At 49.9% G+C, this 201929-nt stretch overlaps 7 protein-coding genes and 2 long non-coding RNA genes across 56 annotated transcripts; 7 read left to right on the top strand and 2 right to left on the bottom strand.

The window, feature by feature from the left end:
* The first annotated feature begins 814 nt into the window (after nucleotides 1–814).
* On the top strand, nucleotides 815–4703 carry LOC122371741 (endophilin-A-like). Of its 2 annotated transcripts, XM_043348345.1 has the most exons (5): nucleotides 841–976; nucleotides 1348–1579; nucleotides 2147–2230; nucleotides 3109–3224; nucleotides 3500–4703. In XM_043348345.1, exons 1-5 carry the CDS (start codon nucleotides 905–907, stop codon nucleotides 3620–3622), a joined length of 627 nt encoding a protein of 208 aa, XP_043204280.1. In that variant the 5' UTR covers nucleotides 841–904; the 3' UTR covers nucleotides 3623–4703. The 2 variants fall into 2 exon arrangements, with proteins under 2 accessions (XP_043204281.1, XP_043204280.1); XM_043348346.1 differs by lacking the exon at nucleotides 2147–2230 and having other exon boundaries at nucleotides 815–976.
* Nucleotides 4704–15394: 10691 nt separating this feature from the next.
* On the bottom strand, nucleotides 15395–24663 carry LOC122371750 (glutamine synthetase-like). Its single transcript, XM_043348403.1, has 4 exons — nucleotides 24510–24663; nucleotides 22900–22948; nucleotides 22535–22656; nucleotides 15395–17028 (listed from the first exon to the last, which is right to left on the bottom strand). Exons 2-4 carry the CDS (start codon nucleotides 22926–22928, stop codon nucleotides 16103–16105), a joined length of 1077 nt encoding a protein of 358 aa, XP_043204338.1. The 5' UTR covers nucleotides 22929–22948; nucleotides 24510–24663; the 3' UTR covers nucleotides 15395–16102.
* Nucleotides 24664–34908: 10245 nt separating this feature from the next.
* LOC122371746 (polycystic kidney disease protein 1-like 3) lies at nucleotides 34909–79289 on the top strand. Of its 9 annotated transcripts, none has more exons than XM_043348396.1 (6): nucleotides 34909–34994; nucleotides 58708–58813; nucleotides 75983–76117; nucleotides 76363–76479; nucleotides 76913–77147; nucleotides 77356–79289. In XM_043348396.1, exons 3-6 carry the CDS (start codon nucleotides 76021–76023, stop codon nucleotides 78500–78502), a joined length of 1596 nt encoding a protein of 531 aa, XP_043204331.1. In that variant the 5' UTR covers nucleotides 34909–34994; nucleotides 58708–58813; nucleotides 75983–76020; the 3' UTR covers nucleotides 78503–79289. The 9 variants fall into 9 exon arrangements, with proteins under 9 accessions (XP_043204331.1, XP_043204330.1, XP_043204329.1 ...); XM_043348395.1 differs by lacking the exon at nucleotides 34909–34994 and adding an exon at nucleotides 42220–42454 and having other exon boundaries at nucleotides 76366–76479; XM_043348394.1 differs by lacking the exon at nucleotides 34909–34994 and adding an exon at nucleotides 42280–42454.
* A 327-nt stretch (nucleotides 79290–79616) lies between these two features.
* LOC122371743 (SH3 domain-containing kinase-binding protein 1-like) lies at nucleotides 79617–181574 on the bottom strand. Of its 30 annotated transcripts, none has more exons than XM_043348355.1 (16): nucleotides 181446–181574; nucleotides 138046–138088; nucleotides 122932–123086; nucleotides 116850–116964; nucleotides 105780–105913; nucleotides 89114–89315; nucleotides 87766–87953; nucleotides 85840–85972; nucleotides 85064–85426; nucleotides 84665–84774; nucleotides 83884–83940; nucleotides 82852–82987; nucleotides 82191–82367; nucleotides 81784–81897; nucleotides 81162–81364; nucleotides 79617–80618 (listed from the first exon to the last, which is right to left on the bottom strand). In XM_043348355.1, exons 2-16 carry the CDS (start codon nucleotides 138065–138067, stop codon nucleotides 80451–80453), a joined length of 2277 nt encoding a protein of 758 aa, XP_043204290.1. In that variant the 5' UTR covers nucleotides 138068–138088; nucleotides 181446–181574; the 3' UTR covers nucleotides 79617–80450. The 30 variants fall into 30 exon arrangements, with proteins under 30 accessions (XP_043204290.1, XP_043204289.1, XP_043204300.1 ...); XM_043348354.1 differs by lacking the exon at nucleotides 181446–181574 and adding an exon at nucleotides 141218–141298; XM_043348365.1 differs by lacking the exon at nucleotides 181446–181574 and adding an exon at nucleotides 141218–141273 and having other exon boundaries at nucleotides 85064–85150.
* Nucleotides 92653–103542, top strand: LOC122371749. The gene is made up of 4 exons (XR_006254776.1): nucleotides 92653–92821; nucleotides 94341–94437; nucleotides 96369–96501; nucleotides 102982–103542. It is a non-coding gene; the product is annotated as an uncharacterized LOC122371749 (long non-coding RNA).
* On the top strand, nucleotides 97737–100398 carry LOC122371747. The gene is made up of 2 exons (XM_043348402.1): nucleotides 97737–98993; nucleotides 99336–100398. Exons 1-2 carry the CDS (start codon nucleotides 97998–98000, stop codon nucleotides 100047–100049), a joined length of 1710 nt encoding a protein of 569 aa, XP_043204337.1. The 5' UTR covers nucleotides 97737–97997; the 3' UTR covers nucleotides 100050–100398.
* On the top strand, nucleotides 142756–170507 carry LOC122371742 (myogenesis-regulating glycosidase-like). 5 transcript variants are annotated; one of them, XM_043348347.1, is made up of 7 exons: nucleotides 142756–143757; nucleotides 151961–152082; nucleotides 154070–154168; nucleotides 166232–166385; nucleotides 166555–166692; nucleotides 167368–168636; nucleotides 168935–170507. In XM_043348347.1, the coding sequence occupies exons 1-7, from the start codon at nucleotides 143596–143598 to the stop codon at nucleotides 169616–169618; spliced, it is 2628 nt and encodes an 875-aa protein (XP_043204282.1). In that variant the 5' UTR covers nucleotides 142756–143595; the 3' UTR covers nucleotides 169619–170507. The 5 variants fall into 5 exon arrangements, with proteins under 5 accessions (XP_043204282.1, XP_043204283.1, XP_043204286.1 ...); XM_043348348.1 differs by having other exon boundaries at nucleotides 142927–143757; nucleotides 166235–166385; XM_043348351.1 differs by lacking the exon at nucleotides 142756–143757 and having other exon boundaries at nucleotides 151808–152082; nucleotides 154070–154217.
* On the top strand, nucleotides 157529–160373 carry LOC122371748. The gene is made up of 3 exons (XR_006254775.1): nucleotides 157529–157635; nucleotides 158615–158688; nucleotides 159626–160373. It is a non-coding gene; the product is annotated as an uncharacterized LOC122371748 (long non-coding RNA).
* On the top strand, nucleotides 179143–194042 carry LOC122371745. 6 transcript variants are annotated; one of them, XM_043348387.1, is made up of 11 exons: nucleotides 181905–181943; nucleotides 183953–186267; nucleotides 187306–187413; nucleotides 188050–188183; nucleotides 188436–188597; nucleotides 189050–189223; nucleotides 189999–190098; nucleotides 191517–191667; nucleotides 192049–192262; nucleotides 192466–192580; nucleotides 193301–194042. In XM_043348387.1, the coding sequence occupies exons 2-3, from the start codon at nucleotides 184367–184369 to the stop codon at nucleotides 187316–187318; spliced, it is 1914 nt and encodes a 637-aa protein (XP_043204322.1). In that variant the 5' UTR covers nucleotides 181905–181943; nucleotides 183953–184366; the 3' UTR covers nucleotides 187319–187413; nucleotides 188050–188183; nucleotides 188436–188597; nucleotides 189050–189223; nucleotides 189999–190098; nucleotides 191517–191667; nucleotides 192049–192262; nucleotides 192466–192580; nucleotides 193301–194042. The 6 variants fall into 6 exon arrangements, with proteins under 6 accessions (XP_043204323.1, XP_043204322.1, XP_043204321.1 ...); XM_043348386.1 differs by lacking the exon at nucleotides 181905–181943 and adding an exon at nucleotides 182132–182340; XM_043348389.1 differs by lacking the exon at nucleotides 181905–181943 and adding an exon at nucleotides 182266–182340.
* Nucleotides 194043–201929: the final 7887 nt, after the last annotated feature.

Here is a 201929-nt window from a genome sequence, read left to right as displayed (position 1 = left end):
GAGGAGAGAGAGAGGAGGGAGAGAGAGAGAGAGGAGAGAGAGAGAGAGAGAGGGAGAGAGAGAGAGAGAGAGAGGAGAGAGAGAGGAGAGAGAGGAGAGAGAGGAGAGAGAGAGAGAGAGAGAGAGAGAGAGAGAGAGAGAGAGAGAGAGAGAGAGAGAGAGAGAAAGAGAGAGAGGGGAGAGAGAGGGTGTGGAATGTGGATATTCTGTATGACAGACAGCAGAGCTAACTATGTAGAGTCTGTGAGATAAAGTAGCATATAGCATGGTGAATAATCGGCGACTGTTTAGGGGAGAAGGGTGCGGTAGGAGTGGGAGATATATGCGGAAGGCTTGTGGGGGAGATACGACTAGCAGGGAAGGTATTATTGTTATTAATGTATGGCCACTGGTAAGGCTCGGGAGTCAGGGGAGACGGACGTTGGCGAGATTGAATGTACGAGTGTTTTCCTCTTCAGCAGCATACACAATACACATTGCACATTTGAATAAGTACCTATGTTTTAACCGTTGCCCATTCTTATTATTCAATGCTGCTGGGTGTTATGGTCGAAAAAAGTGTCGCGTATCTTCTTTAGATGTTTACGTACTTTTATTGGTACTGGTACAAATATAGCCGTGTACCACTCTACCAGCATACCATTTCGACCTGTTTTAGTACAACAGTGTCAAGTGTGTGCTGTTTGAATATCGTGAACGCTTTAATTGGAAGATAGATAGCTCATGTATGATCTCGTTACCACAGCACCACGTTCGTATGATTTCCCTTTGTAATTTAATGGTGACGTGTTTTCCTCCGATGATGATAGGCCAAATGTATCCCGGTTGGATTTGAAGGACGGTATTTTGACCTGGGCTGCTTTTCCCTTCGACAGGAGCTCAAATCCCTGACGATGAGATCCGAATGGCTGAAGAGAAGTTTGCAGAGTCGCTGCACTTGGCTCAGATGAGCATGCACAATCTTCTGGAAAATGACGTAAGTGTGACGCCACTAGCATATGTGACGTCATTGAGCTAAGAAACATGTGAGCGGTTTGTGATCGATCGGCACCGTTTTCCTACCCTGTAGATTCACCCGTTCCAAGCCCGTTCTTTGACAATCGTCGGTTCAGCCATGTTATCTCGTCTTTAAATATTTATGTTTTATAATATTTAAATATTCATTTTCTACCTCGGCTTTTAAATATTTATCTCACATACCCATAAAAACTAATTCATCCATTCACCTACTGCTGAGGCAGACATAGCTATCGCGTGAGGCTGATACCTCCCTCAGTGACGCTAGGTGTCGCTGTCGGTACCTGGATAGATGTCGCTGCTGACGCCCGTACCTCTCCCCGGTCGCAGGTGGAGCAGATCAGTCAGCTGGCGACATTCACCGAGTCTCTGCAGGACTACCACCGTCAGTGCAGCGAAATTCTGGCCACGCTGCACGAGACACTGCAGGAGAAACGTACCGAGGCCGCCTCGCGCACCCGGCCGGCGTTCCAGCCGAAAACGCTGTCCGACCTGGGCATCATGAGCAACGCCACCTACCATCCGGACGGCTCCAACGGAGGCCTGGGCGCCTCTCTGTCCGGTGAGTGAGACTCCGCGCCGCTAGGGGTCGTGGCAGGAACACCGGCAATGGTGTGAGGTGTGAGGTGTTTTAAGATGAGAGACATTTGCATGTGTGTAGATTCCCCGAGTGTACTGTGATGAATGATGCATAATGTCTATGTCCTGTCTGCGGACAGCATCCATAACAAGGAGCACCTATATTGTCCCCAGAAAACAACAAGACTCACTGATCTTCTGTAGATTTTAGCACGCAGTACTAGAAAATCATCTTTTAGCTAACCCGACGATCCCTGGCATTTTCATGTGCTGTTTATAAATCACTTTTAAAACTACCTCGTTCCATAACTAAGTAGCCTGTGTGTGCCTCTCGTAACCGCATCACTTAGCTGAAGCTGATCACTTCTGACCCCTGTATGAGCCCTTTTTATCACTTTATCATCTGGGTGGCCCCTCATGATTCCTCTGTGACCCCGGACCCGTCTAGCCCCTGCGTGACCCGTCTGACCCTTTTGTTCCTTTATATGATCTGAGTGACCCTTGTGCACCTGCCGCCGCCCCTGTCTGACGGCCACTGCCCGTCGTCCAGGCACTTCCGCGTACACTCCGCAGCAGTCGCCGCTGCCGACACCGGACTCTGTCAAACAGCCGCAGTTCCCTGCCTCGCCGGCCGGTAAACCCGCCAACTGACCCGCCCCCTGACCCACCGACCGCCTGAGCTGCGGCGGTTTCTGACCGACCCTGCACTACGCCCGTGTACCCGCCTGCAGGCTCTGTAGCCCTGTGCCACCTTCCACCCCTGCGGCGACCCCCAGCTGAACCCTGATTGCTGCCAGCGGCCGATGTGTGTGAAGCACAGTAGAAAGTTGGCACCGCCCGTGATCCACAATGTGGGGCTCCTGCACTTCGCGGTAGAAGCGAACGGATGTTTCGATGTTGGGTCTCTAGAGCTAGTGTGTGTTGTCACCTGTCACCACTCGGATTCCTGCTGGCTTTTGACGTTTCCTGAGGTGTTGCCAGATCCAGAGGCTAGAAGTCATACTGCTTGGATGTTTTCTCATATCCTCGATCATATTGTTGTTCATGCTCATTGTTTGTCGTAGTTCGAATCCCTCGCAAGCGCTTGTGAATGTGACGCATAGAAGAGGTCCCAGCTCAGCCGCTACGATAGTTCTCGGGAAGAAATCCTTTGCAATTGTGCCGGTTGGGTGTTTCAGGTGTCCCGGCTGACCTCTGGAAATAAGTGTTATTTAGCATATGTGTTTAGCCGTGCGATACCTATTCGTTGCGCTGCAGCATGCGACCTACGGGATCCTTGTTTGGTGTTGGGTTCGTCTCACCTCGCTGAATTCCTTTTTGGCTTTTAACCTGATCCGTTCGAAGCTGCGGGCTGCAAGGGAACACGCAACTCATTTTTTATTTATTGACAGATAAATATAAACTGATGTGGCTCGCGTTCTCCAAATATTTATAAGTATTTTGGTTGATTTTATGTGAAAATGATTGTCATCTGCCGCCTCTGTGCCTCTAACGCGCCACGGTTTGCCGCAGCGTCGCCTCTGCCGTCTCCGATGCGTTCTCCAGGCAGGACGCCCAGCCGCCCGGCTCCCAGTGCCCAGGCCCTGTACGACTTCCAGCCCGAGAACCCGGGAGAGCTCGGATTCAAGGTAGGTGAATCATGCCGGGGCTTCCTTCAGGCTGGATATGTGCACGCTCTATCAACAATGCGAGGATTTCCAGCATTTTTGGCGAAATGTTCATGAGGCCGATTCTTTTAGCTATGACTTGATAGGGAGTCATACCGATCATTTTAGCAGCCAGCGAACCGGATTGTCCTACATAAGCCGCCGTTTATAGTTATCTGTGTCTTTCGAAGATGCTACTTATAACACTATAACAGCCCTGTCCACATTTCACCCTACCTGTCCTAAACTACTTTCAGGAGGGTAACATCATCGCGCTGACGCAGCAGATCGATGACAACTGGCTGGAGGGCCAGCTGGACGGTCATACCGGCTACTTTCCGATCACCTACGTCAAGGTTCTGGTGCCACTGGCCCGCTAGACCGCAACGCCGACCGCCGGCTAGGTGGCAGCACCGTCGCACTGTGACGCCGCAACAGGCGGCCCCGGCCTGGCACTACTGATCCGGTGAAGATGATGAGCTCTGCTTCGTGAGACGTCTTTCGTGTTATGTGTTTATTAGACTGGGTTGGAAATTGTGTGAAAGGTTTGCTTACTTTGAGGTGGGATGTGTTGACTCTGGTGCAAAAGCAAAATGGAAGAGTACGGTCTGATGCCTACCTAGCTCGAGTCGTGAAGTCTGGTTGTGAGTTGTTTGAGCGATGCAGAAGTTCAGTTAGAGAGAGTTGCAATGCTTTGAAATGCTCATTTGCCATCTCAGCTAGCGCATTCATTATCCTTTTTGCCAGCTCCGTTATCTGATGAGTTCGTTGCTACGTTTGAAGGAGTGCGCGCGGGCGTGTTTATGCGTGCCGAGTGTTATTTACTCTGTTCGATTTTCAGGGCTCTTTTGGCCCACCTACCAGCTTCGATCTATGTCATTACCTATTGATGTCTTACTGTTGCTTCCCCCTGGTGCATGCCGCCCTATATCCTCTCGATGTCGCCAGTCACGCTCGGCCGCATACTGTGGCCCCTCCCCGCGGTCCCGCTTCTGTCCGCATACTCCGGGGTCTTTGTTGCTCTACCGCCACTGAATGTAACCGCGTGCCTCTTGTCCTTTCTCTCCCCTGTCTTCGTCTTTCCTGTTCATCTGTGACGCTTTGGTACCTATTAGCCAATGTCCCGCATACGAGCGACAATATCCAACCATTTCTCCTAGTCTGTGTAAATGTCTGCGCGCGACTGGGCAAGCCGGGGCTCCTCCTTACTAAACTGACCTTCCGCACACCATTCCTCCCTCCCGTGCACCATTCCGACCTCTCCTGGCCACCATTTCGACCTCCCTGTCGGCCATTCCGGCCGGTCCGCCGCCGTCGCCCCCGGCTGGACACACCAAGACTCGTCGATTTGCGCTGCCCTGCGTCCGCGCCGGCGGCAGTGTAGTGCCGGCCGCAGAGCCGCCCGGCCTCCGGGCGGCGCCCAGCGGGGCCCGTTTGGCAATACAGTCGTTGGCAGACGAACTGGTGTGTCGACGGAGGGGGAGGGGAGGGGTGCTGTCGGCTGGCTCGCCATAGTCTGGAGGAAACCGGCGCCGTCCGACGCGGGCCGGGTTGGAAATGTCGGTCAGCCACACCGAACGGCGTCGATCGCCGCCAGCCCACGTGCTGGACGGGTGATGGGAGGGGAACGGTCAGGACTGATGCGTAATATGCGATTGGTTCGTGATCGTTGGTGCATGCTGCAAAACATGGACATTTCACAAAGCGAGCGTTAAGTTTGCGTAGGGGAGAGCGAGGTAATCACGGACGGTGGGTATGCCGGCCACACATCTTTAGCGAGTACTTTGACTACCGCTCATCGGCTGATGTTGTTTACGCATCAGTTGGGCGCCAAAAAAAACACAAGGAAAGATATTCGTCTTACTAGCTCCGCTACTTTGACCTTAACAACGATAAAGGCGATTTTTTCGACTCTAATTCATAAGTTGTTTGCATCTACCGCTGAATATGGCTATACGCGAGAAGTCATTTTCAGAAGTGCTGCTTCGTAATAACCCTCGATATATCATTTCCTCGGCGACTACCGAGAGTGGGACGTTTGTGACGCATTGTTTGTTTGTTGCATGCATTTTTTATTGAACTGACTTCGGGGTAATGCCGGTGTCCGGCATTACCCCGAACCTTATATATGAAACATACCTACCTACACATGAAACATTTTAGCAACATATCTAACCTGATGTGGTTGCATGTGAAATATAAGCAGTCATTTATAAATATTTGTATGCTCATAAATGTCTCGTAATTATGTCAAGAAAACAGACATGGCCCTGTGGTCTTCAGAAACGATGACAAACGCGCTGAAGGCCTTGGAGGGAGGCAGCTCAGTTCGTGGGGCCACCGAACTGTTTGCTGCTGAATACAAGTGCCGTTTCAGAATTTTACTGTAATTTTTGGGTTGGCCACTGCTATTGTACCTCGTCCGGTATTACCCCACGCTTTTTTGCACGTGAAATTCATTCAACACCTTTTTCGTTAGACTCTCAACTCTCATCGATTATCTGCCGCACTAAAGCAGGTTGTCATCCCAAAGTATGTTTCGTTGGCTTTCAAATGGAGCAAAAAAGATGGTCGAACTTTTCTTTAGTTGAGTTATTGTGGAAAATGCTTATGGTGTCGCCATTACCCCGCTCTCCCCTACATTCTTCCATTTGAGTTTATGTTCACTCGACGCACTCACACTACAACGAGTTTTTGCAGCCCTCACCCTGGCCGGCCCTATCGATGATAAGCTTACACTCGTGAATATTGGAAAAATAAAATAGCATTTTAGACAGTCCTTAATCATACTGAAAGTTAAAAGCAAAGTGCCGCGATAGAAAGCCAAGCTTTTACCTCGGCTGTCTGCAAAAAAACACACGCTGTGTCCCCGCAGCCTGTTGGCTGTTTTTGAAGAACCACGAGGTCACCCGCCATCGTACGTCAGCCAATTACTGTATCCAGCCGCTCATCCATAATTCCCCCACTCGGGCCACCTGACCTTGTCAGTCGGCAGATCTGTTGTCGGTCGGTCCGGGCGAAGCGGCGAACGCAGGGTAGACAAACAGGACACCGTGTCCTTCGCAGGTCACCATTGACGTCACCAGGACTGGCGTGGTAACGGTGACGTCCTGCCCTCTGTCCTAGGTCATCAATGACGTCAGACTTGTAGCGGCGCGGACCACGCGGCGTTCCCGTGGTACATGCGCACTTATCAGGCGGTTTCCGGCTGGGAAGGGCGTTCCAGCGCAGCGCGACAGCGAAACGACACAGGCATGAGGCAGCTGGTGCTAGTGCGAACCAGACCGACCTCCCGACCGACCGCCCCCGACCACCGACCGCCGACCGCCTACCGTCCCCGACCACCGACCGCCGACCGTCCCCGACCACCGACCGCCCGACCGAAACCGCTCGACTGTGCCGTCCGCACCCGGATCGAAAGACTGGGTTTATCCGACGTATGCACACAGTTCATTGCCGCAATGAAACTGAGCGCCGCAGTGCCGGTGAATGTTGCCCGGATGCCCTTCACCGACCTTATCAGCTCAGTTGAGGCAGGCCTTCTCTGGATCCACCGCTCGCAGGCTGCACAGTGCACGCTGTATCGGAATAAACTGCAAACAACTTATGCAACAGAATACTGGGCAATAAATGGGGCTACTGTTGCCAAACAACGCGATATGGTGCCTCATCTCGTATAGAATCAGCAGCAAGGTGCAAAATTACTTAATTCGAGATAGCGAAAGGTTTCGCCGTGCTGGACAGTCGAAAAAAAAAACGCGTGGCTTTGGAATTGCAATCGTTTCACCTTTCTCCGGTTGTATTAATCCTCGCCGGCCGAAGGGACCCAAAGTTTTTTTTTTCGCGAAATTTCGGAACGCGCCAGAGATAGAGAGCTGAAACTTGGCACATCTGACCTTTGATTCAAACCGGATCTTGTGACGTCAGCCACATTTTCAGGTCAGGTCAGGTCACTGACCTATGACGTCATAAGAGGAACTCTGCGGTGCCGCTGTCCTAAAATGTCGCAGCTTCGCAATGCCCTTAGTGCCAGAGGAGTTGTTACAGGACGATGAAACTTACCGTAACTATTAGCCTTCAGAGGTCTCACATATTGTATGTATGTCTCGAATTTGTTCTCAAGGTCATGTGAGGTCAGTTTAGTACCGTGACCTCGCCACTATAAGACAATGGGTCGTGGGTGAGATTTGGAAACTGTTATTTTAGCGCCTGGACTTTTTCTAACTTCCAAACATAGCTCAAGTACCATGGAATCGTGTTTCCATGTATCACAGACTTCTCTTCACATTTAGAGCATGTACCATTTTGCATGTACTCTTTACAATGTTCGATGCTTCCTTTGCATTGTTGACCTTGCAGGACGTCATTTATGACGTCGCGGGAGTCATAAAAGTTTTTCGTCAATAACTCCCGATCAAACCATGAGCTAACGAGTCGGGAAAACCACCAATGGACTCGGGGAAACCTGCCGAATCAAATGGTATACAATATGACCTCCTTCGACCAACTTCAGATTCAGATTCAGATTCAGATATATCAACTAAGGTCCACAATAAACGTGGCTTTTCACTCATTCACGTCTTAGAGTAGGTAGAGCAGAAAGGAAGCTGGAACACAAGCCACTACTGCCTTCGAGACACTTTGTGACCTGAGTAGCTGTGACCTGACTTTGACCCTGAGGTTTGACTTTGACCTTACGTTGACGTCATCAAAACAAAACGTATACCATTCGACGCGCGTCTCCATACCAAATAACGGCTCTGCGACCATTTTTCTTCTTCTTTTTTTTTGGCAAAGTTATTTATCAAAAACCGAAACCGTATCTTGGGGCACTTGACTTGACCTCAGAGGTAACCGATTGATCTGAGAAAATAAAATATCAATCGCTGCGTCTAGTAATGGCGCACATGCCTGTTTTCCTGCGATGCTGTAGCTCAATTAGGGACGAAACGACGGTGGGGGGGGGGGGTCATACCCACCCACCCCCTCTCGGCCGGGGCGCACATGGAAGACCAATAGGTCCGGCGAGAATTTATGCTTTGTGTGGAGTGCTGCGTGTAATTTCTTTTTGCGGTACTGGATAGTTATTTTCTCTCGTTTGTATCTGTTAAGTTGATTGTCATTGGCTCACGCCACGCCAGAGATAGAGAGATAGTATGCCTTCATAGAGCTGTAGGTAACTTCCTTTCAGATTGCGGAAAGATGTCCATTTATGAACCGATTGATACCAAGCTACTAGTACCAAGCATACTAGTACTATGCAAGTAGATACTATGTAGTAGCACGCGCGTGTCGCTTGCCATTGAAGGTGACTAAAACTTGACAAGTGTTCGGTATTTTGAATATCGAAAAGGCGTTCGTTCACCGATATGGGTATGTAACGCAGATGCGTTACATTTTTTCATCTTTCATGCTGAACTGCAAGCTGTGCCACAAGCTGAAACACGGCCATCTGCGAGCGCCGCACAGACACGGTCAGCCGGCTAAATCGGCTGTGATACCCTCTCTCCGTCCCAGCTGGCGTCCACACAGACGGCGCAGTCGGCTCTGACAAACAGGGGTCCTCTATAGATGACCACCCCACTTCATGAGAACCCGGATCTGAAGCCAACAAATAGCATACCGAAACGCGCCATTCTGCCAGCCTCGAGCCATTAACCCTATTCCTGGCGGGGGGGGGCCTCAGGAGCCCCCCCTGAGGTTTTTTGGTTATATCTCCCAAACGCGTTGAGCTAGGAAGCTCAAATTTTCTGACTTTTCCTAAAAGGTTTCTACGCAACATGTCTGAAAATTTTGAGTTGATCTGACCTCAGGTCAGGTCACCAGAGGCGGTTTGGTGACGCTACCTCAGAAAAGTTTGCAATCACGCCAGAGCTAGAGTTTTTAACTGATCAATTTCTTCTCTTCAGGGTTTAGTTAGGGTACCAGTATGTGCAATTTGTATATCTCGGAATTTTGATATCGGTGACCTAAGGTCAGGTCAATTTCGCGACCTCCCCATTATAAGTCAATGGGGGAAAAATCAACTCCCTGTTTTTACCACTAAAACGGGTCGGAATGGCCCCATATACCATACATGACTTCATATACGATCAACCTTCACTACCTTGAGGTCTGTTTTGCTGTTGGGCAGCTGTGAGGTCATGTGACGTCATCAAAGGTCACCAAAGGTTTTTGGCCAATAACTCCGTACAGGAACAAGATACAGACGCGTGGATGGTCTCATTGTGTTCAGCTCGTCAAGACGCATCGAATGATATACATGATGACCTCGAGGTCACGTGACCTGAGGTCAACCTTTGACCTTGACCTTTCGAGGTCAACATATATATCATTCGATGCGGATTGACGAGAGGATCACGATGATGCCCTTAGTTTGTTCCTATCTTGACTAGTTCGAAAGTTATTCGAGAAAAACTCTCTCCATATCTAGTGCCGCCATTTTGACTTTTTCGTCCCCTGTGACGTCATCTTTGACCTGACCTGAAAATGACCTCAGTAAAAATTGTAGATCTTGGCCGTGCGTATCCGATGCCGTTTATCGCTTGTCGCTATCTTGCTTCGTTCTCGAGATCTCAGGGGGGGCCGAATCGGCCCCCCCCCCCCCGCCAGTTTCTTGTCCCGGCGGAGCCCGCCAGGAATAGGGTTAATCAGTTTAGCCTTTGGAAAACAAGACTCTGTCCCACGCTCGGCACCCCGCCAGAGAACAAGGAGAGGGGAGGGCAGACCGGCCCTGATTTGAACCAAAACAAGAAAGGGGAGCGGAGACCGACCCGGTTTGTACGAAAACAGGATGAAATCGAACTCGGTCGCCAACGACAAAATATAGGACATCTGGCCAGACCTGACTTCAAAACAAGGGGAGCAGAGGGCCAGGCCCGCCACCTGGCGCCTCAGGCGCCGTGAGCGCCGGCGGCGAATTCCACCCGATCGCTGCGTGAAAGGGTGCGACTGCCATGGCCGGAGGGGAACCGAACTTTGTCAGCAAATCACGAACTTTCGAGGGCGGAGCCGAGTGCAGCTTCTGAGAATGGAGGACGGAGATTGGACAAGGTGATGCTGCCCGGCCCGCCCTCTGAAGTATGACGTCATCAGAAGTATAAGTTGATGAAACGGAACTGAAAAGCTCTCTGGGACGACGCATTCCGCGCCTCTGGCTCTCTCTCGGACGACGCACCCCGCGCCGGTGGCACTCTCTCGGCCCACGTCCCTCGTCTGACATCGCGGACAGCCCACGAGACACCAGCGGCTGGCATCACGGCGCCGGCGGCGGCTCTGGCCGCCGGGCCGGGCGCTGGACGGACACGACCATCATGTCAGCGACTCCATCTCAAGTAAGGTCACGCGGTGAACACGGGTGCGCACCTAGTCCCTAAATCCTTCAATGTGACCCCCCCTCCCTCGTTACTGCTATGTGAGCCACATTATATTCCCCTTTTTGGTGTCGTCCGCAATATTTTAGGCCATTCAGTTTAGGTAGTTCAATTTATTCTTGGGACTTTCAGTCTAGGTAGCTTAAGTTCACAATTCGATTCGGTCAATTATGTAGCTGTGCGCGTGGTGCGATACGCGTGCCGACGTGGGCCCTCTTCAGTCGTCCGGCGCCCCGTGGTGATTAAGGCGGACGGAGGGGATTATACACCGTGGGGAGTCGGGAAAGGGACGGGCGACTGTGTACCGCACCACGCGGCTTGTGGGGCTCAGTTGATGGGCGGCCTGGGCCCAGAATGTTTTCCTTAAATTTGACGTGCAATGGAATTTAAGGCGTTGCGTCGGAGTATGTAAATAAATGGGACTTGTAAATATTGAAATACGAGTGTGAGTAGTGCTGAAGGGCAGGGATCGGAGGATGGAGCATAAAAGGCCATATGCCAACCCACAGTCGGGAAAGAGGTCATTTCCAAGGTGTCTGGCCAGAGCAATTTACAACGATCAGTTTTCTTTGTCTGTTTGATTTTACACAGTGCATTATATACAGGGATTATACAGGGAGCACACACAGAACTCTCAGGACTTCCCTACCTTGCCTATGCTGGAGAGTGCTCTGGCTGTTATTATCCTACTCCTACCGTACCATTGTCCTGTTTCCATAACTATTACGCGTCAGCGGAATTCCTGGCGCTCTACTTTATCCGATGGTCCGACTACAAGCAGCACGCACAGAACACGCAGGACCTCCTTACCCTACCTATGCTGGAGAGTGCTCTGGCTGTTATTATCATATTCCTACCGAACCACTGTCCTGTTCCCAAAATTATTACGCGTCAGCGGAATTCCTGGCGCTCCACTTTATCCGATGGTCCGACTACAAGCAGCACGCACAGAACACGCAGGACCCCCTCACCTTACCTATGCTGGAGAGTGCTCTGGCTGTTATTATCCTATTCCTACCGTACCATTGTCCTGTTTCCATAACTATTACGCGTCAGCGGAATTCCTGGCGCTCCACTTTATCCGATGGTCCGACTACAAGCAGCTCGCACAGAACACGCAGGACCTCCTTACCTTACCTATGCTGGAGAGTGCCCTGGCTGTTATTATCCTACTCCTACCGTACCATTGTCCTGTCTCCATAACTATTACGCGTCAGCGGAATTCCTGGCGCTCCACTTTATATCCGATGGTCCGATTACAAGCAGCACGCACAGAACACGCAGGACCTCCTTACCTAACCTATGCTGGAGAGTGCTCTGGCTGTTATTATCCTATTCCTACCGTACCATTGTCCTGTTCCCATAACTATTACGCGTCAGCGGAATTCCTGGCGCTCCATTTTATCCGACGGTCCGATTACAAGCAGCACGCACAGAACACGCAGGACCTCCTTACCTTACCTATGCTGGAGAGTGCTCTGGCTGTTATTATCCTATTCCTATCGTACCATTGTCCTGTTCCCATAACTATTACGCGTCAGCGGAATTCCTGGCGCTCCATTTTATCCGACGGTCCGATTACAAGCAGCACGCACAGAGCACGCAGGACCTCCTTACCTTACCTATGCTGGAGAGTGCTCTGGCTGTTATTATCCTATCCCTACCGTACCACCGTCCGGTTTCCATCAATATAGTGCGTCAGCGGAATTCCTGGCGCTCCATCCAATCCAACAACGGTCCGAATACAAGGAACGCACATAGACTTTGCCGCACACGAAATATATGTAACTGTACCCCACATGGACACTGCAAGGGACGGAGCCGGGGAGATAGATGATGCACGTTACGCCCCTGTGCGTGGAGAATCCACCGACGCGGCCACGGGTTAGGAGGGAGATGAGAAGCGAGTGAAATGGAAGAAGACTGTACACGGAGAGGAATCGGAATTCCTAAATGAAGCTCAGCTCGGATAGACCCCACTTAAATAGTAGGCCTCGCTTGGGTAAGCCCTGGATGCGTGCAATAAGTCGCGAAGTGAAGAGAAAGGGTGAGAGCGAGTTGAGGATCGATTATTGAGGATGAGTGCGTAGCCGACGAAGGCTAATCCGTTCGGTTGCCGGCGCGGGCCCCATAAAGCCGTGGCTATACGGAGACGATGCAGGCAGCCCGGAGGGACCTAGTGACCCCGCCCGGTTTTAAAAGATAGGTTAGGTCCGCTATCGGTCCATTGAGTGATCAGCGCAGGATGACATTCGATAAGTGACGTAGGTAGTTTCGGAGATGGTTAGGACCCCAGGCGTCCCAGCGAGGAGACGTATGCCGCCGGTTAAGTAATGTCCCGCGAAGAAACGTGTAATGCTGCAGGACGGGGGTGAACATTAAATACCAAAGCATGCGAGTCGGGTGATCGCGGTAAGTCGGTACTGGCCACCCCGCTGTCAGTCGATTTACTCCGACCGTGCAGCGGTCATTTCGGTTAGGTCTGTGACGACAGCTTAACTACCAGCAACGGATAGATAGGGCTTCGGGCACCTATAACGCTGGTAGTCGTGGATTGTGTGAAGCCAACGGAGGCTAACCCGTTCGGTCGCCGGTGCTGTTTCAAAAGCCGTGGCTATACGGAGACGATGCAGGCAGCCCGGACGGACCTAGTTACCCAGCCCGGTTTCAAAGTTTAGATAAGCCCACCGCGGGCCGTGGTACGCTTAGTTTTCGTTTTCTTATAGGCAATTTGGCATAACTGGTAGTCATGGATTCGTGTAAAGCCGACGAACGACTAATCCCTTTCGGTCGCCGGGGGCTGGCCCGAAAACCGCGGCTATACGGAGACGATGCAGGCAGCCCGGACGGACCTTAGTTACCCAGCCCCGGTCTCAAATTTCAAATAAGTCCCCCGCGGAAACCGGACTACACAGTGTCCTGCGAGCCGTAGTCTCGGAACCGCTGGCCGAAGGACATTTATGTTTTTTTTTGTGTAGGTAGTTCGACATGGTGATGGGATGGACCGCAATAAGTCACGTAACGCGAGGGTCGAGTGCCGAAATCTGTGGTGGGTCGTATCTCTAATTGTGTAGCGTGAGCATTATGAAGCGTTTGTCTGATGTATGGAACATTGTGGTTATGAAGGGATAACGGTGAAATGAAATTTAACCCTCGCCGGCCGAGGGGGGGGGGGGGCGGGTGCCGCCCCCCCATAGGGTTTTTTCGCGATAGCTCCGAACACGCTGGCGATAGAGAGCTGAAACTTGGCATACCTGACCTTTGATCCAAGCCGCATCCTTTGACACCAACCGCATTTTTGGGTCAGGTCAGGTCACTGACCTATGACGTCATAAGTGAACCTCTGCACGGTCTTCAGATGTCGCAACTTCGCAACGCCCTCACTGCCAGAGGAGATGTCACAGGGAAATGAAACTTGCAGGATCTAGTATCCATTATGAGTCCCACAACTTGTATATCTCGGATTTTTCCTAAAGGTCATATGAGGTCAGGTCATTTTCGTGACCTCACCATTATAAGTCAATGGGGAAAAATGAAAACTGCTATTCTGGCGCCGGGAACGATCTCCAACTATCTCAAGCACACAGAATCGTGATTTTATGCACTCCTTGCAAGGTTAGATGCGTCACTTTTGCAATGTTGACCTTGCGTGACGTCATTTATGACGTCATCAAGGTCATATTAGTTTTTCGTCAATAACTCTTGATCAAATTGAGCTAGCGAGTCGGGAAAGCCACCAATGGACTCAGGAAGACCTGCCGAATCGAATGATATGCGACATGACCCCTTTCGACTAACTTCGTGACCTGGGGGTGCTGACCTGACCTTGACCTGAGGTCAACACCCCAAGTTGACCTGACCCGGACAAAAAGTATATCATTCGACGCGCCTGAGCGAGACGAACACGATGCTGCCAAAATCGGCGCTCTGCGGCCGTTTTTTGCGAAGTTATTCACCAAAAACTGAACCGTACCTTGGGGCACTTGACCTGACCTCAGAGGTCACCGGTTGACCTAGGACCTTAAAATCGGGTACCAATCTCTGCGTCTCGTAACGGCGCACACGCTCGTTTTTTCCGCGACGCGCTAGCTCCACCAGGGGCGAAACGGCGAGGGGGGGTCGTACCCGCCCCCCCCCCTCGGCCGGCGCGTATGTAGAAAACCAATAGGTCCGGCGAGGGTTAAGGCCAATGACTCGATAACGACTTTGCGCGCGCCCTAGCACCACCGGGGGAAGTTAGGAAAAAGGGGAGGGACCGGAGACGGTCAGCTCTGGTAAATTACGAGGTATAAGTGGACGAATGGCAGGGTTGTAAGGGGATGGATAAATGGACGAATGATTGATACATATATCTGGTGGGAGATGACCCTCAAGCTAGGAAGGGCGCTGTTGTTTGAGAGTGGGACCTTGGGTTATGTAGAGTTGAGTTCTTATTTCATTGTGATCAAGGGTACTATGTTATCATTTACTATCATCCCATTACCTAACCCTGGCCTATGTGTTTCCGATGATTGATCGCCCCGGAAAGATAGAGTCAGAGTCGGAACGGGTTCGCGAGGGGCTGGACAAGAAGGGCTCCTATGGAGCGCACCGACGGAGTTCTCTTTCATCTTGCTCTCTATCTATCGAAAGACACTGCCCGGTTAGCCCCGCAACGCCGCGAAACCCCGCTACAGGTATCAGCAAAATTTTCCTATCCGCGTTGCGAGCCCTTCGCTCTCGATCAGCCTATTTATAAATGAAATCGTCGGTGGAGAAATACGCTCACAAAACAACAGCAACGGGTTGTACTGTACATACAATGTACAGGGATGTATTTGCATACGTAATACGGACACTGGCAAAATGAGATGACACTATTCTCGTACACACGATTTCAGATACAACTAAAGCGGTTAGTTAAAACAGACTAACCGACTCTCAGGCATCCATACAACGCAGCATGTTCATTAAGGCATCGTTTATACTGATGACATCGTGGGCAATTGGGGATCACGGTGATCGACATATGCTTGAAGATAGGAAACCCGATAAAAAGATAGGCGCAACTGACCCCCAAAAAGTAAGATAACAGTGAGCATATTCTAGTCCACGATCCCGAGCATCAAAACATGTCTGCTAATCACATCACAGATGTATCGGATTCAATAATACGGGAAAAGAACTGAAGTATCTTTCTTGACGAGATTCTTTCAGCACTCACATAACACATCGGGCATGATACATTTCAATCATTTATACACGGCTATCTACATAATCTACAAACATCGGTCATACCGCCCAGTAATATCCTTACACCATCGAAAGGGTAAATCAAGAGATTCCTTCAAAGACTGTGCTTTCCTACAAGTATAGCCTCATTAAAAACAGCCACAAATACATCAAACGAACAAACAAATTGTTCGAGGATATTGGTCTTTACCTCCCCCGTTTTTCGGCGATCGCCAGCGACCCGTCACGGAGCGATCACAGCAGTGATCCCGGCGCTCACGCATCCAGGCAGATGGTGCGCACGACGGCCTCTGTGACCCGGTACGGGTCGCAGTTGGAGCTGGGCCGCCGGTCCTCCAGGTAGCCCTGGCCCTCCTCGGCCACCTGACGCGGGATCCGGATGCTGGCGCCGCGGTTCGCCACGCCCGCAGAGAAGTCGTGGATACTGGACGTCTCGTGCAGACCCGTGAGGCGGCGCTCGTTGTCACGCCCTCCGTTCGGGTCGTACATGCAGATGTGGTGCTGGTGGTTGCCCGCCAGCCGCTCGATGGCCTTCTCGATGTGCGTGATGCCGCCCTTCTCGCGCATCGCCACCGTGCTGAAGTTAGTGTGGCAGCCGGCGCCGTTCCAGTCGCCAGGAATCGGCTTCGGGTCCAGCGAGACCGAGATGCCGAAGTCCTCGGCGACGCGGTGCAGCAGGAAGCGGCCCATCCAGAGGTCGTCACCCATCCGGATGCCCTCGGCCGGACCGACCTGGAACTCCCACTGGGACGGCATGACCTCGGCGTTGGTGCCGGCGATCATGACGCCGGCGTACAGGCAGGCGCGGTAGTGGCTCTCCACCACGTCACGGCCATACACCTTGGAGGCGCCCACGCCGCAGTAGTAGGGTCCCTGCGGCCCCGGGAAGCCGTTCTTGGGCCAGCCGAACGGGTGCTGGTCCGAGTCGAGCAGGGTGTACTCCTGCTCCATACCGAACCACGGGTGCTGGTCGGCGGCTTTGTCCATCACTTCCTTGCAGGTGTGACGGTGGTTGGTGTCGGCCGGCTTGTGGTTGTGCTTGTAGGTCTCACACAGCACCAGCTTGTGGTTTCCGAGGCGGAAGGGGTCCCGGTAGAGCGCCACCGGGTGCAGATAGACGTCCGAGTTGCTGCCCTCCGCCTGACCGGTCGACGAGCCGTCAAAGTTCCAGATCGGCAGCTCTGCGAATGAAGGAGACACACTTGTTAAGGGAAAGCAGCTACACCAAGCGTGTGCGAGGATGATACGTTTGGGTAAACGGGTACTATTGGTCTCAAGATAAGGGTCCAGGCGGCCTGTAGGTTTGATGCGGTGAATACCCTCACCCTCGCCACAGCTCGAGTGGGGGTAGGGGAGGGGGTGCATTCGGCCCGAGTCTGACAGCGGGGTCGTTCGCCGCAGTGTGGTGTCCAGCGGCGCAGTCGGAATCAGGCGGAATTATGCCGGCGGCGGTAACCGGTCGAAGGGCCTGGCTCAGTCGCGTCTCGAGACGAGTTACCGAGCAGGGTGTCAGCGATAGATGGGAGGGGGTGTGGTCAGGGCGCCGTTTGCCCACCAAGTCGGCATGCTGTCAGTTTGCTGGCGTTTCTCATCTTCTCATTGGTCATTGATGGACCACACTTGGTGTGTGCGATTGACCAATGAGAGACTAAGAGACGCCTGTAGGCTGTAACTGGCTTCCATGTATTGGAAAACCGACAGCAAGCTGAAAAACGACAGTGCATGGGGCGCACTAGCTTTGAAGGTCACTCCGCAAAAGCATAACTTTCCATGGTTGAGGGTGACGGGTGTTACCTACCCCAGACTTCTTGCGATTACTCTCAACAAGGTAACCATAGACTAAGCTGAAAAATAGCACACCTGACTTGATTCAAGCCGATTCTCTGGTGACACCAACGACCAATTACATTTTCAATTCTTGTCGAGTCACTGACCTATTACGTCATAAAAGACTTCACTCGGTTCTAAAACATTAGGGCTTGGCAACTCCGTCATTGCTAGGTCAACTTCTGCAGGCGAATAAAATTCACAAGACTTCATATTCTTCCGAGACCTTGCAACTTTTATGTCTCGTAATTTTCTATAAAGCAGTCAGGTAAAGCTAGGTCAATGACGTGACCTCACCATCGTAATTCAACAAGGGAAATATTAAAATTTATTTTGCTGAAAAAATGATTTAAGACTATCTTTGAACATGGAGTCGTGCTCGTATCGCTTCACTCCTTGCAAGATCGATGCTCAACTTTTGCGTTTTGAACCATGTGCAACGTCATAAATGACGTTACATAGATATCGGTGTTTTTTGTCATTAACTACCGTTCCAACTGAAATACAGGGTGGTTATATATTAAACCGCGAGTAGGCAGAACAAATCTTTTAAACGTCGAGCCGTTAGGCGAGACGTTTAAATGATTTTTCTACCTACGAGCGGTTTAATAATTTTATTCCCTACCGCCGATATCTTTCGAGCGCTAAATGATAAGGAATACATTTTATATAAAAATACAACAGATTTCGTACTAGACGAAATGTCTACTAGACGTTTAACAGTTTATTAATCGCCTAGACGTTTTACAAACCAATACACAATATTACACAATATACACAAAGTTACACAATATCTGATAGTTTTCTCTCTTTGCACGTGAAGCAATTGTAAACACTGTCTATGGTGCGGGATAAACGCATTTAAACATCCACGCGCTATCCTCTAAATTACAGGGTGATCAATAAAAGATGACATAAAGTGAGCCCCCGCCAGAGGCGTAAGACGATGTATTGCATAAACAGCTCACCGTTGGAATGATAAATCTTAAACATTTTACATCGCACAAACAGAAATCAGTTGTGACACTGGCCTTGGATGTCTTCAGTGGCCGTATTCACAATCACGGGTTAAGGGTAGGGTAGGAGTAACGGGTAACGGGTTATTTTTGTGGTCATATTCACAATCGAAGTTTACTCCTGATGGTCGCCCGGCGCCACGCAGACGGCACCTGGCCTGTGTGGTGCCGTCTGCGTATGATGATGACGAGATGTCAATCGAATACCAACTTTTTGGCATACCGATACCAAACCGATACCAACTTGGTATTTGGCGTTTCGAGGCTAAAACATTTGGTATTTTGTTGGTGTTGTGAATCCTCGCTAATGTAAAAGAGACTGTGACTTTGGTAAAAAGTTGGCATTTCCCTGATATTCCCAAGTCGGTTCGGTTTCGGTATTTTCCCACGGTTCCTGTTGGTATTTGGTTTGGTATCGGTATCACGACTTTCTGTAATTGACAGCACTAGTCCATATATTTAAAAAAATGCCTTCCCAGGTTTCTATCCATTGCGAACGTGAATACTGGACAGATTACTGAAGAATTGCTAGACTCTCTTCACTTTCGAGCAACTGAACAAGATCCAGCACCCCTGGTCACTCTGCAGTCTGGATTTTTCGTGCTTGGACCTCACCGTTTAACCTCAAGCAACTCAAGTTGCGGAGCGAACTCAAGAGTCCAAGACCCTTGATGAACTGAACGCTGCCGTGAGTCGTCGAAGGTTCGTCTGCACGATAGCCGGCGATCATTTGGGGCTCCAGCGGCGGCTTACTTTATGTCATTCACTAATGAACACCCTGCACTAGTGCACGTGACCTGACCTCAGAGGTCACATGTTCATCTGACACTTTTAACATGATTGTGAATCGCTGGGTGTTGTTTTTGTTTGCAAGGCTTTTAGCTTAATTATGGGCGAAACGGCGTCGAGGGTCCAGCACCCCCCCCCCCCCCCCACACACACACACACTCTAGACCCCTCTCGGTATTCAGGAAGTCGATAGGTCCGACGAGGAATAACGGATACAACGACAACGAGACACGTGCACTCTTGAAATATGTTTGTTCAGTGTGGATTTGATTTTTGAGAACGTTTCCTTGCCTTGTCTATAAGCTGAAATTCGCCAATCAGTCTTATGCATTACCTAGCTGCATCGTTTCGAGTCCCATCAGTGGGAATGGCTTCTACACTCTACACTATTAGTGCTTTCTTGGAATGATATCACGTTCGATAGAAGCATAAAGCGAACACATAACGAACGGGGCGAGATTAACATATTGTTTAATGGTTAACCCTACCGAAGGTTTAACAATGCAGTTATTGAAATGAACTGTTCAACAGTTGTTCAGCGCAATAAATGAGATTATACGAAACAGTAGGAAATTACTAGTTATGAAGGTTGAAATATGCCACCGTTAAGATAATGATATAAACAGCGACGTTGGCGGCGGTATGCCGATCATGACAACATTATAATTGCTACGTCTTAAACAAATTGCCACGTATTGCAGCCTAAGTTGAAACTGCAATGAATGATACGTGAGCTATATGGTCCGGCATAAGTTTTATCCTCTAAAAAAAAATATTCTCTCTAAGTTGCTACATAGGGGACAGCGATTCTTTTGCGTTCAGTTTATTCCCCACGAACAGGGATTTACATTACGAACGCAAATTTGCATGTTGGTAACTAGGTTGTGCAGTAAATACGGCTGGATTTTTTTCCTGCCCGTTTGAGCTGTAACGACAAGGCGCCGAGGCTAGCAGCCGGCTTCTGTTTGTCCAGGTCCTGCTGGACGATAGCCCGAAGTTCGTCGATCAGGATGAGGTCTGGATGGCAGCCGGCTAGCATGTCTTTCCTTCAGAAGTCTGGCACGTTCAATTCGCACCACCGCTAGGCCTTGGCAGAGCGATGAGCTGGCGCGCCGTCCTGATTGAAAATGCATGTCAACATGTCATTGACCATGCGTTGGCCTAGCATTGGGCCAAAGGTAGGTAATGAGCCTCGGAGAGCTCTTCCAATAGCGTCTCACGGTCCTGTTTGGAGATGTGATAGCGCTTCAGCGCGAGCCGTTTGGCCAATTTTGTCGCGAACTATTGGCCCCTCTTCCCGGCCGCCTTTTTCAATGCGACTTCTGTAACGTTTGAAATGGTAGGCCCACTCTGCAAACTGGAACGATCAGCGACACTGCCAGCAGCCGTATGCTTATCCCACCAACACCGGGCTGTGCAGATAGTTCGTCTATAAAATTAAGACTTGCAAACAAAAACAACCGGACAGATGTCCCAACCAATCAGCAATGACACGCTGTATCATTTCGGCCTGGAACATGCCGACTGTCTGGTTCAGCTCCCTTGATAGAAATGTCAGACCTTCATGTAGCGACGCAGCCTTTCAGGTGGACAATCTCTGTGAAAATGGCCGTAGCTCGGTGATCCGTGACCCGAGGTCCGTTCGTCACCTCATGTTCTGCCGCCAAGGACCGTGCAATGCAGGAGTGCAGCCTGAATCGTCATCCCTCAGGTGTAGACACGATTAGGAACCGGAAAGTGTTGTCATGGGTAGTGGACATAACTTTTGCCGACCCATGTAGTGTCGTCCTGTAGCGTCTTTCATTGTCAGCGAGACGCTACATGGAGTTAAAATGGCGAGCGGCTCTCCCGCCGGAATGGTAAGCGCCCTTCTCTGTCAAACGCGGCGCTAGTTTCCGCCTAAGCTCCGCTGGCCCGCTCAACTGCTATGTCATGCGGCACAGTCTACAAGTACAGGTGACCGGTCGCGAGATCGGAGCTCCGTAGCACCGAGCGAGTGTGGCGAAGGTGGGGGTATTCACCGCATCAAACCTACAGGTCGCCTGGACCCTTATCTTGAGACCAATAGTACAAGTATGGAGTCGTTTGGAAACCTTACGTCTCACTTCGTGGTGAGAATGTAGAATATTCCTGGCTGAGCAGTAGTGCGGCCTACTTGGTTTCTATTTCGAGACTTCTACGAGTATACCTAAGCTCAGTTACGTTACGACCAAGACGAAGTTGGTACGCCGTGACAGTGAAACCGCGGAATATAGCCCACTGACCCAAATACCGGGGTGCTTTGACCTTGGCACGTCAAGAGAAAGACAAGGTAAGCACTGGAACAGTTTACGCTGGCTCTGAATTCAGAACGCCCCGTATGAACTCTCGGTCCGCCTTATTCTGCGCCACATGACCTCCTTTGAGCAGCCGTGTCTCTGGATCGATGCCAAGCCTTCGCATTGCTTCACACTACGCCAATATCAATTGGGCAGGCGAGAATGATTTCTACGACTTGGTCCACCGATGCACAACGCAGAAGTCTCGCTCAGAGCGTCGGGAAGTTCAACTTTGACATGTTTATGGCACTGCAAACCTGCGCACACGTCTGGGGCGCTGGAAGGTGATGCGCACAAACAGGTGCGGACGGCCCACGGCCCGGGCGCGTGTTCCCGGTCTGACCCCTACCAAGGTTAGCGAGCGCCACCGTCGGCCTGCGACGCTTCGCCAACCAGAGGCGCCGTGCGGAATGGATCGATTGACGTCATACGGCCGATGAGGCAACAGGGACCGCCGCAGACTTGGCCAGGTTTATGACCGCAGATAGTTGCGAAACACGGGTCTCACTAGTGGTATAATATGAGTTTGTTGGTTCGAATAGCCAGCTTTTGACTGGGATGTTATGGAGGTCCAACATACTCGTACATGCGCTCATTGACATTCTGTTGTACAACCGACAACGCACAGCTTACGGATCCGCAATTAAAGATAAGTGTTACAATAACGGCTAATACGGTAGAGGCAAAATAGCAGGGGTTGAATTAATATTTTCACAACATGAGTGGTAGAAACTTACCGCTGGGCGACTTGGGGTTGAAATTGACCGTCTTGGTCTTGGCGCGCACATTTTCTCCGCTGCCGTCGATCCAGATATACATGCACTGAGTGGTGTTGTCAGGCACTGGCAGATTCAGATACCTGTCGCAGACAAATCAACTGTTAGACTGGGAGGGGCATTGGCGGCAGCGGCTGATGAGCACTGAGCACTGAGCACAGAGTAATGTCAAACGGTGCAAAAGCAAAGCTACCGGATATTTTTATGTTGAGTTTCATTATTGAAATAATTCTTGAAAGGTATACGTGACGACCTGTCGTGACGTAGACTGTCCATTTTAGTTATGAATCGCTGAAAAATAAAGTACAATTAGAAGCATTTCTTACCTGTCCAGAACGGTTTTATTCGTGGCCATCTTGAACGACTTTGAGTGACCTGGAACAACAGAAACGTCTGGTTAGTGACATTCATATTTTACAACTGCCGTATGCAATGCACCCTCGGGTTTCGTAGACGAATCTTTTGTCAGAATCACTACTTCGCTGAAGCATCTCATGTGTAGCCCTACTTTCCCAACGCCAGGTGTACTATTTATAGCCACACTTGGTCGGACGTCAGCATATTTTTGGCGGATACCTATTATATTAGAATTCATAGAATTCTAATTCTATGAATTCTAATTCATAGAATTCTAATTAGAATTCGTTAGAATTCATAGCCGGGCAAATATACCAGCTTTCTATTATCTAATGGATTCTTTTTAAATATCTGTTTAGATTTCGGTGTCAACTATTCCTTTCCGTAACAGCTCACGCTACTTTGCTTTTTTTTCTTCTAAGCTGCTCCGAGCAGCTGGGTCACCTGACTTTCCCCCGGCCGCGGAGGAGGGAGGGACGAGGGAGGGAGAGGGGTGCGTACTACGGCCGGCGCCTGGGCACGCGGTCACCTCGTGAACAGCCACCTGTCGCCCGGAGCCAGCTGGCGGCCGGCCGGCCGGTCGGCGCGGGGCGGGGCGGGGCGGGGCGGTCCTTCTGTTGTCGGGCGGGCTGACCTCAGGCGCCGCGCTGGGAGAGGGAGGGAGGGAGCGGCCCGCCGCGCCGATCGATGCGATCTCGCGAGCACGCGTACTGCTCATGATGGTCACGTGAACAGCGGCTGGGCTGGAAAGTTCCGCCTCCTCCCTCCCTCCCTCTTCCCCTCTCTCCCACCACGGTCGGCGTCTCGCGGGGCAAGCCTTTGTTCACGGGGTGAGAGCGGAAGGGAGGGGAGGGTGGGGGAGCCCGACGAAATTTCTTTGTACAGGCTGGCCAGAAAGATCAGTGAACTAGCAATGCAATGCACTGAATTTATCAGGATCATAAGACAAAAAACAAATGTACCCACCAAGGTGTCCTTTATGTAGATATTAAGTTTCTATCACACTGTAAGTTTCAGTAAAATGACCATAACTTAACTTTTGACTTCTTCGAATAATTTAACAAAAGGATTTGATTTAATTGAAACTATAAAAATCATTTTTAGCCCGTCTCATAAACATCAAGTACGTAGATTCACATGCGACGACGTACTCGCACTTAGGAAACAAGACGTTGCATACAAGTTCCATCGAGATCACACTTTTTACATTCCAGTGACAAATAAGTAATGCGAGCATAACAATAAAAGTGTGTAATATAAACGATACGAACAAATTATGATTCGTCTTATGAAACACGGAACAGAATGGTGGGTAAACGGGCTCGGTTCCCTTGAATAAGCATTTCCTGTGAAGGATGCATAAAATTAGTCCGACCAGCTGAATCAACAAGGCAAAAACAAACTAAGTAGGATCGATTTAATTAAACAACCTAAAGCTAACCGTCGCAAATCAAATAGACGTCAACGCTCCCAACCCTTTGCCTGGTCAGCCACCAAAACAAAACAAAAAGACCCCAAGGTCGCAGCCAAACACATGTCAACATAAACATTCCAAAGTAGACTGAAAGCAAAAACTCACCTAAACCGAAGTGTAGACTCACAATTCTTCAGAGCAGTTGCACGTGATCTCTACCAGACTCCAACCGACAATATTCTCGTGGCCCCGCGGCCGGTCTGCTATATAGGCAGTCCGTCGGAGCAGGGCCCGCGGCGCCCTGCCCCGCCCCCCGCCGCCTGTGACGTCATACAGCACGCGCTGACCTCGTGGATAGGCCCGTGCTTCTGCGCGGCCGGAGCTTTCCTACGCTACGGGCCTTCACCAGCGTATACCCAAATCCGCGCGCAAAGTGCACATTGTGGTAGGCGCCACCCTAACTCCTGGTGGGGTTGCTGTGAAGGTGCTTCAGCCCAGGTATGAATGGCTGCTCCAAGCTGTTTGACGTCCGCCAGGGAAGATCTTTTAGTTCATTTTAGATGTTTTATTTCATTGTTTCTGTCCATGTTTACACACAGCTCGTCTTTAATTAGGAAAGTTGGTTACAGGCATAATATGTACACCAAAGTGTGTTTGTTTTGTGACCAGATCATCCACACTGAAAACAATTTTACCCGAAGCTGGCGAATTAAGCGTTGCTCTGCGGGTGGTATATGTGTATTAACTCGCCATGTCCAGATTCTAGCTAGAGGGTAAGCAGACTTGCCTGCCTTATTACTCGTAACACAGTCTGCAGTAAGGTAGCTACTCAGCACCGGATATTGTCCCCGCGGGTGTCGAGTCATTGGCATAGCCCTCACTGAAAGAATTGGAACTACTCGAGATATCGTAAACGCGTATCCGTGGATGGCGAACCTTTACATAGCCTGCCCTGAAGGAGTTTGATCTACTGGCACAACTAAAGATGGCATTGTCTCATAAAGTTTTGAATTACAGCAATTTTTCAACTTTTTTTGCACCAATGATATATTGGCACATTGTTTGGCGGTTTCAAGTGGGGGCGAAAGTACAATTGTTAGGGTGCGTCTTTAACCCGCGCACCGACGGGGGGCGGCCCCGCCCCCCCTGAGGTTTTTCGCGAATAGCGGGAAAACCGCGGCGCGTAGCGCCGCGAAATTTTGTACGACTATTCTCTCATCAATTTTACACATGGTGTGCAAGTTTGAACCTCCTATCTTTAAAGGTCAGGTCACCAGGTCACTTTGAATGACCCAACCTCAAGTCACTTTTTTGCAACTTTGTCACCGTGCCAGAGCTACAGTAGATGTCGGAGGCCTTTGAAAGTCACAGGATGTTATAAGGTCATTAGTAGCTACAATTTGTATATCTCGGAATTTTGATATCGGTGACCTAAGGTCAGGTCAATTTCGCGACCTCCCCATTATAAGTCAATGGGGGAAAAATCAACTCCCTGTTTTTACCACTAAAACGGGTCGGAATGGCCCCATAAACCATACATGACCTCATATACGATCAACCTTCACTACCTTGAGGTCTGTTTTGCTGTTGGGCAGCTGTGAGGTCACGTGACGTCATCAAAGGTCACCAGCGGTTTTTTGACAATACCTCCGTACAGGAACAAGATACAGCCGCGTGGATGGTCTCATTGTGTTCAGCCCGTCAAGGCGCATCGAATGATATGCATGATGACCTCAAGGTCACGTGACCTGAGGTCAACCTTTGACCTTGACCTTTCGAGGTCAACATATACATCATTCGATGCGGATTGACGAGAGGATCACGATGCTGCCCTTAGTTTGTTCCTATATTGACTAGTTCGAAAGTTATTCGAGAAAAACTCTCTCCATACCTAGCGCCGCCATTTTGACTTTTTTGACCCCTGTGACGTCATCTTTGACCTGACCTGAAAATGACCTTTGTAAAAATTATAGACCTTGTCCGTGCGTATCCCTTGCCGTTTACCGCTTGTCGCTATCTTGCTTCGTTCTCGAGATCTCAGGGGGGGGGCGGTCATCCGCGCCCCCCCCCCCCCCGTCAGTACGAAGTTGGCGCAGACCCCCGTCGGTGCGCGGGTTAAAACCTCTGCAATATTCATCACGGGACGATTGGCAACGCCTTTTCTTCCGAAACTACCAAGTGAAACCATTTTGATTCTTATATAGGTCACGAAAGCAGTCGCGAGACATCTTCTTGATCTTGGGCGCCGTCTGTACGACTACCGGTGATTGGGTCATGTCGAATTTTCTATGGGAATTCGATTTGACCGTTCCCACCGACGTAAAACTTTCTCACCGATGTTTTCTGGGTGTGAGATTGTCATAATATAGATAATTTCCCTCAAATATGGTCAAGCGTGGGAGTTTTTTTGGCCCTCGTGACTTGGTCGGCGAAGGGTAGGCGTGGAGGGTAACCCCTTTTAATCATACCTGCTCTGAGCGGATATAACCGCTGAGGCAGATACGGCTACACTGCAATGGGACCTTACTGTACTCCTGGGAGGGTGGTTAAAAATGATTGCGGATAGGGGTACCCGCGAAACACCGGTTTACTCGCCGGCCCTGGGTTAACCCTCGCCCCGTTGGGAAGGGCATTTTGGCCCCCCTGTGGTTTTTCCTTAACCCGGCAGGCGGTGGGCCTACCAGCAACCTTCCGCGCGGTGGGGGGGGCATTTTTTTGCCCCCCCCCCCGTATCTCCGAAACTACTGGACGCATCCAGAAAATTCAAACGGCGTTCGATAGCCCTGTCAAATTTGTTGAAGGAAACCAAATTTCATTGACCTCGGGGTCACCGATGACGTCACAGGTCAGGTCAAAGATAAAATGTTTCACCGTTCACGGGGCTTCTTTCTAGGGAAAGCGCTATAACACGGAGTAAAACGCATTTTGCCGAAAATCAGCGATAAGGCGTCAGTTGTCTAGTACATATGTTGCTATTAGAGGTCACTGGTCATACCAGGTCAGGTCACAGGTCAGGTCACCAAAGGTCACCAAGGGTCACCACATAAGCCCAACTTTACTAAGGTTATGTGATGCATGTTTTATGGCCAGTTTTTCATTTCCAACTCAATGGTGTTGGTTATAAGACCATCAGGTACGGTTTATGTCACTTTCTGGTGGAGGTCAGGTCAAGGTCAGGTAAAAAAAGGTCAAATTTCAAAGTTAATATTTTTGCATAAAATTGGTATCGATTCGATGCAGCTCGTCACGGGGAGTCTAATGGTGGTCTTTGTTTTGCGCTACGAGGTCTAGAATTGCTAAAAATTGAGTTTGAAAATTTGACGTCATCAATTTTGAACAGTTTTTTCGCTATAACTTGGCCAAAAAAAAGAAGTATCGATCTCAAATTTGGTATGTAGATAGAAGGTGGTAGGGATTATCACATATGTTTCGTTTTTTTCGAAATTCAAAAAACTTTTTTGATTTTTTGGCTGTTATATTCAAAAAATCTATTTTTTGATTTTTGGGGGTCAAAATCCAAAAAAAAAATCGAAAAACCGAAATAGCAGTTTTGTAGCCCATTTGATTCCACACCTTTCATGTTTTAAACATTTTTCTGTATCTCTAAAGCTGTAGGCCTGACAGCTCTTCCCGCGAAGCCTTTTTTTGGGTCGAAAATGGCAAAAATGACGTCACTCTGACGTCATTAGCGGCCAACCTATCAGAGCCTTTGGAAAAAACATTGGTCACCATGTGTGCTAGCTGCTCCCGGGAGGGTACTGAAAGTTTGGTGACGATCGGCGCAGCGGTTCTCGAGATATATTGAAAAAACTGAAGGGGGGGAAATGCCCCCCCCCCCCCACTGCCTGGAAGGTTAATAGTAAGAAAACGGCGGCGCGCAGCGCCGCCAAATTTTCAGTACCTTCCTGGGCATCAATTTGACACCTTTACACCAAATTTCAAGTCTTAGGCCACCTTAGGTCAGGAGTTATTGAGGTCAAACTGAGGTCATGTTCGAGCAAAAATGAGCAAAAAACATGCAATCTTGAAACGCTCACCAAATCTACAGTTATCAAGCAATTTCAAAGTTCTTTATATGGTCTAGTAGACAAAAAGCGGCGCTACAAAACTGCTATCTCGGATTTTCAAAATTTTGGGTTTTTGGCCCCAAAAAAAATCAAAAAATAGATTTTTTTAGAAAAAAAACTAAAAAAATCCAAAACTTTCCGAATTTCGAAAGACCGGAATATATGTCATAGTCCCTGCGCTCTTCTATATACATACCAAATTTCAGATAGATAGCTCGTTTTTTGGCCAAGTTATAGCGAAAAACTTCAAAAATGATGACGTCAAATTTTTGAACTCAATTTTTGGCGATTCTAGACCTCGCACGGCAAAACAAAGACCACCATCGAACTCCCCGTGACGAGCTGCATCGATTCAATACCCATTTTATGCAAAAATATCAACTTTGAAATTTGACCTAATTTGACCTGACCTTGACCTGACCTTGACCTGACCTTGACCAAAACGTGACCTAAGCTGGCCCCAAGGGCTGCCTGACCCACATAATCGCATTTGTCATGTAAAATGGACCATAAAACATGTATCACACGACACTTTCATATTGTGACCCCCCATTGACCTGACCTCTGTGACCTGACCTGGTATCAGTGACCTCAACTAGCAAAATATGTATTTGAAGAACATTTCCCCATCGATGATTTTCAATGAAATGCATTTAGCTCGATTTTACAACGCATTTCTTGAAATGCCTGTAAACTGTGAAAATTGGACCTTTGACCTGACCTGTGACGTCATCGGTTTGACCTAGGTCAATAAAATTGGGTCGCAAGGTAGTTCCCTGATAGGGCTATCCAACACCGTTTGCCGCTTGTCGCTAGGTTGCGTGGTTCTCGAGATCTTAGGGGGGGGGGGGCCAAAATGCCCCCCCCCCCCCAACGGGGCGCGTTGCTCGGCAGAGCCCAACGGGGCGCGGGTTAAACTGTTTTCAGTGCATGCCTTTACTGAAACAGAGATAAGCTAATGGTTGAACATAAACCGGGATTACCTATTTATGCATATTGACTATTGAGGATTAAAAACTTTCGTCCGTGACTTTATAACGGCGTGTCATTTGATTATAATAGCCGTTTTCACGACGGCGATCTGGTACTATATAATACTGAACGAGGCCGGTGTAAATAAATTTTCAAGACCGAGGTCCTTACTGGATTTTTGAACGAGGCCGAAGGCCGAGTTCAAAAATCAGTAAGGACTGAGGTCTTGAAAATTTATCACCGGCCGAGTTTGGTACCTATGTATTTTACTGTATGCCAACGATAAATTTATTTTCTGGACCGAAGCTCTTAGCCGACTTAGGAACGAGACCATCCCAAAATGTTGGCTTTAGTGCATTCTGGTAATGCATTTTTGACCGTGGTCAATTTGCTTACACCAGTTATTACCACACCCCTCTGGCTAATGTATTTGAATAGGCCAGGCATACAGTAAACATTTGGTCCACAACTGGTGCAGACATAGATTTGGTGACTTGGTCAAATCAGTTTCAGTGTGTCTCTTAGTAGCTATCAGCCAGGGTTGCACTATTTGCTTATATGCCTGCTTTGTCATATTATCAAAGAGTATCATCGATTAAAACACTGAAATAAATTCATAAAATAAAGATAGTTGCTGTAAAAGAAATTAGGTGCAGATTTGGTCAAATCAGGTGCACTCGCCGGATAGCCCGTCGTGAAAACGGCTATTATCTTTTCAGCAACCAGCGTTGGTATTCCTATCCTTCAACTATTATTACGAGTGAGCGAGCGCAGCGAGCGAAGTGAGTCTTTTTACGGAGCGAGCGAAGCGAGCGGAGTCTTACGTAGAATAACGGAAATTTCTGAGTATGAGCGGCCGGCCGGCCGGCCGGCCGGCCGTGGTCACGATTCTGCGACGCTTATATCTCAGCAACCACTTGACCGATTTACATGCGGTAATTTTTGTAGGGTAGCTTCATTCCTTCTACCAAGTATTGGACTATTCCCGATGCATGTGGGTGACCCCTTATGCACGTGCCACGTGCAAAACGAAGAGGTGTCACTTTTGTAATTGTTGCAATATCTCGGTAACTACTTGGCCGATTGCGCTGAAAGTTGGCATGCAGGTAGGCACCCACTAGGCAATGCATATCCATGTGCCGGAGTTGGGGTACTGCTGCACGTGCGCACGTGCAGGGGTCGATTTCAGATCTCGAGAACGGCTAGACCGATGGCGCTCGAATTTGGTACATGGCTAGGGACCGGTTAGTAGGGTGCCGTGCAAAAGTCAGTTGGGACCCATTTTGCACGTGCGCACGTGCAGGGTGCCGCTTCCAGATCTCGAGAACGGCTGGGCCGATTGTGCTCAAATTTGGCACATCGCTAGAGACCGGTTAGTAGGGTGCCGTGCACAAGTCAGCTGGAGGTACCCCCTCGAAAGTTCGCACGTACAAGGCTCACCCTCTCGCTCGCTCCGTTAGTCGCCCCAAAAGGCGTTATACTGGTCAATATAACGGAAAAATATCAGTATGAGCGGCCCGGCCCGGCCCGGCCCGGCCTGTAACGCTTTTGAGAGGCTTATATCTCAGCAACCGCTGGACCGATTGGCCTGCGGTCTTTTTAGTTGGGTAGCCCCATCCCTTCTACCCCGTAATTGACTACTTTTGATATATCTCAGTGACCGTCGTGGCACGTGCCACGTGAAAAGTTAAGGGTGTTCAAGCTGTTTTGCAAAAGTAGTGATTTTGAGAGGCTCATATCTCAGCAGCCGCTTGGGCGATTGACTTGCGGTAATTTTTGTAGGGTAGCAGTATCCCTTCTACCCAAAATAGGATACTCTCGATATATGTGGGTCACCCCCAGTGCACGTGCAAAATACAACAATAAGAGGTGCCAAATTTGTTCCCATTTCAGTAACTCGGTAATTACTGGGGCGATTTCGCTGAAAGTTGGCATACAGGTAGGCACCCACCAGGCAATGCATTCCCATGTGTTGCGGTTAGGGTGCTACTGCACGTGCGCACGTGCAGGGGGCGTTTCCAGATCTCGAGAACGGCTGGGCCGATTGCGCTCAAATTTGGTACACGGTTGGGGACCGGCTAGTAGGGTGCCGTGCAAAAGTCATTTTGGACCCCGTTTGCACGTGCGCACGTGCAGCATGCCGCTTCCAGATCTCAGGAACGGCTGGGCCGATTGCGCTCAAATTTGGTACACCGCTAGCGACCGGTTAGAAGGGTGCTTTGCACAAGCCCGTTGGAAGTACCCTCTCGCCCTTCTGCACGTGCAGGGCTCACTATCTCGCTCGCTCGTTCTTCGCCCAAAAGGCGTTTTACTGGTAATAAGGATAATGAATGTGAATACGTATATGCGTGAATAGATAATTTCATACGGTCGTCAAGTTAGATGTAAGTGAATCCTAATCTATAATCTAAGATTCGGAATCAGGTGAGCCCCTACGATTTGGACCAAACTTGGTCAGTGGATAGTACGTAACGTCCTGATTACGATGCACCCAAAATCTAAGCTCGGCCCGCCATATTTACGAAGTTACGGATGTTTGAATTTCAAGGTCATTCGGGAGAGCCCCTGCGATTTCCGTCAAAATTTGTGTACGGACACTCTAGATGCTCCTCATTACGAATATCACAAAATTTAAGCTCGGCCCGCCATATTTACGAAGTTACGGAGGTTTGAATTTCAAGGTCATTTGGGTGAGCCCCTGCGATTTCCGTCAAAATTGGTATACGGACATATTACATCCTCCTCATTACAAATAGCATAAAAGTTAAGCTCGGCCCGCCATATTTTTCAAGTTATGGAGTCACAAAGTTACGGAATTTCAAGGTCATTCGGAGAGCCCCTCCGATTTTCGTCAAAATTTGTATGCGGACACATTACATGCTCCTTATTACGAATATCGTAAAAGCTAAGCTCGGCCCGCACTATTTCAAAAGTTACTGACGTTTGAAACTCACTGAAATTCAAACATCTCTAACTTTTGAAATAGCGCGGGCCGAGCTTAGCTTTTACGATATTCGTAATGAGGGGCATGTAATGTGTCCGCATACAAATTTTGACGAAAATCGGAGGGGCTCTCCGAATGACCTTGAAATTCCGTAACTTTGTGACTCCGTAACTTGAAAAATATGGCGGGCCGAGCTTAACTTTTATGATATTTGTAATGAGGAGGATGTAATATGTCCGTATACAAATTTTGACGGAAATCGCAGGGGCTCACCCAAATGACCTTGAAATTCAAACCTCCGTAACTTCGTAAATATGGCGGGCCGAGCTTAAATTTTGTGATATTCGTAATTAGGAGCATCTAGAGTGTCCGTACACAAATTTTGACGGGAATCGCAGGGGCTCTCCCGAACGACCTTGAAATTCAAACATCCGTAACTTCGTAAATATGGCGGGCCGAGCTTAGATTTTGGGTGCATCGTAATCAGGACGTTACGTACTATCCACTGACCAAGTTTGGTCCCAATCGTAGGGGCTCACCTGATTCCGAATCTTAGATTATAGATTAGGATTCACTTACATCTAACTTGACGACCGTTAATTTCATGCATAAAACTGTTAGTTCCCTAAAGCATGCTGCTGCCCGATATAATTTGTCTCCAACTGAATATAGGAAAAGCCATGACATCAACGGCAGCTTTTGGTTAATCATTCACCATGAGCGTGTCACAAACCAGACATGTCTGAGGTCACGTCCCACAACTGCCCTCAGTCCTGGCTCCTGCTGGTGTCCAGCTGTGGCCCACGCCGAACCAGTCGTTCATCACGTGCTCAGTACCCACATGTTACGTAATTCACGTGACTGGCCGGACTCCACGATATGCCCGCGGCTGGGGGCTGGGCACACCACGCCTCAGCCGCTCCGCCGCGCCGGGCGCTCGCTAAAGGCGCGACCTTGGGTCCGAGCTGCTTGACGTCTTTCCTCCTATATTTGTGGTTGTTTGAGATTGTGCGTCACGCGAACCAAGGATGTCAGATGGACTGATCCTATGGACTGATCACTGACTTTTCGGCATCACGCATGGATTTTGTGGGCTCATGCTGGGGCTCATGGGATATGATCAAACTTGTGTGTCAGGCGTTCCAACCGAAGCTTGATAACGGCCCATTGATTTTTGTCGCCCATATCTCGACAATAAGGACTTACATACATAAGACTCATCAACAGAGCTTTGTTCTTTTCATGCACAACTTCCTTTGCACCTTCAACCCGCTCCATGCGGCACCATACCGGATTTGATCAAAACTTATGTGCGAGTAGGTAATCACAAAACCGTATGGACAAACAACGAGATAAAAGAGCGTTTCAGCGCATCACGCTTGCTTCTTAGCACTAGTCATGTCCGCCTCACAATAAAAGTAACAAGATAAGGTGTTCGCAAGATAAAGGTGAGCTTCCCATGCTGCTGTCAGGATAATCGTCAATCGTCATTTGTGATAAGGTCGGCAATTGACATAGTGTGTGAAATGATATGTAGGCATAGATAACATGATTGTATCTATGAGTATCTATTGATTATATATGCATGATTCTGCATGATTATCTATGATGTATGGGTGATAAAACTTACGTTCGTCACTTCTCACAAGGTATTCAAGTTTGATATATACTGATCAAGATATAATGACGACAATCGTCTTGCCTTGTACGAGCGATTTAACATCAAACCAGTATTATGTATCTCTAGTGATAAGCTGCATTCTTTGTTTCTCGCGTTATGAATATGCGAAACGGTGAAACATTTCTAGGCATTGCATTTTTTTTCTATTGGTGCTCTGTAAAATGAATATCAGTACTCAGTACATAGTACGGTTAGCCATTTCATCGCATGTGCCCAAATGTTCCATGCAGGCATACATTTTGTCCAGCGCCGAAGTAGGCATTCAGGCCCGCGGAGGTTTCCAGTCACGGTCATTCCGCGTGAACGTGAAACTCCTGATTAATTTTCATCCTGCCCTCTGCCTTTGTCGGTGACGTCAGTGTGGCTGCAGACGGATAGATGGGAGTGGGACCCATGAGTAGGACCCCGGACCTGGCACTGTGCTGCAGCTCCTGCCATGCAAATGAACGCCGAGGAATGAGGATAGGCACCGGCCACGTAGCGGTACAGGGTTTGCAAGAGCACCGCCTGAGGCCCCTGGCAACACTCGGTTTATGAGCGCACATTTTACAAGCTGTACTTCATTGAAAGCCCTAGTCATGCACGCACAGATAGAGGGGCTTACTCAAGCCAAGCACTTGGCAGAGTGCGTGAGGGAGGGATAGAAACTAGAAAGAGAGAGAGAGAGAGAGAGAGAGAGAGAGAGAGAGAGAGAGAGGGAGGAGAGAGGGTGAAAGAGAGAGCCCATGTCGTGCCTCCTGGAGCTGTTTTAGTTTTGAATTTTTACGCCCCTTCGCCCACGTGACTCGTGAGGTTTTTTGTGACCTTATATCCGAGAGTTTGGTGTAGCTTCCCCTGACAGTTTTATCGCACGCTTCGAAACCGTCGCTAATTCGGGAACTCTTCACTGACAGGAAATCTTGCCACATTGATACGAATGTAATTAAAAGTAAGCTCTCGAGTCATTATAACTTGCAAATTGTTTTTTACACGGTTAAGCCGCTGAGGTAAGTTCGGTCACCAGATTGCACTGTTAGGTGCCCTTAAAGTCAACTAGGGAGATGTGGAAACTGTTATTTTACGCCGGAAATAATCATCGTATTATCTGAAGCACACGGAATCGTTATTTGTTATATCCTTGCATTATTGCATAGTCCATAGCTTAGGTTTTGTTTATTGACTTTGCGTGACACCATTTATGACGCCACTTATGTCGTTTGTGCCTTGGTTTTCTGAGTCTGTCGTTAAAAACGTCCGACCAAATTGAGTTGGTGCCTAGCCGGTCAAGAAAAGCACAAATAAACTGGGCGTGAACAGCCGAATCAAGTGAATCAACTGCTATGATGCAATAACGCACTCGATCAGCTTTTTGACCTGAGTGACTTTGGCCTAACCTTTGCTCTAAGGTGAACAATGAACATTGTCAACGCCCAAGTTTTCCCTTCCCAAACGCCAAAGTTTATTTTTTACGCAACTAAAATTGACAAACCCGACTGTACCGAAACCGCAGCTATTGCGACTATCGAGGTATGACGAACTTAACTAAAAACCAGACTACTGCTTTGATGTCTTTGAGCTGGCCCCATAGGTGACCGGCTGGCGCCACATTGGACAGTTGGATATGACAGTTGAAAATTTCACCCAAAACAGTTTGATTTTAAAATCTTACTGCGATCTGGCGAACAATCTGACCGGCATGTGGCGTCACCTATCCATAGATGGTGGTTCGTAACGTAGCCGCTAGCTGACGCAGCGGTCTGGCGAGCCCAGTGCGACGCAGGGCCTTTCTCGTTTCGTCTGGCCTTCGGGAGGTTGCCTAAAGGAACCCTTGTTTGACCTCTGGAGGAGTAGCTGTCTTAGCTCTTCTGCCCTTTCCTCTAAAACTCTATTTTTGGTAGCTGCTTGAAGTTTACGTGTGTGTGTAGCATCGAAATTAGCCGTGCAAGGGTCTCTGTAGTAAAATTGACCTTTGATGTCATCAGCAGGGATACAGAAAATGTCAAATTGCTGGGGGAAATTTACTGAATCTTAAGAATTCGGAAGCTATCGTAAAATACCGTAAAAATAAATATATCGTAAATATTAAAATATAAAAAAACATCTTGAATGTGTTGCCCGACAATGCGACTGATTCATAGGCGACATGTGTTTTCCGTTTAGGTCTTGACCCTGACTTTGGTCATTTTTTTTTTCAATTTGACGTTTGAGACCAAATTTTGATTGAATAGATACGTTTTGACACGAGAAGCACGATGCTCGTAAAAATGATATGCAAGCCTTGGAGAAAATTTTACATGCACAATTGCCATAAACACTTCAATAAACTGTATAATAAACGGTCCTTTTGAACAGTTTACTATCTAAAGGTCAATTAAAGTTAACCCGCAAGGTGCTTCGCGACTTCCGCACCGGGCCGGGGGGGGGGGGGGTCTGAACAGCACACCCCCCCCCCCCCCTCCCCCGTCTAACTCGGCTCCTGGGCGGGCCACGTAGCGACACGCGGTAAGCGGCATTCAGGAGCGTCAACATAATGACGGAAATACTTCGGTCATTTTTGGGTCAGGTCAAAGGTCAGGTCACTAGAGGTCATCAAAGATCAAATGTAGGTAGTCCATTTCAACATTTTTGGAAACTGCCAATGGCTAACTCGGGAACCAATAGAGCTACAGCGCCGCGAAAAAGCGCATTCGATAGCCCCTTTACAGACCTTTCTGAACAATGTTTTCAGATTTGACCTCAGGTCATTGGTTAACCCTCGCCGGCACAGGGGTTGATGCAACCCCCCTAAGGTTTTTCGCGAATAACTCGCGTAAAAAGCGGCCAATCGCGACGAAACTTTCAGCACCCTCACATTGATCAATTTTACACAAACCCTGAAAATTTAATGACCCTGACCCAAATGACCTTTGACCTGTGACCTACTTTCCGAGACCATGTTTGGCCGGAATCGCGATTCGGCGTATGTCGGCTCGCATTGGCCGCGCATTTGCAAGCTTTTCGTGGCTTCAAACCTTCAAACATGTGATTTGATGTTGCTCCCATGCATAAGGGTAGATGTCAAGGTCACCTGAAGGTCAGGTCAGGTCATTGACCTTTGGTAACCTCGGTTCACTTTTCGAGTTTACATGTTTCTAGGCTAGTTTTTTGAGCTGATTTCGAATTTAGCAACCATTTGAACATTTACGAAGTAGTTTTGGTGCCTTCGTAACATGTTACGAAGCTGTCAGAGGCGGTTGACACGTAGGGTAGACCGGGGCAAGTCGCCCCGCCGAGGTAAAACGCCTCACCGATGTTTCTCGGAACTGGCAGAGTTCTGGGGAAACATCATCTCTTCTATAAAACGTGCACTATATGATCATTATAATGAGCAGACTGGAAAGAAATTGTGATGACTTGTTCGGGAGATATAGCCAAAAATGTGTTTTTTGAGTGATTTTTATGTTTTGTTGTCAGATTATGTATCACGGCGTTCTTTTATGGTCCACATCAGGTTAACGACTTTTATGTATTTTGAACAACTATTGTCTAACGCTTATCATGCCGGGTTGGTTCGTGTTAAATTATGTCTTGCTGGAGTGCAAGGCGTTGTTCTCTGACCGAACTACGTGATGGGGTAAAACGCCCCAGTAGGTCGCGGGGCAAAAAGCCCCTGGGGCGTTTTACCTCATGTGTTGTTCGGGCTACCCACTTTCTAATGTTCGGTAGCTGGCGAACAGTAAGTTTCTATGCCTTTATGTGTATTTTTCTCAGCAACTGGATGGCAAAGGAAGTATTTTGTTAACATTTGCATTGCAATAATTTATTATTTGGTCATATGAGGTAGGTGAAAAACCTGCTCATACAACAGTGTCATAGCTGAACACCTGACAGGATGGAATGTGCTAACTTCAGTGCCGTGCCTCCAGAGGTCTAACGGACCTCTCACATAAGATTTAGCCAACTACCATGTTAAATCTTTAATCTAAAGTATGGGGCTACTTGCCCCAGGCCGTGGGGCGTTTTGCCCTGGGGTTGGGGCAAAATGCCCCATTTGCAGTTGCTTCACAAATCACTTCCTAGCTTGGAGTCCGATCATAAGTGAATGAATTTGAGGGGTGCAATTTAAAGTAAAATGTCCATAGAACGCATTGAGCACAAATTTAGCCTTCCAGGTGATGTGGGACAAAATTTATGTAGCAAAATAAATTATCTGGGGCGTCTTGCCCCAGGCTACCCTACTACGAATACCCGTCACGACCCCTACCGGTTGACCTGACCTGACCTGACCCGACCTGGTCTAAATGCTTAAAGACATCATCTGTGATCAAAACTAACACGATATTCGTGATCAGCACCCCGGAGAACCCCTTAGCAGCCACGCTTTACGACTTTCTTACGGCCCCGATTTTCCCGATTTTTGGGTCATTGGCCTGACCTGGAAGGTCACCCGATGACCTTGGACCTTAAAATTAGGTATCATCGGCTTCTTCTTATGACGGGCAACACGTTCGTGTTTTCCGCGAAGATCTAGCTCGATCAGGGGCCAAACGCGAGGGGGGTATGCGGAGTCGGAGTCGGAGTCGGAGTCGGAGTCGGTCGGAGTCGACAGTTGTGACCGGAGTCGGAGTCGGAGTCGGAGTCGATTTTAGAAACCCGAGCCGGAGTCGGAGTCGGAGTCACCGAAAATCTGTCGACTCCGCAGCCCTGCTAGGTCTGCGGAGTCGGAGTCGGGAGTTGGAGTCGGTCGGAGTCGACAATTCTGCCCGGAGTCGGAGTCGGAGTCGGAGCTGGTTTTTGAAAGCCGGAGTCGGAGTCGGAGTCGGAGTCGCCGGAAATCCATCGACTCCGCAGCCCTGGTTCGTACTACCCCCCCCCCCCCCCTTGTGCCGTCGAAGGACGCAAAATGACCTGTGCCGGCGAGGGTTAACCCGCGCGGGGCTGGGGTCTTCAGCCGAACGCGCGGGGCAAGCCACAGCAGTTTGCAATGTATAAACCCCATTCACTTCTATGGCTTAAGTCGGGATAGACAGGGCACACAGAGTGGGCTTGCCGGAGTTCAGCCCGCTCGGGCCCAGAGTAACCTCCATTATATACATGGATTCACTGCTCGGGCTTAAATCGGGCTAACGCCAATCGTCGCTCAACTAGGGCTAAACTACGGCTGTCCGGAGCTCGCAGAGCGGGCATACCTCCGGCAGAGCATGGGCTTTAGTCGGCGTTTTTGTGTCATACGCCGACTTTAGCCCAAGCCCTAGCCGACTTTAGCCCGACTTAAAATCTCGGGCAATCCACACTTGAGCCTGCTTGGGCCCGGAGCAAAATTGCTGGCTGGGTGGGGGGGGGGGTAAATTTTACCCCCCCCCCCCTGTTATCTCCCGAACTAATGGTCCTATTTGGAAAATTCAAACGCCAATCGAAAGATCTCATCACGAACAACTAAAAACATGTACTTAATTTAAAGTTTGAGGTCAAGGTCAAGGTCAGGTCAAGGGTACAAATTGCAATTGTCTACAGTATCGGCCTTTGCACCGTAGTTGCCGAAGAATAGAGTCATGGACTGAGATTGATTGCTCAAAACGTGTTCTTAGGCTACCAAGACAATATTCGTTGCATACAATATCATTCAGAGGTCAAGGTCAAGGTCAGGTCAGGTCAGGTCAGGTCACCAAAAACAAAATATAGAAAAGGGCATGTGCGACACATGTTTTTGGGTCATTTTACTCATAGAATTCAATAGGCACACTCAATAAGTGATATGGACCACCTCTGGATGAATTTCAGGTTGAGGTCAGGTCAAAGTCAGGTCAAGTGAGGTCAAATTTTGAAGTTGGTTGTAAAGGCCTAAAAAGGTGTCTATATGATGCCGTTTTTAACGGCAAATCGAATGGCGCTGTTTTTGTTTCCGTACGAGTTCTAGAACTTCCAAAAAAAAATCATTTTTTTCAAAATTTTTGTGTGTCGTTACGTCATAAAATTTTGAATAACTCCCACATTTTTTAACCGATTCTTCTAAAAATTGGTATGTAGGTGCACATAGACCACTTCTCTGACATATATTCCGTTTTTTCGATACACTCAAAATTTTGGATTTTATAATTATTTTCCCAAAAAAGTCAGTTTTTATTTTAAATTTGGGCCAAAATCTAAAATTTTCAAAAACCGAGATAGCCATTTGATACACAAAGTAGAATTACGTATAACTTTTTTTGTTACGTCTTGATTCCTTTAAAAATGAAGATGTTAGCGGCGTTTGAACTTTTGCCGTTTTTGAGGCGAAAATGGCGAACATGACGTCACTAAAACGTCAATTTCTCAAAAAAATTCCGACGGATTTCGCTCAAATTTTCAGAGAACGTGTCAATTTGATGTTAGAAAAGGTACTGAAAGTTTGGCGGCGCTGCGCGCCGCCGTTTTTGAGATATTGCAAAAATTCGCGAGGAGGGATAAAATTTACCCCCCAGCCCCACGCGGGTTAAGCGTCCGAGGGCAATAACTCTCAAAATAGCTGTTTTCACGAAAAAAGATTTGTCGGTAATAACTTTTAATTCAAGCAAGCCACAACATTACTTTTGCCAGCATCGTGTTCCTCTCGTCGAGAAGCGTCGAATTCGTTAACCTTGAAAGGTCATTTGGAAGATTTGACCGCTGGTCAAGGTTATGACCTGACCGGAAAGGGTCATGCTGCATATCAGTAGATCCGTATCGTCGAGCTGAATACATCTGACGTGTTTTCATCGCTCTAGCACCGAGCACGTCTCTATCAAAAGTTATAGCAAAAAAAAAAAAACGCTGGTGACCGTTCATGACCTGAGATGACCTCAGGGGCACACACAGGTGTTACAGGAGCATTTTTCAGATTCAATGTGTCATGTTTACCCATGAACCGATGTTTGAGAGGGTTTTGAACACCATTCATCCAAAAGAGGCGCTTTTCAATTTTCTCTCATTGACTCATAATGGAGAGGTCGCAAAATTGATCTGACCTTAGATCACCGACATCAAAATTCCGAGAGATACATTTTGTACATACTGTTATTCTTATCAATCGCTGAAAGTTTCAAGGCGATCGTTCAGTCGGTGTAGCTATGACGAAGATTGAAACTTTTTTTCTGAGGTGAGGTCAGTTGACGTGACCTGGTGACCCGACCTTGAGAGCGCTGGGTCTGAAATTTTAACAACATATGTAGAAACGATGCATAAACAGGTGTATAAAAAAGCGCAGAATATCATCAAAACGGCTGGAGCTAGGGAGCTCAATTTTTTTACTTCTCTTTTAACTAAACTGGGCATGTTCCCTAAAAATGTCAACTTGATACCTTCATCAGGGACAGTTCCAGGGCATGGGGAATTGAGAGTTCCTATTCGTGAAGCAAGTCATTTGGGTGAAGATCACGATGCTGATGCATTATAACTGATATGCAACATGACCTTTTCCGGTCAGGTCATGACCTTGACCTGAGGTCTAATTTTCAAGTTGACACCTTTCAAAGTCAAATTATACTTCATTCGACGCGTCTCGACGAGAGGAACACGATGCTGGCAAAAGTAATGTCATTGCTCTTTTGAGTCAAAAGTTATTGCCGAAAAAACGCTTTTCGTAAAAACGGCTATTTTTGGAGTGTTTGCCCTCTGGAGGCTAGACCGTTGACCTGAGGTCAAATCTGAGAACAATAATCAGAAAGATGTGTAAAAGGGCTATCGAATGCGCTTTTCTGCGGCGCTGTAGCTCTATCAGTTCTTCTCGAGATAGCCGTCGGCAGTTTCCAAAATGTTGAAATAGTCAACATTTTACCTTTGGTGACCTCTGGTGACCTAAGCTTTGACCGGACCCAAAAAATGACCGAGTGTTTTCGTCCTGCTTTTGGACATTCTTTCGATTGCCGCTTACCGCGTGTCGCTACGTTGCCCAGGATCCGAGTTAGAAGGGGGTGTTCACTGTTCAGACCCCCCCCCCCCCGGCCCGGCGCGGAATCTCGGAGCACCGGCCCGGCGCGGGTTAATAGAAGAAAATGAAGAACTACGAGACTTGTGATTTTTTTTTTGCGATTTAGACTTTGCGAGACTTAACAAGTATTAAGGACTGCCCAACGCTGCGCGGATCAAAACATTATTCGAGGTCACAAAAGTACCTTCAATAAAGTTTCATCGCAGTTTTAGGGCCAAGATCTCACCCAACACATATCACCTTACAAGTCTACACGTGTGACCTGGAATTTCATTGATATCCATTTAGAGAATCTCAACCTCAGTGGTGCACGGGCTCGCTGTGTGCCACAATTCAATATATACCCTGGTGTGCCACTGCTCTGTGAGGCACTGCCCGTTCAGCCCGCGGGCACAGGGGGCTGCTCCTCAGCTCAGGGACGTGGCCGCGGTCCTGGCCGCAGCCACTATAAAGCGCCACAGCTGCTGGCGCATCAGTTTGGTGGCGAGTGGTCGGCGCGTGCACTGTGCGGTCGCCATGGCAACCAGAACGCTGCTGCACTCGGTAAGAGATGCATTGCTCTTTGTTGTGATTATTGCAGGGATTTGTGCTTACTTATCTTTGTTGTGATTTGCACTTTGATGCACTACATACTCTTTTGCAATTGCTTCTATCTGGACAAAATGTTCTCTTGTACCTATACCAAAATCCTTGCATACCTAGTATAACTAACAGTAGCGGCGGAACACCTTCAATTAAGAGGGGGGGGGGGCACTGCCGACTTTTGACCCCATTCTTTCCATGCAACGCCCATCATAGGGCTAATGTTAAAATGCCGAAATCAAGGGGGCACGGTGCCCCGGTGCCCTCCCCGTTCCGCCGCCTATGAATTAACAAGTGCCTACTTCTGCATAAAATGGACATATCTATGACAGCTTGACCTTTTTGGAGGTCATCCTTTATTTGTGCATACTTTCATCAATAGGCAATTGTGAAGAATATGTGTCACTCATCATGTTATGGGCTGATCTCATGGTCAATTTCATATTTAGGATCATGATAAAGTTGCTAAACGGCTATCGGCGATATAAATAGCTTTTAACCAAAAAAGATAATTACTAAGAGCCCGGTTATGTGTGCTTTAGTTATTAACCCGCGCCCCACGCACTGGGGTCTGCGTACTATAACACGCCCTACTGGGAGGGGCGGGGGGCTCTTCATAGCCACCCTCCTAACTCTGAAACTGCTGGGCTGATCGTCAAAATGCAAACGACGTCTGATAGCACCGGAAAAACTGTCGAGCGAAACCTAATTTCATTAAACTCGAGGTTACCGATGACGTCACAGGTCAGGTCAAAGTAAAAATTATTAGCATTTTGGCTCGTTCACATTTTGGTCTCTGGCCGCCAGCTTACAAGTCAGATCAGGCTCATTTTTGGTTTACACACTCGTAAACAGATGCTTAAGATACCCTGAGGAAAACAAACTTGTACCTTGTTTTTCAGGTCAGGGTCAGTTCATCACAGGTCACGGAAATATTATATCATGCGTCGGTCACGTGACACATGTTTTACGGTCCATTTAGGTCATAGATTTCGAATTTGATGTCGTTTTGGTCATTTGAGGTCATTTTGAGTTGAATTTAGCCCAGGTCAGGTCACTTTCAGGTAAAAAAGGTCAAATTTTGAAGTTAAAGGTTTCAACAAAAAGGTGTCTATTGGATGCAGTTTGAGCTCAGCAACACGATGGTGCTATTTTTATTGCTGTGCGATGTCAAATACGTATGAAAAATTGATTTACTGAAAAATTGATTTGAAAAACTTATAATTATAAATTTTTTGCAATAATGTATATACCTTGGCCATTTTGAAGATATAAGATATTGATTAGGGTAAGTTATGAGCATGTGTTCTATCACATGTAGGTATTCCGTTTTTTTTTCGAAAAGTTAAAAAGTTTTCGTAAAAAAAAGATAAAAATATTAATTTGAATTTTATTGCACCTATATGATTTTCAAAATTGTCACAATTTTGACAATCTGAGATAACAGTTTGATAGCGTAGTCTATTCTGAGTCCTCTCATCCAAAGAAATTGGATCTAGCTTAAAAACTGAGCTCTTGGGAGCGATTGCCGTAGTTCAATGTTTTGCATCGAAATCGGCCCAACATAACGTCCCTCTGACGTCATTTCCGGCCGACTTATTGTAGCTACGAAACCAATATTTTGACACAAGGTGTCAAATTGATGCACCCAAAGATGCTGAGAGTTTGGCGTCGATACGTCAAGCGGTGTGGAAGTTATTGCAGAAAAACGGGAGGGGGGCTATGAATAGCCCCCCCCCCAGTGGGGCGCGGGTTACAACGTAGCTGTTTGATATGGCATGATATGGTCTGCTTTTGGATTTTGGAGTGACATTCTTTGTGCTTCATGGCTGAAATAAGTCATTTTATTAACCCGCGCCATGATGTTTTTACGCCCCTCCCCCTCAGGTTTTTCGCGAATATGTCAAAAAAGGCGGCGCGTAGCGCCGCCGATTTTGCTAAGCCTGTCCATATAACATTTCCATATATGTTGTGAAAATTTCAGACGTGGGTCGTTCAAGGTCAGGTCACCAGATCACGTCAAGTGACCTTACCTCAGAGAAAGTTCAAAGGCTCGCTACAGCTACAGTACACCTACCCAACGGTCACTTTGAAACTTTCAGCGATTGATAAGAATAACAGTATGTAAAATGCATATCTCGGATTTTTGATATCTGTAACCTAAGTTTAGGTCAATTTTGCGACCCCTCCATTATACCTAAGTCAATGGGAGAAAATTGAAATGTGCCTTTTTTGAACGAATATCGTTCAAAACCCTCTAAAACATCGGTTCAGAGGTAAACATGACACATTGAATCGGAAAAATGCACCTGTGACCCCTTTGTGTGCCCCTGAGGTCATCTCAGGTCATGAACGGTCACCAGCAGTTTTTTTTTTGCTATAACTTTTGATAGAGACGTGCTTAAGTGGTGAAAACACGTCAGATGTGTTTCTGCTCGACGATACAGATCGACTGATAGGCAACATGACCCTTCCCGGTCAGGTCATGACATTGACCTAAAGTCAAATTTTCAAAAAGACCTTTCAAGGTCAACGAATAAAAAATCATTCTACGCGTTAGTTATACCTAACTGAACTTAACATTTCTCGTGAAAACGGCTATTTTTAGTTTTTGCCTTCTGGAGGCTAAGCCGTTGACCTGAGGTCAAATCTGAGAACAACAATCAAAGAGGTCTATAAAAGGGCTATCAAATGCACTTTTCCGCGGCGCTGTAGCTCTATTGGCTCCCGAGGTAGCCGTTGCAGTTTTCAAAATTGTTGAAGTGGACAAAATTACCTTTGATGGCCTCTGGTGACCTGACCTTAGACCTGACCTAAAGAATGACCTAGTGTTTCCGTCATTATTTTTGACGTTCTTTCGATTGCTGCTTACTGCTTGTCGCTATGCATGGCCCAGGTGCTGAGTTAGGAGGGGGGCGTGAAAACGCTCCCCCCCCAACACGACGCGGAAAACATAGGCCACCAGCACGACGCGGGTTAAAATGAGAACGGATTCCGATGACGACGCTTTTTTTGTCATTGACATTTTCAAGGAGCATTCCCTTCGCTGCCATGGTGGAGATTCTGATGAACTACATTCTGTATTGCACCTACCTTTGGCCGCTTGACGATGTATAAGACCTACGATTTTGTAGAAACATTTTGGCAGAATGACACCGGTCATTATGCCAATCTGAATGGGTTGCCAATGATGTTTTTAAACACGTGTTTTGCATCTGACCTGAGCTTGATCCGTTCTGCGCGTCAACAGGAATACAAAATGCTTCGAAATCCATTCGAGGCATGATCACTCTTTATCCTTCACTCACTTCAATCGTTGCCAGGGATTTTCTTCGCTTGAAAGGACCGCCTAACGTATAATCTGTTCTCCAGTGATGCTCATTCGCTGATAAAAGATGGTTAGGAAAGGGAAAGTGAGTAGGTACCTTATCAACTCGGACAGCTAAGTAAGTGAAATTGATATGTCATACATCTGTGACAATTGTCACAAAAGTTACAAAATGTCGTACATTGTAAAAAAAAACACATTTTTATGTGTTCTGTAGACTTGTAAAAGGTAAGCAATCCACTTTGACCTGACCTATGATGCCATCGCTAGCACTGAAGTCAATAAAACTGGAGCACTTGGTAGATCTCAGACGGGGCTGTCCTGTGTCCACGGCCGTTGGAATTTGAAAATCGGCTCAATAGTTTCGGAGATTACCAGGGGGCTGAGATCCCCCTTCCCTCACAAGAAGGCCAGAGTCCGGCCGTAGCCTTACACGAGGCGCGTATAACTATTATTAGTTAGGCACAGAGCAGGTGGATCAAAATAGTTTGCACGTTTGTAGCAATGACTTGGCAAAACGCACGGTTTTCCTCACACGGTGACCTAGTCTGGCGACTAGTAACAGCTGTATTTGCCGATCATCGACAGTCAGTTGGCGCTGGAACAGCTCGTATGAGCTCCGAGAGTTGCCTGGCCAGAGTTAGTTCGGAAAACCACCTCCGGGCGCTGGGGGCACCTGGCCCGCGCCGGGACAGTTGCAGCGCCATTGTCTGCCGTGCAGGATGGATGGGATACGTCCCAGTGCAGGGTCGCTGCTGAGGCCCACAACGCTGCACAGAAATGAGTGGCATTTCAGCACAGGGGGTCTTTTCAGGTGCCGTTCGATCTTCCTTTGCATATAACTAATGTACTTCCGTTCAATGCTTCGATGAGATCGGTATCTAGCTATGCATGAACTTTATATGCATCAGCTTCTGATGAGAGCCTGAATGTTATTGATAATCATCAGAAAGATGTTATAGCGTTCGGCTGCCTGGCATTGTTCTCTGTTGTCTGCACTCGGTCTACGGAGGGGAAATCGTCGAATTTTGACGGCATTATCTATCAGTTGAGTCACAAAGGCGATACGCTGCACGCCAGTCGCCCTGTTATATGACTTTGAAAATCCACTGACCAATTGATTTCACGAAGCGTCATGCCGCTTCCAGCCAGATCTCAAGGCACATCAAGGATTAAATAAAAGCTGGCCGGGAGGACACCTCCAATGCACGTCCGTGACAACTTCAAGTTCTGTCAGGTCAACGGTGTCCTCGCCAGCTCGATGGCCACTCGATGTCACTCGAGAGTATGTTTGCTCACGACGCTCATGGCCGGAGTGAGTATGGTAATCACCGAGGCGTTATCTTCTCGGCGTCGGGCCTTGATGTCGGTTTTTCACCCAGCTGACCGCCGCCTGCCCAGAGGAGTCCTAACTGACCATTGGGTGCGATGTTTGACGTCAGGTAATCTTTGTTTGCCACCTCAGAGCTGACACACTACCAATCAGCATACTCGCGAGGTCCTCCGTGCCTGTGCATCTCCTTCCCTCCCCACGCTGACCAGTTCACCAGTTCAGCACACAGTACCTATAGTCGACTACAGAATGATGTTCCACTCCTCAAGTTCAGAAGCTATCAGTTGACCGGAGCGCTAAGTTGTGCCGTTTATCGCGCAATTAAGCGTGCCGATTGTGAGCATTGGGACAAAGCTATAATTTCTGAACTCAGCCCGTGTGATGCGGCACAGGCAGCCTACCACTCCAGGCAAATAATTGCCTGTGAAAAGTGGAACATCATTCTGTAGTCGACTAAACATCCTCCCTCCCTCCCTCTCCCTCTCTCCCTCTCTTCCATCCCTCTTCCCTGGCCGAGGTAATCGTGATGCGTCGGGTCGCTTTGCCACACAGTCGGCGCGAGCTCTCAGCTCAAGCTCAGACCTCTGTCGCCGCGACACCACGAGGAGATGAATAGGGTCACCGATAGGGACAGGTGCGCGCAAGGTGAGGTAGCTGGCGCTGGCCGGTCCGGCAGCGACAAATGGCCGCGCCACACCTTGCCGCTGCGCTACACCTCGTCTCAGCGCGCCGCTCCTCGCCGCACGCGAGACGAATTCTGATCGAGGGTGACCGGAACCACGCGCGGTGCGTCCGCAGACCGATCCATTGCTGCTGGAAGATGAAGGTCAGGCGCCACGCATGCCTCCACACTGCAATGGAGGGAGCATTGGTAATGCGGCACTTCTGAACCGGCTGTAGACAGAACCTTCGAAATCGAGTGCCACTCGTCACAGGAGTGGATTGAGAGTGAGCTCACTAGCAGGAGAGGATACGAAGGGTCTGCCGCTGGGGCCACCCCCAACCCCATCCGGAAAGCTTGCTAGTTGCTAGTTGGTTGATCAGATTTGAATAAGAATACACAAATGAGGTTGCTCGATAAATGAAACAGCTTGTGTCTTCCTGGGTCTCCATATTGATATTGTTTTATTGCTTTTTACTAGCACACCACAATAAGATTCCATACCAATATGCCGTATAAACTTGACCAGTGACCACCTTACGACCACGTATGGCATTGCAAGGCAATGAACTGCACAATGTGATGACAGCCCGAACGCCGAATCCATGCGCCTACATCAACGTATAAGAGTCTAGCAAATTAAATGAGAAAAATATTCAGTATGACGAGTTAATTTGTAACGCACGACCAGCAGCGCGAGCTTGGCATAGCAAGCAGTGAAATCGAAGACACCTTGGTCCTCTAGTTGAGGAAGGCATCCCCTGCTGTTTTAATTTGTCGGCACGTCAGGTGATCTGTCAATGCCTGTGACTGAAGGTCCCACGGTCACTGCCAGGTGCACCTGACCCTGAGCCGAGTCACCGTCCCGCAGACGCTGCTTTGTTTGTGTCAATTGACTGAATACGATAAGCAGAGAATGATTTTCGGCTCAATAGAATGCCTTAGGTGTCGCTGTTGGAGTTAGTTCTTTCCTACTAAGGCTCGCTTCTTGAAATGGTCGCGAAAATGACAACGACTTTGCAACGCGAAGGCTGGCTCACACCTCTGACCTGAACATTTGGGGATGGACCATCATATAACACGTTATGGCAGCTTCAAACCGTGAGCGAAACCCCACAATCGTCGGCGCGTAAGCCTTTCTCTCTCCCTCGCCGTCCCTCTAACCCATCGACAGAGAAGCTTATGCGCCCCCCCCCCCCCCTTGCACGTGAAAACCAGCTAAAAAGCCTCTTCACGGAGCCAGTAAAGAACAGTGCCGGATTGCACCGCCTCGGGGTGGATCCAAGGACTGTGTTGAAACTCCGAGTTGGTCTTAACGGTCACAAGGGTGCCCCACCAACCCGACCATGGATTTTTAGACGTGGTGAGCACGGCATGATCGGTTCCGCCCGTGTTCAGCCACGGCATCCTTTTTTCGATGCCAGAGTCCTTGTAGGCCCACTTGTCGAACTTTCGTACGATGCTGACTTCCGTCTGGCCGGGCGTCTCGTGGAGGAAGCTGTAGCTTCTCGGAGCGAACCAGACGCCTCCCCAGCGCCGGCGACCGGTCTGCGCCTGCGCCTCGATCCGGTAGCCGAACCGGGTGCCGTTGCCCAGGTCACGGATGGTGTTGGCGTGCTGCAGGATGGCGTAGTTGTGGGTCAGCGAGGGTGAGCGTTCTGAGCGGCCCAGCACGCTGAGCACGTCCCAGCCGTCCCTGGTGGTAGCCGTCAGCAGCAGCGTCCAGCCACCGCCGTCGTGGCTGAAGTCGCACAGCACCGGCACCGGCATCCCGGTGAACCAGTAGACGCCGTCCTGTGGGTGGCCGCCCTGGTCCCGCAGCTGCAGACAGGAGCGGGCGCAGGCGCGCACCGCCGCGCCGGCTCCTGGTGAGGAGCGGCGTTCGGCGGCGCGGGTGTTGGAGCTCGGTCACAGACCGGCTCCGGAGCCGGCTGGACGCCCGGCAGTGACCTGGCGTCGGTCCCCGGCTCCGTCTCTGAGCGCGAGGCCACTGCGGTCCCCGAGTCCGTACCAGAAGGATGGCAGAGGTCGCGGCAGCTGCCGCAGCCCGGCGGCGGGCTCTCACCGTCCCTGTCCAGCCGGCTCTCCAGGGCCTCCAGACGCGCCTGTAGCCGACCGAGGTCGGTCAGCAGCGCCGGCCGCCAGTCGGACAGCGCCCGGGCCACGGCCGACTCCACCACCGGCCCGAGCAGCTGCGACAGCTGGTCAGCTGCCGACAGCGGCTGGGTCGGCACGGCAGCTGCCAGCTGCACCAGCAGCCAGAGCAGCGCGGCGGCCGGCCATGGTGACATGTCGCTGCTGCTGGCGACTCTGTCTTGCTGCTCCTGGCTGGCTGCTGAGGTGGTTGACTGCTGCTGCTGACTGGCCGCTCCTTCAGCTGACCGTGACTAGGCACCACTGACCACAGACCCGGGTTTGCCGATCCCGAAGATCGCTGATCAGCAGCTAAAAACGGTGCCGCAGCTCCGTCACAACTGGGCAGTGGGAGACCTTGATTCATATTTTAACCGGCCTCTCTTGTTTATGAAAGCTTGTTTGAGACATCGGTATTTCCAGTGCGGCTGTTCCCAGTCACTAATTAATAAATTTTGTACACAAACACGACTCGTTTCGGTAATTGAATCTGATCTTGTGCAGGATTCGTGTAAACTATCGACAACCATACTGCCCCGGATATAGCCAACGTCATTCCCGACGAGCTGGGTGGTGTAACTTGTAAACATACATGCAGTTGCTGCTGCTCCATTTCGTTTTGAATGAATAAATGATAAATAAAACTTTATTAAAACTACCAGTAGACCTTGGTCATTTAAATTTCAACTAATGATCAAAAGGAATCAACGTATACTATTCTTCATGTCGTCATCTTCAGCTGCAAAACGGCTTGCTCTTACCACATACCTACAAAACAGCACCATGCGGCAAAAGGTTCAAAGCCTGCAATGCGGAGACTGCGACACTCTCAGGTGCCACTAGCACCACCCTGGGCCGACCGTGGTCGCTCGGAGCAGGACGCTCGCGCCGCAGCGCCATCCTCTGCGCTGATAAATCATTCATGCAGTCCGTGCCGTCAGCCGATGTGTCGGCACCGACTGACGTCAGGACACTGACAGGACGGGCTGACGACACAGAGCGATGGAGGCACCCGCCACACGGAGTTGTGGGGCCGATAGCTGTCACACCGCGTGGGCTGCTGAGGTGACACCTGTCACTGTGCGGGCTGGTGACAGCTGTCACCGTCCGTGACCTGGGAAGACCCGCGTGTCGCTGTCCGCGCATCACTAGGTGTGTTTACATAGGGTTCCCTTAATCTTCCCCTATTTCTCCCCTATTTTCAGATCGAATTTTAGGCATCATAGCGAACGCGTGTAACGTTGCTATGGGCGCTATTGTTGTTAGAAGCATACAAAGCATCGTTTATGCTGTAAACAACATAAATTGGGCTTATTTAATACTCGAAATTCAACAATTCATATTTTGAAGTATTTTTATCCTGCCCTTCAATTCCCTCTTTAAGCGACAAATAGGGGAGGATTTGGTAGCGTAGCGCCTTTCCAAAAGCTGCTACGCTACCATATCCAGTGGTTCTCAAACTACCAAATCACAAAAGCGGCGTGCTGATTGGCCGGCAGTTCCGAATCGTCCGACTGGTGGTCCCCGACTCGACAAGCGCACGTGCGCCGACTGAGGATTTTTAAGTGGCATTAACGCATAAACGGCAGAAAGTCAAGGCAGAAATTCGACAGGTGCGGTGTTCTGATATTGCCGTTGATGTGATTACACCTACTTGAATAATAGCTCAGCCGTTTAAAGTATGTTAAATGCCAGATAGTTTTCTGATTTTTCTTGCTTTGAGCTTTCATGTGCTATCACTTTTACCTCAGTGTCTAGTCTGGAAGCTATTTGGGAGAGCCCTAAAGGTAACTAAAAATTGCAAACTGCTTCTAGAATGACTTAGTTGCGCCATATTTGTAGTGAAGCGAGGTAAAGGAGACAGAGGATTCCTTTATAAGGGACATTTAAGAGACAAATAGGGGAGGACTAGGGTGACCCGCGTGCTCCGCAACGCGAAAAGGGATATTTTCGATCGGCGGGTGTTCGGTTGTTCTTGTGTCGGTTGGGTTATCTATCCATTTCGGTCGATTGCTTTTTGACGGCTAAACGTTTTGGTTTGTGGAAAAAATATCCACCGCATCGAGGTGCCCGTGTCTGATAAGCATGCTTTCCACTTCAGAATCTGTCAAATGTGCTTTATAATTGAGGTGCGTAGTTTTAAGACAAATGAAAGGCGTAGATAATTTTCGCTAAAAATCGTTTTGCAGAGGTTTAAAACATTTATATTTTTAAGAATACTGTTGCTTGTCATGCAAACGTGATGATTGGATCTTGGAGAGAATTGAATGCTCTTTCCAATGATAGCAATTTCAATTGTCAAACGTATCAGGTTAAGCAGCAAAATCCGTGTATCTTTTTAGTGGCACATTATGGACAAATACCATTTAATTCAGCGATTTTTTCCACATTGTATTTGATCAATTAGCTTTTCACAATTTTTCCATGAGAGGCGGTACATTGCTCTTGGCAATTGACGTTGTTTCAAATCTCTCAGTCTGATGGTCACGGAAAAATAAAATAAAATCCAAAATCCGTTTAAAATGGCACTTTTTGAAATGAAATTGCCCTCACACTTGCACGTGGCGCGTGCCACCCCTGCACCGCACACTATTCGATAGCCCGTTCGATTCTCTACACGATGCTGTTTTCCCCGTGTCGATCAGGCCCATGGTTACCGAGACATTGCACGGGAACCGGACCCGTGTCGGGCAAATTTAGCCATTTTCGCCCGTTTTTGCAAGCCGATTTATACATGTAAAGTCTATGACGCGAATTTGCACTTTTCGGGTACGCGCCACGCGCTCGCTATCGACCCGATCGAGCTGAGACCCCTCAAAGGCACGTTGTCCATCCTTGTTCTATGAGTTGCGCAAACTTCAGCGCGGTAGGTGCAACGGTGTGACCTGTAACCCGCGCTACGTAGCACCATGTCGCGACCTTCGTAATAGACAGAAACTACGCCCTCCTCAAATAGTAATATAGACAAGCGGCTGCGCCACTTGCTTTGCTGCGTGGTAGGAAAAAATTGCGGCACCAGCCAATTTGCTTTCGAATGGTGTTCGTTTCAAATCGATGTGTTGGCTAGAAGCATAGATATGGACGGAAATGTGAAGAGAATGAAAAAAGAGGGGCTTTGTTGGATGAATTTTGGGTGATACGGGGTCAAGACGGGTCAAAGGGTCAGCCCCGGTCACTTTGGGTCAGGCCAGGTCACATAGGTCACCTCTCGTCCGATGGGATCAGCCCGGGCCACTGTTCTACTTTTGCCTCCACCACTACCCCTACCCCTACCCCTACCCCTACCACTACCCCTACCACTACCCCTACCCCTACCCCTACCCTACCACTACCCTTACCACCACCACTACCCCTACCCCTACCACTACATCTACCCCTACCCCTACCACTACCCCTACCACTACCCCTACCACTACCCCTACTACTACCCCTACTACTACCCCTACCACTACCCCTACTACTACTCCTACCACTACCCCTACCCCTACCACTACCCCTACCCCTACCAACACCGCTGGGTCATGTCAGGTCACAGAATAATTCGTGCCATTCCATTGCCCTTACTCGATTTTGTCGGAAATGGCGCTTTGTGGCAAATGTGGCGCATTGCGGCAAATGCGGCGCATCTGTACCTGTTGTTTGAGCATGCACCCTTGCACCAAATTGTACCCTTATCGGGTCATATTTGACAAAACTATGCGATTTGCGGCAAAAATGACGCCCTGAGATAATTGTGGCGCATTGCGGCAAACGCGGTGCATTTGTATACTCGTATCACAAACTGTTGCCATTCAACGAAAATCAACACGTTCTCTCGCCACTTTTCATTCAAATTAATAACTTGCCGATCCGCCAATGCGAGGCACTCGCCGCCGATCGGCATGCATTTAGTCCACAAAGTTTGTCGACCCCGGCTCTCAATGAAGATCTACGAACCGATCAAAATTTCATTGGCGTTCTTCCGGCGCGCCCCACGCGCGAACCGTGCACCCCAGCGAGTCGGAACCTAGAAAAGGCGCTGACCCGTTCTGTCACCTATAAGGTGTGCAAATTTCAACCCCCTACGATATACCGTCTGCCCTGTAGGCCGGCTAAATTGAACCCACTACACGGCGTGGCGGACAGACAAACAAACAAACAGATGGATCCTGTTCAAATAGTAGTATAGACAAGCGGCTGCGCCACTTGCTTTGCTGCGTGGTAGGAAAAAATTGCGGCACCAGCCAATTTGCTTTCGAATGGTGTTTGATTCATGTCGATGTGTCGTCTAGAAGCATAGATATGGACGGAAATGTGAAGAGAATTTAAAAAAGAACTGTTCTGAGGGCATTTTGGGATGAAATTTGGGTGATACGGAGTCAAGACGGGTCAAAGGGATCAGCCCCGGTCACTTTGGGTAAGGCCAGGTCACATAGGTCACCTCTCGTCCGCTGGGATCAGCCCGGGCCACTGTTCTGCTTTTGCCTCCACCACTACCCCTACCCCTACCACTACCCCTACCACTACCCCTACTCCTACCCCTACCACTACTACTACCCATACTCCTACCCCTACCACTACCCCTACCACTACCCCTACCGGCCCTACCACTACCCCTACCACTACCCCTACTACTGCCCCTACTACTACCCCTACCACTACTACTACCCCTACCACTACCCCTACCCCTACTACTACTCCTACCACTACCCCTACCCCTACCCCTACCACTACCCTACCCCTACCACTACCCTACCCCTACCACTACCCTACCCCTACCACTACCCTACCCCTACCACTACCCTACCCCTACCACTACCCCTACCACTACCCCTTCCCCTACCCCTACCCCTATCCCTACCAACACCGCTGGGTCATGCCAGGTCAAAGAATAATTGGATCCATTCAGTACTAAAATATCAGACTTAAAGTGTTCCTAGCCCTGCCCCTATTCGTGCCATTCCATTACGCTTAATCGTATTTGTCGGAAATGGCGCTTTGTGGCATCTGTGGCGCATTGCGACAAACGTGGCGCATTTTCACCCGGCGATTGAGCATGCATCTTGGCACCAAATTGCACCCATATCGGACCATATTTGACAAAACTGTGCGAGTTGCGGCAAAAATGACGCCCTGTGACCAATGTGACGCATTGCGGCAAACGCGGTGCACTTTTATACTTGTATCATAAATTATTCTCATTGAATGAAAATCAACACATTCTCTCGCCACTTTTTATTCAAATTAAAAACTTGCCTATCCGCCAATGCGAGGTACTCGCCGCCGATCGGCATGCATTTAGCTCACAAAGTTTGTCGACCCCGGCTCTCAATGAAGATATAAGAACCGATCAAAATTTCATTGGCGTTCTTCCAGCGCGCCCCACGCGCGAACCGTGCACCCCAGCGAGCCGAAACCTAGAAAAGGCGCTGACCCGCTCTGTCACCTATAAGGTGTGCAAATTTCAACCCCCTACGATATACCGTCTGCCCTGTAGGCCGGCTAAATTGAACCCACTACACGGCGTGGCGGACAGACAAACAAACAAACAGACGGATCCTGTTCAAATAGTAGTATAGACAAGCGGCTGCGCCACTTGCTTTGCTGCGTGGTAGGAAAAAATTGCGGCACCAGCCAATTTGCTTTCGAATGGTGTTCGTTTCAAATCGATGTGTCGTCTAGAAGCATAGATATGGACGGAAATGTGAAGAGAATTAAAAAAAAAAACTGTTCTGAGGGTTTTGTTGGATGAAATTTGGCTGATACGGGGTCTAGAAAGGCCAAGGGAGTCAGCCCCGGTCACTTTGGGTCAGGCCAGGTCACATAGGTCACCTCTCGTCCGATGGGATCAGCCCGGGCCACAATTCTACTTTTGCCTCCACCACTACCCCTACCCCTACCCCTACCCCTACCCCTACCACTACCCCTACCTCTACCACTACACCACTACATCTACCCCTACTACTACCCCTACTACTACCCCTACTACTACCCCTACCACTACCCCTACCACTACCCCTACCCCTACTACTACTCCTACCACTACCCCTACCCTACTACTACTCCTACCACTACCCCTACCCTACTACTACTCCTACCACTACCACTACCCCTACCCCTACCCCTACCACTACACTACCCCTACCACTACCCCTACCACTACCCTACCCCTACCAACACCGCTGGGTCATGTCAGGTCACAGAATAATTGGATCCAATCAGTACTAAAATATCAGACCTAAAGTGTTCTCAGCCATGCCCCTATTCGTGCCATTCCATTACCCTTACTCGATTTTGTCGGAAACGGCGCTTTGTGGCAAATGTTGCGTATTGCGGCAAATGTGGCGCATCTGTACCTGTTGGTTGAGCATGCATCCTGGCACCAAATTGTACCCTTATCGGGCCATATTTGACAAAACTGTGCGATTTGCGGCAAAAATGGCGCCTTGTGACCAATGTGACGCATTGCGGCAGACGCGGTGCGTTTTTATACTTGCATCACAAACTGCTCCCATTGAACGAAAATCAACACATTTTTTCGCCACTTTTCATTCAAATTAATAACTTGCCGATCCGCCAATGCGAGGCACTCGCCGCCGATCGGCATGCATTTAGCTCAGTAAGTTTGTCGACCCCGGCTCTCAATGAAGATCTACGAACCGATCAAAATTTCATTGGCGTTCTTCCAGCGCGCCGCACGCGCGAACCGTGCACCCCAGCGAGCCGAAACCTAGAAAAGGCGCTGACCCGCTCTGTCACCTAGAAGGTGTGCAAATTTCAACCCCCTACGATATACCGTCTGCCCTGTAGGCCGGCTAAATTGAACCCACTACACGGCGTGGCGGACAAACAGACAGACAGATGGATCCTGTTCAAATAGTAATATAGACAAGCGGCTGCGCCACTTGCTTTGCTGCGTGGTAGGAGAAAATTGCGGCACCAGCCAATTTGCTTTCGAATGGTGTTCGTTTCAAATCGATATGTTGGCTAGAAGCATATGTAGATATGGACGGAAATGTGAAGAGAAAAAAGAGCTGTTCTGGGGGCTTTGTTGGATGAAATTTCGCTGATACGGGGTCAAGATGGGCCAAAGGGGTCAGCCCCGGTCACTTTAGGTCAGGCCAGGTCACATAGGTCGCCTCTCGTCCGATCGGATCAGCCCGGGCCACTGTTCTACTTTTGCCTCCACCACTACCCCTACCCCTACCCCTACCACTACTCCTACCTCTACCACTACCCCTACCACTACCCCTACCACTACCCCTACTACTACCCCTACCCCTACCCCTACCACTACATCTACCACTACCACTACCACTACCCCTACCACTACCCCTACTACTACCCCTACTACTACCCCTACCCCTACCCCTACCACTACCCCTACCCCTACCCCTACCCCTACCCCTACCCCCCTACCAACACCGCCGGGTCATGTCAGGTCACAGAATAATTGGATCCAATCAGTACTTAAATATCAGACTTAAAGTGTTCCCAGCCCTGCCCCTATTCGTGCCATTCCATTACGCTTAATCGTATTTGTCGGAAATGGCGCTTTGTGGCATATGTGGCGCATTGCGACAAACGCGGCGCATCTGAACCTGTTGGCTGAGCATGTATCCTGGCAACAAATTGTACCCTTATCGGACCATATTTGACAAAACTGTGCGATTTGCGGCAAAAATGACGCCTTGTCACCAATGTGACGCATTGCGGCAAACACGGTGCATTTTTATACTTGGTCACCTTTCACGGTGCATTTTTATAATCTATACATTATCTCGCCACTTTTCATTCAAATTAAAAACTTGCCCATCCGCCAATGCGAGGCACCCGCCACCGATCGGCATGCATTTAGTCCACAAAGTTTGTCGACCCCGGCTCTCAATGAAGATCTACGAACCGATCAAAATTTCATTGGCGTTCTTCCAGCGCGCCCCACGCGCGAACCGTGCACCCCAGCGAGCCGAAACCTAGAAAAGGCGCTGACCCGCTCTGTCACCTATAAGGTGTGCAACTTTCAACTTCCTACGACATACCGTCTGCCTTGTAGGCGAGGTTAATTGAACCCACTACACGATGTGCGGACACACAGACTCACAGACTCACAGACGGATTCTGTTGGAATAGTAAGTTAGATTAAGGGAACCCTATGTAAACACGGTTACTGTTACCACCCAAACTCGTAACCTGGCAGAGAGCATTTGAATTAATGGGGCGGTTTTTCGTGACGCGTCGTCTCGTAAAGTCGTGATGCACCGTCAAGATGCCTAAGAAACTACTCAGTGGTCTCATATGTTGTCAAATTACATGTTTGCAGTTTTACCAAATCCATCCATCCTTCACGCTACACTAAAAGAAATGCAATCAAACTGAATCTATCGAATTGAAACCTCGTGACCCCTCGGCCCTGACGACCGATGGTGCTACCACTCCATCACCCCTGTGTCCCTGGTGGCGAGACCATCAGCACTGGTGACCGTGGGCCCAGACGGGGGGCTGTCAGAGGTGATAAATACCAACAGAAATAGTCACGATTGTAAAACTAGTATTCTCCTTGTGTCCCCATTCCTAAACACCTCAGTTATCATATCATTAGCATGTGTCAAATTGGTTGACAAATGGATTGGCTCCCACCCACCAATAGAAACTTGAGGAGTCGATGTAGGCTTGTTGTTATGATTAAAAACAAAACATGTGATCTCTTGTGAACGTTTATCATTACGGGATTAGAAATAAGTCATCCTATCGTCTGAGCGCTGTCTTCTGCTCCATTTCAGCTGGTGATCGGGGCCGTTCTTGTGACGATCAGCGCAGAGCTCGACACCGGCCGCACTCAGAAGTTCCACTTCAAGACGGCTACGCACTACCGGAAGGAGTACAAAGGCGAGTCTCTGCCGTGCTAACGGCTCTGCAGACCCCGGATTACGCGGTAGTGCCGCCCGCTCTGTTCACGATGGCGGCTTTCCATTCAACTGGGCACAGATTAGGCAGACTGAAAACATGTTTGTTGGTTGCTTGTTTTTGTGGATTGTAACTGGTCAGATTCGCTGCTAAATCGCGGATTATTTTGAAGGACATGTGGCAACATAATCAGCGTCATGTAATTATGCTACGGTTATTTCATTTTGCATTCGATAAACATTTATTTTGAAGCTAATGTTCAGGCTTATTTTGCGTACGTTCAATTCAGATATTTCCAGCAACTCTCAAACACCCAGTCTCTTTCTCCTTCACTATTTCTCTCCTCTTTTTCTCTATGTGTTCTCCTTCTGTCCGTTAAGCGCTTAAAATGTCTCCTGATAATATATCTGTACGGCGCTGTCCAGCGCTGCTGAATCGACAGCCTACCTATTATACCAACCAAGTGACAGTGACCTTCGACGTGACCACTGCTGGGATGACGCTGCTCTGTCATATATCATCCGTCATCATAGTCCGTCGATCCACTGTGACATACACGCACATACACACATACATACATATGACTCGGTGGCCACAGGAAGCATAGGCGTAGGAACAGGGGGGGCCGGGGGGGCCATGGCCCCCCCACTTTCGGAGGTGGGGGGGCCAGCAATGTTAACTGGCCCCCCCACTTTTTGCTGACTTAAGTGTCTGTCTGTACCTAACCTACCACCCGGTAACTTGACAACTATTCAGTTTGCCCTTTAATGAGGATTCCTTTTTGTTTCTACAGCGTTATTGACCGCAATTTCCTTCACTCAATGAAGGAAACCATATCAGAGACAAGACTGTGAGTCCTGGTGACAGCATTTTGTTGAATACGAGGCGCGGGACAGCGAGCACTAAAAAGGTATAGGCAATACTAAGACAATACTAGCACGGGTCAGGAGAATGCGTATACAAACGACCAACGCTTGACCTTATCTGCTTGGGGTCGGCATAGTTCGTCAAAGGCGTACTAGCTGGGGGCCAGGGTGACCGTGCCTCAGCCTCGGTTCAAACAGGCTGGGGGCCAGCAATGTCTGTTTCTGCCCCTCCCCCTTCCACTTTCAGTGCAGTGGCGGTCGCAGAGGGGGATCAGGGCCATGCCCTTCCCCCTCCAAAGGCTAATCAGGGGACCATCATATCATTTGGCCCCCCCCCAAACAACCAATGGGCCCCCATGGACGTATGGGGCTCTGGCCCTTATTCGATTGTCACGCGACGCAAGAATCCCACGCTAGCTATTAACAGCTCCCAAACCAGTCTTTGAGGGTCCTACACTGATCTCGGAGGGCCCTTCAGTGGCGGTCAAGCGCCCACATTGACCGCTGAGAACCCACATTGACCTCATTTGAGGACCCCTAAACCGGCCTCAAGGGCCCAGCCGGCGTCTGAGGGCCTCACACCGGCCTCTGGTGGCCTCATTTCTGTCTCTGGGGTCCCAAGACTAGCCTTTAGGTGCCTTTGAGGGCCCCGCACTGAATTCTGAAGACCCGATGCCGGCCTCTAAGGGTCCGCATCGGCCTCTGAGGCCCATCTTGGTTTTTGAGGGTCTTCTGCTGGCCTCTGAGGTCCAACACCGGCCCATGCCGGCATTTTAGGGTCCCACACTGACCTCTGAGGGCCCATACTGGCCTGTAAGGACCCACATTATCCTCTGATGGCCCAAGTCGGCATCTTAAGGTCTCATCCTGCCCTTTGCAGGCCCTGTACTGGTCTCTGAGGGCCTTAACCCTCGCCGGCCGAGGGGGGGGGCGGGTGCCGCCCCCCCCATAGGGTTTTTTCGCGATAGCTCCGAACACGCTGGCGATAGAGAGCTGAAACTTGGCATACCTGACCTTTGATCCAAGCCGCATCTTTTGACACCAACCGCATTTTTGGGTCAGGTCAGGTCACTGACCTATGACGTCATAAGTGAACCTCTGCACGGTCTTCAGATGTCGCAACTTCGCAACGCCCTCACTGCCAGAGGAGATGTCACAGGGAAATGAAACTTGCAGGATCTAGTATCCATTATGAGTCCCACAACTTGTATATCTCGGATTTTTCCTAAAGGTCATATGAGGTCAGGTCATTTTCGTGACCTCACCATTATAAGTCAATGGGGAAAAATGAAAACTGCTATTCTGGCGCCGGGAACGATCTCCAACTATCTCAAGCACACAGAATCGTGATTTTATGCACTCCTTGCAAGGTTAGATGCGTCACTTTTGCAATGTTGACCTTGCGTGACGTCATTTATGACGTCATCAAGGTCATATTAGTTTTTCGTCAATAACTCTTGATCAAATTGAGCTAGCGAATCGGAAAAGCCACCAATAGACTCAGGAAGACCTGCCGAATCGAATGATATGCGACATGACCTCTTTCGACCAACTTCGTGACCTGGGGGTGCTGACCTGACCTTGACCTGAGGTCAACACCCCAAGTTAACCTGACCCGGACAAAAAGTATACCATTCGACGCGCCTGAGCGAGACGAACACGATGCTGCCAAAATCGGCGCTCTGCGGCCGTTTTTTGCGAAGTTATTCACCAAAAACTGAACCGTACCTTGGGGCACTTGACCTGACCTCAGAGGTCACCGGTTGACCTAGGACCTTAAAATCGGGTACCAATCTCTGCGTCTCGTAACGGCGCACACGCTCGTTTTTTCCGCGACGCGCTAGCTCTACCAGGGGCGAAACGGCGAGGGGGGGGGTCGTACCCGCCCCCCCCCCCCCTCGGCCGGCGCGTATGTAGAAAACCAATAGGTCCGGCGAGGGTTAACCCTCGCCGGCCGGGGGGGGGGGGGCGGGTGCCGCCCCTCCATAGGCTTTTTTTCGCGATAGCTCCGAACACGCCGGCGATAGAGAGCTGAAGCTTGGCATACCTGACCTTTGAATCAAACGGGATCTTTTGACACCAACCGCATTTTCGGGTCAGATCAGGTCACTGACCCATGTGGTCATAAGTGAACCTCTGCACGGTCTTCAGATGTCGCAACTTCGCAACGCCCTCACTGCCAGAGGCAGTGGCGCAGCCAGGGGGGGGTCAGAGGGTCAGCTGACCCCCCCGAAATTTCTGTCAGGGGCCCGTTCGAGAGAGAGAGAGAGAGAGAGAGAGAGAGAGAGAGAGAGAGAGAGAGAGAGAGAGAGAGAGAGAGAGAGAGAGAGAGAGAGAGAGAGGGAGAGGGAGGGAGGAGAGAGGTCCTAATCTAACCGGACGAGAGAACTGGCCCGGGCCCCCTGGGTGGATGGGCCCGGGCCCCCTGGGTGCATGGGGCCCGGGCCCCCCGTGGATGGGTCCGGACCCTTGGGAGAACGGGCCCCGGGCCCCGGGTGGACGGGGCCCGGACCCCCGGTTGGAAGGGGCCCGGGCCCCCGGGAGAACTGGCTCGGGCCCCTGGGAGAACGGGCCCGGACCCCCTGGGTGGATGGGGCCCGGGCCCCTGTGGATGGGTCCGGCCCCCGGGAGAACGGGCCCCGGGTGGACGGGGCCCGGACCCCCGGTTGGATGGGGCCCCGGCCCCCGGGAGAAAGGGCCCAGGCCTCCCGGAGAACGGGCCCGGGCCCCCGGGAGAACTGGCCCGGGCCCCTGGGAGAACGGGCCCGGGCCCCCTGTGTGGATGGGGCCCGGGCCCCCGTGGATGGGTCCGGGACCCCGGGAGAACGCGCCCCGGATGGACGGGGCCCGGACCCCCCGTTGGATGGGGCCCGGGTCCCCGGGAGAACTGGCTCGGGTCCCTGGGAGAACGGGCCCGGGCCCCCTGGGTGGATGGGGCCCGGGCCCCGTGGATGGGTCCGGGCCCCCGGAAGAACGGGCCCGGGCCCCTGGGAGAACGGGCCCGGGCCCCCTTTGTGGATAGGGCCCGGCCCCCGTGGATGGGTCCGGGGCCCGGGAGAACGGGGCCCGGAATCCCGGTTGGATGGGGCCCGGGCCCCCGTGGATGGGTCCGGGCCTCCCGGAGAACGGGCAAGGGCTCCCGGGAGAACGGGCCCCGGGCCCCGGGTGGACGGGGCCCGGACCCCCGGGTGGCCCCCGGGAGAACTGGGCCCGGGCCCCCGGATTGATGGGACCCGGGTCCCCTGGTAGACGGGGCCCGGAGCCCCGGGTGGACGGGGCCCGGAGCCCAAGGTGAACGTGGCCCGGGCCCCCATATGGATAGGGCCCGCGCCCCCTTGTGGATAGGGCCCGGGTCCGCGGTTGAATGGGGCCCGCTAGGGTGACCCGCTTGCTCCGCAACGCGAATAAGGTGTATTTTCGATCGGTGGGCGTTTGGTTGGTCTTGTGTCCGTGGGCTATGTATCCATTTCGGTCGATTGCTTTTTGACGGCTATGCATTTTGGTTTGGGAAAAAATATCCATCGCATCGAGGTGCTGGTGTCTGATGAGCATGCGTTCTACTATAGAACATGTCATGTGTAGTTTATAACAAAGGCTGACGAAGGTTATTGAAAAATGAAAGCCATCGATGAGTTACTATGTAGAGGTTTGAAACATTTATATTTTTAAGAATACTGCTGCTCGTCATGAAAAAGCGATGGTTGGATTTTGGACAAAATTGAATGCTCTTTCCAACTATGCCATTTTCATTTGTCAAACGTACCAGGTTATGCAGTAAAACCCGTGTAATTAAGTAAGTCATTAACAAATACCATTTTCTCCAGCGATTTGTTCCACCTTGTTTTTGATCAATTAGCTTTTCACAATTTTTCCATGCGAGGCTGTGCATTTCTTTTGCCAACAGGCGTTGTTAGAACCCGCTCCGTCAAACAATCACCCGAAAATAGCATTAAGTCCCAAATCTGTCCGAAACGTCAATTTTCCAGCATAAGTGCCCTCACGGGTGCACGTGGCGCGTGCCATCCCTGCACCGCACACCATTCGATAGCCCGTTCGATTCTCTACACGATACTGTGTTCCCCGTGCCGATCGGACCCACGGTTACCGAGATACTGCACGGGGACCGGACCAGTGTCGGGCAAATTTAGCCATTTTTGCACGATTTTGCAAGCCGATTTATACATGTACTGTAAGGTCTATGACGCGAATTTGCACTTTTTAAGCACGCGCCATGTGCTCGCTATCGATCCGATCGAGCTGAGACCCTCAAAGGCACGTTGCCCATCCTTGATCTATAAATCGTGAAAATTTCAGCGCACTAGGCGCAACGGTCTGGCCTGTACCCTGCGCTAAGTAACACCATGCCGGGACCTTGATAGCAGACAGAATCTACGTCACCACATCACCACACAACAACAAACCCGGCCCAAGGCAATACATGTCCCATATGAGCGCGTTAATCCTCGTCGGCACAGGCCATTCCAGCCATTTTGAGTCCTTCGACGGCACAAGGGGGAGGTTGGTACGACCCCCGCGTTTGGCCCATGATCGAGCTAGAGCTTCGCGGAAAAAAACGAACGTGTTGCCCGTGACGAGAGTAAGCCGATGATACTCAATTTTAAGGTTCTTGGTCATTGGTTGACCTTCCAGGTCAGGTCAATGACCCAAAAATCGGGAAAATCGGGACCTGTTAGAACGTCGTAAAGTGTGGCTGCTATAGGGTTTTTCGGGGTGCTGATCACGAATAGTTATCATGTTAGTTTTGATCACAGATGATGTCTTTATGCATTTAGGTCAGGTCGGGTCAGGTCAGGTCAGGTCAACCAGTAGGGGTCCTGCCGGGTATTTGTAGTACCTACGTGTCAGCCGCCTCTAGCAGCTTCGTAACATGTTACGAAGGCACCAAAACTACTTCGTGAATATTCAAATGGTTGCTAAATTCGAATTCAGTTCCAAAAACTAGCCTAGAAACATGTATATAATTCGAAAAAGTACCGAGGTCATCATAGGTCAATGACCTGACCTGACCTTCAGGTGACCTTGACACCCACTCTAATGCATGGGAGCAGCATCAACTCACATGCTTGAACGCTTGAAACCACGAAAAGACTGCAAACGCGCGGCTGATGCGAGTCGGCATACCGACGCCGAATCGTGATTCTGGCCAAACATGGTCTCAGTAGGTCACAGGTGAAAGGTCATTTGAGTCAGGGTCATGCAATTTCTAGGGTAGGTGTAAAACTGATCAACGCGAGGGTACTGAAAGTGTTGTCGCGATCGGCCACTTTTTACGCGAATTATTCACGAAACCCCTTAGGGGGTTGCATCATACCCTCCCCCTGTGCCGGCGAGGGTTAAAACTTCTTGTGATCGAATTTACGTAGGTAATGAAGAAGGATAAAGGCACAATCTTCTACAGCAGCCAATAGATGACTTAGACAGGTACATGGGACTACTTAAATATTGTCTGATAGAAGCAGGCAACAGCTCCGTTAGCATATATGCTATGCATATTGCGGAAGGGGCACATTTCGGCCTCGAAAGATACGAATTCGTAACTCATAGTAACATATTTCTGTCATGGTCAATTCGCGTAGAAATTGAACACCGGGTGATTACCGAGCTATTGTTCTATCAAAATTTTCCGATTCAAACTCGCTCAGGGTTATCGTATAGGTAAAGGGGGCCCGCTCAGCAGAATGCGTATGAAATAAGGAAAGATTCTGAAAAATGGTTGGGGGCCCGCACACTAGGGGGCCCGCTTTGGAGGCGATGACCCCCCCGAAACCAAATCCTGGCTGCGCCACTGGCCAGAGGAGATTTCACAGGGAAATGAACCTTGGAGGACCTAGTATCCAATAGGAGTCTCTCAACTTGTATAATGTATATCTCGGATTTTTCCTAAAGTTCATATGAGGTCAGGTCATTTTCGTGACCTCACCATTAGGTATAAGTCAATGGGGATAAACTGAAAACTTTTTCTGGCGCCGGGAACGATCGATCTCCAACTATCTCAAGCACACCGAATCGTGATTTCATGCACTCCTTGCAAGGTTCGATGCGTCACTTTTGCAATGTTGACCTTGCGCGACGTCATTTATGAAGTTATAAGGGTCTTATTAGTTTTTCGTCAATAACTAGGTACCGATCAAATTGAGCTAGCGAGTCGGGAAAGCCACCTATGGACTCAAGAAGACCTGCCGAATCGAATGATATGCGACATGACCTCCTTCGACCAATTTCGTGACCTGGGGACGCCGACCTGACCGTGACCCGAGGTCAACACCTTAAGTTTACCTCACCCAAACAAAAAGTATATCATTCGACGCGCCTGAGAGAGGCGAACACGATGCTGGCAAAACCGCGGCTCTGCGGCCATTTTTTTGCGAAGTTATTCACCAAAAACGGAACCGTGCCTTGAGGCACTTGACCTGACCTCAGAGGTCACCGGTTTTTGTTTGTTTTGTTGGGTTAGGCCCTTTCGGTCCAATGAGACCATTTCAGAGCCGGAAGGATGATAGGATATAGGGGGAGACATTGGTCTGGGCAGGCACCCTAGTGAGTCGCCGGGGCTGAGCCCGTCCAGAGGACAGGCCACCCAGCCCCAAGGCACTCACTGCACCCGGCTACGGGGTGCGCTCCCTCGGGAGCAGCGTTGCCGCTCCAAGGGAGCAGCCCGCATGAGATAAAGTTGCCTGTCCAGCCCGGAGGGGGTTGCGGTGTGAAGGAGAAGGATTTCAGTATCCTGAGGATAGAAGCACGGAACGGTGTCAGAGATCACCGGTTGACCTAGGACCATAAAATCGGGTATCGATCTCTGCGTCTCGTAACGGCGCACACGCTCGTTTTACCGCGACGCGCTAGCTCCACCTGGGGCGAAACGGCGAGGGGGGTCGTACCCGCTCCCCGCCCCCTCGGCCAGCGCGTATGTAGAAAACCTATAGGACCGGGCCGTGGAGGGTTAAACTGGCCTCTGAAGGCACAGACCGTCTAAAAGTCCCACACCGGCCTCTGATAAGTGATAGTCAATCAGCCCAGTTGCAGTGGTCGCTGATATAAAACCTCTTAAAAACGTTATAGGCCTGGCTGAGCCTAGCTGGGCCGTTCATGCTGATTTTTATAGGTATATTGAAAAGACTCGCTTTGCACGTTTCACGCTTGCTCGTAATGAAAAAGTTGCTGGATGCCTCTGGAATTTGCATGGGTGCCAACGACTGCGGAGGACAGGGGAACGCGTCCATCAGTTTGAGTTTATGGACGGGAGACTCCCTGAAATTTCAACCAATTTTTTTTCTTTTTTTGTCTCTATTTTTTTTTACCTCTGAGCATGTTTGCGAAAACAAAGTGGCCGAAATCCGAGGAGAAATCGGATTTTGGGGGTAGGTTAGGTTTTGGACCTCTGGGACCCTGGCCCCCCCCCACTTTCGAAAACGTTCCTACGCCTATGACAGGAAGCATGAGAAGTACAACGCCTATGAATTGCCTCATTAACCCGCGCCCTGATGGGGGGGGGGCCATTTTGGCCCCCCCCCCTGTGGTTTTTCTTAAATAGTAAGAAAACGGCGGCGCGCAGCGCCGCCAAATTTTGGGTACCTTACCGGACATCAATTTGACACCTTCACACAAAATTTCAAGTCACAGGTCACCTCAGGTCAGGAGTTATTGAGGTCAAACTGAGGTCATGTTCGAGTAAAAATTAGCAAAAAACATGACATCTTGAAACGCTCACCAATTCTACAGTTCACAAGCAATTTTAAAGTTCTTTATGTGGTTGTGTAGAGAAAAGACGGCGCTACAAAACTGCTATCTCGGATTTTTGAAATTTTTGGATTCTGACCCCCAAAAATCAAAAAAAATGATTTTTTTTAGAAAAACTCAAAAAATTTCCAAAATTTTTTCGAATTTCGAAAAAACCGGAATATATGTGATAGTCCCTGCGCTCTTCGATATACATACCAAATTTTAGATCGATAGCTCTTTTTTTTTGCCAAGTTATAGCGAAAAAACTGTTAAAAATTGATGACGTCAAATTTTTTAACTCAATTTTTAGCAATTCTAGACCTCGTAGCGCAAAACGGAGACCACCATTGAACTCCCCGTGACGAGCTGCATCGAATCAATACCCATTTTATGCAAAAATATCAACTTTGAAATTTGACTTAATTTGACCTGACCTTGACCTGACCTTGACCTGACCTTGACCAAAACGTGACCTAAGCTGGCCCTAAAGTCTGTCTGACCCACATAATCGCATTTGTCATGTAAAATGGACCATAAAACATGTATCACACGACACTTTCATATTGTGACCCCCCAGTGACCTGACCTCTGTGACCTGACCTGGTATCAGTGACCTCAAATAGCAAAATATGTGTTTGAAGAACATTTCCCCATCGATGATTTTCAATGAAATTCATTTTACACGATTTTACAACGCATTTCTTGAAATGCCTGTAAACGGTGAAAATTCGACCTTTGACCTGACCTGTGACGTCATCGGTTTGACCGAGGTCAATGAAATTGGGTCACAAGGTAGTTCCCTGTTGGGGCTATCCAACACCGTTTACCGCTTGTCGCTATGTTGCGTGGTTCTCGAGATCTGAGGGGGGGGCCAAAATGGCCCCCCCCCCATCAGACCGCGTTGCTCGGCAGACCCCATCTGGGCGCGGGTTAAAAGACATGCCTACCAATGTTTATGCTCAGACTCAACCACACACTACTTTACGGATGGAAATGAAATGCAGGCTTTGATATGCCCGAAGCGTGGCCGCTCCATGAGGATGACTTGGTGGCGTTTGTATCATGCTAGACGTGGTTCTCTGTATGCAAGTTAGACAGTTTCTGATCAAAATATGCAGCTTCGCTTTTAGATCGTATCTAATCAAAGAAGCGACATTCTCTTGGCTGTTGCTACGCTGCGTTGTAAGCGGGGGGAGAAGTGATATCTCAGCAATTAAAAGTCGTTCATCTCTCTGCCAATATGCAAAATTGTTCGTAATGATTTTGTAGGAGCGCTCCAAGGTCCTTAGAGAGATGCGACGAGGCTATGTTCACTCGAACGTCACTGCTATAGTGCTATACTCACACCAATGTTGCATCTCAGGGCCGACCTGATTTTATTCAGCACCCGGCTGAACATGCATGTCTACATGCCACATCCACTATCTCGACCTGATCACGACAGACTCATCAATGGGCGGGGCGCGGCGGCCAGTAGCGCGACAAGGCTGGTGTATGCAGTTCAACGGTAGTTGATAAAACGCCACTAACAACAGAGCCGTGCCCAAGCTGAGGTCACCGAGAGGCAACATAGGCCGTGAGTTAGCCGTCCGCGCTGCAACATTCAGTCAGCGTCATTGAGCACTCCGCTGCGGCTGGACGGCATGACGACAGTACAGAGGTCAGTATCAGCTACTGTGAATACATCGCCTCCCTGCGAAACGACCGAGTATGCGCATATTTATTGGTAGTGACAGGTGCATGATCATTGGCACCGGTGGCACAGTTACGTCAGATGCCTAAGATGGTAGCATGTCCAATGTCCATGGTAATTTGGTAATTTGTCTACCCTGAATTAAGTTTTCAGAAGGCATGATCCCGATCGTTCTGCATCTGTCTTTTTCGGCTCTCGCCGGCGGCATATTTATGATAACCTTATACTTAGCTAACAGAACGGTGTAAAGGAACAGGTAAATACATTTTGAATCGATCCAATTATCCAGTTGGCATAACATGCCACCAAATAATACAAATACCAAATATAGATTCATTTGGGTTTCACAGGAAGCGCTAACAGCACTTGATTTTCTAGAGCTACAGAAATTCCTTACAGAGCTGCGCCAGTCTGCCATCCTCCGGCGCAGCATGCACAGCTGCGAGGCCATATTGGGCGGCTCGCTCGCCTCCCCGTCCGCCCTGTCAGCTCACCTCCGAACCATGAGTGGGCTGATGACCGGTCCGCGCTCCGTCCTGCATTAATCGGCGGCGGCCAGCCGACCGGTCGAGGGCACGGAGAGGCGCGAAACATTGCGAAACTGCGCCAATGTCTGAGGGTCACCGCGCCGCCTCCGCAGTCGCGGCCGCCACCTCATCTGTTCTGCATGACATCCCCGGTGACCGACGGACTGGGGCCGAGAACATGACGCTAACTGGACGGCCAATCGTCGTGCTGAGAGGGATTCCCGAGCATGTGACACGGGGCCGCGCTTTGCCACTGCACCGCCCACTGTTTTTCATGGATGTCTGATGGAATGACACATCGATAATGAATTTAGATTAGTCCTTGAATGCGCGGTATGGCGTCAGTCTTTGTGATTGATCAACATAATGCAATTTAATCGAAGATGTACAGCTGAATAATTAGTAAATTATTGGCAGTTACGTACAGACGTTACAAGGAAATTCATGTTAATTGTTGGATTCAAGCGGCACCATCTCACCAGCAAGAAGGTGCCAGACCTTCGAGTCAGCCAATGAAACATTCAGATGGGCACGTGTTGCACGAGGGGCGTCACGATCCGCCGCTGGTCACCCTCGTAAGGAGCATCTTTACCCGCTCAATCACGTCTCGAGTGCATGGCCGGGTCAGACAAACTATGCAGATAGACACACGGGCCTAACGCTATAAATCACACTCGCTTTCGGTGATGATTGCACGGTTCACTATTAATGAAATAACTATGTCAAAACTCAATTAACACGCTTCTCCCCATTGAAATACTCCGAAACATTTCGAGCAGCATGCCAGGAAACCATTCCATCTGATGCAGCCCGCTAAAAGTCTGGTGTTGAACACGCTCTCGAAGATGGTTATAAAGGTCACGACGACTCACTATAACCACAAGCATTTCTCACGGAGGGCCAGTAACTGTTGTGCGCCTCTTCTGTCGCCTGCGGCGTGCCTGTCGGGCCACACCCGTCACCTTTGACCTCGGTGACCTCGGCGGGGTCACGCGGGAGGCAAGGTCGGCAGTGTGCCGTGAGTATGTGCGCTGCAGTGAGGCACCACCCGGAACAGACGCCGCTCGGGAGAACACGGCTCGCTCGTGACCGTCGCGCTGTTGTGTCTGACACCGCCGAAAACAGACGGCTGATTAATGAGCGACGCCGGAGGTCCGCTGAGACACAATGCCGCGGTGGCTGTAGGACTGAGGCTGGCTTGGGCTGTAGGATATTCAGACAGCCACAGGTGTGCAGGACGCAGGTGTGATCGGGACATCGTGGTACGGCAGCGTTAGAATGCAATCCCCCGCAGGCAGTTACAAAATGTGAATATGTAGACAGGTATTCGCATACTTTTAGGTAATCAATACCCAAGATTACTTTACTACTTAATACCCTTCTCAATACCCATCACAATGTTAACTTAGGATTCGGTTTTCCTTTGCGTTCCCTTTCGTATCTACTCACATACAGTCACCTTATGCAGGCAATGCAATGCTGTCATCGCCGCGGTATTTTACGGCACGGGAATACTTTGTCAAGAGATCGGGCTTTATTCCCTGCCCCGATGGTAAGTGCTACTAAATTGAAGAGAACAGCTTCATGGACTTAACAAATGCGAATCGAAACCCCGTCATACAACATAGCAAACGCAACTTAAACTGCGATGCATCTGCATGCACCTCGCCTCCTACACCACCCACCCCACCGAACACAGCCTTGACGTATGAAACATCGCTCACCCTGGCATCATTGCCGCACATGCCCACGCCGCGCCGCGTCTGCCGACCCAGGCGCCGGCGGCGACCCTGTGTGTAATCTGCCGAGCCGCCGATTCGGACTTGTCATGCAGAGCCCGCCGCTGTGTTTCAATGGCGGGTCGCACCGGTCAGACAGACCTCAGACTGCCGTGTTTACGTCCCCGTTCGCACCCGGCCAGATGGCGAAATCCAAGTGCGATCGAGACTCGCATCCATCATCCATCGACAGTATGTACCGGTGCATTGAATTATGCTGTTGGCCAATGACAGAGGCCCACCCACGGCGCGTGAGATATCGGCGATGGAGGCTCCGTCTCAGGGTCAGACGCGCACAGCCGCCGGACAGGATGTGTGCCAATTGCAGCGGTCATTGAGGCTATTAGTGCCACGATGCAGGGATAATGCCGTGTAATTTGCGCGTTCTGCGTTTATTGCGACATCAATCGCAGGTGTGGTGAATCGGCAAATAAGCAGTACCTACATAATTGTTGCATAATTGTTGACGTCTCATAAAAGTATCACTCGTCTGTCTGAATCTGGATGCGAGTGCATGGTGTCGTATTCATGCTTGGAGGCGTCCTTTCCCGGTATACAGGATAGGTCTCCCTTTCCCAGCCACTCAACCAATCACCCTGGAGAGGTTCCGGTATTTCCCTTGGGAGTTTCGTGCCCTCTATGGTGTCTATTATACGGTGTCTTCGGTGGGCTGATCGGCAGCCGGCAGCTCGGACAAAGAAGCACTGAGCAATGATAAGAAATAAGAATGATCTGGCTGTATCCGGTTATAGAGGTTGGATATTTATGCTTTCGCTTGTACTTTCGCTTCATATGCGATTGTTTCGGTGCTAAATATCCAAATACACGTATAGCTTGAAGACCTGGTGAGCCGTTCTTCAGTCCTGCCCATCGACCTCGTGTTACTCATCTGCCGTGACCGATGACCAGGCCGCGACCTTCCCTCTCCATCTCCACTCAGCGCTGTGTTCTGTGAGCTGCATAATCCACTCATCGCCGCGCCTCTCAGGGACGGGTGGCTCATCAGACTCCATGCCTGCGCGGTGATATCTCACACAGGCGCCGGGAACGTGTCAGCATCCAAACGGCTTCCGGTAGACCCGGGGTGCAGTGAGTGGTCGTTAGGCGTCAGGGATCCACGCTTCACGGCGCGCAAGCAGTAATGGTATGCGTGTTCCGTCGCTCAAGGAAACGAAGGATAGATGGATAGAATGACGTGTTTGGGATGTACAGATACGCTCGTTCCTAGCTGAAGGTTATGCGTAAACTCAAACACTTGGCGGGCCAAGTAGCAAGCACTTCGCGTTACGTGCCTACTACGAATTATTACACTGTCTCATTACACATATTGAGACACGAAAGCCGATAGCGAAGTAACTCCATCAGCCGGACTGCATCACGCACAGCCGACACGCCGGCATCTGTAGCTCTGACACGGTGTGACACCTTGACACGGTTCTATGACACGGCCATGGCACCGCCCAGGAGCCTGAGACTGAGTGGCATTTGGTGTCGAGCGCCGCGCAACTAACCGGTCACGGGTCGTTTGTAATGCTTGTGAGTCACTCGTGACTGAGGCTCTGTCCTCTGAACCGACAATGTAAAAGCCTGCAGACTGGAACCACTCTCGAGATGCCAATGCAATATGTTCAGATGATCGATCAGAGATATGGAGACCCTAAGTGATCGGATGTGCTATTTAAATAGGCAACATGATGCTCATGCGTTTCCAACCGGACTGGACAGGTTTTGTTTCATAAAGAACCAGTAAAACGCCTTTTGGGCGACCAACAGAGCGAGCGAGAGGATGGGCCTTGCACGTGCGAAATTGCGAGGGGGTACCTCCAACTAACTTGTGCACTGCACCCTACTAACCGGTCTTTAGCGATGTGCCAAATTTCAGCACAATCGGCCTAGCCGTTCTCGAGATCTGGAAGCGGCACACTGCACGTGCGCACGTGCAAGCGGGGTCCAAACTGACTTTTGCACGGCACCCTACTAACTGGTCCCCAACCGTGTACCAACTTTGAGCGCTATCGGCCCAGCCGTTCTCGAGATCTGGGAGCGCCCCCTGCACGTGCGCACGTGCTGTAGCACCCTAACCTTAACACATGCAGATGAATTATCTGATGGAGACCTAACTGTGTACCGAGTTTCAATTCAATCGGCCCAACCGTTGTGCCGTTATTGAGGTTGCAATTTTGGGGGTTCTTAAAAAATGTCCAACTTTACCACGCGCCACGTGCGGTGGTTGGCAAGAACGCATGGTGGCCATCACACCACAGAACTTTTACGTCCAAGTGACATTCAGTAAAGAAGACCGCTGGTCAATCGGATGTCCCGTTCCTAAGATATTAGCTTTTGAAGAGCGTCCCCACGGCCGGCCGGCCGGCCGGCCGCTCATACTCAGGATTTTCCCTTAATTCAGTATGAGACTCCGCTCGCTTCGCTCGCTCCGTAATAATTCGCTGGGAGTGCATCGGGTTCCTTTCACTAATATTTGAGACTTTATGTTGGCCCATGTCTCAAATGGGTGAATAAAACCAGTAAAACGCCTTTTGGGCGACTAACGGAGCGAGCGAGAGGATGGGCCTTGCACGTGCGAAATTGCGAGGGGGTACCTCCAACTAACTTGTGCACTGCACCCTACTAACCGGTCTTTAGCGATGTGCCAAATTTCAGCGCAATCGGCCTAGCCGTTCTCGAGATCTGGAAGCGGCACACTGCACGTGCGCACGTGCAAGCGGGGTCCAAACTGACTTTTGCACGGCACCCTATACTAACTGGTCCCCAACCGTGTACCAAATTTGAGCGCAATCGGCCCAGCCGTTCTCGAGATCTGGGAGCGCCCCCTGCACGTGCGCACGTGCTGTAGCACCCCAACCTTAACACATGCAGATGAATTATCTGATGGAGACCTAACTGTGTACCGAGTTTCAATTCAATCGGCCCAACCGTTGTGCCGTTATTGAGGTTGCAATTTTGGGGGTTCTTAAGAAATGTCCAACTTTACCACGCGCCACGTGCGGTGGTTGGCAAGAACGCATGGTGGCCATCACACCACAGAACTTTTACGTCCAAGTGACATTCAGTAAAGAAGACCGCTTGTCAATCGGATGTCCCGTTCCTAAGATATATTAGCTTTTAAAGAGCGTCCCCACGGCCGGCCGGCCGGCCGGCCGGCCGCTCATACTCAGGATTTTCCCTTAAAGGGACCCTCCCACCTTAACATTAGTTTTGAGTTGAGATAGCCAAGTTTGCGGCCAGGCTCAGAAACCACCATTTATCCTGGTCGCAACCCCCGCAGCTTTATGGTGTTCAAGAAATTTCTTCCCTTTACTTGCAGGGTGGGACCAGCTTGGTCCCTATCTCTTAACCATTATGGGAATCTGATGACGTCATCAGGCTTTCGAACGTCCGTTAAATGTTTGACTAAAACGTTTTGTAGCACGCGGTGGTATATGCTGCTTTGCGCGCAACAAATGCCGCACTTTCAAATAAAGTCGCTAGGAACAGCGGAGATCCCAAAAAGTAAACAAAAGTAAAAGTCTAATATCTTGAAAACCGGTGAATATTTTTCGATAAAATTTGGTAGATATTCGTTTTTGGTCTTTCTGAACCGAGCGACATCACTTTCATGCCAATTCATTAACTTTTTTGAAGGTGGGAGGGTCCCTTTAATTCAGTATGAGACTCCGCTCGCTTCGCTCGCTCCGTAATAATAAAACTGAAACATAGTAAAATACCAAAAACATTACGACAATAAAGCATGATACCCGCTTCCTTTAGGCTGTCGAGTGAAGCAAAAATAAAAAGATAAATGAATAGAGAAGTAGGTTTGTCGGTAGTTCGCTATCGAAATATCGATACGATATATCTACTTGTGTGCATTGCAAGATATCTACTTGCCTGCATTATGCACGCATAAGAGTAAATTTACACCACCCATACCTACTGGCAATAATTCATTATGCTAGCTATCCTGCGTAAACAGCAAGTCGATTCTGCGAATAATAGTACATAGGGGGAGAACAATGTCATACATTCCATTTGACGCTGCACGGTCCCGTCTCGTCGCCCGCCGCGTCGAATTCGGCAGTGCGGGGAGATCAGATAAGGTGTTTGTTGTTCACAGCTGCCCGGTGGAGACGGATGGCCCGTAACAGAGACGGTGACATGATGACGGACGCGCACGGACCGTACGCTGGACGGACAGTGACCGTAAACAATGCACCGCGCTGCGCGTTGACCAGCTGCGGCATTTCCGCTACGGTTACTGGCACCCGCAAACGCGAGCCAATCTTTCGACAATGCGCAGCCCAATCTAATCATATATGCAATAGGCATGCATAATCTATATATGGAGTTCGTGTAACAACCAGAGCATTTCCTCAGCGCCTTACCTAAGAATGTATGCACGTTACGTCTTTTCGTGCTACCCAACTGACACGCCTTTTTAGCTCCCGGCAAGCCGAAGCCATGAGGCTGCAAAATATATCGGAAAGTCCGTTTCACTATCACGTATGTAGCCTAATTGCATGACTGACGGCGTTTGCTGGCCGTTTCAGACCGTGATGGGAGTGTGTACGGCGAGTACGGAGTACACATGCCGGACGGCTGGACACGGGTAATGGTGTACGAGACCTCTGCAAACAAACTGCGGCTGGTACACGAGTACCGAACACCCACCAAACGGCTACGAGGTCAGTGGGTGGGTACTTAACTTATGTACAAATCGCTGAGCAAAAAAAATAGGATTGCATTCAGTGCTGGAGGTGGGAAGACTGAAGGTTATTTCGTCTAAGGTATGTGAATGTCGTTACTTTGGGTAATGTAAGCAACGTGCAGCTTCTTTTGGAAGCTAGCTGAGATAAAAAAGTAGGTAGGCAATTCGAAAATCAAAGTTCAAACATGCAATGCTTGGTATTGACATTCGTTTTTTTATTAGCAGGAGAAGGCAAGGATTCGCCGCCAAGAAAGTTCAGGAGACCGCAGCCCCGCGAAGAGCTTGATAATGACGTCCAACCAGAAATTCAAATTATTGCCGTGCCACAGCTTTGGAAAGGTAAGTGTCGCAGCCATAGTTACTGCGATGACGTTATTAGGTATTGAACAAAAAAGCGCATCCAAAGACCAAGCTTCCTAATATTCACAAAAATGTTTCTGACCTCATGACCTGACCTCATGCTAATCATGCAGTGCTCCCCAGACGGTCATCGCTTTCCTTCTACTCTGACTCTGGCCTTGCATCCCCTTCCTCCGATCCGGGCCCTTCTCTTGAATCTGCAATGCCTACAGTTTCACTGTCCTTTGAGGCCGAGCCGTCCTCCAGCTCTGCGCTTCCCTTAGTCCCAACATCCACTGACTCGTTCTCTAACTCTGCAATGCTGCCTGTGTCTGCTGTGCCCGGACCAGTTACCTAGCTCCTCAGCTCACAGTCCATTGTCCCTGACACATTCCTCAGCCCTGTAGTGAAGTTGATTCCCCAATGTCCGCAGTGCGAGGTGAGGATCTGTTCGCCTCTGCCAGTGAGCAGCGCCCCGTCACTTTGGTGCTGGCGGGCTCCGACCAGAAGCCAACGCTGGCGCCACCTAGACTGACCGACCAGCGCGCCCTCTATAACTTCGGTTACGCTGCTCCGTACCACGGCCACAACGAGACGGGCACGGAGAGCGGCGCCAAGTTCGGGGAGTACTACGTCGACCTGCCCAACTGCTGGCGATCCGTGGTCAGGTGAGTCGTAAATTGAGAGAACTCGTGACCGATAACTCTGAGGAGCCAGAGGGCAACAGGTCACAAACCTGAGGCTTTGTCAGATGTTCCACGCTCAGGGGCTTTTCGTTGATAGGTACTACCTACGCCTTGTTTGATTTCATTCCATTTGCATTTACAATAAACGGCTGCTTATTGAAGGTTGACTATATGATGTCCACTTTCTCAGATACTGGGCCGACGAGAGCGGCTACCACCCGACGCTGCGCCGTATGCGTACCCCAGGCTGTGAACAGCAGAAGCGGGAGGCGGTCAGCTCCGACCCATCCGCTGCCGCCGACCCCTCGTCTCCGGACGGACCGTCCGCCGTGGCCCCTGGTAAGAGCCCGGACCCAGCTCCCGCCGGGCAGCCACAGGAGACCGAGACTCCCTCGGCAGCCCGCTCCGAGCCGCAGAGGACAGCGGGAAGGAGGGGACCGTCAGCGCCCGGCTCTCCCTCGGGGGCGACGGCATCCTGCGGGAGCCGTACGGGTCCCGACGGCCAGCCAGCAGCCCCCAGCCGGCCGTACGGGTTCGCCTACAACGCGGGTACGCATTACCACTGGGAGCGCGGTTTCGCCAATGGAACCAAGATAGGGGCCTACGCGGTGCAGCTGCCGGATGGTACTCTTCGGACCACCACCTACACCGCCGACTGTTCAGGCTTCAAACCGAGCATCACTGTCGAGCCGTTAGACGAGGCCAAGTTCCTCAGAGACTTCCAGGCGTTCAACCCGCCTAAGGAGGCCAAGCTGTTCGAGCGAGGTGAGCAGCCCCAGGCCTCCGCCCTGGTGCGTTCGGAACCGGCGCCGGCTCCGCAGAACCTACGAGCTCCGGGAAAGCAGAGATCGGCAGAGGTCCGCGGAACGCCGCCCCGACTGGTGCAGGAGCGACGGAAGGAGACGACATCCTCACCGGCCTCCACCAAACCGCCCACCACCACAGAAAGGCCCACGGCTGCCAGCACTACCACCACCACCACCACCACAGCGCCGCCAACGACCACAGCGGCGCCTCCACGAACCTCTGCTTCTCCCAGTCGACCGATAGGTGGCAGCCCCAGCAGAAGCCGCTCCCCAGCCCGCCGCCTCGCCCCGATCGTGCCCATCCGACCGGCCGGCAGCGGGCCGTACCATTTCTACGTCCACCTACGGCACAACTACCACGAGGAGCGGGGATACGAGAACGGCACCGTAGCCGGTCAGTACGGCGTGGTCGGACCCGATGGCGTGCTGCGGGAAGTGGGCTACACCTCCGAGCACGGCTTCGTACCCACGCTGACCGACACACCCGTCAGCGCCGACCACGACCTCAGCTCTCGGCCGAGGAAACTCTGAGGTCGTGTGTCTCTGAGCTCGTGAGGGAAAGTGCGGGGTGCGGGAGGACGAAGGGCCAGTGTCGGTTACTGGACTGACTGCAGGCGGTGGGTTTGACGCCGCAGTGCGGTCTTGGCTGTGGGAGATGAATAGAATAGTGAGAGGTGAGGTGGCTATTGTGAGGTAGTGTGTAAAAGCGTTTGGTGCACATGTCGGTAAGAAGTGGCCAATAGCCCAACAGAAGAGCTGACTACCAGGCTCGTGTCGGGAGAGCAAACATTATTGTGCCGTCGAGCAGAGTTGGGGGAAATCACATTTTTACTGCTACTCCAAAGAAATATTTGCGGGAAAACGATCGCTCCGGCTGCACTATGCTCACAAGTCACTTTTCAAGAATGGTCGCCCACGGCCCAACCTCCCAATGTAAGCGTTACGGAAGGATTCAGTTGTGAAAAGGGGTGTGGACGAATGACAGACAAGGGCGAGCAATTTTGCTTTTATCTGTTGTCATCGAGCTGAAACTGAAGAGAACGTTCTTATTCAATGCTCACACTAATGCTCAACGAATGATCAAACACTGTCAAAGCTTTGAACCCGTGCACCATTGTGAATGTTAAGCGCAACGCAGATCATGGAAACGATAATACATTGCCATGCTATGAGGCACTTCCATTACCAAATACCCATTCTGTGAACCAGAGCCCACAGCCACGCATGTAACTTCTCGCGTTCATCCTTTATCAGTCATACAATAAGTAGAAGCTGCGCATTTTCATGATTTGTCTGTAAATAAATGTCGCACGTTCCTTTCGCTGGTTTCTCCTGCCACTCTTTGAGTCATTCTTCTCTGGAAGGTCGAGCCCCGGGTCAGGGGTAGGTCGTGGGTGGTCGATCCACTACCGTTGGCTATGCTTGGCGACGCGTGGCATCGCCGAAAACCACGCAACTTTACATATCTTAATGCATTTTATAAAAAGCAAATGTCTACACAATTGTAAATTATACAGCTATTCGTCGTAAGAAAAAATATTTCTAATATCTCAAAACAAGTCAATAATCCAGCCACCTGTCACGGAAGGCTCTTTGAGTCTTTCTACACCTCCTTCCACCGCACACGTTACCACGAAACGCCGTCTAAATTTCATACAAAATGTAATTGTCTACTCAGAAAATACAGCGTCATGATTTAGCACGCATCCCACTGGTGTCTCCAGCAGGCTAACTCAAAGCCACGGGAATGACTCGGTCAGCTTTGTCCGGCCCCGGGCCCCGTGGGGAGGGGAGGGGGAGGACGTAAAGGGGAACACATTATCCCTCCCAGCACCGGAGGACCGGTCCGTCCCAGCCGGCCGATTTTCACGACTCTCTAGAGACTCGTCAGGAATGGAGCAGGAACAGATAAACAAGATCACCGGATGCGCGGCGAGCATCGGAATCAACACATGCGTCTCTCGCCTTCATATCACAACAGCAGACTTTGCACGGCGGGCTATCATTAAAAGCATGGGCACTTGGCCGAGACAGAGTCGGAATGGCAGGACAGCCTCCGCGGGAAAGCCTCTGTCGAGCCTCCCATAAAACCCGGGGAACCAAACGATCACAAGGCAGTCACGGCGGATTTTATGCAGCTTTCCGTAAATCACCAGCCAGGATGATTTCTTCTTATTGTTCCGTAGCCTCTGCATAGCACGGAGTGCCGACCGTGTAGCCTCTGCGGAGGTCACTGCGGCCGCCCACGTTCCGACGCGTCCACAACCGCGTGTAATCAGGTCTCGTAAAGCATTCTCTCGTTCGGCTGATTCTACGCGAACTACGTATGTATGCATGTCGATATAATAAACGCTATGGAGTTCACACTGTTCGGTACGCATTCGTCATTCATTAGCGCACACTCTCGGAATTTGACGGCACTGTCTCTTCACCGCCACGCCTCGTCCATTTGACATAGGGAAGCGGTCGGCGCGCGGTGCTACACACTGCTGAAGTTCATGTCCTTGACGAGTTTGTCTAGCCTGTCGAGCTGCACCTGCATTACCAGGCGCGCCTTCTTCTCAGAGTCCAGTTCATCGAGCACAGTGCGCATCCGCTTGGTGTAGTCGGCCTTCAGAGCTGTTAGGGATTCCGTGAACTGACGGCTCTGTGGACACAGACAGAACGAACGGGTCACAGGTCAGGTCAGGCCACAATACAGGCAACTCACATGCAGATCAGGTGGTCTAAGCACAACATGTTGCTATTCCTGTCCTCAGGTCGACCTAACGCCGACCGCACCCCAGGGGCTCTTGTGCCTCAGGTAGCCGCTGCCAGCTCAAGGCCGTCAATGCCCCGCTGTCTCCAAGCTGCGTTGAGTCCAGTCGGATGTTGCCGAAAATGCGGAGCCTCGTGCCCGCCAGGCATGGGCAGTGGGCACCCGAGCAGCATATGTGTGGCGGGACCCTCACGGCACACCAGGCAGCGCGCCACTGGGCAGGCCAGGCTGCTGCACTGATGGCAACCACTCTCATGGCGGCGTCAAATCCTACGCTGGTAACTATGCCAGCGGCTCCAGTGTCCCGCCTTCAGCTGGTGGACGTTAGCGGCCTCATAACGAGAACCCGAGAGCACCCCCCCCCCCCCCGCCGCACTGGGCTCCACCTCGGTCCCAGAAACCCCTCCTCCATCGGTCGGCGTTTCCGCTCACCTGATCGGCCAGCTGTTTCTGCAGCTGCGCGACCTGCTCCTGCAGCTGCCGGGTGTCGCTGGCAGCTGCCGGCGCGGGAGCCGGCGCGGCAGCTGCCGGCGGTGCGGCCGGCCGGGGCGGCGCGACGGCCGCCGCTGGAGCGACTGCCGGGGGGTCGGCGGGCTTCGGGGCGATCCGAGCCGAGACCGGCCTCCTGGCCTTCACTGCGGGCGGCAGGCGGGTGAGACGGTCAGAGGCTGGTCAGGAGGCGGCAGTCAGAAGGAGGAGTGAAATTCAGCAGCGGCGAAGGAGCGGTGGAAAGTGATATGCCGTCAGATGCAGGCATTGAGTTAAAAACAGACGGTAGAACTACTAGCCCTTTTCACGACTGAGCAATGAGCATTGGGCACGTATTTGATTGAATTTGAAAGGAAAGAAACATAACAATCGGCATTTCATTCAAAAGGTGGAAACCGTTCTAATAAGTAAACAACTACCATATCGCTCAGATTTTAGACGGGTCAAACGGATCAAATAAGCGTCCAATAATCCGTCGCAAAAAGAGCTAATATCTACGATTCAGGCGTCGTCCAATTGGCGGCACCCTAGGACGAATGGGTTCCCTTCTCCAAGACATGTTTACCTTCTGAGGGCAGCTCTGGCCGCGCGGGCCGCGCCTGGGCCACCGGTGGCGGTGCTGGCGCCGAGTCAGACTGGTCCGAGGATGGCGCGGTGTCGCCACTGGCCTTCTCGTCATCTGTGGAACGACCAAAGGGGCGGGTCAGATAGGGCCGAGAAAGGGAGGCATTAATAAAAACGACCAGCTACAGTCTTGGGAAGACAATGTGATCGGAGAGTGTGCGTGAGGAGACACGAGACGCTTGAGTCAACAGAAGAAAACATAACGTGCGAGAGGCCAGTGGCCCATTGGTCCAATCACCATACTGTGTATAATGCAACAACTGAGTGTGCCAACAGCCATGCAGGCAAGCGTTCATCGCAAACAGCTATAATACTTCAACAGCCTTTCACGTGACGTTCCTGTCATACCCTTGTCTCTGGAGGACTGTTTTTTGCTGTGGGCCCGCTGTAGCTCGCACATCCAGGGTGGCCGGCTCGGTACGGGCGCGGACGGTGAGGTGGCCGCCGCCGGTTCCGGTGAGGTCGTCGCCGCCGCCGACGAGGCGTCCGACGTCTGCCGCTCCGTCTTTTCGTCATCCGTCTCCACTAGCAGACGCAAAAAGACGGGCTCTACAAGCCGCTCCGAGACCGCCGCGCCACATGCATGCACGCTCGCTAGGCCGCAGCCGCACAGGCTCAACTAGGACCGGCGCATCGCAACAACGGCTCGAATGGCAACGGCGGTTGGCAGAGCCAAACGCTGCCGCTTCGGCCGAGACCGCAGCGCGGCGTATCGGGGTGCATTCACTAGCGCTACATTCGATACACGCACAAATCAATGGCGTCGAATCGCTAAAACAAAAACGACAAATGAGTGCAGGCTTTCTAGCTGCAATTTAACAGCAGGCTTTTAAAAATGAAAAGATAGCGACAGGCTGAAGCGTGGTGCATGAAACTCGGTCTAGCAAGTGCGTTGCTGTGACAGTGCTGCTACTGCCTGTGATACTAGAGTGCCGCTACAACATGCCAGCTGAGGTGCCTGAGCTGTGTGGGCGCGTTTGGGTGACGGGGGAGGGGGCGGGTCACTCACCTGGCCGCGAGTGGCGTTTGATCTGCGCCCGCTGGAGCTCCTTCATCCAGGGCGGCGCCGCCTGGGCGGTGGGGGAGACGGTGGGCGCGGCGGCCGCCGGCTCCCGGTCGGCTGTGCCGTTCACCAGGTCCGGCTCCTGTAGGCAGATACGGAGAGAGGTGAGACAGGGGTCAGACAGAGGTGAGGCAAGCGAAACAGAGTGATGCAGATACAGATACAGATAAGCAGCGAACAAAATATAAGCAGGGGCAAGCAACCTTAGTGTGATATGGCGATTTGTGAGCAATGCTAAGATACAAAATTGCACGTCAAGCCATATGTCATAGTAGAGCACTTAAAAGTTATAACGCTGAACGTTTTACTAAGCGGCAATTGATTACAGCATGGCGAAAAGACACTGACTGAACACATGACCGACATTCCAGGTTTGGGGTAACCGACAGTGGCACCAAAATATGGCGCAAGGATGTCCCCAGCATGCAAACACAACGCACGGTCACAGAAACAATCGGCACACTATCGGCACAATCAATGATCAGCCTCAAATTTGTCTAATACTGGAACGATGAGCACGTTGACCTTCGTCCCCCGCCCCGCGCCATATCAGCTAACTCAGACCGACATGAGCCACATTCATCACACTGCGACCCATCACCACATTAAACATACATACCCAGCTGTTCCGTTCCTTCGCCTTCCTTGTCATTCTTTACTCCTAGCATACACGAACTACACAACAGGTCACACCACACGAGCCCTGCACACCGACACACAGGGGGTACTACGGCCTCCGAGAACTGCTCTCTCCACCTACCAGCCACGGACGCGGCCAGATAAGTGCTATTCATACGATAACGACCGCTCACATCAGACAGACAGACAGACAGAACCACAGACAGGCACACAGACAGACAGATGTGCCTATCTACCTCTCCGGTCTCACAGACCCGCCCTGTCACTCCGCGGTGGTCCTACTCGACAGAGATACTCTAAGCGGCGGACAGAGGGACAGAGAGAGAGGGGGTAGAGTACCTCTGCCAACGGAGCCTCCGACGGAGTAGCCGGTGACGACGGCGCCTGGGGCGACATCTGTGAACAATGTGCAGAACTAAGCGGGTGCGCTCGGGTGCTGGGGTGGTATGAAGCGCTACTACAGGGCAGGTGCGGTAGCACTAGTGTCTATAGTAGCAACTACGGGCGTGCGAGACGGTACACTGTGAGGGCGTGATATGCTAATAGTGAAGGAAATGAGCCATTCAGCTGTTAGCTGCGGTCTGGACTCAGGACAATTCTATTTTAGCTCAAAGGCAAACACAGAATATACATTGAGGGCAAAACATGCTATGTGCACTGTGCGGTGCTTTATGCCTAGTGATTTTTTTATTATATTTTCACTTTTAATACACTTACATGTTAAAATTAATTCGGATTGCGATGCAATAAAGCCACTTGTATTGCATTGCAATACGAATCAATTTCAACAGGTAAAATGTATGGACTAATGAGCATCAACGTCCATATTATTCTACACTATGACCTAGCCATACTGATTCGTGCAAGGAGACATGTAACAAGCGAGCTAAAAATCTAGTTGTGTGTCATCACAAAACCATGCATATTTAAAACAGAACAAATCATAACTTGCAAATCTAACTTATCTAGCGTATTTGTCATTTCACTATGACTAGACATTTATTGGCCTACCAGCATGCACTCCATGTGTGGTGCACACACTGTGGACACATGTGATACACACTGTACTGAGTGTACACCCGTGTGCACCAGTATGTACCCCGCAGTGTCCCGCACTCACGCTCTCTCGGGAGAAGATGGTCGAGGTGGGCCGTCGGCCGGGGGCGCGCGCTCGGTCGGCAGTTATGTGCGTCAGCCGCTCCGAGCTGCGCTCCACCGCATCAAACTCCTCTGTAGGATACAGAGAGTGACGTCAGGACACCAGTGGTCATGGCAGGACACGGCGGAGCTTGATTAGCGCACACAGCAATACAATGTGACAAAAGCGCGTGACAAGGACCAAACAGGTGTGTGTTAGCATAATCTGACTTTAGTGCTTAGCATCAAGAAAGAATAAGAAGCAGAACAAACAAGCAGGGAATTCGACGACTCCCTCGCCGGAGAAAAGTATCGCACTTTGCAACACCAAAGCCTCCCTGTAAAACTCCCACCGTCACACTGATTGGCGGCAGCCGCTCACCTAAGCTAGTGTCGCCGTCTGGCCTCTGCGCCTTTTTGGGCCCATCGGGGACTGAGGCGGGAGCGGCGGCCGCCGGTGGCGCCACCTCTGTTTGGACAGGAGAGTTAGTGGTGTCAGACGGGTTAGTAGGTGGCACCGCTGTCGGCTTGGCGCCGGACGCAGGTGACTGGGTGGCGGGTTTGGACGACAGAGGAGGAGGCTTGGGAGATGCCTGTTTCGGAGGCGGGGTTTTCGGCAGGGGCGGCGGGGGAGAGGGCGCCTGGGCTGGGACCGGGTCGGCAGCCGGGGCGGGGGCGGGGGAGGGGGCGGGGGCGGCTGTCGGCTGCGACATGGTGGCAGTCGGCTCCGCGTCTCCGGCAGCGCCTGAAAGGTGCCGGCGGTGCGTCAGCAGACAGCCGGACCCTCTAACGGTACCCCTCCGAGCAGTGCAACGAAGACAAATGTGCCCAAAACACAACAAAACAGATTAAAGCCGGTGACGAACAAATAAAGCCGTGTTCGCGTGCAAAAGGAAACAAAAGAATTATCTACAAAAAGCCGCGATACAACGAAATGAAACGATCGATGAGAAACATAACACTCCATGGGGCAACGACACAAAGCCATTAAAACAAACCAAGTAAAGAATACAATGACTCATAAAACTCGTAAGCTAAAAATGCTCCATAGTCACATACACTAGTGACTGCTAAAGGGTTAGGCTCCCAGCTCGAACAGCTCACAGGACAGTGTTCCACTAGCAGGGCCATTCAGCTCAGGGTATCTGCTCAGCTCACCTGCAGCGGGCGGTGGCTGGGCGGCGGCCGTCTTCGCTCCGTCGCTGCCCGTCGAGGTAGGTCTGCCACTCGCCTGGGGCGCCTCCGTCTTCGTCGCTAGCTTCGACGGCGGCTTACCAGGCCTGGCCGGCTTCTGCAGGCAAATGGTCACGTGTTCCCTGTCACAAGGGATGTTTCGAGTCACGTGATAGGTGGCCTACCTAACGCATCACTGCGGTCAAATACAATGCCAAACGAATTCAGGTAACCACGTGACGTGCGTTGCATGTGACGCACTGTACCACGTGACACCTCCCGACAGCGGAACACAGCGCTTCGGTGTACCAAGTGAGCTACACAGCACACTGAAAGGTCGAACACGACAGGACCGCGGTGGCGGCGGCGGTCGGTCAATATTGGGCGCAGCGTCTAATCTCAGGCCCTAAAGCTGTGTCAACAAACGGTAAGCAGACGGCGGACGGCGGGCCGCGGGCGGTGGCCTGTCCTTGGTCACAGGGTCAACAGAGACGCCGGTGCCGGCAGTGTTCCATTTTTCAGACTTTTTGGTGGCAAATCACACCTAATGGGGAAAATACTTTCATCCCTAAAATATGAATGACCGACTTTACTTCATCTCTGGAAAAAGTTTCATGTATTCCCAACTGTTCCCAACAGCCAGTTTACATGTCACTTGACAGTTGATGCACCCACATCCTTTTGTTTCACACCCTGTCAAGAACCTGACATGAAATCCTGGTTTATCAGTTGGCATACAAATTGGCATTACACCATTTTGCAAATATACTTTGGTTATTTATTTCCATTTTTCTCATCCTAGGATTTTTTTCTTCATCGGCACACCCAACCAAAATCCAATTTTAGAACACTGGGTGCCGGTATAAGCTATCATCCATACACGCCAGCGCTCCAAGGATTATCACCGTTCTGCCTGTCCGCGTTGCAGTGCAGACTATGACCGCCGACAGCTCACCGATTTATGGGGGCGAGAACCAGCTGAACTAACACTAAGGGCCTCAATGGCATGGTTATGGCTCACCTGTATCAATCACCCAATTCAGGGAGGTAAACCGGCATACAAGCACCATGCATCGTAAGTCCGTTCAACTATCGAATCAAACCAACTAAATCAGGCAACCCAAAAAAACTATGGTAGGTCGACACCCCAATCGCATAACAAAACACTGCCACGTAAAAAAAGACAGTTTGTAATGGTTCGTAAACAGACCATGAGTCCTATCAACCATAACACCAGCCCTCTTATACGAACTACGGTAACACTAGCCGCCTGTGAACCGTCACCATCAGGTCGTGAGCCGTGACGGCCAAGTTCAGGCCAGGAGTGCGCTCCGCCCATATCCCGTTGCTGCGCCCATATCCCGTTGCTGGAGTACGAGTGGTGAGCTCAGCGTATGAATCAGAACTCAGATCCGATGGGCCGTGACGACCCATACTGGAGGCAGCGGCGACGGCAGGCTTCTGAGGTGTGGGCGTGTGTGGCTCTTTCATAAATGCTGCGACATGTTTTGCTAGTATTGTACAGCGACGACCTTATACCTACGTGACGCTTACAATTATTACAATGTGTATCAGTTTAGTGAATAGAGCTTAATTGGGTCAAGGTCAACGCTAATTTCACTTGATAAAAATATTTTTTTGATCCACATATGTTGAAACTAGTCTGTAGTGACACCTCAAAGACACTACATCAGGAGCTTTTTGGGATGCATCGAAATCGACCCGGAGAAAAAAAAACATGTTGTAAAAAACGCGAGAAACATTGAATACCCTTCCTTGGCATGTCCGCTAAGTCACCCGTTGGCCATTAGCGTCATCTTCTACTAGTCCCCTTTCACCCGTGGCCTTCCGTAACCCCTATCGTCGTCCCCTGATTTCGAAGTCCCATACTTCCCGTCAGCGCCGTCTTACCTCAGTTGAGGAGATGATCTCCACAAAGTTGTCGGGGAAGACGCCGATCTTTCCAGCCAGCTCTCCGCGCCACCAGCCCTTGTCGTCGCTCTCCTTGGACACGATGGTGACGATGTCGCCCTCCTTTAGCGTCAGCTCGTCGTCATTCTGCCGCTGGTAGGCGAACAGCGCCCGGCACAGCTCCTTCACTGCGGTCACACACACACTGGTCTCAGTCTCGGCTGTTCAAGCTCAGTCTCAGTCCCGCTGGCTCACCGTCTAGAGCACAGGCGCGCCCCAGCGCCGGGCAGCGACTGCCGCCGCAGTGTCAGCCAGCGTCCACCGGACCCACCAAAGCGCCGAGGGGGCGGGCAGTGGACGGGGCACAGAACGGTGCATCTGTTTATTTCGGCCTGTGTTTATTGAGATACAGCGACGGAAGCGCCGCATGGGCTCGGGCGACGCTCAGTGATGATAAACAGAAGTGGGGTGGAGGAACAGGACAGGGTTGTTTGGTAGAGAGGAGGTCAGGATGAGAGGGCATTATTTCAGTCAACATGACCCCACGACAACGTGTGGTGGCAGTTAAATAATCAGAGGCGGCAGCAGTAGCAGCATTGGTTGTGTCGAGGGAAATCAATGTAGTCAATGGACTGCATCAAACAATAAATTGCGGATAAAGGTTCAGAAGCAAACGTGAAATGTGTGTCAAGTAAGTCACAAAAAGTAACGTTGAACATAAAACCGAAGGCAGCTGAACAGCGCCTTATGATAACGGCCACACCACCTTGACTACTTGTAGTACATGAGAGTAATGAAGAATGGTTCAGTCCCTCGCTGTGACACAAAACGAACAATCGTGGCGGCATGTGGGAGCGATTTATGGGAGAAACTGCTGGTAAAGCTCTGCGACGTGCGGGGATTGGAAACGTGACTGGCGGCCTGAACCGTTCCCGCGGGCTGGCCAGGTAGGGAGAGGCAGGGAGAGGCAGAAAGACAGAGGCAGAGAGAGGCTGAGAGGGGAGGGTGGGCGGCGGTCAGCGGCTCGGTGGGTGGAAGAACTGACAGCGCTTGGACCGGGGCTGTTTGGAGTCACTAAAACAGAGAACCGGAGGATGACTAGCGTACCCCACTTAGAACCCGACCCGGGACCAACAACACACATGAGTGTATCGAGATGATCTAACCCCTGCAACCTAGCACACGGCAACACTTTACTAATGTAACATATTTGACAGTAACAACCAAACCCAGTGTCTGCCCACAGCAATCATATGAAGTAAGATCCAACGTCACCCATAAAAATAATAAACCCATTCGATACCAACTCACCGCACCCGTCAAACCAGTCACTCTCACGCCAACTGACCTGGCTTGGGCGGCAGCTGGGGCGCCGGGGTCGGGTCGGGCGGCCGGGGCAGCTGCGGTGGCGGCGGTCGGCTCTTGGCGTCCCTAAGGATGTCGCCCAGACCAACGCCCTTCACCGGCTTGGGTTTGATCTCCTGAACGACGTCGGCGTCGGCAGGCAGCGGCGGCAGCTCCTCGACGAAGTTGGACGGGAAGACGCCCACCTGGCGGTGATGACAGCGGGATGGTGTCAGCTCGACTGCGGCGCGCACACTGCACGCGCGGGCCGCGGGTCACACGCTGCGGGCGAGTAGAGTTACTCACAGTGTAATCCGAGCCCGCCGGTGACTACTGGCTACTGAACGGTAGTCACAAACATCACCTCACACACAATGAGCGGCACTGTAACACTGTGACACTATCCTAGACGACTAACAGACCGACCATGCTCGCACGTCCTGCTGTTATAACCCACTGTCCCAGCGCGCACCTCCACCGCTCGGCGCCGTATCGACAGCACTGAGAGTCGGCGGCGCCGCCGGCCCTGCGCCCGCCAGGCACTGCACGGGGGCGGCCGCCGAGAGTGCAGCAGCCAAGGAGCGGCCGACGGCGGTGCACAGTCTCTGTGCACGGCGCACGGCGCTCACGGAGCCGCGCGGGCGAGGAGCCAAGGCCAGTGACACGCGGCGCGCCCAGCGGCGACCGATCGGGCGGTAACTGACTGTGCACCGCTGCTGACCCCGACACACCGGAACACGGCACACCAGACCCTGACCTTACCGGGCAGAGCCGGGCTGATAACACTGACAGGAGTGAGCATACCGGACGTATCGGCGTAACTATCGGCCCCTGACGGCGGGTGTCACACCTGTGACAACATCCGCCTGTAGGTAGGTTATGCATCCCAACAGCTTCAGAATGGATGGTTACCGACATTTAGCCATCCAAAAGTAGCAAACCGCAGGTGGTCTGTTCTGCAGGGCTGATGATGTCACGGTTTATACATGATCGGTAGGATGAGTTCATCGGTACTTTAACTCACGATGGACGACACAAAATGATTGGAACCGAACCGTGCACTGTTCAAGGTTAACAACGCATATGACAAGACGAATGTGTAATTTATGAACACTGAACAGTGTGGACTTTGTGGCGCAATGTCTTACAAGTTGTGTTTCATCAAACCAAGTCATGCAAATCGAGTCGAGAAATGCGCAGATATGCGCAAACATCGTAACCTTCGTCAAAACTCATCCGCCATGTCACGCAACAGAATGCCGTGCATAATTTACCGAACCACGATTGCACGACATCGGTACATTCCTGTGGATCAACGCTTCAGTGAGCTCTGCAACGCCCACTACCTAAACAGCAGCTGTGTTGTGTGCAATCAACCAATCAATCAATCAATCAATCGGAGTTGACATAAGCTACCAACCCCATCAAAGCTCGAACTCGAGACCCGAACCGCACTATACCAGAACACCGGGCAAATGACACTGGGTGTGAGCAGTGACACCAGAGGCCACCCCTCGGTGACCTAGTGCCGACCGGACGGCCGCCATGGGCGGTGGTCGCGCCCGGGGCGGGGCGGGGGCGGGGCCAGTCGCCGCCGCCGCCGGCCCACAATGCCAATGGCACGACGGCTGACCGGCGGCGCCGGCGGCGGCGGCGGTCGCTGACCATATAAGGGCTGGTCGCGCGGCTATCGACACAGGCGCTGTGGCGCCGGTCGCCGCAGTGTCAGGCATAGCGCCGCGGACGGCTGGATTATTTATCCAGCGCGGCTGTGAGTGCGGACCTCACTCGGCACCTAGCCCGGTAAGCTGCACGGTCGCTGACCGCAGGGGACGGGGAGAGGACGGGGCGATACACAGGGCAGGTGATGTCAGCGAGAGGAAACATCCCGCACAAAAACAAACTCAGACACACTTCTCAAACCGGTCACCAGACATAACTTGGTTACAAACACGCCCAGAGACAAGAACCGCACTAATTAATGAGAAATGACTAGTCCAGTTCAGTAGATACTGGTAGAATCACTCATTCCAGTGTCGAATTCCGAATATGTAAGCGCTCACTTATCCTCTACTATTCGCCAGCGGTGATCGCAGTGGTGACAGCGGGGACAATCTCCCCACCACCTTCCGTTGCAGGTGTGGTTGTCACGTGACATCCCGTGACTAGCCCGCACCGTTGTCACGTTCACATGGAATCGAACGGCGCTTATATGCGGGAAAGTGCCGCTCACAGCGCCAAGGTGATATACGGTCTGGCACCTGGGAGTGCGACTCGTGATAAACGCCAGCAGCGGCGCTGGTTTACTGGACAATTCGACCTTTCCAATCAGCAAAACAGACGGCATTTGCATTGAAAAGAGAATTTCAATGCCAGACAGCGCTAGTCTTGCCTAGTCTTGCGTGGAGTTAAACGTTGGTTGAAAGAAGAATCACTCTAAATGGGCGATTCTGTCCGATTCTTTCCGATTCATTCGGATGAAAAATCAATAGCTTTCCGTATTTGCATTCGTATAGTTCCACGATACAGCTCCGGCTCCCGCCGCTTGGTAACTGAGACCCACTGTCTCCCATTTCTCCAAGAGGCGAGCGTATACCGGGTACCGACTGCAGCCGACACGCTATCTACTCCGGCGAGCCGCGTCCGCATCGCCCGCTCGAAAGGCAGTCTATAAACACTGACTCATCGCATTGGGCTGTGAGGTTACCAGGAACACGACTCAATCGCCTAGAGATAGTTCCGCATCGAGTAGAACAAGATGCTTCCAAAGGCTGAGAGAGACACCCTTCCTATCCTGGGTAGAACGTAGAGCGGCCATGTACCCAAACAGGATCACATCATCACGACCTTTGGCCGGCAGCGGAGGACGAGCGGGGTCATTTACACACGGATCGGCCGGCGGGGTCGGACGGTGCCGCGGGTCTATCACCACCCGGCCGACTGTGATGGCGCTGCAGACCGCGCCGCTATCAGAGGGTGAGTGACGACAGCGGCGGGCGGCAGGGACAGAGGCCGTATGTAGCGGTAGCGGCAGGGGACACAGTCGGACACTGCGGCTGTACGTAGTGGCAGCAGCCGCGGACACAGTCGGACACAGCGGCTGTATGTAGCGGTAGCGGCAGTAGACGCATCACCCGTAAGTAGCGGTACACTGAAAACAAATCTACCCATGAGGGGAGAGTAATTCATATTTGACTCGCCATTCATGAGTATATTTGGATGAGTAACTCATGCGTGGAGCGTTAACACTCAAGAGTAAAAGTTTACTCGTTTTGAAAACTCAATTGCCCAAATGCATGACCTTCTCCCTATGAGTTGCCTGACTCATGACGCACAAAACATTGGTATCAAACCTCCCTGTTGAGTCTCGCAAACTCATGTAAGGCGAGTAAGGAATGTACTCACGACCCGTGAGTTAGTGAAACTGAACGTTTGGGTTTAAGAACTCATGAAAAAGAGGACAGGGATTCTTGCTAACTCATTGTTCGTGAGTAATGAGTTCAAAAACCAGTTTGAAATCATTAACTCGTCAAACGCAGCTTAAGGAAACCAATGATGCGCCGGTAAATATGATCAACCGTGAATTATCCATGAGCTGCTTTACACAAGCCTTACGCGTTAATATTACCGCCATGACGCCATCTTGCATGTTTGTGCCGGAAGTGCAGCACGGGACGCGGCGGACGCAGTGAATTGGAGGCTGGAGCGACTGGTGAGTGTTAAATGTTACGTATTTTATTGCCTGTAGGTATGTTTAAGTGCAAAATGCATATTTTCATTGAAAATGTACCTACATGTGCACTCACACAACACTACTGATACCTTGGGTTGTCCTGTGGGTTCGTTGACCCTCCTAGTTATGTATTGTCTATAACATGAAAGCCTTTTTGAGGGGTTCATAATATCTTGAATATGTTTCAACGCTAACTTGAGAGACATTGTAACAAATAGTAAGAAAATTAACCTCACTCTCATTCTATCTAAAAGTAAATTCCGGATTCGAAATAAAACAAACTTTTTGAGAAGCTTTCGGCATTGCGCCATCATCAGCTCTCAATTCCTTAGAGAGCTGATGATGGCGCAATGCCGAAAGCTTCTCAAAAAGTTTGTTTTATTTCGAATCCGGAATTTACTTTTAGATAGAATGAGAGTGAGGTTAATTTTCTTACTATTTGGTTCATAATATCCATCAAAATGTGGAATATCATATCAGTCATGCTCAACATGCCCCTACAGTGAAACCTAACCTGTTATTCTACGGGCAGCTTTGCCTGCGTGAAGCCTAACAGAATAATTAAACATCAAGTATTTTCTTTAAACCTTTGCCTATAGCATCTATTTCTGCCAGCCCCTAATGCTCAAACCCTGGTGCAAACATCTATAGGTTAGGATAGGCAGGGGCGGATCCAGAAAATCTCCAAGGGAGGGGCCATTAGAAACCAGGAGGCCCCCCCCCCATAATCCCACCTGTTGGAGGCCCCATCTTCCCACTTGTTGGCCCCCCCCCCCCAAAAAAAAACTACGTCTATTGAGCTTATCTAGCTGTTCAGGCAACATCTCAACATCTGTGCAGGCTTGGAGGCCCTCTGTGCAGGTTAGGAGGCCCTGTAAAAGTGGTCATCTCTGTGAGTATAAGAGACCTCCAAGTTATGAAAAGCTTTACCAATCTTCTAACAAAGAAGTCTTCTCAGCTAGTCTTCTAAGAAATAACTAAGTGGGTAGGTTAAAAAAAAAAAACTCATCGGATTTCGGCCACTTTATTTTCAGGAGGCCCCCTTTTCAGCTTTTTAACTTTTTAACTTTTTATTTTATTTTTGAAAAAAATCGGCCAAGGGGGGGGGGCCATGGCCCCCATGGCCCCCCCCCCTTGTATCCGCGCATGAGGATAGGTGGTATATGTGCAAATGAAGTTCGAGTGGTAGGCATGTGGAAGGTTGTATGTTGTAAGATGTAGGCTGGTAGATTGTAGGTACCTATTTAGGTTGTAAGGTCTAGTTAGTAGGTTATAAGGTAAGGCTAGGTCAGCTTTTCATCATGTTTTTCATCTTCCTCGTAGTTCGTCTAGTATTTTTGTAATAAACGACTTGTAATTGAATCATTTGGCCGAATCCTTCTAAAAATGAGCACCCCAAGTGCTTCTTCTAAAAGCCCATCCCTGCACCCCCCAAGAGTGAGATCTAGATACCAGGCATGGTCGAATTGATTCTATCATGATGTTCTCATCTCCTCAGCTGGACGGTGCCATGGAGGCCACTTTCTCAGAGAGGCGACACCTCATCGTCAAGAGGAAAATCCCGATGGCCACCATCCGTCGTCAATGAAAACAAAGTATGTACATTGTCATAGATAACATGAATCATTGTACATGGTCTGATGCGTTGTAAATTAGCGATCCTATGCAGTCAGAGTCAGGTGGTTTGGTGCGTGCAACTGCAGACGCGCCTTCACCGGCTCTCAGAGTCAGTTTTCTTTCTGAAGCTCATCTTGAGTTATTTTGCACCCGCCCTCATGTGTATTTTGTTTCCCCTGCCTTTGTTACCGACAGACTAGGGCCAATATCCGAAAATGATTCGATCCACAGGATCCAAGAGCGCAATTCTTCTATCTGATTACGAGCGAGCGAGCGCAGCGAGCGAAGTGAGTCTTTTCAATATAACGGAAAAATCTCAGTATGAGCGGCCCGGCCCGGCCCGGCCCGGCCCGGCCCGGCCTGTAACGCTTTTGAGAGGCTTATATCTCAGCAACCGCTGGACCGATTGGCCTGCGGTCTTTTTTGTTGGGTAGCCCCATCCCTTCTACCCCGTAATTGACTACTTTTGATACATCTCAGTGACCGTCGTGGCACGTGCCACGTGAAAAGTCAAGGGTGTTCAAGCTGTTTTGCAAAAGTAGTGATTTTGAGAGGCTCATATATCAGCAGCCGCTTGGGCGATTGACTTGCGGTAATTTTTGTAGGGTAGCTGCATCCCTTCTACCAATGGTCGGATACTCTTCATCTATGTGAGTGACCCCCACTGCACGTGCAAAATACAACAATAAGAGGTGCCAAATTTGTTCCCATTTCAGTAACTCGGTAATTACTGGGGCGATTTCGCTGAAACTTGGCATACAGGTAGGCACCCACCAGGCAATGCATTCCCATGTGTTGCGGTTAGGGTGCTACTGCACGTGCGCACGTGCAGGGGGCGTTTCCAGATCTCGAGAACGGCTGGGCCGATTGCGCTCAAATTTGGTACACGGTTGGGGACCAGTTAGTGGGGTGCCGTGCAAAAGTCAGTTTGGACCCCGTTTGCACGTGCGCACGTGCAGAATGCTGCTTCCAGATCTCAGGAAAGGCTGGGCCGATTGCGTTCAAATTTGGCACACCGCTAGCAACCGGTTAGAAGGGTGCTTTGCACAAGCCCGTTGGAAGTACCCTCTCGCCTTTCCGCACGTGCAGGGCTCACTATCTCGCTCGCTCGTTCTTCGTCCAAAAGGCGTTTTACTGGTTATAAATTCATCAATACTTTTTGGAGACCCTGCTGGTCCTTGATCCAACATGTTTCTTTCGTCGATGAATACCGGCGATCTTGAATCTTACATTTTTGCTCTGTGGATTGATTCTGGGGATCTTGTATCCTACATTTAGTCTCTGAGAATACATTTTTCTTGCTAAATTTCAAAATGCTTTGCATTAGCGAGGCGTACAAGGTTGTTTAAGAAGTCTTTGTGCACAACCTGCTTCGCTGGCCCTAAAGTTCAAACTTAACGCTTAATTTTATGTCTACAGGCATGACATTTACGTTGGATCCAGGAAATTTGAACTCTGGCATTTCGTTCTCGCGTGGGGTCCGGAATCCTAAAGCGTTATTTATACGTGCGATCCAGGGGATCTTGGATCCTAAAATTATATTATATTTTTCAATGAGATCAAGGAGATCCAGTATTCTGAAATCCTGGCATTGCATGGGATCTTGCGGATCTTGGATCTTGATTTTTGGCTGAGGCACAAGTCTGTACTTATACCGACAATGCATGCATAACCCCAGAGTCATATCCGCCGCACGGTAGGGATTGCGAGAGTTACTAATGCTACTGTAAAACAGATGTGCTTGTGTGACATCGCATTTGCATGACCACCGATAACGGAACTGGATTGGCAGTTAATTTTCAGACGCTGCAGTAAGAAGTAGAAGAATTTAAGCCGGCCATGCGAATATTGATGGCGTCTAACTAGTATAGTCGTCCTTCAGCATGCGTCATTAATCCTTTGTTTTCAGGTCTGGAAAGAGCTGAGTCGGATAAAAAATGCCGACTTGCAGGACACCAACGAGTTGGAACTCTCCCGGGAAGCCATGACCCCGATTGTGGCCAATGGCGAAGGTGAAAGAGCAGCTGGATGCCTCACAGATGGTAAGTTAACAACATTTTACCCGGAAATGTTGGAACCGTAACCGAATAGGTACCAAAAGCTCATGTATTTATGAACGTCCTATTAAAGGGACTATCCCACCTTTAACCCTCGCATGTGTGCGGCGTTTTCCAGCTTCTAATGTGTAGGGGGGGGTCGGTTGGACCCCCCCCCCCTTGCCGTTTGGCCCCTGATCGAGCTAGAGCTTCGCGGAAAAACGAGCGTGTTGCCCGTGACGAGAGGAAGCCGATGATACCCAATTTTAAGGTCCTAGGTCATTGGTTGACCTTCCAGGTCAGGTCAATGACCCAAAGCCGGGAAAATCGGGACCTATTAGAAAGTCGTAAAGTGTGGCTGCTAATGGGTTTTTCGGGGTGCTGATCACGAATATCGTATTAGTTTTGATCACAGATGATGTCTTTAAGCATTTAGACCAGGTCGGGTCAGGTCAGGTCAGGTCAATCAGTAGGCGTCGTGACGGGTATTCGTAGTACGTGTCAACCAGGGTTGGCATTTTTGCCGGCAAAAACTAGTTTTTGCCATTTGCCGGTTTTAACCGGTTTTAACCGGCAAAAAGTGGCAAAAACTGGCATAAACTAAAAACCATCCTAATGTCACCCCAGGCATGTTTCTAATCATATCACATTCGAAGGATTCAATTAAAGCTATGTGCTTTCAAGCAGAAGTGAGATTTATATTGATAATTTCAGTGCTATAAGTTATGAAATCCTAAAATGATTTACATGTCCTTTCCATAATTTGGTAGCAAAATTATCGTTTTCTCCTATTGTGAGGACAGATTTCCATGTTCCATGTGAAAGTTTTCACTTTCACTTCATTTGCAACATTTGAACAAATGAATGGGAAAAAACTATATTTACACTTCAGTTCTAAGTGTAAATAAGATGTAGACAAGGTGTAACTATCATCTGAAATGATTACTTTAAACAATAAGTTGATCTTACTCCTGCTTATGTTTATGGACTTACTTGGCGTCAACAGAGGCAAAGTTTAGCAAGGAACGAGATGTCACACCAGGAATGAAAATGTTGCGCCGTGTTAGCTTCATTATTTGGTAGCATTTAGAAGCAATCACGAAGAAATGCCCCTACTTGTGAGCTGCCTCCTAGTCCTATTGCAATTGTTCGTCTTATATTGTTATTTACGATATTTACTTGAGTATGCAACTTTTTTTCGTACTTTTGACTTTTAAAAATATAATTTTTAGTACTTTTTTCTTTGTTCATCAAAATGAGTTTATTACGACGTCCTTCTTAGAACTTGACTTACCGACAGTTGCTTACTTTTTAAACTTCCTGTCATCTACTGCTTCTGCTAGTTTTCGAGTGTAAACAAACCCACGTGGCTGAGGGACTCTGACGATTTGGACGGATTGGTATGCTGTAGTTATATTGGGAGCGTGAGTGTGCTGTGTGGGCGTGCTTATATTTTGGTGATTGGTCTCGACTCTCGTTTCCATCAAAGCAAACCCTTAAAGATGACCGGGAGGCAAGGCGGTCGTCCACCCGCTTCTATACGAAGTGCTTTTGAGCAGAAGTCTGTGGATGGACGGATGTGCATGATCTGCCCGTCCTGCGGCAGGGCGATATCTGATCGGCCCAAACGCCTGTCCATGCACTATGATAACTGCCCAGCCCTGAAGCGTTCGAGGACCAGTAATGACGGAACAGACACCGAGAGTGATGACGTAAGCATCGCGTCCGATCAACAATCCCTGCCTGGACCGTCGGGATCCACATCTAGATCCAGGCCGCGCCAACAGCACATCACCAACTGGACATTCCGTACGAGCGACCGACTCAAGGAAGAACTGGATCTCAAGGTAGCAAAGTTTTTCTATTCCAAAAACATCAGTTTTAACACCAGCGAGTCTGCTCACTTCAAAGATCTCGTGAGCAGTCTGCGACCAGGCTATGATCCTCCCAACCGCAAGGCCATCGCGGGACGTCTGCTGGACCAGACCTACGACAAGATGAAGGCCGAAATGAGGGAGGCTTTGGCAAAGACGTCTGAGGTCACGCTGGTGCAAGACGGTTGGAGCGATGTGTCCAACTCGCCTGTTATCGCTCACACGATCCACGCGCCCGGCGGTGGGACGTTTTTCTTGAACTCGAAGTGGGTGGAGGACATGCCGAAAACCGCAGAAAACTGTGCACTGCTGGCCGAGGAAGCTATTGAAGAAGCGCGGTCGCAGTACGGCGTAAAAGTGACGGGTCTCGTGACGGACAATGCCAAGAACATGCAGAACATGAGAAGGATAATAAACCAACGACACCCCGAAATAGCCGTTTGGGGCTGCGCCTCTCATCTTCTGAACCTGGTGGGCAGTGCAGTGACGCCCTCGGACATCATGAAGTACGTGGTCGCGGTTCACAAGTGGTACCGAAACCATCACAACGCTGGAGCCTGGCTGGCGCAGAAGGAGGGCACGGTGCGACCGCAGCTCCCCGCAGAAACTCGATGGAATTCTCAGGTAAGAACTTGCTGACGGCCGCTGGAATACATTCATCGGTTTGACACAGACTGGCGCCAACGGCTAAAGTATCAATGGAACAATCCCAAATTAAATTGGAGCGTAAGCGATCCCATGCACAATTATTTATAGGTTTTGTATGGAGCGGTAAAAATATTTGTTTATTTCGCAATTTATATCTTCATTTTACATTTAGTATATTAACTTAACATTTAAGTACAACCATAGTGAACGTTAAACAGTTTTGTGTATGCATACGCATTTTAACAAATTCAAAGTCTTCAGCCGCTCATAAAAGTAATCGCCGGCAATGTTGTACAACTCCCTGAACTGCTTTGGCAGGTGGACACGCTGAAGAGCTTCATCAGGAATCGGCAGGCTTACGTGGCCATCAGCGCCGAACACGAGCCTGAGATGGACGAGACGGTCACCCAGCGTGTCAACTCCCTCGGCCTGTACCGCAGCATACAGGATCTCGTCTGCCAGCTGGAGCCCATAGCTGAAGGAGTGGATCGGCTGCAGTCGGATTCGGCGACTCTCGCCGACACCGTGGCGGTTTTCCAAGACCTGCTGGACAACCAAGCCCTGGCGCCGCACCACGCGACACTTGAGCGCCGGAAGTCGCAGGCAGTCACGTCACTGCACCTCGCGGCGTACCTCGTCCACCCCAGGTATATGGGCCAGAATCTCACTACCGAGGAGTTCGATGAGGCCATGGCGCAGTTCAAGGAGGACCTTCACCCACAGATAACTAAGTTTCATGGCCAGCTGCCACCTTTCCCAAGCAGCTTCTTTTCGGCTGGGATGAAGCAGCTGCCTCCAACGGAGTGGTGGTGCGGGGCTGCCCAAAGGCCTGGGGTGAGCAAGGAGCTGGGAGATGCAGCAATGAGCCTCCTCTCAAAGCCGCCGTCCTCCGCGTCCATAGAGAGAACTTTCAGTAGCTTTGGACTTGTCCAGACCAAGCTGCGAAACCGTCTTGGGCACGCAACCGCGGAGAAGCTCGTCTTCTGCTACCGGATGCTCCAGGGAACTGCAGCAGAGGACGATGACGAGTGAAGTCCAAGGGGAGGGGAGCTGAGGGGGCGGGGTCAAGCTCATACCATTCCTGACAGTCCTGAGAGTCATGCTTTTCAGTTATCTGTGTATGTTTTGTGAGAGTGGCTTGCCAGGTGCAAGACAGACCAGAAGTCCGAGCGTTGGACTTAACCATTTCACCGTTCGTTAAACTGGGCTGTTGCCCTGTTCCCGGATTTCCGAAGAGGAATCCAAGTATTGAATAGTGTTTGCTATTATGTTTCAGGCGTGCTCATTTGCCTGTATGCTTTTTCTGATTGTGTTTTGTGTTCCAGTGGAGTGAGTAACGCAGAAAAGTGGAACAAACTTGATAATACAATTTTAGAAGCAATTTAGCATGTTTGTCTGCGAATAGAGAATGTAAAATATGGCTAATGATTAATAAGGAACATGGACATGCAACAAGAAACTTATGAGGCGAAGTTCAGCATGTTTAGTACTTCCAAATAGCTTCTAGACATGTGTTTTACACCCAAAGTAAGAACTAACTAAAAAAGCAGCCAGGTTTGAGCCACTTGAGTTTTTGCCAGTTTTTGCCAGTTTATGCCACCTTAGTTTCTGCCAGCCGGTTTAAACCGGTTAAAACCACTGGCAAAAACCAGTTTTTGCCACCCCTTGCCAACCCTGGTGTCAACCGCCTCTGACAGCTTCGTAACATGTTACGAAGGCACCAAAACTACTTCGTAAATGTTCAAATGGTTGCTAAATTCGAATTCAGCTCCAAAAACTAGCCTAGAAACATGTAAAACTCGAAAAAGTGAACCGAGGTCACCCGAGGTCACCAAAGGTCAATGACCTGACCTGACCTTCAGGTGACCTTGACACCCGCCCTAATGCATGGGAGCAACATCAAATCACATGTTTGAACGTTTGAAACCACGAAAAGCTTGCAAACGCGCGGCTAATGCGAGCCGACGTACGCCGAATCGCGATTCCGGCCAAACATGGTCTCGGAAAAGAGGTCACAGGTCAAAGGTCATTTGGGTCAGGGTCATGAAATTTTCAGGGTAGGTGTCAAATTGATCAATGCGAGGGTACTGAAAGTTTCGTCGCGATCGGCCGCTTTTTACGCGAGTTATTCGCGAAAAACCATGGGGGGGGGGTCCATCCGACCCCCCCCCCTACACATGCGAGGGTTAACATGGGGTTTGAGTTGAGATAGCCAAGTTTGCGGCGAGGTTCAGAAACCACTGTCTATCTAGGTTGCAACCCCCGCGGCCTCTTGGTGTTGAAGAAATTCGTTCCCTTCATTTGAAAATGGGCCTTGTACAAGGCCCTATCTTCAACATGGAGCGACCGTTAGTGTGACGTCACCTCGTTTAGTCATTCTGATTTAAATGGGTTTGTTCGTTGAAAAATCGCTTAAAACTTGGTCTGAACTTTGTTGTGGTGCCTACAGAGTAAAAAGAATCAGCTTTATGACAGTAATGTGGCCTGGGGAAGGAGGTAATTTTGGGCTGTGACGTCACATATTTGAAAGTTTGTGTTTGGAATATGGGAAGCCTAAGATGTTTAATGAAAAATAAATGCCAGAACCGTGTTCCTGGTCATCCAATCTATAAAGTCGGGCACAATTTAACTGGTTTTAACAACATTTTAGAAGGTGGGATAGTCCCTTTAACAGTTTGATATACTCGTATACACTTACACGGAAAGTATTTAAAAAAGAGTAGAAAAATGTAAAATTTTATCCGTGCTTCTTATAAGAGATCATAGAAGTTCATCGTTATATCCACTGTAGTAAACTACAGTGGATACTCAATACCTATAGGCATTGAGTGTGATTAACACATTTTTATCGTCAATTTGAAAGTAATATATGCGAGCACTATTTACTCTAAACATATTTTAATGTTATGCTCACAAGCATCTTCTAACCCGCACCCCGCGGGAGTTCCTGGATTTCCAGGCCCTGCTGGGGGGGGGGAGGAAACGTTTGAACCCCCCTTTTAACTTAGCTCCTGGGCCATGTAGCGATACGGCGAAGGCGGCGCTCGAAAGGACGTCAAAAATAAGGAAGAAATTATTTCGGTCACTTTTTTGGTCAGGTCAAAGGTCAGGTCACAAGAGGTCATAGAATGCAAAAGTTCACCGATTTCCAGGTTAAATTTTGATAATTTTCAATTTTTGACAACATTCAAATTTTGATCAGATCAACGTATAGCTCGGAAACTAATAGAGCTACAAAACCACATAAAAGCGCCTTTGATAGCCCATTAACGCTCTTTCTGATTAATTCTCTCAGATTTGACCTGCCGTCAGTGGTTTTGCATGCGGGGGAGGGGTAAAAACTGCCAAAATAGATATATATTTTTTTCTGAAAGTTTTTCAGCAAAAACTTTTGACTTAAGCCTTTCACGTGCTTTCTTTTACCGGAATCGTGTTTCTCTCGGCAAGACGCATTGAATAAACTATTATGTGACCTTGAAAGGTTAACTTAAAAATTTGACCTCAGTTCAAGGTAGTTCAAGGTAGTTCAAGGTAGGTAGTTCTCAGTAGCGAACCTGACCGATAAAGGTCAGGTTGCACATCAGTTGATCCGTTCGTCGAGATGAACACAACGAAGGTGTTTTCATCGTTCTATGCCTCTATCAAAAGTTCTTCGCGAAAAACTGTCAGATACCATTCGTGACCTGAGATGTCATCAGGGGCATAAAACGGGATCACGGGTGCCATTTTCATGTTAAGTGTGGTTGCACTAATTGCTTATATGCCTGCTTTACCATATCATCAGAGAGTATCATCGATGAAAACACTGAAATAAATTCATAAAATACAGATATTTGCTGTAAAAGAGATTAGGTGCAGATTTGGCCAAATTAGACGTGGGTTAAAATTGCGAGAGGCATACTGTACCAAATTAAAGTTTGCAGTTCGTGGCCTTGATTTCTGAAGGTAAATTTTTCCGTCGCAGACGATGCGATCGACCATCTTCTCTGCACCGTGCTAAAGAGCACCAAGTTGTGTTCACATCGGCGCCGCAGCCACGGCCTCATGTGGCGGACGACTTCCACGCCATAGAGGGCGTGCCAGCAGTGCAGTTTAAGGAGCTAACGGCAAAGGTGAACAAGCTGCTGACGTGGGGGGCCGCGTTCACAGTGTTTGCGCAGTCGTTCAACCGCCCAGCCATCCGTCTGGCCGGCTACCTGATGTGTGCCGTGATCCTGAAGACCGATGTGTCGCCGCCCCCAAAGCAGTGGGCGGCGATGACCGGCTGCGTTTAGGAGTGCACGGGGAGGGACATGAGGCAGCACTTTAGGGACTTTCTGTCTCTTTTTGTGTTTGCATGTTTCTGCCGGGTATAGTTTTGCAAAGAAATGGCGTTAACGCCTTTTCATGCGTGTAGGCCAAGTTCATGTCTGGAAGGGCATGAGCGTCGTGCTGTGTTCATCACCCTTGTTCATATGATCAATGATGTAATAGTCGTGGTTTATCTGCATGCTATGCATTGTTTTAATAAACCTTATGTTTTAATGTTATGACTCTCATCTCATGGGTGAGGCTGACCGCCAGGGGATGAGTCGACAGAGTGGAAAAACCGGCGGCAGAGCGATCTAATAGGTGTGTTCACTTGACCATCATGTTATGAGTTACATTTAACTCGCGTATCAATCGTTTCATGGCATGAGTTACTAGCAATGCTTGAATTCGTCACAAACGGTAAACTCATGTGGTATGAGTGAGGGAACGAGAGTTAACCCGCAACTCATTGGTGATGTGACCGCTACAGGGCTAGTAACATTTACTAGCGCCTCATGTAGTCAAACGTGTGGTGTCTTCATTAACGGTGTAATATGAGTAAGCCTATACTCGCATATCATGAGTAATCAAAATGAGTTACCAAGAGTACATGAGTTTTTCACAATCGGTTAACTCATAATACACGAGTGAAGAGACATGAGTTAACGCACAATTGAGAGGTGGAATGACCGGTGCAGGCCTAGTTACATTACCGGCGCCTCGAGCAGTCAAATAGGTTGTTTAAAATTACCGCCGGTTCATGAGTTTACTCATCACCCATGGGTAATTTTGTTTTCAGTGTAGTGGCAGCGGACACAGTCCGAAACAACGGACACGGTCGGTAGCAGCAGCGGACACAGTTGCCTTCAGAGGCCATATGTAGCAGGAACAGCACCGGACACAGTAGGGGAGGAACAGCGCCCGTATTTAGCGGTAGCAACGGAAGAAAAAGTCACAACAGCGCAGCGGCCAACGCTATATGTTCTCCTAGAAACATTGAGTGCGACACAGCTACGTTCTGGCACTGCACAATTTCAGCCGGACCCATCGAAATGCTGACAAATTTGGGCAAATTAGCCTGTAGCAACGCCCGGTCACCTTCACTTAACGACGAACGGGCCGAGAGGAAGGTGGATGGCCGGGGAAGGTGGGAGGACACGACAGAACCGCACAACAGAGATGATGAATTGGGGTTTTTGGGCGCCCGGACTACAGTGGTCATCGGCGCCCATATAACGTCGCGCACAGTTTAATAACTCAGCGGTAACTCTTCAATCGACGGCTTCAGTCCATACTTTCTTTGCCTCATCCTCTGTGATCTTCAGGTTTTTGGAGATCTCGTGCCAAGAATTAGTTTTTTTTTTAAATGTTATCCTTATATGACCTGTGACTTTTATCGTACAGCCATGGGTATTTTGCAACAGTATGTATCAAGAACTCCTTGTCAACTGCCATCAGGCCGTGTTTTTCTTAATTAACTGGAAATCTAATCAACTACCACCTGCTAGGCATATTTTCCGTAACAGCTGTAGGCTTCAATGAATGAAATGCCAAATGCCCAAATGCGGACGAAATGAATGGCAACAATAGTCATCTAAAAATCATGTGCAATGTCTCGTGCTTAATCCATGATGAATCTATTTTTGCGTGTATTTGCAAAAATAAAAATGGTACCTTCGTTTCGCAAAAGTGACACAAAAAAAACCACGTTTACCGTGAAATGTAGCATGTGCGGCAATGCAAATTCAAAATGGCGGGCGCAGCGTCAGGCCCGATCAGGCCCAAAAAGTTGACTTGAAGTTAACTTCGGCCTGATCTGGCCTGAAGGTCCGATCAGGCCAGTTCAGGCCGGATCAGCCGCTCCGGTTCGCACTGGCATGTCGTCAGGCCGAACGCCTTTTTCAGCCTTTTTGGGAATGATTGGGCCTGATCTGGCCTGATTGGGCCTGAAGTGACCGTAGTCGGAACCGGGCTTTAGACATGAACAGGCGCCATCACAGTCTTAGCTCAGTTATGTGCCTGAAGAGCCACAGTCTTAGCTCAGTTATGTGCCTGAAGAGCACGAGTAGACTCGCACTGTGCAGATGTCACTATCTTTAATGTTATCACAGATGCCACACTATGGACATCCATTTGTAAGCCGCTGTATATGACTACATGATTGCTAGAGCAGATGTAAGTGGATGCATTGCTGATTCAGCACTACAAGTCCTTGTGTCATCAACAGCCAGATACAGAGCACAGACATGCTACTATCTGTTCCAAAAGCCTTCAACGTAAGTGCCACTGATAGCAGCACCACTACTATCAACTCACCAAGCGCCGATTTGTAGTCTTAGAATAGCTGCTTTACCGCTATCCCACCTCATAGCGAATAACGATACGAAATAGAAAGTTAGATACGAAACCTCCATCCAATAGGGATTACCTCAACATCTTGCCCTCTGATGATCTGACACCGACGGCCCTCACCTTGCCGTTCAGCGATCCCTTCCACCAGCCGGGCTCCACGTCCTCCAACACGTCAATGATGTCGTTCAGCTTAAGCGCCAGCTCGTCAGCCTTGTCCGGCGTGTAGCTGAACAGCGCCTTACATCGCCGCCTCCCTGCAGACACACAGACAGACAGACACGCACACGTCAGCTCAGCACGGCAGGCAGAGTGTGAACTAAACACAGGCTCTCACTGGCAGCTGACGCATACTGTGAATGAAAGCAATTAATAGTGCATGCGCGCCAGGTAAAATGCGGTGACTTACAGTGCACAAATAGATTAGATGGAGGATAATTTAACGTCACAAAGCTAGCACGCAACGTTTGCATCAGAGACAAGTAATAACTAATAAGTACGGTTCGCCGTTCACTGGACATTGTTCGCTTTTGTCTTTGAATCAGAACGAATGAACACCTTATGATTGCAAGGACAAATATATCGCGATTCGCGAACTTTCCTGCTGTGAAAAACCACAGGGGTATTACGGAAATTATGATCGGTGCAGTGCAAATTTCCTTTTCAGCTCCGTTCAGGCATCAAAGCACAATTAAAGCACATTGGGGGGGGGGAGGTCACAGTTGATACAACCCAATACGCGCAAAGAAGCAACTCAATAAACAAACATATACCTCTGCACCAGGCCACCTCGTCAGTCTTCACGACTGAACTCACACAGAAGTCACCCCGAGATAACTAGGTCACACCTGAGCCGGCTCCCTCACACAGTTACTACTAGTGGTGTCAATCGGAACTTCAATCTTTGGAATTCCGATTTTGTCCAATGTCCAATTCGGAATTCGGTTGGACAATGGCCGCAGGCTTTGGACAACTTTGGACAATCGCTTGCTACACCTCAACATTTTTAAAAAGTAGTCGTGTTTAACAGTGATTGGCTATTAGAAAGCTCAGCTTTCGATATGATTAACACTTTTGAGCTTGTAACGGTACATGAAAAGCAAATGAAATAACAGTGTTGAGTGTAAACTATTGCGTAGGTGTCGGACATCTTTGGACAAATGGCTGGCTTGGACATTTTTGGACGGACAATCGACCTAACCATTGGACATTGGACGGACTTTGGACATACGTTTTCTGAAATTGACACCACTAGTTACTACGGTCACAGCCACCACGCACCGACAGAGGATGTCGACAGTGCGGAGTTCTACTTATTGAACCAACCAACCGTCCTACACGGCACCCACGCAGGATGTCACTCCACCCTTCGGAAACAGAGATATGGCGAATACAGCCGGCACAGACACCTACATCTGCGTTATCGACATCGGGTTGAGTATTAATCAAGCAGGATGCAGGATGTCAAGGTTACAAACTGATATTGGGTTGAGAATTCCCGAAACTTTTACCTATTTGGGATCACTTTAGATCACTGGATAGTGGATATGGAACTTCGTACATCCGGTGATGGAATAAAGCCCAGATGAAACAGACGTCCTTGTCACCACCACAGATTGTGCTTGGTTTCATTCACACTCCATGAATGATCCAATTTCGACCACAAAACCCAACACAGTGTAGGTTACGATGACAATAAAAGACATAACGTCCCATTTCGTCCGTGCAAACACCCTTTATTCCTTTTACTACGATTCCATCTGCTTTCATGCTTTCGTGTGGGCGCCTGTGCGTTCGTGCTGGCGCCGTTGTCGCTGTCAGAGCTGCGTGCTGTCGTCTTCGGACTTAGCAGCTCGTCGGCCTGTGGCGAGGACGGTGTCAGTATTCACGTGCTCCGTGCGTGTTTTGAGTCGATCGGTGAGGTGCTCCTACATTTGCTCAACTCCAGCATTACCCAATCCGACGTCCCGCACTCCTGGAAACATTCCCTTGTTCATCCCATCTTAAAATCCGGTGATTTGTCTAGCCCGTCCAACTTCCGTCCCATATCCATCGTACCTGTCATCACCAAAATCCTAGAGCGAGCTGTCCACCAACAGCTCTATTCCTACCTGTCTGAAAACCATCTCCTATCTCCTAACCAGCACGGTTTCCGACCTCACCATTCCACGGAAACCGCGCTCGCATCCATTTCCGACCATATCCTATCTGCATCTGACCATGGAGAGGTTTCCCTTCTCTGCCTGCTGGATTTGAGCAAATGTTTTGATGTGATTGACCACTCGAAGCTCCTTTCAAAATTACAGGCGCACGGAATTGACACTTCATGGTTTTCCGCATATCTTCAAAACCACACTCAGAGCGTCAGCTTCACTGACAATCACGGTGGAATCAAAAAGTCCCGCCCGCTACCCAACAGCATCGGAGTTTTTCAGGGTTCAGCCTTAGGCCCCCTCCTCTACTGCGTCTTCGACAACGACCTTAGTCAGTTTGCCGAAGGCGCAGTAGTAGTACAATATGCAGACGACACACAAATTCTAGTAAGCGGCAAGAAATCTCAATTTCAATCACTCGTCACTCGTATGGAGGACACATTGGCCTCTCTTGACCGTTGGTTCCGGGCCAACGGCTTAAAAGTCAACGCCGCTAAGACTCAGCTGATGCTGTTGGGCAGCCCCCAAAATCTTCGCACATTGCCTGAACTTAAAGTAAAATACCGCGATCACGAGTTGTCCCCAGTTTCCTCAGCAAAAAATCTCGGCATCATATTTGATCGTCACCTGACCTGGGGTGATCATATTACAACGCTCACGAAACGCTGCTTTGGAGTTTTGGGTGGTCTCTCGCATCTCCGGGGGCACCTACCGCCCAATGTGATCTCCGTGCTGGTCAGCGCACTGGTCATATCACAAGTTCGATACTGCATCGCAGTGTATGGTGCTGGCACCAGACACAATCTCTCTCGGATACAAAAAATCTTAAACTACGCAGCAAAAGTCATTTTCGGCCGCAAAAAGTACGATCATGTTTCCGATTTGGTGTGCCAGTTGCGCTGGCTCAGCGCGGAGAACCTCGTCACCTACCACTCCCTGTGCCTGCTGCACAAAGTGCGGTGTCACGCCGAGCCGGAGTTGCTAGCGGGTAGTCTGGCCACCGTGGCTGAGGCGCGCGGCCGGGACGCTGCTGTCAGCACGCGGCAGGACACACTCCTGCACGTGCCGCGATCCCGTACAGAGATGGGCAAACGCCGGTTCACCTGCCGAGCGCCGGCTGCCCTCAACTCACTGCCATCGGATTTGCCCCGACTGCCCCCGGGGGCGTTCGGACGACGCCTACGCAGGCATCTGCTCGAGGAGCAGAACACTAGCAACTAGTCATCATGAGTGTCTCTCTGTATATGTGTTCCCCTTTCATCTTTTATTGTATTTTATCATCACCTGTTTTACTGACGACGGGCAGTAATAGCCACATGTTCCAGTGGAATGTCCTGAATAAACTGTCTATTGTCTATTGTCTATTGTTTCACTATCGAAACCAGCGTTCCCTGAACACCACGGTTGGGTGAGCTGAGGAGCACTGTGTCAGAGGAGCACTCCGTGTGACCTCGAGCCCGCTGTAGTGCGGCACAATCTGCCCTCTGTCCCGTATCTGGCCGTTCGATAGTCCACCGGGCAGCCCGCTCAATCAGGAGTGCTCGGTGCGGAATTCCCGGCCGCCCAGCCTGGCCGTTCCCGGTGGCACTGCTCACGGGTATACCGTCTCAACTCATTGCCAGCGACACTGTAACTCTGACGGGACGGAAGAGCTAGAGATTGAGTCGATGGAGACGTAATTAGCATGCGCTAGCGTTTACAAGCAGCACAGTGTGCGGTGGACGTGAGGCAGGTTGACTTGGGACAGACAGAGAGCCAATCGGTTAAACTGGGACTGTTTATATAACTTCGATGGCCGAGCTATGTCGCTGACCTCAAAGCTATGCAATATTTTGAAGGGGTTCAGTGACACGATGGAAAGGTCACACAGCTACCGGACCCAATAGCGACCGTATTCGAGCCTGGTTTCTGCAAGTTGTTGAGAATTTGAGATAAATCAATTTCATGAAACCTGGGCTTTACCCGGGGGCCAATAAGCCCTATAACCCGACACTCACTTTGTGCTCGAGCCGAGGTTATTCAAATGAGTCAGCCGGCGCCGGAAGCTCAGCCCGGCGGAGGTCAGAGGTGTGTTGGCCGGGTCGGCCGGCACGGGAGCGGCGCCCTCACAGCCAGCGCAGATATGCAGATTTCCGTATACGTCGGCCGCGGCGGGCGCCCAAACACGCAGCCTTGAAAAGATGGCTTCGGCAGAGGCGGTGCCAGGACGGAAGGAGAGGGGAGACGAGGGCAAACCAACACAAAACGTATCAGAGCCCAGCAGCAGAAACGGAGTCGACACAAGTGTGTGATGAAAGCGTCGCGAAGGCGGAACTGATGTCATAAAGGGAGAGGCAGAGAAATTACGCAATAAGTGGCATCGCAGTGCCGAGGCCAGGCGTGGCTCTATGGGCTGAGGAGTGCCAACAGGTTAGACGAAAGGCGGAGGCACCCCTTCCAAGTCTCTGAAAGAGATGTTCCGTTCCGTTGTTTGCGTCGGCCTGCCGCCGGAGGCGATATCGGCCGTGGACTGATTTGACCTCATTTTTGCTCCTGGTTATCTTGCAAGATAAGTGGAAACAGAGCACCAAGGCAGCCCATAAGAGGCACGAATCTTACGCAAAACCCAACAAACTTAAACCTTTACACGCATCTGAATTATGGAGCTACAAACATCCAGGCCTCTAGCTCAGCTATGTTGATCTCGTCATCCCGTTCAGCCACTAATCAGAATACCAGAGCCGTGGAACAGTCGCGCAGACCGACCAACAAAACCAGGCAGCCGCCGCCCAACCAACAAAACCCAGCAGACGTCGTCCTAACCAACAAAACCAGGCAGACGTCGTCCTAACCAACAAAACCCAGCAGACGTCGTCCTAACCAACAAAACCCAGCAGACGTCGTCCTAACCAACAAGACCCAGCAGACGTCGTCCTAACCAACAAAACCCAGCAGACGTCGTCCTAACCAACAAAACCCGGCAGACGTCGTCCTAACCAACAAAACCCAGCAAACGTCGTCCTAACCAACAAAACCCAGCAGACGTCGTCCTAACCAACAAAACCAGGCAGCCGCCGCCCAACCAACAAAACCCAGCAGACGTCGTCCTAACCAACAAAACCCAGCAGACGTCGTCCTAACCAACAAAACCAGGCAGCCGTCGTCCTAACCAACAAAACCCAGCAGACGTCGTCCTAACCAACAAAACCAGGCAGCCGCCGTGCGTCTGGGAGGCAGGGCGGAGTGGCACAAAAACGGCGAGCAGGCGAGGAAAGTGGCGCGCCGGCGGCGATGGGAGGCGCGGCCCGACCACGGCCGGCTGTCGGCCCGTCACGAGCGTCGTGACGCGGGGCGAGATAGCCGTGACGAGCTCCGTGATAGCCGTGAAGTGGACGGTGCTGAACTGTTCAGACTGGGCGCAGGCCACCCACAGGGGCGCGTTATGGCAACCACACCGAGACTGGGTCATAGATCTGGCACACATGCCACACAGAGCTGGCAGATCACAGACCACGCAGACCCTGTCGAACACAAAGACCAGTCCAGACTCGGCCCGCTACAGGCATCTTCAGTCCCATCATACCCACTCCTTCCCCATCCCGACCACCGTATGACTCAGCTGACCAGCCCACACACCCCTCCGCCCCGCCCCTCCAGACCAGCGGGCGCGGGGCGGTGCGTCCCACCCGACCGGGAGGGTCTGGGACCTGCAGGTCACCGACCGAGGATCAACATTCCAGTCTGCACATCCCGCCTGCCTGTTGCGCGCAGCCCAGCGCCACTGCGGTTCCGGAGCCCTGCAGATCCGGATCGTGACGTCACCGCGGACGGCGTACCTGACGCGGCAGAGGCGGCAGCGGCGCACCCGCAATCCGCATCCTACCCTCGCTCGGCCGGTGTGCCCCACCCCTGCACACGGAATGACATCACCGGTACTGGCGCTGGAACGCCGGAAACGCACAAACATACCTGTACCGGCCATGATGTCGGGTCGACGGCTGCCCACACGCCAGGTCAGGGGTCAGGTCACGCGGTTCACTGAGCCACCGATCACTTCGTCACTCGGTCACTGATCACCGGGTCACTCAGACCACAGACCCGGCAGACCACACGGCACACACAGTCCTCACTGGTCACGGCACGGCCGTCCGGGGCTCGCACTCAGTCTGTCTCAGAGGCGAGGCTGGTCGAGTTCGGCGGCCGCCGGTCGCCGCATCGATTTCGGCTGTGCCCGGGCCGACTGGGCGGTGGCGTCGGGTCAGGGGCGCGGCGGCGGCGGCGGCGGCGGCGGCGGCGGCTGCGGCGGCGTTCGCCCGGCACTGGGCCGCGGCTCGGCGGCTCGGCCGGTCCGTATCTCTGCCCGGAAACGGTGGCCGCCGGCCGATAGCGTCTGACCGGGCTGCGCGGGGCAGCGGAGGCGGGCCGGGCCACCGAGGAGCACGGACAGCGCGCACACACTGACAGCACGCGCCGGGGGTGGACGCACGGTGGGCGTGCGCAGAAGGCAGAGGCGGGGACACAGAGATCGGCTCTCCACGGACAACGAGCGCCGCGCGATAACAAGCGACGTGCGGCGGCGAGCCACAGCCCACACGGCGGCAGCGCGCAGCCGGTCAGCCGCTTACCGGTACCGGCCGCACCCACACACCAGCGCCATCCGGCGGGCAGTATCCAAAGCTCAAGCTATCTTACTAGCCGACAGGTCGAGTATCGTAAAAACCAGCCGGTTTTCAGTTAGTTGCATGCCTGCCTTTGAATGCAAAATCTAACACGCGGCAAGCGCTCAAAGCGTGTGGTGAACACATAATCATGGAAAGTGCACATGAAAGTATCGGTTCCATGACAACTGAACCAGTGACAACTGAACCAGGACAACTGAACCAGGGACAACTGAACCAGTGACAGCTGAACCAGGGACAACTGAACCAGTGACAACTGAACCAGTGACAACTGAACCAGGGACAACTGAACCAGTGACAACTGAACCAGTGACAACTGAACCAGAGACAACTGAACCAGTGACAACTGAACCAGTGGACAACTGAACCAGTGGACAACTGAACCAGTGGACAACTGAACCAGTAGACAACTGAACCAGTGACAACTGAACCAGTGACAGCTGAACCAGTGACAACTGAACCAGTAACAACTGAACCAGTGACAACCGAACCAGTATGACAACTGAACCAGTGACAACTGAACCAGTGGACAACTGAACCAGTGACAACTGAACCAGTGACAACTGAACCAGTGACAACTGAACCAGTGGACAACTGAACCAGTGGACAACTGAACCAGTGGACAACTGAACCAGTGACAACTGAACCACTAACCAGTAGCCCAGCGAGCAATTTTACTCCGGGCCCAAGCAGGCTGAAGTGCGGCTTGCCCGAGATTTTTAGTCGGGCTTAAGTCGGCTAGCGCTTGGACTAAAGTCGGCTAGCGCTTGGGCTAAAGGACACAAAAACGCCGACTTAAGCCTATGCTCTGCCGTAGGTATGCCCTCTGGGCCTCTCGGCGAGCTCAGGACAGCCGTTGTTTAGCCCTAGTTGTGCGACGTTTGGCGTAAGCCCGATGTAAGCACTAAGCCCGAGCAGTGAATCCATTTATATACCGGAGATTCCTCTGGGCCCAGGCGGGCTGAACTCTGCCAAGCCCACGTTGCGTGCCCTGTCTGTCCCGAGTACGTTAGGCCATCAAAGTGAATATTATTTATACGTTGCTAACTATTCGGGCGTCCCAGGTGGGCGTAACGGTTACCACACCAGTTCGCGACCACCAGGCTCTGTCAGCCCTGTCAGCCGCCGTACGGCTCTCGGACGGACACTCTAATAGATCGGACACAGATCAATTGGCAGACCGGCAGATTGGCACAGACCGTCCGTCCAGCCACGCGCTACCTTATACCTATACGAGTACAGCGCAGTACGACGTTAGTTGTCCACTGGTTCAGTTGTCCACTGGTTCAGTTGTCCGCTGGTTCAGTCGTCCACTGTTTCAGTTGCCATACTGGTTCAGTTGTCCACTGGCTCAGTTGTCACTGGTTCAGTTGTCACTGGTTCAGTTGTCACTGGTTCAGTTGTCACTGGTTCAGTTGTCACTGGTTCAGTTGTCATACTGGTTCAGTTGTCATACTGGTTCAGTTGTCACTGGTTCAGTTGTCACTGGTTCAGTTGTCACTGGTTCAGTTGTCACTGGTTCAGTTGTCACTGGTTCAGTTGTCCACTGGTTCAGTTGTCCACTGGTTCAGTTGTCCACTGGTTCAGTTGTCCACTGGTTCAGTTGTCCACTGGTTCAGTTGTCACTGGTTCAGTTGTCCCTGGTTCAGTTGTCACTGGTTCAGTTGTCGCTGGTTCAGTTGTCGCTGGTTCAGTTGTCGCTGGTTCAGTTGTCACTGGCTCAGTTGTCACTGGTTCAGTTGTTCCTGGTTCAGTTTTACTGGTTCAGTTGTCCCTGGTTCAGTTGTCACTGGCTCAGTTGTCTGCCTACCGAAAGTATCATTGCCAACATGCCCAAAGTGTGTGACCATATCCAAATCATGTCATACACGTATTCGGAGATCCTCTGTCTCCATAAACAAGCCATATCTGGGACAACTCAAGGCCCAGGCATATCGGCTCAATCCAGCCATAAATCAGCACAGAACACCAAAAATGGCGGAAACGACGCAAAAACGACACAACTGTAAAATGCCATCGAACGTAAATCTTCGCCTCTTTACAAAAAGACAAGTTGTTGGTGTCCATTATCCAGCATGCCTCAGACGATTCAAAGAAATTCGCTTCAAGGTCTAACAATCATCAATACTAATGTGACGAACCATGTGGCATACCGCGCCGTTAAAGAGTCCGCTGGATGCACTGGATGGTAGACGACTTCAGTTTGAAGTCACCATCTCAAACTCAAACCTACGACTTTCTTTTACATAATACAGAACAGCGCCTAACAGCGAACGTCCACTCACCAAGGCGACCTGCGCCCGTCAGGACATCCCTGACTCTCAGCGCGGCACGATCTCCCCTTCCCTCCCCCGCTGCACTCAACGGACCGTCTGAAGGCATCCTCCTCCCTCGGGTCACCCACCGTTGACTCACGCACACCCAACACCTGTTCTCCCCAGCCCTCCTCACCTGGCCGTTTTGAGGCGTCCTGTGACAACTGAACCAGTGACAACTGAACCAGTGACAACTGAACCAGTGGACAACTGAACCAGTGGACAACTGAACCAGTGGACAACTGAACCAGTGACAACTGAACCACTAACCAGTAGCCCAGCGAGCAATTTTACTCCGGGCCCAAGCAGGCTGAAGTGCGGCTTGCCCGAGATTTTTAGTCGGGCTTAAGTCGGCTAGCGCTTGGACTAAAGTCGGCTAGCGCTTGGGCTAAAGGACACAAAAACGCCGACTTAAGCCTATGCTCTGCCGTAGGTATGCCCTCTGGGCCTCTCGGCGAGCTCAGGACAGCCGTTGTTTAGCCCTAGTTGTGCGACGTTTGGCGTAAGCCCGATGTAAGCACTAAGCCCGAGCAGTGAATCCATTTATATACCGGAGATTCCTCTGGGCCCAGGCGGGCTGAACTCTGCCAAGCCCACGTTGCGTGCCCTGTCTGTCCCGAGTACGTTAGGCCATCAAAGTGAATATTATTTATACGTTGCTAACTATTCGGGCGTCCCAGGTGGGCGTAACGGTTACCACACCAGTTCGCGACCACCAGGCTCTGTCAGCCCTGTCAGCCGCCGTACGGCTCTCGGACGGACACTCTAATAGATCGGACACAGATCAATTGGCAGACCGGCAGATTGGCACAGACCGTCCGTCCAGCCACGCGCTACCTTATACCTATACGAGTACAGCGCAGTACGACGTTAGTTGTCCACTGGTTCAGTTGTCCACTGGTTCAGTTGTCCGCTGGTTCAGTCGTCCACTGTTTCAGTTGCCATACTGGTTCAGTTGTCCACTGGCTCAGTTGTCACTGGTTCAGTTGTCACTGGTTCAGTTGTCACTGGTTCAGTTGTCACTGGTTCAGTTGTCATACTGGTTCAGTTGTCATACTGGTTCAGTTGTCACTGGTTCAGTTGTCACTGGTTCAGTTGTCACTGGTTCAGTTGTCACTGGTTCAGTTGTCACTGGCTCAGTTGTCACTGGTTCAGTTGTCCACTGGTTCAGTTGTCCACTGGTTCAGTTGTCCACTGGTTCAGTTGTCCACTGGTTCAGTTGTCCACTGGTTCAGTTGTCACTGGTTCAGTTGTCCCTGGTTCAGTTGTCACTGGTTCAGTTGTCGCTGGTTCAGTTGTCGCTGGTTCAGTTGTCGCTGGTTCAGTTGTCACTGGCTCAGTTGTCACTGGTTCAGTTGTCCCTGGTTCAGTTTTACTGGTTCAGTTGTCCCTGGTTCAGTTGTCACTGGCTCAGTTGTCTGCCTACCGAAAGTATCATTGCCAACATGCCCAAAGTGTGTGACCATATCCAAATCATGTCATACACGTATTCGGAGATCCTCTGTCTCCATAAACAAGCCATATCTGGGACAACTCAAGGCCCAGGCATATCGGCTCAATCCAGCCATAAATCAGCACAGAACACCAAAAATGGCGGAAACGACGCAAAAACGACACAACTGTAAAATGCCATCGAACGTAAATCTTCGCCTCTTTACAAAAAGACAAGTTGTTGGTGTCCATTATCCAGCATGCCTCAGACGATTCAAAGAAATTCGCTTCAAGGTCTAACAATCATCAATACTAATGTGACGAACCATGTGGCATACCGCGCCGTTAAAGAGTCCGCTGGATGCACTGGATGGTAGACGACTTCAGTTTGAAGTCACCATCTCAAACTCAAACCTACGACTTTCTTTTACATAATACAGAACAGCGCCTAACAGCGAACGTCCACTCACCAAGGCGACCTGCGCCCGTCAGGACATCCCTGACTCTCAGCGCGGCACGATCTCCCCTTCCCTCCCCCGCTGCACTCAACGGACCGTCTGAAGGCATCCTCCTCCCTCGGGTCACCCACCGTTGACTCACGCACACCCAACACCTGTTCTCCCCAGCCCTCCTCACCTGGCCGTTTTGAGGCGTCCTGAGTCCGTCGCGCCACGCCGTTTGTCTTTAGTGACCCGGTGTGCGCGGGCTCACTGGGATTCGGCCGCGGCTTGGCCATGTCACGGTGAACCATCTGAAACGGACACGGGACACGGAAATCAGCTGTGAGCACAATGTTGACACTTGTCAGGAGGAAGGACACATGCCATACGGACAGAGGCCAACAACGGATACAATCAATGCGAGCCTCGCATATAACAATGGCGAGAACGGTAACCGGACAAAAAGTCAAATGTATGAATGTAATACCTGCCATGCCCCGGCGAGGAGGTGCAATAAAGGCGAAATCCTGTCTCCTGAGCACCATTCTCCCAACACGCAAACACCAAGCGTTTCAGCTCGGCATCTATCGCCACCCCATCTGCCCAACCCCTGCTGAGAAGTGGCGAACCATCCCCTGTGACCCGGGTGACAATCCCACTCGGCTTCGCCCGTCAGCTCTCACGGCGGACGTCAGCTCAATACTCAGCCAATGATGACAAACGACCGTACCGGGAGACGGAACGACATTCACGACGGGCGGAGGCCGTTAGCGAGGAGCGAACTGGTGACAACTGGGTGTGGACGAGCGGGCGGAAACCGCGGCGCAGGCGGGCATAGTTGGTTTGAACTGGACAGAGCAGATGGTTCAATGAGGGAACCATTGCGCAATGCGCTGAGCTTTATTTCAGTAAAATGGTGATGCCTGCCAAAGAAGGACGTCTACCGTGGATTCATTATGCGACGATTATGTTAGGACTGGAAGAAGTTTTACAAGATTGGAGCATAGCTGCACGAAACATTTAGCTTAAAAGTCACCTGCACCGGTCCAATGTCACTTCCACAGCGAAACTGACACGAAACACGATGTAATTAGAAACAGCAACGAGCAGAACCAAGACCCCCCCCCCCCCAAAAAAAAAAATGTGCTGCACACACCAGCGACCGACATCGACATTCACAGAAAACACACCCCATACATGCCGTGCCAGAAAGTCTACGAAAAGTCCGTCGGGCGACATCACAGCCATTCACCGAGGGGCCTGCAGTGACATCAGAATGACATGCCGAGCGCGGCGCGGCGGCCGGCGACGGCGAAATACCGTGCTCCGCGCGCAGGAGCGGTCCATTTTTCACCGTACGTCTACCCGCGCCAGGGACAGCGGCACGGATGGGACACGGTGCCCGCTCAGCGCGCGGACGGCACGAACGGTGTCCGCTCGGAGCAAGGACAGGACACGGTGTCAGCTGGGAGCGAGGAGAGGACACGGTGTCCGCTCGGATCCCGGACAGCACGGGCGGTGTCCGCTCGGGTCCCGGACAGGGCAGACACGGTGGCTCCTTGTTGGCAATCAGCAGCGATGTGCCGAGTTTCCCTATGGCCGTGTTTCCTGTTGAGAACCGGTCCGTATATCGCGCTGACGTACGGCGGACGAGCGGCGGTATAAGGTGGCGTCACACCGCGTCACACATGGTCGGTACGGATCACAGGACAGTGACGTATGCATAGAGAAGGCGGATTACTGGAACTGGGTGTGATTCGGCGCCGGTCTTTATGATGTGATGGTACGATTATCTGTAACATAGTGCAAGGAACAAGCAAATTACGTGATATAAGAAGCTGGTAACGTAATATGGAAATGCATATACCTAACTGATTATCACACGATCAGGAGACATTTACAGTAATACTGAGATGATAAGTTCAGCACACACGGCGCCAGTGGCCGCCCGATGAGACGGCTGGCGGGGCTGGGCACATCCTCAGGCACGGCCCCATAGACTCGGCTCAGTCAATACATCCAAGGCCGGGGCCATTAGAGTGGCCCGAACCGCACCGCCGCGCCGGCCGGTCGACCGGCCGTGCAGCACACTGATCAATCGCCATGCACCGCCCGATCGATGGCCAATCGTTCAACATACCACTTCTATGCACAACAAAACACAGTTAATTCAAAGAGTAGGACCGGACTGGCAAAAGTTTATGAAACGCGTCTGTCTGAAGATGTGTTATGAGAAAAGAAACTGTGAGAAACGGCGTTGTGATCGCAATCTGTCCGAGCCACTTCACTGAAAAAAAAAATCAGTAAATAACGCCAAATAACCAGAAAGCGTCGAGCTGGCCACGAAAGCTCTCCCACCTTCACCCAGCTGTCCGTTTAACACCTGTTGTCGCTTTTCCAACACATGATCCACTTTCTTTTACACAAATCCTACATTTCCCACTTACATCCTAGACGTTAGCGGCACATCCGGTGGCTCGACGTTCATCCTCCGACAGTTCTACTCACACCTCCTGAGGGACAGGACAGTGAGGATGACGTACCGTTCTGCGGAGGGACAGGGACATCCGGTGTGTGCGCGACGCGGCGTGACAGCTAGAGAGGGGGATCACGTCCGACTCGCTGTCTGTTGCGGGCTCAGCTAAGCTCCTACCTCAGCTCACATCACCTCTCACCCCACTTTTCAGCTCTCCCATCACCTCACTCCTCACCTCTCCTCTCACCTCAGCCAGCAGATTCATACGATGGGCCGGACAGGGGACAGCAGGCGCCACCAGCGGAGACACGTAGCGGACACGGCGGACACGGTGCCCGGCGGACATCCACCAGCGGACACACCAGCGGACACACACCAGCGGGCACACACCGACCAAGGCGCGGCCCCGTCTCTAACGATCTACTTACAAGTCAGCAGCACCGCCGCGGCGGCGTCGCGTCGGAGGCGTCGGCTGGCGCACGCGCCCTAGAACCAGCACGGCCCCGCGACTGACAGGCTGGGTCACATTAACTGATCAAACACCGCGTGTAAATGAACTGTGTGGCCGGAGCGGCGGCATATGTAGATCCACCCAGAGAGATGTTTGCCGACACGCGACGCTCGCCTAGTCATGCCAAAGCGGTCAATAGGTTCGTTCGATATGCATGGTATCGCTTCGTGAAATATCGAGCGGACGGGAAAAAGCGACAGGCCATCGCGACTATGATCGCGACCTCATTTTAAAATAACTGAGAAAGCGAAAGGTCTCCCCCATCCCACCGTGGCCTATTGGAAACAAAACGGACCGACGCAGATCGTCCGCCGGTCTGGGCCGTCTCGGGCGTTCGGAGCGCAGATAAACGATTTCCTGCCGTCAGACCGAGTAGGACTTCTCGCTCGTCTCAGCAGCGGGAGCGTGGCACTGGCAGTGCCCACGAGCCATTGTCTCACGCTGAAGCCGACCGAACAGAATGCAACGGAAAACAAAATTTCCAATAGAGCATCCAACGAACAATGAACGAGCTAGGGATGAAAAGTTAGCGCCTGAATTCGTTCGATGCTCAAACACGGTCTGCTCGAAACTGAGCTACTCAGCGTACACTCCAGTACTGAAAAAAAAACAAGAACTCCAAATTCACCGTGAATTCACATTTCAGGCAGCCTTATAACGAACAGTGTTCGATTTTCGACTCCTGAGTCTCCTCAACTTTCTCGAATGTGTTTGGATATGCAAATAGCCAATAGGTAGCCCACAGAATACTGTTAAGTGCAGGGCTAAACTTTGAGTAAAACTCTTGCGTGCTTCCTAATAGCAAAAACCCATTTTCATTGGCCACTCGGCCACTCAATAAAATTGCTATCAAAACACTGTTGTTACAGCTGCTTTGAGCACCTTGATAACAACAGCTTCCATCTCACGCCGGCTTCAGGGTTTCGCCGGATGTTCTCTGCTCGGTTATGAAAAGCACAAATGCCGTCACTCTCTCTCCATCCGAGGCACGTCGTCCCACACCTTCTCACCCTTCGATCGCTCGTGGCGGGCACGCCCTCGAAGCTCGCAGCTTTCCGCCCTCTCACTTCAAACCGGCACCGCTTCAATCGTCGTCTACTCGTGACCTTTGTGCCCAGAGGGGTCAAATATTACATCAATGGCCAGGGTATGGCGTACCTCGCGGGCTCATCAGAGCAGATTGCATCAGGCAGGGTCGACAAGGTCGGTCAGATGACGATGGATGGACAATAGCCACATCGTCGGCACACGCTGACCATCGGTCACACGGTCAGCCGACCGAGGCGAAGGTGTCAGACGAATGGATGGGGAAAACGAGGGAAACAACCATCAACAGCAGGTAGAGCGGGAAGGAAGGAAGAGCACAATATGCAAGGAATGTCCGCAGTCGGATGTTGGTAGATGCCAGGCGCCAATACCCATCGTCAGCCTAACGCAAGTTGGGTGACCTAACAAGGTTTTGTGGCACTCATTGTGACGGTACGCTGCAAAGTGTATTGGGTGTTTGGGCAATGGGCAGCGTCAAACACGTTGTAATTTTGGCCCACGACTTCATCTCGTGTCCCTTCGCCCTTCGATCAAAAAAGAATCAGACAACAGACTGAATCTAGGACAGGGGGTCAGGGAGTGACGTATGGACAATTTCACTTGATCTATTGTCATAAGACAAATGACAGCACACCTTATTTAGTCGGGCATTTCATGAGGAACAGACTAGGATGTTTGATGAACAAATCGGAGTCGGAGAGATTGACATCGATTTGCCGAGACTGCGCGACCCACTGACCTCATGGCCTCAAGTCACAGTAAATATGACTCGCAAATGTGCGCCGCATAACGTGAAACGTCGGGCGTGCGCCATGTAGTGCGTGACCTCATAACGTACGGCCTCGTGTTGTCTGACGCGTGACTTCGTGATGTATGGCGCGTGGCAAACGAGCGAGCGTTGGGCGACGATCGTTTCGGGTCAGACGGGATTGGGACGGCGGCAGGCGGAGCCGAGTGCCGAGTGACGAGTGTCTGTGAGGCACCGTGAGTGGAGTGCTTTCTGTGAGTGGCCGAGCTGCCAAGGAAAGCACTGCTCAGTTCTCGAGCAGTTCGCACCGCCTTGTAAACATGAATTGTAAACATGAACTACCACGAACTCATGGCCCTAAATAAAGCTCGACTACCGTAACACGTGTTCCCATCACCAAGGACAAGCTCCCCGCTCCATAAAACCCTTCCCAATTCGGCCCCCACGAAGGACAGCTCTTCACCCATTCAGCGGGTGATAAAGCAGGCCCTTTCACTGCCGAAGCAGCCGCGCCGAGGGCGTTTGTAAACCTTTGTGGCGCTGGCTGTCAGCAGCCATTCAGCTTGGCCAGCTGAGCGCGGCGGGGTCGGTCACATTAGCTCCGTTCCGGCCGTACCCTCGGCAGGCCCTCCCTGTTACGGCGACTCCGCTCCGGTGGCCACACAAAGCGGCCCACCTGGCGGCGGCAATTACGCCGCTTCGCCGCGCCACCGTTCGCCGCAGCGTCGCTCCCAGCCGAGAGTGAAGTCAGTTCCGGCCAGCCCCAACGGCCGGCGGACGGGGAAGGGAGAGGGATGAGCCATGACCGGGGGCGGGAGGACAGGTGAGCTGGCCGGTCTGCACGGAGCGTGACCTCGGGAATTCGGAGCCCGACTGTAAATTGATCAGCGGATGCTATCATAACATTCTTTTCGGTCCGCTGCACAGAGCAGGTGCAACACCAATAATAATGAAAACACTGAGCACGAATAGCACCACTGACTACAAACTGAAATTAGTTCGTAGCTTCGTCGTGGCGAAATGAAGGCCCATGTTGGTCAACATCTCCGATCATGTGTTGTGTCTGTTGTCTTGTGGATGTGATTCACAAACAAACACATCACGTCCGGAGGTTCTACGCTCGGCTCACGAACCCGACTGCGACCGACAGTGAGTCAGACTTCTGGCCACCGACGTAACATCAGAGGCGAATCGACTGCTGACTCAGCCGCAGGACGTCCTATTCCAGCGCCGAGCCGCGGAAATGTGACGGACACCGCTTCCTGTACCGCTTCCGGCTAGTGTCGGTGTCTGCGTCTGACGCGCATCAGATCACCCCGCGGCCGATCCAGAGACGTGGCTGGGACCCAGAAACCACCACAGACATGCATGTGACCACTGAGACACCAGTTCAAACAGCCAGCCGTCTCTGACACCCAACTGACGTCTCACAAGACTAGGAATCGCCACAGGGATTCAGAACCACCGGTCGTCCCGCAGAAGCGCCAGTGACCCACCTTGACGAAGTTGTCGGGGAACACGCCGACCTTTCCCCGCAGCTTGCCTCGCATCCAGCCGGGCTCCGTGGGCGCCAGGTCGGTCACCACGTCGCCGACACGGATCGTCAGTTCGTCAGTGTGCTGCGCCTCGTAATCGTATTCCACCAGCGCCTCTGTGGAACATCGGACAATAGTCAGCATGGAACCGAAGGGGGCAGTGGGTAGCGTAGCACAGTAGACTAAGAAAATGGTCAACACAAACTCATAGAGACGATGGACAGCATCGTATACAAGGACACGCGAGACTTATCCTAAAATGACAGGAATCGGACAACACAACGGAAATATGGACAAGGAACAATGAACATGCCTATCTAACGGAGCTTTTGTTGGGGCACAGTTCATTGCATGAACGAGGATGAGGCCTAACAGAGACATCAATATCTAGCGTCAGCAGGCAATAAAGACATGATGATCGTAATTGGAGTTCAAGGGCAGAGTGCCCGGTAGCAACGTAACTTAGTTGCATTCGCATTAAGCGGCAATTCAGACATCCAGCCGGCTAAGGAATGATTTTCTTTATGATTCCGATTCATCAAGCGAGACTGACGTTTGTGCTGATCGATGTTATTTATACCACCAATTTGTTCGCAATCAATCCCGCTGCGCTTTCGACAAACCACAAGTTTGTAATCTATATAAACTAATAACGGATAACTGTCAATTATCCGGCGGTAGGAGCCAGTAGTCCGTGTTTTAAAAACCGCCGGGGTCGGCCGCCGGGTCGACATCGCACGGAAGTGTGGCCGCCTGCTGACACCGGTGACCCGACGCTGACCCGGGCCCGGCTGACGGCTGCTCCGTGACCGGCGCAGGAAGTGAAGACGGCGTCCGGTCCCAGCCAGCTCAGAGGAGAAAGCCGCCCTTTACCCCGCCGCGGCCGCCCGCACCTCGGCGGACAATGGATCTCTGACTGACACCCGTCAGCTCAGGGTAGGGTTAGACTGGCCGGCGGGCACCGCCGCGCTCCACGCAGCACCCGCGCGGCGGCGGACCGTCCCCGCCCCGGTCCTGCCTCCCCTGCCCGGTTGGCGCGTCGTTCCCACGGCCAGGGTTAGCGCTCCCTCCCCAGACGGAGCACCCCGCCGTGACGACACCGACACCGTGTCGGGTCGGGGGAGGCGGGGGCGGCGGCGTGGGAACCGTCCCTGATAATCCTCCGGAGAACTCTCCAGAGCGGCTCCCGGCGGCTCCCGGACCCTCCCCGTCCTCTCCAGCGGCAGCAGAGACAACGGAAGTCGGGCCGCATCTTATACCCCGCACCAGATAAACAGAAGCATCGGAAGGGTTAACCCGTCCGGCGACGGCACTCGACCCAAACAACACAGACGTCATAACTGCCGCGCAAACGAAACGCTCGTAAACCGTCCTCGACACCACAAGACGCCGAGGGTGAGCGACCCTGTCGGCTGAACGCGTGTCTCGGTGTGCGCCGGCGAGGGGAGAAGTAGATCAAGTCGACCCCCAGACGATTGACAGACCGGAGATGAGCGCTGAGTGAGTTGTCATCAACCGTAGGAGAGGGAGAGGGAGGAGAGAAGGAGAGAAGGAGAGAGAGAGAGGGAGAGAGGAGAAAGGGAGAGAGAGAGAGAGAGAGAGAGAGAGAGAGAGAGAGAGAGAGAGAGAGAGAGAGAGAGAGAGAGAGAGAGAGAGAGAGAGAGAGAGAGAGAGAGAGATCCAGCAGCCAGCCTAGCTCACCGGCGACGGAGGACAAGGCAAGAGCAGCCCATCGCAGACAGGCGGCAAGCGTCCATACATAACAGACCAGCATACCAAACGCACGCCAGACACCGCACAGACTACAAACATCACAAGACATTGGCAACAGCTAGAGCACCACACACCATTCGCAGTCCGCAAACCATCAACAGACGTCCAAACACTGTGTATCACACAGCCCCCGCACAGTCAGCGCACAGTCGTACACCGTCCGCATCTCGTCCGACGACGACAGGGGACGGCGGGCGTACCGGGCCGTCCCGGTACCGCCAGATCGATCACGCCGTCTCACCCTCCTCTCTCTGCCCGGTCCGCTCGCTCCCAGACAGCCTGATCAATGGTTGATCCGAGCCCCGCACCTGGGCCTATACCTGGACGAGCCCGGCACTGCCCTCGCCTGCCTGCTCAGTCAGGCTGCAGCGCACTCGCTATATAACGTGCTCGAGATTCTTGAAATACTTTGGGCCAAGGAGCTTCTCATAAGTGTCGGAGCAAGACAAGTTTTTTATGGGAGCTGTTCCCGGACGCTATAAAGGCCCCGGGGAAGATGACGGTGTCCATGATGCATAAAGGTCACCTGACCCATCTGATAAAGTTCAAGAGTGAAGCCAGGAGATCAGAATTCAGAAGGTTCCCAGAATCCACGACAGCTGACATACTACCGCCGAAGATCTGACCCATAACTAGATAGCGACAGACGAGACAATCGGGATCGAAATGTCTTGCCTAGCATTCTTACAACCCACCGTTCCATTCGCAACAGTTGAATTCATGGAAGACGACAAACTACACTTGTATCGTCATCAAGCTGACATCAGGCACCGTGAGCTGAGCGCGCTTTTCCGACAGGTTTCCGCCCCTGCTGGCCCTCTTTGGAGAGGCGAATGCGGGCCTCACTGGCGTCCAGTCAGCCATAACAAGAGCCTATCCGTCAATCGACCGGCATGCAAACAACACAAAAACACACTTAAAAATACCCGGAGTCATGCACAGCCTGGCCCACCTATGGTCAAATTGGCATCGGCTACAGGATGCATGCGGGGCAACAGAGCCTGGGAACGGTGGGTGAGTTTGGACGAGTTGTGGGTGAGTTTGGAGGAGTTCTGGGTGAGTTAGGAGTGAGTCGGGCTGAGTTGCGCGGGCGGAGGACGATGACCGGCCAGGGTCGGACCATAAAATAGAGGAGGTGCACGTCGACCAGCGTCCATCGGTGGCGGTATTGGACGGTGTATCGGCCTCGATGCACGCGCCGGCACATGGGCAGCTGTCCGATATGACACCGAACTGCAGCATTCCTCCGTGACAGTGGCGATACAGGGAAATGGTACCGAATTCCGAAACGCTACTTGGAAGCTATCGAGGACGGTAATGGAGCCCGTGATGGGTTAGCAATACGCTGCATGATTGGAGCACATTTATCAGGCTGCTGTCATTGCTCTACTGATTTAACCGCAGTGCAGCGCTTCCCACGGTTCGCTTATGGTCAGTCGAGTTGCGTCAGCACAGCACACGTAAGTGCTATCAACAAATCACCGGAGACAAGTGTTCACTATTTTTGGCTGTTGTCACGAGCCTGTTTACCTCTTAATTATAATTCCTTGTACAACATTCGCGGCATGATTTCACCATTCCAGCTTAACCTTGTGGTTAGCGTGAAGACAATCAACCTAGTCTAAGGTTAAATTAGAGGTCAACCAAAATAATAGTTAACGTCCAAATTATTTGTTCGATGAAACTCTAGCAATAGTTTCATAAGAAACTCAGTTTTGCATTGCTTTGTGCCTGCAACTAACGACAAATCATCAAGCATACCTACTCGTATTGAGACGTTAGACCGGAAATAACCTCACGGGAGTGACACTCGTACGGCAGCTGATGACTCGAAAACTCGGAAACTCCAGACAGATCGTAGCAATTTGGTCCGGACGAGTTATGAGCCGCTTTGATCGCCCATAGTTGGCTAGAAGGTGCAGTTTGTGTGTGACAACACGATCCAACGTTCCATTTATCCACAAAGTTTCGCCATCTCTGTCAGCAGGGTCATGGAACCTCCCAAAGAGCCTTCGGAATATGAAGGATGAGGCAACAAGCAAATGACGGGATATATGAGAACTATGACGGTAACCGCGAGAAGAACGGGTTAACTGGCGTCATCAGTCACCATTACCCCCGGGGTCACGGGACGCGGTGGCGTCACTGGATGGATCGGTAGACGATGTAGTAACAAATGTCTCAGCCCAGTGTAGGTATTCACTAGCATTCAAATTGTGATGGAAGACTGCAAATATGAATGGCAGCTGATAGAATGTGATATGCACATAAACATATGTTATATTCCCGACGTTTGTGGCCCGTGTGGCGTCAGGTACGGGTCTGGTGCCCTGGGCCTCGTTTCATAAAGCGAGTCCGTAACTTACGGTGGTTTTTGGTCTTGTATTGCAAATGCATGTGAAGCGATGACGTTAGTTTGAATCGTTAAATTTATTCATCTTGCAAGCAAGAACAGAAGGCAGAAGGGTAAATAAATTTATCGCTTGAAATGCACTTGCAATACAAGACCAAAAAACGGCGTAAGTTACGGACTCGCTTTATGAAACGAGGCCCTGGTCTGGTCTGTGTGGGCGGCAGCCGCCGCCGCGCCGGTCTACGGTAGGCTGCTCTTTTTACACCTTTCAAATTCTACTATGATATGCGGTAGTGATCTTCATCAGTTTTACTCTCTTATTGTTTCCCCTTCCTTGTTTTTGTTGTCCGTTGTTTTTTTAATGTAAATGACAGAATTAGAAAAGACGGCTGCAGTTATACAGTACACCCGATGGCCGATGCACATTTATAAGTGAGGAAAGACTAATCGACTTTCAAAAGGCATACAAAACACGATTGTTGCATTACATACTACACACTACCAGATACGTTAAAATTACGATAGCACAATGACCCTCTGATATCCCTGAAACCGGTTCACGGAAACATCGAGTTCTTGATGTTAGTATATAGGGATATGCACTTATACGATCAAATGCAGAAACAAACTTAACAAGTTAATCAAATCATCTGTTTTTTCGAGTGATAAAAAATAGTATCACGTCAAGCTGAAAGGGCTATAAGGCACGATGGATGATGATGATGATGATGATGATGGTGAATTGGGGTTTTTGGGCGCCCGGACTACAGTGGTCATCGGCGCCCATATAAGGCACGATGATTGTAAAAATTAAAGCGTTGTGATTCTTTCCATCCGGCGCGCACCAGCAATAGCCAGTGTTCGTCGTACGGCCCTGAAGACGGATCATACCTGAAGACGGATCATAAACTATTGTACGACGGGAACTATTTGACGTGGAAAGGTAACGGCAATGCAGAGCAATACCCTTGCTAAATGTAAACCTCGTCCACGGCTCCCATCATCCAAACTTGCACCAGGGGGAAAATGCAAATAGTCTTATCCCAAAAACGGCGCAGCAGGCGGCATTTCAAAGATAAACAGAACTGAGAGCTCCCGTGCATTTCATGTCAGCCCCGGGCGGTATACTGACCGACTCGACATCTCCCGTAGCAGTGGTGGAGCGGCGCGCGGCTCTTGTGGCCCCGCGGCAGGGTCACCCAGCCCGGGTAGGACATGCCCACGCCGATCATCTCGCCGGCCCGTCACGTCACCGGTCGTCACACAGCAGCGTCACCACTGGAGCACACCACCACCTCACCCTCGCGCTCGGCGGCCGGCCTGGAACTGACGGGCCGCCGCCCGCCCGCCGGCCGCGGCACCCTGCGCGACGCTCTCCCACCATGGCCGGCTCACCCCTCCGCGCTACCCCGGACCCGCCGGCCGCCCGTACGGAGGGCCTGATGAGGCAAACACCGCCGGCACGCAGCCCCACTGCGATGGGCCATTACCGCGGGCGATACGGCGACTGGCCCGTGAGGAATGTGTGAAACGGGTGCAGGGCCATGCACAATTGCGGCGTACTGAAACGCTGAATAATTACAGGATGAGCCATGCCAACTTTGCAAAGAAAGGTGAACAATGCCAGTTTTGCATGCATTTGTACCATTCAAACGATGATGGTGGCCGTTTTCATTCAAAATATAGCAATAAAGAAGTGGACAGGTCGACAGCTAAAATACGCGCTACAACCCTTGATAAATGTGCATGGACATACATAAGAGGCTTAGCTTCCGATAAGCAGCATTCACAACTTTAAACCATATTCAAATCATTCATTCACTGTGCAGAAACTGAATCAAAACAGAGCAAATACGAAAAAAAAAACTATAAAACCGGTTCCGACCAAAATGTCGACAGATCAGCAATGAACAATGCCAACAACGTCAAAAAATGTCATTGTCGCACTTGCAACAACACTGAGTAGTGAGTATAAAAAAAACACAAGGATTATTTGCAATTTCTTTGAAAGAATTAACACAAGCGAAAAAACGCTAAAAGAACATGACATAACAACATTAGAAATAACTGAGTTGTGCTCCACCACTTAGATTGCACAGCAGCGAATCAGAAGCTCCTGCAGTTTCTAGCGTATAAAAACCATAGAAGCAATTCATAATGCGACACCCGTTCGTCAACCGTCCCTGTTTCCATGTATCGGAAAATGCGAGTAAGCCGAATCACCTTCCACTCCGACCATCAGTCATTCCATCGTCAGTCGGTTCCATCGGCTCCAACTACCTAGTCTTTGCCAGCCGGTTGCAATCAGCCTGGGTACTCCCACACAGTCCCATTCAGCTTGAGTCGGGCCCAGGCCAACAAGCTAACGGATCCAGTGCCTCTCAGCGTCCTCACTGCCATCAACGCCATCAGCACATCACTGCTGTCAGCGCAGCAGCGACGTAGCACATCAGCGCTGTCAGCACATCAGTGCTATCAGCGGCAGACGGACTTCCTGTCAGTGGCTGGATCCGCCGCCGCCGCCGCCGCCGCCGCTCGGGCCCTTCCCAGCACCGCCCGCCCCAATTAGGCGGCTGGAGAGTGAGAGGGGCCCGCACCCCTCCGCCGGTCGGTCGGAGCAGCGGCAGCGGTTTCCGGTGCCGGCCCGGCAGACAGGTGGCTGGGCAGGGGTCCAGAGGCGGCGGACAGGTGCCGGCCCGCCCCGGCCCCCGCTCACACGACCCGGGGCCGCTGGATGACGCGATAACTCGGACGCCGAGCCGCTCCGTTTCCGGCCGAGGACCACCGTCCCGGCCCCTGCGCGCGGCACTCACGGCGCACTGTGACTAACGCGTCACGCGTCACGCGCCGCGCCGACCAGCGCAGGCCGCCGGGTGAGGTAATCCGCCGTGACGTTCCCCGGCCGTGACGCTCCCGGGCGTCGGACGAACAGCACAAAAACGTCACATTGCCTGCATTCTCCCCCTGGATAGCAGTCAGTCTGCTTCCCAGAAACGTCACTCATAGCCACTTACGGAAAGCGCAATTTTATCCGGAACGCTTTTAACCCGCGCCCTGCTGGGGGGGGGGTGTTTGAACACCCCCCCTTGTGGTTTTTCGCGAATATCTCAAAAACGGCGGCGCGGAGCGCCGCCGTTTTTGGTACACCTTATCATACATCAATTCTACACATGTTGTGAAAATTTCAGACCAAGGTCATTCAAGGTCAGGTCACCAGGTCACTTGAAGTGACCTCACCTCATAAAAAGTTTCAATGTCTGTCATAGCTACACCGAGTGACCGATCGCTTTGAAACTTTCAGCGATTGCTAAGAGAAATAGCATGTACAAAATGTATATCTCAGAATTTTGATATCGATGACCTAAGGTCAGGTCAATTTTGCGACCTCCCCATTATAAGTCAATGGGAGAAAATTGAAATGCGCCTCTTTTGGATGAAAGACATTATAAACACTCCCAAACACCGAATTACAAGTGGTTTAGACACACTGAGCTTGAAAATGGTGTCCGTGACCCTTGTTTATGCCCTGAGGTCATCTTAGGTCACGAACGGTATCTAACAGTTTTTCGCAAATAACTTTTGATAGAGGCATGCTAGAGCGATGAAAACGCCTTAGATGTGTTCAGCTCGACGATACGGATCGACTGATATGCAACATGACCCTTTCCGGTCAGGTCATGACCTTGACCTGAGGTCAAATTTTTAAGTTGACCTTTCAAGGTCAAGTCATAGTTCATTCGATGCGTCTTGACGAGAGGAACACGATGCCGGTAAAAGTAAGCTCGTACAAGGCTGGGGTCAAAAGTTATTGCAGAAAAACTGTTTTCGAAAAAATCGGCAATTTTGGCAGTTTTTTTCCCCTGCAGGCAAAACCGTTGACGTTAGGTCAAATCTGAGAGAATTACTCAGAAAGGGCGTTAATAGGGCTATCGAATGCGCTTTTCCGCGGCGCTGTAGCTCTTTTGGTTCCCGAGTTATGCGTTGGCTTCTTGGAAATTTTCGACATTCGACCTGGAAAACGGCGAAATTTTGCCTTAAATGACCTCTGGTGACCTGACCTTTGACCTGACCAAAAAATTGACCGAAGTGATTTCGTCATTATTTTTGACGCTCTTTCGAACGCCGCCTTCCGCGTATCGCTACGTGGCCCAGGAGCCGAGTTACAAGGGGGGGGGTGTTCAAACACCCCCCCCCCCCCCAGCAGGGCGTGGAAATCCAGGACCCCCAGCAGGGCGCGGGTTAACGGATTTTGTTCCCTTACAGCCACTGGAATGTTCACTAACGACGCCCATAAAACGCACAATAACACAGCCGAGGCGACGCCACCGACTAAAAGCGGACAAGGCCGAGAAGGTGCCCGCAGTCGCCTCTTCTGCATTCCTTCGCCGCCCTCCAATAAACAGAGCCACCAACAAAGCGGCGCCACCAGAGCCCAACTGGAGATCCGAATCACGTCACCAGTCGCACGCTCGTCCTTCCGCTCCAACTGTCATCGATTCTGGCACTCACACATCAGCATCACCATATTCAGCCATTAGCACCAGTCCGGTACCAGCACCAGGACCAGAGACTATCCAGTGCCGGCCCCAAAAACCAAAGTATACAGATACACCAGCAACCAGTGTCAGAGCCAGCAATAAAACCAGCACCCTCACCAATACTTTAATGGCCATCATACCAACAACAGGCAGCTCCAATATCAACACCAACACCATTGTCAGCAACGGCAACAGCACCAGCACCACTACCGGCACCAGCACTGGTACCGGCGCCACCAGCTGATCGACATCATCACCGAATAATAAGAACCGCCGCCGTCCGTGCGGCATCCGACGGCAGCCGTCACGCGAGCGGCCGTTCCAGCCATCGGTGCGATGGAGGGGAGATATCGGCCGGCGGAGCCCCGTTCCCACACTCGGGCGTACGGAACCGGGGAAACGCAAGGCGCCTAAGAGGCGTCACGAAAAACGTCACGGGCCATCACGGAAGGCGTCAGGGGCCCCCACGGAAGGCGTCACAGAATACTCCAAGGGTAGTAACGGAAACGTCACGAAACTGTAACGGAGCTGTCACGGAGCTGTCACGGAGCTGTCATGAGGTGTCACAGGCCGCTGCGGCTGAGTGGCGCGGCCCCCTGAGGTCCCGTGAGGCTTCGTGAAGCATGACAACCTCAGTTAGTGCTAGTAGTGGCCCAGATAGGATGGTCATTGCGGCGGTCGGCAAGGCCATCACATTCGCGCTCGTCTGACCTGACCCCTGACCTGTGACACGGCCACCAGAGCGCCATTGTCGTCAGTGGTGACCCGTGACCTGTGACGCCGCTAACAGAGCTGACCTTTGACCCGTGTCGTCAGCGGCGTCACGGGGCCTCCGGCGCCGCCACCGGAGCTGAACTCAGTGCTCACTCACGGGCTATGAAGTCCGCTGACGCTGAGCACCGTGACAGGGTCGGAGGTCACGTCCGTGAGGGGGGACAGCCACGTGACAGCACACGACTCGACTGAGACAGCGCTCTGTCGGGACGGGCGGGACAATATCGTCGACGGGAATTCGGTTAGTGCCGAAACAAGGTCAGGTCACGTCAGTGTACTGCGATGTAGAGCATGGTAACTCGATTAAGTTGATCGAGTTGATGTCACAGACTAGGGTTGATCGAATCTGAGCCCATGACAGACCTGTAAGAGTTCAGTTAAGGAAGAAAATATCGAAACTAAGAATATAAATAAGAATTAAAGTACGCCTGCCACAGCGTAGGTCAAGGGCTACGGATCCATATTCCATAGACAGTCAAATTGAGCCTAAAGTTAGAGTGGAGGAGAAGCTCGAACAACCCTCACCATACGAAGAAAACAGATATTCAAGGAGCAATTTGTAGCTGAACCGAATGAAGGGCAGACATGCCCACAAATAGCTCCATTCATGTGTCTGTTTGCTACAACTGGTGTTCGTCGTATAGACCAGTGTTCCCACCGTTTTATCAATGAGCCTGCACCGGCGCGGTGGTTAAGCCCAGCTGTTTGATTGCTGATGCTCCCTGCTAATCCTTTAAATGTCACGGAATGGTGCTCAAGCAAAGCCAACAGATAAGTAGCGCGGTTCCACCGCATTGTTTGGCTGGATATCGCAGCATTTATCGTTGTAGCTTGCTATCGTCCGGATTTATCACTCATGTCCGGATCATGTTCAACATTTCGTTATAAACTGACTACTGCTTCCGTTATGAATCATATATGCCCTGCGCAGTTCCTGGCCTTGGCGCAGTACTTACAAATTACAATCACGACATGAGACCATACACTTCACGCCACACACATCCGACGGTAAAATGCGTAGGCGAGTTGAATTATCGTCAAGTACCTGATCAGGCGTAGAAAAGATCTGACGCATAAGGAGCAATGAGTGAGCTTGTCGAAATAAATTGAAAAGGAAGGAATTGAATTTCGATGACTTCTCGAAACCTGACTTTCAAATGATCTTCAAACAGGCAAAGTATTTAGGAATCATTTTCGACGACCATCGAGCGCCGTTTGTCGCTACGTGGGCGGAGCTGAATTAGAGCTTGAAAACGTCACTTCCTCTTGATGAGCTGCACTAGGAGAATCGGCACAGCGCGGGTTACAGTTGACACCAAATCATGACAACGAAATCGATATAGATCGGCTTCAATTGACACATAAAACACGTTATAGTTTACTACAAAAGTCGCTGTTCGCTAAGCTACGAGTAGTTGGAAATAAAATTAGTACGCGAGCTCCGTCGCATGCCTGCAAGAAGCCCACCAAGCGGTTGCCAGATCCGAATACAAGCCTCTCTGCCTCCTCACAGCTCAACATAGAACATGAGCAACGGTCGCGTAGGAATGCTACCGCGGTACACCTTTCGGCACGGAAAACACGGGAGAGGGTTGAGGGACAGGCGTATCCTCTGTCCTTGCTGCACCGGCAATGCCGCGGCAAAACGACACACGAGCTCACGGATCAACGGCTGGGGGGGGGGGGGGGGAGCACGCTTGTCCTCTGTTCACTGTGCACTGTCCTCACCAATAACTTCTCAGTTCTCAGTCATAGCAATGGCAACCGTGAACGGATGGGCCGAAAAAAGACACGGCCAAACCACGGCAGTGCACCGTCTCACGGCAGCGGCGGTGGCAGCCAGCACGGCCACTTTTTGGGTGGAGAGACGCCAGTGGCTGATAACAGGCGGCACGGCACATATTCTGGGAAAAAGGCGGTGCATACACTGCTATTGTGCAGTGGCGATAAGAGCCGACAGTTCACATCCTCATTATTCACACAGGGTTTCATGGAACTAAAACTGGTGCATGCTCCGACGAGAACATTTTCGGCAGACCATCAGGAAAGCTCTGTCACGGCTACAGCCAATGACTAAAGCCAAAGTCACGCATCTCATGAAAAAAGGCACTATAATAGGATCGCAGACATGCACCATTCGATATAAGGAATACAAATATGTGCAATTGTTATTCTGAGCTTGTGGTAAAAAGTCCATTAGTCCGCGACTGCATGTGTTAAATGGTGAGTTTAAACTCACTAAGACCTAATACTGAACTGTTCGAGCCGTCAGCATGTCATCTATGATAAATAGTTATAGCGGAGCTACCAATCTGCCATAAACATGAAGCCGCCAATACCGATAAGACGAAAGACGCCAGACGACAGACGAAAGACACACAACAAACTGGCGAGCAATAACCGTAGAAGATGTTCAACCACGACAACCCATTAAAAAGGCACAGAAACTGAACGGCTGGCGCAGTAGCAGCCTTCCAATCAATCAAAGACTAAAAACCACTCTTCGCCACGAAATGATCTCGAACAGCCCATTATGCGACCACGCCGGTCGGCACTGGTCATAGCGGCGTCACCGCACAGGCAGAGTCGGCTGACGGCGGCGCCACGTCCTGTCCGCTCCTCTCTGAGACTGAGCTACCGGTGGCTGACGCCGAGTCCAGCGCTCCGACCGCACTGTCCCCGTCGGAGGCACTGCCCTCCGCACCGTCCGGCGGCCCGGGAGTGTCACCTGTCGGGAGGATGACCTCACCGCCTGACCTCACATCCCCCGGCGCCGACACTGACACGTGTGCCGGTCGGTGGGGTGAGATCGAGGGCCGTCGAGGCACCAGGGGAGCGGCGCCTAACGTTCCGAGCTGCAGGGCCAGGGAGGGGAGGTTACCGGCGCTCAGGGTCTCCAGGTCCAGCTCGGAGGCCAGGCCGGGCACGGTGGCCCGCGCGGAGACAGTGGTGACCGACGCACTACCGACCGGTCTCCGCGCGCCGGCGGCGCACCGCAGCTCGCCCGTAGTGCCCATACCGAGAGCAGCGCGAAGCCGGCCCGCCGCGCACTCAACCAGTTCACAGAGTGCGCCGCGCATCTCCAGACTGAACATGTAGTAGAAGAGGACGTCCAGGAAGCAGCTGGCGAACTGCAGGTCGTTGCTGATGGCGGTCAGCAGGAGGAAGAAGGTAGAGCCCGCCTGCGGTCCGGCGGTCAGCTGCACGAACGTGGCGGCGGCCGCGCACAGACAGCACACGCTGCAGCACACACTAATGGCCACCAGTAGGGAGACCAAGCGACGCTCCGGGGTCCCCGTCCCGCCGCCGCCAGGCCGCACACGTCCCGCCTGCTGCGGCAGCGACGGCTGTGCCTGGTCATGACTCAATGTCTCCAGAGCTACCTCATCCCGCGACTCGTGGTCAGCACGCCTCATGAACTGATCGTCTGCCTCAGCGATGTCTGGCTGTTGGTCTATTTCACTCCTTGATCGCTCCCACGGCTGGCCCCGAGCAAGATCGGTTCCATTCCTATCTCGATTGTTGTTCTGCCGCTCCGACCTCAGTCCATCCTCCGGCCGCCGCTCATCGCCAGCCGCCCCGGAGCGCTCTACTGATAACGGCGGCGAGGGCGGTGGCAGCGACAGAGACGTGGTCACCGACACGGACGGTAGCGGGATCGATGGGGGCGGCGCGGCACCGTCCTCCGGCGGCACCACGACCACGCGCGGCGCGCGCTTCAGCCGCCGCACGCGCATCATGATCATCACGTTCATGACGAGCACGGCCCCGACGGGCGCCAGCAGCAGCAGCTGCTGCAGCACCACCACACCAACCAGCCAGTGACTGAGCGGCAGCGCCGCGCCGAACACCATCCGATAACCGGGCCCCAGATCGCCCTCCGCCCGCTCGGCATCGAACAGCATCACGGCCGGTAGGTTCACCAGCAGCGCCAGCGTCACCGAGGCGAGCACCCGGCGGCGCGCCTGGCCCTCGCGGTCGGCGGTAGCCGCGTACCGCGCCGGCTGCCGCACCGCCAGGAAACGGTCCACCGTGATCCAGAACGTGACGTAGACGCTGCTGTAGACGAAGCTGTTGGTGAGCGGGATGAAGCAGTGCGCCGTGTAGGTGGCCAGGAATGCTCCGGTGACGACCACCACGCCGCGGCAGCCGGCCGTCACCGGCATCAGACGGAAGGCGACATACGGCAGAGCCGTGGCCAGAGTCATCATATCGGACACAGCCAGCACGGTCAGGTACAGGTACACGACGCCGGAGCGGAACCGCGGCCGGCACAGCACCATCAGGTTCAGCGCGTTACCCAGAATGCCGAGCGCGCACAGGGCGGCCGCGATCACGCCGTAGAATGCCAATGAGGTGCGACGGTAGATTTCCAGCTCATCCTCTGTGGGTCGGTCCGGGCAGGACATGGCGACGTCGTGCCGGCCGACCGCACCAGTGCCCGGTCACGGCACCACTGACACGACGACACCGACAGCGGAGGAGGACAGCGGTGTGATGCGCCGCACGCGGCGGCCGGCTGCACAGCGATATTAGTGTACACTCGCAGTGATATTGTCAGCCGCCTGTGTGCCATCCACAGATACGGGCGCTATTCCTAGGGCTGCCCCATCCCCCTCCCCGCGCGGAGCGCCGCCCAAGTGTCAGGCGCTGTGATCCTACCAGCATTGATTGTGTGTGCCCATTGGCAATTATTGCTGGCCGCCTGACGGCCGCAAAACAGGAGGTAAAAAGGTGTAAGTCAATATTGTACGAATATTGTAGACAGTTTACTACTTGACAACGAATAACCGAAGGTTTGTGTCAATAGTAAAAGCACTGTTCGTTAGAATTGTGTTTTTCTATTGAAAAACAAATCTGAGTTCCCTGACAATTTGGCAAAAGCTGCCTGAGATTAACGGTAACTGTTACAGCCATAATGTACGGGCTAAGGCACTTATGGAGAAAAGCCCGAAATGAATCCACATTCATTAGAAGAAAAAAAAAACTTTAAAGAAAAGAGGCAGCGGGATTAACGTCAAGAGGCGCATATTCTTACAGCGGTGGCCTCGTGTGTTGCCATTGAGGGGCGGGCCGACAGCTACGAGTACGTCAATATTTGCCCTTCTCGGTGGTCCAGCGTAGCACCTCGACATAAAAAGTGGACGTTTACGTCCCTTCCTTACGGGCTCAGCCCCGGCAACTCACTAGGGTGCCTGCCCAGACCAATGTCTCCCCCTAATTCCTATCATCCTTCCGGCTCTGCAATGGTCTTGTCAGACCGAAAGGGCCTAACCCAACAAAACAAACAAAAAAACAAACAGTCCCTTCCTCTGCGACCCACCCCTTCTACCTTTGCTACAGGGCCACGCAGCCAAAGGACAAACGGCGTTCGAGAGATCGTCAAAATACCGTCAGCTTGCACGAAAGTCACAAAGAATATATCAAGCACAGAACAGCACAGAAATCACAGATAATAATGGTACCAGAAACGGAGGCGTTAGAGAAATCCGCCGTAAGAGTGTAGAAGGAGAAGAAAAGCTTTAAAACTCCCACCACGGCTAAGATTAAATAACCAGCAGTGAAAGCTCAATTCCAAGCTTTCAGGAGACATCAAACTCTGCCTCTTGTCACCATGCTCCAGCCCATGGTACTCACCTTTGTCTGACATAGAATCCATGGTTCTTCAATTCTATTTAACCTGAAAAGTGAGACAACTCATTGAAAACTTACATAAGCGATTATCCATAGACCTCTGTATACAGAGGTCTATGAATTATCATATGCAGCAGGCACAGCGAAGGTCGATGTCAGGTCGGGTTATGCCCTGAATACTCACAGGTCACCCGTCAAACGGTCCCATTGATCATTTGTATGCACGCCAGTCATATTTCTAACCCGAGCATGACTGAGCCCCACCTTCCTCCATCTCGTTTATCTGCTATCTACTGAAGCACTAAATGCATCGACACGAAACCAAACGACACGCTTTATGAGAGTCGCAGGTACCATCAGCTGCATAATTTTGACACATTGTGTCTCAAGTAAAATCTTGTAGCTGACAGGTCGGAAGGAAATGACGTCACAATGACGTCATGTTCGCTCGATTTGGATGCAAATTATGGTTCTACAACATTCCTTTTCACGATTACAATAATAAATCCAGCACTGATTTATTTGCACGAGATGACACAGGGCCAACAAACTGCTATCATCAGTTTTCAAAATTTGGAATGTTTCGGAAATTGTACATGCAATATACCTCAAATATATTCTAAACCTAGTGTGTCACCTGCGCAGCTTAGTGCTGTACTTGGTCAAGTAGCTGTTGATCAGCAAATTGATCCATCCCCATCAATTTACAAAGCCAAAGCAAGCCAAAGCCAAACCTAGAGCAGTTTGCAGGGTAACAACCTCATTTACCTCTGTGGCTTAGCTTGGTATAGAGTCATAGACAGGACACACAATGTAAATAATAAGATAACTTTACTAGTTACTACTGCACAAAGTGAGCTCGACGGAGTTCAGCTCGCTCGGGCCCAGAAGAATCCCCATTATGCAAATAGTTTTACTGCTGGGGCTTACATCGGGCTAGCGCCAACCATCGCGACAACTACGGCTAAACCAGGGTTTCGGAGTCGTGGTAGTGCTTTTCCGACTCCGACTCTGACTCCGGGCTCCTGACCGACTCCGACTCCGACTCCGACTCTGGGTCTGATACAAAGGGCAATGGTGGCTGCCAAAATTCCGCGTGATATGATGCGCCAGCTTGAAAACCCGCTGAGAAACACGAGTGTGGCCGTATCATGACCACGGGCATCGCCATCATGTCGGTCTGTGTTTGTGTTAGGCACTTTTTGGAGCGATAAAAGAAGAAAGTAAATAGGTATACAGTGTCATTAAGTCTTTGACACTGGATAGTAGAAGTTATAACGCGAACACAAAATGCTTGCCTACTAAATTATGACATGACTTGAAATTTGTAAGATGCAATGTTAGCTTTTCAGAACAAAAACCAGATGTGTGAAAAATAACTTATTAGTACCTAGATCCAAATAACTTATTAGTTATTTGTGATCACCGGAAGCGAATTTTGCCGTGGGGCAGCTGATTAAAAACAACTGAAAAGTGATAGCACGGATTTTAGACTTCAGTGAACTTTCCGGAGTCGGAGTCGAGGCAGCTGGACCGGTATAGACTGCAGCCACCGGAGTCGTGGCTGCTTGCCACGACTCCGGGCGACTCCGACTCCGACTCTGAAACCCTGGGCTTAACTACGACCGTCCGGAGCTCACAGAGCGGGCATACCTCCGGCGGAGCATCGACTTTACTCGCGAGTTAAGCTGGAGCCCCAGCCAAGTACCAACATAAACGTTCAACCAACACCACAACATACTTAACCATCTTATGTACTGTGAAAGCATGTCACTATGAAAAAGGTTCAATTTTGTCACAATACTTCTACTCACTAAGATCTTCTTCAAATGATTATATCAACTGATCATGGGCATTTCATATCCAACATAATGGAAGGAAGTGGCTCAGCAATCAGCATTCTGTTAAAAGCAGGCAACAGAAAGGATTCTAGACTTAATATTAGGTACTGCAAGAGGGCTTTTCTGACTGAAAACATTGCAGAAAGAGGGCTAAAAAAAAACATGGGAATAAAAAATGTCATTTTTATTGAAATGCTATACAATGGAAAAACATGTACCTATACCTACCCCAAATAAGCATGGGTTGACACTTTTGTTCATCAAAATTATGTTTTCGATCAATATTGATCATTTTTGGATGCTGCAAATTGAAGTTCCAGCTTCAGGCCACAAAAAAGGGTATACGTCAACATTGGACTACCATACAAACAATGGCCATATTAAAGCTGGTTTATTCTTCTTGCACCAGGAGGCAGCACTTCTTTTCCAAAATCAGTGCTTGTATTTCCAAAATCGTGATTTCCTCGCTGAGGAGTGAAATCGGCTTCATCATTGCCAAAAATAGCTGATAGCGTTGTCATTTTTGGCACATGGTTGCCAAAAAATGGCATTGCCGCCAAAAATTGTTTGCCAAAAATGGCACAGGGAATCGAAATTGGAGGACATTTGAGAATTCAGAGAACTTTTGGGGTTATGCCTGCCAGGGGCCAAGCAGCGTCCGAGACCAGTCGGGGAAACTATGGTAAAATCTGCTATTTTTAGCAGTCTGCTATTTTTAGCAGAAATCTGCTAAAAATGGGTAGGTACGCATGTGACGTCATCGTACCCAAGTATAGCAGATTTGGGTACGGCCCCATACAAAAGCAGATCTGCACCCTAATTGAAGCAAATGCGCATCAAATGCCTGGCAGATTAATGGTGAGAATAGTGCTGAGAGAGTTCTCTGCTATTTTTGTTCGGATCCGGCTATTTTCAAATTCATTATTTGAAAATAGTCGGATCTGAACAAAAATATCAGAGGACATTCTCAGCACTATTCTAATCATGAATCTACCTGGCATTTGATGCGCATTTGCTTCAATTAGGGTGCAGATCTGCTTTTGTCGGGGGCCGTACCCAAATCTGCTATATTTGGGTACGATGACGTCACATGCGTACCCATTTTTAGCAGATTTCTGCTAAAAATAGCAGACTGCTAAAAATAGCAGACTGCTAAAAATAGCAGATTTTACCATAGTTTCACCGACTGAGACAGCCTCCCTGGATCTGCCTATGCTGATGCAGTATGCATACGATTGATTCGTAGGCTACATAACAGATCCAGATAGCTTAAGTCAAAGATCACTATAGTGCCGAATACGCAATGCGTGAAAAAATCCTCCCAAACCCCTTACCATTAAAACGCCAACCGAAATCACAACACCGGGCGTGACCGACGACGGCGACATGCACAACAAAGCAGTGACATTTCTAAACAAGTAGCGCATAAGCAGCTTGAGCGCCACTACTGCCTCTATTTGACTCAAAACAATTTTTTGTCTTTTTATCTATGAATTTCACCTTCCAATTGAATTTAAAAACTTTGGCTTTCAATTCCAAAATAAAATTCTATTAGAAGGTGTTCACTATTTTCTTAATATGTTTTTAAACAAATTTTGCAGTTTTATAGAAAAAAAAACATACTTTTTAATTTTTATTACTACTGATGTAATAATGGCCTCTAAAACACAGACCAAATAAATCGAACGCAGGTGAAGCGCAGACACGTACATTATTGGCTATATAAATGCATTAACATTATGACCCAACCATCAGATCTGGTTGTATCGGTCACCACCAAATAATAGAAGCGATTACTACTAAGCCGTAGCGAAAGTGATGGAGTCTTGGGTTGAAACTCGCCGACTCTGAGCGAGACACGGCGTGCTAACCATTTTACAGCGTCACAAACGTATGTACCTGTATGCCTAAGGGGTGATCCGTACTCCGTAGGACCCCCCCCCCCTCCGTCGTTTGGCCCCTGATCGAGCTAGAGCTTCGCGGAACAAAACGAGCGTGTTGCCCAGTGAAATAATCTGAGGACAGTGAGCTTGACCTTACCCTGAGGCCTGACGTGACCTTGACGCCCACCACTGCATGGGACAAACACTACTTCACACGTTGTTGGGACGCTTACAACCATCAAAGATTGGAAACGCACGGGTACCTAATGTGCGCTGGCATACGATGAAATCGCGATTCTTAGCCCAATCGCGATCCGGTCTCGAGAACAGGTCATATACACCATAAGTCATTTGGGTCAGGGCCATTATTTCTTTGGGGGGTTGGGGGTAGGATAGATATGAAATTGATTAGCTCAAGGGGATAGTAAGTTTTGTCGCGATCGGCCGCTTTTGCAAGAGTTTTTCGAGAAAAAAAAACGGGGTAGGTAAGGTGGTCCGGAGCCCCGGTGCTCGGTACCAGTTGTAAGAGCAAATACGGCACACGATATGTAGGTACACCATACGCTTCGACTTTTTCCAAAAGACCCAAACGTTCGATTTTGCTCGGTTTATTTTATTGAACAGTCTATTTCATTTCATTACATTCCCCACAATCGGAAGCCACTGAGCCGCTTTAATAATTCGTTATAACTTATATAGCTGTATGACCGCAGCACCGTTTGCATAGTTAGAGCTCGTGATAAGAGTGCCACTATACTGCGTGATTACCCAGCGATGACAGAGCCATCTGTGCACCCCCAGCGGACCAGCCCAAGGCAACCTGGCGACATCAGCGGCAACTTATAAACCTCTTCATCATTCAATCTTTCGTGCGGTGCCGGCGCTTCCCCCGCCCACTCCCGGTCTAACGGCCCTCTCCTCCTCTCTCTCCGCTCCTCCGCTCTCCCCTCTCGCCGGGAGGCGATCGAGCAAGCCGATAGGGCGGCGGCAGCGATAAACAAGCCTCCTGCAATGATTGCCGTTTGAATGCGATTGTTCAACTTTCAAGTGGCGTCCGCCGCGGGCAGCGCTGCAGACAAGGTTCGCTTATTTGCACGTGATCGCCCGGATCTCACGAGACAGCACAACACAGAGACGGACGGCTCGGCAGTCGGCAGTCGCTCTCTGGCCTCGGCCGAGGAGGGTCAAGGGGTCACCGGTCAGTCTCGTGACCGATCTACCGACCGTTTATATAAAAGTGCGGGTTAGCGCAGTGTTTTCGACCGTGAATTGCTAGGACGATTTATTTTGAACGAATTTGACTTTCGCAATTTCATTTAACCATAATTGTTTATGAAGTCTGTCAGCGGTTGCTACTTCCGTGTTTGCTGTTGACCCGTACTGGATTGAAGGTCACAATATCCTGCTGGAAAACTGGGACATGTCGCCCCCCTTTCCTGCTATCGTTAATCGGTGAGGAAACCGGGCCCAGCTGTTGTGGACCGCCGCTGGCGATCACAGGATCGTCCTTGGCGGAAGAGGCGGCGCTCAAGTGGCTGTGTGATCTGAAGAGCTCTCCCGGGTGGACCGCCGCGGTGGTCTCTGGTCAGTGTGTCAGCGAGAATCATCAGTCAGTGAGGCTGCGTTCGTCGGGTCACGTAAAGCCGACTCGGCGAGTTGTGTCTGAAAGGACAAGTGACAAGTGCTCCGAACCGCCGCACGTCTCGGGCTCTGTGATTTTGTAAGCCGGGCAAGCCTGACCGATCGTTGGGGCCGTGGGCTATTCGGGCGTGGTGGTCAGATTTAAATAGCCTGACGTGACCTGACGTGACCTGAGTGGTGTGTCGGGTATGTCTGCGACGTTTCCGCGCACGGGCGCCGGTCTGGGCTCGGCCGGTCTGCCTCTGATGATTCCAGAGGAGGAGGGGGAGGACGAATGGCCGGGACAGCTGGACCACCGGCGCCGCTCCATCTCGCTGCCCGGCCTCGACCTGGTCGCCATCAGCCAGAGGGTCAGTGAGGGGTCAGAGGGGGTCAGGGGGTCAGTGGGGGGGGGTCAGTGGGGGTCACCTGTTACCGTCAGCCAGAGCTGAGGGTCAGTGGGACTGGGGGTTCAGAGGGAGTCATAGGGTGTCACCTGGTCTCCATCAGCCAGAGGGTCAGTGACTGGTCAGAGGGGGTCACAGCCGGCCAGAGGGTCAGTGAGGGATCAGAGAGGGTCAGGGTCAGTGGGGGTTCAGTGAGGGCCAGAAGGGGTCAGTAGGGGTTCAGAGGGGTTAGAGGGGTCAGAGGGGTCATCTGGTCACCGTCAGCCAGAGGGTCAGTGAGGGGTGAGAGGGGGTCACCTGGTCGCCATCAGCCACAGGGTCAAAGGAGGTCACTGGGGGTCAGTAGGGTCAGGGGGGTCAGAGGAGGTCACCTGGTCACCGTCAGTCGGACGGTCAGTGAGGGGTCAGATTGGAGTCAGCCAGCGGGTTAGTGGAGGTCAGTGTGGGTGTGTGGGGGGGGGGGGGGTCAGTGGGGTCAGTATTGGATCAGTTATGTGTCAGCAGGGTCAGAGGAGGTCAATGGAGGGTCAGTGGGATCAGTGCAAGGTCAGCGGGTCGGTTAGCGGATCGTGGTCAGCTAAAGGATCTAACGGTTAAAGGATTAGTTCCGTTGCCGGTCAGAGGGTCAATGGGAGTCAGGGGGGAGTCAGTAGGGGGTCAGTGGGGTCACCTGGGGTTAGTGGTGATCGAACAGAGAGTCAGTACCTAGGGGTCAGCTTATTATATTTTTGATGAGCCCTAGTGACCTCAATATTGACCTCATTCGAAGTACCTATTTGTTATTAAAGTTGTAGGCCTTTCAGCGGCGAACTATCAAACGCCGTTTACCTTTTTGTCCACTCCGATCACAGATACGTGTTTTTTTAGATCTGAGGGGGACCGGAGAGGCCTACCTCCCGAAACCGAACCTTTCTAAGCCCTCCCGGAATAGGGATCAGAGAGCTTATTCATGCGGGGCGCACTAAGAACTGAAGTATCAACTCTTACAAGTGAACTGATTTTATTGCGACCCGTTAACCGTTTATTTGATTGTCTGCACTGCCTTTAGAGACCTACATAAAACAAGATAGCTCTGTCATTCACACTATCTTCACCGAGTGCTCCCTGATATGGCAACGTCCAATGCCGATAAGCACGCAGGCGCACCGCCTAAATCCGTGGGTAAATGTGTTGAGGACATATGGGCATTTTATCAGCCGAGCCGCGGACAGAATGTTGTCTGTTTCATTGTCTGTTTGTCCTGGTTGTCAAGAATTTCTCGAACATTGGAGGCGTGATAAAGCTACATCATGCAATGCAATTTGCAAGCATTCATGTATGCATGAATGTGAGTAGGTAGGTTTTACTATATCCTGTTATATCCTGTTATAGTATGTTAGACATACCTAGGGATAAGTTGCATAGTTAACTACTATTTTCGAGGAACCTTACACTGCCAAAGTCCCATTACTTATTCAATAGACTACCTACGGAATCATTACGGAGGCGTACAGCTCAAAACGTATAGTCATTATAATAAAAAACATCCAGTTCGACCTCACTTGTTATGCATTTAGAAAATCCTAGTCTTGTTAACCCGCGCCCCGTTGGGGTCTGCCGAGCAACGCGCCCTACTGGGGAGGGGGCAATATTTGCCCCCCCCCCCCTAAGATCTCGAGAACCACGCAACCTAGCGAAAGCGGCAAACCGTGTTGGATAGTCCCATCAGGGAGCTACCTTGCGACCCAATTTTATTGACCTAGGTCAAACCGATGACGTCACAGGTCAGGTCAAAGGCCGAATTTTCACCGTTTACAGGCATTTCAAGAAATGCGTTGTAAAATCGAGTAAAATGCATTTCATTGAAAATCATCGATGGGGAAATGTTTTTCAAACACATATTTTGCAATCTGAGGTCACTGATACCAGGTCAGGTCACAGAGGTCAGGTCACTGAGGGTCACAATATGAAAATATCATGTGATGCATGTGTTATGGTCCATTTTATATGCCAAATACGATTATGTGGGTCAGGCAGCCTTTGGGGTCAGTTTAGATTATGTTCTGGTGAAGGTCGGGTCAAGGTCAGGTCAAGGTCAGGTCAAATTAGGTCAAATTTCAAAGTTGACATTTCTGCATAAAATGGGTATCGAATCGATGCAGCTCGTCACGGGGAGTTCAATGGTGGTTTTTGTTTTGCGCTACGTGGTCTAGCCCTCGCCCATGTAGGGGGGGGGGGGTTGGTGCAACCCCCCCCCTGAGGTTTTTCGAGAATAGTGCAAAAACGGCGGCGCGCAGCGCCGCCAAATTTTGGGTACCTTATGGGGCAAGCCTTGCGCATCTTTTGATAAAAAAAATTTGACCGGGTCATGTCAGGTCACGGAGTTATGACGTCACAAAGGGAACAGCCTCCGGCCGGATTTTCACAAACTGAGTGCCAACGCCCGAGGTTTCCTGCCGGTGGTACGGACATCGGTTGATGGATCGTGATGAAACTTCCCATGCATGTTGGGGCAAGTATTGGCTATCATATGGTATAAGAAACTTGACCGGGTCAGGTCAGGTCACGGAGCTATGACGTCACAAGAGGAACAGCGTCCGGTTCTATTTTTGAAAAGCGCCCGAACCACTATTTTGCTAATTCTTGTCACCTCAATGGGAATATGCAGCAATATTAGCTTCTATAGGGAGCAAATGGACCTCCCAAATCAAAAAATAAAATCAGATTTCAAAAATTTAAATTTTGATTTTTCGAATTTCTGCCGCCGACTGTGACCTTGCCGACTTCCGGCGCTCCCAACGCGCCATTTTTAGAGCTAGGGAAACGAAATACATACCAAACGATAGAGAATTGATCAAGGAACACGATAGTGAAGGTTTCAAGTCGATATCTCCCACCGTTTTGCCGCAATCGCCGCGGAAAGTTGAAAAAAGTCTATTTTTCCGAAAATTTGACCTTTGACCGGTCAAAAGTAGGTCAAATGTTGACCTAGGACCAAAAAATATACCACCAATCGCGAGATCTCGGCGAGAGCAATCCGTTGGTCTTTTCCGCTAAGCTCTACGACGCTCCGTTTTCAAACGCCAAGGGGGGGGGTCGCACCAACCCCCCCCCCCCTGCATGGGCGAAGGTGGCAGATCGCCGTTTACGGGCGAGGGCTAGAATTGCTATAAAAAAAAATTGAGTTAAAAATTTGACGTCATCAATTTTGAACAGTGTTTTCGCTATAACTTAGCCAAAAAAGGTGGTATTGATCTAAAATTTGGTATGTACAGGGTGTCCGGAAAGTCCTGGCGCTTCTTTTGGACGCCGTGTAACGCGCGCTGTGATTACTGGACATTCAGCCAATCATCACAGACATGACCCCTCGTTGATTGCTCAGCCAGAGGTCGTGTAAATATGACCTTGAAATCGTTTTCAGTGATGGGTAGATGGGCGAAGATGCGCCTTGTCGCTGAATGCCTGCGCGCGGCGGCCGGGTGCGACTTGAACGAGGCTCGAGCTGCAGCGCGATGCGGCGTTTTTCGATGAATGGTTTAGCAGGTAAAGGTTTATTTCGACTCGGGAATTCCTTAGAAAATATCCTCAGACCGTTTCGAACGCGATATGGGAACGGAGCAGCATTTCAGCGCGGCAATCGAAGAAAGTGCGGGGGTCTGATGGACAAAAATGTCCCATCATCTTCGCCAATGTCGAATAAATGAATAACAGGCTGGCCCACGAGGGGTTCCTGGACAGCCACATCAACCCGAGGGTCAAGACGACATGCCCTAAGGGTCACTTCGCATTTCAACAGCACAGAGCACTTTCCAACAACGCCGCTGCCATTCAAGCTAAACTGACAGAGGAGCTTGCCGGGCCAGATCACCGTGGCGAAATGAGATCAGGCCGCCCTATTCTCCTAACCTGACCCGCTCGACTAAGGCGTGCTACGCGTTTTGTAGAACAGGATCTAGGCCATTTCTCACCCCAACCTGGAGTCGCTGAAGACTCGCATCATGACAGCATGGGAGGACCTGGAAATGCCCCGCATCGTCAAAACCCGCAGACGCTTCCTCCCCTACGTCGAGGCCGTCGTCGGCGCCGACGGTGGTTACATTGAATGAGCACGTAGCGGAAGCATGTGGCTTGGTGTCCCTGGTCATTGTTTTGATCCATTGATTAGTATCTATGAACCAATGGCATTTGTTTTAGAAAATGTTGAAAAGCGCCAGAACTTTCCGGACACCCTGTATATCGAAGAGCGCAGGGAGTATCACATATATTCCGGTTTTTCGAAATTCGGATTTTTTTTGGATTTTTTAAATAGTTTTTCTAAAGAAATCAATTTTGAATTTTGGGGGGTCAAAAACCCAAAATTTTGAAAATCTGAGATAGCAGTTTTGTAGCGCCCCTTTTTGTCTACATGACCACATAAAGAACTTTGAAAGTGCTTGGTAACTGTAGATTTGGTGAGCGTTTCAAGATTGCATGTTTTATGCTCATTTTTGCTCGAACATGACCTCAGTTTAACCTCAATAACTCCTGACCTAAAGTGACCTAAGACTTGAAATTTTGTGTGAAGGTGTCAAATTAATGCCCGGGAAGGTACTGAAAATTTGGCGGCGCAGTGCGCCGCCGTTTTCTTGCTACTCAGGAAAAACCACAGGAAGGGTTAGAGTGAGTTGTCATGCCAGTCCAGCACAAACGAGTCTTCAAAACAAGGATATGCACCTCGTCACTGTTATCCACTCATTGTAAATGCAATTCAAGTTTTAACTTAATTGATGAGCCAAAGTGGATGCATTAGTGCATTTATTTTATTGTTGTTCCTTAGCGTGACCAATCTCGGAAAGTGGCCATGGGGATCGCCGATCCGTTTATCTTATTGTGAAGCTAGGGTCACCTAACGTGGGTCCGTGACCTGATGAACTGACGTGAAATGACTCGGATTAAAAAGTTTCACATAACAGGATAAGACAACTGATCAATATCATCTAAGTATTGGGAGGGACGTTTGCATGTCTCCTTTGTATCACGGTTTGAGTAATTTTTGAAAATGTAATTTAGGTATATCAAATATCACCTCAATGGGTGAAGGATCATCACCTGATCACAGCAACAAATAAATAGCCTCCAATATATAACCTCGAGCATGCGACGTAGCTCACGTCTACCAACGCACCTCTTAATTAAATTATATCGCATTCGACCATTAACCCTCGCCCGCACATGGGGGGGGGGGGGTGGTTGCCACCCCCCAGGTAGTCTTTCTGCTCTGCACTCAACATTTTTTTAGCTAAAAGGCTGATTTTTCGTATAGCTGCTCCTCTATCCTTTCCTGATGTCCACTAAAAATTTCAAGTTTCTGTGATTTTTGGTTTCGGAGATATGACCTTGTTTTTCAGGTCATGTCATGACCCAAATGGCCAATTCTCAACATTTTGCGTTTGCCATGGGCCTTGTGAGCTTTTGACACCCTGATTTCGGCCTTTTTTGCCAGTCTTACCTCCCACCTATCATGGAACATGTTGTGCGACGATGTACAGGGGTCAAGGTCAGGGTCAAGGTCAACCTAGGTCATCTAAGATAATTGCGTTTTAGGCAAGCCGAATTTACTTTTTGTGAAGTTTTTTGGCTGTATTTTTGGTAAAAGCTTCTCAGATCATGATTTCATGTAACATAGACCCAAAAACAATCGGTGCACACATCAGTATACACACAGACACACACAGACATACAAAAACATATAATTGACCTTGACCTAACTTGACCTGAAATGACCTCAGCAGCAAAATTCTGGTCGGGTAGTGTGACAAAGAGGTTCTAGCTGGCTTGGCACCAGAAAACAGCATCGTCATCGGTATTTGATAAGCAGCGCACTTGATATCCAACGGTGACCAAAAACAGCAACATTTTTTAGTTTGACCTGACCTGGAAGGTCAATGACTGACCTGAGAAGGTAAAACTGGGTATCATTGGATTCGTCTCTTCCCAAAGAATCTTTTTGATCCTTACCGCTAAGCTCTATCTCCAACAGGAACGAAATGGCGCGGGGGGGGGTGGCAACCACCCCCCCCGCAATGTGCGTTCTAGGATGGGAAAATGGCATGTGCGGGCGAGGGTTAATTCATACGTGAGTGCCGTCTTTCGGCAGCGCCTGCTGCCACTCAGATCCATAACCGCCGTAATCCGGTAATCCTTCCCCCCAGTCCAGTTCCGCGGCCGCCCCTCCCCTCCCTCGGTCTCCGTCCACCGATAGTGCGCCGCCCCACACAGCCGCTATCTGGGTTCAGAAGTGGCCAATACCCTGATTTTCGACAAATTTTAAAGCGTGATTTTCTCACATTTTCTGGTCGTAAATTGATCAGACTGTATAAAATATCATCAAGAAAAAATATTACTCATTCTGGCACATATTGGTGGGCTCCCAAAGTACACCGTTTTGTTTTGCTCCGTGAGACCGAACTTGTGCTGCGATTTTCATGTAAATGTTGACGAGTCTCCTGTCATATTCTTTGCTTGAAAATGCGTAAGTAAGATATCAGCTGAAAGAGGAAAATGTGCGGAATCCATTGGTAACAAAAGTGCATCTAAAAAACTTCCCACTCAGTTATTGTAAGCTAATTGTTGCACACTTGCACAAAGCAGAAGGGCTTGAGGATTTCAATATTCACATAGGCCTACCAAAAAACGCACAGCGTGCTTCACATCGAGACAACGTCCATAACATATACCGTACAATTGTGATTCATTTTCTGAAAAAATTAGGTCGGCATCACACTGCCGGCAAAAGTTATTGCAGTTCTAGTGACGCTAGGTCGCCGCCCGGCCGACCCTGGTCAGGTCGGCCGGGCGGCGGCCGCGCAGCTGACGTCCGTGCGGTTCGGCAGCTGACCAATCAGCTGCGAGAGAGGAGCGCGGTCCGTCTAATCGCCCCCGGCAGCTGCTTGTGCTGACGGGTGCTCGACGTTCGTGTCGATTGCATTTGTTGGTTGTCGATTGTCGATTGACTTGTGGATATACTTTCTGGTGACCAATAAATGTACGTCGTCTTAACTGAATGTATAGTCTGATCAAATTCAATAAAGCAAAAAGACATCCAGCCAACAGAACATCGTAAGAATGTCCGAAATGGCTGATAACATTCAGAGTTTTGGGGAGCAGCCATCGACCAGAATGAACCTTTATGTAACATTTGCGTTACTTTTGGAAAGTTTCGGTCAGATATCTTCAGAAATGGCGATGTTATCGGCTTTTGCATTTTACGTACCGTAGTCGGTTAATCACAATTTTCGATATTGCAAAGGCAATTTCAGTACGTTCTTGACATCGAAAACCAAAACGAATAGCATCATCGTGTTCCAGAGCTCAAATTGCATCCGATGCACATATTTTTTGTTGAGAATGTTCAATTTCAAAATTTGACCTTTTTGACCTCGCCGTGACATGACCTTCATTTGTCGAATGGAAATAGTTTCGAATCGGACGACCCAGATGACATCATTTTTTGATGCTTTTGCCGAAATGGACCATCAAAGATGTGTCGCATGACCTTAAAAATGTATACATTTCCTTCCATGACCTTTCCCATGACCTTTTGTGACCCATGACCTTTCCATGACCTTTTGTGACAAAGTTAGGTTTCGTTTGTCAGCTATTCCTATCAGAAGCCGTTTGAACTTTTAGTATTGAACGAGTAGTTTCCAAGACAGCAGGGAAGCTATGCAGAAACCCCTCCCGAGTCACCCACGTTATGGGATATACCCGTCATCCGCGGATTACAAGCAAAAATATTTTTACGGCAATGATGTATCAGCATGGATGCTCATACGTTCCCATATGTGACCTTACGGTTGACTTCACATACAATAAAAATTCCTTGGCAAAATGTCAACTGGTTAACGAGTTATCGCATTTTGGCCACTTCCGAACTCAAATAGCGGCTGTGTGCGCCCTGGCCCGTCGGGCCGGTCCCCGCCGGCGCTCCCCGTGCACTGGCTCCTGGCGGCGCCTCTGCCACCGGCGGGCGGGCAGGTGCCACCGAGGCCGGCTCGGCAGCCGGTCTGGGCCGGGCACGGCCGCCGGCCACGGCCAGTGGCACCCACTCGCCGTGCCAGTGATGAGCGAGCCGGGGCCGACGGCCGCGCTCGGCGGACCGCCGCCGGCACCGCCCGCGGCCGCCAGTGACCCGTCTGTGACCGCACAGGAGCCGGGAGAGAGCCGGCGAATGAGCAACTCGGACGGCGCGCTGCTGGAGGGCTCGCCGGACGACTCACCACCGCCGCCCTCCGACTCCGACTCGGGCTCACAGGCCGCCTCCAAACCCAGGTGAGACGGCGCGCGCAGGACTGACTGTCACGGCAGCTGTGGGCCGAGTCAGGTGGGGAGGCGGAGCTACAGCCATAGACCACTAGTCGCGCTGCGGTCCTGGCAGGTGTAACAGGTGTTTTCCAGTTCTGTGCTGCAGTGATTCACACGCGAAATGTGCCGTGCAGCTTAGTGTCTCAACGAGTAATGTGACTTCATAATCCATGATGGGACACAATCCTTCACCTTAGTAAGTTTTCAGCCTATTTTTCATGTCGCTTTATGCTTAGAACTTGGTAGTTCGGCTCACAGAGTTAAATTATTAAGAGCGAATAGCCTGTCTAACAGGAGTCCAAACCACCATACCTACAATTTGCCGTTACTGCAGAATGTCGCTGCGCTGTATAAACTTGCATCTCCATTATAGACCAGTCATGCCACTTGCCCGTTCTCCATAACCATGAGCCATATCAATATGCATACTCTAGTCAGCTTTCAGCGTCTATCAATCTATTTCAAACGCTAAAACTCGATAAAACGTCGACCGTCGACCGATCGGTGACTTATTATTCCAACGACCTTCATTGTGACACGACTCGGTCCGATATGTGGTAACAAACCACGTGCTCTGTGGGTCCCGAGCTGACGGTGCATATCCCTCCCCGGCCGGTGACCTAACCCTGCCCCGCCGACTCCGGCCTCTGTGACGTCACCTGTCTTCGTTGGCGCGGCACGCGTGTCACGTGACATTTTCCTTAGCGCAGCAGCCGACTGCACGGTCTGAAGTGCGCCCGAGGGATCCCCAACGTTCTGCTTCATGACAAATCGTGTGGGGTTGATAGGAGGCCAGACGGGACATCCGTCGTCCGGTCAGATAAGCGGCTGACACAGCGTAGAGCTTTCCAATTCCTACATGACTGAGCTGTTGTGGTGCTCATGTGTGTTTGTGCCTTGTGGCACGTAAAAGTGTGACACTCGCTGAGTTCCCATTCCTTCATTATAGTTACATCTGTTGATGGGTTCCTATTCCCTCACATTCCCTCTATATCACACTTTATACCTACTTTTGAGACGGACTCGCCTTCGTGAGACGGTCGTGCTCCTACCTACGGTGAGCGCCTTGGCGTGTGCACGACATGGCCTTAGCTTCAGATAAAGGCGATCATTTCTGTGGTTTTTACGTCCCGCGTCTATCATGATAAACAGCTGTGTGGGGCCGGGACGGTCTCCGTCACATAGGTCAGAGTTTACCGCACATTACGCCGGCAGGGCTCGGTGAGAATTGGGTCATAGCTGACACGTGTCCGATTGACAGGGACGACGCCACACTGATCTGGAGAGGTGTTGCGTTTGTTTGCTTGAGAAACAGAAACACGCTGTGTTGCATTGGTAGTGGCGTCGATAACGTCTCGCTCGGTGTGTGTCTGTTCAAAACATCATCGCCCGGCGCGGAGTTGCGCCCGTGCTGAGAGGGCAGAGTTACGCAATGAGACGAAGACAAACATCCCGAAACGTGGAGTCGGACTGGTGATCGAACTGAAATAAAAATAGGCGCACACTGTAAAACGTACAAGGAAAATGAGGGACATCTCCGTCCCGACCCGTAGCACTGACACTCTGGCAAAAATACAAAAAAGTTGATGCATAAATCGCTCAGTCCATCCCAAAGCAAAATGTGCAGTGGGCACATTCGGTTCAAATCGTGATAATTTAGGTAGGCACATCAAGTCGATAAAATATTTTTTACTTATGTTAAGTCGCAGTTCCTCTTTTTATCTGATTCAATCTTTGATTGCATTGTTCTGTTTTAGCTAAAATCCTTTTAATTTGTAAGAATATTAGCGAGAATTAAAGGATTTTCCGTCTAATAAAAATAAGCAATGAACGACACAGTGCAATTACGGAATCATTATAAGGCTGTCCTGTGACCGATAACCGATGAAAACGTTGGCGCATGACCAGTGGTCTGAGTGCTCTCCACCTGACCTCCCGTGATCTGCTTTTGCAGCAGTCTACAAGGCTCGCTAGACGGCAAGGACAGCGACTACACTGACACCATCTGCTCCACCCGGAGCGACTTCTTCAAGCGCTACTATGCACCCAACAGGTGAGAAGAGCCGGAGTGACTTCTTCAAGCGCTACTATGCGCCCAACAGGTGACAAGAGCCGGAGTGACTTCTTCAAGCGCTACTATGCGCCCAATAGTTGAGACACATAACATAGGTACCGGAAAGACTTCTTCGAGTGTTGCGCCCAATAGGTGAGACAAGCCGGAGTGGCTTCTTCAAGCGCTGCGCCCAACAGGTGAGGCGCCCCGTCCTCAATGAGCTGACGCGTCGGCGGACATCAGCGTGGTAATAGCCAATCTGATGGCCGATGATGACGCTGTGGTTGAACCAGGCCCAGGCGAAAACCCTGTCCGTTTGCGGTGGAACTAGCTATGAAAGCTGTAAGGAATACACCCATAAGTTTTTTTTTAATAAAAAGAAAAATAATTATAAACTATCTACAATCTATATAGGTAAATTCATGGGTTCCCGCCAAAAATACGATGGCGGTTTGGAAACCTCGTTTTTTTTTACAGTAACATCCAGGGGCGTCGCCGACGGGGGGGTCGGGGGGGTCGTGACCCCCCCACTCTTGAAAACTGGGGGTGTCGACCCCCCCACTTTTTGCGATGCTGAGTATGCTTTTTTAGCTTTTATGTCAGTGAAGCAGGCGTCAGCAACAGCAACAAATACATCAGATTCAGATTCGCTTCAAGAGCTCCCTAAAGCCAATTAGCCAATTACCTAAAGTTCAAATAGCTGTGGGCGGGGAACACCAGCACAACAATATTTTTTAAGTAGCCACCATTCTAGTACCTTTTTATCCCTCAAAGGATTGGACGCGCCAAAACTGCCCCGAGCGTTCGTCTGATCTTAAAAAAAATGGTCGCAGTCGATTCGTCGGATCAGTACCTAACTACAAAACTACAAACTAGCCTCAGTCCCATGGCTACCGCCACGAGCATAGGCGGCGGAACGGGGAGGGCACCGGGGCACCGTGCCCCCCTTTGATTTTGACATTTCAACATTAGCCCTATGGGCGTTGCATGGAAAGAATGGGACCAAAAGTCGGCAGTGCCCCCTCTTAACTGAAGGTGTTCCGCTGCTACTGGTCACAAGTAGCTGTACAGACTATGTACAGTGCACATGTAGGGGAAAGGGAGTCAGATGAAACCATCTCGGGCTTTCGCAAAGAGCAAAGAACTCGCGCAAAAAGGAGCCGATTGCAACGAAACTTCCGGTGCGCTCGAGTTAATCATCTACTTAAAAATAAATAGATATCCTTGATTCAAATAAAGATGACCTTGGTTCACTTTTTCATAACATGCTTTTAATTTAGGTATAGGATAGTTTTTGAAGCTGATTTTGAACTTAGCGCCCATCTGAACATTTAAGAAGTAGTTGTATTGCTTATGCATATGTATAACATGTTAAGAAGCAATCGGTGGTGGTCATCCACTATTAGGTACTGGTCGATCTGACCTGACCTGATCTACCCCAAATGCATGGAGTCATCTTCGTTCAAAACTAAAATAACATTCGTAATCAGAACCTCGAAAAACCATCACAACTTACATTCGCAAAGTTCTAGCAGGTCCCGAGTTTCCCTACTTATTGGCGATGACCTGAGTCCTGAGATGACCCGAAACCTTGTAAATGGGTATCATCGGCTTTCTCTCGTCACGGGCAGCATGCTCTTTTTTCCGCAAACCTCTAGATCGATCAGGGGTCGAAAGCATACCTCAGCGGTACTTTAGTATACGTTATACGTTAGCGACTGGGAACCCACCAATAGAAGGGCTACAGCGAAGCAGAAAACATATTCGATAGCTCTTTCAACGCTCTTTCGCTAGCTTCGCGTCAGATTTCATCTCAGGTCTATGTTTTGCCCATAGAAGGCAAACAGCTAACTGGACAGATTCTGCCGAAACATTTGCTTTGCAATAACTTTAGATTCCGTGAATTTGTATGGTATTTACAACATATGTTGTCTTGTCACCACCGTGTTTATCTCTTTGAGACGCGTCACAAAGTTAAAATTTGACCATTCAGAATTAACGTTAAAACGACCTCAGGTCAACGTTATGTCCTGATCGAAAACGGACCTCCTGCTGCATATGAATGGATCCGTGTTGTTGAGCTGAACAGTGAACACCTTCCAGGTGCTGTCATCGCTCTACCGCGTCTTCGTCAAAAGTTGTAGAAAAAATGCTGGAGGCCATCGATGGACATTTCCACTAATGACCTTTCGAGTCATCACTCGCCATAAGTTGGACCCTGTCCCTGGCAATGATGAGCTGATTTGTCATGGCTCCAAAGATATTTTGCGTTTCTGACGAACTTTTTCAAAGCAGGAGGCATTCGTGCTTTTTCTAATTTCTCATTATTTTCTAATGATGAGGTCACGTATTTGACCTGCCTCCAGATCATACATGTAAATCCTCAGAATCATGAATTGCTGACACGTATAACCCCATACATTAGGTATACAGTGTACCAAATTTCGAAGTTATGGGAGAAAAGCTACAAGAATGGCGAGAGGGGAAAGTTTGATAGAGGTATATACCGTATAACTGAGCTTGACATGGCGACCTGGCCTTAAGTGACCAGTGATAATTTTTACGCAAGTGATGTAGGTAGGTATACCTACCTAATAGGTTACCTATACCAAATTTCGCGGCGCTGCGCGCCGATTTGTTACACGCGCACACATACACACATACGCACGCTCAAAACTGGGAAGTGTGGCAAAAAAACACCCCTACCCATCGGGTGAAGACTAGAAACCCGACCCCCCCACTCAAAAATCCGTGGCGACGCCCCTGGTAACATCAGTTACTTTCCAGGTGGTGAATGGCTGAAGAGCGATGGGTTTTCCTCAATGACCACTTTCCTGCTCGATCGCCGCCTTGCACGATTTTTGCCCGCCATGGAGCGGTTCGATCCAGTCATCGCCTCCATTGTTCTCATCTCAGTCCAGCCGGAGACGGTCGGTGCTTAGGCGGCAGTCAGCTGACCTCGACTCAGTCAGCTGATCGCACCTACTACGAGCCCTCCGCGGCTCCGATGGCCCACGTGACCGGGTGGTGATGACGCCATCCGACACCACGTGACGTTGTTGGTGCGACGCTCGCTCGCGCCGTGCACAGAGGCGCGTCTAGTTCACAGCGGCACGGGAGGTTACCGTTCTGGATCGACAGTTGGACGTAAATTTGGTTATGTTAAAGGAAAAGTGCCACCTTCTTGAAATATGAAGATATCGTTGGTTTTTATTTTGACATTATTATTTTCCATTTTCTTTTCAAAACCGGTGCCAGAAGTGCATAATTCGCTAAAAAGTATTTCAAACTATTTAACATATTGGTACTATGTTTATACTCTCTACCGCAGCTACTGTATGATGTCATAGCAATGACGTCACACTCAAGCCAATCGGCCTTGAGGAGGATAGACTCGTCGGACTGTAGCGGTTGTAAACAACTTGTCGCCCCGTGTGTCTGCCCGTGGCGCTAGTTATCTGTCGAAGGTAAGGGTGAAAGATGGATATAATGGCCATGGAACGCTATTTTAGGATTATTGGTGAATAGCAAGAATATAGTTTTGGTGGTTTGAAATTGTTTGTCCTCAGTGATTGGCTTGATTCTCATTTTGCGGCATAAGCGGCTGTTTGGTTACATTGCATTTTTTATGATTGTGTAATTATTATGATGTTCCTCCAAAGTAGGCATCACATATCAATCTCAAAGGCAGATCATCTTCTTTTCATGCCTATAATTTTCTTCAAGAATATTAATAAAAAATATTCCATTTACCCCTGCCTATCATATATCCCATGGAGCTGCCGGTGGAAGTAGGCATGCAATGTGACCTAGCATTGGCGATGTGGTTAATTAGCTTTAAAGTACTATGGAATGCTAAAGGTCATCATTTAGAATGGTTTTCAAAACATTCCACTAGGAAATATTCATTGAAACCTGAAAATTACTTACAAAATGTAAATGTATAGCCACGTCTCAAGAGCATTCAGCCGTCTTCTCAGTAAATATATAATGAAACATAATCTTACCTGACCTAGCCTTACCTACAACCTACAACGTACGGCATTGGTAAAGCTGGCATCACTGTCAGCGTATATTAGTTTGGTAGGTTGTGGGTAGGTAGGTTGCAGGTCAGTAGGTAAGGTTAGGTTAGGTTAGATTGTTTTTAAGATTCCTTTTATCTACACATTTACCGGTTAGCGCTGACGGTGACACCAGCTTTACCGATACCCAACCTACCACCTACAACCTACAACCTAAAACCTACATTCAATGGTGGCGGGTGGTGATAATTGTTATACCTATATGATAATACTGGAGATAAATACCATACAGATTAGCTGGTATCCATGACACACTTTCTTAAGAAGAAGGTCTTCTATTAAATCATGTCTATTTTATAGGAATGAAATGATTTTTGTTGTAGTCACATTCCCTACTCTGACCATCATGTCTGATTATTTCCAGTTACCACTGACAATGCCCAAAACAAGAACAACAAAGGCCCAAAGGTGGCTGTTTGGTAGTGCGCAAAGCTGCTGGTAAGTGGCATCAAAGGATAGGATGTTGTTGTTGTTATGGGTTAGGGCGCGTAGCAACTTGGCTCTTGCGTCCAACATCAAAGGATAGGATGTGCTTTGTTATTTCCAGGCACGTAGCCAGGATTTTGCTCAGGGGGGGGGGGGGTCACAGGTTGTGGCCTAGTGTTGTACCCCCTCCAAAAAAGGAAAATTTCTCTGATTAGGCCCACTATTTTGGGGGTGTGTCACAGCTGTTTTTATTTTAAAAAAAATCGCCATCACCGAGGGGGGAAGGGGCCCGAGGGCATGGCTCCCGTGCCCCTCCCCCCTCCTTGGTTACGTCCCTGGTTATTTCTGAGAGTTTGGATATCACAAAGCTTTAGATATAAATTAGAATGTAATAAGAAGCTTTCAGCATTGCACCTTTCCAGACACTGATAATTCATTTGCCTTTATTGTTTCAAAAGTCAATTTTCAACACCAAAAAAGTTGAAATTATTAACTCAAATAATTGCAAATATATACTTTGGTAATTTGCCTTTCGCATCACTATCAACAAAATAATCAAGGGTGACTAAATATGAAATGTTCCTGCATGATCTTCATCGTGAACAATTGTCAAGGTATGATGTTTGCGTGTTGAAATGTTATAAAGAACTTATGTCATAAAAACACAACTTGTAAAATTGTGTCTTTCCATATTATTCTGCAAGTAAGCCTTGGAAGGAAGAGACACTATTCCGTCCTACAGAAGCCATTTAGAAATGTGTGACATGTTCAGCACTTTGAGTCAGTCGGTGCCCGGACCTCAGTCGGCTGTATGACCGTCTCCTCGTCCTCTTGTCGGCTCCGCCCCGTGCTGTTCTATAAGGGTGTCTGACCCGCTGCCGCTATCCCCACTGTGAGGTCTGACCCGCCGCGCGCTGTCACCACTGTCGGCCCTCTGTGTGCGCGGCAGGTGGTGGTGGACGTCTCTGCCCTGACGCGCGGCGTGCGTCTGCTCAGTGTGGAGGTGCCGCTGACAGCGGTGCCGGCCGGACCGGCTGCCTCTCCGGCGGCCGACATTGAGCGCGGCACGTGTCCGCCGCCGTTCGGGCCGCTGCAGCTGCTGCAGTCGGCGGCGCAGCTGTCCGTCTCCGTGTCGCTGGCCGTGCCGCTGGACCTGCTGCCGCGGCCGGCGCCGGCGCGCTGCGCCTACGGCCGCCTGCTGGCCGTCGTCTCGCAGCGCGGCCTGCAGCGCAGCGGCGTGCTGCAGCTCATCCAGCAGCTCAACGAGCCGCCCAGCCCGGCGGCGGCCGAGGGCGCCGCGCCGCGCCGGCCCGGCGACGTCAGCACACCTGGCATCAGCGGCTTCTGCCTGGCCGACCGTCAGCTGCACCTGCTGTTCGCCGAGGGGCGCGCCGACGCCGAGCTGGAACAGACGGCGGCCGCGCCGCGCGCTCTGCCGCGCCGCGACGCTCGACTCTGCCACCACTCGGGCCTACTGTTACGCCGTCCGCGCCATCAGAGAGTGCTTCCGCACGCAGTGGCTGTCGGAAAATGAACCTGCTTCCCAACGAGGCCGGCCTGCAACAACTGCTGGCCGGCTGTTGGCCGAAAAAAACGCCTTCAACCGGATGTCAGTTGTCAAATCAACGCGTATTAATGCATTCACTAGGATGGGCTTACGTAAAGCTGTAGAATTGCAAATATATAATGGCACTGTTTTTGATCCGTTCGGTATGCATTGGTATCATATGATCTCTCATTCACAGACGATCAGCTGCGAAGACCCAGATCCGTAGTAGAGGGCTCATCGAGTCCGGGTCCAGCTCCCCGTACTTCCTCCACTTTGGAAACACCGCAGCGCAGATCACAGTTATACATAATATTTAGTTTTCATTCACTTCATAACCGAAGGTTGTTTGATAGGTGATATGCTGCTTGAGTTGCACCCCGGTATATCAATACGAAGCTTCCGTCCCTGCCACATACCAGTGAAGGAGGCGGCGGCGGCGGCGGCCGGGGCCGGGCTGCCCTGCCCACCGACACAGTCTGTGAAATGCCCCAACAACCTTTAAAATTCAACAGGCTTCATAAATGTTTTTTTGCACCATATTTTCTCGCGTATATGAAAGCTCTAAAATGTACAATATTCCTTTCAGCCACAAGCGATATAAAAGCTCTACAAAACGTCATGTCTCTGTGTGCAAGAAAGACACATATATTGTGTATAATCGAGCGTACATGATCTGCAGCGCTGCGGAGGGCTGCTCGGTTGCCGCTTTTTACCAGTCGGCTCTAGGTCGGACATATGGGTAAACAAAATGGAATAGTAATATTAAACAATGCTACCTGCTGATGCTACTGGGCCTCTCATTGGTGAAGAACTGGCAGCCAGCCAGCGTGTTTTTGTGAGAACTGTTTTAACAGCAGCAACCGAACGGCTCTCGGGTCAGCGACCAGTGAGCGTAGACAGCACAGCGCTCCGTTAGGCATCGGCGGGCAAGCACGCATTAGCTGTGGACGGACCGGCCGCCCGAACATATTTGTCGGTATCGAAAGTATCGTGAACCAAATGACTGCTAGCGAAAAAAGGACTGCCTCTCGTATCCATGAAAACATGTGTTCTACAAAAGTACATAATTGCTTAGTTGTCGCCAATCACTCATTGCACCATGGCGTCAGTGTGGGGCCGCGCCCCGAATCATCTCAATCGCCAGGCAAAGCATCTCAATCGACAGGCACATGGTAGTCCAGCTACGAATCCGAGCCGCGGCATCCCGTCTATGTATCTACATTACACCACAATCGAACACTGTCGGGCCACCCGAGACAGCAGTCTCCAATGTAACATCAAAACCCGCCACTCGTCTAATATCAGAAAAATGAGCATTGAGTACCTACCGAATATCGACTACAGAAGATTACAATGGGGTGCAGATCTAGCAAGAGTGTCGCGGTTCGTCTCGGCACGGCTTACAGGCCGCCGAGCCCGCGCAGGTGACCGCCAGCTCCACCTGTTCCACCTCCGGCGCGGAAGCTCGATCACAAGACTGACCTCAGTCGGCGCTCTGTGCTCGGCACAGGGCGACCGGGTCAGGAGCGGGCCGCTGCCGCCAGGGCCGCGGCCACCAGCCACGCGGCAGCGCCCGCGCACCGGCCGCCACCACCCGCTCAGCCCAGATGCGCGCCACGGCGTCATTGGGGCTTCCCTGAGCAGGATCGAACCAGAGCTGCATGCACGGCTCCGTATCCGCCGTGAACTTCCACGAGTGATCCCACACCTGAAAAAGGCGCACGGTTTGCGTCACAGCTCGGCTCACTTTCACAGTCCACGCACCGGCAGCAATTAAGGGCTACTTAGATAGTGTGCTAATAGAGCGCAATCACTTAGCTTAATCCATATAGTCAACCATGAATTGTTAATTACGAGCGAGCGAGCGAAGCGAAGTCTTTTCAATATCACGGAAAAAGCTCAGTATGAGCGGCCCGACCCGGCCCGGCCTGTAACGCTTTTGAGAGGCTTATATCTCAGCAACCGCTGGACCGATTGGCCTGCGGTCTTTTTTTTGTTGGCTAGCCCTATTCCCTCTACCCCGTAATTGACTACTCTTGATACATTACAGGGACCGTCGTGGCACGTGCCACGTGAAAAGTCAAGGGTGTTATTTGTCAAAAGTTGCAAAAGAAGTGATTTTGAGAGGCTCATCTCAAAATCTCAGCAGCCGCTTGGGCGGTCTTGCGGTAAATTTTGTAGGGTAGCTGCACCCCTTCAACCAAAGGTCGGATGCTCTTGATCTATGTGAGTGACCCCCACTGCACGTGCAAAATGCAAAAAGAAGAGGTGCCGAATTTGTTCCCATTTCAATAACTCTGTAATTACTGGGGCGATTTAGCTGAAACTTGGCATACAGGTAGGCAGTAGGCACCCACCAGGCAATGCATTCCCATATGTTGCGGTTAGGGTGCTACTGCTTAGTGTATTATGTGTAAAATAAAGGACGCTTGAATCTTACCTGAGTGATGTCCATTTCTTGATCACTTTCATCTGTGGGTGACCGAGCAGCGACAGCAACCCAAGGCGTATACGGAATCTGTAAAAAATCAGCACACCGTTACCACATGTTTTAATAAAACTTACCTATAGGGAGGTAGCATAAAATACAGATCAAAACAATAACATACCAACATACAGATATTCGGTTAGGTTGAAATGGCTAAAAAATATAAAAAAATAAGGGCAAGGTACTAGGGCTGTAAAGATGTAAGGGCTCGGTACTAGTAATAATTTTTGGCTAAAAATATCACAAATAAAGACTCTGCACTAAAGCTGTAATGTCTGGTACTAGGAATAACTTTAGAGTGAAGTGTTACAAAAACAATATTCAAAGTCTTTTGATAACTTTGCAGGCATTTTCATCACTTTTAAAAAATAACTTACATTCTGATCCGGCACAGCACTGTTCTTTAGACGCAAACGTTTTTGACTGTGCTTATCATGGTGCGCACTTCTTGTTAAGTTTAAGTGGTCATGTGGTCTTGGCTCATTGGTCATGCCACACACCCTCATCCACTTTTCTCTGTACTTCTTTTTTTAGCGGGAACCTAAAAGTAAAAAAGGGTCAACACATGCTTAGTCCATGCAACACATACTCTGTGTATTAAGCTGAATAGCTCCACTGAGCCCAGTTTCACCAAGTGCGGTAAACTTAATTTTGGGGTAGTTTTTGTAGTTAAGTAGTGGGGTAGTTTGGTAGTTTACCCCAAATTGAGTTTACCGCACTTGGTGAAACTGGGCTCTGGTGAGTTTCCTTTTCTTGTCAGCACATAAGTGAAAGAAAACTGTGTAGACAAGAGATGAACCAAACCCCCATGGAAAGGTAGGTGTTACCACAACCAGGAAATGGGATTTGAAGGGCTGGATAAATGTGTCTGAGTTCTGCCTTTCAGCCAGACTGGAAAACATCCATACACTACGCCGGATGCCCGTGAGCCCCTCATGCGCCAAAATTTGAAGCAAGCAATTTTGAGCTGAAATTCCAGTGCATGATTTCCACTGAAAGTTGGGTGCCTGTTTGCACCAAAATTAAGCCACTTTTGCATAAAGCACATGTGCATATCTACCGACCAAGGCTATATCAACCAGACAGATCGTTCCGGGGCCTCGGAGTCAGATGCTCTTCCCTTTCTGAGCGTCTGAATTAGTTAAAGGGACCCTCCCACCTTAACATTAGATTTGAGTTGAGATAGCCAAAATGGGGTCCCTGGCTCACAATTACCGGTTTCGGCACTCACAACATCGAGAAATGCCTTAAATCGGAAATATTGAATTTCAAAATTGCAGCATTTTGATTCAGAGGGGCTAATGCTTAGGAATACCCCTCTGAATGTGTGACGTCAGCGCAGATATCTAACGATTTTAAATGTTTGACTAAAACGTTTTGTAGCACGCGGTGGTATATGCTATTTGCGCGCAGCATCTGCCGCAAACGCCGCACTTCTAAAATAAAGTCGCTAGAAACAGCGGAGATCCCAAAAAAGTAAGCAAAAGTAAAAGTGTAATATCTTGAAAACCGGTGAATATTTTTCGGTGAAATTTGGTAGATATTCGTTTTCGCTCTTTCTGAACCGAGCGACATCACTTTCATGCCAATTCATTAACTTTTTTGAAGGTGGGAGGGTCCCTTTAATGTTCCCATGAAAACCCAATACCACAATTTGTGTGGCACACTGTAGAATCTTAAGGTGAAACAAGGCCCAGGCCGGAAGTTCCGACTCTCTTCAGACCTGCCAGCGCCCGCAGGGCAAGTCTGCTGCTAGATTGACCACAGCGTGTCAAAAAATTCGGTGACAGCCATTTGCATAAACATTATGCGCCATGCGGTCACCCTGCGCCTAAAAATTCAGCTGCCACCATGCGCTGAATTTGACGCATGCAAAATTATGCTGGATGTGCGATGAAATTTTCGGGGCAACGCCGCAATCACGCCACTTCGCATGACATATTCGGCATAACTTGCGTTTTTTTATCCAGTCTGGCATTTCAGTTGTGAAAGCCTGAACAGTTCAAAAGGGTTTGCTAAACCAGGGGAGAGTTCTGTGAAAACAAAAGTAATCGAAGAGCCATTGCAATAAATAAGAATTTAGGTACCTACCTAGGTACCTAGGTACTTACTTGTGCACAGTCACACGCATATCAGTCCCGACCCGACGTAGGTCGTTTGCTCCGCGGATCACGCACTTCTTCATCGTTATTATAGGTATTTGTTCGAACAAAAATGCCCTGATTTCGGATCAGAGCCACGGTATAAAATATGGTATACTGCCTTGCGTAAGATAAAAATGCATTTTAGCAATTGGCTACCAAACGAGATGTCATCTGTTCAGGGCATAGCATAGGTTTACTTTCATAGACCTCATGAAAGTAGCTCATGAAACTCATCACCAATCAGCGCGACGGATTTCAAGATTCGATTGCGGATGTTCATCCGCCGGCCGATTGCCAGAACAGACAACGAAAAATAACGCAACTGCTCGTGGTCTGCTCGCTAGTACAGGGATCCGTGCCTGATCAGTACTGCTGCAAGCTGATTGGTTAAAAACCAAAGCCTCGCCGCGGGTGGCTGTATTGTCGGATAAGAACGCATTCCTGGGATAAGAACGCATTCCTGGCATATTTTCTTTTAAAATTGCCGATAACTACGAATGGAGGCCGAAATCGGCCGTAAGGAGGTAGACAGAGAGGTTTTCGGACACGGGCTACAAGATGGCTATCTCAGTTTCAATCCCCATGTTAAAGGTGGCCCTTTTCCTTTAAGGCTAGCATGTAGTGAGGCATGTGGAATAATATGGTAGAGAATCGAGCGTATCTGAAGAATGAAGAAAATGCGAAATAATGAATTTTGTATGTCAACTGTCATTTCAGTAAGATGGACGCAAGCAGTTGGCCACGAGACATTTAGGCACCTTTATTTTGGCAGTTCCCAATGATTTCCCTTGTTCAGCATCATTCTCAATTCTGCGAGAATAGATAACTAGTACACGTTGTCTACTTTCATCGTATCAGTGTACTGCGGGCTAGTCTGCATGCAGGCGTATGTAATGTGTATTGCGGTACAGTCTATGTCCAGGCGCGTGTATTGCGGAACAGTATCCACTGAAAACGCTCCGTTGTCCGTAGTGAGCCGCGAAGCGGAAATCCACACAGTTCACAACAATATCGACTTTAGATAAAAATAGAACATACAATGCAATGTGTGTATCGTATTCACACCTATCCCATCTGGAGGCTCACGTCAGCTTTTTACCATTTTTTTTTGTGTCGTTCCCCGTCCGACAATGCTCTCTCTCCCTCCCTCCCCTCTCTCTCTCTCTCTCTCTCTCTCTCTCTCTCTCTCTCTCTCTCTCTCTCTCTCTCTCTCTCTCTCTCTCTCTCTTCTATCGTCTTCTGTTCCTCCCGTCCGTCATCTCCGTTCTACTTTTCTTCACGGTTATTTCGGCTGTTCCCCGTCTCTCATCTGACGTCCTTTATCTTCCCCACCTAGACAGCTTCTCCAGCTCATCTAACCCCTGCCGTTCACAGCAGTCCAGCTCGGGCTGACCCGGCGGTCGACTCAAACGGGTACACCCCTCTGCGGCCCACGGCGGGTCCCGCCGGGCAGAGCGGTCAGCCCGACGATCCACCGCCCTCCAAGCCGGACGAGGTCTCCGCAGAACCCTCCGTGGAGGTGAAAAAGGTGAGCCGAGAGAGCGAGCGACCGGTCAAAATACATACAAGATAAACTGATGGATAAGACTCTCAGATGACAATTTGGCGCTTGTAATGGCTGGCTATTTTTCCCACCGAGGAATGTGCTGCATCGAAGCGTTGCAAATCATTGACTGTCTTCTTTGTCGCGCCGCCAGCCTCCTGCGAAGAAGAGCCGGCTCAAGGGCTGGGCCAGCCAGGTGCGCTTCTCGTGGGTGGCCATGGCGCTGCTCTTCACTGTCATCATCGCCTCCATCGTCGTCATCGTCCTCCAGTACAACATTCATAAGTCAAAGGTGAAAGGAGGTGGGAAGGTCGGGATAGTCACAAAAATAGCGAAAATGGTCCATCATTTTTAGTTGCTTATATAAGTGAACTTACAAAACCAATGACCTAAGCTACGGTGCCTAATCCAGGGCAGCTTTGTCCTGCTACCTAATTACTTCGCCTGAGAAACGGAGACAAAATTACGTCTGCGCTATTGGTGCCAATCGGAATTTCTTTTCTTGGAATTCCAATTTTTGTCCAATTCCAATTTGGAATTTGGACGGAATTCTTAACATTTTTTGGAAATTAATCGGAACAGAAGGCCTTTAAAATTTAAAATTTTAAAACGGAGGCCTTTAAAACGCTTTTAAACACTTTTAAAATTTACGCAAAAAATGCAAAAATCGTTAAAAATTGGAATAGTCCCCGCTTTGGACAAAATTGGAAATTTACTTGGCAATTTCTTGGAATTGGATCGGAATTGGAATTGAAATTTCATGAAATTGGCACCACTAGTCTGCGCCGCGTTTTCATGCATTTATGTATATTGTGTGAGTCATTTTTCACGGTCATTGTATCGCGGAACATGTGATTTGCTGTTGTCACTCGCCGCCTTTTTTATTGCATTAGCGCAGCGTACAACCGTATCAACTCCTGCTGGATGCAATCCGGTCGCCTGACCTCGCCCCGTTCTGGTCCCGCAGTACGCTCTGCTCGGGCGGTTCAAGTTCAGCGAGCAGGAGCGCCGGCTGCGGCTGTTATCTCCGGAAGGCGAGGAGCAGGCTCGCATCTTCATCGCCAGCGAGGTGCCCAGCGACGACCTGCCGTACGACTGCGGCCTGCACCGGTCCACGCGCGTCTCACATACCTCAAAATACCTGGCCGAGTCGACCTCCCAGGGGCGCGGCGTGTGCCTCGAGTGGAAGAACCAGGCGCGGGTCACGCTGGAACAGGTGAGCCCGGAGCGACTGAACTGCTCGGGGCCCGTCTGCCGCGGCATCCAGTGTTTCCGCGTGGACTGGCGCTCGCTCAGCCCAACCGTGGACCTGATGGACTGCCTGAGTCTGAAGGAGCCGGCCGGACAGACGTGGTACGGCAGCGCCGAGTCAGCCGCGGCCGACAGCTGGCCGCTGGGGACCGCCGACCAGCCGCTGGCGCCGCTAGTCACCGGGGATACCAGTCAGCACGCCTTCGGCAACGTCGTGCAGCGCTCGTTCCTCTCCAGTAACGGTGTCGGCGTGTACACATTTACCAACGAGTCCATGTTCGTGCGCGTGGACGTGACTGAGGGCCGGCTGTGCCTGGGTAACGTGCGCCGTCCCTTCCCGTACCGGTACCCGGCTGAGGATCACCTGACCATGCTCTACTCCATCTGCACGGCGCCAAACATTATGCAGATGCATCAGTTCGGCACGCACGTGCTCAATCCATACTCGCGCCGCATCGAGGAGACGCGTCGCAAGGTGTGGCCGAGCTTCGACCAGATCGTGTACCACTTCCCTGGTGGCGGCGGAGTCTACACCCAGGATCAGGTGATTGCGTACGGTGCAGACATCTCAAACCGGCGCTACGGCAGCGGCGTGCTGGTGCTAGACAGTCACTGGCAGGCGCACCAGGGGGACATCCAGTTCGACCGCAAACGCTTCAGCAACGCCTGGAAGGCCAACGAGCTCCTGCAGCGGCAGGGTCTGGAGCTGGCCGTCACCATCAGTCCCGTGGTGGAGCTGAAGTCGGCCAACATCGAGTACGGCATCGACAAGCAGCTGTGGGTGCGAGAGGCCGTGACGGGGGACCCGGCGCTAGTCAACCTGGCCAACGCCAAGGGCGCCTGGATGGACCTCTCCAGCACAAAGACGCAGAACTGGCTGCGGACCAAGCTGAAGAGGCTGAAGGACGAGACCAAGATCAAGTGGGTGGTAATCGACCAGACCTCGGCGCAGCTGCTGCCGTTCTACTACAACCTCACGCAACGGGTACGTTAGTTACCGGGTGGCGCTCGCTCAGGGGGAAACGGTTCCCAGAATTATCGATAGCTGAAATTAGGTATATTGGCAAAATAAGCATTTGCTTACTTATTTTCATCACGTTTCAAGTCCTCGTGCACCTAAGATTAATCCATTAGTTTTTATTTAGGCAGCCTTTTAATTTTTATTGAGCAAAACTATGCGATCGATGTCATATTTTCCTATGTAATAGTCCCTGACCTCTGCATGTGACCGCCATCTGGTGGCCCCTTGGAGCATTGTGTGACCCGTTTCTGTGCCCGGACAGATGGCCAACCCGGACTACCTGTCAGAGCAGCTGCACGCTGTGGTGCGCCAGGCGGGCCTGCTGGTGCTGAGCACCTCCAGCGCGGTGCGGCCGCTCCAGGAGCCCGTGTTCGCGCAGCTCTCGCCCCGCCCGTCCACGTGGGCCGGCCTGCGCCAGGTGCTGCCCTCTGCGCTGGCGGCCGGCACCGGCGGCCTCCACCTGGTGGCGCCACCGGCGGTGGGCGGCTCCGGCGCCGCCGAGCCAGAGCTCTACGCCCGCTGGCTGCAGCTCGCCAGCTTCATGCCTCGGGTGCATTTAGCGCAGCTGCCGCACCAACTGAGTCCCGAGCTGGAACAGATGGCCAACACGCTGCTGTGGCGCCGCCGCCGCACCGTGCTGCCCGCCTACAAGGCGGCGCTGCGGGAGGCGCTGGCAGAGGGCTGGCCCATGGTGCGGCCGCTGTGGCACCAGTTCGGAGAGGACCCGACTGTGGCGCCGATCGCCGACCAGTTCCTGATTGGGGCGCGGCTCATGGTAGCCCCGGTCACCGAGCCGAACGTCACCAGCCGGCGCGTGTACCTGCCGCGCGGCCTGTGGCGTGAACTGAGCTCGGGTCGGCTCGACAGCGGTGGTAGGTGGCTGGAGCAGCCCGTCACCATCGACACAATCCCGCACTACGAGCTCTTTGAGCCAGACGACCAGTGAAGTGGGGTGAGCCCTCGGCCGCGCAGTACCTTGGATGAGTTTTACGGACAGCAGACGTCACTCGAACGGTTGCACGACAGACGTGCCAGTGATATGATCACGTCAAATTCCTGCAGACCGTACGTGTAGAGATTCTGACCGTGAGGAAGGGACGGAGAAAAGTAGACTATGGCGACGAAATGGATCGATGGGACCACTTTTATGAATGCATATTACGTTGACCTAGGGAGATATTGTGAGGGTCGACGGACCCGCTTCTCCGTCCCATTAGCAATCAGTTGTCTTCCAACAAACTACTCAAACCTCGTCGTGAAATAACATGTGCGCCTGCGCCCAGCAGTTTGCACATTGTTTGCGGAAGTGTGCCGTGCTCGCGGTTCCCGCGCGCAGGCACAAATGACGTGGGCGTTCTGGTATGCTGTGAGATAACTGATATGAGGGGAATGACTTTTTGTTGTTTTACATGTGCGTGTATGTGCTGAGATGAAGCATTGTATGTTCCTGGCAGCAAGTGCTCGGTGAAGCTGGAGAATGTTAGAGGCCATTTACATGTTTAATTTAATTGCCGCGAGACGATCGTGATAATATGATAGCGTCAAGCGATCAGAAAGGTCTTCCTTGAGCACATATCATGCGAGACGTGCCATATCAAACGACTCTGGTTGAATATACGCATCGAAGGATTTTAATTATCTAAGAATAGCCGACTAAACTCACATGACGGCAGTGAAGATGTGAAGTGTAAAACTGGATCGGAAGCCCATGTGTGAAGGTATTACTGCTGATCATTTTACGTTCCGCCGTTATGATTTGATATTGAAGTGCCAACATGTGCCCCATTTAATATGCTGGATATTTTATTTGAATAAACTTGATCATTGTAAATGAACATTCGACGAATTGCATCGATGTCGCTTTACCTACATAGGTGCATATTTGGTGTATAATCTCCGGGCATCCCATTATCTTTTGCGTCGACGTTTCGAAGTCCACCCGTAGTATTACAATATAATGTATTTAAGTACCCTTTTAAATTAATATGCAACATTTTACAGCCATGATTTAATTCAGTCATTCCTGCTCAGTGATCCTGAAAGTTGGGTATAATGACATTTTGGGGAGCAATGTCACGTAATTTTGGTGCAGGAATGCCACATACCCGTCCTTTTCCCGACAATGCAGTTTGCTCAGTGCTCACCGCAACATGCTTCAAAGGACAAACCGTAGAGGATAGAACGCTCAACGCGCTATCAATACTAAGCGAGACGGACATATTGCCCAGAAAAATGTCGGGAACAATTGGAAAATACTTCGCCATATGCGGAATTCAATGAGGCAGTAAAACAACAAAAGTAAATAAATAATGAAAAACTAAGAACACTGGCTATAAGGTATGGGTTCCAGCATAAAAGCGATCTATTCTGACAGTCGCGGTGAAAACTTTACCGGTATAAATTGACGTGACATAAGCATAGAGAAACGTTCGATAGGCAACGTGATAGCTAATCAGAAGAGGTATCGTGTGTCACGGGACCAGAGGCGCAGCACGCCGAGTCAATGGGACGGCTTCCGGCACCGTATACCTACAGCCGCTGCGGCGACATGTCAAATCCCCGAAACCGAGACGATCGTAATTCGAGAGGTCTCGGATGGGCCTGACGCCCACCAGCCGTCCCTGTCCCCACAGCTGGATGTAATTAACTGTCAATCCGAGGGCTGATACCGACAATGACTTGACTTCAGTTACACCGCACAGTCTCGGCAATTTGCATTGAGTGTAATCCAATCAATCAAACCATCTGTCAGCTAAAATCCAGCTACGGACAGCGGTACGAGTGAACTACCGCCGCCACCGCGTACGCTATACGCGGGTACTACGTAGATTCCAATGCGTCGCCGGCGCCGGGAGGCCTCCCCGCCGGAGCCAGGGGTAATCTCGAGGGACGGGTGGGAGGCCTCCCCGCCGGAGCCAGGGGTAATCTCGAGGGACGGGTAGGAGGCCTCCCCGCCGGAGCCAGGGGTAATCTCGAGGGACGGGTAGGAGGCCTCCCCGCCGGAGCCAGGGGTAATCTCGAGGGACGGGTGGGAGGCCTCCCCGCCGGAGCCAGGGGTAATCTCGAGGGACGGGTAGGAGGCCTCCCCGCTGGAGCCAGGGGTAATCTCGAGGGACGGGTCCGTCCCTGGGTCTGCAGTCACGGGGTACCTACAGAGGGGGGCACGGGATGGTGTTTGTCCCACCGCGGCCGGTGCGGATTGCCCCCGCGGCGGCGGGGACGCCGGCCCGCCGGCCGCCGCGCCGGCTCATCAGTCGGCAGCAGCGCGCGATTGTGGCGGGACGTCCCCCGCGTGCGTCTCTCGCCGCGTCTCCGGTCCGCCGAGCGACCGTCTGTTGTCGGCCGGTGGGACCCGTCACCTGCAGGATGGCCGAGGGAGGCCGCAGCCCGCCGCCGCGGCCACGCACCGCGCGCGGCTACCACCGTCTGGTCGAGGCTGAGGAGGAGTACCTGGCGGCTGTGGCGGCCGGATCACCGCGGCCAGAGTACTGGCTCGAGCAGGCGACCGCCTGGGAGGACGAGTGCCGCCGCAGCCCGGGCCTGGAGCAGCTGCTGCAGCCGCCCGACAGCCCGGTGTGCGCCGGTCGTCGGCGGCTCGGTCCGGCCGCCCCGACAGTCAGCGGTCGGGTCACCAGTGACGCCGACAGTCAGAGGGCCAGTGACGCCGGGGAGAGACCGGCCGGGGAGCAGCCGCCCGACCAGCCGCGCTGGGTAAGTTCGAGACAGAGTGAGACACGGTGAGAGTTTCTGACTGTCCCTCAGTGAGACACGATGAGAGTTTCTGACTGTCCCTCAGTGAGACACGCTGGTAGCCTCTGACAGTCCCTCAGTGATACACGCTGAGACACTCAGTGAGAGGCGGCACTCTCATCCAGTGGGTGCCTGGAGAGCTCGGTGAACTGATGTTTAATAATTTCTTTCATTTCTTCAAAAGTACCATGAGTACTTTCATTACCTTCAAGGCACGGATACAAGGCAGTATCTTCATGTTGGCCACGCGATGCCGATAGGAGTGAGAAAGGACATCATATCCCTGTCGCGAAAGGCAAAGGCTCCCATTGTGGATCTCCACTGCATTTAAAGGTAGTGTGCCACCTTTGAAATATTTCCCATTTTATTTTTCCTAGGATAAGAAGCTTCTGTTTTTACCTAATATCGCAAAAAAAATCAAAAATGGGCCTGGAATAGTGCCTTTTTCGCCTAAAAGTTTTTCGGTTTTTAGATATGTATAACAACTGTAGTGGGCTCACCTGCAAACAGGCGTCGGGCAACAATCGCGAATGCGGCGCACTTGTGACAATAAGCAAAGGTCAATATAGTGTTACGACCATACGACGTACGGGAATGAGTTATCAGCTGTCTAATCGTAGACAACACAATGTCGCGCCTTAAACTGTAAGCCCGTATTGGTATTGTTTCTTTTATTTGGCTGTCGAACATTATTTATGGTTTGAAATATGATTTTATGTAAAATAATTGATATGAAAAAGCCGTCTTATAAGTTATGACCCCATTTCACCACACGCAAGTGGCAGAAATGACAATGATCAGCTGACGCATTTTTCTTGGCCGAAGTCAGAGCGCGCGGCCCGACGCACCACGCGTATTTGGAAATTCCGACCTCGACGAGCATCAGAAGCCACCTAACAGGCGTGTTCGAAACCGCAGGAGATGATGATGAACGGGTTTATCGAGACTTGATTGGATGAGCATATCGGTAATAGCGATTTCAGTGTGTGCATTTATTGTTCATAGTGGTGTGAAATGTGGTTGGGGTACGACCGACAACCCGTCGGGGCGAATTTCGCACTGGGGTACTCAAAATTTGAAGAATTTAAGACGTTTCCATGAGTTTTGAAGGTATGGATAAGTTCTAAAAATCCGGTTCTCCTTATCTGGGCCATTAACTCCATACGGTCCAAGAAAGCTGGCACACTACCTTTAAGCTCGCCGAGTGTATTATAAAATAGGGAATTTGGGGAGATTGACAAGTTTTAAGCCAACTACGACGAATTGGAGTCATGCCTCCGCTAAGGGTGTTTGCGTTCCTCGCCGCGCCACGCCGCCCCGGTCATGTACCGAACATCGCAGACAGGCACGTGATCTGAATGACGTTCCTCTGTATATACGCTGGAAGCGTTTATTTAAAACCGCGACTGTACTATATAGACGCGGGATCATCATGTATTCAGGCTCAGATAACGAGATAGTGGCTGACCTGGTGCATTTCAAGGCATTCATTCAGCCATGTAATTTGTATAGGCACGGATACAAGTTTTTGGCAGCACCCGGAAAAGAACAAGGGCCTGCACATGTACATATATCTCTGAGAGATTAAAGTCGACGCGGTTGCTGAATAAAGGAGCTGCAAGCTATCTTATGTAATCGCCGGACCATAGGTGTAGCAACGTATCTCTTTGGTGAAGGATACCTTTCACCAAAGTTTTAGATTGGTGAAGGATCCTTCACCAATCTTGAGCAATGCAGGTGAGGGTCTTCACCAATGCTGGAACGACTGGGTTCGACGGTCGACCTAATGTTAAAAAAGCAATGCCGAATGGGATGAACAAAAAGGCTAAAACGGCAACAGGTACCCAATTACCCCATCCTTTCAGTTACGAAGCGTTATGCCTACCTTTTTTCACAATTCACGCCATTTAATAAATGATAGGTAATATATAATACTGAACGAGGCCGGTGTAAATAAATTTTCAAGACCGAGGTCCATTCCTAACTGAATTTTTGAACGAGGCCGAAGGCCGAGTTCAAAAATCAGTAAGGACTGAGGTCTTGACAAGTTATCACCGGCCGAGTTTGGTATGTATTTTACTGTATGCCAATGATAAAACAATTGTCTAGACCGAAGCTCTTAGCGGTTTTTTGAACGAGGCCATCCCAAAATGTTGACTTGGTAATGCATTTTTGACCGTGGTCACTTTGCTTACACCAGTTATTACCACACCCCTCAGGCTAATGTATTTGAATAGGCCAGGCATACAGAAATATAAATTACTGTATGCCTGGCCTATTCAAATACATTAGCCAGAGGGGTGTGGTAATAACTGGTGTAAGCAAATTGACCACGGTCAAAAACGAATTACCAAGTCAACATTTTGGTATGGCCTCGTTCAAAAAACGGCTAAGAGCTTCGGTCTAGACAATTATTTTATCGTTGGCATACAGTAAAATACATACCAAACTCGGCCGGTGATAAATTTTCAAGACCTCAGTCCTTACTGATTTTTGAACTCGGCCTTCGGCCTCGTTCAAAAATTCAGTAAGGACCTCGGTCTTGAAAATTTATTTACACCGGCCTCGTTCAGTATTATATAATACCACACGGGGCCGGTAAATGATTTCTTGAGGACAGAGGTCGTTGTTTGATTTTCCACCCTCGGCCTTCGGCCTCGGGCGGAATATCAACAACGACCGAGGTCCTCAAGAAATCATTCCGGCCTAAGTGTGGTATTTATTTTACCATATGGTGCACGTAGTTGCAAAATGAGCCTTCTCAAAACCACGCTTCTCACCAGTTTCTTAGGATTTGGCTTTGGTGATGACAATTAATATTGCATTGAGTTTTGTTATTAAAAAATAAAAAGTAGGGAAACGCTAAGAAAAAAGTGAACAATACGTGAAGAAGTTGAATCCTTACTTCGAAATATCAGTTTCCAGCTCCCCTTATATCGTGTTCAACATCAGTACCTAACCGTGGAATCGTGAACATCAAAATGAAGTAAGAAGCACGGCACGGTAACACCCGGAGCTGTCAACACTGCCCTGTCGACTAGTCCAAAATGACGTGTACCTACCTGAATAAAAATTTGATTATTGGCGTTTATTTGCGTTTCGTACCTACGGATAGAATCGCCACATGGCCCACCAAAGTTATCGCGTCTTCTGGGCAACGCAAAGATAAAAGAAGCATAGCTAGAAATGAGCTTTGTAAGCAATGTTGAAAGACGGGTCAATGACCTCAAAACCAAGCTCAAAACAATCTGCTGGTATACGAAAAATGACCACGGGCCAAAACTGTTTACCACATGCCGAGATATCCCTTTAACATTAGCACGTGCATTTGGGAAATGGCTTCGGCCCGCCTCGGCTAATGTTGAAGGTATTTGGGAAACGATTCGGCCCTAGGGCTTTTTGATTTTCCCAGACAAAGTTTTACTGAATATTCTGAGCGGAAGAACCAATTTCAAAGAAGATATTTACGGATTGTGTGTTCACTAACAGCAATAGCAAAAGTAAGTGACTGCGTGTTTACATACTTTTGCTGTCAACGTAATTCAACTAAACAAGGTTATCGTTCCAATGCATGTATAATGTATTTATTGCTGCAGAACATGGTCGGAATAATCATTATTTCTACATAATGCACGCAAAAAAAAAACGAACAATTTAAATGCGTGAAGCATCTTTACTGCCACAATGAAACATTTAATATTGTTCCAGCTGGGATCCAAGACGCGTTTGATTCAGCGTTTCACCCAACTTTTAGTTTTCCTCACGGTTTCCTCACTCCTGCTGGACTCCATATCTTTATTCTAACTTCTGGCGTTTCACCATCTTCATCCTCAGCCTTTTCAAACCCTAAATAAGGGGAAGTAGGAATTTCATCTTTCATACTCAACGCAGCCTAATAATGAAAAACACAAACAAATAATCACGGTGACTATAAATATGAACATAGTATCACTGGCGGATCCAGGCTTGCGTTTTGGGGGGGGGGGGCCAACTCATGCTGGAGCCAAACCTAGGGTACCCCCAAATCCTGTTTTCTCATCGGATTTAGGCCACTTATTTTTCGTCACAGCCCCGACACTATGATTTTTTTTTAACTAGAAAGAAAAATATATAAATGGTAGCCCACCCGACCCATGCCTTTATATTACTTTGTAAGCACTTACCATTGCTTTTGTCGACCAGTTAACCCGCTTCGAGTCAGTGCTTGGGTCCCTTTGCGGGCCGGGAGGTGGTAAAACACCCCCTGTCTAACTCGGCTCCTAGGCCACGCACTGATTGAACTATGTTTCATTATCGTTTGGGGGAGGGGGCAAACGGGCCACTTTAGACCTCTGGGAAGGTGGCATGGCCCTAAATGCCCCCTCCCTGGATCCGCCAGTGTAAGAGACCATTGGAGCTGCAGTTGGGTACCTCAGACGTCAGGGTACGCCCTCAGATGTATAGGACTCGCATGGAGACCTCTTATGCTATAGTGGACTGAAAGGACCCAAAGGAGCCTGTCAAGGGCTCCCGGAGATAGACGTGGGCCCTCAGGAGCCCGCCAGAGCCCCCAATAAGGGATAAGTGAGGCATACCAAGTGCCTGCAATTGCATATTGCATAAGCCATAACGCCTTTACAAATCAATATATTATGTATCAGTGGCAGATCCAAGGGGGGCCACATGGGTCATGACCCCCCTTGGTGCCCGGGGGCACCACAGGCGTGTCAGGGGCACCACCGGCCTAGCAGGGGCACCACCAGCCCGCCAGGGGCACCACAGGCCTAGCAAGTAGCAAGGGCACCACGGGCCTGTGAGGGGCCCCACAGGCTTGTCAGGGGCACCCCAGGTCTGTCAGGGACACCAGAGACCTGCCAGGGGCGCCGCCGGCCTCGCAGGGGCACCATGGGCCTGTCAAAGGGGCACCAGAGACCTAGTAGGGATACCACAGGCCTTACAGGGGCACCACCGGCCTTACAGGGGCACCTTGGGCCTGTCAGGGGCATCACAGTCCTGTCAGGGCCCAGGGGCACCAGCGGCCTAGCAGGGGCACCACAGGCCTGCCAGGGGTACCACCGGTCTAGCAGGGGCACCACCGGCCTCGCAGGGGCACCATGGGCTTGTCAGGGGCCCCACCGGCCTCGCAGTGGCACCACCAGCCTCGCAGGGGCACCACCGGCCTCGCAGGCATCACGGCATCACACAGGCCGCAGGGGCACCTTGGGCCTGTCGGGGGCATCACGGGCCTGTTGGGGGCACTTAAGGCTTGTCAGGGGCACCACAGTCCTGTCAGGTCCCAGGGGCATCAGCAGCCTAGCAGGGGCACCCTAGGCCCGCCAGAGGCACCACAGGCCTGCCAGGGTCCAGGGGCACCACAGGCCTAGCAAGGGCACCACGGGCCTGTCAGGGGCACCTCAGGCTCCCGTGCTACCCCCCCCCCCCCCCCGGATCCGCCAGTGATGCCACACCACGCGAAACACCGCCAACTACCAGCTGCCGCGCCATAAACACGTGCCAACAACAGTCTTTTTTTGAAGGTCGACTCCGCTCGCGCAACTTTTGACTGACCCTCACTGCTACCATATTGCTTCCATATTATGCTGTGGAAACTTTACTTCACCAAGTGGCTAAAAACCTCCATCAAGGTATATTTTCTTAGAAATTTTTCTGACGTTTTGGGGGGGGGGCCAAACAGGCCACTTTAGGCCTTTGGGGGGGGGGCCATGGCCCCCGTGGCCCCCCCCTGGATCCGCCAGTGCATAGTATTAATATATTATTAACACAATATGAAGATTAAAGTGTAAAATATCAAATGAATATGATATTAAACTGTTGCGCCGGTACGGCATGTGGTAAATCTCTTCCCAACCTTGGGCTGTGAAAATGCAGTTTTATTCACCTCGGTTTTTTGCTACGGACCTCGTGCCTACCGGCACTCGGTCCTCCGCACAAAAACCTCGGTGAATAAAACGCATTTTCCCAGCCCCGGTCGGGAATATATATTCCCAGATACCTAAAGCATTACAGTCTGAGCGGGCCGAAAGCATATACCAAGATTACTAGAACATATACCAACATTTTCCGAACGCTCGTGCCAATACTAAAGAGATACTCCACCATATGGTAAAGCCGAAAACTGTATTGAAGTTGGTAAACGTGTAAATGTGTCTCAGTAAATGCCGTGAATATCGAAATAAATTGGCTTGTTTTTACTCGTGGGAAAGTTGTAAGACTTTGGTCACGAAAAAAATGCAGTGGAGCATACCTTTAGGTTCCAAAGGTATGCTTGGATGGTGGATACCTTTGGTAGGTATCCAAAGGTATGCTTGGATACCTAAAAATTCAATTTTAGGCGTGTACTGAAAAGTTGACGTTAATTAGATGATAATGGCGATTGGCGTGAGACATTTGCGAGAAAAAAAAAGGAGTTGGCGAAATCCCCCCCCCCTCCACTGCGGTAAGGTCCTGCACCCTCCCCGAAGGTTCAGGTGACATCCTTCACCAATATTTTTGGCGCTCCTACACTGTAAAAAAAGTTTACAAACTACCGTGTTAATTGCTCAACAAAAAGATAGTATTAAGACACACAAAAGCTGAAGATAGCAATGAGGTTAGTAAACGGTTTGTATGTAAGCACATTTATTTGTGGTAAACAAACATATAAGTTACAAAACTAAGCCAAGGTGTGTCAACTAGTGGTGTGTCAGCAAGCACTATGCGTGTTTTATACACTATATGCCACACTTACGCAAAACGTGTTTTCGAACAAACTATACATAGCAGGGGACACTAACATACGACCTTTTGTACAACATGTACCTTTGTGCTAAAACACACTTGAAGTTATTTGACAACTGCGGTGCAACTGCGTCACGTCCGCCATGTTTTTTTCGGCGCGCGTCCTTTGGCTTGTGCGGCTTGTGCTGTGTCCGCGTCGTGCGGGTCTCTGATGGTGAGTAAGGTGTTGCCAGATATAAATTTGATGTAATTATGCTTCTGTGTTGTATGCCTTGAATTTTGTCAATCGATTTATCTTTATTCGGTGCTAGTGATAACCGTGATGATGCAATGAATGTTGTGTGAATGAGGGACAGCATTATGACCACCAACTGTATCTTAGCAAAATATAGGTTAAAATATAGGAATTCTATAGGTTATTACTGAGGTTACTAGGTTGCTGTAGATTATACTTTGATACAGCCCCCTAATTATTTAATTGCACATGAATAAGGTGGCCCAGTAAGATAAACCCGACAACTATGTCTAAGGACAACTCTAGTAAGATCTGTCTAACGCATTTCAGGTGGCCTTGCAGTCATAGGATAACCTTTATTGGGCAAAAACTGCCCATTTTTGTTCACCTAAAAATATTTTTATTTAAAATTTCTTTACGTTCTTTCCTGTTCAGTGAAAGTTGAAATGGGCATCATTTTCTGAAATTTATTGGTAGGGTCCCAAATGATAATTTTTGCAACATTGAAGCATGGGAGTTGCAACTTGCCACATTCTCAAAATGACTGGTGAGAGTCAATTTAATTCAGGAAACAGGTTAACTCCCCTGGTTCCGCCAGTGTATAGCTGAATGGAACTTGCATATAAAGGCAATCATTTAAGTATTCGGTTCCAAGGTACAGGGGTGGCAGAAGGTGAAGCACAACAGGGGAATGTGCCACACAAAATTGTGGCTGGGGCACCTGGGTCGAAATTTCCAATAGTACCTTACCTTTCCGCTGTGGCTAGATTAGTTATATCTATTGATTAATGTTAACCAATGGTGTTAACTTCAATAACCACCTAAAATAGCCAGAAAATTTACACCTAAACCAAATTATGAACACTGATGGGTATAGGCACATAGCTCGGACAAAATATAACCTAACCTAACCTAACCAGACCTAACCTAACCTTACCTAACCTAACCTAAACTAACAAAACCTAACCTAAACTTACCAAAAATACACCTACAACCTACATTGGCAACCGAAAGCTACTTGTGCCGTTATTGAAAGTAGACTAAATTAACTAATAACAGGAAAATCAGCATTTAATTAGCTTTTTGATGTTTGCAAATAACTAACAATGATATTTCACATCGAAAAACACCTATACTATACCTACATTATTACTAATGTTGGAACAGGTACCGTTGGAACTTTTCACTGACACCCGACATTTAAAGAAGAGCATATGGAATGGAAGATGAGTTACCGCATTATTGCAGATAAAATTGTTAACATTGATTTTCTTCTATGGGGGTTTCAATTCTTGGGGATGCTTTTCTATGCGAGAATTAGATATTTACTTTGCCCTTACATCCTGAGGTGCCTTCCACGGTCCGCCAGTGGCCCGGGAACGTTTGAAAAGTTGAGGGGGCAGGTTAAAAAGTTGAGGGGGCAAAAGTTAAAACTCAAAAGTTCTATATTTCTTTCTTTCCATGCAACGCCATAAGGCTAATGTTGAATTTTCCCGAAAGTTGGAGGGGCGCTGCCCCTCCAGTCCAAAAGTGGGAGGGGCAAATGCACCTGCTGTCCCTCCTCTTCCCAGGCCTATGCCTTCTGCTGCTGCAGCTTAGACATGTAGTTTAACTACCCACTGACTAAGAATGCAGTTCACATTGCCTTACTTTAATGGATCACAAGGTGAAACTCTTGATTATCACTTGTCTAGATATTTAGTAATCCAGATACTTTTGATATCGATCAATAGAGCAGCTCACACTTAGTGTGTGCTGTAAAATCTGACATGGGAGATGTGTTAGGCAAGGGAAAAGCAAATATTTTAGGCCCACCCCACTTCAGTTGGGAAAACAGTAATATGTTCCTTTTTTTAAAGCTTCTAGCAGGGGCGACGCCACGGTGCAACGTCTGGAGGGGACATTGACCATTTTGGAGGGGACGAGGACCATTTCAAGTCGATTCTTTCCATGCAACGCCATAGGCGTAATGTTAAAATCTTTAAACAGTGGAGGGGACGAGATCCCCTCCATCCCCCCCCCCCCCCTGTGGCGACGCCCTTGGCTTCTAGGGTGGCCACTAAAAACTTACATTCCGAAGTGAATTTCGGCTCACTTCGGCTAGTGCAGAGGCGGGCAGAGGCATTCAGCGTTATGCCTCATGTAGCCACTTCGTCATATCCCGGACGTCACAGATCAGCTTTCGTAGCCAAGATACCTATAAGAAACAAGAAACTTCGTAGCCGCCGTTTCTAGTCGGAATGTAAATTGGCGGAAATGGCCAAGATAGGCCAAGGTGAAGGAGTTTATGCCCTGGTTTATGGCGGGCAGCATTTTTGGAAATCTAGAATAAAAATTACGATTTTTTATTTGAAACAAATAATGTGGGTTACACTGTAGGTTTTTGGGCAAGTCACTGTAGTATGAATCAACAAATTATCTTCCAAAAATAGCAAGAATGCAAAGCTCTCCGGGTTACCTTGGCCGTTTTTCCGCCTATTATATTTGGGCTATCTCGGCATTTTCGACACTACCGCGGGTAACTACTGGCCGCATGACCGGAGATAGGCCTGTTTATCTTTAAGAATCAGTAAAAAAGGAGATTTGTTTGTACAGTGGCTTGCAAAATTAATTTTTGATAAGTAAATCCCTGGCCTAAGACCTATCCCTTTTCGCAACTAGCGAGTAGACCGCATCATCAAACATCCGTAGGTTGTAGTTTAGATATAGTTAGGTTAGGTAAGGCTCTGTTAAGTCTGGTTTAAATATGTTTATTAGTCCCATTTTACTGTTTAAACGACATTTAATAGTATATTTCATAGTTTTACTGATATTTCCTTTTTGGTCTTATGACGTCATTATTGCCCACACATTGCATATGTAGTATTTTTCTTTTGTGAGTCATTTCATCCTTGATTAGGCGCGCATTATTGGCATGACCCCGTTACGAGAAGATTTCAATTTTTGTCGATTTTTATATATTTTAGGTGAGTTAGTTATCAAAGTGTGTAATTTTTGATGTTCTGTGAATAATTGAAAGCCATCAAAGTGTGATCTAATGCACTGAAAGCCATAGGTGTGGGAACAGGGGGGGGGGGACGGCCGGGCCATGGCCCACCCACCTTTCAGCTACGTTACAATCAGATCGGATACTCAGCTCGACTTGCCCCCCCCCCCCACACACACACTTCTCAAAACGTCCCTACACCTATGCTGAAAGCCATTTTTGGAGGGTGGTGTTATTTTCCAAAATTTGACAAGGCCTTTTCCGTCCCGATTTATGGAAGTTTCATCCCTATTTTTGGAAAATGCCCTTCTATTTTTGGAAGAGCATACTAAAAAAAATGAAAGCTTCCAAAAATGAAACAGATGGCCACTGCCACTGTTTACCCAACTGATTTCCAGTCTGCAAAACATGGCAGGGAGCTCGACAAGATTTTCAGGGCAGACAAAGTCCTGCCCCGAATCAGAATGCTGAGTCCAGGGGTAGTCCAATTCCTGCCCCTAATGATGCAAATAATGTAATGATATTATGATGTAGGAAGCAGTGAGAAGCTGAGAAAATCACTTCCGTCAATTTTTTAAACTTCTGCACCAGATTTTCCTGCTTCTGCCCCAGTATTCCGGAAACCTGCCCCTATTTCTGCCCCGACCTGCGGTGTCTGCCCAGACAAGATCTCGTCGAAGAATGCCACATTTTGCAGACTGGACCAGGACTGATTTAGTGTGGTGATCACCCAGCTATATCACTATTGTTAGCAGGATGATTGGTGTACCTACCTATGTATGGATGGATGTATGGATCAACTTCATGATTTGCCAGCTGATTTGGTTATCAGTATTGTGATCAGCCAGCTGACAGCCTTTTCAAAAAGTTGTTCAGCCAGCTGACTGCATAATCATTTTCATGATAAACCATAGGGCTGTTCGGGTGCTGCAAAATATTTTGCGCGACTGTGACATCACACTTGTATGTCACTGCCCATCCCGTCAAGCAAAATCTTTCGCAGAACGCACCGAACACCTCAACATATTTTGCGCGAGACAATCGTGCCGCTCCATTCCAGCAAGCAGCGACGTAATAACTAATGAAAAACTTCACCAACCCATTTCCAATTTATGCACCGACAAAATAACACCAAACACTGCATAAATTCACTAGTTAACACTGCACACTTCGCCACTGTACGTTGTCTGCGCCAAGTCTGCACCACTTTTGCCTCCTGCATCCTGAAATTTTAGGATGCGTGAAGCTGAAAGATTTTGCAGATGCCGATGTCACACATATGACGTCATACGGTGGTGGGCGGAGCATAAGGCCTGAAAGGTCCCTACTGCGCATGCATGCTGCAAAATTTTACAATAGGATGTGCGGGCCGAACAGCCCTCATCATGGAGGGCATCTTTTCCTTATCATGTTTTTGATTGTGTTTGGGATCTGGCTACAGGTGACATAACCTTTGTGAAATTTTGTGATTTTCCAAAAGTGCTGCAAAATAGGCGTAAAATGATCACATTTGTGATTAATCACATTTGTGATTTCCTCCCCGTAGTTTGCCCAACTGAATCATAAGTCATAACAGGCTTTCCTCTTTTCAGGCAACTGTAGAAGTGGTTCTGCGTTGTACAGTTCCATTATGTCTGTTTTCTTCTAGCTCAATTGCTTTGTTTTGTCAGCATATCAATAACCACTTCAAGGATAAATCTGAGAACTGCAACTTATTTCTCTGTCCGCGTTGTACACAAGGGTTCACAACTGGACGTTACTGGCTGAGACATTATGAGAGAACCCATGCTGTCAAGCAAAGTACGTCACAGTCGCACAAAGAGAAAGGAAGGCAAAGTCTGGAGGAGTCACCTTCAATCAGTACTCATTGTCAGGAAGAAGCTGAGGTTGAGACTGAGGCCTGGTGCTTGGATGATCAGGGTGAGAAAGGCTCTACAGCAAAAACTGAAGACAGTAGCCGGGAGAAAATAGCACGTTTCTTGCTTCGATTGCAATGTGAGCATGGGATGTCACGGGCTGCAACATCTTTCGTGGCTAGTGAGATAGGAGAAATCGTCGACACCGCTCTTAAGGAGCAGAATGAGAGCAGAGCATCAAAGTCGTCTTCAGTTAAGCAGGCTTGTGAAGAGTTTGCAAGCGAGTATAAATTGAGCAAATTCTGCCATGAGGAGCTCTGCTACATTGCACCTACGACTCAGATCCTTACCACAGGGGGTGGTGAATTCCAATCCAGCTATCAGTATGTGGATGTCAAGAAACAGCTGACAAGTCTCTTGGAAAATGGCAGGCTGGAAAACTGCAAACGGGACAGATTGGTCAAGCTTGTGCTCTACTTTGATGAATTTGGTGTGTGTAACCCTCTGCGGAAGAAAGCATCTGATTATAGTCTGGGTGGTTGCTATTTTGCGGTCGATGAGGGCTTGTCAATGTCGGTGCTGAGTGACATTCATCTCCTCCTACTATGTCCTACAAAGCTCATCAAGCTTCATGGTTTGAACACAGTCATGAAGCCTGTGACAGATTCCCTGTGTGACCTCTTGAACAATGGCCTGGATACTTGTGGCACTCATTTTGATATCAAAGTGGAGTTTGTGTGTGGTGACAACCTGGGAGTGCATAAGATGGCGGGCTTCCAGGAATCATTTTCGTCAGGGCAGCGACCATGCCGAACATGCCACGCCACAAATGAGGACTTTGGTACAAAGCTCACAGAGCAAGAGCTGACCCTTCGTACTGAGGAGGAGTACCAAGAAGAGCTGAACATGTGTGAGAATGGAGACAATGAGGAATCACGAAAAGCATTTGGTATCAACTCAAAATGTGTGTTTGATGAGCTGAAAGACTTTAAGGTCACAGAGATGTTTCCACCAGATATCGCGCACGATCTGTTTGAAAGTGGCGTAGTCAATCATTCCTTGGCTCTGGTGCTATCATACCTGATTTTTCAAATCAAACTCTTCACATTCGCCTCAGTTCAAAAGGCTATGAAATCCTTCTCATATGCGAGAGTCGACAAAGCGAACACTCCTCCCATGCTTCAAGCAAAGGGGCGCAAAGTGCTCGTCAAAGGCACTTTCAGTCAGTGCTGGACTTTCCTCCGAGTTCTCCCTTTCATGATCGGTCCACTGGTCCCACCAGATCAAAAGGCGTGGCTTCTTGTGACCGGTTTGCTTTCTCTTGTACAACTCATTTGTGCTCCACGTATGGACGGTGAAATTCTTGCAAGAATGCAACCTTCAGTAGAGCAGTGGCTGCGTGAGTTCTGTGGAATGTTCCCGGACTTCAAAATCAAGCCGAAGTTCCACTACTTATTACATTACCGGCACTGGGCAGCACAAATTGGTTCCTTGAGGAAAGCTTGGACTATGCGTTTTGAAGCTAAACACCAGCAGTTCAAGATCTACGCATCTCGAGCACACAACACCAAGAACATTTGTAAAACCCTGGCAGTGCGACATCAAGAAGCGGTAGCTGCATGCGAAGGAAAGCAAAAGAAGATGATGGGGAAGAAATGCAAGCCATGCCTAGTTACAGGTGCATTCGGATGGGAGGTGGATGACCGAGCTACGTACACCAAGATGGCAGTGCTTGCGGGACAGAAGTACTGCGTCGATGATGTGCTGATCGTGAGAAACCCGGCTGCTTCAAGCTCAGAGAGCTGTGATCTTCTTCGCGTAGCATATTTTCAGTTTGATGCAGTAAACCATGTCAAAATCATCGGTGACGTCTTGAGGGCGCTTTCGTTTGATGAGCACTATATGGCATACCGTGTGACTAAGGGCGAGATGATGATGATCCCTTCTGCTTGGATTTTTGACCCCACTCCGCTGGCTACTTATTCAGTGCAGACCGCAAAATACGTGCCCCTCAGGTACCAGATACCAGGTCTCCGAATCACCTCTGAAAGGTGAGTAATCTGTGCATTTTGCTTCAATTTGAAGTATCAGATTTACTGCGAACTCGCGACTGCTTGTATTGAGCAGTATTGCAGCTATTTGCTTCGCTGTTATGGCTATTGTGAGTGCAAACTTACACTCACTCGGGTCTTACACTGGCTCTGATATCTGACATGTAGCTAGCGGCCAGTTATGTGGCTTCCACGCGTCCATGGGGTGAAACTATTGCATGAACGCACGTGCACACACCGCCCCTATATCTCGGGAACGGATGAGGCGATTGTGCTCAAATTTGCTACGAAGGTAGAGACTGATCCGACATGCAGCTTCGACAACACTGGGGGCGTCACTGCACGTGCTTACCCCACCTCCTTCGAGCCGGGTCTTGGCTTGAATAGATTCGAGGCTAATTGCTGAATCTTTTTTGAGGATGGAGATGCTAGTTCGGAGCATTGTGTTACATATGATGATGAAGATGATTAGCCAGATGCTCATTATTTAGGATCAAAATTGATAGAATAGTTGTATTACGTTTCACCCACGGGGCTTCTTCGGATACATATGACAAACATATGTATCCGAAGAAGCCCCGTGGGTGAAACGTAATACAACTATTCTATCAATTTTGATCCTAAATAATGAGCATCTGGCTAATCATCTTCATCATCATAATTGCTGAATCTCCAGTCGTTAACTTCTATCCGACATGACGCGTGTAAAATACTCTGCAAAACCTCTCTTTTGCTCGGTCGTGCACCGCCCAGAAGGCGTTATATGGTTATAAAACGTCGTTTTCAGCGTTCTGGATGACATTCAGAATCGGCATTGTCTCAGCTTTTCAAATAAGCTATGTCTGTCTTTTAGGATTGGGATACCCGATGTTATCCAACCACCCGTGAAGTGAGCTGTGCAACCCACGTGTCTAATGTGTGCGTAAATAGTAAACCATGTGCTGTTTCGCTTGCTGTTTCACCCACTCCATGGCTATCGATGATTTTAGGACATTGTAGTTAGATAATTAATGTAACCACTTGTCATATTTTTTTCAGCGGTCAACGATGAAGGCGCTAGTAAACCATCGAAGTGCTGCGCGCGTCTTCGAATTCGAGTCTGTCCTGGACCTTGTTCAAAAGGTTCGAGCGTTCTTCGGTCTGCAGGTTAGTTTGTTGTTTGTTTGTTTGTTTGTTTGTTTGTTTGTTTGTTTGTTTTTTTGGAAGAGTGACGGAATAATTTTAGTTAACGGTGGGACTCAATGTCGTGTTTCAAGTAAAAGGCTGAAATAACGTTTTTTTTTTTGCTCACAGACCTTAAAATATAGTACCTAATAGTATTTTGTACTATATTTTAAGGTCTGTGAGCAAAAAAGTCCATATTATGGAAAGTATAATACAGCGGCCTCCGTAAAACAATACCATTTGGAGAAAATTTAATTAATGACATTAAAAAAAAAACATTTATTTACACAATTTGTTTAAGGTAATGCAAAGCCATATACCTACGTAAACCATAATGTTAAGCTGCTGAACGAGGCTCAGATTGAAAATAGGCTGATGTGTTGGAAATACATAGTCTATCTCAAATGCAACATCAACCATTTACAGCAGCTGTTGTCAGTAGTCTAACAGGAAAGAGAAGAGTGCAACCAAAGGCTCTATGATTATGCGTAATGATTGAGTATGAAAATGTCGGATGTGTTTGCCTATCATTTCCATCCCCCTCTCCACCTTGGAGCGACTAATGTGTGTGGTCTACTCCCGACCTGGCTACGAATGAGGTACATGTTTTGTCCCCAGGGTGGCGAGTGGGATCTGGAGATCTATGATGACGACTGGTCCTCGTGGGTCCTGCTGAATGAGGAAGATGCGATAACTGGTGTTCGGCCTCGCATCAGGACCGTCATGCGTGGCGATCTGGTTGTTCTTGAAAGGTAGGACATCGATCTCTGTTAAGTTAGGTTGTTTTGAGAAATAAAATGTTGCTTACGCAGAATGCAGTTATAAAACTCTAAAAGAAAAAAAAACGCCCATAATCATTTGCAACTGAATTTGCTCAGTTGCGTTCGTAAGTATTGAACAAGCTCGGCCTATGAATGTTTGCGTAGTTGGAAATTGTCCTGAAAAAAAAAATATGTTATCCTAATCTGGTATTGTATCAAACATCTTCTCTCATCCATTTTCAGCACTGGGACGACATCCACTTCGTCAGTGGTGGTTTCGCAGCTGGATGCACCGGAGCCTCCAACGTCGCCCGAACTCCGTCGATCAGGGGAAGACGCAGAGATCCGGCCGAAGTCGGGAAGCGACGCTCTGGCCGAATCTCAACAAACCGCAGGAGTGTCTCGGTGAGTCTGTCAGGCTGACTTTGTCTTTATGCGTTTGGAATTAAACCTTTCAGCGCTTGTTTAATCGGGTGTGTCGAGTTTTCATCGTTATTTCTACATTTATTTTAATCGAATGAACCACAGGCCTCTATAAACCTCAAGAGTTCTATGAATGAATCTGTATGAAAAGTTACGTAATTTTATATATTTGTTAGTAGATCGACAGTCTTCCTTCCCGCGGATCGCTGCGCCGAACCGTGCCACCCAATCCCAGCTTGTCCACCAGTTTGGTTGCCTGTTGCCAAAATGCTCCTCAGACAGGTGACCACTGGCACTGACATCTATTCCGATCGCGAGGATAGACTATACTGCGCCGCGGCAAGACTTCGACTGTGGTGACTAGGCGCAGTAGGCGGTCTCTGGTGCGGCGACCCACCAGTTACTAATGCCATTTCGGTTCGTTTTCTTCGCAGGATGGATACTATGGAAGTCCTGGATGCCATGGAAGTGATCCGGTTTGACGACAGCCAGCTGAGACCTGGACTCCTCGAAAAGCTTCGAAGCAAAAAGCCCGGCTCACCTCTGACCAGGACGGAGTGGAGCGAAGTGACGACAGTCATCGTGACGTTCGAGAAAGCTTGTAACAGGTATCATCCCCGTAGATAACGTGGTGTTGTTGTAGCGCGGGTTGAGGACATTGAAGTTAACATAAAATACTATTATCATGCATTTTTTGGTACATTTTTATTCAGCCCTAGCCGTAACCCGCGCCGGGCCGGTACTCCATTTGTAACACAGCGGGCCGCGGAGCAGGGGGTTTACACCCCCCGTCTAACTCGACTCCTGAGCATCGTTGAGACAAGCGATAGGCGGCGTTCGAAAGAGCGTTAAAAACCAGTAGGAAAGTATTTTGGTCATGTTTTGGTCAGACCAAAAACTAGGTCACCAGAGGTCACCGAGGAAAAAATGTTCTTTTTTACTTTTGATAGTTTTTCTTCAATAACTTTTGATCCAGAAAAGATAGAGGCATAATTCGCACGCCATTGTTCTCAGCTCGTCAAGGCGCGTTGAATGATATATAATATGACCTCAAAAGGTCAAGTTGAAAAGTTGACCTCAGGGCAAGGTTCATCTCATTCGATGCGCATTGACGAGACAAACACAATAATCGTCGAACGGAGTTTATCTCAATTCAATCAAAAGTTATTGCACAAAAACCGCTTGTGACCTCAGGTGACCTCGGATGACCCAGTGACACCTTCCTGCCTTCCACCTTTATGTCGGTTTTACTGTCTCGTGTGGTGTGCTTTCATGTTTACATATTTCCTTTAAATGATGTCTTATGTCTATGCCTTGCCCTGAAAACTCCTGTTCTAGCGTCTCCAAGTCGTTAAGCTCTCCCATGCCCTTTCTTTTTCCAAGCGTCCTGAACCTTACTCATGCTCGGTACATGGAGCTGGCTGACCGCGCCCTTGTTCAATGGCCGGCGCTGCACTTTGGGTGCAGCCCGAAACAGGCACTGGTAAGCACTTATTGCGTTGCTGTTTGATTCCATCAACTAATAGAAAATGACATCGGTCCAGGTCCGGGACAGTTCGTGAACTTATCTAATCGAACTCAGCTGAATATACTGAACGGAGGCACTTAGTCACCATGTCCTGAATTGGAAAATAGGTAATTGAACTGAACCTCAAGTAAAGTCGATCTGAATGAACTGAACTGAAGCGTTTGCGAACTGCTCCGGCCCTGGATCTGGCCATACTTGTATGTATATTCAGGGCTGCGGAGTCGACCAAATTTTAGCGACTCCGACTCCGACTACGACTCCGTCTTGAAAAAATCGACTCCGACTCCAACTCCGACTCCGACCCGCCCTACTTTGACATACCTGCATGACCAATGTTTCTAAATATGGGCGGCTTCTTCGCACTGGTTTAAATGCGGAACAATAGTGGCTAATTTGGAATTAAACTAAACTTCACTTCAAAATTAGTTTTCAAGTTTATTTCCTAACCCGCGCTGGGGTGGGGGTTTGAACCACTTTCGCCTTTGGGGTAAGGTGGGAGTCAGAATGACCTCCCCCACTCCCTGTCCGTTCAACTTGAAATCCAAGAGGACTAGAAAGACGAGACAAAAGCAAACGAAAGCTCGTAATGAATACTTGCGAAAGTGCTCTTTGGACATTGCCAGATAAATGTCCCTGTATGTCGGAAATTATATGGGCTATATAGCCACAAAGAGAATAATTCAACAGCTCTTGCGACCCTATTCAACCGTTTTGCATTCAGTTAACGGTTCGGGCTCCGAATGTCTTGTAAGGTCAGCTTGTAAGGTCAATGTGTTGGTCAACATCGCGACAGAGAAGGAAAATATTAAAAATGTGCTGAAACCGACTCCGACTCCGGCCCGGAGTCGGAGTCGGTGAAAAATTATCGACTCCGACTCCGACTCCGGCCAAAACTACCGACTCCGGTCGACTCCGACTCCGACTCCGCAGCACTGGATATATGCATAATTATCCATGTATGTATGTATGTATGTGTGCTATACTATGAAGTATATGTTGTATGTATGTAAATATGTATGTCTGCATGTGAGGGTTGCAGAGTCAATGTGTTTTTGAGTGACTCCGATTCCGATTCCGACCCTTCGGAATTGTCTCCGACTGCGGAATCAACTCTCACTTGATGACTAGTTAAAGTCAGCATCACAAACGCATAAGGATCAGCTTCATGTGCTTGAAATGCGTGCCTTATATGGTATTGGCAAAGGACAAAGGTTATAAAGTCTACGAGTAATTACGGAGTCGAAGTACCATTTAGTTCAGCCTCCGTGTGAACCATGCATTGCCTCTATATACCAGCTGCAGTGGATGTTGAACGCCCTTAACGTTACATCTACCCTTGGATTGTAATTTATGCACTGCTTTTCCTGTCTCAGTCGCAGGTCAAAGCAAAAATACAATGGCGCGTAAGGAATGAGAAGCGACGAGACGACGGAAGTGATGCCGAACTCCAAGCGTCATCAAAGAGGTTGTCACGCGGAAAAACATTCAAGGGATCGCGATATGAAGGATTCGAAGGCTACAAGGGTAAGCATTGTGCATTGTGAAATGCAAGACAGCGATGTAGTATGATGTAGTACATGTGACTGATAAGCGACTAGTGGTGAATATTTTGCCCTTCTGCAAGCTTTGCATTGCATATATTAAAGGTAGTGTGCCACTTTGCATTGGCCATATGAAGTTATTGGCATGGGCGAAGAGAGCGGTCTCTCTCTCTCTCCTCTCTCTCTCTCTCTCTCTCTCTCTCTCTCTCTCTCTCTCCGCTCTCTCGCTCCTCGCTCTCTCCTCGCTCTCTCGCTCTCTCTCTCTCTCTCCTTCTCTCTCTCCTTCTCTCTCTCTCTCCCCTCCTCCCCCTCCTCCCCCCCTCCTCCCCCCTGGCTCTAACATTTCGTATGAACATTTCGACAGAGTACCTTCCGCCTATGCCGGAGAAGACGTTCAGCATCTGAGAAACCGCCTCTTGAAGCATCTACACGAGGCTAACCTGACGAGCGAAGGCAAAGCTGAGCGAGAGGCCCTGATCAACTCGACGTTCGCAGACAGGCGCAGGCATGTGGTGACGCTCCGCACCAGCATGCGCAAGCTTTTGGAGCTGTATCCAATCTTGCGGAACCCAGACGAAGTAAGTACTAAGTATGCCTTGGAAGTTGTAAAATTGTCATTATATTCCTACTCTCTAATTCCATAAAATGTCCCCTGTGTGTTGCATCGTTTCGGCTTTTATTCGTCGCCCACCATAGCTTTCTGACGTTTTCTCATCCATGGAGGATTCTATAATATGACTTAACTGTCCTCTAATTATATTGTTGATGCCGGTTGTTCCAGATCTGGCGTGAGCTGGCCAAACTGGAGGGGGAGACGGAGTCGTCTAAGCTTGGTGACTACAGGCGCCGCCTGAGCGACTTTCTCACCGCCATCCAACTGATCACAGAATGTCAAGGTAAATACGGTAAACCATTCACGTCAACTATTGCCCCCCCCCCCCCATTACGACCATGCAAGATTGCTGCCGAACTACTAACCTATGGGCGACGTGAGACACGTCTCTGCTCATTACTTTCAAATCTAGTACCTAGCAGATGAATGAAAATTAAATTCAAAATACTACTCTGACTTGTGTCGTGTGCTTTGTGCATTGTTTATCCTTGTTTTCAAAACGCTCTTAACTAGTTAGGTTTAAGCGTGCAAATTACTCTGTGACGCCTGTTTCTCTCGCTCGCTCTTTCATCGCCCATGAGGTGGCTCACGGCTGTTTATTTGATCGAATTAACAGTGATATGGTCAAAAGCAGCCAGCTAGTTCAGTATGCGTTTCATAAACGTGACACCTCTTGGGCTCGTTCGTTCATCGCCGAACAGGTGTTATACTGACATTTGTGCTGTTATACTTCAGCGACCTTTATTGGATTGGCGAATCACTTGATCCTTGACCTGACGACCAGACCAGTTTTCACATGACCAGGTGAAAACTGACCCTCCCCCCCCCCCAAAAAAAAAATAGATATCAAAATTTGTGTTGTTAGCGGCATGGTCTCGAAATTCGAGGCCTTGGTGGCATTTTATACGATATCCGTGAGATCGGAAGAACTCAAGCAGCTAGCAAGTAGCAGTGTTATACTGTTAGAGGTAAATATCAGTCTGAAAATTTACCTCTATTTCAGACACCGACTGCGTCGAGTCTCTCCTCTACTACCTAGACGCGAACCCCGAGGACATCTTTGAGGGATCAGGAAGCGCGCCGCACTACCAGGTCAACGACGACGGGTCCATCGGCCTTTTCGTCGAGGGGGTCTGCTTGACAAGGTCGGTGGACCGGAGCAGCAAGGCTGATCTCCTGCTTCTGTGGGCAGCGATTTTCCCAGTGTTCAACCAGAAGTGCCCCGTGTCTAAGGCTAAGAACGCTCTGATATTTATCACGGTGAACATCTTTGAAAAGGGGGGCAACCAAACTCTTTCCAACCGTGTCCTGGGACGAGTCCAGCGTCTCAAGCAGCTCTGTGCGTAGCTCTGTGAGTAGCTTAGAACGGAACCTGAGAACGGAACGCCTTTGCCGCTCGGCTGTTAACACTTTCAAACCGTGTGACACGTCCAGCGTCTCGAGCAGCTCTGTGAGTAGCTGAGCACAGAACTTGATAACGGAATGCTTTTCCGCTCGGCAGTTAACCCTTCGAACCGCGCCCTGGGACATGTCCAGAGTCTCAAGCATCTCTGTGCGTAGCTCTGTGCCTATAGCTTAGAACGTAACTTTAGAACGGAGCGCCTTTGCCGCTCGGCAGTTTCCTACAGAAGATTACTTTTTTAGGTTCATTTTTAGTACAATAAGAGAAATATTACTGTTTGCAGTTGTAAGCTTGCTGAAAGGAGCTTGAATGCAGTTTTGAATAAACATGTTTGATGAGTTTACGATTCGTTTTTTTTTGAGGGGGGGGCGGCTGTGAAAAGAGGTGACTAACACGCACATTAGTTAAGTTACACGCCTGTTCTCAAAAATGCATTTAGTTTATTAACACGCACAGCTTAGTTAGCTAACACGCAATATGTGTGTTTTGCGTACACGCATATAGCTAGTGAAAAGTGGCCGTGTGACAAACACATGTGTTACCTAACACGTCTGTAGTTATTAACAAAACACACCGATGATAGTCAATAAACACGCTTACACGGCTTATCTTAGTAACCTGGCAAATATTCGAAAACTAGGAGGTGTGTTTCAAAACACGCTATTCAACCTTTTGCGTGTAATTGAAAACACACTTAGTCATGAAATGCGTGTTTTGCTTACACGCCTATGGTTAGTGAAAAGTGGCCGGATAACTAACTAGTTGGTAAACTTTTTTTACAGTGTAGACTGTGCCGCTTCACTTACTTGTCAAGCGGCACAGCCTACCCACCCGTATGACACCGGTCTGGGTCGGTGGCTGGAAGGTGATATGGGCCGCCTGTGACGTCAGCGCAGCGGTGAGGGCCGAGCCCGGAGGCATGGCTCGGGTCGGCGCGGCGCGGCAGCTGGCGAGGACTGGGGAGTGAGGTGGGGTGGGAGCACGGACATCGCGCGGCTGAGCGAGTGTAGTTAACTTTCGCGTCTCAGGACGCCAATTATTCTACCTAACCATTGTGCTAAAGCAGTTGTTAAAATGTCCTATCCCTAAGACAGCGCCTACCATCATACTTGCAATGCACATTACGACACACTTAAGCGTGGCAATGGGACAGCCGATAGAACTTATCGTCACTCGTGCATCGAGGTGCAGAGCTATATTTTGTATAACATATTAGTATTAAGGCCTTGATTGAGCAGATTGGTGTCTATTGTTTCGCACGGCAATCGTCCAGAGACGTGGGAACTGGGGGTTATGAGTAGCGCCGCAGCCAACGCCCCAATTTAAAGCGATTATTACTGTTGCTCTTATATGTGGTTGCAGCCCCCAATAGCAAACCGTTCCAACTAGGAGCCAAGAAGTCGGCCACTCAGGGGGGTTCGAACCGGGCTTCTCCCACCGGCCAATTCACGACACGAGCGTTCATCCACTGAGCTACCGAGAATGGTCCTCGTCTGCTCAAAACAAATGACATTCACCCGCTGACCGCCAATGACAGTATTGTCGGACATTTGATCGCGTTTGACCGCGGCGAGTGGTCGCTGGTTTCGGCAGCTCAGTGGATACGCGCTAGCGTCGTAGGGTGACCGGTTGGAGAAACCCGGTTCGAACCGTCCCAGGTGCGCGACTTATTTGTTCCTAGATGGAACGGTTTGCTATTGGTGGCTGAGACCACACAATAGAGGAACAGTAAGAGTTGCTTAAAGGTAGTGTGCCGCCTTCCAATGATTTCCCATTTTATTTTTCCTAGGATAAGAGCTTCTGTTTTTACCTAATATCGCAAAAAAAAATCAAAAATGGGCCTAAAATAGTGTTTTTTTTCGCCTAAAAGTTTATCGGTTTTTCGATATGTATAACAACTGTAGTGGGCTGACCTGCAAACAGGCGTCGGCAACAATCGCGAATGCGGCGCACATGTGACAATAAGCAAAGGTCATTATAGAGTTACGACGTACGGGAATGAGTTATCAGCTGTCTAATCGTAGACAACACAATGTCGAATTTAAACTGTAAGCCTGTATTGGTATTGTTTCTTTAATTTGGCTGTCGAACATTAATTTATGGTTTGAAATATTATTTTATGTAAAATAATTGATATGAAACAGCCGTCTCTTAAGTTATGACCCCATCTCACCACATGGAAATGGCAGAAATGACAATGATCAGCTGACGCATTTTTCTTGGCCGAAGTCGGAGCGCGCGGCCCGACGCACCACCACCGCACCACAAAGTATGAGCAGAAGCCGCGCCCAAAGCCAGGGCCCCGGTAACAAGAGGTAGCCGAGTCGGGGCAGCGTGCGCTGACCCAAGCCGGGGCCGCGGCTTTGGGCGCGGTCTACCGCATCCCCGCGGGCAGCCCCGGGCTATCACATGACACCGGGAGGACGCGCGGCCCCGGCTTGGGTCAGCGCACGCTGCCCCGACTCGGCTACCTCACGTTACCGGGGTCCTGGCTTTGGGCGCGGTCTACCGCACCACCTAACAGGCGTGTTCGAAACCGCAGGAGATGATATGAACGGGTTTATCGAAACTTGATTGGATGAGCCTATCGGTAATAGCGATTTCAGTGTGTGCATTTATTGTTTATAGTGGTGTGAAATGTGGTTGGGGTACGACCGACAACCCGTCGGGGCGAATTTCGCACTGGGGTACTCAAAATTTGAAGAGTTTAAGACGTTTCCATGAGTTTTGAAGGTATGGATAAGTTCTAAAAATCCGGTTCTCCATATTTGGGCCATTAACTCCATACGGTCCAGGAAAGCTGGCACACTACCTTTAAAGCTGGGACGCCGCGCTATCCAAAAACCCCAGTTCCCACGTGTCTGGACGATTGCTGTGCAAAATAATAGACACCAATGAACTCAATCAAGGCCTTAATACTTATCTGCTAAAAACAATGTAGCTCCGCAACTCGATGCACGTGTGATATAAATTATATCGGCTGTCCCAATGCCACGTTTGGGTGTGTCGTAATATATAATACTGAACGAGGCCGGTGTAAATAAATTTTCAAGACCGAGGTCCTTACTGGATTTTTGAACGAGGCCGAAGGCCGAGTTCAAAAATCAGTAAGGACTGAGGTCTTGAAAATTTATTACCGGCCGAGTTTGGTATGTATTTTACTGTATGCCACCGATAAATTTATTTTCTGGACCGAAGCTCTTAGCCGACTTAGGAACGAGACCATCCCAAAATGTTGGCTTAAGTGCATTCTGGTAATGCATTTTTGACCGTGGTCAATTTGCTTACACCAGTTATTACCACACCCCTCTAGCTAATGTATTTGAATAGGCCAGGCATACAGTAATGTGCATGGCAAGTATGATTACGGAGCGAGCGAAGCGAGCGGAGTCTCATACTGAATTAAGGGAAAATCCTGAGTATGAGCGGCCGGCCGGCCGTGGGGACGCTCTTTAAAAGCTAATATCTTAGGAACGGGACATCCGATTGACAAGCGGTCTTCTTTACTGAATGTCACTTGGACGTAAAAGTTCTGTGGTGTGATGGCCACCATGCGTTCTTGCCAACCACCGCACGTGGCGCGTGGTAAAGTTGGACATTTTTTAAGAACCCCAAAATTGCAACCTCAATAACGGCACAACGGTTGGGCCGATTGAATTGAAACTTGGTACACAGTTAGGTCTCCATCAGATAATTCATCTGCATGTGTTAACCCGCGCCCCGTAGGGCTACCGGCGGACCCTACCACCCGTAGGGGGGGGCCGTTTCGGCCCCCCCTAAGATCTCGGAAAGTTACCGGCCGATTTTCAAAATTCAAACGGCGTTCGATAGCCCCACCCGGGAACTATCTTGTGACCAAATTTCATTGACCTAGGTCAAACCGATGACGTCACAGGTCAGGTCAAAGGTCAGATTTTCACCGTTCACAGGCATTTCAAGAAATGTGTTGTGAAATCGAGTTAATTGGTAATTTATTGAAAACCATCGATGGTACACTGTTCGTCAAACACATACTTTGCTATCTGAGGTCACTGATACCAGGTCAGTCACAGCGAGGTCAGGTCACCGGGGTCACAATATGAAAGTGTCGTGTGATACATGTTTTATGGTCCATTTTACATGACAAATGCGATTATGTGGGTTAGGCAGCCTTTGGGGCCAGCCTAGGTCACGTTTTGGTGAAGGTCAGGTCAAGGTCAGGTCAAATAAGGTCAAATTTCAAAGTTGATATTTTGCATAAAATGGGTATCGATTCGATGCAGCTCGTCACGGGGTCTAATGGTGGTCTTTGTTTTGCTCTACGAGGTCTAGAACTGCCAAAAATTGAGTTTGAAAATTTGACGTCATCAATTTTGAACAGTTTTTTCGCTATAACTTGGCCAAAAAACGAGGTATCGATCTGAAATTCGGTATGTAGATAGAAGACGGTAGGTACTATCACATATATTCCGGTTTTTTTGAAACTCAAAAAACTTTTTGGATTTATTGGCTAATATATCCAAAAAAAAGTTTTTTTGATTTTTGGGGTTCAAAACTCAAAATTTCAAAAATCCGAGATAGCAGTTTTGTAGCCCTGTCAATTCTACACCTTTTATGTCTTGATCATTTTTCTGTATCTTCAAAGCTAAAGGCCTGACAGGTCTTCTCGCGAAGGTCTTTTTTCGGTCGAAAATGACGGAACATGACGTCATTCTGACGTCATTTGTGGCCAACCTATCATAGCCTCTGGAACAATTTTTGGTCACAATGTGTAAAATTGATGCCCGGAGGGGTCCTGAAAGTTTGGTGGCGATATCTGAAGCGGTTTAGGAAATATCGACCGAAAAGGACAGGGGGGCCGTTTCGCCCCCCCCCCTACGGGGCGCGGGTTAAGGTTGGGGTGCTACAGCACGTGCGCACGTGCAGGGGGCGCTCCCAGATCTCGAGAACGGCTGGGCCGATTGCGCTCAAATTTGGTACACGGTTGGGGACCAGTTAGTAGGGTGCCGTGCAAAAGTCAGTTTGGACCCCGCTTGCACGTGCGCACGTGCAGTGTGCCGCTTCCAGATCTCGAGAACGGCTAAGCCGATTGCGCTGAAATTTGGCACATCGCTAAAGACCGGTTAGTAGGGTGCAGTGCACAAGTTAGTTGGAGGTACCCCCTCGCAATTTCGCACGTGCAAGGCCCATCCTCTCGCTCGCTCCGTTGGTCGCCCAAAAGGCGTTTTACTACTGGTGATAGGCGCTGTCTTGGGGATAGGACATTTTAACAACTGCTTTAGCACAATGGTTAGGTAAATAATTGGCGCCTTGAGACGCGAAAGTTAACTACACTCGCTCAGCCGCGCGATGGTCCGTGCTCCCCCCCACCTCACTCCCCAGCCCTCGCCAGCTGCCGCGCCGCGCCGACCCGAGCCGTGCCTCCGGGCTCGGCCCTCACCGCTGCGCTGACGTCACAGGCGGCCCACATCGCCTTCCAGGCACCGACCCAGACCGGTGTCATACGGTGTGGGTAGGCTGTGCCGCTTGACAAGTAAGTGAAGCGGCACAGTCTACCGGTACCAGGCGGCTGCTGCCAATGCTGAGCCATAGGAACCCGGTGGATAAAGAGTTGTAGAACATCAATCTGCCCCCGAGTGTACCAGACAACAAGTGGGTCACCTCAAGCTTGCCCCCACTGGCGAAAATTCGTGGCGCCGCCACTGGAGACGATAGTGAGTGGGGAGTGCGAACCGAAATTCGGGAAGATCTCTTGTCTAAATTATGGAAAACTAGATTCAGGAAAAAAGGAAACCATCTCTCATCTAGATGCGGGCATATGACGATTTACTCATATTTACCTATATAAACATGCGTAGTTGCTGCAAATGCACAAGGAGGGAATAATTTGCACACCAGCTATTAAAACGTGACGCTTCAAGGTCGATATCTCTATTAAGTACCAGAGCTCGGATATTTTGAGAAGGATATCAATCGAAGCACATATATGACGCATCACATGACGTGGATTCGCAGAAGCCCACGCATCTGCCATTACGCTGATGGCCTTGTCAAATCGGATTCGGAAGACTGACTAACTGGCCACCGTATCCCGGAAACTAATCAAAAGAACTGGCAGCCCATCCAATGCATGACGCTCTCGACACTGCGCCATTCTTGTATAACATTTTGATTAAAAAATTATATAAATTATACAAGGATGAACATCAAAACGAATTACAGCTTAGCAACTTATTGAATTGTCATCGTCAAATACAAACACGATGGATTTCATGCACCATAAATACATATTAGTCAGACAAAAGTTGTCAGGATCTTCTAAAGTCCGATGAAAATCCGAAACTGAGACACTTTGTCAACAGGTATGGGATTGGGGTCATCACAGCCAAGCACGATATTCCCGTGCCGTTATTTGCAAGAGTTTCACCCACGCCTTACGTCAGTCAAGCACACATGTGCAACTGCGATTAAGATGGGTGACGGCCGCTGGTGACTGCTGTCATACAGTCAAATACGAACCAGCCCGATAACAAGTACGATAGCAGGGCAAACAGCATCACTGGGACGAGTTACAACGGCCTCGGTTACGAATCGTAAGCTGCCGACACTATCGTATCACCCGCGAGTCATATGATGGCGTAGGAATCGTAAGATTAGGCACTGTATCGAATTCATTATGATCAGACCGGTTTCGGTGTATTAACACCATCATCAGTGAGTAAAAATAAAAAAAACATACAAATACATCGCAATCATTCAGTCGTTCGTAATATATGCATTCGAGACACTATAATTATGTCTCACACCAGAATATAATACCAGAAACAAGTACACTAATTCGTGCTACACAATACGCATGACAGTTATAGGTATTTGGACGCCTCTGTTGTTGTATGAAGCGTCACTTATAGGTCACTCATAACACGATATTGAGTGGCAGCGCAGAGTTTTGGGAATTCAGTTTTGATCTATGTTTGTGGATGTAGTGAGACTCTAATAGCCTAAGGTCAAGCTCCAGGTAACTCCTCTGCAGAATTGTAAAATCGTTAATTGAGAAGGCGGTGCCACACTCATCAGAGTGGTCTTTAACTGAAGAGGGCTTTGGGCTAAATACCATTAAGCCAGTGCGGTCAGAAATCCCCATGTGCTGGCACACTCTAGTAGTGAGGCGTACATGAGTGGACCCAATGTACGACTCCCCACGCGTATTTACAAATTGCAACCGAGCTCCGCCGTGGGGTAAGGCGGCAGGGTTTTCGCACTACGGCTGCGGTTGAACTACCGTCTGTGGTAGAAACTTCAGGACGATGGCGCGTTTCATACGAAATCTGGCGCAATGTTTGTTTGCTTCTGAGTCATTGCTGTGAATTGTGGATTATTTGAGTTTCTTTATACAAACATAAAATATTATGAAACATTGTGTGGAAACTGCAAATACTGATATGATCAATTACTTAGTTTGGGAATTGATACACATTTTGTAGAGATTTGTCTGGCAAATGGTGTAACAAACCCTCAAGCCTATCATGATCTGAAGCTGTTGTAACAAATCAAAATTGCTTTGATGTTACATAGTACCTTGTTGGAAAGACTGGAGCATGGTTCAAGATGATGTGTAAAAATTCAAGATTTGTGTGAAAGCTTGTGACTGAAGAACGAAAACGGTTCTATATGATGGCTCAATCAAACATAGAAATGGACGACAAAAGTAGAGTTTCAAAATTCCTGATTCCAGCATGTGAGAATAACTTAAGAAATTCATAGTTCTTGTAGTATTGCATTCTTCTGATGTACAGTTATAGGTTTGTTAGGGTATTTGAAATTCATTGTGTCAGTTGAGATATAGAGGATTGAGGACAAATTGTAGAATCATTGCATGGTAGCTAGGTACTTGTTCAGTAAAAAGGTATGTGATGAATGCCATGAGAAGGTTTTTGATTTAATATATGGTCGTTGTACCTACAAAATGCAAGCTTAGCAACTAGTTTCTGAATCAAATCGAAAGTATTTGCCATGAATGTAATATGTACATGCAAGGTATGTCAATAAATTTGTGTGATGTTGACCAGAGAGCTTTATCATCTAGGCATTCATGTCGCTTCTTGCATTAGGTGTTAAGCATAGTAATTACGGATTAACTTTGTGCCAATATGTTGAGTAATAATAGACAAATATATATATATATATATATATATATATATATAATATATATATATATATATATATATATATATATATATATATATATATA

The sequence above is a fragment of the Amphibalanus amphitrite genome, unplaced genomic scaffold (assembly GCF_019059575.1).
Source record: "Amphibalanus amphitrite isolate SeventyFive unplaced genomic scaffold, NRLGWU_Aamphi_draft 001275F_arrow, whole genome shotgun sequence".
Taxonomy (NCBI): domain Eukaryota; kingdom Metazoa; phylum Arthropoda; class Thecostraca; order Balanomorpha; family Balanidae; genus Amphibalanus; species Amphibalanus amphitrite.
Note: the sequence above shows the minus strand (reverse complement) of the source record. Positions and strands in the feature narration are given on the sequence as shown.

Coding starts and splice junctions, on each gene's coding strand:
- LOC122371747 (XM_043348402.1), top strand. CDS start 97,998: ATGACCGGGAGGCAAGGCGGTCGTCCACCCGCTTCTATACGAAGTGCT. Junction 98,994..99,335: donor AAACTCGATGGAATTCTCAG/GTAAGAACTTGC, acceptor CTGCTTTGGCAG/GTGGACACGCTGAAGAGCTT.
- LOC122371750 (XM_043348403.1), bottom strand. CDS start 22,928: ATGGCCACGAATAAAACCGTTCTGGACAG. Junction 22,657..22,899: donor AATAAAACCGTTCTGGACAG/GTAAGAAATGCT, acceptor TGTCTGCGACAG/GTATCTGAATCTGCCAGTGC. Junction 17,029..22,534: donor CAACCCCAAGTCGCCCAGCG/GTAAGTTTCTAC, acceptor CTTCATTCGCAG/AGCTGCCGATCTGGAACTTT.
- LOC122371742 (XM_043348347.1), top strand. CDS start 143,596: ATGTCTGCGACGTTTCCGCGCACGGGCGCCGGTCTGGGCTCGGCCGGT. Junction 154,169..166,231: donor CGCTACTATGCACCCAACAG/GTGAGAAGAGCC, acceptor TGCCGTTCACAG/CAGTCCAGCTCGGGCTGACC. Junction 166,693..167,367: donor ACAACATTCATAAGTCAAAG/GTGAAAGGAGGT, acceptor CTGGTCCCGCAG/TACGCTCTGCTCGGGCGGTT.
- LOC122371745 (XM_043348385.1), top strand. CDS start 183,769: ATGTTTTTGATTGTGTTTGGGATCTGGCTACAG. Junction 183,802..184,234: donor TGTTTGGGATCTGGCTACAG/GTGACATAACCT, acceptor ACTCATTGTCAG/GAAGAAGCTGAGGTTGAGAC.
- LOC122371746 (XM_043348392.1), top strand. CDS start 51,637: ATGCCAGATAGTTTTCTGATTTTTCTTGCTTTGAGCTTTCATGTGCTA. Junction 51,736..58,707: donor TATTTGGGAGAGCCCTAAAG/GTAACTAAAAAT, acceptor GCTCCATTTCAG/CTGGTGATCGGGGCCGTTCT. Junction 76,480..76,912: donor CGTGCCACAGCTTTGGAAAG/GTAAGTGTCGCA, acceptor CAATGTCCGCAG/TGCGAGGTGAGGATCTGTTC.
- LOC122371743 (XM_043348352.1), bottom strand. CDS start 128,328: ATGATCGGCGTGGGCATGTCCTACCCGGGCTGGGTGACCCTGCCGCGG. Junction 116,965..122,931: donor TCCCCGACAACTTCGTCAAG/GTGGGTCACTGG, acceptor TGTCCGTTTCAG/ATGGTTCACCGTGACATGGC. Junction 87,954..89,113: donor CCAGCTGCCGCCCAAGCCAG/GTCAGTTGGCGT, acceptor GTGTGACCGCAG/TGAAGGAGCTGTGCCGGGCG.
- LOC122371741 (XM_043348345.1), top strand. CDS start 905: ATGGCTGAAGAGAAGTTTGCAGAGTCGCTGCACTTGGCTCAGATGAGC. Junction 1,580..2,146: donor CCTGGGCGCCTCTCTGTCCG/GTGAGTGAGACT, acceptor CCCGTCGTCCAG/GCACTTCCGCGTACACTCCG. Junction 3,225..3,499: donor CGGGAGAGCTCGGATTCAAG/GTAGGTGAATCA, acceptor AACTACTTTCAG/GAGGGTAACATCATCGCGCT.